The sequence below is a fragment of the Schistocerca cancellata genome, chromosome 5, assembly GCF_023864275.1.
Source record: "Schistocerca cancellata isolate TAMUIC-IGC-003103 chromosome 5, iqSchCanc2.1, whole genome shotgun sequence".
NCBI classification, from domain to species: Eukaryota; Metazoa; Arthropoda; class Insecta; order Orthoptera; family Acrididae; genus Schistocerca; species Schistocerca cancellata.
In genome coordinates, this window is record NC_064630.1 from 83263660 (window position 1) to 83538577 (window position 274918).

At 41.8% G+C, this 274918-nt stretch overlaps 1 protein-coding gene across 2 annotated transcripts; it reads left to right on the forward strand.

Moving 5' to 3' along the window:
• Positions 1-96676: 96676 nt before the first annotated feature.
• LOC126188279 (pinin-like) lies at positions 96677-225204 on the forward strand. Of its 2 annotated transcripts, XM_049929862.1 has the most exons (3): positions 96677-97961; positions 180667-180930; positions 224301-225204. In XM_049929862.1, the coding sequence occupies exons 1-3, from the start codon at positions 97286-97288 to the stop codon at positions 224645-224647; spliced, it is 1287 nt and encodes a 428-aa protein (XP_049785819.1). In that variant the 5' UTR covers positions 96677-97285; the 3' UTR covers positions 224648-225204. The 2 variants fall into 2 exon arrangements, with proteins under 2 accessions (XP_049785819.1, XP_049785820.1); XM_049929863.1 differs by lacking the exon at positions 180667-180930.
• The last annotated feature ends 49714 nt before the right edge of the window (positions 225205-274918 follow it).

The following is a 274918-nucleotide window of genomic DNA, read 5'->3' on the forward strand; positions in this document are numbered from 1 at the left end:
TTCTTGGCGTGCAAAGAGGCCCACGAATATTGCTCCCTACAGCTCTACAGGATGGGATCTGTATCATCTTTTCCAAGGACCGTTACCAGCTCGTTTTTTACTTCTGCTGGATAGACCCTGTAATATCAGTAATTTTCGCCTAACAAACATCAATATACGCTCAAAAGTACACGACTGATGGCCTTAAGTTATCGAACAATTGTAAAGTAAAAGAAATGAACCATCGCATAGCAGCGACAGAATCTATTATTCTTTATCTTTTCCGTTCTTGCCCGGTGCCTGTAAATCTCTATGTACATGTATCGATTAATGATATAAAAAAGCATTCTGTTGTTTCAAGACAAATGAGGCAATTGGCGCCTCACCTTTTACTGTTTGTATTCCATGAAAGGCGGACGCGCACTTGCTGCGTTCCGCAACGGTATTTTATATTTCATGTGAAAATATTGAGTGAATATGCTAATTGTTATTTTTTCCAATCAGAAAACATGTAGTTTCTTGTAACTGATTACGAACAGACAGCATCAAGAGGACATTTTAACTGTTATGTATAAAGTATTTAAGCACAATGGTCATCTATTGTAATTTAATATGAAAAGGTACGTAGCATTAAAAAAAAGTGTGTTAAAGATGCTTATTTTAAAGTCTATAAATCGTCTGGTCCCTTAGTGTTGTTCCGGGTATGACTACATCGCGAATATAAAACTGCACAGAAATGATAATGTTTCTCTTATTCAGATATCATGCTCAAAGTATGTTATTATAATAGTGTAATAAATCCCTGATTCTGTTGACAAGTGGCCCACCAGAATATTCACTTTTTCGATATTTTTCAAAAAAATATAAAATAACAATTCTTTTTCTTTTTGCCCCCCAAGAGCAACGCTACAACCCATGATACAAGCACAGCCCCAGGACGGCTCCACACTAAAGTGGCACTCTCGCACGGCGCGTCTACCTCCCAGATTGAAATCTTCCAAAACTTTTTGTTTCAGAGCCGGATGCTTCGACACACAGCATCATCGATGGAGATCTTCAGGCACCATCGGAGCCAGCGATGCTGCCCCCAGACGCTGAGGAAGCCATCTCTTCCACGACCTACGGACGTCGACAACAGCCCTCTGGTTTTGCCGATTTTTTAGATCGTTGGTGGGGAGACCATCATCTCTTGGGATGACGTGTCACAACCTCTCGCCCTTTCACATAGCAATCAGCGGATGCCCTACATAGCCTGCTCTGCAGACATAAGCTAGAAAGCCTCACACAACTGCCCGGTTGGCAGGCAGCAGAGCAGCAAGAGCACCAAGAGAGGTTGTTCTCGTCGCAGACCTACTTGCCGACCCAAAGTCATGTGGACTAAAGTAGGTGTGGCAGTATCCGATGTCTCCGTGGTATTTAGGCCGGTTACTAATGCCCAGCCAGTACCGTGTTAGGGAGTTCTGTGGGCCAGGCACTGATCACAGTATTGTTTCATCAGAGTCTCGCTTAGAAACTTTCGAGCCTCCAGTTCCTCGACCACATAATGTTTTCAAAGAAGTGTCTAATTGGAACAGTGGAGCGAAAATGCGTTTGTTGATTATTACACTAATGGCCATTAAAATTGCTACACCACGAAGATGACGTGCTACAGACGTGAAATTTAACCGACAGGAAGAAAATGCTGTGATACGCAAATGATTAATTTTTCAGAGCATTCCCACAAGGTTGGCGCCGGTGGCGACACCTACAACGTGCTGACATGAGGAACGTTTCCAACCGATTTCTCATATACAGACAGCAGTTGACCGGCGTTGCGTAATGGAACGTTGTTGTGATGCCTCGTATAAGGAGGAAAAATGCGTACCATTCACGTTTCCGACTTTGATAAAGGTCGGATTGTAGCCCATCGCGATTGTGGTTTATCCTGTCGCGACACTGCTGCACGCGTTGGACGAGATCCAATTACTGTTAGCAGAATTTGGATTTGGTGGGATCGGGAGGGTAATACGGAACGCCGTGCTGGATCCCAACGGACTCGTATCACTAGCAGCCGAGATGACAGGCATCTTATCCGCATGGCTGTAACGGATCGTGCAGCCACGTTTCGATCCCTGAGTCAACAGATGGGGGCGTTTGCAAGACAACAACCATCTGCGCGAACAGTTCGACGACGTTTACAGCATCATGGACTGGCAGCTCGGAGAACATGGCTGTGGTTACCCTTGAAGCTGCATCACAGATAGGAGTGCCTGTGATGGTGTACTCAACGACGAACCTGGGTGCACGAATGGCAAAACGTCATTTTTTTGGATGAATCCAGGTTCTGTTTACAGCATGATGATGGTCGCATCTTTGTTTGGCGACATCGCGGTGAACGCACATAGTAAGTGTGTATTCGTCATCGCCATAATGGCGTATCACACGACGTGATGGTATGGGGTGCCATTTGTTACACGTCTTGGTCACCTCTAGTTCGCATTGACGGAACTTTGAACAGTGGACGTTACATTTCAGATGTGTTACGACCCGTGGCTCTACCCTTCATTCGATCCCTGCAAAACCCTACATTTCAGCAGGATAATGCACGACCGCATGTTGCAAGTCCTGTACGGGCCTTTCTGGATACAGAAAATGTTCGACTGCTGCCCTGGCCAGCACATTATCCAAATCTCTCACCAACTGAAAACGTCTGGTCAATGGTGGCCGAGCAACTGACTCGTCACAGTACGCCAGTCACTGCTCTTGATGAACTGTGGTATCGTGTTGAAGCTGCACGGGCAGCTGTACCTATACACGCCATCCAAGCTCTGTTTGACTCAATGCCCAGGCGTATCAAGGCCGTTATTACGGCCAGAGGTGGTTGTTCTGGGTACTGATTTCTCGGGATCTATGCACCCAAATTGCGTGAAAATGTAATCACATGTCAGTTCTAGTATAATATATTTGTCCAATGAATACCAGTTTATCATCTGCATTTCTTCTTCGTGTAGCAATTTTAATGGCCAGTAGTGTATTTACTGATGTAGGTACATACTATCTCTGAAAAATACAGTTGTGATTGTAATCGGATTAATATTAAGCCTACTAATATTAAGAATACAATGACTGCACGGTATAAATGACAAGGGGCAACTTTAATTCAAAGCAGCAGCCTTCTTTCTAAAACTTTTATCCATTAAGGATGTGAAACACTGCGACTGGGATGAGAGAAGATTTTTTTTTTAGAAATGACTGCGATTAGTCGCCGTTTGTGATGGTAGAATTTTAATTTTTCATTGCCGGTTCTGAGTCACCTTGTGACTTATCGCCAGATGGGACATCGCCAGATGGGCATTATGAGGTTCATTTAGACTTATTGGATTCTGGAGCTCCTTCAGTGCGAGGTCGCAAGTTCAATCTTTCTAAGACTCATTTGAAAGCGCTGTGTTAACAATCATGACAGAAAAGATATTAGCTGCTAATGACTCACCATGTGCATCAGGAGGACGACGGAAAATGAACATCTGGAAGGCGCAGAGATGAACCTTCTGTGGGATGTATGTGTTACACTTTACAAAATCCAGATATCCACTGTTAAGGAATGCATATTGAATCATATTGGTGTGATGGGGTGATAAGAACTGATGGAATGTGATGGCATGCAACCGAATGTGAAACAGTCCGTAGTGGTACTTATCGTGAAAAGGCTGTCTTTTATGATATGGCTGAAAATAGCGCGATAATATGTTTCGTAGGCACGGGAAAATAAAAAATCCAGATGCTGAATGTGTCCACTGGTTCCAGGTTGTGTGAACTGCAATGTCACATAGTTTTCAGGTGGGATAGTTTGCACTAAAGTAGTATGATTTTTATACGCAGACGAGCAAAAGCAGTGCTCATAGTATAGTTGTATTTCTGTTACACCCATTTTGCCACACTTGCTTCCTGTGACGTAAATATTCCGTGTCGTCCTTCCATCACCACCGAACAAGAAAGAATCGTAGGGCGCGGAGCACCTCCAACTTCTCGCAATGGAATAAATAACTTTCTAGCCAGTTTACCATCCAGATTCACAATCGGCAAAATTGTATACGAATACGTTATTACACTAATGTTAGTTGATTTTGATACAAGTCTCATAGTACCTCCAATTTCCAGGGTTCCTTTCATATACATTTCATTTTCAAAATCCGATTGGTCGTGGGTTGAAAACAAAGTTTGTGTATCTCATCTGCAAATTTTATTCCGATTTCGAAATTTTCTGTGCAGCGTCAAGTTGACGCTTTGTTTGAAATTTCGTTATCTTACTTCTTGGTCGTGGGTTGAAAACAAAGTTTGTGTATCTCATCTGCAAATTTTATTCCGATTTCGAAATTTTCTGTGCAGCGTCAAGTTGACGCTTTGTTTGAAATTTCGTTATCTTACTTCTTCCAGTTCTGTAGCACTGTTTGAAGTTATAAAGCTGCGACTTTACCTAACGGTAACTGCTGAGTGTAGTTAGAAACACCCTCGTTTAAATTCCTGTACTGAAGTTTGTGTAATTTTCCGAAGCCGCCAAACTGTTAATTGTTATGATTATATGACCGTGTGCTTAATGGATGAAGGCTATCGGTTTTCCAGCTGTGGTTTTGGGGGTATTTCAACCGAGTGCGGCTGTTTTGCGACTGAATAGTAGAATGATTGAAAGTTTGTCTATTATTAAAGACCACAAAGGTAGCTATGTACAAACTGATATATATTTCCTACTAACACACAAATTCTGAGGCAGTTGCTACCTTCGCCTTACACATCTAATTACAGTTATATCTCTTATTGGTTGCTGATTTTAGGTATTTCGTCACACCCAATGCTGATGGTTAACATCCACAACAATCCTCACTGCAATCCATGGTTGTTGCTGGCCGTCGCGGTTGACGCGAAACACGAAATTCGGCACTTGTCACTTCTGGTGTCATATCACTCGCGAATCAGTATCGATGAGCGTCCACCCCACGACGATTAGGGGGACGCGCTCATCTGTCACACTTCGGTAAATTTACTCGACCACCATTCTTGCCCGTCTCTCCAGCACTACCGCTCACTCGTCACTCTCCCATACTACTCCTCACTCAACACTAGTCTCACTGCCTTCTGCAACGCTCGACAATCGATTCCTGTCTGCTATCGACCTGGGCGTCGGATACTAGCATCTATGTTCGTGGGATCACGGATCCCTTACAAGTTGCTCTTCCAAACTGCAGTCCATACGAGTAAACCAGTTGCGCCTTACCTGCGGTTACTCGCACTTTAGGAAATGGGGCTTTGCACGGCTCTGTTTAAAAAGTATAGCTCGATGTAGTCACAGAGCCGAGCTGCCCACATCTGCTTTCATGCCCCGCAGTTAATTCACTGCAAATAATAACCTGCAGCTGTGATCCTGCAATAAAATATCTATGTATTGACCAGAATTGCGAGTTAACAAAATACGCAGAAATATCAAATAAAAGATAAACGAATGTTTTAATAAAAACGGGGTTCTATTCTAACGTTTGTAATTGATGAAGACGAGAAGAATTATATTGAATAATGGTCTTTCAAGAAAGGATATCTCAAATAAACGGGAAGTGGTCACACGATTCTCAGTTTAAATACAGACAGAAAAGACACCTATCAAATGCAGTAAAGGTACGTCAAGGGTGTTACTAGAATGGTATAAAAATGACCAAATTAAATAGTCATTAAAGATTAGTGAAAACTAAGTACATTTCGTGATCACAATACACGAACGATACTCCAGCTGATATTAGTTCAGAGTTCAACAAGATGATTCACAAATTAACACCCAGAATACGAGAAACAGTAACGGGTACCCTGTCTATTGTCAGTTCCATAAATTAAGCGGCAAAAGTTAGAGTTCTACTATGGAACACGTTCAGGCCTCCCTATTTTGTCCTGGCTGTTTCCCGTCAATCAACACAGTCGACTGAAGCGCACATCTTACTCAGCCTTCTTCCAGAACTCGGCCCCAAAGTAGCCTTCCGCTTTTTACTCGAAAATCCCTAGTTTCCACTTGACTTCTGTAGTGTTCTGTCTGCTTGCCCATTGGCTGAAGGCCATCCCCATCAAAAACACATCGTTTTAGACTTAATTTGACTAAAGCTGACCACTTCCCAGACTAAACTGATATATTACGATGTTACAACAGTCCCCCAGGGGATTCACACCTAGTGAGTACGTGGCTGGCGACCACGGGGTCCCGAGCTGAGTCCTGGCATTGCTTCCACTTTTATCTTTCCTATCTGACCACCCTCGGCCAACTCTTGTTCTTTTCCGATCCTGACGCTATTAGGTTTCGAGGGCTAAGGGTCTTTCATTTTCCAACCTATAGTTCTCTTGCATAGGCGGCGTCTGTACTCCAGAGGAGCCGCCTGCCAAATGCGTCTGTACCCCATGTTAGGGGCGGAGTGGAAAGTTACATCGCCAATCCGTTCTGAAGCAAGCGCGGCGATTATGCTTCTCAAATTTGAGTCATGATGTGTGACAGTAAGGTAAAATGTTTCAGAGTTAAACTAGCCCCATGTTCGGATAACCGGGTGGGAGCTGCTTTAGCTTCACAAAATCCTAAGTCTACAAAACAAGAGATGTAATGCCTTCAAATATGTACGCGCAATTGTCGTACGCTAGTGGGAGATCACAGATAAACAGAAATAGAAGAGGAACTAGAAAAAATCAACTGGGACATCTTTGGCTTAAGTGAAGTGCACCGTAAAGGTGAACACTGCCTTCGCTTGAATTCAGGTAATCTCGCACTTTAGGAAATTGAAACCAAATGGAAAATTAAATGGAGTTGGAGTTTTAGTAAAAAAAAACCATTGTCGACAAGATAACAGTATTAGAAGGAATTTAAAGCAGAATTGCACCCTTGATCCTAAAAATATCAGACATAAGACCAAAATAGTTCAAGCATGTGCACCTACGTTTACTCACTCAGATGAAGAGATCGAAACTTTCTACGAATGTGTGAATGAAACCTATGATTAAGGCAGAAATTATTTTTATAGATTCATAATTGGAGACTTTAATGCCAAAGCTGGAACATACAAAGAAGGTGATTCAGTTGTTGACAAATATGGAATAGATGAAAGAAATGATAGAGGTGAGAGATTGGTACTATTTGCATCATCATCATCATTTAAGACTGATTATGCCTTTCAGCGTTCAGTCTGGAGCATAGCCCCCCTTATACAGTTCCTCCATGATCCCCTATTCAGTGCTAACATTGGTGCCTCTTCTGATGTTAAACCTATTACTTCAAAATCATTCTTAACCGAATCCAGGTACCTTCTCCTCGGTCTGCCCCGACTCCTACCCTCTACTGCTGAATCCATGAGTTTCTTGGGTAACCTTGCTTCTCCCATGTGTGTAACATGACCCCACCATCTAAGCCTGTTCGCCCTGACTGCTACATCTATAGAGTTCATTCCCAGTTTTTCTTTGATTTCCTCATTGTGGACACCCTCCTGCCATTGTTCCCATCTACTAGTACCTGCAATCATCCTAGCTACTTTCATATCCGTAACCTCAACCTTGTTGATAAGGTAGCCTGAATCCACCCAGATTTCGCTCCCATACAACAAAGTTGGTCGAAAGATTGAACGGTGCACAGATAACTTAGTCTTGGTACTGACTTCCTTCTTGCAGAAGAGAGTAGATCGTAGCTGAGCACTCACTGCATTAGCTTTGCTACACCTCGCTTCCAGTTCTTTCACTATGTTGCCATCCTGTGAGAATATGCATCCTAAGTACTTGAAACCGTCCACCTGTTCTAACTTTGTTCCTCCTATTTGGCACTCAATCCGTTTATATTTCTTTCCCGCTGACATTACTTTCGTTTTGGAGATGCTAATCTTCATACCACTGTCCTTACATTTCTGATCTAGCTCTGAAATATTACTTTGCAAACTTTCAATCGAATCTGCCATCACAACTAAGTCATCCGCATATGCAAGACTGCTTATTTTGTGGTCATATATCTTAATCTCACCCAGCCAGTCTATTGTTTTCAACATATGATCCATAAATAATATGAACAACAGTGGAGACAGGTTGCAGCCTTGTCTTACCCCTGAGAGTACTCTGAACCATGAACTCAATTTACCGTCAACTCTAACTGCTGCCTGACTATCCATGTAAAGACCTTTAATTGCTTGCAAAAGTTTGCCTCCTATTCCATAATCTTGTAGAACAGACAATAACTTCCTCCTAGGAACCCGGTCATATGCCCTTTCTAGATCTATAAGGCATAGATACAATTCCCTGTTCCACTCATAACACTTCTCCATTATTTGCCGTAAGCTAAAGATTTGGTCCTGACAACCTCTAAGAGGCCTAAACCCACACTGATTTTCATCCAATTGGTCCTCAACTAATACTCGCACTTTCCTTTCAACAATAGCTGAGAAGATTTTACCCACAACGCTGATTAAAGAGATGCCTCTGTAGTTGTTACAACCTTTTCTGTTTCCATGTTTAAAGATTGGTGTGATTACTGCTTTCGTCCAGTCTGATGGAACCTGTCCCGACTCCCAAGCCATTTCAGTTATCCTGTGTAGCCATTTAAGACCTGACATTCCACTGTATTTGATGAGTTCCGACTTAATTTCATCCACCCCAGCCGCTTAATTGCACTGCAATCGATTGACCATTTTTTCCACTTCCTCAAATGTGATCCTATTTCCATCATCATTCATATCCCATTCTACCTCGAAATCTGAAACATTACTGATCGCATTTTCACCTACATTGAGCAACTCTTCAAAATATTCCCTCCATCTGCCCAAGGCATCCACAGGATTCACCAGCAGTTTTCCTGTTCTGTCCAAAATACTTGTCATTTCCTTCTTACCTCCCTTTCGAAGACTGCTAATTACACTCCAGAATGGTTTTCCAGTAGCTTGACCCATAGTCTCCAACCTGTTTCCAAAGTCTTCCCACGATTTCTTCTTGGATGCTGCAATTATCTGTTTGGCTTTGTTTCTTTCTTCAACATAACTTTCTCTGTCTACCTGGGTTCTGGTATGTAGCCATTTTTGATACGCCTTCTTTTTCCTTTTACAGGCTGCCTTGACTGTATCATTCCACCAAGCTGTTTGCTTCATCCTACTTTTACACACTACTGTTCCAAGACATTCTTTAGCCACTTCTAGTACTGTGTCCCTGTACCTTGTCCATTCCCTTTCCAATGACTGTAATTGACTACATTCAACTAACTGGTACCTTTCTGAGATCGCTGTTATGTACTTGTGCCTGATTTCCTTATCCTGAAGTTTCTCCACTCTTATCCTCCTACATATGGACCTGACCTCCTGCACTTTCGGCCTCACAATCCCAGTTTCACTGCAGATTAAATAATGATCAGTGTCATCAAAGAATCCCCTGAATACACGTGTGTCCCTCACAGCCTTCCTGAATTCCTGATCTGTTATTATATAGTCAATGACAGATCTGGTTCCCCTGCCTTCCCAAGTATACTGGTGAATGTTCTTATGTTTAAAAAAGGAGTTTGTGATTGCTAAGCCCATACTGGCACAGAAATCCAAGAGTTGTTTCCCGTTCCTGTTGGCCTCCATATCCTCTCCAAATTTACCCATAACCTTTTCATACTCTTCTGTTCGATTTCCAATCCTGGCGTTAAAATCACCCATGAGCAGAACACTGTCCTTGTCCTTTACTCTAACAACTACATCACTGAGTGCCTCATAAAAACCATCCATCTTATCTTGATCTGTCCCTTCACAATGCGAATATACTGACACAATCCTAATTTTCTTGCTAGACACTGTCAAATCTATCCACATCAGTCGTTCGTTTACATACCTTATTGCAACTACGCTGGGTTCCATTTCTTTCCTGATGTAAAGCCCTACATCCCATTGTGCTATTCCTGCTTTGACTCCCGACAGGTAGACCTTGTATTCTCCCACTTCCTCTTCTTTCTCACCCCTTACCCGAATGTCACTAACAGCTAAAACGTCCAGCCCCATCTTACTTGCAGCCTCTGCCAGCTCTACCTTCTTCCCAGAGTTGCCCCCATTGATATTAATAGCTCCCCATCTCATTACCATTTGTTTGCCAAGTCGTATCTTAGGAGTCCCTGGTTTGTCAGTTAGAGGTGGGACTCCGTCACCTCCAAAGGTCCGAGGCATTTTGCTCTGATTGTTGCCAGCATCATATTTAAAGTACCAGGGAAGCAGGTTGCTAGCCTTACTTGCCCCGAGTCCCATTGGGTTTTACCCCTAACGGCTGAGGGACTAACCGGTGGATTTGGTAGTCTTTGCCGTATGAGCACAAAGGTGACCACGACTCAGAATATGTCCGAGATGCCCAGCCTTATTTCAAAGTAACTGGTATCCCGACTGTCGGGACCACTTACTTGGCCACTCATACGTTGCTCATGGTTCATGTACTAGGACATGACTACAGGAACCCACACCATGAACCACTATTTGTAGAATGCATGAAAACACCTGTTATGAATACGTTTTTCAAGAAGCACTCAAGTCGCAAAAGGACTTGGAGGAGTACTAACTTTGAAGTGAAAAACGAAATAGACCTCATTCTCACCAATATGGCTTCAAACATTAAAGATGTCACTGTATTAAACAGGTTAAAGACAAGCAGTGAGCGTCGATTAATAAGAGCAAGATTCGAATTTAATACAAAATATGATAGATTAAACCTAATTAAACGAAAAAGTAAAATTTTAAATGTCAAAAATCTTGAAGAACGGAAAGAAGAATTTCAAGAAAAAATTCAGAGAAAATTAAAAGAATGTGTAGCAGAAGAAGTATTGAAGTCATTAATTACGAAATCTGAAGAAGTGGGTGGCTTACGTAAATCTCAAAACCAATCCAAGAAACAGACAAATAAAACAACAGGTTTGATGGACAAGAGAAGAAGAATGAAAGCTGATACAGACAAAGATAAAATAGAATATACAGAGCTATGCAAACTTACATAACATTTACAAAACCTCCACAGACTTTGTGAGCGTTGCCGAAGATACTGATGAATTTCCCATTGAAAAAGGTGTAAAGCAAGGTGATTCTATACCTCCCAAACTATTTTCAGCAGTCTTAGAAAAAGCCATGTCTAAATTTAATTGGGTAGAAAAGGGAATTCAAGTTCTCAGAAAGAGGCTTACCAACTTGAGGTTTGAGGACGATATTGTCCTATTTGCAAATGACATAAAAGAACTTAAAATATTAGTTAACGAACTTGCATTAGTGTGCTCTGAAGATGTACTAAAAATGAATATTGATAAAACCAAGATATGATCAGTCAATGGACACCTGAGCGAAGTATATCAGTTGGAAGTACACAACTCCAAAGAGTCACAGAATATCTCCACCTGGGTCAACTGATAAACATTAAAGGAGATTTAAAACCAGAAATATTACGACGAATTAAATTGGGCTGGCAAGCTTATGAGAGGCACTCTTCAATTTTGAAATCTAAGGTGTCGGTTGAGCTGAAGAAATCTATTTTGGGCCAATGTATATTGCAAATAATCACTTATGACTGTGAAACATGGACATTAAATGAGATTGTTGTTAGAAAGCTCACAGTAGCTCAAAGAGGAATGGAAAGATCGGGTTACACGAAAAAAGACAGGAAGAGCATAGTTTAAATAAGACGAACAACGAAGGTCACCAACATGATGGAAAGAGTGAATACACTGAATTGGCAGTGGGCTGGTCATATAGCTCGAACAAAAGATGGTAGATGGTCTAAACAAGTCCTAGACTGGAGCCCAGTTTACCAAAAAAGTCCTAGAGGAAGACCACCAGACAGATGGGACAGAGGTACAAGGAAGACAGTGGGATTCAATCGGCAACGGGAAATTCAGGATCAGAAGAAATGGAAGATCTTACTGGAATGCATTGTTACACGCCTACTCAATCAGGCCACATCATTGAGTGATAGAACTTGCTGCTGCTGATGATGATGATGATGGTGATGGTTACAACAGTAAATAAAGAAATGTCATAAGAATTCGGTTACAATCAGATAATTAATTTACATTAAACACAAGTAATAGTAAGCAATTTTTGTGAACATTTCTCATAGACAACAGCGATTTGTTTAGCACTTTAAAATGCGCACAAACAGTGTGAAACGTCCCCTTAGAAAAATTATACATGATTGTGCTTAAACTGACACACAATATTTTTAGCGCAACGCAATCTGACTTTCAGTAATCCCTACAAAAGAATGGCCCCGAAAAACAATAACCTATACCTTTCATGAATTCTTACCTCACAAAAATCTTCGTTACTCGAACTACTACAATACAGCGAGCACCAATACTGCCAGCTAAATAAAAGATTCTAACTACTGAAGGCGCTAACTACTGATAGGCATAGTTAGCAAATGAAAGATTTTGATAGAGAACAAACAATGTATTTACCTTAATACTTAATAGTGTTCAAAAGTCATAATATATATCAGTTCATGACATCCAGTCTTACAAATTTGCTGTCTCTGTTCAGATCATCCGCTCTCAAAACTCCGCCATCTCACTCCCCACATCCACCACTGCTGGCGGCTCACCTCCAACTGCGCAACGCTACACGCTGTTAACATCCAGCTGCCCAACACTACAATGGCAGACAACAATGGAAACTAGCCACAGATTGCACACAGCACAGTCAGTGATTTTCATATAGAACGCTACATGTCGTTACCAATATTAAAAACTAAACAGCCTACTTACATAGCCCCCTTGCTCCCCACAAAAAATTTTACAAATTGTTTTGGCCAGTGGCCAATACAGATTTGAAAAAAATTTTCATAATCATAATTACAATAACAAAGAAATCAAATGCACACACTTAGAGATACAATGTTGGTCAAAAGCTAAAATTTTCTCACATTGCATAAAGACAGTCCGATCAGTCATCATAATAGTAATTACAGTCTTTTTCACAAAGTCTCATTTGTAAAAGAAATTGCACACAGAAGTAGTGGATTTTCATGCAGTCTTGAAGAAGTAGTGTTGTCCTTCAAACGGAAAGACAGTGCTGACTCTTGACATGCAGACAGGTAATGGGCCACAACAGAGCAAACCCCCAGCAGAGTCAGTCAAAGTTTTGCAGAATATTGGTAGGTAGGTCATCACAGAGCAGACCCACTGTAGTGCTGGTAGAGATTATGTTATTGGTGGGCCACCAGAGGTGCAGACCCACTGCAGTCCTTGTAAAAATAATGGTATTGGTGAGTCATCAAAGGTGTAGACCCACTTTAGTCCTTGTAGAAATAATGGTATTGGTGGGTCATCAAAGATGCAGACCCACTGTAGTCCTTGTAGAGATGGCCAGCAGCCATCTGTTTGACTGTGCAGGTGCACAGTCACCATCGAGGAGTCTTGCGGAGAATATAACAAGTCCATAAACCACCACTTGTGCACGCACAAAGTTTTTGGAATTGTCCTTAGAAGTCTTGCAGACAATATAGCAAGTCCATAAACCACCACTTGTGCATTCACAGAGTTTTTGGAATTGTCCTTAGAACCAGCATTGCTGTTAACCAGTCCCTTGCTGAATAATTAACACACATGCAAACACTAACAGTCCCTACTTCTGACATATTGTCCATATACTATGACCAACAGAAAAGTGTGCAGTGAAATGTAACTTACAAGTTACCTAATTTGATGAACTGGTGTCAATTACAATTTTGTAACATAAGAATACAATAACAAAGGTATAAAATACATCATTAAAAACATAACAATACAGATAACATTTGTAGTAATGGGGCTTTACAAAAAAATAGAAATAAACATATACATCAGTGTTACAAGAATTATGACATAAGTACATACATAAAGATCAGAATAACTTTTGAAACATCAACTTCACATATGAGCAACAAAACAGAACATCTTTAAAAAGTAAATAACATAGTATTAGAAACATTCTACTACATAACTCTCATCAGCTAAACACATAAGGACAGGAAAAACACAAATAAACAAGGATACACAAACACATAGCAGAATAACACAGGAGGAAAGGACAAGGTTTGTTTTCAGTGCAACATTTGGTACTGCAGTCCAACCCAAAACTTCATTCCATAGATCTGTCGTCTTATTTCAACTTTTGCTTCCACCAAACAAATCCTATCCAAGCATGCTTTCTGTATTTATTTCACATATTTCTTACCTCATTATTTATTTCCAAGAAAATCCTACCTAAACCTGTTGTCTCTAAACCCTACTTTTTTGTTCATATCCTCTTTCAAAATACTTTTTTTTGGCCAAACCATTTTCTTATAGCTTCTCAATGCATTTCTTCCAATTCATCATAGTTTCTTATATAGTCTACCCCCTCTTAAGCTAACTTAAATCTACTGAGCTCAGATATATATACTAAGGGACGAGGCAATGCAGCAGCACAAAGCAAATTAAAACAAACAGCAAGGACAAAAAAATGGAAATTGGCAAAGGAAGCAGCAAATAATATAAATTAGCAGAGCAATTGCAATATTACAACTAATATAAGGCGCTGTGCAGCAAACAAGAAAAATAAATCAGTAGTAAAACTGTCTTAACAGAGTAATACAAAGTGAAATTCAGTAGCACTATGCCTGGTACACAGCAGCAGCAAATGCAATAACTTATACCTAAACATGACAAAGCTCAAGCAGAAAAAATAGTACACTAAAGGCAACAATGCAGATAAGGGAAATGTCTATTCACATCTTAATGTGTATGTAATTAAAGTGGTGCACCACAACTTACTCTACCATAAAAATTACCATTTACTTGAAAAGTAAATTATGTATGCAGTTACTGTTATTAGTCCCTTCTTACTGTTCGTTCCTTTCCAAGTGCTCCTTTTTTTGTTTTTTTGAAGAATGTGGATCATAAAATTATTATCTAACAAATCTGTTGACAGAAAGTGTTCACATTAGCAAATGCATTTAATTTTATTTTATAAAAGCAATGATGCAACACACCTGGAAAACTGATATCAAATAAAATAAGCAACTATGTACAAAGTAAAGCATAAAATAATCATTCAGTAGTCATGAGGCATTTCATAAGTTAGAAGAAATTCTCTCAATTCTCGTAGAAAGACACTTGTCATAATCAGGTGTGCAGATGTACGAACATTTCCCATCAATTCATAAGCATTTCAGTAAGTAGCACAAAGTACGAGTAATCGTATGTTTTCAAGTAATGAGCGTGTCATATTTGCGATGCTTTCTACAAAGGAATGTCAATAGCGAGGTTAATGGTCTCTTTTTCTTTCTCCACCTGTACCTCTGAAAGGTACACACTAATGGCTTTTTCCCAGGTGACTATCGCGCAGCTGGGTGCCCACCACACATTACGTGAAAGTCACTTAACTCTCCTACCGAAATATTTACGACAGCAGTTTGCGCTACAGTGACAGTCTCATATAAAAAATTTCACAGGTCGAGAATTTGCGTTACAAATCCTATAAATACAACTGTGTCCAAAAATTTTTCAGTGGCATTGTGATACATTCACACATTTACACACATTTCATAACTCTTTAAAGTACGATTCTTGGTTTCCATCATCCTTTTTCACAAGTCAGAGTCCCTAACCACTACTCCTTATTCCTTATCTTATTACACATATACATATTCATCAAAACGTCTTCAAAATTTCCTCATAATAAATACAGAGCATAATCAAATTCCTCATATAGCATCTCATTGATCAAAACCATACCTCAACAGCATAATACACATCATCGTCGTAATAATAAATCATAACCGATCAATCACATTTCAAAATCGTCGTAGCTTTCTGGATATTTTAAAAACTAAAAAAAATTCTCTGGTCATTTCAAAAGTGTCATCTACCTCAAACGTACTTTAAAAATCATGATCCCATACCAAATACGACATTCAAAGCTCTCATAGTATCACAATGGTTCCAAAAAAATACGAACAGTACACACAGTATAGACAAAATACAGTTTCATAAGTGTGAAGTTATCCAACTGTGTAATTGTGTAAACATGTGTCACTGATGTAATAAAAAAAGTTTGTCTCTCTCAGTTAAATGATCAGATAGCTGTGTAATTATGTGTTAGAGAAGTATGGTACCGATGTGTAAAGTTGTGTAAGCAAATACCATATTAGCTAGGGCTCCTTGTGTTTGTCAGACACATAGTACACAATGTAGGCATGTACCCACTGAGGATTAATGTAATAATACCCTCAGGTGTTACAGATTACACCAATTGAATGAAATGTATCACGGAAAACCTTTGTATCATTGTACTTCACATATCTTTAAAAATAAATGTTTTAAGTCCAACATTAATCACTCAAATACGTGTACTGTAGCGCTAAACTGTGCGTCTTGTTGTAAGATAATCTCTGTGGAATTGTCGTAGTTATCATCCTCCGAAAGCTAAGTTCTGCAGAAGGCGATGTACTTACCTCATGATAAACAAAAGTGAAATGCTATGCGTATAGATATCTTAGTTATTACGCTTATTGTTGTGATGAAGAAAGTACTGTGCTGTAACGTATTGTTGTGCTACGGAAAAGGCTGTCTCATTGTAGCTATACCACAAAAGTTACTACTAAAACATGTTTTACTTTCCAGATTAATTCAGTAAAACTGTCAGATATAAAACAGAAACACCGCAAAAGCAACATTGTAAATTGTCACTCATTAGTAGCGTCGTGATAAAATCGTGTAGCTGTCACATAAACTAACCACTGTGTCATCTGGTATCTCACAGAAAGTACTTTAAATCCAGAATGTATTTTCAAGTAAACCAAAATGTTGCATTAAAATCTCATTAGCAGTACTGGTAAATGTTCTAAGTATGTGAGTCTTATAGTCATTGCATAATCGTGCAACTGACAAGCAAGAATGTACACACACAATAACACTGTGTCATCTGCTCACTATAACAATGCATTCATAATTACTGTCTAAATATGTTCCCTAGGTTCTAGACTAGATAGTAAACTTTAAAACATAGTTGCATGTTAACAGTTTCTAAGTCTGACGAAGCGTACTAGTAACGTGAAGCGAAAAATTTTATAGCAAACACTAAGTTAAAAAGCAGATTATCTCTCAATAAACGGTTTTACAGGTGAAATGTGGTGCAATCCTTTACCCTTTCTACTGTGCAGAGTTTCAACTTCAAAGCAATTATCATGTTGTATATGTTGGTAAGGAATACTGAAATTTTTTCTCAAGGTTAGCTTATGTTATTTTTCTCAAGCCCAGCTGGCACACGTGGCTGCCTGCAGTGTGGGTCATTGTCTGTCTCTTTGTTGGCGTGCGTCGTTATTGGGATTAGGAGACCTAACTTCTACAAATTCACCTTGCCGAGAGGGCCCAGTCCTGTTTGAATCCCGCCAGTTCTGATGAAATTCAGGTCTGTCGTTATGATTATATCGTCTGTCGTCATGTCGGTAGATTCCATAATTTCTTTCTCATCGGTCACATGGTGGAGAATTTCTCCCTGAATCGTAACTGCACGCTGAACTGTTGCTTTTGATGTTATTCTGTCTCTCTTGATAATAATTGTTTTGGTTCCCATATTGTCTGTTTCTATGATTGTCTCTGTGATAACCATTTGGCTATCTTTCCCTGCAATTATTACTACTCTGCCAACGGTTGTCATACAGGTGGTGTCTGTTTTGGTCACGATTTGCGTTGTAAGAATAGCCTTGTCGTGTTCAGTTATTATTTCTTTAATCGCAGAATTGTGACGGATGTCACCCGTAATTGTTGTGTTCCTGTTTTCGCGTCCCCCGACTGTCAGTGTCAATTTCCAATTCTTGTAACAGTCCCTGAAAAGCTTCAATGTCGTCTTTGCAACGTCCTGCCAAAATAATATGTCGTAAATGTTCAGGTAGTTTGATTAAGCAAATGCGGATGAGTTCTGAGGGGCTGTATGGGTTTGACAGGTACTGATTCTTGTGCAACATGTCTTCAAAATATTTGACAAGACTGGAAAATTCAGATTGTTCGAAATATTTCATCATTATGATGCTATGTTTTACTCGGTCTTGTGTATCTTGAGATCAATATGCTGAGAAGAAGGCATGATAAAATTCTCCTTCACTGTGACAATCGTGAATGACCGATCGCATTCTTTCAGCTGGTTCATTCTCCAAGTAACCACACATAAATTCTAATCTGTGCTCTAATGACCAGTTGGGAGGAAAACAATGAGAGAATTGATGGAGCCACGCTTGTGGATGAATGTCGTTGCCAGAATTCTTAAACGTTTTGAATTTACGTGTAGTAATGAACAGCTTATAGTCAAAATCATCGTGTCGACGAGTAGCATATCGGTCATTGTTACGTCGTGTCGGCGGTTCCATCTCAAAATTCGGTGTACCTTGCCAATTTCTTTCATAATTTACGAAATGCCCTGTGTTATTATTTTATGACTTTTCCGTATTTCTAAGTTCCTCTTCCCGTGTTGGAGCGCGAGTGTCCTCTGAAATATGTAATTTTTGTATTACTTGTGCCAACTGATCTTGTACTTCCCGGATTTCTCTTTTGTGTTGCGTATTAATTTGATTCTGATTTTGTTTGAATTTCTTAATTTGTTCATGCTCTTCTGTGTCAGTGATGGCTACAGGTCTTGTGTCATTCAGATCATCATCCACCTTTGTAGATATGTTAGTGAACTGATCCGAAAGTTCGGCTACTTTCTCCGATAGTGAACTTATTTCCTCAGTGTGTTTTTCTGAACCAAGTTTCAGAGTGTCCATTTGTGTTGAAATCGAATCTACTGTGTCCTTTAAGTTTTCCTGAGTTTTTGCAAGTAGCATAACCGAATCGGTAGATGCAACTCAATCAATTTTAGCCCACAAGGTCTCATGATTTTCATGAACAATGGTTTGCAGTTCTTTTATGGCTGCTTCGTGATTCTGTAATGCATTTTCATGCCGCGAAAAAATAGGTTGAAAATGCCCACAAATTTGTGTTTTTATGTCATTACAGACTTTCTGACATTTCGATTCAATGTTATGTAACTCAGTAGTTAAATCTTCACGTGTTTGTTCAAGTGTGGTGTCTAACTTTTGAAGCTTTTGCTGTGTTTGTCTCTGATTTTGTTCCACTGTGTCTAACTGTTGCTGTGTTTGTCTCTGGTGTTGTTCCATTGTGTCTAACTTTTGAAGATTTTGTTCTATTGTGTCTAACTTTTGAAGCTTTTGTCCCATTTGTTACATTAATTGTAATAACAGTGCACTGCTGTCTGAAACATGTTCCTCAGTGCTATTCGGCAATGCATTTGAACCGGCAATATTCGCATTTTGAAAAGCAGAAAATGTGTCTTGACTTATTTGAGAAAACGGCGAGGACGCAAAACCTGAATCTACAATATTTGCAAGATTGTGTCCTGTCATTTCGGATTCCTGAGGCAAGTTGTTGCCGACCGATCGATCGATAATGCTTCCCTGTTCACTAATTGCTTCACTCTCTACGCCATTATTTGCAGCCCGCTCCATTTACCTATGCACAATTACCAAATTACTGCTTTGAACATTAGTTAATTCATTACACGGTGGCGCAAATACACTGCTTTCGTCTTCACTGTCATTTCTCAGTTTACTTTGGAGCCTAGTATTACGTTTTTCACACGCCATTATTGTCACAATATTTCACACGACAACACAGAAAAGCACAATTTGAAGAGCAAAATAAGAAAACACATTGACATAGCATTGAAAATAATATCTCGTTAATTGCAAACGCAGCTGCGAAATACTTGGTGCAAATCTACATGCATGCCACAACTGTTTTACTGTACAAGAATGAAAACTACAACTACAAAGGAAATTCTCTCTATGATTACGCGCTAGCAGTAAACAATAGCTACACTAATTACACAAACTACAAGAACAAAATCAGAAGATTCCAGTGAGGTATCCTCGGCTAAGGGTCGACATATGAAACGTCCCCTTAGAAAAATTATACATGATTGTGCTTAAACTGACACACAATATTTTTAGCGCAACGCAATCTGACTTTCAGTAATCCCTACAAAAGAATGGCCCTAACAATAACCTATACCTTTCATGAATTCTTACCTCACAAAAATCTTCATTACTCCAACTACTGCAATACAGTGAGCGCCAATACTGCCAGCTAAATAAAAGATTTTAACTACTGAAGACACTAACTACTGATAGGCATGGTTAGCAAATGAAAGATTTTGATACAGAACAAACAATGTATTTACCTTAATAGTGTTCAAAAGTCATAATACACTCCTGGAAATTGAAATAAGAACACCGTGAATTCATTGTCCCAGGAAGGGGAAACTTTATTGACACATTCCTGGGGTCAGATACATCACATGATCACACTGACAGAACCACAGGCACATAGACACAGGCAACAGAGCATGCACAATGTCGGCACTAGTACAGAGTATATTCACCTTTCGCAGCAATGCAGGCTGCTATTCTCCCATGGAGACGGTCGTAGAGATGCTGGATGTAGTCCTGTGGCACGGCTTGCCATGCCATTTCCACCTGGCGCCTCAGTTGGACCAGCGTTCGTGCTGGACGTGCAGACCGCGTGAGACGACGCTTCATCCAGTCCCAAACATGCTCAATGGGGGACAGATCCGGAGATCTTGCTGGCCAGGGTAGTTGACTTACACCTTCTAGAGCACGTTGGGTGGCACGGGATACATGCGGACGTGCATTGTCCTGTTGGAACAGCAAGTTCCCTTGCCGGTCTAGGAATGGTAGAACGATGGGTTCGATGACGGTTTGGATGTACCGTGCACTATTCAGTGTCCCCTCGACGATCACCAGTGGTGTACGGCCAGTGTAGGAGATCGCTCCCCACACCATGATACCGGGTGTTGGCCCTGTGTGCCTCGGTCGTATGCAGTCCTGATTGTGGCGCTCACCTGCACGGCGCCAGACACGCATACGACCATCATTGGCACCAAGGCAGAAGCGACTCTCATCGCTGAAGACGACACGTCTCCATTCGTCCCTCCATTCACGCCTGTCGCGACACCACTGGAGGCGGGCTGCACGATGTTGGGGCGTGAGCGGAAGACGGCCTAACGGTGTGCGGGACCGTAGCCCAGCTTCATGGAGACGGGTGCGAATGGTCCTCGCCGATACCCCAGGAGCAACAGTGTCCCTAATTTGCTGGGAAGTGGCGGTGCGGTCCCCTACGGCACTGCGTAGGGTCCTACGGTCTTGGCGTGCATCCGTGCGTCGCTGCGGTCCGGTCCCAGGTCGACGGGCACGTGCACCTTCCGCCGACCACTGGCGACAACATCGATGTACTGTGGAGACCTCACGCCCCACGTATTGAGCAATTCGGCGGTACGTCCACCCGGCCTCCCGCATGCCCACTATACGCCCTCGCTCAAAGTCCGTCAACTGCACATACGGTTCACGTCCACGCTGTCGCGGCATGCTACCAGTGTTAAAGACTGCGATGGAGCTCCGTATACCACGGCAAACTGGCTGACACTGACGGCGGCGGTGCACAAATGCTGCGCAGCTAGCGCCATTCGACGGCCAACACCGCGGTTCCTGGTGTGTCCGCTGTGCCGTGCGTGTGATCATTGCTTGTACAGCCCTCTCGCAGTGTCCGGAGCAAGTATGGTGGGTCTGACACACCGGTGTCAATGTGTTCTGTTTTCCATTTCCAGGAGTGTATATATCAGTTCATGACATCCAGTCTTACAAATTTGCTGTCTTTGTCCAGATCATCCGCTCTCAAAACTCCGCCATCTCACTCCCCACATCCACCACTGCTGGCGGCTCACCTCCAACTGCGCAACGCTACGCGCTGTTAACATCCAGCTGCCCAACACTGCAATGGCAGACAACAATGGAAACTAGCCACAGATTTCACACAGCACAGTCAGTGATTTTCATATAGAACGCTACATGTCGTTACCAATATTAAAAACTAAACAGCCTACTTACAAGTGTAGAACGCAAGAAAACCTTTACTTTGTGGTAACTAGTTTCGGTCAGTTTCTGACCATTTTCAGACGTCATACTAAGATGCTAGGTGGTGTCAGTGAATGGAGCAGTCGTAACACCCGCTCCGTTCACTGCCACCACCTTCCATAATGATATGAGACCTGAAAATGGTCAAAAACTGACCAAAACCCGTTACCACAAAATAAATGTTTCTTTTTCCATTAATAATGAAACTAAAGTCTATATGGAATATATAGTTTAAATTGTTAAGGGTTTCTTTTAACTGGTACTTGTATTAGTGTCCATGTTTAACACCTCTTGTAGTTGTCTCATCAAGTATTGTTTATATTTTACTTGGTTCAATTATTTAATCCAAACTGTTACACAGCCACAGTTTTGAATATAATGTTAATGTTAAAGTGCAGTACCATTACACTCTCAAAGATTGCATTTACTGTATGTTCCCTGAAACGCCTCCATTTTCCTGCATTTATTTGTTTCTGTTTATCTTATTTATATTGCTTAAGTTCCTTATGTATTATGTAGTTACATTGATAATTCTTTCTTCTTTTAATTGGTTTGTGTATCATCCTCCATGTTTTATACCTCCTGACGTAGCCTTGTCAGGTACTAATTTTATTTTATTTTGTTAGTTTTGTTTATTAATAGAAACTGTTATGTAGACATGCTGTTCCTATTTTGTGTTAAAGTTTTTCCTGTCTGCTCGATTTTTATTTATTTACTGTCCAGTTTTTGCAATCTTCATTGCATTACCACCGCACTGTCAAAGATGTTACTTACTGTATGTTTATGCTTCAGTCTAGACGTGTTACTTCTCTTCCAGTGTTGTTTGCAAACATTGTTACTTCTTTGGTGATAATACTCAGTAAATGTCTGAAGATGGCCTTGTAAGCCGAAAACCGGTTAAAATTGTCGAACAAAAGCAAACTGGTGCTCTTCATTTATTATAATGTTGATCTACGAAGAACCGACGGAAGATTCTGTTAACAAAATAGATAGAGGTAAGTAGCTTTCAGCGATGGTAAACTATAGTGCAATACTGTCATCTGAGATATTGTTTGTTAAAATCCCATGAAGTGATTCTGTCTATATCCGAATCCCGCTCCAGCTACTGCTGGGTCTGGGTGCTGATAAGTCCTCTCCATTTGACTCGGTCCTCCCACCACTTTTCTTCCTCCACTTGCTGCCAGGTCACACCTCTCCTTTCTACAGATGTTCTCACTCCCATTTTCCACCGTGTTCTTGGGCGCCCTCTTGGTCTTTTCCCATCCATCTTTAGTTCTTCCATAATTTTGGGGAGTCTCTGCCCATGCATCGTCTTAACATGCCCATACCATCTTAATCTCTTTCTTTCAGTTTCTTCTCTCATACTTTCTTGTTTGAGGTCATTTCTAATCTCTACGTTCCTTACTCTGTCCATTCTTGTTTTTCCCTTAACTGCTCTGAGAAATTTCATTTCCCCTGCTTGCTGTCTGCTCCAGTCCCTTTCTGTCATTGTCCATGTTTCTCCACCATAGGTGACAATAGGTATGTAATAATTCTTATACATAAGGAGTTTTGCTCTTTCTGAAACTTCATTGTTCCAAATCATGTGTTTTATTGTTTGGTAGAAATTGCCTCCCTTCTGTAACCTCCTATTAATTTCGTTAGTTATTCTTCCATCCCTAGAAATTTCACTCCCTAGATAAGTGAAACTTTCTACCACTTTAAGGGGTTCTCCATTCAAGGTAATATTTCCGTTGATTCCTTTCTCTCTTCCAAATACCATTACTTCACTCTTATCTTTATTTATTTTTAATCCATACCTTTTCATTATTTCCTTCCACGCATCAAGCTGTAACTGTACATCTACCTCTTTATCACTCCATATTACCATATCATCTGCAAAAATCATCTTTTTGTCTTTTTCTTTTACTATATCACAACACTAAAAAGTGCAGGAGATAGAATACTTCCTTGCTTAAGTCCTTGTCTTATTTCGAAGTATTCAGAGTTCCCCAATGGTGTTCTAATTCTACAATTGTGTCCTCTGAACATTGTCTTTATAACATTAATGTATCCATCTTCTATATCTATCTTCTTCATTTCTTCGCAGTCTTTCCCTATCAACTGAGTCACATGCCTTTTCTATGTCTATAAAAACCATTATCACCCTTTTCTTATACTCCCAACTTTTTCCCATCATTTGACGGATAGAAAATATCAGGTCGATCGTGCTTCTTCCTTCCCTAAACCCATGCTGTTCTTCACTCAGCTCCTTTTCTATCTTTTCAGTTATTCGATTTGGTAAAATTCTTGAATTGATTAAGAACGGTTACTTCGGAGGCTCATTGTCTAAACGTTTATTCACTGTGAAATCTTAACTTCTATAGTTTTAAGAATATTGAAATATTGTTGTGTTACTGGATGCACCTCATTTGACTGAGATCGCCGATGTATTCAGATTTGCATTAATATGTAACTGTGATTTATTGTCGAAGTTCCGGGAGCTGTAACTTAGCCATCTTTCTGCGTGTCTCAAAGTCCGACATGTCTTGGAACATTGTCTACTGCACAAAGGCCATACAAGCGACAGCCGTCAAAATTCCTTGTAGTGGAATTTTCCCTATTTCCGGCGGCTCTACTAGTCGTTGCATGTGTACTCCTTAGTACCTGTCACATAGCCGGAAGCTGGAATTGCCGCGGCACGCCCTGAAACCTGAGCCCGCTAGTGTTCAGCTGTACAACAAGTTCATCTCTTAGTAATACTGGGCGGCGGAGTAGCTAGCCTAAATATGCGTAACGCTACACAGCCATCCACTGCTTCCCTTGAAATCACTGTAATTTACACCGAAGCGCGAAACCGGTACAAGCATGCGTATTCAAATACAGAGATATGTAAACAGGCAGAATGAGGGCGCCTGTATAAGACAACAAGAGTCTGGCACAGTTGTTAGAGCGGTTACTGCTGCTACAATGGAACGTTGCCGAGATTTGAGTGAGTTTCAAAGTGGTGTAATAGTCAGCGCACAAGCGATGGGACACAGCATTTTCGAGGCAGCGATGAAGTGGGGATTTTCCCGTGCGACCATTTCACGAGTATACCGTGAACATAAGGAATCCGGTAAAACATCAAATCTCAGACATGGCTGCGGACGGAAAAAGATCTTGCAACAATGGGTTCAAAATGGTTCAAATGGCTCTGAGCACTATGGGACTCAACTGCTGTGGTCATAAGTCCCCTAGAACTTAGAACTACTTAAACCTAACTAACCTAAGGACATCACACACATCCATGCCCGAGGCAGGATTCGAACCTGCGACCGTAGCGGTCGTGCGGTTCCAGACTGTAGCGCCTTTAACCGCTCGGCCATTCCGGCCGGCTTGCAACAATGGAACTGACGACGACTGAAAAGAATCGTTCAACGTGACAGAAGTGCAACCCTTCCACAAAATGCAGCAGATTTCGGGGCTGGGCCATCAGCAAGTCTGTTAGCAAACCATTCAACGAAATATCATCGATATGGGCTTTCGGAGCCGAAGGCCCACTCGTGTATCTTTCATGACTGCACGCACAAAGATTTACGCCTCGTCTGGGTCCCACAACTCCGACATTGGACTTCTGATGACTGGAAACATGTTCCGCTGGCGGACGAGTCGTGTTTCAAATTGTATCGAGCGGATGGACGTGTGTGGGTATGGAGACAATGGACCTTGCATGTCAGCAGGGGACTGTTCTGTGACGGTGTGGGGTGAGTGCAGTTGGAGTGATATGAGATCCCTGATACGTGCAGATACGACTGAGTGACACGTACGCAAGCGTCCAGTCTGATCTCGTGCATTCCGAACGACTTGTGCAATTCCAGCAGGACAATGCAATATCCCACATGTCCTTAATTTTTTACAGAGTGGCTCTAGGAACACATTGCATGGGGGCTTATTTTAAATAACTATTATGCAAATATTTTTTTAGTAGCTGTGTGTCCGATTACGCAAGTCTCGTAAACGGCTGGCCCTGACTAGTTTTAGTACGCAATCTCACTGCTTAGAACAACAACAAAGAATGAAATGAAAATTTTCTGTTAACACAATTAATTAATTAAGTCCCCAGCAACTATAAAACCAACGCCACAACAAGCACAAGAATAACTGTTCTGTGTGTGGAAGTGTGACTCAACGTACACATCTGGCACGGTTCTTCTCCAGTAAGACAAGAATTTTTAAATACCAATTATACTGACGTGATAAAAGAAAATTAGAAATACTATAATTGCGTAAGGAAAGCAGAATTATACTCTAATACAAGAACACAAGCCAGATGCTTTGTTGACTGAACCTGTAATGATGCATTATTTGAGATACAGAAATATTAAAAAGAAAAAACAGGGAATTTATTACCTTCATATATATTGACGAAAAGCACTCAGATCATTACAATATCTCCATTGGAACAACATCTGCTATCTCTCCCATCAAACCACTGCATAAAACATGGAACAACACTCTCCACTATCACATCTCACTCCGACTTCATGACAAGCAGTGTCCCCCACAACTTCTCGGCAAGAACTGCCTGCCGCTACTTCTCAATAATCACTGCCAGTGGAGGCGGCGGAACAATACTCTCTGGCGCGATCTCTGGCGCTGTGGCTCAGTGTAGCCACCTTTCAACATTTATGAGTATAAATGCTTCCACTTCCCATCCAACTCCACTGACATGAACATTATTGAGCATATCTGGGATGCCTTGCAACGTGCTGTTCAGAAGAGATCTCCACCCCCTCGTACTCTTACGGATTTATGGACAGCCCTCCAGGATTTGTGGTGTCAGTTCCCTCCAGAACTACTTCAGAGATTAGTCGAGTGCATGCCACGTCGTGTTACGACACTGCTGCGTGCTCGCGGGGCCCCTACACGATATTAGGCATTGGTACCAGCGTATATCGTGCACAATTTGAGTGCATGAAGTAGTCCGTCGCTGTCGTGCACATCCTGAAAACCGTATCGAGCATTCTTGAAACATGGAAACGCCAGTTTTTATAACAAGTACGCCTTGTCCTCCTTTGAAAATCAGTAGCATTTGTTATACACTACACGATCATGTCGCAGCGGACTTTCTAGCAATCTGTTTACATAGTTTTTTTTTATTATGCTGCAGGTGATCTTCCATGTACCTGCTCCTTGGACATGTCCTTGCTACGTTTGACTGGAGACGGTATTTGTGGCTTCCTGTCCGACGCCGATGATGAACTACGTGACTTGACACTCTTTTCAGTATCACTTTCACCTGTTAACCACATACCGTCATTACAGGGCTATTACAAATGATTGAAGCGATTTCATAAATTCACTGTAGCCGCATTCATTGATATATGGTCACGACACACTACAGATACGTAGAAAAACTCATAAAGTTTTGTTCGGCTGAAGCCGCACTTCAGGTTTCTGCCGTCAGAGCGCTCGAGAGCGCAGTGAGACAAAATGGCGACAGGAACCGAGAAAGCGTATGTCGTGCTTGAAATGCACTCACATCAGTCAGTCATAACAGTGCAACGACACTTCAGGACGAAGTTCAACAAAGATCCACCAACTGCTAACTCCATTCGGCGATGGTATGCGCAGTTTAAAGCTTCTGGATGCCTCTGTAAGGGGAAATCAACGGGTCGGCCTGCAGTGAGCGAAGAAACGGTTGAACGCATGCGGGCAAGTTTCATGCGTAGCCCGCGGAAAATTGGCTAATGCCACAACTGGAGACCGACAGCGCCGACTTCATCTTTCAACAGGATGGTGCTCCACCGCACTTCCATCATGATGTTCGGCATTTCTTAAACCGATGGATCGGTCGTGGTGGAGATCATGATCAGCAATTCATATCATGGTCTCCACGCTCTCCCGACTTAACCCCATGCGATTTCTTTCTGTGGGATTATGTGAAAGATTCAGTGTTTGTGTTCCTCTACCAAGAAACGTGCCAGAACTGCGAGCTAGCATCAACGATGCTTTCGAACTCATTGATGGGGACATGCTGCGCCGAGTGTGGGAGGAACTTGATTATCGGCTTGATGTCTGCCGAATCACTAAAGGTGCACATATCGAACATTTGTGAATCCCTAAAAAAACTTTTTGAGTTTTTGTATGTGTGTGCAAAGCATTTTGAAAATATCTCAAATAATAAAGTTATTGTAGAGCTGTGAAATCGCTTCAATCATTTGTAATAACCCTGTATTGTATTCCTCAAGTACATTGTCCGCACAGTCGAGCATATACGACACCACAAATTCCACTAACCCATCATCCAGAAACGTTAATATTTCTTCTGTCACTTCTCTCGCATCTGTGCGAAGTGTCAACTTCCGCAGCTGTTGTTGCAGCATTAATGCAATGTTTGTTTTGTTTATCGTTGACATTGCTCTGCTTTGTATTAACAGCACTGTCTCTGTAACGCTGTTGTGGGTTACTCGTCGACTGAACAGTTGAGCAAGGCTTCATAGCCTCATACTGTGCTCACTGTAGGATACCTCCAGTCCAGCCCACTGTTGCCATTAGCAGCCAATATTGTCGTTGCGTGTAGACAATGTGTGAGCCGTCGAATGCCGTAAAAACATTAGACTTTTCGAGCTCATACTCAAGGGATTCCTTCTTACCCACACTTAACAACTAAAAAATGCATTAAAGGGTATAAGCAAACCAAAGAGAGACGTCCCTGTCTCACAAGCTAGAGTACGATGCGTTAAGTGGTACGAGCTCTTATGCGGCACGTTTTGATAACCGCGGTTCTCGCAGCATCATGCTACAGATAATTTATTGTGTGAGATAAAGTCACCTGCTCATACACGAGTCAAGGTGGTACCAGGTACATGAGAAACTGCAAGGCCTCCACCGGATCACTCACTGAGCTTCATTTACTCACCTTCACAATTTTCCTCAATTCTTTATTTATGGGTGGTTGGTTGGTTTTGGGGAAGGAGACCAGACAGCGTGGTCATCGGTCTCATCGGATTAGGGAAGGATTGGGAAGGAATTCGGCCGTGCCCTTTCAGAGGAACCATCCCGGCATTTGCCTGGAGTGATTTAGGGAAATCACGGAAAACCTAAATCAGGATGGCCGGACGTGGGATTGAACCGTCGTCCTCCCGAATGCGAGTCCAGTGTCTAACCACTGCGTCACCCCGCTCGGTTTTATTTATGGAATCATTGCCGTATGTCCATTGGCAGCTGGCGGCAACAGGCAACTCGGAAGATTTCCGAGCTTTCGCAAGTCGTTTTTGTCGTCTTGCACCTGTCAGTGACACGCTATAGTCAAGTGCCTTTTTAATTACTCTTCACTGACTATTCTGTAAAGCTCAGTACCTCTAGACTTAAAATTTTCTTTGTATGCAAGAACTTTTAAAGAAAAAAATGGAGAACAGTTATGCAATCTAAAGTAATGCAGAATTCCCGTTTAGTACTGCGCAAGTATATGTTAGGAAATCCACTGTGGTGTTCTTAGAGTTAATAACGGAGAATTAGCTGAAAAATCCGGAGAACTTCATTAATGATGACCCCAGTATGAATCTAATAATTAAATAATATCTCAGTTCGTCATTTTGCAAACGTCTTGCTTTAATCTATTTGCAAAATCATTTTGCAGAAGTAGTGAATAAGTTAGACGCGGCAAGTATAGAACCATTCTTGGAGGCTGCCTTATCTTTGTGAGCTTTCCCAATTCTCGATACAGGAAAGTTGAAAAGGACAAACACATAACTCCACACGCCTCCGAGGCCGATGTGTTCCTTACATGCGGTTTTATGTATCACGTTTTCTAATATTATAGTGATGTTCAATAGAGGGTTGATAAACATGTGATACTCATTTATTACATTGATAAATCTCCAAAGTAAGCTTCTGATCCGTATGTTTCAAGTCTGTCCATGTAGCGGCATTGTGTTATTTACACTACAGTAACATTTCTGCAGGATGAGTTTTGTGAGAAGGATACTGCGTGATTAGTGACTTCGGTACTGGTTCTCAAATATTTTCGGACACTGTGAAACAAATGACATCGGAGATTACTTATACAGTATAATGATGATGATAGAAACGGAGTCAACCAACAAAGGCTAATACAGCAATTTTTTGTGAGAGTTGAGGCTCGTAAACAATAGAAAGCTACAAACAAAAACGAAAGTTTCAAAATTTGCGCCAGTCTCTTCACAGCGCTAAAAATCAAAGTAGAGTCTGTGGGGATGCAGGGTCTGTTTGGCCATTAGTGCAGAGTATCCAGCAGGCGCTGCAGAGCAGTAAGCTGTTTCACTTGAAGTCACTTGTTAAAATACGTATTTTCCGATTGTTGAAATTGCTTTCTATTAGCATCTGTCACTTTGGTTACGGGGTTGTGCTCAGGATGTCAAACATTCCAGGCGCCAGTCTCACGCTCTTGTAGGCAAGAGCTAAAGAATTACTAGCTCTTCATCGAAATTTGATTTTCGTTAAATACTAATCTTCTCCTAGTCCTCCTCCTCCTCCTCCGAAATTTGATTCCAAATGAGATCGGCTCCAGATTAAACTAACGAACACATAATTAGTCATAAGAGACTGTGTAGGCGTTATAGTTGTGGGGTAAGTGTCGTTTTATGATGGAGTACGGTAGTAATTCAGAAGGACTGAAGGATTGACTCAGCATATAGAGAAGTCGAAACAACCATCGCTGAAATTAAAAACAAGGGCGGTAATATTAAATGTGCAATGGGAAGTTCACTATTAAATGCAGAGAAGAGAGCGGAAAGGTGGAATTAGGTATATATCGAAGGCCTCTATGAGGCGGAGGACTTGTCTGATTACGTGATAGAAGAAGAGACAGGAGCCGACAGGGAAGAAATAGGCGATCCATTATTAGAACTTAGAGGAGCTTGGAACGACTTAAGATCAGATAAGGGACAAGGGATAAATAACATTTCATCATAATTTCTAAAATCATGGGGGAAGTGGGAGCAAAACGTCTGCTCAATTTGGTGTGTCGAATGCACACGGCTGGTGGAATAACACCAGACTTTCGGAAAATATCATCCACACAGTTCCTAAGAGTGCAAGAACAGACAAGTGTGAAAATTATTGCACAGTCAGCTTAATAGCTCATTCATTCAAGTTGCTGACAAGAACAATATACAGAAGGATGGAAAAGAAAATTGAGGATCTATTAGATGACGATCAGAGACACAATTATGAAATTGCGGTTGATAGTAAAAGCAAGTCTGAAAACAAATTAGGACACGTTCATAGGACTTGTCGACCTGGAAAAATCGTTCGACAATGTAAATGTCTCAACATGTTAGTAACTCTGAGAAAAGTACGGGTAAAAGCATAGAGACAGACGGGACATGTACAAGATGTACGACAAGCAAAGTAAAACAATGAGACTGGGAGATCAATAACAAAGTATTCGTATTAAAATGGATATGAGAAGGGATGTACTCTTTCGGCGCTATTGTTCAGTCTGTACATCGAAGACGCAATGACGGAAAAAAGAAAGGTTCAAGAGTGGGATTAAAATTCAAGGTGGAAAGGATATCAATGACAAGATTCGCTGATGACATGCTATCATCAATGAAAGTGAAGAAAAACTAGAGGACCTGTTTAATGGAATGAACAGTCTAGCGAGTACGGAAAATGGACTAACATTAAATCGAAGAAAGACGAAAGTAATATGTAGTAACAGAAGTGAAAAGAACGAGAAACTTGACATCAGAATTGGCGACCAAGAAATAGAGAAAGTTAAGGAATTCTGCTACCTAGGCAGCAATATGATCCATGACGGATGGAAGAAGGGGGACATAGAAAGCAGAGTGGCAGTGACAAAGACGTTCCCAGCAAAGATAATTCTACTGGTCTCAAATATAGGCCTTAATCTGAGGAAGAAATTTCTGAGAATGTACATGTGGATCACGGCATTGTATGGTAGTGAAACATGGACTGTTGAAAAACCGGAAAAGAAGAGAATCGAAGCATTCGTGAAATGGTGCTAAGGAAGAATTTTGAAAATTCAGTGGATCGATAAGTTAAGGAATAAGGAGGTTCGAGGAAACGAATATATCAGGAACACTGTAAAAAAGAAGAGATAGGATGATAGGACATCTGTTAAGACATCAGGGATTAATTTCTATGGTACTAGAGGGATCTGTAGAGCGTAAAAAGTGTAGACGAAGACGGAGACTGGAAAATATCCAGCGAATAATTAAGGGAGTAGGCTTCAAGTGTTACTCTGAGATAAAGAAGTTGACACAGGAAAAGAATTCATGGCGGGCCGCACGAAGCCAGGAAACAGATTGGTGGTCGCTGTACGTTATCTAGTAACAGTTTTGACCCAGGTTCAAAATAATTAGTAGTGCAGTACAGAACAGTTCAAACGAGGAATCTGTAACATCTTCTAGGCCCTTCAGAAAGATAGCTCCCAACGTAGGAAATTTTTTAAGGGTCTCATGTAAGTTGTGACGCGACGTCGCATATCGCTTTGCGATTTAGTTTTAATTCTGACACGATTATGCTATAATTAATTCTGTAGGCTTGATACAGTTTTCTGGACGTGGCAACTATTCAATTTCTTGCCTCATGAGAATAGGTCTGAGGGGCTTAACAGTTTCACAAAGCTGACAGAGGAAGGTTTTACACGGTTGTCTCAATAACAGGTAATGGGCGCCTCCTAGGAGGCAGGAATTTTCGCGGAAATGGTCCTGTTTCACTACGTGCGTAATGTGCACAGTTCCTGGAATTTATCCGCTTGCCGCCGACACAGATGGCACCGGTCGCCACAGCTTTACGCTGGGTTGTTTGAGTGTGAAATTTGCCTTCCTTCCCGCACCTCAAAAAGTAGGCACCTACCAGTGCTTCCCTGGTGTGGGAAAGTTCGTTGCTTCCCTCCAAAATTACGGACTGTCCAACCAAAGCATCGCGCCAGTCACCAGAAGCCGCGCGGTCGGTGCTGACCGATGTAGAGATACTATTAGAAACCAGTGGCAACTACATGAATCATAATGAGGCTGCTTGCAAGGTTTGAGTGGGAAGTTTCTGTTGCTTCTCCCCGTTTTTACGAAGAAAAGGAAAAACATTTGTTCGTCAGATTTGCAGCACTGTTCATGTCCCCTCCGAGTGGACCTTGGACATTATGTGGGTTCTGGAGAGAACTTGATTTTTAAGAGATATTCGCTTTCTAGCTTCTGAGCAGCTTTCATTTAACTAATTTGTTTGTGTATCCCGAATGCTCAATTTGTATTACATACTTTTCCCTTTTATCTTGTTTTTGTGAGCTGTTCAGATGTGGAAGTCTTATTCATTTTGCTTCCTGCAATCTTCCGATTAAACGGGAAATCCAAAGAGTTTAAATTATTTCAGTTTGCTACAGTTTTCATTGTAAATTGTTCACTTTATTAGATTAAATGAAAGTTTTGTGTTGTCCATGTCAGATTTTGAGATCCCTTCTGCCTTACAACTGCCCTATGGTTAGGCGACCCTTAAATGCAACCCGCTGCATTGCATGTTTGCTTCATTGTGACGAGTTTCCACTGTGTGCAGTGTCGAAGCATTATTTTTAAAGACATAAGAGATGTAGGTGTGTCAACGAGCGTCAAACTCTCTCATGTTTTCGTAGCAGGAGTAGTTGGTGCACAAGCTACTGAGACTTATTCCGACCTCTTCCATGTCTACTAATTGCATCAGTATTTGTGTTAATCGTGTCGCGCATCGTGTCTAGGAACATTCTGCACCTTTGCATTTAATTTCTACGTGAACTAAATCAGCTGATTACGCGTCTTGTTTGTTTACAAGAAGGCAGCTAATTTAAAATGGCGACATCTATGCAGGATACTTTCACTAGGTTTCCACCATGTCTCGCAGTTTGACCGTTACAGGGAAGCGCATCTTGGAGTGAGGAAGTTGTAGGGTCTCTGTGGTCCTCTTTCTGTTTATGTGCACATTAAGCACAGCTGCAGCTTATGCATTGCTACTATGATGCGTGTGAAGTGTAATATATTTTTGTAATTTTCTGTGCACATATTTTGAGGGAATGATTTCTGCAAGTTGTAGTGCATGTGAAGATTTTTGTGCCATGTGAAGACTGCGTGTGATCGGCGGTTATTTTGTTTTTGACTCTTTTACAGAAGCACCATTTCACAGGATTTAGATTAGGTGTTTTATTTTGTGTTATCGACAGGGTTAGTAGAGTTCGTTCAATGACAGACCGAAAAATCACTTGTCAAGAATATCTTATGGAATCCGATGAAATTGTCCTGGAATATTCCGAGGGGGAGTCATCAACGTCAGTCCCGTTGCCCGACTCTAAGGAAAGCGGACAAGTCACGGAACAACAAGTGAGGCCAGCGCAGCTCATAAGTTGGAATCCCCTGGAAGGGGGTGGGGTGGGGGGGGGGGGGCAAGGTAATTCAAACTCTGGAACCTTGAACGACATTTTATTCTTGGTTAGGCTTATATTAAAAAAAACTCAGGAACGACAAAACAAGCAGCAACAGACAGAAAAACAGCAGAAGCACAGAGAAAGATAGCACAAGCATACAGGAAGATAGCAGAAGCATGTAAATATGTAGCATAGGCAGACGCAAAAAGAGCAGAAGAGTGGGAAAGAAGATGAGGTTAGAAAGAAAGCAGAGTTAGACAGGGAAGAAGCTCGGCTGGCAGAGAAAAATTCAAGGAAGAGTTGGTAGCAACAGCAAAAAAAAATCGATTTCAGTTTAAATTCGACAAACAAAAACTTGGACAAGTTAACTAAGAAACTTGAGGACAACCTGTCCCGGTGGGAGTGGGTGCAATTGAACCCTCGCTAGGGAAGAAAATTGTAGGGAGTAGACCCCTTGCTTTCGCAAAGAGAGCATACTTTTTGGGAGCGGACTCTATCCAAAGTGACTCGTCAGAAGAGGGAGAATTTCTGACACTTTAATAACGCGTGGACAAATTGTAATAGGAGAGTGCTAGACCCCGCATTACGGCGCAAATAGGCTCGAATGTAGAAAGTATTCTGTGGGCTTAACCCGTATAATGGATCTACGAAAAATCGCATCTACAACTACATCTACGTGTTACTCTGCTATTCACAATAAAGTGCCTGGCAGAGGGTTCAATGAACCACCTTCAAGCTGTCTCTGTACCGTTCCACTCTCGAACGGCACGCGGGAAAAACAAACAATTAAATTTTTCTGTGAGAGCCCTGATTTCTCTTATTTTATCGTGATGATCATTTCTCCCTATATAGGGGGGTGGTGACAGAATGTTTTCGCAATCGGAGGAGAAAACTGGTGATTGAAATTTCATGAGAAGACCCCGTCGCAACGAAAAACGCCGTTGTTTTAATGGTTGCCACTCCAATTCACGTATCATGTCTGTGACAATATCTCCCCTATTTCGCGATAATACAAAACGAGCTGTCCTTCTTTGTATTTTTTGGATGTCATCCATCAGTGCCACCTGATGCGGATCCCACACTCCAGAATAGGGCGGACAAGCGCGGTGTAAGCAGTTTCTTTAGTAGACCTGTTGCACCTTCTAAGTGTTCTGCCAATGAATCGCAGTCTTTGGTTTGCTCTACTCACAATATTATCTATGTGATCATTCCAATTTAGGTTATTTGTAATTGTAATCCCTAAGTATTTAGTTTAATTTACAGCCTTCAGATTTGCGTGACTTATCGCGTAATCGAAATTTAGCTGATTTCTTTTAGTACTCATGTGAATAACTTCACACTTTTCCTTATTCAGGGTCAATAGCCACTTTTCGCACCATACACATATCTTATTTAAATCATTTTGCAAGTCGTTTTGATCATCTGATGACTTTACGAAACGGTAAATGACAGCATCATCTGCAAACAATCTAAGACGGCTACTCAGATTGTCTCCTATGTCGTTAATATAGATCGGAAACAATAGAGGGCCTAGTTTCCTCAATTCCTAGCCGGTTCAGCAGCGTTTAGAGTTTATGAGATCCACTACGGAATAGACTCGAGTGTGTATTAACATTACAAAAGCTCTGCCTTTGCCAGCTTTGTGATTCTACGCGTACTTTTATGCTATTCTGAAACGAAATCAACATCGGAAACACCCTATGTAAAACTGGCGAGCTGATACAGCCCATGGAACATATAATATCCCTATTTTCTTTAGGGAATGGTGGCCTGAAAGCTTTCAAATTGATCCTAAGAGATAACGATTATGTACGAGAGGATATAACAGAGACTGTATTACAGACAGACAGCAATATAGCAGTGCACATGAAGATGAGCGTGTGAATGAATATTTTAGGGGGAAGAACAACTGGTCACAGAGTAACAGGTCAGGAAATTCGCACAATCAGCTGTCAGAGGCCAATGGTGGTATATTCCGTCAGCCAAATGCCGGGCAAGGCCAGTCAGGTGAAGACGAGAACGGAACAGTGGAGAATGTATACATTCGAGATCCAGCTCCAAAGCAAAGTCAGTAGATTTTCATTTTTGTTCCCTTCCAGACTAGAAAGTTTAGACGTAAACAATTTCGGTACTGTTTTCCCAATCTGTGAGTAATGATTGGTGTGCTATGTTCAGTATGCTGTGATGGAGAATGCTGTTGGAGATATGTACATAACCCATAGCATCTGTGATGGTTATGAGGCTTACTCTGGTTTCATGTGTACCCTACCATTTTCGGTTAATAGTTCTGTGCACTGATGGTCATGTGGAACAATGCTGAGTTATTGTTAAACACCGCAGCGGTCAGCTTTGAGGTAACGTACTTGTTTTTAGCTTGTAAAGTGTGTCAGAATGAGACAAGCCTAGTAAATTGACAATGAAACTTGAGCGCATGAGCACACATGTTGTAAGTAGGCAATGTAAGTAGGCTGTTTAGGTTCTTATATTGGTAACGCCGCCGCCACGTAGCGCTCTGTATGAAAATCACTGGCTGTGCTGTGTGCAGTCTGTGGCCAGTTTGCATTGTTGTCTGCCATTGTAGTGTTGGGCAGCTGGACGTGAACAGCGCGTAGCGTTGGGCAGTTGGAGGTGAGCCGCCAGCAGTGGTGGATGTGGGAAATGAGATGGCGGATTTTTGAGTACAGAATGGATATTATGAACTGCTATGTATATTATGATTTTTCAACACTATTAAGGTAAATACATTGTTTGTTCTCTATCAAAATCTTTCATTTGCTAACTATGCCTATCAGTAGTTAGTGCCTTCCGTAGTTTGAATCTTTTATTTAGCTGGCAGTAGTGGCGCTCGCTGCATTGCAGTAGTTCGAGTAACCAAGATTTTTGTGAGGTAAGCGATTTGTGAAACGCATAGGTTAATGTTAGTCAGGGCCACTCTTTTGTAGGGATTTTTGAAAGTCAGATTGCGTTGCACTAAAAATATTGTGTGTCAGTTTAAGCTCAGTCGTGTATAAATTTTTCTAAGGGGACGTTTGAACGTAATCTGTTTTTTATTTGCCGTCCACCGCAAACTCATCTTCATGAAGAGAAATGTAACGTCTGTTTTTTCGAATGATTCAAATGAAATAGTGCAGCAACGGGAAGCCAGAGGTGTTGGCGAGAGCAGCCAATATATGCTTATCCCTTTCAGGATGTCGGGATACGACAAAAAAGGGGTACCGTGATGCGACGTATCGTTCATCTCTAAATCTTCTATGGAAGCTATGGTTTGTCATATTGTTTAAAATTGTACAAGCATACCGTGTTTATCGTTTTCTCTTGCGAAGGCCTCAGTTTCTCCTTCTTCCATTGAGTTTTGAAGACTGAGGCTGGATTTAATGATGTGTGAGAGATAACGTGAAAGATTGATGGAATTTGATTTTCTGAGTAGCCAAAGGACACGCTGCAGTCTATATTTAGAGATATATGGCCTATCGCCAGCTGAGAATAAGTGCCCTGAGGTGTTAGGTGGAGACAGTTTTCTCATGTAAGCCACCAGTTTCTGCGAAGAGAGCTCTGAGCGTTCTTGACCTTATAGAGATTGTCTTTCTCTGTGCCATGGCAGCCATGACGGATATAATATGTTGTTTGAAGATAATTTCCACCACCTTCAATGCACTTTATGTGATTAGTGCACTTATTACCAATATTTTTGACTTAGACTACCAAACTGACTGGCACCTTCAAATTTATGTTTAATATTTTGGGGAAACTGTTTTTATTTTATATAGATTTGAAAGAGAGAACTGAAAAGGTATTGCACTTATGTTTATATAGGACTTTGTTTTTGCCGGCCGGAGTGGCCGAGCGGTTCTAGGCGCTACAGTCTGGAACCGCGCGACCGCTACGGTCGCAGGTTCGAATCCTGCCTCGGGCATGGATGTGTGTGATGTCCTTAGGTTAGTTAGGTTTAAGTAGTTCTAAGTTCTAGGGGACTGATGACCTCAGATGTTAAGTCCCATAGTGCTCAGAGCCATTTGAACCATTTGAACTTTGTTTTTGAATTACACTGCCTCTCACTGAAGTAAATTTAAATATGGGATCAAACATTAAAATTTTTTCTTCATTTTACACGGTCACACAGATCAGCATTCTTTTAAAAATCATATATGGTCAAAAATTTTCATGCTAGGATCATAAGATTATAATGTGATGATGTAAAAAATGTATGTTTCTATGAAATTCGCTAGTTAGCGGCCGCTTAGTCAACTCACAGCCCGAGTGGGATGTCTAAGGGTATAGCTGGTACATGGCAGATTTTTATTTCTGTGTTTTCCGCATTGACATAGGCGTTTATCCTCAACAGCTACCAGCAGACCTTGAACGACCGCAGAGCAATGTTAGAGAAGCGTCTTGCGATGCAACTCCGATAAGAGAAAATGCTTGTGCTCAAGATGTCAAAAATTCCGTTGTATTGAGATCGTACTCAGACAAATATCTGTTTTTTTGTTATACTGTACACGCCTGGGGAATTAGTCGTTTTTCTGTGAGTTAGTTTTAAAGTGACCGCAGTACAATGTAGTTTAACGAAGTGTAAATGAATGATTGTTTTGTAAATGAAATATGTAGCAAAAGCCACCATATAAAGGGAACCACTTGTGCTCAAATCTGCTACGCTATTTTTGTAGCAGATAAGCATCATACTTGGAGAAATAAGTTTCGTTTTTCGTCATGTGCAACCACGATAACACGATGTTTCGTTAACTCATTAGCACACTCACTTAATAGACATTTTCTGATGCAGAAACACCTATATTCGCATTATCTTTTGTTAGTTATAGACTCACAGGGATGTAAAGACACTTTTACTGTGACATGACTCCTCTGTTCAAACTATCTGTTGTGCCAGAAATATAATTATGTTTAGATTTTGGTTTTGTTGTCATTATACAAACAAATTTTACTGTAACGTCATAACATCCCAGTAAATGGGGAAAACATTTATGTAGACCATTTTATTATATTTTTTAATTAATTAATTAATTTAATAAATTTGTTTATGAAAATTCTCTGCTTCTTATTTATTTTTGGTATTTCTAGTTATGATTTCCAGTGGTTTTATTCAGGTTTTAGCTTCAGTCTTTGAAAACCTAAAGAATATAAGTCTTTGGTTTTAAATACCACAGGAGAGCTAGATACGCAGCGTCGATCTCGCTGGTGCTCCTCGTCGGAACTGCTCCACCTGAAATCTCTAAAATGTTTATTTCGCTACGAGGATCGTTCAGTACAACAAGGTGCTATGTTGTGTGATGCGTGTGGATGGATGTGTCCAACTTTTTTATCAGCGAGAAGTTTATTGCTTCTGAGATATTCTCTCGAAGAATATTGGCCGTGAAAAGATGCAGGCTCGCACCATCATTCCACACTGCACCTCGGATCGATCTAAGTCTCGTGTGTGTGTGGTTTGAGGTTTTCGGGCGCTAAACACTAAGTCTCGTGATATCTGAAGAATGTTTGTCAATTCTTTATAAATTGATAAATACACACCTTGGCTGCGTATTATTTTTTTGAATTTGTTTATTGTGCCATCGACTAACTAAACATTCACAATGGAGCTTACTGGCGTCTCACAACAGTAGCAAAATCTCTCCAACATAAAACACGTCCGATCTCTGTAATCGCTTCACACCGAGACCTCAAATATACATCTTTGTTTACTTATTCCAGAGAGATGCGTCAGTAGCACGGAACGTCCAGTTTTCGCAGGCAGTTTATACTACTCTCGGTATTAATAATTCGCCGCAGCTGAGAAAACGAAATTCTCCATTTACGATCCATTACATTCTCTAATAAGAAATATCCTAGTTTCAAGTCTGACTTTGCTTTTGCAATTATAAATAATTTTGAACAATGGAAAATTCAGGTTGGACAAAGAACTTAATTGAAATGGTTTAAAACCTTGTAAGGTTCGTTTCAGTATCAGTTTCAGATAGGCGAAATTTTATGTTACTCCTAGATTTTTGTATAATCATTCATATAAGTTTCATAAATTCTAATGTATCTATGACATCAAGCACTGCACTGTCATTTCATAATGGGAAATTAATAAGTCTCAACTTTAGTTCGTATGTGTGCCAGAATTCTACACCAACCTGTATTTGTGTTGTTTACAAGTTTGCCTGAGTACAAAATTTGAGTTGCTGTAAACATCCTCACCATCTTGAAGTTTTTCATTCTTTGTTGTGTAAGTCATGCAGAGAACAAGATGTCTTTCCAGGGTAAATACTTTACTGCAAGACTGCAAAGGCTCCTCATCTTTACTTCTGTTTGGTTATATCGGTCAATTTGTTTCAGGGATTTCTAGAGTGGCAAACGAACCTTGTTGTAGCAGATGGGTATTTTACTCCTTTTTGAGCATAGATGAAGGGGTGACGCGAATTGACTGCCACACATCACATTGTGATTTTGTTTCAGCTCTGTCATGATTATGCGATAGTTAATTTGTGACCTTGGTATGTATTGCTGGGAGTGCCTAGTATTCGATTTCTCGCCAGAAGGTTGTGGGTCTGAAAGGCTCAACAGTCCCTTAGAAAGACGGTAGATAGCTTTTCACAGTGTTTCTATAGCTCTTTCACTGCTATTGAGACACGGTGAAAAGCCCAAACCCACTATCCACGGGAACGGTCCTGTTTCCCAAAATGCTTCTTGGGGAGATTTCCTGGTACTGATCCGTTGCCACAGGCACGTATACCACCGGTTGCCACATCTTTCCCCTGAGGGTGCTTGAGAAGATATTCGAGTTTCTCTCCACACAGCAAATAGGAAGCCATTTTCTGGTGCTTCCCTGCTATAAGAACGTTCGTTTCTTCCGTCCAAAATTGTGGAACGTCCAATCCAAAGTAACCTTAAAGACGGTAGATAGCTTTTCACAGTGTTTCTATAGCTCTTTCACTGCTATTGAGACACGGTGAAAAGCCTAAACCCACTATCCACGGGAACGGTCCTGTTTCCCAAATTGCTTCTTGTGGAGATTTCCTGGTACTGATCCGTTGCCACAGGCACGTATACCACCGGTTGCCACATCTTTCCCCTGAGGGTGCTTGAGAAGAAATTCGAGTTTCTCTCCACACAGCAAATAGGAAGCCATTTTCTGGTGCTTCCCTGCTATAAGAACGTTCGTTTCTTCCGTCCAAAATTGTGGAACGTCCAATCCAAAGTAACCTTAAAGACGGTAGAAGCTTTTCACAGTGTTTCTATAGCTCTTTCACTGCTATTGAGACACGGTGAAAAGCCTAAACCCATTATCCACGGGAACGGTCCTGTTTCCCAAAATGCTTCTTGTGGAGATTTCCTGGTACTGATCCGTTGCCACAGGCACGTATACCACCGGTTGCCACATCTTTCCCCTCAGGGTGCCTGAGAAGATATTCGAGTTTCTCTCCACACAGCAAATAGGACGCCACTTTCTGGTGCTTCCCTGCTATAAGAAAGTTCGTTTCTTCCGTCCAAAACTGTGGAACGTCCAATCCAAAGTAATTTCAACACTTGTGACGCAGTCAGTGTTGCCCTGTCGACAGACGGTTTGAAACCAGTACTAATCTCATGAATCATAATGATGCTTTTTGCACGGTTTGAGCGAGACGTTTCTGTTTTTACCCTGCTTTTACATGAAAGCGGAAAATATTTGTTCGACGGATTGGGAGCAGCATTCAATCTTCCCTCCAGCTGGAACTTGGGAACTGTGGGGGACCTGGGGACCTGGAGCTCCCATCTGGTACTTAGGTGCCGGGAGGGGGGGGGGGGAGGGGGGCTAGCTCTTCGTTGTACCTTAAGAATGTAAGTCGCGCAATCCTCTGAGCAGCTCACATTTAACTCATTTTTCAAGCATCCTGAATACACAGTTAGCTATACAAAATATATATTTGTCTAATTTAACATGCTTTTTTGAGCTGCCAAGATATAAACATTTTATTCATTTTGCTTCCTGCAGTCTTCTGTTAAACAAGAATCCCACAGAGTTTAAAGTAATTTCATTTCAGTTTGCTACAGTTTTCAGAACATTGCTTTTCAAAACATTGCAACTGATAACTTGATTATATTAAATAAAAGTTCTGTATTCTCCATATGACTTTTGAGACCCCTTATGCCCTACAACTACCCTATAGCGGACGACCCTTAAGCAATAAATATAACGAGCTACGTTTCTAGGATGTTTGCTTCGTTGTGACAAGTTTCCACTGTGTGAAGTCTACAAGCATTAATTTTGAAGACATAAGAGATCCAGAGGTGGCAACGAACGTCAAACTCTCATGTGTTCATAGCAGGAGTAGTTGGCGCACAAGCTATTGAACCTTATTTCGACCTCTTCCATGTCTGTGAATCGTGTCTGATTTCGTGTTAATCGTGTTAAGTTCTCCGTGTAGAAACATTCTGCATATTTTACATTTAATTTCACACGCACTAAATCAGCTAATTAGTTTTCTTCTTTACTATGAGATGGCATCTTACATTCAAAGTTATGAAAACAAAAATACCCATGGACAGAGCCTTGTAGATGGGAAGATACGCTTACCACTGAGGGGAATGCAAGTGATCTAACGAAAAATTCAAAGAGTTGGCAGACGTCACGGTTGGGTAGCAAGTAGCGACTGAATGTTTCCTCTCGCAAATTCTTGACCATTATGAGGTCTGAGCTGGCGAAAAACCGACATTCGTTTTGTATATGTTTCACTCCTGTCACACACACGCACACACACACACACACATACACACACACGCCGCACCTTTCACCAAAGTTCATCCTCGTAAGGTTAGGGTGAGGCTTATATCCTCTAAGCCTTCTTTTTATACACCTTTGCTGTAAAAAGATGGTAATCTACAACAATACAACTGGCTTCAGCACCGAGGCTGGCGGCACTGCATTTTATTGCGCAACAATGAAGACTTGTACCTGTATTTCATTTGCGTTAACATTGTATAGATCAACCAATACTTTCTCGTTAATTTATAAACCAGTTTCAGTTGGATACTGGTAACAATGCGTATAACAACGCATAATTTGTGCCGATGTAAACGACCATTTAGAGCGAAAAGTATCGTCGAACCATGGAATTCGACGCAAATACGGCGCAAGCTTCAGATTTAATAGTCGTGCGTTATGCCTAAAACGCACCAACAGAGAGGTCGGAAGAAAGTATGGACTGGACGAATCTACTTGCTTCAGAAGAAAAATAGATCTCCGCTTCAACGAGAAAATCATTCAGGAGGCCGAAATGTGGCAAATATCCCGAACTTGAAGCTAAGGTTCTTTCGTATGCACAGTGTAAAAGAAGAGATGGGATGTCCAACCCAAGAGAAAACATCCAACTGGAGATCTTGGAAATCATAGGAGTCTTAAAAGGGCCACAAGGAGAATTGTGTGCGGGTATGGATAGTGTCGTTTATTTATGCGGAGAAATGCCCTTGCTTTTCAACGACACGCTACACTAGAACAGAGGATGACAGCAGATTTCGAGGAGACACTGGTTAACCTCCAACTGTACGTTACCCAGTTGCGAAAATGTCATTCATCCCCTTTTCATCAAATTGGAAATGCTGAGGAAATGCCAATATTTTTTGACATGCCGAGCAATGCGACGATAGACACGAAGGCGGCTTAACATTCTCCGCTAACAGGAACCGGGAATGAAAAATACGATGGTACCTGTTACGGTGGATCGTAGAATTTTACCCTTTATTTCACTGTGCAGAGAAAAACTATGCCCAAAGAAAGGTCCCAGCGACTCGCTGCAGAGAAAAGGGATCGATCACAACGCATCTGATTGATTGATTAATTAATTGAGAGGGTTTATGGAACCAAACGGCGAGGTCATCAGTCCGGCGATTCCGAAGTGAGTCACAGAATAAATAGGGTCTGCTGAAAGTGGACAGATCCAGTCAGGGGAGTCAAATCATAAAATATTGAACATTAAACACACACAGCAAAGGCATAAGAGGTGAGACCAAATCTAAAAACTGCAAAAAAGGGGGGTGGTCACAGACCGAGAAGACTCTAAAAGAAGTCCCAGCCACAACCACCTGCCCCTGCTCCAAGACTAAAGTAGAACCTTATATCCGGAAATAAAAACCACTTCCACAGAGGAAAATGAGGACCATTTCAACCATCTGCGGATCGTCTGTTAATATTAAATTTAAGGAATCGGGAAGACTATACTTAACACGAAGGGCTAAATGAAGGGATCATTCCACCAATAGGTGAGATATCGTCAGTCTGGCTCCACAACCACAATGTGAGGGTTGGTCGTTACATAGGGGGTTCAAATGGTTCAAATGGCTCTGAGCACTATGGGACTTAACATCCATGGTCATCAGTCCCCTAGAACTTAGAACTACTTAAACCTAACTAACCTAAGGACATCACACACATCCATGCCCGAGGCAGGATTCGAACCTGCGACCGTGGCAGTCGCGCGGTTCCGGACTGAGCGCCTAGAACCGCTAGACCACCGCGGCGTTACTTAGGAGGAAACAATAGGTGAGCCGGCTATGACCAATCAGTAGACGGCATAAAACAGTGGATCCCTTCCGAGAGGAACGGAAGGAAGAGCGCGAAACTGCAGTAGACTCATAGATTGTGTGGAGTTTATTACTGTGAGCAGTAGCGCTCCAGATGACATTCCACTTTTGGAAGAGATAGATTTAACGTAGATCCGCAGCTGGAATCATGAAAGTAAAATGGGGGTAAGTATCTACTTCTCCAGACAAACGGTCAGCCAGTTCATTCCCTGGGATGGCCACATGACTTGGGATCCAGAGAAAGATGACTGAGCAGGCGGCACGCTCAAGGGCATAAAGAGTGTCATGGATGGCAGAGACCGAAGGGTGACGAGAGTAGTAGTATAGGTCGATAGCCTGCAAGATGCTCATGGAAACCGAATAAATTAAAACACTGTGGAGAGAGACCCTGTGAACGGTTAGACGGTCTGCTGTGAACACACTACATGATCCCAGCAACAAATGGTGTTCAAAGCCAGTAGGAGACATGAAAGTGTATCGTATCTTATCGATTATCTTAGAACCATCAGTGTAAAAGATGCAAGGATGGCACATACAGGACGCCAGAAAACGATAGGACCGACAGAGACCTTAGAACCATGGAATAGATCGGTCTAATCCGTGGTTTAGGTACCATCCAACGGCCGGGGGTATGGGAGGAAAGACACGGGCTGCAGTCCAGTGAGTGGAGATGGAGATCCTGACAGAGGGAAGTGAGACTCATGCCAACTGGCAATACCACCCATGTGTGGGTGTTAGGAGGGAGACATCCCTCGTTGGCGAAGAGCACAGGGCACACAGGATGGGCAGGGAACTGGCGAATGGCGATTGTGTAAGAAACAAGGAATTGGCTCCGCCGAATGTGTAGAGAGGGAATCCCCACTTCCGTGGGGAGACTGTCAACAGGACTACTGCGAAAGGCACCAATAGCCACATGCACCCCACAATGATAGACAGATTCAAGGAGTTTCAAAGTGGAAGGAGCTGCTGAGCCTTAAACCTGACTACCGTAATCTAGTCGGGACAAGACCAGGGCACAGTAAAGATGGAGAAGAGTGGAACGGTCTGCACCCCAAGATGTGTGGGCCAGGAGGCAGAGAGCATCAATGTTCCACATATATGTAGTCTTTAGGTGGCGAATGTGGGGCAGCCATGTCAGCTTATCAGAAATTAGGCCCACGAAACGGGACTGTGCTACAACATCGAGGAGCTGGTTGTCTAAATAAAGTTCTGGATCGGGGTGTACTTTGGGTCGACGGCAAAAAATGCATAACACGCGTTTTGGGGGTGGAAAACCATGGGCACAGAGGCCCATCAGATGGTGCCTTGAAGTTGGCACAGATGCTACCGAGTGGGAGCTGCACCAGATGCAAAAATCGTCGATGTACAATGCCACAGGCCCAACAGAGGTCATAAGCCCATTGACGGCAATGAGGAAGTGTGACACTTAGCACAGAACCCTGTGGGCTACCATTCTCCTGAATCTGAGGGGCGATGAGTGAAGTGCCAACTCGAACCCGGAAGAGCCAGTGAGATAAAAACTCGCAGATAAAAATCGGAAGGGGGCCATGGAAGCCCCAGTCATGAAGGTTAACTAAAATGTGGTGGCGCCAAGCCATGTCATTCGCCTTATGTAGGTCAAAGAAAACCGCGACAAGGTGCTGGCGGTGAGTAAAGGCCTGTTAGATGGCTGATTCCAATCGGAGAAAATAGTCAGTTGGAGATTGCCCTGCATGGAAGCCACACTGATACAGGGACAAAAGGCCCCAAGATTCGAGTACCAAACACAATCTGACACTGACCATCCTTTCGAACAATTGACAAAGTACGTTCGTCAGGCTAATTTGGCGGTAACTGTCTAGAGATGTTAGGGTTCTCCCGGGCTTTAGGACGGGAATAATTATGCTGTCTCGCCATTGTGACTGAAAAGCCCCTGTGAGCCAAATGTGGTTGAAGAACTGCCTCTGGATAATGTCCAAGTGTTGGATAATCTGGTTGTGGATGGAATCTGGGTCTGGGGCTGTGTCTCGTGAAGAGCTAAGAGCCTACAGCAATTCCCATTCAGTGAAGGGTGCATTATAGGGCTCAATGTGGTGTGGGATGAAACAGAGGAGAGGGGGTCTGCTCAACTCTACGTTTCTGCTGAAGAAAGATAGTAGGGTAGGAAGAGGACGACGATGCTGTCGCAAAGTGTGTCGCTAGGTGTTCTGCGAGAACCAATGGATCAGTGCACAGAGCACCTTGGAGGTTCAGACCCTGGACAGTTGACTGTCGCTGGCGTCCCAGAAGGCTACAGTACTTTGACCAAACCTGCAATGAAGAGGCATACGTCCCCAGGGAGGAAACAGCGCTCCCAGCATTCCTTTTTACTCCGCTTAATAAGGTAACGAGCCTTAGCATGGAGACGCTTAAAAGTGAGGAGTTTGGTCTGTGAAGGGTGTCGCTTAAATCTCTGCAGCGCCTGTCGGCGTTCCTCGACAGTGACTGCGACATTCTTGGTCCACCATCGTACCGGTCGACGACGAGGGGGACCTGAGGATAGGAGGACAGCTGTTCCAGCAGCATGAAGAATAGTGGCAGAGATGCCTTGCACGACTACATCAATGTAATTCGGGAGGGAGGTGTCGAAGTGCACAGCAGACGTATATAAAGTCCAATTTGCCCTGCAGAATGCCCAACATGAGGGTCTGCCTGCCTGGCGGCAGAAGGGGAACGATAGATACATCGGAAAGCGGTCACTGTCACAAAGATTATCATGGGATGACCGATGTAGCGAAGCCACGAGGGCAGGGGAGGAGACTGTGAGATCGATACCAGAGAAAGTGACATGAACAGCACTTAGGTGGGTAAGGGAACCATCATTGAGGAGACACAAATCAAGGTGCATGATAAGTTGGTCAATTAATATACCCTACCCATTGAAGTGACACTCTCCCACAGTGGATATGGGTATCGAAGTCCCCAAGAAGGAGAACTGGGGTGGGAGTTGTTGGATTAAGGTAGACTGTGCAATGTAAGGAAGTGGCCTACCTGGAGGGAGGTAGACACTGCAAATGGTGATTGCCAGGGTCGTTTCCCATCGAACCACTATCGCTTCCAAGTTGGTATATAGGGGGATCCTGTCACTAATGACATAAGAGCAAACCAAAGTGCAGACCCCACGAGATGGTACCACAGGGTCAGCACGGTTCCGACAGAACGCCTGATAACCACAAAATGTTGGAGAGTGGTCATCATGGAAATGTGTTTCTTGAAGAACAAGACAGAATGCACAATAGGAGGAGACAAGACGTTGCATTTAGGGTGGGTGACGACAGTATCCATTGCAATTCCACTGGATGATCCAAGGTAGACATGAAGAAGCCAAGGAGGAGGCCACGTCACTCTGTCAGTAATAATCACCAACAAGGATGGGGTGAAATCCGTAAATAAGACGTCAGGTTGTGAGGGGGGACACAGCACCTCCAGGGGCACCTTGTTTTGGGATTTATGTTTCTTATTCTTCTCTTTCCAAGGTGGAGGAGGGCAGGGCACAGGGGAGTACAGGCTTCTGCGAGATCTGGAACCGAAAGAGAGCAGGTGACCTTGGGGCACACAGATGGTGCATCTCATGGCCGAATGTTGGTAAGGCCTGAGACACACCAGGGAGAGAGGTCTTGGGAGGGGGCCTGATCACTGGAAGATGCTGGAGAAGAGGGCACTTCTTTGGCCAGGGAGGGAAAGCTGCTCCCTGATGGGACGTCGTGGGAACTGCAGGTGAGAGTGTGGGGAGAGAAGGACGGGGCTATGGTAAGGATGAGGAAAGGGGAAGCAATGAAGTAACAAAGACAAAAGTTGAAGATAGTTAAACTGCATGGAGTTTCTCACACTTTTGGCGAGCCTCAGCATAAAACAGGCGATCCGGGGACTTGTATTCTTAGATCATTTTTTCTCTCTTGTAAGCCGGACAATCCAGCGAACGAGGGGAGTGACGGTCAGCACAATTGATACACGCAGGTGGTGGAACACAGGGACTTCCATCGTGGAGCGGGTGGCAACTGTCACACCGTACAGTGGATATGCCAAAAATGCAAGCACCAAAAGCACTGCATAGGGGGAGGGATGTATGGCTTCACACTACAACTGTAGCAGATAACCTTGACGTTCTCTGGGGGGGGGGGGGGGGTATTCCCCCTCAAAAGCTAGAATGAAGGTGCCAGTATCGGAGCAGTTGTCTTTGTGACCCTTCTACACACGTCAAACAAAATGAACACCATGCCGCTACTGATTAGCCTGGAGTTCCTCATCAATTTGCAAGCTGAGTTCCCTACGAAAAATTACTCCCTGTACCATATTCAGAGATTGGTGAGGAGTGACAGACATCACGACACTGCCAAGACGACCACAGACATGAAGAGCTGCGGATTGGGTGGCAGAAGAAGCTTCGATCAACAGGGAGCCCGACCGCATCTTACTAAGAGACTCCAACTTCGCCAAACTTGTCCTCAATATTTTCATCGAAGAACAATGGTTTTGTGGCGGTGAATGTGTCCCCGTCCGTCCTAGTACAGATGAGGTGACGGGGAAAAGTTTCATCCCAAGATGGCGAGCCTGGCCCTCCTCCCATGGTGTAGCCAGGGAAGGGAAGGTTGCCATGTCATACGAAGCAGCATTCAATGACCCTTCACCTTTCGAAGAGAGAGCTTTTTGAGAATAACCAGATTTTTACAGTTTAATATGCTTCATGCGCCAAGCGTCCTCCCTGATACTAACCGCTCCGACCAGGGGCTCTCCCCATGGGCGCCACCCAGCCACAGCAAGGGCCGCCTGGCTTGGTGGCCATTGCCAGGAGTTCCGAAGAAGATAAGCAACTATTCCTTGGCGTACATGGTGAGGGAGCAGCTCAGGTATCAGTAGTGTGACCCCTGTGTTGTCAGGGGGCTCAGTCATATGGGTACTGTAAATAATTAAATAAAAATATTATATATATATATATATATATATAATTATTTATATTATTTTAATTTTTGTGGAACCGAACTGAGAAAGATAGAAATATTTAAAAAATCTGTGAATAAACCAAATAAAAAATATGTGGCATCGGACATATACTTTGAAAATTTCGTCGCCGTAAGGAGGAGGATCGTGGGCCACGTTATTTCTGAGCTAAAATGAGATAAATACTGAAAATACAGTTGACATATAATGTTGAAATTTTAGGATCATGAATTAAACAAATAATGAAATCACAATTAATCATAAATATAATTACTGAAGTGCACTATGCTACTTACAGTGGGAATACAATATTTATCACTAGTGATATGTTGATTATCCGCACGTCGGTATCTCGTCTGTGCGCAGTGGAAATTTCCTTATATAATTACTAGTATGCGCGAGTATGCGCCCTGCAGTGCGCAGTGACTTTTTACAAAATTAAAGAGTTTAAATTAGAGCGGCCAGTCTAACTGGCGAGGCTCTCCCTCGACTCCATTCCTGAACAGATAACAGAAGAAGTAAGTAATAAAAGACACACATGCGACCGCGCACAAGATAACTTGTATTGGCTTTCATGCTTTATTAAACAGGGTTCTCCGATTTAAAAAATAGATTTACATGCTATGGCTAATAATGTGCCTTTAAACCGCCCCCAAAGTTGCGAGGCAAAAGACCACATCTTTAGACAAGCAACTTTCCCAAGTGGGATGGCAAAAATAAATAATAATAAATAATAAATACTCATACAATTCCTTAAACATAACAACATATACAGATACATTATGATTGAATTTATTTACATTTTTACAAATCGAGTTCTTAGCCGGTCTTTAAGTTGCCGGATTATGTCCCTCTGTTGACCATAGTCTGTTACTGTAGTCCGCACGCATGCGCTTCACTGTAGGTTGCTGCCGCGCCGAGATCGTTGCTAGATACTCCGTCTCGCGTAGTTGCCGGTTTCAGACTCTGTTGTCGCGGGTACATTCTCGGATGTATCTCGTCGTGATAACGTTCATATGACTGCATACCAAAGCTTCTTGCAGGTAAGTACTTCATCACTTTGAAAAGAAAATATTTTCCATTGGTTTTCAATGTTCATTGTACTGGTATACTTTATAATTTATTCATTTCTTGCTTCCGTTAGGTTCTCGTGCCGCCAATTGACGTCAGCGGTCATAGTCCATTTCTCGGTGTTATTGCAGTTGTGATACAGGTTTGTATTGTCCATTAAAGTTCATTACAGTGCACCTTTTCCTCGCTTTTAACGAAGGAAAGGGTTCATTTTTGTCGTTTGATTGACTATTTTGTCGTTGTTCAGGGATCCGGTCGTAAGTAAGAATTTAAGTACGTAACTTCAGGTGTGCCACAAGTGTTTAGTCCCGGAGAAGGCATGGAAATCACTTCCGACGTCACAGTTTACTGATTTGGTTATCCAATGTTCTAAGGTTCGTCATACGTTGAATTATTAGCATTTTGAAGTGTTCCATAAGTTGCTCCTCCGGTCGCTTGCATGGCATTACATAGTTAGTTTCTCATGTTGTTAGTAAGTGCGGGCGCACTCCGACGATAATTGTTCGCGACAGCTTGCGCTCGTTGTCAAACATAATGGGCATAATGTCTATGTTCAGAGTCGTTTGGACTGAAAATTTCACCGTATCACGTCGTTGTCATTGTTCGCATGCACACACAAGACCTAACAACGCACTTGTTCATACACGCGAATAACTTCACACGTAAACACACTGATCACATTGTATTTGACGAAAGTTCCAATTTGTGGACATTTATATATTCTGGTCCTTTTCTACATTCTTGTCCTTATTTACAGGTATAGATCAATACATCGACATGGAAATAAAATTAAGAATACAATTAAAACTATATTTCTCACTCATTGATGTGAGGGTTTCATGTTAGACATGTACAATATTATTCATATTTCTCCTTCTGTTGTGATCTAGTTTTTACAACTAAATAACATAATCAAATAAGTATCCTTTGTCAACAAGGTATGGAAAAAATTGTTTGCAAATCAAAAATTCAAAAAAATATACAAGTTTAAATTCACCTAAAAATAGAGAATATAAGACAAAATACATCATAACTAGAGCACTGGACCATGAGACGCTTAGTAAACACAAATGTTACCACGTAACGGAAAGGAAATTTATTCAGTAAATCATAACCTAAGGTAACCATGCAATTAACTGGCCACTGCGTTCGCGTCACTCAGTGTCGTGTGATTTGTTTCAAATCGCTGTGCTCAAGAATTTCTATTTGTTCCGCAGACGTGCGTGTGAATCGGTGTCACAATCTACACATCGTACTGCAAACTTCTTTAATAGATGTGCCTTGCACAATCACATATATTTAATAACAAATAATATCACTTACCTTCTATCTTAATGACTATAATATTCAGCATCAGCGTTCTGCAGTCATGTCTTCCTTCTTCAGTCAGGTACATAAATATTACTTAATTAATTTTGGTATCCTCTGCCTGTAATTATTCAGCGCATTCCCTTAAAACTATTTACATGTAGTTATTCTGTGTTGTACTTTTTAATGTCTTTATGCGGATATAATCTTGTCATTTCTCCTGTTCTTTAGTAAGTACGCTCCTGGATGCGGTATCCCGTGGATTATGTATAGACTTTCGTAGACAAGTCTCCACTTAGCATTCCTATGCATCAGAGCTGAGGATTTGTGGTGAGGACGCAAAAGTACAAGTTCACCTTGCTTGTAGTTTAGTCTTTTCTTAGTTTGTTTACTGTAGTGTCCTTTTCTTATCTTACTTTCCCTTTCCAATGTAATGTAGACTTCTCTTAGCTTGTTTCTAGTGGGATTTCTTCGTGTTTCAACTTCAGTATTGGATTACTCCATTCATTTCTTTCTGCTATGTTAAACATGATTTCATAGGTGTATAGGTAGTGTCATATATGTTTAGATTATTGTGCACCTCCTCAAATGAGTTCAATAGGCTTACCCATTTGGTTTGCTTATTTTGTATGTAAGTCCTAATAAACCGATTGAGTTCCCTAAATACTCTTTCTGTTGGTTTACCTTGTGGTGCAAATTTACTAATGAATATGGGTTGTATGTTGTTGTCGGATAAAAATGTCCTCCAAGGAAATCCTGTATAGTATATGGCACTGTCTGATAGGACTTTAACAGGTTTTCCTACATGTGGTGTGTAATCGTTCTTAAATCTCTTGATAATGGCATTTGCTGTTACAGATTTCAGTGCAAATAATTTTACATGTTTGCTACAAACATCATAAAATAAAATTATATATTTTTCTCCTCCAGATTGTAGGATGAGGTCCAGATATGTCAGTACTAATTATTTCCAATGGTTTGGTAGGCAGTATTGAATGTAGTTCGCCGGCCGGAGTGGCCGAGCGGTTAAAGGCGCTACAGTCTGGAACCGCACGACCGCTACGGTCGCAGGTTCGAATCCTGCCTCGGGCATGGATGTGTGTGATGTCCTTAGGTTAGTTAGGTTTAAGTAGTTCTAAGTTCTAGGGGACTTATGACCACAGCAGTTGAGTCCCATAGTGCTCAGAGCCATTTGACCATTTTTTGAATGTAGTTCTGTTCTGTGTGACTGGTTACTTGCTTTTGTTTTCTGACATATGGTACAAGTTTTGAGTGTGCTATGTACTTTTCTCCTCATGTTTGTGAAGTAACAGTATGAGTTTAATTTAGAAAAACATGTCTTAGGTCCATAATGACCAAAGAGAAAATGTGTATGCCAAATATGATATCCTTCATATTCCTGGGGAATACAAACGCACCAGTTTTTACTCAAAATATGTCTTCTGGAAAATAATACTCCTCTATCTAGTTTATATCTACTACACAGTGTGTGCTGAGGCTGATCTGTGATAACTTTCCTAATTTTTGACCAGTGAGGGTCTGCCATCTGTAGTGTTTCCATGTTTGTACACAAGTCTTTGTAATACTGAGTATAATTGCTATTCTGCGTTAGCAAAATTCTGTAATCATAGAGGTTCTCTGGTTCTGTTCTATCCTTACTTAATCCTTGTGGAAGTCGTGATAGTATGTCTGCTATGACATTATCTGTACCTTTAATGTGAATTATTTCAAATGAATATCCTTGAAGGGAAATCGCCCACCTGGCTAATCTGGGGTGTAATAATTTACATGACAGAAGAAATGTCAGCGCATGATGATCTGTGTACACCCTTCTGCGCTTGCCAAAAATATAATAGTTAAATTTCTTGAAGCCCCAGACTATGGCTAATGTTTCTAGTTCTGTAGTTGTGTAAGATCGTTCACATTCTGTCAAAGTTCTGCTAGCAAATCCTAAAATTCTAACTTCTTCCTTACCATCTTTATTTACAACTTGGAAAAGACATGCTCCTAAACCATAGTGGAAGCATCACAAGCTAAACAGAATTCTGAGCTAAAATGTGGGTGGCATAATATGTCTGCATTCATTAGTGTGTGTTTAATTTTCTCAAAGCCTACCTGACACTCCTTACTCCAATGCCAAGTCTGGTTTTTCTTAAGTAGTTTGAGTAGATGTTGGTTGTATAGAAGTGGGTGAGGAAAAAAAAATTTTAAAAATGAGAAAAACGCAATTAGTGACCTTAGTTGTTTCTTTGTTCTAGGTGCTGGGAGATTCTTTAGTGCATCCAGATTCATGGGATCTGGCCTTATGCCTTGTGCATTTATTATATGTCCTAGAAATTTTATTTCTTCACAAGCAAACTTAGACTTAGATAGATTCACTGTAACACCACATTCCGTAAATCTGTTTAATAGCTTGTTAAGAATGTGTGAATGTTCTTCCCATGTGTAGGTGGCTATCAAAAGATCATCCACGTAGTGTGTGACAGAATGTCTTCATTCAGTACCGTCTCTAAGGCTGAGGTGAAAACACCAGAGCTGATATTCAAGCCAAAAGGCAGTACACAAAACTGATAACTCTTTCCATTAAACGAAAAAGCTGTGTATTTTCTACATTGAGGTACCAGTCTTGTTTGCCAGAAGGAATTGACCAAATCTAAGGAACTAAAATATCTTTCATCTAGAAATTTCTGCAGTTGCTTTTCAAGATTCTCAAGCTTAGTTCTAACAGGTAGTATAATCTGGTTTATTGCCCTAGCATCTAACACAAGTCTAATGCTACCATTAGCTTTCCTTACAACTAATAGTGGGCTGAAATATGAAGATGTGCTGGGCCCAATAATATCTGTTTTAACTCTTTCCAAACTGCTGCTTTCTGTGAGTGTGGTACATTATATGATTTGTGGTAGAATACTGTATGAGGCTTCACTTCATTGTTATAAGAATATGTGTTAATTACTCCTGGTCTATTTGAGAAAACATTGGCATATCTATGCAATAGTTCTGCTAGTTCATTTCGTTCATCCTCAGATAAGGCCGATGATTGCTGTACCTTACTCTGTATAACTGTATCTGTCCCAAACGTGACTTGCTTAGGTACTGCTGTGCATGTCTCTGTATCATCATGTTCATGTATTATCTGTAAATAGTATCCTGGACAGTGTTTATCATGGGTTACTTCTCTAGTTTCTAAGTGAATGGTGTACTGATTGCCAAAATCCTTAAAACTACATGTTTGTGCAGAAAAGTCAATTATAGCGTCCTTTTCACACAAGAAATCCAGTCCCAGTACAGCATCACATATTAAATTAGGTACAACTAAGAATGCCCAATTGATCGATCAGTTCTCTACTTGAACTGGTATATAAACTTGCTTCTTCATACTAATAGGCTTGTTACCTACAGCAGTCAGTATGTTGCATCCTTTCACTGGAAACACATCCACTTGTCCATGTTCTTGCATTAAATTGTAAACATTCTCAGATAATACGCTTACAGCTGCACCAGTATCTAATGTGAGACTTGTAGTTGTACCTCCTACTTTTGCTTTAGTGGAAGCAAGTACTACTATTTTGTGTGATGAACGGCAAATATTGTCATCATTTTCGGTGAGTTCATCTGATAAATTTTGACCATAATTACAACGTACGAATAACAGGTTTATGTTTGTAAATACTTCTTACTTTTTCTTGTTCAGTACTTACTGTGTCAGTCTTAAATAATTCTTGTAAATCAGGCGCCCCCATAGTATTCCTCAGCCACAACTTGGGGTCTAGTAATGGCTGTCATTAGTTTAAATGTCTGTCTTGTGTTCCGTCAGTCTGTCTTGGCGTAGGTGGGTTATTGTCTACCTCTATTATGTTTACATTCGGGTACTGTCTATTCCAATCACCCGCATTCCTTCCTTGTTGCTGTGTAAAAGTTGCATTAGGTGTCTGTTGCGTTGTGTTCTGTACTGCATTGCTGTAATTCCTTTGCGGCGGTGGCTGTGATTGAGTTTGATGTTGTAATGCACTGTTGTTTACATTCTGAGGCTGCGGATATGCTGGATATTGCATTCCGTAGTTTGGGATATTACTGTACCAAACCTGCCCCTGTTGGTTTTGGTTACCGTTGTAATTAAAATTTTGTCTGTTATTTTGCCAATTTTGGCCACTTTCATAATTGCGGTTTTGTTTATTGTTCCGCCTGCGCTTGTAGCCACTGTCGCTAGGCGAAAATGTGGTGTTAGTGTTCAAGATGGGTGGTTGCATATTAGGTACACTGTTGCCAGCATAATTAGCATTCGCTGCAGGGCCAAATTGCGACGCAACATATCCTACAGTAGGTGGTGTGTATTGATGAGGTTGGCTATACTGCTTGTTTTTGTTGGAATTGCGACTGTCATTTGTTTTTTGTTATGTCGGCTGCTGTGCTGATCTTCAAATAACAGATCAACAGTATCTAGAGCCTGGAGAAAATATTCTATGACGTAATCCAGGATATGTAACAATTTCTCTTTGATATAGAACAGTAAGCGTGCTTTCAACGCACGGAGCAGATCTCTAGACGCGACAGGTTCTGACAAGAAATGCGTCATATTTATATACTTCTCAAAGTAACATCTAAGATTTCCGTACTTTGGATTAAATGGTTCGGGTTCTACGATCTGTCTCCTTATTCTTTCCTGCACGGTATGTGACCAGAATTTTGACAGGAAAGCATTTTCGAATTGCTGAAAAGTTTGACATCTGTCTACCTCATTATAGGCCCAAATAGCTGCGTTTCCTTGTATATAAGATACTGCAAAATCAATTTTCCTCCACTCACTCCACGTGCGAGGAAATGCGTCTTTGAAAGCTTTCATTAAAATTACAGGATGAATGGTTTCCTTGTCTGAAGTAAAAGGTTGAAAGGTTCGGTGTTTTATAAAACTTTCTTGCTGTCTGTCAGATTGATCTATGTTTTCTCGTCCTTCGTCTCTGATACATTTCAGGACAAGAAGACTGTAGGTCACAATCATTTCCGAAATTTCGGTTATGTTCTACTTTTCTGTATTTACATCTGTCTGAGTTGTCTCAATAAGTTTCTCTTAGGTCTGTTACGTCTCGACAGTTTGTCGGTTGTGTGTTTGAATGTAACTATCACTGTGATCTGAATTGTCTATACTGTCAACATCGTGTACACGTTTGTTTACACACATTCTTGTGTGTGCTGCATCAGGTACTTCGCTCGCTTTCGTTACAACACATTCATCTACAGTCTGTTTGATTACTGCCGGTAGGTTTGTCCTAATGCATTCGTCAAGATGTTTGTCTTTTTTGTCGATCCACTCATGAAATTCTTCATTAATTTTAGATAAACGTGTGCCTGTCTCTAATTTGATTGCCTGGTCAATTGTCTTTGTCATGGTTTCTAAATCTGTCTCTACTTGTGTGGCACGCTTCGTGATGTCATCATGAGCAGTAACGTACTTTTCTACTTTCGTCGTCACGGTGTCACACGTGCTACTTAACCGTTTGACACTGATTTCAACAACATTGATTTTGGTCTCATTATGTTTCGCTAAAACTGTTAGTTTTGAAAACTTCGCGTCCATTTCATCGATCCTTTTGTTTAAGTCAGTACCAATTTTGGTTACTTTAGCGTCATTACCGTCAAGTTTTTTGTTTGTTTCCTGAAATTTTTCCGTAAACTGTTTGTCATTGTTCTGTAAACTTGTATTCATCTGCTGAAATTGTTGCATCACTGCATTGATAAATTGTGAGAAATTTACTGTTTGAACATTATCTGCCCCCGGTAAATCGTGAGACTTTACTGCTTGTGATTCAGTTTCCATATCTTGCGACTCTATGTTACTGTCTGTTGCTACGGCTGGATTGTTTAGGTTCTGTATTTCATTTACTGTTTCGCTTGTTTGAGCGTTAGTGTATTGAGTAAGCTTAACTTGATTCTGTGCTTCTTCATTGGATACGGAACTTGCAGTAGGCGAACTGTTTATGTTATCCATTCTATTTGCCATACTACGAGTCGTGACCATATCAATAGCAAAAATGAAATAAAAGTTTTTGAAAATTCAGTAAAGTAAATGAGTGAATTATTTTTAAACTCGTCTCTACAGCAAATTAGTATCTACAATGTTTAGCTTGTATGTAACTGTTATTCAAACGTGATAGAGTTGATTTATTATTGACGATGTATCTACATGCCATGTTGTCTCTACTAAGCTGTGTATCGACCATATTCCAATAATTATTGTCGTGCTTTGAAAATCTGAATAAAATTTTGAAAAAAATCACACTCAGTAGTAAAAATCACTTTTTTTTTTAACTTTTGCAAAACTTCATTATATATCGCGAGTTAATGAAAGATTGCGCAGAGTCAAATGCGATAGATATGATAGGTCTGTCCTACATTCTCTGTTGTGGTGATTGTTGTCACAGTCTGACCAGATTTTCCATTACGATTTCTGAATTTAATATTCTTTCCATTCCTTGTTGGTGATTTCTCAGAGTAATGTTTGCGATGAAACATGAAACAAAAACAAAAAAAAATTATTAGCTCACAAATAACGTTCTTGCCAACGTGTCGCCACTGTAAATAATTAAATAAAAAATTATATATATATATATATATATATATATATATATATATATATATGATTATTTATATTATTTAAATTTTTGTTGAACTGAATTTAGATGGAAATATTTAAAAAATCAGTGAATAAACCATAAGGTGGCATCGGACATATACTTTGAGAATTTCGTCGCCGTAAGGAGGAGGTTCGTGGGCCACGTTATTTCTGAGCTAAAATGAGACAAATACTGAAAATACAGTTGACATATAATGTTGAAATTTTAGGATCATGGATTAAACAAATAATGAAATCACAATTAATCATAAGTATAATTACTAAAGTGCACTATGCTACTTACATTGGGAATACAATATTAATCACTAGTGATATGTTGATTATCCGCACGTCGATATCTCGTCCGTGCGCAGTGGAAATTTCCTTATATAATTACTAGTATGCGTGAGTATGTGCCCTGCAGTACGCAGTGACTTTTTATAAAATTAAAGAGTTTAAATTAGAGCGGCCAGTCTAACTGGCGAGGCTCTCCCTCGACTCCATTCCTGAACAGATAACAGAAGAAGTAAGTAATAAAAGACTAGACATCCTTTCTGTGTCTCCCCAGCGATCACATGCTACCGCGCACAAGATAACTTGCATTGGCTTTCATGCTTTATTAAACAGAGTTTATTTCAAAACTACAGAGCTATATTCGACCGTAAACAATCCGTTCAAGAACAATCTCAGAAAAATGAATTTATATCGCCTCCTGGAAGAAGACCACGCCATTACACCGCCTGGTAAAGTTAAGAAGCCATAAGTCAGCCTTCTGTGAGAGTGGACTCATGGTTCATAGTCCTCCATGTCGTCAGACTCCACCATCAAGGATTTCAAGAAATACAGCCTATCGAATGCGCTGGATGACAGCGAGGATGATGTAATGTGAGAAGATAATGAAGAAAATAAGGTGCGAGGGTGAGACTGAGAGTGATAATGATAGTGATGAAGTGAATACCAGTACTGACAGTGATGAGAGTGATTAAGACAAAATACAGTATAGGTATGTTAGGTGCCAATGTGTTCTGTCATACGTTAGAACAATGTTAACAGCAAGTATCTACATCTTACATGTAATTGTTGTTGTTGTTGTTGTTGTTGCCTTCAGTCCAAAGACTGGTCTGATGCTATCCTATCCTGTGCAAGCCTCTTCGTCTCCGAATAACTACTGCAATTTACATCCTTCTGAATCTGCTTACTGTATTCACCTCTTGGTCTCCCTCTACGATTTTATACCCCCCCCCCCCCCCCGTTCCCTACACCCCACTTCCCACCAGTACTAAAGTGGTGATCCCTCGATGACTCAGAATCTGTCCTATCAATCGATCCCTTCTTGTTGTCAGATTGTGCCACAAACTTCTATGCTACTCAATTCTATTCAGACATTCTCATTAGTTACATGATCCACCCATCTAATCTTCAACATTCTACTGTAACATCACATTTCAAAAGCTTCTAATCTCTTCGAGTCTAAACTGTTTATCGTCCTTGTTTCACTACCATACGTGGCAACACTCCACACAAATACTTTCAGGAAAGACATCCTGACACTTGAATCGATGATCGATGTTAAAAATTTTAGAAACGCTTTTCTTGCCATTGTCAGTATACATTTTATAGCCTCTCTGCTTCGAACATAGTTATTTTACTGCCCAAATAGCAAAACTCTACTACTACCTTCAGTACTTCACTTACTTGTCTAATTCCCTCAGCATCAACTGATTTAATTCCACTACGTTCCATTATCGTCATTTCACTTTTGTTGATGTTCATCTTATATCCTCCTTTCAAGACACTGTCCATTCTGTTCAACTACTCTTCCAAGTCCCTTGCTGTCTCTCACAGAATTACAATGTCATCAGCAAACCTCAAAGTTTTCATTTCTTCTCCCTAGACTTTAAGCGCTATTCCAAATTTTTCTTAATTTCCTTTACTGCTAATTCAATATACAGATCGAATAACATCAGGGATCGGCTACAACCCTCTCCCACTCTCTTCTCAATCACTGCTTCCCTTTCGTGGCCCTTGACTCTAATAACTGACACCTGGTTTCTGAACAAATTGCAAATTGACTTTCTCTCCCTGCATTTTACCTCTGCCACCTTTAGAATTTGAAAGAGAGTATTCCAGTCACACTGTCAAACGTTTTCTGTAAGTATGCAGATCCTATAAACATAGGTTTGTCTTTCCTTAACATATGTTCTAAGAGAAGTCGTAGGATCAGTATTCCCTCGTATGCTCCGGCATTTTTCCGGAATCCAAACTGATTTTCCCCGTGGACGGCTTCTCTCGGGTTTTCCATTATTCTATAACGAACTCGTGTTAGTATTTTGCAGCCGTGATTTATTAAACTGATAGTTCGGTAATTTTCAAACGTCAGCACTTGATTTCTTTGGAATTGGACTTATTAATTCTTCTTTAAGTCTGAGGGTATTTCGCCTGTCTCATACATCTTCCTCACTAGATGGAAGAGTTTTGCTTAGACTGGCTCTCCCAAGGCTATCAGTAGTTCAAGCGGAATGTTGTCTACTCCTGGGGCCTTGTTTCAACTTTGGTCTTTCAGGGCTCTGTCAAATTCTTCACGCAGTGCCGTACCTCCCATTTCATCTTCATCTACGTCCTCTTCCATTTCCATAATATTGCCCTCAATTACATCGCCCTTGCATAAACCCACTATAAGCTCCTTCCACGGTTCTGCTTTACCTTCTTTGCTTAGGAATAGTTTTCCATCTCAGCACTTGATGTTCATATGGGTGGTTCTCTTTTCTCCAAAGGTCTCTTTAATTGTGCTGTATGCAGCATCTACCTTACCCCTAGTGAAGTATGCTTCTGCATCCTTACTTTTCTCCTCTAGCCCTTCTTGCTAAGCCATTTCTTACTTCCAGTCGATCTCATTTTTTAAACGTTTGTATTCCCTTTCACCTATTTCATTCCCTGAATTTTTATATTTTCTCCTTTCATAAACTGAATTCAATATCTCTTGCGTTACCCACAGATTTCGTCTAGCCCTCGTCTTTTTAACTCCTTGATTCTCTATTGCCTTCACTATTTCATCTCTCAAATCTACCCATTCTTCTACTGTATTCCTTTCCCCTGTTCTTACAAGAAAGTACAAGTAAATTTGTGGTAATTTTTCTCCTCTCAACCTGTGTGCAAGCTATTTTCTCGCAATGTATCTTTTTAATACCTTCCTCGAACTTTTGTGTGCCGTTTGTATGCAGTCGCTAGCTGCTATCCAGTTGTGGCGTTTGTCAACTCCTTAAAGTTTTCCAAAGATCATTTGCCTTGAAAGTTTGCTGCCATCTTGTAGTAACGAAGACGTGGAGTTAGCTGATTCAGAACTTGTGAAGTTAAACGTAAAATATACAAAATGTCTCTATGATGTATGTCTGACATGACGAATACTGATACAATTAACAGATCCGGAAGAGGTCGCAATAAAGCGCAATAGCTTGTTCATCAACTACTCCTGGTTACACACACACACACACACACACACACACACACACACACACATATATATATATATATATATATATATATATATATATATATATATATATATATATATGTGTGTGTGTGTGTGTGTGTGTGTGTGTGTGTGTGTGTGTGTGCCTCGGGAGTGATGGTTTAATTTTAATTAGGGTTATATTATACTGCAAAACATCTTTGGCAAATATCTGTCATAAGAGACGTTTTATAAGAGTGTAGGATCATGTACTGTGGTATTTCTGTAATATCTGTTAGAAAAGTTTGACCCTGGTGCTAGCTTTTATAAAGATTTGTTAAAGACCTTTGACAGTGTAATATGGGCACTAAACGTATTTAAGTGTGGCACTCTGAACTTTTTTGTATGGTTACCGTTTGTCGCTATAAAAAACCACGTGGAAGCATAAGCGCATTTTGGACATTTGGGAGTATTCGCGTTTTAGGGTGAGCAAACATTTGATTATCTTTCACTATTTTTAATAATTCAATTAATGAGATGTTAGGATTTGATAGATCTTTATTGGGTTATTCCAAGTAAGACTTGGTAGACATTCTAGAAGAATATTTCGTATCTTTGATAACAAACTGCGTTTCGGATTACAATACTGCGACAGTATCTGCACCTGCATTTGTAGGCGGCGGATAAGAGGTAAATATTTCTACTAAATATACAAAGACGTACACATTTGTATATACTGCAGGTTCAAAGTACTATTTTTTTTTAAAATGACTGTGTTCGCCGTTGATTGTACATTGGTACAAATTTCACCAGTCATATTCAAGTGGATAACTGCTGCAATGAAGCAAATGACCAAAAGTCGAAATTGCAGGAATGGATTGTTTAATAAATGTACTGTCACTATCGAAAATGAATTTCAAAAAGTAAAGACATTCAGTTGCATGGGCAATATGTACACCCTTTTATTTATAATATTTACATGCAAGCAAAACTGGCAAATACACTTAAGTTCCTGTGTTAGACGGCTATTCGCACTGAATACTGTCGTTGGTTCTAAGATGTTGCTTCTAGTAACTTATGCTTGCAGCTTAAGCATTGATGGCAGCTTTTAAGGTGCAGTACGTCTGCTGCATATCTCTACCATGTTTTCTGCACGATCTCTACGTGCGCCGACTTATAAAGACGTGCGGAAGGATACAGTTTGCTCCTCTGAGAGCGTGGCCACTTGCTTGTCACACCTCTATCTTTGAGCTAGCGCCGCTCGTCGGTCTTGTAACGAGTGATGGAAGATCTGGAGCGAGCATGGCGCATTCTGGTGGCCAGCCGAACGTTATCTGCCTTGGTTGGCTTTGGGACTGCCGTGGTTGTAGCGTGTATGGTCGGCGTAAACACTGCCGATTCAGCAATATCCTGTTCAATATATTTAACGACAGTCGTAGATGTTCTCGCTGCGACCATACGGATTGTATGAGAATCCTCGTGTGTTGTGGATGACGAAATAAGATGCAATCTCCCTGATCAACTCGCCGAAAATGAAAACTGTAAACTGTTCACAATTTCTGTATCACCCTGGAGCATGGATTGCATCCGTCCACCATCCTCCACACCTACAAATCCCTCATCTGTCCTATCCTCTGTAATGCCAGCATTGCCTGGATCTCCACACCCACCCGCTTTTACAAGGCCCTCCAAATCCTCGAACGCCATGCGCTCTGCCTTGCCTTCCGTATCCGCCTTCCTTCCCCCACATGGCTCCTGTATGAACTCATCCCCTTCCCCCGCCTCCTCCTGTTCCTCCAACATCTCCGCATTCTTTACACTGTCCGCAGGCTTGATCCGCCCTACCCTCTGGTTTCCTCCTTCCTCTCCACCCCCCACCTGTTGCCGCACCTCTATCGCTGTATCCCTCCCTCTCTCCACCTCCACACTCTCCATCTCCTTCATCAGGGCAATTTGCAGCACCTCCCCCTCCCAGATAATGACATATACCCTTCCTTCCAACTATAATCTGGCCTTGTCCCCCACCCCAGGGCCCCCTTTTTCCTCCCCCCTCCTTCTCCCAGTGCGGATTTTCCTCCTTCCCACCCCTGAGACCCTGCACCCCATTCTTGCCTCTTTCCCTCCCACGTCCCTCCCTCCCTGGCCCTCTTTGTCATGCACCCCACCCATCTCCCCCTTACTCTCCCCCCCCTTCTTCCCTTCTCCTTCATATCCTTGCACCTGGCAGATCCTCCGTTTTGATCATTGTCAGTGTGCCACGTCAGTGTTGTGTTTAGTGCTGTTTCTCCTGTGATTTTAATTGTGTGCTGGCCTTGTACTTAGTGTTACTGCCAGTGTTTGTTATGTGCTATGCTATCTGTCGATACTATTATGCTTCAGTCATACTGCGCCTTGTGTTCTTTTAATTGTCACAGTGTGTGGTTTTTGTGTGCACTACTTTTTTACAGTTTTTATCTCCATTTTACAGTCGTCCCGTTTTTGTCTATTGTCTTCCATGATGTTCCCTCTTTTTTTATATCTATGTTCACCATGTTTTCTCCTTTGTTATTTTTAAATGTCTTCTATTGTTTTCTCTATGTCTTTCAGCTGAAGAGCAGCGCATATGCTGCTGCCATCCCGCCTGATGGGGAATTGAAATACAATAAAGGGGGAAAAAAAAAATCCGGAGCACCCACGTGCTACTGTACGAAAAGAGTAACCCTCACATAGCACACCAGAAATATTCAATGTTGTAGGACTTACAAGTCTGACTACGTTTTTCCTATGGGGTGCCAATATTCGTCGCAGCGAACCCATTGTTCCACACTGTATTTAATATAAATGCAGACATGACTTGCTATGCAGAAATCACGTATGCACTCACGTATTTTTTTAATGTTTGACAAATTCGAGTTACCGGCCGGTGTGGCTGTGCGGTCTAGGCGCTTCAGTCTGGAACCGCGAGACCGCTCCGTTCGCAGGTTCGAATCCTGCCTCGGGCATGGATGTGTGTGATGTCCTTAGGTTAGTTAGGTTTAAGTAGTTCTAAGTCCTAGGGGACTGATGACCACAGATGTTAAGTCCCATAGTGCTTAGAGCCATTTGAACCATTTGAACAAATTCGAGTTAATTTCAAATAAGAACATAGAAAAATAGAAACTCATAACGGCCGGCCGAAGTGGCCGCGCGGTTCTAGGCGCTGCAGTCTGGAACCGCGAGACCGCTACGGTCGCAGGTTCGAATCCTGCCTCGGGCATGGATGTGTGTGGTGTCGTTAGGTTAGTTAGGTTTAACTAGTTCTAAGTTCTAGGGGACTAATGACCTCATAAGTTGAGTCCCATAGTGCTCAGAGCCATTTGAACCATTTGAACCAAACTCATAACGCACAGTAAATTAATTTCAGAGCCTGACAGAATTTCTTAAGATCTTGGAGGTAGTTGAGAAAAACACGATTAATTGCGTGAGTTATCTTTAGAAAATCGTTAATGTTGCACAGTATATCAAACTATAAGTTCCACAATGGCTACACACTGAAACCTTAAAGTGCGGCATCTATCACACACAACCCAAAAAGTAACTAGTTCGTCAGATGCAGAAAAAATATCTATGTCCGAAAGTAGGAACTGAATAATTCACACACACGAACCAGCGGTTATTTCAATGCTCGTCAGATAAAACTTTCTCTTAAAACTGACTAAGACAGTATGACCTCCGCCAACAGCGTCCGAACCCAGACTCCTGTCACAATTGCCGCTCTTCACCCAGGAAACGTCGGTCTAACACGACTGAAGTCAGTTAAAACACTGATTGTGAAAATTGTTGAAATTTTTAATTTTAACCCGTGTGCACATATGACACATCAAATCACACAGAAATTTTCCGAGAAATAATGTGCTGTTATCAATTTTCTATTATCGACCATAGTTTATTTACAACAATAATATATATGGTTTTCCTCCGTTTTCGTATTTATAAGTGTAAACATTAAACAACAATTTAAATTATACATTAAATAATTTGTTATACATCGAACATTTACAGTACTGCCGCTACTTTTAATACACACATCAAAAAAAGTTTTGCATCACCCCGGTTCCCAGAACTCCTGAATATAGACGTTGACTGTGGATATTGTATCACAGACACAGTCCATTTGACTGTTCAGGGATGTCACTAAACCTGCCCAAAGATGTAAACAATTATGCATGAGCAGCGCCTATTAGACGGACGGGGTCCAACAGCCGATCAGTGTAGTCATTCCACCAAGAAGGAGGTACACAGCACGTGTCGTCTGTAGTTCATCCACGACTAGACGGTCAATATCACGGTTCGAGCGCGTACGCATTGTTACTTTGTGCCAGGAAGGGCTGTCAAAAAGGGAAGTGTCCAGACGTCTCGGAGTGAACCAAAGCGATGTTGTTCGGGCATGGAGGAGATACAGAGAGACAGGAACTGTCGATGACATGCCTCATTCATGCCGCCCAAGGGCTACTACTGCAGTGGATGAGCACTACCTACGGATTATGGCTCAGAGGAACTCGGGCAGCAACGCCACCATGTTGAATAATGCTTCTCGTCCAGCCACAGAACGTAGTGTTAGGACTCAAACTGTGCGCAATAGGCTGCATGATGCGCAATTTCACTCCCGACGTCCATAGAAAGGTCCACCTTTTCAACCACAACACCATGCAACGCGGTACAGATGGGCCCAACAACATGCCGAATGGATAGATCAGGATTGGCATCACGTTCTCTTCACCGATGAGTGTCTCATATCCCTTCAATCAGACAATCGTCGGAGACGTGTTTGGAGGCAACCCGGTCAGGCTGAACGCCTTAGACACACTGTCCAGCGAGTGCAGCAAAGTGGAGGTTCCCTGATATTTTGGGGTGGCATTATGTGGTTATGGAAGGCGCCGTAACGGCTGTACGACAAGTGAATGCCATCCTCCGAACGATAGTGCAACCATATTGGCAGCATATTGGCGAGGCATTCGTCCTCATGGACAACAATTCGCGCCCTCGTCGTGCACATCTTGTGAATTACTCCCTTCAGGATAACGATATCGCTCGACTAGAGTGGCCAGAATGTTCTCCAAACATGAACCCTATCGACAATACCTGGGATAGATCGAAAAGGTCTGTGTATGGGTAACGTGACCCACCAACCATTCTGAGGAATCTACGCCGAATCGCTATTGAGAAATCTGGACCAACAGTACCTTGATGAACTTGTGAATAGTATGCCACGACGAATACAGGTATGCATCAATCAAGAGGAGGTGCTACTGGGTGTTAGAGGTACCGTTGTGTACAGCAGGCTGGACCACCACCTCTAAACGTCTCTCTGTATGGTGGTACAACATGCAATGTGTGGTTTTCATGAGCAATAAAAGGGGCGGAAATGATGTTTATGTTGACCTGTATTCAAATTTTGTGTACAGATTCCGGAACTCTCGTAACCGAGGTGATGCAAAACTCTTTTCGATGTATTATCTATTACTAATTGAGTACCTGGCGATGCCTGTGTATGTATTTGTTGCACTCTTATAGTAGTCGATCTCGTCCTTCCTCCTCAGTATGTCCATCTCCTCCTTGCTCTTCACCTTTCCCATGCCTCCCACTCCCTGTCCATCTCCTACTGCTGCTCTTTCTCTCTCCTCCTACAGCTCTCTGTCCATCTCCTCTTCTCGCTCCCCACCTCCATCTCCTCTTCCCCTCTCTCGCTGTCCATCTCTTCCTGCCTGCTCTCTCTGTCGATCTCCTCTTCCTCTTCCATTTCTCTGTGCATTTCCCCTCCCCTCTCTCCATCTCCTCCTCTCCCTACCTGTGTCCATATCCTCCTTCCTTCTCTCTCTCTCTGTCCCTCCTTCCTCTTCTCTCTCCACCCTAACACCCCCACTCCAATAGGAGGCTGGCGGTTCTTACTCGCACAGTATTGCTTTCGAGGTTATAACTAATACTTGTAAGAGTACCTAAGTGGTCTGAAATCGTTCCCGCAGTTTTGGATGATTTTTTTACCCAAGGCTTTGCCCAGTTACCCATACGTCAAATATATTTCAGAAGCATCTGTACACATATTTCACTTGTATCTCTACAGAATTTCGGCCTGCAGTTTCATTATCACGTACCCCAGTGTTAATGATGTCACATCTCCTCAACTATATGTAGTAGGATATAACTTTGCTGGTATATGCACTGGTAATTGTGAACACAGTGTGCAAAATCTGTAGCCAATACAGTTAGCAGTCAAGAAATAATAAACTGAAACGTCGTGTCTGAAATGTAGAAAAGGAAGCGATAAACGTTCTTTCTTTCATTGTTTAGAGGGAGTTGTCTGCAAGAAGAAGTTTCGTAAAAGTTTGAAATTTTGTGTAAAATTTATTGCAAGTGACAAAATGGTCTCATTCTCAAATACTGGATGAATAAATTATGGGTGTACGCAAGTCATGGGCTATACTGCGTTTTCTCCGTCCCCCCCCCCCTCCCCACTGCTTTGATAGGTAGGTAGTTCGTACCCCACAGCGAATTTTTAGGGACAGTAAGCGATTTGTGTCTTAAGTTTGATTGAAATCGGTCTAGTGGCTTATATGTATGTATAAATTTACAGGTTGACAGAGAATTATGACCGTTTACTTTTTCGAAATATCGTCACATTTATTGATTTTTAATTTATTTTGCATTAAAATATGGTTCTTAGTTCTCAGAATTAACATTATGGGTCATAAATCAGTATGTGTAATTGACAAAAGCGTACCTGCTGCCCTTCTGTTGGGAGGCGTAGTTGGTAGATTCTCGCTTCCACTCATTGGACAGCAGACAGTTCCAGTTGCCACCTCCACGCTGCCCAACCATCACGCCATTAGTCGTTTCTACTGTGTGTGTAATGTCTCAACAGCAGGTGTTCGAAGTGATTTCCCTTAGTCTCTACGCAGGCAGAACATCGCAGCACAAAGTTCTGTAATGTCTGTGGTATCAACACTATTGTTGATTGAAAAGTGTCAGGCTGTATGAAGTTTCGCCAGAATACATCCTTCAGTCGTACACAAAACGTATCGCACAAGCACACAAGACGGAACCAAGGGGGACCAGATCAGGTGATCGAGCTGGCTTCATAAAAAGACTGTCTTGCCATCTGCTTCTCATAGAACTTGTGTCGCAAGTGTTCATTCAAGTGAGCTCGGAAGCTATATTTTTGGAATCGAGTGGGATAGCTTCTAGTAACATGGGGAGTATTTCTTTCAGAAACATAGTTTAAACTGATGCAGTTAAGCGGGAAGGACACAAATATGGGTCATTAGTCAGTCGTTAACTATTACTATCTGAAGTCACTGCAAATCCTTATTAGTGGGAATTCTCAGTAGTCCATACATGACTACTGGGTCTACTTTCATGTCGAAGTAAATCTATGGTTGGTCCAAGTTTGGCAAATGTGAGTGTTCAGAATATAGTCAGTAGCAATGGTTATAAATTGAAATACGCTGTTTTGAAGAGTCTGATATCTTTTCAGATAAGTATCTGCTCTCATTGATCACGCTTACGAACCATGCTAAAAGGCTAGAAGTTTCGATACCCACTTGATTGTTGGTTTTGCGTTGTGTGATTGCATATCCCCCCACAGAGTGCATACAATTGATAAACAGTCATAACCGTTGCTGACCGCACTGGTTATGCGCGATAGCCTAGTCAGTCTGTAACCTCCTCCCCATTTATCGCGCTTAATGACAGTGAAAAATTAAACCGCATGTACCTAATGGAAATTTGGGAAAAAGCAATCGTCACCGAAGTTAATCTGTCGGTAAAGAGGGAGGAAAGGGTTACATCTAAATGAAAGGAAAAATGCAAATGAAACTGGTGGAAATTAATTTTGAGAACGGGTAAAGTTAAAAAAAAAAAGTAAATGTGCGGCCGTTACGTTAACAATTAACTAGCGTAATTAGATATTTGAGATTTGGGGGAAATTGCGGTCGCCAGTCCTATGGACAATTACTATAGTAACTGAAGTATTACACATACAATTAGCACTAGAAGCGTGGCAACTGAAGGTTGACACGTGTAGTGTGAAAACTGAAAGATTGTCAGAAGTAATAAATTTCGCTACACTCTGACTTAATTTAGCAAAAGAATTAATAAAACCGGAAAATTGAAAGTTAATTTAGTGACTGAAATTAATAGTGAGCTTTGTTTCTGAAGCACATCGAAATTCAGTAAAATACGGTTAGTCTTCGGCTACCTCAACAATCATTTCAAAAGCTACTTGAATCTACGCAATTTAGAAATAAGAGATTTAACTTTGAACTTGAATTAAATGATTCTGAACAATTAACAATAGTAAAATTTAGTACGTACCAAGCTGACCTGCAGTCACAAGTAAGCTAAAATACGGTAACAAAACTCGCACTCTTAATTTGTGCTTGTGTAATCTAAATATTGTAGCCAGCTATGAATACCTTAACTGAACTTTGAAATTAAAGCATTGAAATCGAATGATATTACTGTAATGCTGGCGTTTGAATTTCAACGACACTCGTGTTCATTCTGGAAAAGGAAGAGACCCTGCATGGTAATGCAATTGGGACCATGAGCAACAAAGGTTCATGCTACGTTGCTGTAATTTAGTGAGAAAAATTTAACAGTTTGAAAAGCCGAGGTCTGCCATACAGCTCTAAACCTTTACGTGCTTCCAGTCTTCCTTGTTGGTTGATTGAAGGTTTGAAGTTGTCGATCGAGGAGGTGGCGACAGTCACTCATTGTCGGCCGTCGCTGTTGCAGAAGCTGGATGTTGGCGCGCCTTCTTCTCGACACTGTCACCAGGCGAACGATCTGGTTGATGGTACTGACAGCGGCATTAGACTGTTTGCCGATGATACTGTAGTCTGCAGGGAAGTAGTATCACACGAAAGTTGTGAACAAATCAGTGAGGATTTTCAGAAAATAAATGCGTGGTGTAATGACTGCCAGTTATCTCTCAATATTAGTAAGCGTAACCCACTGCGTATAACAAAGCGAAAATCCCCATTAATAAACGAGTACAATATAAATGAACAGTCTTTGGAAGCGGTAACGTGTGTCAAGTATCTGGGTGTGACTATTTGAAATGATCTCAAATGGAATGATCAGATTACACAAGTGACGGGTAAGGCGAACACTAGATTGCGGTTTATTGAGAGACTCCTGAAGCGATGCAGTCCTTCAACAAAGGATTTTGTTAACAATACTTCAGTTCGTCCAGTACTAGAGTATTATTCGTCTGTATGGGACCCTTACCAGTTGGGTGTGGTTCAAGAGACTGAGAAGGTCCAAAGAAGAGCGGCAAGATTCGTGACTGGTACATTCAGCCATCGCGAGAGCGTTACAAATCTTATAGAGAGTATGAAGTGGGGCACACTTGCAGATAGACGACGCGCTAAACGGAAGGGGCTGCTCACTAAATCACAAAATCTGATCTTCGCCGAGGATGTACAGCATATATCATTACCACCTACTTTCATATCTCGCAGTGATCATAATTCGAAGATAAGGGAAATAAGAGCTCGTACTGAGGCGTTTAGACAGTTGCTTTTCCCTAGCGCGATCCGCGAGTGGAACACAGGGGTAGGGGGGGGGGGGGGATTATGAGTTGGGCGCTAATAGTGCCCTCCGCCACACACCGCTTGGTGGCTAGCGGAGTATATATGTAGATGTAGATGTAATCCATTGGAGCATCCATTGGAACTGATACAGACTGTCGGAAAAAGTTACTACACCCTTTTAGAGTTTTCGAATTCACTCAAGAGTTATCGTTACAACAGAGAATATGGATTATGAAATGATTACATTTACAGATCAATAGCGCAAGCGGTTCTGAGGTACAAGGTATCGAGCCATGCTGCAACACCCATATCAGAGCGTGGTGTAGCCTCCACGGGTGGCAATACGGCCACTGCCTTGGCATCCAATCGATTGTACAGATGGCGAACACTGTCCTGGGATTTGCCACGTCAGCTCAATCTGTTCACGTACTTCCATAGAAGTTATTGGCTGGCGAGTCGCACAAGTCACTTCTCATCCTATCATATCACCATGGACTTGCTCAACTGGAGGCAAGTCTGCAGATCGTGCTGGTCAAACAAGTTGTACGTCTTGCAGAGCACTTTGAGCTTCACTGGCAGTGTGTGGGAGAACATTATTTCCAGTTGCAAGAATGGCAAAAGAACAGAACAACATTCTGCACTGTGCGTTGATGAGCGTCCTCACCAGTAACACAAAAAATGTATGGGCGTTGTAGCTTACCGCACCCCAGACTATAAGGCCAGAGGTGGTGCTGTAGGGAAGCAGCCTACTCACGCCGTAGTAAATTCATAACAGTCTTCCCATTGTGTGCCAGCCAGTCCGCTGTAACTAGCTCTGACGTCATAAATGTTGCGCAATACTTTAAAAATCAAGTGAATAACCTGAAATGTTTCTAGCATGTCAGGAGTAATACTAAACTAATATGTGTTGAATATCAGTTCGATAACTTTAACCATTTTCGAAATTTGGACGTTTTTCTGTAAAAATAATTGGCGCAACAGAAAAGAGCTAGAGAATTACAAATTTATATTTAGATTCCTTTATCATAAATATTTAATAGAAACAGTCTTCTGGATCTCACAAATTAAGATTTTAGTTGAAATTCATGATTTTCTGGTTTTTGTCTTAAAAATTGAGGAAGCAAAATAGATTAAGTAGGGTAATAAATAAAGCTAGGATGTAATAAAGAGGTGAGAAGCGTCATTTGAATACCTATAAAACTATAGCGATAGCGTATCTCCAAAACGCCAGTTCAGAGCTCGTCTACTGCGTGCAGTGTAATTAAATTAATTCTCTCGCCAAAATATTTAACTTAGCCACGTCAAAATTTTATTATGATTACTTACCTGTGTGATGAATGCACATTTAAATTGAGAGCTTCATTTGCCATCGGCAAAAGAAGCTATGATTTATTCAGTAACTTAATGTGATGCATTACTAGCCCAGCAGCTAGTCGGGAGAGCCGATTTGATCAGGCGTTCCCTTAGCCGTCAGCACCGCGGCTTTATACACTCCTGGAAATGGAAAAAAGAACACATTGACACCGGTGTGTCAGACCCACCATACTTGCTCTGGACACTGCGAGAGGGCTGTACAAGCAATGATCACACGCACGGCACAGCGGACACACCAGGAACCGCGGTGTTGGCCGTCGAATGGCGCTAGCTGCGCAGCATTTGTGCACTGCCGCCGTCAGTGTCAGCTAGTTTGCCGTGACATACGGAGCTCCATCGCAGTCTTTAACACTGGTAGCATGCCGCGACAGCGTGGACGTAAACCGTATGTGCAGTTGACGGACTTTGAGCGAGGGCATATAGTGGGCATGCGGGAGGCCGGGTGGACGTACCGCCGAATTGCTCAACACGTGGGGCGTGAGGTCTCCACAGTACATCGATGTTGTCGCCAGTGGTCGGCGGAAGGTGCACGTGCCCGTCGACCTGGGACCGGACCGCAGCGACGCACGGATGCACGCCAAGACCGTAGGATCCTACGCAGTGCCGTAGGGGACCGCACCGCCACTTCCCAGCAAATTAGGGACACTGTTGCTCCTGGGGTATCGGCGAGGACCATTCGCAACCGTCTCCACGAAGCTGGGCTACGGTCCCGCACACCGTTAGGCCGTCTTCCGCTCACGCCCCAACATCGTGCAGCCCGCCTCCAGTGGTGTCGCGACAGGCGTGAATGGAGGGACGAATGGAGACGTGTCGTCTTCAGCGATGAGAGTCGCTTCTGCCTTGGTGCCAATGATGGTCGTATGCGTGTTTGGCGCCGTGCAGATGAGCGCCACAATCAGGACTGCATACGACCGAGGCACACAGGGCCAACACCCGGCATCATGGTGTGGGGAGCGATCTCCTACACTGGCCGTACACCACTGGTGATCGTCGAGGGGACACTGAATAGTGCACGGTACATCCAAACCGTCATCGAACCCATCGTTCTACCATTCCTAGACCGGCAAGGGAACTTGCTGTTCCAACAGGACAATGCACGTCCGCATGTATCCCGTGCCACCCAACGTGCTCTAGAAGGTGTAAGTCAACTACCCTGGCCAGCAAGATCTCCGGATCTGTCCCCCATTGAGCATGTTTGGGACTGGATGAAGCGTCGTCTCACGCGGTCTGCACGTCCAGCACGAACGCTGGTCCAACTGAGGCGCCAGGTGGAAATGGCATGGCAAGCCGTTCCACAGGACTACATCCAGCATCTCTACGATCGTCTCCATGGGAGAATAGCAGCCTGCATTGCTGCGAAAGGTGGATATACACTTTACTAGTGCCGACATTGTGCATGCTCTGTTGCCTGTGTCTATGTGCCTGTGGTTCTGTCAGTGTGATCATGTGATGTATCTGACCCCAGGAATGTGTCAATAAAGTTTCCCCTTCCTGGGACAATGAATTCACGGTGTTCTTATTTCAATTTACAGGAGTGAATATAAGAACGCTGCGCGAGGAAGCAAGGCCCCAGTTCTCTCCAGACGCTGAATAGCACGCAATCTGTGTCGGGAGTCGCGTCGCGTCGGTATCATTGCTACAAACAGCCTCGGATGTCGTATTAAGTTACTCGGGATACGCGTAACCATGAAATCATTTTCAAGGGAAGTGTTTCAACATTCAAACAATTATATAACAGCAACATATTTTTCTACCTGCCGCCCCACAGTGCCAAAGTGTCTTTGACGAATGCATCCTACGAGACAGCACTCACCAGGTCTTTACTATACGCACAAACGACCGTCACTCGATTGCAGGCAGAATCTGCTTTCATTGCTGAAGACCGTGGTGCTCCATTCCATCTTCCAAGGCATCCTGTTAAGTTGCCAGTCGACCTGTGCACGTCGATGCTGTGGCGTGAGTAGAAGAGGGCTAGAAGTGTGCGTGTTCATAGTTCCATTGCTAATAACCAGCTCGCAACAGTTCGTGTTGACACGTCTGGGCTCAGAAGCCATCTTATCTCTTCTGTGGTAGCTGTACGATCTGCCACTGGTATCCTTACAATATGACGATCCCGGTGGGCGACTGTTCTGCGTGGACGTCCAGTACCTCGTCGACGGGTGTGAGAATGTTCACATGACCACTGATACCAGCATCGTTGCACAAATGCCGCAACAAGTGCAACTCGTAATTCTCCAAAAGGACCATCCCACCACTTGGAAAGCCACAATTTGTCCTCTTTCAAACTCGCTCAGTTGGCCGTAGAAAGCACGAATGCGTCCCGATGGCATGGTTACCTGCTTGCTTCACACGGTTGGATCATACTGAGCCAGCTGCTAAAGAGTAGACACAGGTGGCGCTCTGGTAGCCTTGTTACTATGTTACCAGTTTGCGGAAGACGTTGAAACCATTATTAGTATATCTACTATCCCTCAGGTGGCATATTCAGTTCATTGGATCAAAATCGACGTCGTCTTTCCTCGTGTACTATTTTTTTCTGGCAGTGCATATGGGTTTAGGCTAACTGCCATGTCGCAGTGATAACACCTGTTCCCCGTAGACCACCGAAGATAAGCGCTGTTGCTCTGGTTAGAGATTAGATGGGTCACCATCGGGGTCTGCCGACGACTGTTGGCAAGTGGAGTGCATTCAGCCCTTGTGAAGCCAATTGAGGAGCTACTTCACTGAAAAGTAGCGGCTCCGGTCATGCAAGCTGACAAGAGCTTGGTGAGCGGTGTACTGACCACATGTCCCGCCACATCCGCATCCAGTAAAGCCCATCAGCTAAACATGACAAGGCGGTGGGTCAGTAGCGTTGAGTCTTCAGAGGCCGGTTGGGATGGAAGGAGAGAGAGCGGGAGAGAGCGAGCGAGCGAGAGAGAGAGAGATTTCTCCATTTTTAACACTTTTGTACTATAAATTACAGTATGCCATTTTAAAGCGATGATGCACTGAAGATTTATCACAGACACATCAGTCTTATAGTATGTCAGTTGCAGTCTTATAGTATGTCAGTTAAACACGCATCATCTATACAAGCCACCAAGACGTGCTATGATAATCGATACAAAGACGGAAATCGCATGTATTTGTCGTAGTACAGCGGTTATGAACATGGATTACAGAGTCGAAAGAAGCAGGGCCGCACTGCACTATATGCTTTTTTTTCTTGTTAGCATTTATATTCGAGTGTAGGAAAAGGGAGAGAAGGAAACATAGTAGGTGAATATGGATTGGGGTTAAGAAATGAAAGAGGAAGCCGTCTGTTAGAATTTTGCACAGAGCATAACTTAATCATAGCTAACACTTGGTTCAAGAATCATAAAAGAAGGTTGTATAAATGGAAGAATCCCGGAGATACAAAAAGGTATCAGATAGATTATATAATGGTAATACAGATATTTAGGAACCAGGTTTTAAATTGTAAGACATTGCCGGAGGCAGATGTGGACTCTGACCACAATCTATTGGTTATGAACTGCAGATTAAAACTGAAGAAACTGCAAAAAGGTGGGAATATAAGGAGATGGGACCTGGATAAACTGACTAAACCAGAGGTTGTGCAGAGTTCCAGGGAGAGCATAAGGGAACAATTGACAGCAGTGGGGGAAAGAAGTACAGTAGAAGAAGAATGGGTAGCTCTGAGGGATGAAGTAGTGAAGGCAACAGAGGATCAAGTGGGTAAAAAGATGAGGTCTAGTAGAAATCCTTGGGTAACAGAAGAAATATTGAATTTAATTGATGAAAGGAGGAAACATAAAAACGCAGCAAATGAAGCAAGCAAAAAGGAATACAAACGTCTCAAAAATGAGATCGACAGGAAGTGCAAAATGGCTAAGCAGGGATGGCTAGAGGACAAATGTAAGGATGTAGATGCTTATCTCACTAGGGGTAAGATAGATACTGCCTACAGGAAAATTAAAGAGACCTTTGGAGCAAAGAGAACCACTTGTATGAATATCAAGAGCTCAGATGGAAACCCAGTCCTAACCAAAGAAGGCAAAGCAGAAAGCTGGAAGGAGTATATAGAGGGTCTATACAAGGGCAATGTACTTGAGGACAATATCATAGAAATGGAAGAGAATGTAGATGAACATGAAATGGGAGATACGATACTGCGTAAAGAGTTTGACAGAGCACTGAAAGACCTGAGCCGAAACAATGCCCCGGAAGCAGACAACATTCCATTAGAACTACTGACGGCCTTGGGAGAGCCACTCCTGATAAAAATCTACCATCTGGTCAGCAAGATGTATGAGACAGGCGAAGTACCCTCAGACTTCAAGAAGAATATAATAATTCCAATCCCAAAGAAAGCAGGTGTTGACAGATGTGAAAATTACCGAACTATCAGTTTAATAAGTCACAGCTGCAAAATACTAACGCGAATTATTTACAGACGAATGGAAAAACTGGTAGAAGCCGACCTCTGGGGAGATCAGTTTGGATTCCTTAGAAATATTGGAACAAGTGAGGCAATACTGACCTTAAGACTTATCATAGAAGAAAGATTAAGGAAAGCAAACATACGTTTCTAGCATTAGTAGACTTAGAGAAAGCTTTTGACAATGTTGACTGGAATACTCTCTTTCTAATTCTAAAGGTTGCAGGGGTAAAATACAGGGAGCGAAAGGCTATTTACAATTTGTACAGAAACCAGATGGCAGTCATAAGAGTCGAGGGGCATGAAAGGGAAGCAGTGGTTGGGAAGGGAGTGAGACAGGCTTGTAGCTTTTCCCCAATGTTATTCCATCTGTATACTGAGCAAGCAGTAAAGGAAACAAAAGAAAAGTTCGGAGTAGGTATTAAAATCCATGGAGAAGAAATAAAAACTTTGAGGTTCGCCGATGACATTGTAATTCTGTCAGAGACAGCAAAGGACTTGGAAGAGCAGTTGAACGGAATGGACGGTGTGTTGAAAGGAGGATATAAGATGAACATCAACAAAAGCAAATCGAGGGTAATGGAATGTAGTCGAATTAAGTCGGGTGATGCTGAGGGAATTAGATTAGGAAATGAGACACTTACAATAGTAAAGGAGTTTTGCTATTTGGGGAGCAAAATAACTGATGATGGTCGAAGTCGAGAGGATATAAAATGTAGACTGGCAATGGCAAGGAAAGCGTTTCTGAAGAAGAGAAATTTGTTAACATCGAGTATAGATTTAAGTGTCAGGAAGTCGTTTCTAAAGTATTTGTATGGAGTGTAGCCATGTATGGAAGTGAAACATGTACAATAAATAGTTTTGACAGGAAGAGAATATAAGCTTTTGAAATTTGGTGCTACAGAAGAATTCTGAAGATTAGATGGGTAGATCACATAACTAATGAGGAGGTATTGAATAGAATTGGGGAGAAGAGGAGTTTGTGGCACAACTTGGCGAGAAGAAGGGACCGGTTGGTAGGACATGTTCTGAGGCATTAAGGGATCACAAATTTAGCATTGGAGGGCAGCGTGGAGGGTAAAAATCGTAGAGGGAGACCAAGAGATGAATACACTAAGCAGATTCAGAAGGATGTAGGTTGCAGTAGGTACTGGGAGATGAAGAAACTTGCACAGGATGGGCTGGCATGGAGAGCTACATCAAACCAGTCTCAGGACTGAAGACCACAACAACAACAACAGCATTTATAGCACATTTTAGGACCTTCTTATGAATGCCACGCAAGTTTGTTCTGCTATATTCGATCTTATTTACCTGGTATACAAATACTCGTTCTCTTAAGAATACGTTTCGTCGACCTTGTTACTTCAAGCTGATTAGAAAACGAAGAATAAAATAAATATTTGGTTGTTTATCTCCGAATATGGGGGAGTTTTTAGGCGGGATTGAAATTCATATTCTTCACTGTGAAAAATTTTCGAATATGTGAGGATTTCCAGGCGTATTGTTAAGCTGAAACCTGAGAGGACAGCTTAAATTTCTGCATGTTAAACGAGCTATGCTTACCTTATGTAAAGATCATGAGGAGATAGACATGTCCAAATGTACACTTTCGCGCTGATATCCATTAATAAAATATTCTCAAGTTTCAAACCGTGTCAAGTGATTAATTATCCACGAGCTTTCGGCAGAGACATCCTCTGCCATTGTCAAGTGTTCAACTGTTGTGTGAATGCCGCTGCCTCGCGTACACAGCCACGACGCCGTCACTGAGGTCAGTTGGACTCAGTTCCGCACCATATATGGCAATGTTTTGGTGGCGCGACCGCCGCGCCCACTTCAACTCCACAATCGCAGGATCCCAGGCCGTACTCAGCTGCAATCCGTCATCTTTATTGAGGGTGTTGTCCGATATTTTGACCTCTATTGCTTCGTTTATTACGCTATCCCAGAAGCCGTTGTTCTCTTTCATAATTCAGCTTATTTGTAGTGACAGCGTAGGCGGATACACTTTTCATGTTCTATGTGGCGCTGTTCAATAGTGCAAACCGTCTGAACGACAGAAAACTGCCCACATCCACGAGGTATTCCGTATATTCCATATGTTTTGAGGCCTACATCGTCTTTTACTTGCTTCATTAGTTGCCGGAAGTTTGCTGGGGACCTGAAGAATGCGTTGATTTTATGCTTCTTCAAGAGCCGGTCCCTGTTATCGAGCCACAAAACGGTAAAAACGCAATCTTCTTCTTGTCTTCTTCCGCTTTCGCGGCTTAGATGAAACTGCCTCCGAAATCTATCTGTTGTTGTAACCGTTTTCCGCCGGCCGCAGTGATCGTTCTGTTTTATGCGCTTCAGTCCGGAAGCGCGCGGCTGCTACGGTAGCAGGTTCTAATCCTGCCTCGGGCATGGATGTGTGTGATGTCTTTAGGTTAGTTAGGTTTAAGTAGTTCTAAGTCTAGGGGACTGATGACCTCAGATGTTAAGTCCCATAGTGCTTAGAGCCATTTGAACCATTTAACCGTTTTCCTTGAAAGCTTTATGTAAGTGGCTCAGTTCCTTCGGCAGGTTTTCGGCGTCTGAGACGGTTTCAGCTCGATGTAGCAACAGAACAGTCCTCAGAACAGACCGTTTCTGTGCTGGGTGGTATAACTGGTGGCGTGCAGATGCCGATCCGTGTGGGTGGGCTTTCATTGATCGCTGTTACCGAGACACCCACTGGATTTACGGCGGACAAAGACATCCAGGAGCGGCAAGGAACCGTCCATCTCTACTTCCATCGTGACCATTGATGTTGTTGATGTGTTCCAGGAATTCTTCTGGCTTTCCACGTCCATGACGCCGTATGACGAATGTTTCGTCGACGCAGCGATAATAACAACTAGGCTTTGCACGAGCCGTGACCAAGAATATCGCCGAAATGTTCCATAGAAACGGCACATTATACAACCATCATTTGTCACAAAGCATAATAATTGTGTGCTAAAAGCCGGCCGGTGTAGCCGAGCGGTTCTAGGCGCTTCAGTCTGGAACCGCGCGACCGCTACGGTATACAACTGGAGCTAATGGGCTCCCCACCCATAGCAACGCCGCCCGTGTGGATAAAGTATTTTCCATCATGTAAAAAATGTGATGACGTCAGGGTATGTTTAAATAAATGGCCGCAGGTGTCGCCAAAGAGACGGGACAGCACGTCTGTAGAGTGTGATGAGCACTCACCTGAACAGGGAAACCACATCAGAACTAACCGCAACATCCCCTTCACCAAGGCGTAGACGTTTAATTCGATCGATGAAGTCTGCCGTATTCTTTATGTGGTGTGCACAATGTTCAACGTGCGTCGATAGGAAGCTGGACAAATGCTTTGCAAGTCCTTAGGTGGGCGATCCGATGGTGCTCTCTATAGGCCTTAAACAGACAGATACTTCACTTGCAATTATAGGCGCTTCCGGGTTGCACATTTCTGCCGCTGACGACATGTCGTAATTGATACACACAAAAACTGAACTGTTTCACAGTTTTTCATTTGCAACAGTTCATGTGCGTTATGACAGTAAGGCAAGTTATCAACAAAGTTAAACAGTTTTCTGTATGCGAATATTTTCCACGAGCCTGAGTCGTGGTTGTGTTAAGCATGGTTCAAGTCGAAAAAAATCGATTTTCGGTTTTCATCAAATTTCGATAGATTAAGGTTTTATTTAAGTACTCTGAAACGGATTTTGCTGAAAAATTTTTTTCGAGCATTTAAAGAGCATTTTCCTAACACGTGTGTTTATGTGCCACGTCCACTTTTCTGTCACCCAATTTTCTGCATATATTTTAGAGCTTTATCTCCCCAACATTGCACGTTTGGGATTTTTTTTACTCCCGAGTGTGTTGGCTATCCTTGGAATGCAACAGTCGGTATTATTTTGATTGTGCTGTTTGTAAAGAGCACGCTTTTAAACACACGGTTTGTTTTGTTCAAGTGTGATTGCGAGTAGTTGTTATACTTACGTTTTCGGTGCTTGTTTATGTGTTGTTTGTCGTGTTTATTGAAGATGACGAAACGTAAAGGCATTTTCAAGAAACGACAATTAAGAGGAAACAAGTATAGAAAGCTTAATGTCGCCTGGCAACGCTGTCTCTAATTGTAATTCTTCAACAAGTGAGTCATCAAAGAAGCTCTCACCATTTCAAGAGAGTTACAAAGAATTTACTGTAAGTGATAAGGGGTGCAGTAATTTTATTATAAATTTGAGAATATTATCAGATGTAATTTCTAAACTTGTACAATGAAGACAGTGTGGCGAGTCACAGAGTGTGAAAATTTGTGAGAGTGCCAGTGGGAGAAAAGGCCTAGCAATTGCTTTGGATTTAATTTGCACTAAATGCTCAGCTGTGACTTCATTTATGAGTTCTTCAAAACCAGATGCAAGTGGCTCTTATGATATCAATACTAGATTAGTTTATGCCTTACGAGCCATTGGCAGGGGCATGGCTGCAGGGAAACATTTCGTTCAGTGATGAACTTACATCAACCATCAAATAAATTTCAAAAACTGGCTACAATATTATAGAAAGCTGTATGTAAGGTCAGTGAGGAAAGTATGAAACTTACTGCTAGGGAAGCAGTGGAAGAAAATGATGGATGTTCGTATATTGCAGTTGCACTTGATGGAAGTTGGCAGAAAAAAGAACATACTTCACTGAATGGAGTAGTGACTGCCACGAGTGTAGTCAACGGTAAAGTGTTAGATGTGGAGATAATGTCTAAATATTGCAAATGTTGTAAAGTCAATGAACATAAAGAACACAACTGTGTGGCTAATTTTATAGGAACAAGTGGTGGTATGGAAGTTAATGGAGCACAACAAATATTTCATCACTCCGTAGAAACAATAGACGTACGGTACACGAAATATTTGGGCGATGGTGACAGTAAGGCATACAACAATGTGCTGAACTCTAAGCCATATGGAGATGCCATTATTAGCAAAATAGAATGTGTAGGCCATGTTCAAAAACGTTTTGGAACAAGGCTGAGAAAACTAATTGTTGATATGAGAGGAAAATTGTTGACCGGACAGGGTCGGTTAAATAAAACTGAAACAGAAAACTTGCAGGTATACTATGGGCAGGCAATTAGGAGAATGAAGAGAGATGTTTGGGTCATATTCTTCTAGAAGTCCTCTAATGATAAGCCATGTCATGGATTGTGTCCATCAGGAGAAAATTCGTGGTGCAAATACAATAGGGCTCAGGCAATTGGAGAATCTTATTCTCAGCAGCATTCTCTTCCTGCTGCTGTTATTACAGCAATTAAACCTATTTTCAGAGACTTGCCTCATCCTGACCTTCTAAGGAAATGTCTGCATGGGCAGACACAGAACACAAATGTATCAACAGCGCAATTTGGAAACTCCTTCCTAAAACTGTATTTGTAATCATGCATACAATGAAACTAAGAATTCATGATGCTGTTATTACATTCAGATGTGGTAATATTGGAAAGTGTTGGGTACTGAAAAAGCTGGGAATTAATCCCGGTGAAAGTATGATCACTGGGCTGCAACACTGCGATAAAATGAGGATAGCCGGTGCAGACAGGTCTGCATCTAATATGGCCAAGAAAGCAAGACAAACATCCAGGAAGGCGAAAAAGAAGCTGGAAGATCTGCTAGAGGCCGAAAAGGGCCATCATATGCAGCAGGACAGTTTTAATTAATTGTAACTAACAAATTTCAAAAGTTTTTTCTTTAAAGTCAATTTCTCGCTAACTAAAATTTTCAGTACATATGCCCCATTATATCAGAAACTATCATAGATAAATGAATAACATTTTCAGAGGCTCTGCATAACATAAAAAGCCACTTCTGGTACTACATTCATTAATATTCCCCCAAAAAAATATTTTCTGGAGAAAAAACTTAATATATTTTGTTAATAAATTTAAAAAGTATTTCTTAAAAACCATAAAATGGATAAAGTAGATTTTAGTACAGTTGACTCTATTAGTATCATTGAACTTCTTGCAAGATTTAAAGAATGTGGGAATTTTATTAACTACAAATGCCATTACTGTCACAATGAACGTACCATTTGCACCGTATCTTACAAAATGTGCTGAAACTCATGGACATCAACCTCTATACAAGCATGAAATCGGTGAGCAAGATTCTGACGTACCCTGAAAAACATCCTGGTGTGTTTCGAATCACATCACAGACAGTTACAATTCTGGTAACTAATTCCATCTCCGTATCCACTGGGGTCTCATACACAGTTGACTTTAGATATCCCCCTAGGAAATAATCAAGGGGATCCAGGTCAGCCGGCCGGAGTGGCCGAGCGGTTCTAGGCGCTTCAGTCTGGAACCGCGCGACCGTTACGGTCGCAGGTTCTAATCCTGCCTCGGGCATGGATGTTTGTAATGTCCTTAGGTTAGTTAGGTTTAAGTAGTTCTAAGTTCTAGGGGACTGATGACCTCAGCTGTTAAGTCCTATAGTGCTCAGAGCCATTTGATTCAGGTCAGGTGACCTCTTAGACCATGGAATAGGACCCACCTTCCAGTCCCGCGACCAGGAAATACAGCACCGAGATGGTTGCGGACATCCACACTGATGTCAGTCGGTGCACCATCCTGTAGTATCCACATCCTCTCACGAACAACCAAGGGTACGTTCTCCAATATCTCAGGTAGAACTCTTGGCACGGACCTCAAGTATAGGTGGCCATTCAGACGGCCAGGTAGACTTCCTACCAATCAGGCTCGTCCTCCTTGTTTCCTTGCAGGAAGTAAAGAACGTACATGTGAATAAACGGAACAATACGTGTAAACTTGTACACATGTTAGTTGTAAAGAGGATGGAAAGCAGTAATGTTGGACAAAGCGGAAGACAAATACTTCTATATGCCCTTAAGCTGGCTTCTCCGACCCCAGGTTCCCTACCGTAATTTGTTCAATGCATATTGTATCTCTTAAAAAAATAATGTAACTTTCTATTTATTTAGAGGAAACACTCTCCTAGTAAATTTGTTTGTCCTTTGATCTATCGTGATATGTTACTGATTTTTAGTGAAGTTAGTTTTTACGTTTAGCTTTCAAAAAAAAAAATTACAAAAGAGATATAATAAGCAAAATAATGAATTTCGTAGGTTGCCAATTACGCATTATATCTGGTTTTATCGAGCGCCAGGCTCCATACAAATTACTGTAAATGCAATAGCGTAGTATTACTCAGTTCCAGTTCACTGTCACAGAAAATAGACAAGTTTTAATAAAATTATTTCACAGGATTCCTTCAATTAATTTCACTGAATATTTTTACATAATTTCTCCCGCTCCGGCTATCAGACATTGTGCTGTGAAAAAATATTTTTAAATGTACCGTGTAATGGCGGCTAATTGTTAACAGTCAGAGATCACTGTTACTCGCTCCGCAGCAGCTGGAAACAATCTAAATAATTTTCATTAAATATTCTTTTCATAAGATAAATGTGGCGTAGGTTCTTGAAATAACAAACAGAGATCACTTTATACTAACATATTCTTACTAGGATACAGTTTACACCATTAAATATTTGGAATTACGTTACGACAGAAACAAATGCTAGCGCAGCCCAATATCTTGCGTACCTTATTCCAGCTAACACCAGAACGAACAGAACAAAACAGACTAGACAGAAGACTGAGCATTGCATTGTATTTTATACTCTTACAAAGATAATATTTCTTTTAATTACTTACAAATTATAATCTCACACAATAAAAATAATGTCTTTTCTGCATCTATCGATCTATATTGTATATTTTTACAGTTAGTGTTATTACCTTTCGCAGATAAATCGATGTTTGCAATTCATTTTGAGTCACATACAGTCATTTTTATTTATGTTTCACCTCGATAATGGTGGATATTGCAAAAGGAACACTACATTCAGCATTCTCTATGTCCTGTTATATTTTTGTACGCTCTTACGGAAACACTTCGTATGTAAACTGTGATGGAGTATTTCTTCCAGTGTTGTTCTTATGTGTCAGTTTGATATAAGTCTCTGGTTTTTTAGTTGTCTTTGCTGTCGATACAGAGATAGCACATTTTATTTACAGATACGGATCATCTGTATTAGTTTAAAGTTTGTCTCAGGAGGAATGGTCAATATTCAGGTATCCAACAAAAAGTCTAATAAAAATGGGCTCTAAAATACATAACTTCAGAGCGATTAGCACTTCTTCTATTTAGATAGTGAAACACATCCCTGGTACGGCTTTTTTTTTCCTATATTTTGAAAGATGGTAGTATGGACAAGAGAAAAAGTCCACTAAACGTGGGCTTTAAAGTGCGTACCATGAGCACTTGTTAATCTGCACTACTGTTAAACACATCTCTTCTACTAAACAAGTACTCCTAGCACTTAAGGCAAGCATTTTGGAGCCCATGTGTCTTTTTTATGTCTATGCAACCTTCTCCAAAATATGGAAAGCAAAGAACTTGCACTCCCAGGGGACACCGCCTTATAGTAGGCAACTTCAGTGCCGGGCGGGAGGGTTTGCGTGCTTCGGTGAAGTCGAGAGCTATGCCGGCGGTAGCATAGCTACTGGCAGGGTCTCCAAAGCCGGACTGGTCTCGACAGAGGAGCCAGACAAAGTGTGTCCCACAACATAGGGCAGAGAGGGCTCTAGAGGCGTAGTGAAGCCAGCTTCCCTAGAGGAGTAAACCTCATACAAATCCTGGTCCTCCAGGTTGGGGGTTGGGCATGGGGCTAATAACCCCATACTGTAAAAAAAAGAATATTACGGAAATTCAACAGAAGCCTCCGAAACTGGATGGAAAGCATGTATCACGACCCCGGCAAAGGAAACGGATAAAGGATCTAACAGTAGCATCATGGAATGTAAGGACAATGTTTCAGCCTGGAAAAATGAAAGAAATAGCCAATGAAATTTTAAAATTCAAATATGATATTGTAGGGCTACAGGAAATAAGATGCCAGGAGAATGGGCAAATAGATAAACCTGAGTACTCATTGGTATATAGTGGACCAGAAGAAAGAACAGGCCAACTTGGAACAGGGTTTATAATAACTAGGGAAGTAAGGACAAACCTTCTAGAATTTGAACCCATAAATGAAAGGATGTGCAGACTCAGACTAAAAGGTAAATTTAGGAATATATCAATAGTTAATGCACATGCACCAACAGAGGAAAAAGAGGATATAATTAAAGACCAGTTCTACGAAGACTTGGAAAATGTATACTGTGCAGTACCTAAATATGACCTGATGCTAGTATGGAGTTTCTGGAAAATATTCGCTAGATGAAGAAAACAATGAGAATGGAGACTTACTATGCCAATTCGCAGCAAGGAATAATATGATTGTTAAAAGTACCTGCTTTCCACATAAAAGGATCCATCTGGGTACTTGGAAGTCTGCAGCCAATGGAGTAGTCAATCAGATTGACCATATTTGAGTGATTGCACGCCGCTCCACGTCAGTTACGGATGTACGGAGCTGCAGAGGACCAAACTGTGATTCAGACCACTTTTTGATAAAATCAGTCTTGAGAGAGAAACTGTCACTAACAAATGGCAACAGAATGGGAAAGATGATGAAATGGAATACAGAGACAAACTGAACATCCCTGACGAAGTAAAAAAATACCAAGTGACACTAAGCAGAAAGTTGAGCAATGAAGAGACCACAGTAGGAGTAGATGAAAGGTTGAACAGGTTTGAGAAAGCCATTAAGGATGCTGCAGAGGAAATAATAGGCATAAAAAGAAACAGAAGAACCCAGGAGTGGTTTGATGAAGATTGCAGGTCAGCAATAGAGGAAACGAACAGGGCAAGAACAAAAGTGCTACAGAGAGAAACCAGAAATAATGTGGAACAATATAGAGAATTAAGGAGAAGAGCTAACAGACTGTGCAAGATAAAGAAAAGAGAGTGGAATAAGAAGAAATTTCAAGAACTAGAAGAACTAAAGGAACAGAGTGAAATAAGAAAGTTCTGTCATGCCATAGGCCAAATGAAGAATAGATTCCAACCAAAAACAATGGCCTGTTCCAGTAAAGATGGGAACCTCCCCATCGCAACCCCCTCAGATTTAGTTATAAGTTGGCACAGAGGATAGACCTTGAAAAACTGAACACAGATCAATCGAGAAAACAGGAAGAAGTTGTGTGGAACTATGAAAAAATAAGCAAAATATACAAACTGAATAGTCCATGCGCAACATAGGCAACACAAGGATAAAATGAGCTCCGGAGATCTGTGGTCCCGTGGTTAGCGTGAGCAGCTGCGGCACGAGAGGTCCTTGGTTCAAATCTTCCCTCGTGTGAAAATTTAAATTTTTTATTTCCGGTTTATGTGACAAACTCTTATGTTTTCATCACTTTTTTGGGAGTGATTATCACATCCACAAGAAAACCTAAATCGGGCAGAGTAGAAGAATCTTTCTACCCAATCGCCAAGTGTACAAGTTAGGTGGGTGGACAACATATTCCTGACATGTGACGCACATGCCGTCACCAGTGTCGCATAGAATATATCAGACGTGTTTTCCAGGTGGAGGAAACGGTTGACCTATGACCTTGCGATCAAATGTTTTCGGTTCCCACTGGAGAGGCACGTCCTTTCGTCTACTAATGGCACGGTTTTGCGGTGCGGTCGCAAAACACAGACACTAAACTTATTACAGTGAACAGAGATGTCAATGCACGAACGGACAAATCATAACTTTGCGAAAATAAAGAAAGTAAACTTTTCGCGCCAAGGAGGACTTGAACTAAGGACCCCTCGTTCCGCAGCTGCTCACGCTAACCACGGGACCACGACGCTCCTGAGCCAACATTAGCCTTGGTGTTGCCTATCTGGCGCATGGACTACTCAGTTTGTATATTTTGCTTATTTTTTCATAGTTCCACACAACTTCTTCCTGTTTTCTCGATTGATCTGTGTTCAGTTTTTCAAGGCCTATCCACTGTGCCAACTTATAACTAAATCTGAGGGGGTGGGGGTGCGATGGGGAGGTTGCCTTGTAAGCAGAAGGATGTAGTTTGCAGTAGGTACTGGGAGATGAAGGAGCTTGCACAGAATAGATTAGCATGGAGAGCTGCATCAAACCAGTCTCAGGACTGAAGACAACAACAACAATAACATCATGTCCAAGGCCTATTGGCAGAAAAGCACGCGTATTTGCATATTTTTCGGCGTTAATGCCTGTGTCAGTGTGATATGATACGCATGATATGTGTGTGCCTTCAAACTCCTCAAAACAGTTGATTTCGGTATTCCAGTCTGTCTCTGAATCGCACGACTACTCATTTCGGGATCCAGTTGAACACAGATGAGAACGGTAAGGGTACGAGCGTCATTTTCATTGTATTCGCGATGACGAGGTGACGGTGCACGTATCCACTCCGAGCTCATTGAGCGCAATTTCGGATAATGTTTTCGCCTGGATGTCAGCTGTTTGGGAAACGATGTGCATACCAATGCGTAGCTGCAGCGTAATTGTTATCACATTCACCTAAATTTAACATCATATCAACAATCTCTGTAGGGGGATAGTGAGCCATATTTTGCTAAAGAATAATTTACTTTCGGCAGTTGATGTTTACAGTTCACAATCTGAAAGAGAAGTGACGTCTGATCGCATTGCACCGACCTTTATACTGAGCCACAGTTCGCAGTTTGGCCACGGTAGCACCACAGTTGGGTGAGTAATGCAATTGTGAAGGAGATTTTAATACCATTCCACCTCCCTCCATCAAAACCTGTGGCGTGTAGGATACATTTTGTAAAAAATAGCTTAATTTGGCATAATGAGAGAATTTGTCCACATTTTATATCGTTTTGAAGCGTCCTTCTCGGATCATTCTAAATAAATGGGAGTTCTTCCGCAATTTTAATTTTTCTCAATTTCAGCGCCATACGTCAATGGTTTAAAAAAGTGTTTCAGACAAAACTTGATTACTTTTTTGTGGAAAATCCGAATCTGCAATAAGAATTGGGGATTTCCATTTAAGATTCAAAAGTTTCCCTCCGCCCCGTCCAAGGGGGCAGGGGCTGGGGGTCACGTGTGGTATCATTTGATGTCCCCCGCTGAGATTACGAACTTGTCTTACCCACTATTTGTACCCGATCTATAGTTTTCGACATAATCTCATCCGAAACTTCAGATGGAGTACCCTGTATACAATGTTTCTTGTTGGAGCTGCTATCACTTTTGGTATAATTTTTAGCCATCAGATATCTTGCTAACAGCTTCAGATGACTAATCTTGGGATTTGTGAGGTCCTTGCGGCAAAGCAGGTGTAGCTCAAAATGTTTTTGTCTTAAAAATGTTCTATTCTAGAGGGGACAGTGAGAACTCTGCTGAGATACAGACCAATGTGGTCGCCTTATGGATTATTGAGTGGACGAGTAATTCATTGGATTCAGCTTGATAAATATTTTTCTGTCTAACTTGTATGCATTTTCCTAGTTTAGAAGGAGTTAGTTCATTTTCTAACTATTGCTTGTGTCTTTATCATGTGACTGTAAAATATTTCAAGTGTACTACACAAAAGTTTTGACCTGATCTTCCAGCATACATTCGAAATTTCTGTCCTAGGGGTAAATGAGTTACGTTCACTATGTCGACGCGGCTAATTTACTAATTAAGAATGGAAAAAACTTTTGTGTATTACACTGAAATTATATCACTATCGCATGATATAGACAAAGGCGATGGTTCTAAAATGGACGGATTTGTTCGAAACCTGTCATCATAAGGAATGTGTGTGCAGCTGTTGTAACACTTATGTCAATTAGGAGTAGGCCTATTTCATGTAACTGTGTATCTGCAATTTGTGAAGTGTGCATTCTGTATTGTTTGAACCCCTTGATATATGGCAAGGAAATTAGAGTTTTGTAACCCATATATGAAAAAAAGCAAAAGAATATGTTGAAATTTTAAATTATTATAGTGTGAACATGTTTACGAAAAGAAGTATGTTTGTTAAAAGCTGGTTCATGCTTAGGGCAATTGTGTTTGTAAAATGTAAACGCCGCAGGGAAGTCACTCCGCAACGAAAGTGACATGGCGCGATGTAAAAGGAGGGTTTGGCGGTCGAACTGAGCGGCTCCTTGTGTGAACGGTAGGCAGTGTGCTGCCACCCTTAGCACGGTGCACATTGACGGTGCTAAGAGAGGCAACTGGAAGTTGCATTAGAAGGGATTTACCTCGGATGCGCATCTAGCTATTATTTGGGTTTCACGGAATAATGGAATGGCTCTAATATGTGAAAATCCGACGCCAGAAGAGATTATATAGAGCATTCGCACATCAAGAGCCGTGAGTGCAGTTAGCCGCCATTTCGCCACTGCTTCACAGACTTCATACATTCATTTACATGACCTATAATGGCATGGAGCAGTTCATTTGTGTGTTGTTTCAGTAATAATCACATAAAACGTCAATTCGTGTTCGAAACCATAACTTGAATCCTGATCACGAACCTTGTCTAAACTATTTACTGTCCATGTTTCACTTCCATACATGGCTACACTCCATACAAAAACTTTCAGAAACGACTTCCAGACACATAAATCTATACCCGATGTTAACAAATTTCTCTTCTTCAGAAATGTTTTCCTTACCATTGCCAGTCTACGTTTTATAACCTCTCTACTTCGACCATCATCAGTTATTTTGTTCCTCAAATAGCAAAACTCCTTTACTACTTTATGTGTCTCATTTCCTAATCTAATTCTCTCAGCATCACCCGACTTAATTCGACTACGTTCCATTATCCTCGTTTTGCTTTTGTTGATGTTCATCTCATATCCTCCTTTCAAGACACTGTCCACTCCGTTCAACTGCTCTTCCAAGTCCTTTGCTGTCTTTGACGTTATTACAGTATCATCGGCGAACCTCAAAGTTTTTATTTCTTCTCCAAGGATTTTAATACCCACTCCGAATTTTTCTTTTGTTTCCTTTACTGCTTGCCCAAAATACAGATTGAATAATATCGGGGATAGGCTACAACCCTTTCTCACTTCCTTCCCTTTCATGCCCCTCGACTCTTGTAACTGCCATCTGGTTTCTGTACAAACTGCAAATAGCCTTTCTTTCCTCATATTTTACCCCTGCCGCCTTCAAAATTTGAAAGAGAGTATTCCAGTCAGCATTGTCAAAAGCTTTCTCTAAGTCTACAAATGCTAGAAACATAGGTTTACCTTTCCTTAAACTATCTTCTAAGATAAGTCGTAGGGTCAGTATTGCCTCACGTGTTCCAGTATTTCTACGGAATCCAAATTGATATTCCACGAGGTCTGCTTCTACCAATTTTTCCATTCTCCTGTAAAGAATTCGCGTTAGTATTTTGCGACCGTGACTTATTAACTGATAGTTCGGTAATTGTCACATCTGTCAACACCTGCTTTCTTTGGGATTGGAATTATTATATTCTTCTTGAAGTCTGAGGGTACTTCGACTGTCTCATACATCTTGCTCACCAGATGGTAGAGTTTTATCAGAACTGGCTCTCCCAAGGCCGTCAGTAGTTCTAATGGAATGTTGTCTACTTCCGGGGCCTTGTTTCGGCTCAGGTCTTTCAGTGCTCTGTCAAACTCTTTACGCAGTATCGTATCTCCCATTTCATCTTCATCTACATCCTCTTCCATTTCGATAATATTGTCCTCAAGTACATCGCCCTTGTATAGAACCTCTATATACTCCTTCCACCTTTCTGCTTTCCTTTCTTTGCTTAGAACTGGGTTTCCACCTGAGCTCTTGATATTCATACAAGTGGTTCTCTTTTCTCGAAAGGTATCTTTAATTTTCCTGTAGGCAGTATTTATTCTACCCCTAGTGAGATAAGCCTGTACATCCTTACATTTGTCCTCTAGCCATCCCTGCTTAGCCATTTTGCACTTCCTGTAGATCTCATTTTTTTGGGGTCCACGAAAAATTCGGGCCCCGTAACGAATTCGCGATGTCAAACTAGTCGCTTGGTCGTCATACTTCGTGAACGCTCAGCTCCGTGCAGTGCCCGTGGGAAATCAGTATGTCAATGAAAAGGTACGCGCTAAATGTCTTAGCTGTGTCGTGCGGTATCGAGAGCTTGAATGCTTTTACACTACTGGCCATTAATATTGCTACACCACGAAGATGACGTGCCACAGACGCGAAATTTAGCCGAAAGGAAGAAGATGCTGTGATATGCAAATGATTAGTTTTTCAAGTATTCACACAAGGTTGGCGCCGGTGGAGACACCTACAACATGCTGACATGAGGAAAGTTCCCAACCGATTTCTCATACACAAACAGCAGTTGACAGGCGTTGCCTGGTGAAACGTTGTTGTGATGCCTCGTGTAAGGAGAAGAAATACGTACCATCACGTTTCCGACTTTGATAAAGGTCGGATTGTAGCCTATCGCGATTGCGGTTTATCGTATCGCGACATTGCTGCTCGCTTTGGTCGATATCCAATGACTGTTACCAGGATGTGGAATCGGTGGCTTCAGGAGGGTAATACGGAACGCCGTGCTGGATCCCAACGGCCTCGTATCTCTGGCAGTCGAGATGACAGGCATCTTACCCGCATGACTGTAACGGAATGTGCAGCCACGCCTCGAAACTTGAGTCAACAGATGGGGACGTTTGCAAGACAACAACCATCTGCACGAACAGTATAGACGACGTTTGCAGCAGCATAGACTATCAGCTCGGAGACCAGGGTTGCGATTACCCTTGACGCTGCATCACAGACAGGAGTGCCTGCGATGGTGTACTCAACGACGAACCTGGGTGCACCAATGGCATAACGTCATTTTTTTCAGATGAATCCAGGTTCTGTTTACAGCATCATGATGGTCGCATCCGTGTTTGGTGACATCCCGGTGAACGCAAAGTGGAGGCGTGCATTCGTCATCGCCAACCTGGCGCGTCACCCGGCGTGATGGTATGGGGTGCCATTGGTTACACGTCTCGGTCATCTGTTGTTCGCATTGACGGCACTTTGAACAGTGGACGTTACATTTCAGATGTGTTACGACCCGTGACTCTACCCGTCATTCGATCCCTGCGAAACCCTACACTTCAGCAGGATAATGCACGACCTCAGGTTGCAGGTCCTGTAGGGGCCTTTATGGATACAGAAGATGTTCGACTGCTGCCCTGGCCAGCACATTCTCCAGATCTCTCACCAATCGAAAACGTCTGGTCAATGGCGGCCGAGCAACGGCTTGTCACAATACGCCAGTCACTACTCTTGATGAACTGTGCTATTGTGGTGAAGCTGCATGGGCAGTTGTACCTGTTCACGCCATCCAAGCTCTGTTTGATTCAATGCCCAGGGGTATCAAGGCCGTTATTACGGCGAGAGGTGGTGGTTCTGGGTATTGATTTCTCAGGATCTATGCACCCAAATTGCGTGAAAATGTAATCACATGTCAGTTATAGTATAATACATTTGTCCAATGAATAACCGTTTATCATCTGCATTTCTTCTTGGTGTAGCAATTTTAATGGCCAGTAGTATAAATGCACAGTTAAGAACTATTAAACTCGTCTGAAATAGTTAGTCGCTCCTTGCCGGAGACGACTGCTGGCTCTCGTATGACCTGGAGTGTCACGTGCTGTGACGTACGCGCCGTGCTGCCTTTCTCGTGTGTCTCTTTCAGTTTGGTACTGACACCCCTCTTTCTTTCCGCATACCATCAGTGATTAGAAAGTATAGAGAGCGGGGAAGGGCCGGTAGCGTTGGCACAACGTGGAATGTGCCTGCGGGTGTTTGTCAGGAAGGCAGGAAGGCAGCCTGTTGGCTTCCGGGTGGTCGAAATAAGTACAAGTACGTTAGCTCAGATCTACCCGTTAGGGCTTATTCAACCAAGTCTACAACTAGGGGTACACGTTGAACTGGGGCTGAGCCCCCTGCTCCGAAGTGTAGTCATTCTGACTGAGAATCCCGAATAGGCATAGGAGAGAGGAAAAGGTAGGTGCTAGTTAGTCGGGGGCCCCCAAGCAAGGCAGGGAACCCACCGGCTCTGCTCGCTGGCGCGGCCGGCTGTAAACGGTATCGTCAGCTTCTTAGCCCTCGACAAGTTCTGGGAACCTTTCAAGGAAATAAACTGTTCTCAATAATAATCTTTTAAAAAATAACGCTTTCTACTCCTACAGAGCAAGTAGTCTCTTCTACAGCAGTACTCGCGGTACACCGTATGGTGCTTACAGAATTACAGAAGTAAATAAAAAATATAGAGGTATACACATAAATTGAAAACCTTACGAACTGACCAGATAAAGACTGATGACTCAGTACCATCCACTACGCAACGTAAGGGTAAGGACCAGTTAGTATTGGTTACTCCATCTTAAGCTTACTGGAATTAAAGAGTATTTTTCAACAGAAGCGTTTCGTGTTTATTTGTAGACCATCTTCCGTTGCCATTCAGGAAATATATAGTATCCAGTGCCTAATATGGCTCTACATTTTGATATTTCTAGATTAAAAAGTGTGACGTTGCTACAACTGGCAATTTACTCACGGTGTTCTTGCCTCTTGCTGCACGTTCTGAAGTCCTGTGCGTTTTCCTTCGTTGTTAGCGGTGGTCAAAATCGAAAACACCGCTGTGGCAAATACACTCTTCGTAGTTTTTCGCCTTTTATGAACCCGCTTTTTCTTATCTGCATTTGTGATTTCTCCACTTCATCTCACCTTTTTAAACAAATACTACTGTAGTTTTCATGTGTTCTGCATTCACTACTGTGTTTACGTTTATTAATGTGTTATCTGTGTAGGTACTACCAACTTTTTGAATGCAGCTTTTTCTGTCGTGAGTGTGAGCATAAATTAGTGAAGATATGTCAGATGTTCAGCTGTGACGCGAACAGAGAACAGGGAAATGAACGAACAAGAGTGTCAGGTGTCAGCCAGACCCCTGGGGGGGCGGGTGGCGGCGGGAGGGGGGGGGGGGCAAGGTCGCAGAGTCAGAAGGGAGAGGGAACACTGATTATAGGGAGTGCAAGTGAGTGGTAGGAGATGACAGAACGAAAACATTGCTAACGAAGTCAATACAGGCTTTGTAACATCGACTAAACTGAAAACTACATTAGAGCAACACAACAAAATCATTACAAGCGCAAATTAAGAAACATCACAAAAAACGAAACCACAGAACCAAATTATATTCAACCAAAAGTTCCGGACAAAGCTGAGAAATATTGTGAAACACAATGAACAGACACTACAAGAAAAATCAAAGGAAGGAAACCATTACGAACTAATCACAATGCACGTTTCCTCTGATACAGAAGCAGTGGAAAAATGTCTCTCTCTCTCTATCTCTCTCTCTCTCTCTCTCTCACACACACACACACACACACACACACACATGCATACATTACAGAACTAACTGCATTCACAAAGTTGGCAGTACTCGTAACCCATGCAGAAAACGAATGAACAAAAATAAACATTGTGCTGAGAGCAGAACACGTGTCGACTCCAGTGCTGTATCTCCTGTGATGTTTGTAAAAGTGATGTGAAGTGGAAAAATCACAAATGCTGTATACAGAAAAGCAGGTTAGTAAAAGGCGGAAAAGTGTATGCGCTACCCAGGATTTTTCGAATTCAACCTCTGCGAACATCGAAGGAAAAGACCTTGGGAACATGAAGGAGAGTGAAAAACATCGTAAGAGCGCGCCAGTTTTATAAGGAAATATTGATTTTAATTTATAAATACTAAAATGTAGAAACATCTTACTACCACGTTTTCAGAATGACCACAGTATATGACATAAATAAAAGCGGAACGCTTTTGGCGAAATATACATTCAGACGGTTAAATTGCAGTACGTTTAAGAAGGAAAATCCAAGGCTGATTAATTACAACTCGTGCTTAAGGCTGCCATGAAGACATACTAGTGTGTGTGGGGGGGGGGGGGGTGCCGGACCACGCCTGGGAACCCCCGCAGTCCCTGGATAGAGTCCGCGCCGATTGGTCGGACGTCATCCGATAGGGCGGCGCCACCTGCGGCTACTCACTACCTGCAGTTTTAGAGCGCGGGCAGCGAAACCAGTTACAGCAGTTCGCGAACAGCTTTCGTAGCAAGAGGATCGGTAGTAGCTCTCCTCGTTTCCTACTGTGCATCGCGACAGTTAGTTTCCTAGTCGAGGGGTAATACTAATTCTCCGCCAAGAGGGCGCTTACCTGCCTCCGTAATAGAGCTTTGCCTATGAGATTTATACACGCACAATAACTGCCAGTTATTTTGTTACAAGAGTTACGGTTCTTTCCTCGCAGTGCACGACAGAATACGAAGAGTAAGCATTGCTCGTTCGCTGCTTTGACGGCGTTTCATATCGTTTACCTACGTGCTACAAGTTATAAAAGAGCTGTAATCGTGTAGATTTTGAGACATGTACGTATTGTTCGAAAGTTAGGGAAGTGATTGATTACTTCCTGGCGTTTGCATCGACCGTCTGATACAAACAACCAGCTCTCTTGCGAATACCGATTATTGGCTGCGAGTGTAGTGTTTACTATTGCGTCAAACCATATATAGTTTATGGCAGCTATCGTGACTATGAAATCACAGCGAATCACTCCGGCGGTAGGAAGGGATCTTCTGAATCCAGCTTTGAGAAACTACCCCTTAAAGCAGAATATTTGGCACATCTTGTTGTTTGTCACCCGATTTGTGCAGTAGTGATGGCGGCTAAAAATGCTTTAGACAAAAGACGGTGCAACTCTTCAGAAGATGAAACGCAGTACTCATCTCGGGATTACGGGGACAACAATGAAGGGGATAATACTCTGCTGGACACGCGTTCCGTCTCTTCCTCTTCTTCAGAGGGATATGGTGGCTATGTCAATAGTGGCCTGCAATCGGACGAAGACAGTGAAACTGGGAACATGGACGTCACCCAAATAGTGGAGACAGTTCTGAGACAGCCGGTTTCGCCCTCTCTCCGCATCAGCGAATCTTCCGACGTGCACGTGGGACCCAGTCTTACCTACAATGGACCTGTTACCATCAACGTTACCGTACAGCCGCAGTCGGAACATCAGGCAACACCGCCACAGTCTGACCCTCAGCTAGAGTGTCAACTGGAGCTTCGGAATCAGACCCAACCTCAGCTTCAAACCGAACACCCGCCCGAGCAACAACCGATCTCTCACGCTCAGATCCAGTCTCAAACTCAGATTCAACATCCTCCACAGCAACAACCGGTGTCACAGCTTCAAACTCAGAACGAGATTCGAGAACCTCCTCGGCAACAGCCACTGTCTCAGACGCTGGACGAACCTTCGCCACTTACGCAACAACCCCGTCTGGAACAACCACAGACCATGGTGCAAAGGAGTCTCCAGACGTATAGACAAGGTAATTAGTGGCTGCAAAGGCTGTAATGTTCAATTATTGACTGTTGTTGTGTTGTTCAGTCCAGAGACTGGTTTGATGCAGCTCTCCATTCTACTCTACTCTGTGCAAGCTTCTTCATCTCCGAGTAACTACTGCACCCTATGTATTCATCATGCCTTGGTCTCCCTTCACGATTTTTACCCTCCGCTCTCCCCTCCAGTACCAAACTGATGATCCCTTCATGCCTCAGAACGTGTCTTATCAACCGATCCCCTTCTAGTCAAGTTGTGCAACAAATTCCTCTTCTCCCCCATTCTGTTCAGTACCTCATCATTAGTTACGTGATCTACCCATTTAATCTTCAGCATTCTTCTGCGTCCATGTTTCACTTCCATACATGGCTACACTCTGTACAAATATTTTCATAAAAGACTTCCTGACACAAAAATCTATACTCGATGTTAACAAGTTTCTCTTTTTCAAAAACGCTTTCCTTACCATTGCCGCTCTACATTTTATATGCTCTCTACCTCGACCATCATCAGTTATTTCGCTGACTAAGCTACTTTTATGATCTCGATTCGAATAGAAGGACTGCTCATGTTATTAAGGGACTATTTGTTATGGTGCGTTACTTCGTGACTCTTCCGTGATCTCTAACTATATCCTTACTTTCTGACTCGTTTCATCAAAAAGATCAAAACAACGACAATTAAGGAACGCATTACGAAGCCGGAAAATATATTGCGCAATATCTAACGGAAGTTAGTTTACCTGTCATCTCTATCTGTGAAGAACACGATTGAAGCCTCGTAAGTCCGCATTTGCCACTTCCACGTATCAAAACATTTAATCTGTCGTTTTTAACGAGCCTATAGAAGATATGTATCGGTTTTCCACTTCAGTGGAGCCCAGGAACACACCAACAATAAAGTGCTCTTCGAATTCGATTGTGCTGATCGACTTTCATCACAGAAAGAGGATACACTTCAATTTCGCAAAACATCATAAAGACGACATAAGATACCACAAATATTTTTCCATCCAGATGTAATGTCTATGTGCTTTGTATAAAAATGAATATTGAGGCAGCATTGCAAAGCTTCAGAATAGTGAGATAGTTTCGTCCTGGACCACCATTGGCATCTTCTGCGCGTTATTGTGTTTGTTATCTTTGCCATGTTGATTACAGGCTAATTTGTGCATCGGCGAAAGTAACGGCATGCTTTGCGCATTGGTACGTTGTTATTACTTACTTACCTTACTTTACACGTGGCTAAGGCCTTATCGACCATACACCTGCTCTACGAGCCTCTTCCAATTATTTCTATCTAGGGAAATTGTTGTCCAATCAGAGTTGATGCCCATCCTAGCTGCATCTTCCCGGATATTCTCCATCCACCTAATTCGAGGTCTTCCTCTTCTTCTCTTTCCTTCTAATTTCTTAGTGGATGCTATTTTGGGTAGTCTGTTCTCCGGCATCCTTGCTACATGACCAGCCCAGTTCAGTCTTCTCTTCTTTAACATTTCCACAATGGTACTATGTTTGTACAGCTCCCGTAGTTCTTCATTTTTCCTTATCCTCCACTCCATGACATTTTCATCGAAGATTGATCCAAATATTTTTCTTAGTATTTTTCTTTCAAATATCAACAGTTTTTCTTCATCTTTTTTCCTGAATGTAATAGCTTCACATCCATATAATGCTACTGGTACAATAGTTGACTGATAAAAACGGATTTTGAATTCAGTACTAAGTGATCTCATCCTTAAAATTTTGATACAGCTGTAAAAAGTTCTATTAGCTGCTGCTAGACGGGCGTCTATTTCTATTTCTGCTCTATTGTCTCTGCTAAAAAGACTCCCTAAGTACTTGAAGTGGTCAACTGCCTTGAAAGTGAGACCATTTACGGTCAGTGGTGTATTCTTTTGGAGTTTTTTACTTATGACTAGATATTCTGTCTTTTCTTCATTCACATGAAGTCCAGCTTTCTCAGCTATTTTGTAATAATTTTGCATCATCCTGATTAATTCAGCTTTTGAAGTGCTTATTAAGGCTACATCATCTGCATAAGCAAGTCTAGTAATGTTCTGTCCCTGCAGTTGGATCCCTTGTGGATTAGTTTTGGTGAATTCTCTATCAATCTTCTCTAAGATAATATTAAATAGAATAGGTGAGATGGCATCCCCTTGTCTCAGTCCAGTGTACACCTTAAAATTTTCAGTCTCTCCTGCAGGTGTCTTAACTTTGCATATGGTTTCTTGCTACAATGTTATCACTGTTACGAAATTTCTTTAACATTATTCTGTGTTTTTCATAATGTGGCCCGCATTGTGCCATAACACTACGAAGAGAATTATGTATAAAGTCCACTTAGTAGTTAACAGAAGTTGATGTTATTCCGCACTTCGTTATACACAGTGTTCGGTCGCTATTTCGCATTTCTTTGTACCGTCGTCCTATGATGTTATCGGTGCAAGAAATATTTGTATACAAATCCGCTGACATGTTCTTCACATCACGTTCGAATATTGAGCAATGTACGTGCCTTTTACGGAGTGCAAATGTTTTTTCTATACATTGTTATTGTTTAAATGTATCAAACAGCACGAACAGGTACTATAAGAATAATAGAGGGGTAACTACGCATGTTACTTCGGCATTCCGTATCTCTTGTTTGTTTTTCTTCTGACATGTTCTTTATAGTTTTCTGTGACGACTGATGTCTGCATCACGATGTCTAGTATTAGGAACCTCCACACAAGTATCAGGTATAACGTATCCAATGTAAGTACTGTGCATTTCGACGCTGCTTCTATTTTTTTGTTCTCATCCCTTATGCGTTATCAGTCTTGCTTTGAGAAGGTTCGTGCGACCGAAAGGAGTCTTTCAGTAAACATTCTATTATCTGCTAAGTTATGGCGGTCGAACATGAAACTAACTGAATACAAGCGTTTAAAATTGTGTATTTAGTCGTATGTTGCTATTTGAAGAAGGTCATAGACGGCTGCCTCTCATATATTATTCACTTGAGCTAGTGATCCGTCTGTGAAGATAAATATTACATCTACTAACTTTTCTGGACTCAAGAGGTGTCTTGCAAATGTGTAAGGCGGCTTGTAGATAAACTAAGATACATTTTATATGGTGGATGGAATCCTTAAAGCAACAACGCCAGTTGTTCAGGAATACAACGATTGCAACGAATACCGTATTTTATTCGTCGAGAGTAGTTCTACACCTTGTTTAACCATACTTCACTGCCACTCCTTTCAATGGATTTGACACAATTCTTAATAACAAAGGCAAAAGCATAAAATAAAAATTTAAGAGTTTGTATACTACGTCATAATTATTAGTAAAACCGATTTAATGTTCCAGAGGCAAGTATTCCAATTCTGGAAAACGCATCTACATCGTTTATGTTCAGTTGATGCCATGAGAAACAGAGCGCCGGATCAGTAGCTCCGATGAAACATGGGAGGCAATCGTCCATGACCTTCTTCAAATAGCAGTTCCATAAGTCATCACATATTATTTAGGTAAGCAACGAACAAATCAGGACTGTTTGACGAGATTATGACTAAACTGTTTCAAAGCACCGTCAAACGTGTTCACAGTTGCGACACGTCGAGTGGTTTCCATGTACTATGTAGCTACATAACGAGAGCAAATAATGAAGTACACATTTCCCCCTAAAAAGGCATAAATAGTACGTGCGATATCATGCAGAACGTTAATTTCATAGACTTAATTCTTCAGGCGTATTAAACAACTGATTGACTGATTGATTGACAGGGGTTATGGAACAAAACGGTGCGGTCATCAGTTCCGCACGTATTAAGGGAGATGATATGCGTTTGGTTCTGTGCTTCTGTAAATATCTATTATTAAATGCGTCTTTTTTCGAGTAGTACTCACTCGAAGTGTTATCATTGACTTTAGACCTGGTTTAAAGTGGATAACAGATTATCTTTCTTAACTGAGATGGATAATGCGAGCTAGAATCACGTAAATAACGTTCAGTCTTTGTGGTCATCTTACACATTCCGTGCTAAAATCTATAGATGAAAGGTCAACTAGAATCGCTTTTTCAGGCTAGTACATTCACTTTAGTAGGACACTGCAAATGTCTGGAGATACCCCAGGATGCTGGAACTCGATAAATGAACATGTGTTTTAAATTAGTTCTTCATAACATCCCGTCATCCGTGGCAGAATACTACAGGCTCTTTCCGTGATTATGGTACAAGATTTCGGGAACAACGGATAAAGACAAATGTATCCCTGGACCAAAAATGACTGAGTAGGAAGATACCAACAAAAAAATTAGAGTTTCACTGCTGAGCTGAAAAAGACAACAATCCAAGTAGACACATTTTTTCAAAAATTTTATACAACTACGCAACTTGCCTGAGGTGCAAAAGTCACAAAAGTTATTAAAAGTGCATCTTCTAGCGTTCGTGAATGAATGACATTGTCATACATACTTCTGTAAAAACCGTTCGAACGACCTTGCCATCACTGCAGCTGGACTCAGATCGGAATCGCACTACCCTAAGCTGTACGCTAACCATTGATACAGCCTTAGGGAACTCTTATCTTAGAAAATAGATTAAGGAAAGGCAAACATACGTTTATAGCATTTGTAGACTTAGAGAAAGCTTTCGACAATGTTGACTGGAATACTCTCAAATTCTGAAGGTGGCAGGGGTAAAATACAGGGAGCGAAAGGCTATTTACAATTTGTACAGAAACCAGATGGCAGTTATAAGAGTAGAGGGGCATGAAAGGGAAGCAGCGGTTGGGAAGAGAGTGAGACAGGGTTGTAGCCTATCCCCGATGCTATTCAATCTGTGTATTGAGCAAGCAGTAAAGGAAACAAAAGAAAAATTCGGATTAGGTATTAAAATCCATGGAGAAGAAATAACAACTTTGAGGTTCGCCGATGACATTGTAATTCTGTCAGAGACAGCAGAGGACTTAGAAGAGCAGTTGAACGGAATGGACAGTGTCTTTAAAGGAGGATATAATATGAACATCAACAAAAGCAAAACGAGGATAACGGAATGTAGTCGAATTAAGCCGGGTGAGGCTGAGGAATTAGATTAGGAAATGAGACACTTAAAGTAGTAAAGGAGTTTTGCTATTTGGGGAGCAAAATAACTGATAATGGTCGAAGTAGAGAGGATATAAAATGTAGACTGGCAATGGCAAGGAAAGCGCTTCTGAAGAAGAGAAATTTGTTAACATCGAGTATAGATTTAAGTGTCAGGAAGTCGTTTCTGAAAGTATTTGTATGGAGTGTAGCCATGTATGGAAGTGAAACATGGACGATAAATAGTTTAGACAAGAAGAGAATAGAAGCTTTCGAAATGTGGTGCTACAGAACAATGCTGAAGATTAGATGGGTAGATCACATAACTAATGAGGAGGTATTGAATAGAATTGGGGAGAGGAGGAGTTTGTGGCACAACTTGACAAGGAGAAGGGACCGGTTGGTAGGACATGTTCTGAGGCATCAAGGGATCACAAATTTAGCATTGGAGGGAAGCGTGGAGGGTAAAAATCGTAGAGGGCGACCAAGAGATGAATACACTAAACAAATTCAGAAGGATGTAGGTTGCAGTAAGGACTGGGAGTTGAAGAAGCTTGCACAGGATAGAGTAGCATGGAGAGCTGCATCAAACCAGTCGCAGGACTGAAGACCACAACAACATAGGGAACTCTGTACCTATAAGCATTTAGAGTGGAAAAAGACACTCATCTTACTTATAATGTTGCTGTGGTCTGCAGTCCAGAGACTAGTTTGGTGCAGCTCTTCACGTTACGGTCCTGTGCGAGCCTCTTCATATCCGAAAAACTATTTCAGCCTACATCCCTCTGAATCTGCTAACTGTAATCAACTCTAGGTCTCCCTCTACGATTTTACACCCCCCCCTCCCCCGCCCACACACTTCCCACCAATACTAAATTGGTGATCCCTTGATGTCTCAGAAAGTGTCCTGTCAACCGATCTCTTCTTTTGGTCAAGTTGTGCCATAAATTTCTTGCCTCCACAATTGTATTCAGTCCCTCTCATTAGTTCGGTGGTATACCCATCTGATCTTCAACATGGCTAAATTCCAGACAAATTGAGAAATGGCTTCATAACATTTAAATCTGTATTTGATGTTAACAAATTTATCTCCTTCAAAAATGCTTTTCTTGGCACTGGTCTGCATTTTATGTCCTGCCTACTTCGACCATCATCAGTTATTTTGCTGTCCAAACAGCAAAACTCATCTGCTACTTTAAGTTTCTCAGTTCCTAATGTAATTCCCTCAGCATCACCTGATTTAATTCGATTACATTCCATTATCCTCGTTTTGCTCTTGTTGATGTTCATCTTATATCCTCCTTTCAAGCCATGTCCATTGCTCTTCCAAGTCTTTTGCTATCTCTTATCGAATTACAATGTCATCGGCAAACCTCAAAGTTTTTATTTCTTTTCCCTGAGCTACAATTCCTACTCCAAATTTTTCTTTGATTTCCTTTACTGCTTGTGTAATGTACAGACCGAATAACATCGGGAATAGGCTGCAACCCCGTCTCACTCCCTTCTCAACCACTCCTTCCCTTTCATGCTCCTCGACCCTTATTACTACCGTCTGGTTTCTGTACATGTTCTCAATAGCCTTTCGTTTCCTGTATTTTACCCCTACCACCTTCAGATATTTAAAGAGAGTATGCCAGTCAACACTGTCAAAAGCTTTCTCTAAGTCTACAAATGCTATAAACGTAGGTTTGCCTTTCCTTAACCTATTTTCTAAGACAAGTCGTAGGTTCAGTATTACCTCGCGTATTCCCACATTTCTTTGCAATCCTAACTGATCTTCCCCGAGGTCGGTTTCTATCAGTGTTTCCATTCTTCTATAAGGAATTCGTGTTAGAATTTTGCAACTATGACTTACTAAACTGATAGTAAAATTTTCACACCTGTCAGCAACTGCTTTCCTAGGAAATACAATTATTACATTCTTCTTGAAGTCTGAAGGTATTTCGCCTGTCTCGTACATCTTGCATACCAAACGGAAGGCTATCAGTAGTTCTGAGGAATATCGTATACTCCCGGGCCTTGTTTCGACTTGGAGGCAAATAAATAAATAAATCTTCTCACAGTGTCATATCGCCCATCTCATCTTCATCTACGTCGACTTCCTATTTTATAATACTGTCTTCAAGTTTATCTCCCTTGCATAGACCCTCTATATACTCCTTTCACCTTTCAGCTTTTCCTTCTTTGCTCAAGACTGGTTCCGCGTCTGAGCTCTTGATATTCATACAGCTACTGCTCTTTTCGCCAAAGGCCTCTTTAATTTTCGTGTAGGCAGTATCTACCTTTCTTCTAGTAAAATATGCTTCTAAACCCTTACATTTGTCTTCTAGCCATTCCTGCTTAGCCAATTTGCACTTCCTGTCAACTGCTTACCAGTTTTGCTCTTCCTGTCAATCTCATTTTTTAAACCATTCCATTTCGACTGCTTCATTTGCTGCATTCTTATATTTTCTCTTTTCGTCAGTTAAATTCAATATCTCTTGTGTTATCTACGGATTTTTAGTAGGCCTTGTCTTTTTACCTATTTGTTCCCTTCCTTTCCCCTGTTGTAGTCAACCGTTGCCCAATGTTCCCTCTGAAACTCTCAGTAACCTCTGGTTCTTTCAACTTATTTAGGTCCCATCTCCTTAATTTCCTAATTTTTTTTTAAATTTTTCAGTTACAATCTACAGTTCATGTTGAATAAATTGTGGTCAGAGTAGTCCACATCTGTCCATGGAAATGTTTTAAAATTTAAAATCTGGTTTCTAAATACCTGTTTTACCATTATATAATCAGTCTGAAACCTTCCAATGTCTCCAGATAGATTCCACATATACACCCTTCTTTTGCGATTTTTAAACCAAGTGTTAGCAAAGAGTAAATTGTGCTCTGTGCAGAAATCTACCAGGCGGCTTCCTCTTTCATTCCTCCCCCGTAGTCCATATTTACTTACTGATTTTTTCTTCTCTTCCTTTTCCTACTATCGAATTCCAATCCCCCATCACTACTAAATTTTCATCTTCCTTAACTGTCTGAATAATTTCTTTTACCTCATCATACATTTCTTCAACTCTTCATCATCTGCGAAACTATTTGGCATATAAACTTGTACTACTGTGGTGGGCGTGGGCTTCGTGTCAATCTTGGGTACTATAAGGCGTTTACTATGCTGCTCATAGTAGCTTACCCACGCTCGTATTTTCTTATTCATTATTAAACCTACCGCTGCATTATCCCTATTTGATTTTGTATTTATAGCCCTGTATTCAACTGACCAGAAGTCCTGTTTCTCTTGCTACCGAACTTCAAAAACTCCCACTATATCTAACTTTAATTTATCCATTTCCCTTTCTAAATTTTGTAACCTACATGCCCGATTTAGGGCTCTAACATTCCGCGCCAGTTTTGTTTCTTCTGATATCGACGTCCTACTGAATAGTTCCCACCCGGAGATCCGAAAGTGGGACTATTTTACCTTCGGAATATTTTACGCAAGTAGACGCCATCATCAGTTAACCATATCGTGCAGCTGCATGCTCTCGGGAAAAATTACGGCTGTAATCTCCCCTAGCTTTCAGCCGTTCGCAGTACCGGCACAGCAAGGCAGCTGTAACAACACGATAACAATTATGGTAATATTACCTCAGCACAGGGTACACACATAAAAAGTAATGCCAGAAAAATTATCATGTGAAACGTTTTGCGCAGTTAGTAAAATATTTATTTGAGATATGACCTTTAAACTGAAAACTACACACAGTTGGCAAAACTAACATTCATATCAATTCATTGTAAAACATTCAGTTGTTTTTCTTATATTAGTGACTTATGCAGTGCTAACAACAACATAAGTTTACAAATCTTTAACATTAACCTATTTTGAGAAGCCAGTTTAAGATTTACGAAAGTTACCATCCTATCCGTCCGATCGTTGAAAGTACCAATAGTGCATATCACAAATTAGCCAGGTTCCTACAATTCGGTAGACCTGGCCAACAAACTGAAAACTAGCTTGTTCTGACATCACAAAACTCGTATCATTTGATATTATAAGTTTGTATACTAATGTATCTGTTGAGCAGACGATGGACATTATAGAAACCAATTTGGAATACCATAAAAAATTGTCTGTCCCTTAGGTTGATGAACTAGTGGTTCTGTTACGCACCACCCTCAAATACAATTATTTCTCTTTTAACAATAAATTATATTCGCAACCCTGTGTCTAGCTATGGGCAGCACTTTAGCTGGTATCATGTCAGAGATTTTTATAAACTCAATGGAGCAGATGTTTTTTTGGAATTATCCAGACTTGGCAAATAATGTAATTTTCTATGCGAGATATGTAGATGACTTGCTGTTTGTGGTTGAAGGTTCCCATGAAGACCTAGAACTGTTATTTACCACTTTCTATAACCTCCACGAAAAAATCAGCTTCTCGCAAAAAACTGAGACAGCTGATAGGACCTTAGATTATCTCGATCTGTCTCTGTCCATTATTGGCAACAAAATCGATTCCAACTTTCTTCGAAAAGCAACCTATTCCGACAACATCATCCCAGCTGTTTCCACCCATCCTCAGGCTGATAAAATGGCCTTCTTTCACTCGAGTATCCATCGAGCCCTTTCCATTCCGCTTTCGCCAGTCAATTTCCAGAACGAATTGAAGGTCCTCGAAAACATCGCTCCGAATAATCGATATAATCCCAGTATAGTGAGACAGTTGTTTAACGAAAACGCACGAAAGAAGATTACCACCGTTTCCAGTTCAGGTACTCACAATCAAGACCAGGCAACGAAATACATATTAGTTCACTTTATAGGTAACGTGTCCTATAAGGTAGGTCGTTTATTAAAAAACCTAGGGTGTAAAGCTTCATCCTCTACCACCAGCAACGTTAAAAAGAATTTAGTCCATCATCTCTGTCAGGTGTCTATAAGAACACTTGTGCTGAATGTCCCTGTTATTACAGTGGCCAGACAGGAAGGGCCCCGTCTGTTAGGTTTAAAGAGCATCTTCCGACTAAACGCGGTGATGGAACACGAGGATCTACATTTTCTGAACATCTTGTCCAAATGGCCTCTGCTCCCAAGCCTCTGAAAGATGCAGAACGTTTGCATAATGAAGTCAAACTGAAAATTTTTAAACATCTTATTATTGATAGAGAAAATTTACTTAATGATCAGCTGCAACTAAAAAATAGAAATTATTTCGAAGGATTTCAACCTTTATTCCAGTGGAGTTGATCCACAGTCTGCTTCGAATAGCCGATGCTGTGTCCCTTTACTATAGTTTTTATTTATTTGTATTATACTGGTAATGACACCTAGTTGCTAAGGCGTTTCTTAATTTGCCTGTTTTATGTCCAAGATATTTTATGCTTCGCGCGCTTGTGTGTCCCATACTAATTTATTAGTTACTGTAGTGGGACGTCGTCCTCTTATTATGATATTTCAATGTAGATTTTGTAGGTAGTTGTCAGGTAAATTGTTTAATGTACTGTGCCAGTAAGTAGGTTGTCTATTTGTAGGACTGCTTCCCGTCACAATTTGTTTACAATTTACGTTTGCTCTAAGCAATTTTGAGACAGCTTGTCTCTAGCACTTGCGCATGCGCTTTGGCCGATGGCCGAGCCTCGCAGCGGAACTGCTCTCGGCGCCTGGTTTCCTTGTTGCTTACGTGTGACTCTTATTCCTGGCTGGCGTAGCTCCGTCTATGTTTGTCTTAATGTTTTTAGTTTTCACAGACATAATCTTATGACTGTGCGTCTTTATTCTGTTTTAATTTTATTCTGTGACATGGTCAACGTATGGCCCTCAAAATAATTTAATTTTTGTAAGTACCACAATTTTCTTTATAATCAAATCATTAGATTGATGATGTATTTTAATGTGTAACATATGTCCGTATGGGTGAATGTATAGGTTCTGAAGAAGATACCATTATTGGCATCGAAATCTAGGTAAACTAATAAAATTTTACCTTGCATCTGAAGGCTTATTTTCTTAATTTCTGAAATACATAAGTGCACACATACGTGTGAAAATTTTCCAATTTCAAAGGTCTTCTGATCTGGTTTCATTGGTTTTTCCTCTTTATAATTGAGTGAATGATGACCGAAAAGGCGGATGAACGTTTGAAGAAATTAGAGCTCATTATGTATAACATAGAATCACTCAGAGAAACGGTAGTTTTGGGAACAGACAAGGACATTTGTCTTCTTCCTTTCATTTTTTCAGGCGCTTCGATATGTATAAGAATTGGAAAGAGCGAATATTCCTTCTACCAAGTTGCAAGTATCGTCGGTCAAAGTTAGAGAATTTCTACCACAGTGCTTTTCAGCCCAAACATTCCCCTTCCACTGGGAACGATTTGAAACCAACAGTGATTGGTGCTAGAGGATCACTACTCGTTTTTCTTTACTGCTAGAGCAGTACTGTCAAGTCAACTAAGGAATACGAGTAATATTGGTTTGTGAGCAAGAGAAGATTCCTCAGCTTGCTACAAATGTGCTTTGCGAGATGCATAAAATTAATCATAAGAAAATGACAGTGTAAACAATTAATTTATCCCACAAAATCAAAGCTGTGGGGTTAACAGAAACTGAAATGCCATTTGGAAGAAAAGTTGACAGAAATGGACAGCCTGTATTTCCATAAGAATTTGTTAGCGTTGGAAATATTTCTCACGAATTGGGCGACAAAGCTGAATAACTGAGTTATTTTATAATTGAATTTGAAACACTTTATCTGAAATACAGATCAAATGATTCAAACCAAGCATTTTAACGTTTTTTTATGGAAAAGACGGCAGAACGAAAGTGACTCAGATATTTTGTCGGTAATTAATCGTAAGTAGAATTTACTTTAAGCTAAAAATTCCTTGTATGATACTACCTGAGTATTGAATCCACCTGTCTTTGAACCCCGTTACGGAAGCTGTATAAGGTTTTACTTTTGTTTGTATTGAAATGTTCTTTAACTAGAAGTAAATCTCACAGATGAAGAAGTTTTTATTTTTCCGTCTTGCATCTGTATGTGGTTATATTTGCTTAGAAAAGAAAAAAAGAACAAAGCAAAATGGTAAACCATTTCCACAAGAAAGTACAACAACCTCCCTTTTCAACTTTTTATTTCTATATTGCATTAATAGAAGTCGTACCTCAGAAGAAACACACTACCAGACTTAAACCCTGACCCGTAATTCCACACTGTTGCAGCAGCATTTGGAATCTGGATAAACTCAGTACCCCTGTAGGCGTGCTTTCAATATCCTTGATCGATTCAGAACTGTACATATCACACACATCTGTGATACGTATCTGATACGCTGCTACTTAAGTTCTTCTGAAAACAGGCAGGCATTTCAATCGATTCGGAGAAAAGAAATAATATGTACCATAAAAAAAAAATGCGTCAGCCCCAGGGGAACACGCGAATCTGACCGCCTGTTTTGTCGTCCCCTGCCATTTGGAGGCATTCCATTGCAGTACTGAGGGACACGGGGGTCAGAACATCGCTCACCGTGGCCGTTATCGCCTTTCCCGACCTTGGAGCCGCAACTTCTCACTCAAGTAGCTCTTCAGTTCTACTCAGCAGTCCGCTTACCAAGGTAAACACCCTGGCAGTACTGGGAATTGAACTCGGGTCCTCCACATAGTATCAGATACTCTGACCACTCAGCTACACACGGAGAAACTTTCTACAAGATCCCTCGGAAATTTTGCTGCTTAACAGCTACCATAAATATCAATCCTCATTTTCACGTCATGAAATTTAGCTTACATCCTAGTCGGCGGGAGAGCGGATCATGGTTTTCTGTGTGTACAAACAGGGTTGTGATTACAGTTTGTTCAATAGCACCGCAGTGCCGTATGATTTATCCTTAGCTACGTCAGCTGCAACCGAGTACTTTAGAGGTCTGCATTAATTTCCTCCAACTGACGGACCTTCGCAAGACGTTACTAGTTAGCATCGAAGTCATTTTAATGGAACATTTAGTACTCAAATGCGTACTGGAAAGTCATTGTTAATTTGATAATTATTACTGTCCGTTGCTTTGCAGTATATGTGCATTATTTTCATCTATATGGAAAGGAAAAATCCCAGTACATACTTGAATCGAGAATTTTCTCGATGTGTGTTCGTCTATTTAATTTCCGTTTCTTGCCACAAAATTCCAGTTGACGTACAGCTGGGAACATTTACGTACTCGTCAAATATTTAAAAAGTACTTTGTACACGGTCTAGTCACAATACTGTGAACACGTGTTAAAGCTTGAATAGCCACATTTATAGCGCGGACGTGGAGGAAGAGAGGCCAAAGAGGATATGGAAGGATGTACAGCCATGCCGACGCCTGTACCGTGCACAGCTGCTCTAGGTTTCACGGTTGAGGATCCATGGTGCGAACAGCCCGAACAAGGTTTTCCCACAGATTCTCGATTGGGTTTAAATCTGGGGAGTTTGGTGGCCACTTCACACCCCCCCTTCCCCCCCCCCCCTCCCGGCAAGTTTTATATACCTCCCCTGCTACTCCTTTCACCTGTCACCTGTGAGTGGTTATTACACGTCAATGTGACTGGACCGAGTATATTTTTCTCATTTTTGCGGTGATTATCCCTGATACGGACTATTGTACAAAGGGATGAACTGGTTGATATTTTCCGAGACACAGATGTCAAGTACTGGAGCAATTGCAGCAAGACACGTGTTTTTATTTATTTATTAATTTGGCTTCTAGCGACTTGAATATTAGCACAAGAGGTGCATGTAAACAGCCTCCGGCAAGAATCGGAAAACTTTAACAGCTCAGCAAATGGGTAATACAACATAATTTTTCTTTAGCCTTGAACATCTTTACATCCACTTCTTTCACGAGCAGTTGGGCTAAAGCCCCATACTTTGTAGTATACTCTTTCACCCTGATGAAGGTGATGAGTCGTCTTGTGACTAATTCCAGTAACGTCGAAAGCACTGGGTGCCATCCTGAACAACTCTATAGTGGAATCACAACATACTGAAATTGGTCGGAGGTTGTTCCAAGATGCGCAAATCCCTCACGATGGTGTCCCAAATGTCGTATATGGATTGAAAATTCATAACTTAGGGATGCGAATATGTATCCACATCTCCATAGAGTTTTCCACAGTCAATCGGAGCTATGGCACGCAGAATTTTGTACTAAAAGCATAGGTCGCCTTTCTTTTGTTGTATGTGAATGAAGAGTTGCACCTGATCGGATAGTAGGTTCCTGAATCTTTAGGTGCTGAGAATCGACGGGGTCGTATTTCATACACTGTAATCGATCTGAATGAGCGTAAATCATATGTTATGACAAATTCGTAATGACAACTACTTCCAAAGTTTCAACGAACTCTAACCCTGCCATCCTCCTCTACCGAAGAATGACGCGAATCAGGGATTCACATAACCCTTCTTCTCGTTTCGATTTCAATGGTCGCAGTCCTGCGCACATGTTCCGAGCCATGAGTTAAGGAACATGTATCGCGCATAACGGTATATGTTTCTAGCAGTGGCACGGGTTGTGCATCCACCATCTGATTGCGTTCAGATACGCTGGCATCGTGGACGATTGCCTCGCCGACCGCTGGTTGAAGCTTTGATGGCGTTCTGCTCACTTGCAACTCTGAACAGTTTCCCCTCGCATTGGTGACAGGATGTTGACTTCCATATCAAACAGTAAACGTATGCAGCACTCCATTCTCGCAAGCCATCGTGGCTGCTGGTGAATCTTCCGGATCGTATGGTCGTGGCCAATAAAAATTTTTCATTCCTGTTGTTTCTCTCAGAGCCAGGCTGGATATGAGGTGCTCCTGATACTGTTGAGCCTTACGACGGAATGTTGTGGTGGTGTAATGGAAACACTTTGTAGTAGATTCCTCCTCATTTCTTGTTAGATTTTTCAACGCAGATAGAAAATATTTTCTTATAAATAATGGTAGTCTATTGGAAAAAAAAGTTAATGTTTTGTAAAATCTTACGGTGGAAGCAGTACATGTCGGTTTTAAACGCAAGATAGCTTGTTCGGCCAACTTAATTTCTAAGGCTTTCTTGCTCCGCGAAAACTGAGGCATTCTTTTCATTACGATTAAGTGTCGGCTTTATATAGCATTCAAGTTGTTGATGACTAGGTTACTTATATCTGATCCTAGCACAAAGTACATTGAGCAGTACTGAAGAAACTAATAGTGAACTACCAACAGTATCACATATCCTAGTAATAATTTCGTGTGTCCCAATGGTCAGATGCAAGTCTTACAATAGGATGTGACTAGCGTGTCTGTAATGAACTCTGTTATAAAACGGTGGAGAGGAGACCTACAGTTTAACCTGCAAAACAAACCACGCTTTGTTCCCCGCAACTTTTCCCGTCACGGAGGGTTGACGGCCAGATTAGAGTGAAAATTTCCATGGTCCGACCGGCATTCCACACCATAGCGTCTCGGTTTCCAGACACTCTCTGTACCACTGGACCATCAGATGCTACACATGGTCTCAATACTCGAGACAATGGGGCGAAGTTTGTTTGAATACAAATTACACTAGTGCAAAGTCTAGCGACAAGGTAATTTACCCACCGCCATCTTCCCTTCCGTTTCGGCCATGTCCGAAGGACAAAACTCTTTCTCCAACCGTTTGTGAATCCCTACGGAACTAAAACGCGATAGGGACATTATTTACAGAGTCAGACTGAGTCACGAAGAAAAATAAATCGTAACTACCGAATGTAAAGACAGTTTCTTGCAACTGACACCGTTTTGTTCGCTTTTTGGACACAGTGACCCTTAACAAATCTAACAATTCAGGAAAGACAGAATGAAACTCTTTCTACGGTACTCTTTGTTTCTACTAAAGGCTATTCACTTGACGAGGGACCTCGTACTCCAGCCGAAATATTCGCTTCGTCAGCAACGGTAATTGTGCCGTGGATTGCTAAGCGAAGGACCCGGGTTCGATTCCCAGACAGATCGGGGAATTTCTTCGCTCTGGGACTGTGTGTTATGTTGTCCCTACACTCGTATCGTCAGAATAGACACTGCACTGGTGAGCTGGCTGAAGGGCAAGACCCGTAAGCCAATAAATTGGACAAGAGCAGTGTTCGGGTTCGACACCCGTTTCAGCACCACAGCTTGAACCTGCCGTATGTGATGTTCACAGCTGCGACGCCAACGCTTTACTATTAAGAGGGAACGTGCGAGAAAGTTACCAAACTGTCAAAAACTTTTTATTGCACCTTCATTTACTACATGGTATTGAAATTCCAATTCCTGACTATTACGTTCCAATTCTACTCCAAAATGTGATAGACGTAAGGACTAACAAAAGCTTGAACGGTTCACACACTTTTTTATTCTGTATTTGCTCATATTTTTTATTCCTGCGGCGGGTTCTTGTAGTTTTAAGCAGTCACAATATGGAGAATATTTCGGTGTTTAGCAGATCGAGAACTGCTACAAAAATGTGTGCACGCAAAAATTCAAAATCCTCATGAAAGTTACCATGCCCCAAAACATTTGTGTACACAACTGCTGATAAAGTTGCAGCCTATGATGCTTGTTCAGTTTTTAACTGTGCTAATTTTCGTAAGCTACGGACTCGACAAAGGCTATGGTTTGATCCAGGAGCATCCACGCTGTCGATATTGAAAGCAATCGATTACAGGAGAATTGATGCAGCTGCCATTATTGTTACTGAATTTGAAAATCAGGTTAACATAAGACGACAAGCAAAGGAAAGACTGATTGAGGATGAGGAGGAAAATGCATGTGGATTGCACTAGTTCACCCACATGAGTTAAGGTCTGATACATAACCTGTCAAACCTTCGATTCAGGTTTCGCGTAACTTACATTTTGGCAACTTTGTGTACCTTTTCCTCACAAACCACTGACATTATAGTACTTACATTTGGCATGCAATTAGTCAATAGTGAAACGTTCTGTGGAAGCAGTTTTCATTTACTACAATAGTAAGGCATTTACGTAAGAGAAAAGCTCTAAGAATGGGTATTTTTTACACAGAAATTTGGAGAGGTATAAAAATATAGCAAAAGAAGATATCAATATTCTGTTTCACATATATTTGTAACAATGGTGTATCAGATTCTGTACAAAAATACATTAATTTCGTTCTGACGAACCGGCCGGTGTGTCCGAGCGGTTCTAGGCGCTTCAGTCTGGAACCGCGCGACCGCTACTGTCACAGGTTCGATTCCTGCCTCGGGCATTGATATGTGTGATGTCCTTAGGTTGGTTAGGTTTATGTAGTTCTAACTCTAGGGGACTGATGACCTCAGATGTCAAGTCCCATAGTGCTCAGAGCCATTTTGACCGTTCTGACGAATTTTTCAGAAAAGGATCGTATCTAATAACCTTGTTGAAAAAATTTAAGTTATTTATACGTAAAAACATACAACTTCAATAAGCATGAAGACGTATATGTGTATCCATGCGACATTCCTGAGCACTTTGGCAAATTTAGTTGTAGTATCTTGAAAATTTTGGATTTTATAATTTTTTTTTCAACTGCATACTGCAGATTCGCCTACGTCTCCCGTTAATGCGTTGTACTAATGATATTCACCAATTACATTATCAGCTTTAATGTTTGCCACTCATTATTCCTTAATTATATTTATTCGACGTGAAAGGAAATTATCACTTTGGCTGCTGCATGAAATTTTATGTTAGCATCAATAGTGGTCAACGTCCCAGCTTTGTGATTTTCATAATTTATTTTGTCTCAGAGAAATATCTGTGTACAATGTCCTTCGCGATCATATGTAGCTTGAAGTACCCTTTGAGTTGAGTATGAAACTTCGTTCTTCTGGCATGTCACTGATGTGTCGAGTCTGTGTCGGATATTTTTACAAATACGAAACTTATACGTTTGGGTTATATCGTTTGGTATGTTTCGTTATTCGTTGATAACTACTTTCTGCTAGAGAGGACAATATGATGTTCTTACATTTTTAGGTACCTTCATGGATACATACAAGATAACGGAGGAAGCGGATTATATTCGATAACAAGGGTAATGCTGAACGTCGTATAAAATGGGACGAAGAGATATGAACTCTAGTAAGAAAGTCAAATGGAAGATTTAGATTTGTAGGAAGATGCAGCCGCTCCTTCTCAGGCGTCTTGTCACGATTCGCGCGGCTACCTCCCCCCCCCCCCCCCCCCATACACACACACACTCCCTCGGGCAAGGGTGTGTGTGTTGTCCTTAGCGTAAGTTAGTTTAAGTTCGATTAAGCAGTGTGTAAGCTTAGGGACCGATGACCTCAGCAGTTAGGTCCCATAAGACCTTATCACAAAAAGATGCAGTGCACCTCTAAAGAAAATCTCATGCAATGAATTCTAGAACTGACCGAGCATTTTTAGGTCTTATCATGTCAGCGTTACAGCATACATCGAAAGAATTGAGAGACTTACTCCTGGAATCGCAACGAGAAGGTATGAAAGTGAAGCAGAAATGCTCGAGAAACGTACAGGAGTATCTTCGACAGAATAGTGACATCGTCTGCGCGAAGCGCTTTTGCAGCTGGCTGTCTGCAACTCTGGTACGACCGTAGTGGTCGCGCGGTTCCAGACTGTAACGCCTAGAACCGCTCGGCCACATCGGCCGGCTACGCACTGGAATCCGAGCGCCATAGTATTATAGCACACGACTACAAGAGGCAAAACAAAATTGGGCAGCAAATATCCGTTTTATCAGACATTTGTTGTTGTTGTGGTCTTCAGTCCTGAGACTGGTTTGATTCAACTTTCCATGCTACTCTATCCAGTGCAAGCTTCTTCATCTCCCAGTACCTACTGCAGCCTACATCCTTCTGAATCTGCTTAGTGTATTCATCTCTTGGTCTCCCTCTATGATTCTTACCCTCCACGCTGCCCTCCAATGCTAAATTTGTGATCCATTGATGCCTCAGAACATGTCCTGCCAACCGATCCCTTCTTCTTGTCAAGTTGTGCCACAAACTCCTCTTCTCCCCAATTCTATTCAATACCTCCTCATTAGTTATGTGATCTACCCATCTAATCTTCAGCATTCTTCTGTCGCACCACCTTTAGAAAGCTTCTATTCTTTTCTTGTCCAAACTATTTATTGTCCACGTTTCACTTCCATACATGGCTACACTCCATACAAATACTTTCAGAAACTAGGTCCTGACACTTAAATCTATACTCGACGTTAACAAATTCCTCTTCTTCAGAAACGCTTTCCTTGCCATTGCCAGTCTACATTTTATATCCTCTCTACTTCGACCATCATCAGTTATTTTGATCCCCAAATAGCAAAACTCCTTTACTACTTTAAGTGTCTCATTTCCTAATCTAATTCCCTCAGCATCACCCAACTTAATTCGACTGCATGCCATTATCCTCGTTTTGCTTTTGCTGATGTTCATATTATATCCTCCTTTAAAGACACTGTCCATTCCGTTCAACTGCTCTTCTAAGTCCTCTGCTGTCTCTGACAGAATTACAATGTCATCGGCGAACCTCAAAGTTTTTATTTCTTCTCCATGGATTTTAATACCTACTCCGAACTAATACCTACTACTTCCTTTATTGCTTGCTCAATATACAGATTGAATAACATCGGGGATAGGCTACAACCCTGTCTCACTTCCTTCCCAACCACTGCTTTCCTTTCATATCCCTCGACTTTTATAACTGCCATCTGCTTTCTGTACAAATTGTAAATAGCCTTTCGCTCCCTATATTTTACCCCTGCCACCTTCAGAATTTGAAAGAGAGTATTCCAGTCAACATTGTCAAAAGCTTTCTCTAAGTCTACAAATGCTATAAACGTAGGTTTGCCTTTTCTTAATATTTCTTCTAAGATAAGTCGTAGGGTCAGTATTGCCTCACGTGTTCCAACATTTCTACGGAATCCAAACTGATCTTCCCCGAGGTCGGCTTCTATCAGTTTTTCCATTCGTCTGTAAAGAATTCGCATTAGTATTTTGCAGCTGTGACTTATTAAACTGATACTTCGGTAATTTTCACATCTGTCAACACCTGCTTTCTTTGGGATTGGAATTATTATATTCTTCTTGAAGTCTGAGGGTAGACTTTTGTCAGGACTGGGTCTCCCAAGGCTGTCAATAGTTGTAATGGAATGTTGTCCACTCCGGGGGCCTTGTTTCGACTCAGGTCTTTCAGTGCTCTGTCAAACTCTTCGCGCAGTATCATATCTCCCATTTCATCTTCATCTACATCCTCTTCCATTTCCATAATATTGACCTCAAGTACATCGCCCTTGTATAGACCCTATATATACTCCTTCCACCTTTCTCCTTTCCCTTCTTTGCTTAGAACTGGGTTTCCATCAAATCTCTTGATATTCATGTAAGTGGTTCTCCTTTCTCCAAAGGTGTCTTTAATTTTCCTGTAGGCAGTATCTATCTTTTCCGTAGTGAGATAACCCTCTACATCCTTACATTTGTCCTCTAGCCATTTTGCATCTCCTGTCGATCTCATTTTTGAGACGTGTGTATTCCTTTTAGCCTGCTTCATTTACTGCATTTTTATATTTTCTCCTTTCATCAATTAAATTCAATATTTCTTCTGTTACCCAACGGTTTCTACTAGCCCTCGTCTTTTTACCTATTTGATCCTCTGCTTCCTTCACTATTTCATCCCTCAAAGCTACCCATTTTTCTTCTACTGTATTTCTTTCCCCCATTCCTGTCAGTTGTTCCCTTATGCTCTCCCTGAAATTCTGTACAACCTCTGGTTCTTTCAGTTTATCCAGGTCTTGTTTCCTTAAATTCCCACCTTTTTGCAGTTTCTTCAGTTTTAATCTACAGTTCATAACCAATAGATTGTGGTCAGAGTCCATATCTGCCCCTGGAAATGTCTTACAATTTAAAACTTGGCTCCAAAATCTCTGTCTTACCATTATTTAATCTGTCTGAAACCTGTCAATATCTCCCGGCTTCTTCCATGCATACAACCTTCTTTTATGATTCTTGAACCAAGTGTTAGCTATGATTAGGTTATGCTCTGTGCAAAATTATACCAGACGGCTTCCTCTTTCATTTCTTAGCCCCAATCCATATTCACCTACTACGTTTCCTTCTCTCCCTTTTCCTACTACCGAATTCCAGTCACCCATGACTATTAAATTTTCGTCTCGCTTCACTATCTGAATAATTTCTTTTATTTCGTCATACATTTCTTCAATTTCTTTGTCATCTGTAGAGGTAGTTGGCATATAAACTTGTACTACTGTAGTAGGCGTGGGCTTCGTGTCTATCTTGGCCACAATAATGCGTTCACTATGCTGTTTGTAGTAGCTTACCCGTTCTCCTATTTTTGTGTTCATTATTAAACCTACTCCAGCATTACCCCTATTTGATTTTGTATTTATAACCCTGTATTCACGTGACCAAAAGTCTTGTTCCTCCTGCCACCGAACTTCACTAATTCCCACTATATCTAACTTTAACCTATCCATTTCCCTTTTTAAATTTTCTAACCTACCTGCCCGATTAAGGGATCTGACATTCCATGCTCCGATCTGTAGAACGCCAATTTTCTTTCTCCTGATAAAGACGCCCTCTTGAGTAGTCCCCGCCCGGAGATCCGAATGGGGGACTATTTTATCTCCGGAATATTTTACCCAAGAGGACGCCATCATCATTTAATCATACAGTAAAGCTGCATGCCCTCGGGAAAAATTACGGCTGTAGTTTCCCCTTGCTTTCAGCCGTTCGTAGTACCAGAACAGCAAGGCCCTTTTTGATTAGTGTTACAAGGCCAGATCAGTCAATCATCCAGACTGTTGCCCCTGCAACTACTGAAAAGGCTGCTGTCCCTCTTCAGGAACCACGCGTTTGTCTGGACTCTCAACAGATACCCCTTCGTTATGGTTGCACCTGCGGTACGGCTATCTGTATCGCTGAGGCACGCTAGCCTCCCCACCAACGGCAAAATCCATGGTTCATGGGGGAGGGGGGGTGGGTCAGACATTTACCCATCAACAAACAAAAAGTTATTTGCATTATTTTTTATTGGGGGTGAAAATTAAAACTTTACGAATACCCGTAGTGAAACGACGTCTTTGCAGTTGCTATAACTGGCAGGTATATTATAGGAGATGCCGAAACACGCAACTTCGTTGAACTGTACCATGTTGTTGCGTCCTATCAGTGTCTCTTAAGTATGAAAGACTTTGAAAGACTTCCCCTCCCCCTTCCCCCCTCTCTCTCTCTCTCTCTCTCTCTCTCTCTCTCTCTCACACACACACACACACACACACACACACTCTCTCTCTCTCTCGTCACGATTCCTGTTTCAGCGGGCGAAGAATCCAGTGGAGACGCGCTGACGCAATGAGGTGAAGCCTCTCCGCAGAGTATCGTTGACCTGACTGGAGGCACGGAAACCACAGACGCGGCGCACGGGGCTGACTCATTCCGCGGCACGCAGGAGACTTGATTTTCCTCTCGACCGGCCGACCTTGTAGGTTGCGGTGCCTGGTGGAGACAGGTTTTACTCGATGCAGTCTCTGCACGTTCGAAAGTGTAAGAAAAAAGTCGTCCGGGCAAGGTTCCTCGGACCTTGAGGGATCCCCGCACACCTCCGATGTAAGTAGGGAATTTCCTGGGCCTGTCCTATAGCCGTCAGGGATTGCAAATTTTGCTCTTAGTATTCACCGACGCTTAAAAAAGAACGAAATTACGTAAGGACTTGCTACAGAAACTTTTATCAAGGATCTTTTATTCGCAAATGTGATCCTGTGGCTGAACTTTGAATCTCGTTATCGAAACTTTCAAACAGAACTACATTGATTATAGCAACAGAATTCATCTTTTATTTAAAAGCAGACTTGATCGCAGTCGCTGTTAACTTCTGACCAATTTCGACCCTTTTAAATACGAGCCATCACCAGAGTTTGCACTGTAAAAACAAAAGTAACGGTGCTATATTACATAGGAAGCCAATCTTGTGAAAGTATAGTCTAAAACGGTGTATCGTTACCCATTTGGGTGACGGCGATGGCGCCTTACCCGTTGTGGATGCCTCAGACACTGTAAATGACGCTGATGTCTAAGCAGCCACGAGTTATATAGGATAGAGAGAGGGCGCTCCACAACTTAACGCATCGCCGTCAGTCAATGGGGAACAACGTACACATCATTTGACTCTTCATTCTTAAATACTTATCTTTTAAATTTAACTAATCAAGTAACGAGTTTATATTCATTTGTGAATCATAATCTATGTTACAGCCAGACTCATAAAGTGCTTGACAGATTAGTTTAATTCGTTAACTGAGATCCAGAGTGCCTTCTGAATGAAATAATTAGCACTATAAGATCATTAGTTCTATAGCTACTGCTATTTGCTCGCAATGAAACCAAATGTATGGCGTATTAATATGAATTATGCATATTGACTTATTTCTATTGGTAGACAGTTATTTGAAATCTTCAAAAAAACGCTAGAAAGAACTAAATACATCGTTGTATATGTGTGCCATCTCTTGGTGCCTGCAATAACATATTAGGACGCCGTTTCCACGGAGACATCCAGGTTGATATGTCTGTCAGTTGTCAAAGATGTACTTGATGCTTGTATAACAGTGTGGGTCGATATCTCTCACCAAAGATAAAAGGCTCCTTTACAGTCAGTACCGCTATTGGACTGTTGTTTATTTACAATGTTACATTTACACTTACACAATCGTGATTTCGGCTTTAAAAGTGCCATTATCAAGTGTTTCAAGTGTTATAAATTGCCAAGATGGCATACTGTCGTATTAAAATACACTATTAGATACATTGTCTAAGAGTCGATATTTCTGGCAGAGCCTACTGCTTTGTTTCGTTACTGAGTACACCATCTTGACTGAATGACAGTTGGTGTACCCGTAACAGGTAAACGTGGTGCCAAAACCTACAAAACCTGAACTATGGAGAAATTGAAGAAAGTCATTTAAGGAGACCACACCGTGGTTCAGGTCGAAAAAAATCGATTTTCGGTTTTCATCATATTTCGATAGATTAAGGTTTTATTTAAGTACTCTGAAAACGATTTTTCTGAAAATACATTTTTTTTTCGAGCATTTAAAGAGCATTATCCTACCACGTGTGTTTATGTGCCACGCCCACTTTTCTGTCACTCACTATCAACCCACCCTCTGTTAACTCTAAGCTATATGGAGATGTCACTATTAGCAAAATAGAATTTGTAGGCCATTTTCAAAAACATTTGGGAACAAGGCTCAGAAAACTGTTGATATGAGAGGAAAAAAATTAGAAGATGGAAAATTGTTGACCAACCATGGTCGGTTAACTAAAACTGAAATAGAAAACTTGCAGGTATACTATGGGCAGGCAATTAGCAGAAATATAGAGAGATGTTTGGGACATATTCTTCCATAAGTCCTCTACTGATGATAAGCCATGTCATGGATTGTGTCCTTCAGGAGAAAATTCGTGGTGCAAATACAACAGGGCTCAGGCAACTGGAGATCTTATTCTCACCAGCATTCTCTTCCTGCTGCTGTTATTACACCAATTAAACCTATTTTCAGAGACTTGGCTCATCTTGACCTTCTAAGGAAATGTGTGCAAGGGCAGGCACAGAACCCAAACGAATGTTTCAGCGGCATAATTTGGAACCGCCTTCCTAAAACTGTATTTGTAGGCATGCATACAATGAAACCAGAAGTTCATGATGCTGTTATTACATTCAGTTGCGGTAATATTGGAAAGTGTTGGGTACTGAAAAAGGTGGGAATTAATCCTGGTGAAAATAGGATCACTGGGCTACAACATTGCGATAAGATGAGGCTAGCCGATGCAGACAGGCCTGCATCTAATATGGCCAAGAAAGCAAGACAAACATCTAGGAAGGTGAAAAAGAAGCTGGAAGACCTGCTAGAGGCCAAAGAAGGGCCATCATATGCAACAGGACAATTTTAATTAACTGTAAGTAACAAATTTCAAGTTTTTTCTTTAAAGTCAATTTCCCACGAATTAAAATTTTTAGAACATATGCCCCATTATATCAGAAACTATCATAGATAAATGAATAAAATTTTCAGAGACTCTGCATAACATAAAAAGACACCTCCGGTACCGTTGTTGTTGTTGTTGTTGTTGTTGTTGTTGTTGTTGCTGTTGTCTTCTGTCCTGAGACAGGTTTGATGCAGCTCTCCATGCTACGCTATCCCAGTGCTTACTGCAACCTACATCCATCTGAATCTGCTTAGTGTATTCATCTCTTGGTCTCCCTCTACGATTTTTACCCTCCACGCTGCCCTCCAATGCTAAATTTGTGATCCCTTGATGCCTTAGAACATGTCCTACCAAAACGTCCCTTCTTCTTGTCAAGTTGTGACACAAACTCCTCTTCTCCCCAATTCTACTCAATACCTCCTCATTAGTTATGTGATCTACCCATCTAATATCTCATCTTCAGCATTCTTCTGTAGCACCACATTTCGTAAGCTTCTCTTCTCTTCCTGGCCAAACTATTTGTCGTCCATGTTTCATTTCCATACATGGCTGCACTCCATACAAATACTTTCAGAAACGACTTCCTGACACTTAAATCTATACTCGATATTAACAAACTTCTCTTCTTCAGAAACACTTTCCTTGCCATTGCCAGTCTACATTTTATATCCTCTCTACATCATCAGTTATTTTGATCCCCAAATAGCAAAACTCCTTTACTACTTTAAGTGTCTCATTTCCTAATCTAATTCCCTCAGCATCAGACGACTTAATTCGACTACATTCCTTTATCCTCGTTTTGCTTTTGTTGATGTTCATCTTATACCCTCCTTTCAAGACACCGTCCATTCCGTTCAGCTGCTCTTCCAAGATCTTTGCTGTCTCTGACAAAATTACAATGTTATCGGCGAACCTCAACGTTTTTATTTCTTCTCCATGGACTTTAATACCTACTCCGAATTTTTCTATTGTTTCCTTTACTGCTTGCTCAATATACAGATTGAATAACATCTGGGAGAGGCTACAACCTTGTCTCACTCCCTTCCCAACCGCTGCTTCCCTTTGATGCCCCTCGGCTCTTATAACTGCCATCTGGTTTCTGTACAAATTGTAAATAGCCTTTCGCTCCCTGTATTTTACCCCTGCCACCTTTAGAATTTGGAAGAGAGTATTCCAGTCAACATTGTCAAAAGCTTTCTCTAAGTCCACAAATGCTATAAATGTAGGTTTGCCTTTCCTTAATCTATTTTCTAAGGTAAGTCGTAGGGTCAGTATTGCCTCACGTGTTCCAACATTTCTGCGGAAACCAAACTGATCTTCCCCGAGGTCGGCCTCTACCAGTTTTTCCATTCGTCTGTAAAGAATTCGCGTTAGTATTTTGCAGCTGTGACATATTAAACTGATAGTTGGGTATTCTCACATCTGTCAACACCTGCTTTCTTTGGGATTGGAATTATTATATTCTTCTTGAAGTTTGAGGGTATTTTGCCTGTCTCTTACATTTTTCTCACCAGATGGTAGAGTTTTATCAGGACTGGCCCTCCCAAGGCCGTAAGTAGTTCCAATGGAATGTTGTATACTCCCGGGGCCTTGTTTCGACTCAAGGTCTTTCAGTGCTCTGTCAAACTCCTCACGCAGTATCGCATCTCCAATTTCATCTTCATCTACATCTCAGCAAAGGTCTCTTTAATTTTCCTGTAGGCAGTACCTATCTTACCCCTAGTGAGATAAGCCTCTACATCCTTACATTTGTCCGCTAGCCATCCCTGCTTAGCCATTTTGCACTTCCTGTCGATGTCATTTTTGAGACGTTTATATTCCCTTTTGCCTGCTTCATTTACTGCGTTTTTATATTTTCTCCTTTCATCAATTAAATATAATATTTCTTTTGTTCCCAAGGATTTGTACTAGCCCTCGTCTTTTTACCTACTTGATCTTCTGCTGCCTTCACTACGTCATCCCTCAGAGCTACCCATTCTTCTTCTACTGTATTTCTTTCCCCCATTCCTGTGAATTGTTCCCTTACGCTCCCCCTGAAACTCTGTAGAACCTCTGGTACTACATTCATTAATATTCACTCCCTAGAAAGTTCACAAAGAAACATTTTCGGCTGAAGTAACTTAATATTTTTTGTTAATAAATTTAAAGAAAGTATTCCTTAAAAACTATAAAATGGATAAAGTAGATTTTAGTACAGTTGACTCCATTAGCAGCATGTAACATACAGTAAAAATATTAAGGTCCTGCATCAAATAGTTTTTTCAGAAATTAACATGGGTTAGATAGGCAGAGCGTGGCCCCCTTAATCGGATGAGTATTTGTTATGTTTCCAACTTCTGGAAGAGTCGACGCCCTAAAAGTGAAACATGGTGCAGGTTCGTTGATGATTGGACCAGCTGTATCGAGATGTTCCATGGACACTATGGTTGCTGTGCACGGTCGCAATACTGCCAGGGATTATGTGAGCATTTTGGCCAAGCAGATCCATCCTACGGTACAATGTTCACACAGCTCTCATCATCGAGGATAGTTTTGTAAGCACGAGGATGACCTGTCACATCTCCCCTGCCCACCACAGTCAGTAGATGTCAATATAATTGAGCCTTTATAGTGTACTTTCGAGAGATCGCTGTCTGTCTCCATCGATGTTACCTGAATGAAACAATAATTTGCTGGAAGTATGACATAAGGTTCCCTTGAAAATTATACAGGACTTGTATGCATTCAATCCTAGAGGACTGGAAGGTGATTCTACACCTACATCTACATATATACTCCGATAGCCACCAAGCGGTGTGTGTGCCAAAGTCATATTTTCCCTCTCTCTGTTCCGCTCGCGGATCGCGCGACGGAAAAACGACTGTCTGAACGTCTCATTACGAGCTCTAATTTTCCTTGTCTTTGAATGATGATGGTTCAGATTTGAAGGTTGGTGGTAATAATATAGACTATGCTCTACATCCTCGGCGAAGATCGGATTTCGGAATTTAGTGAGCAGCCCCTTCCGTTACGCGTCGTCTATCTGCAAGTGTGTCCCACTTCAGACTTTCAATGAGATTTGTAACGCTCTCGCGATGGCTAAATGTACTAATCACGAATCTTGCTGTTCTTCTTTGGACCTTCTAAATCTCTTGAATCAGACCCAACTGGTAAGGATCCATACAGACGAACAATACTCTAAGACTGGACGAACTAACGTATTGTAAGATATTTCCTTTGTTGAAGGACTGCATCTCTTCAGGATTCTACCAATAAACCGCAATCTAGAGTTGGCTCTGCCAGTTACTTGTGTAATCTTATCATTCCATTTGAGATCATTTCGAATAGTCACACCCAGATACTTGACGGATGTTACCGCTTCCAAAGACTGGACATTTATTTTGTACTCGTACATCAATGGAGTTTTCGCCTTGTTGTTTGAATGCCAACGGATTTCATACACCGTACTGGACATTTAATGTGTAGTGTTTGTGATCTGTCCGTATTTTTGCTCACCCCTTGTAAATTGCCGGCCGCGGTGGTCTAGCGGTTCTGGCGCTGCAGTCCGGAACCGCGGGACTGCTATGGTCGCAGGTTCGAATCCTGCCTCGGGCATGGGTGTGTGTGATGTCCTTAGGTTAGTTAGGTTTAAGTAGTTCTAAGTTCTAGGGGACTTATGACCTAAGATGTTGAGTCCCATAGTGCTCAGAGCCATTTGAACCCCTTGTAAATTACGCATATCTTTCTGGTTTTAGGATAATGATTTGGTAAGGCTGACCCACAGGCGAATTTAATTAACTATACTGCAAGAAAGGAACATGGTAAATTATCTAAAGTAACTATAATATTACCATTGAAGCTCCTTATACACACATCAAGAAAAGTTTTGCATCTCCCTGGTACCCAGAACTCCTGAAGACATACGTTGACTGTGGATATCGTATTACAGACACAGTTGCTTTGACTGTTCAGAGACGTCCCTAAACACACAGATGTAAACATCCATGCATGAGCAGCGGCTATTAGACGAAGGGGGCCCAGCAAGTGATCAGTTCCAGTCATTCCACCAGGAAGGAGGTACACGGCCCGTGTTGTCTGTAGTTCAACCACGCCTAGTCGGTCAATACCGCGGTTGGATCACGTCCCCATTGTTCCTTTGTGCCAGGAAGGGCTCTGATCAAGGGAAGCGTGCAGGCGTCTCGGAGTGAACCAAAGCGATGTCGTTCGGACATGGAGGTGATACAGAGAGACAGGAACTGTCGATGACATGCCCCACTCAGGCCGCCCAAGGGCTACTACTGCAGTGGATGATCGCTACCTACGGATTATGGCTCGGAGGAACCCTGACAGCAACGCCGCCATGTTGAATAATGCTTTTCGTGCAGCCACAGAACGTCGTTACGACTCAAACTGTGCGCAATAGACTGCATGATGCGCAACTTAACTCCCGACGTCCATGACGACGACCGTCTTTGCCACCACGACACCATGCAGCGCGATACAGATGGGCCCAACAACATGCCGAATGGACTGCTTGGGATTGGCATCACGTTCCCTTCACCGGTGAGTGTTGCATATGCCTTCAACCAGACTATCGTCGGAGACGTGTTTGAAGGCAACCCGGTCAGGCTGAACGCCTCAGACACACTGTCCAGCGAGTGCAGCAAGGTGGAGGTTCCCTGCTGTTTTGGGGTGGCATTAAATGGGGCGGACGTACGCAGCTGGTGGTCATGGAAAGCGCCGTAACGGCTGTACGATACGTGAATGCCATCCTCCGACCGATAGTGCAACCACATTGGCAGCATATTGGCGAGGAATTCGTCTTCATGGACGACAATTCGCGCCCCCATAGTGAAAATCTTGTTAATGACTTCCTTCAGGATAACGACATCGCCCGACTAGAGTGGCCAGCATTTTCTCCAGACATGAACCATTTCGAACATGCCTGGGATAGGTTGAAAGGCGGTGTTAATGGACGACGTGACCCACAAACCACTCTGAGGGATCTACGCCGAATCGCCATTGAGGAGTGGGACAATCTGGACCATCAGTGCCTTCATGAACCTGTGGATAGTATGCCATGACCAATATAGGCATGCATAAATGCAAGAGGAGGTGCTACTGGATATTAGAGATATCGGTGCGTACAGCAGTCTGGATCACCATCTCTGAAGGTGACGCTGTATGGTGGTACAACATGCAATTCATGGTTTTCATTAGCAATAAAAGGGGCGGAAATGATGTTTATGTTGATCTCTATTCCAATTTTCTGTACAGCTTCCGGAACTCTCGGAACCGAGGTGACGCAAAACTTTTTTTGATGTGTGTGGTTTGCGCAACTGTTGCTTAGTGTTGTAATATGTTCCCTTCTTTAAGATGAGGAAGGTTAAAATGAATGCAATTATTATCTGGTAGTGATTCGTCTCCAGCTCACAATATAGTAGAAAATCGTTAATTGTAACCGTCCCTTTCATGATCGGGGTGGCTGGTTCAGTAAAGTGAAGAATGATTTTGTTCAAGAAACATTGTTTCCTTTTAGCTAGTTTACCTCTTAAACCTTGATCTTCTGCATTGGTATCTCCTGAGCAGACGGTATAAATGGACCCCTGCGTGCTCAATATTTATGGCACAATACTGAGCATTGCGTATAATCTTTACCGTCTGAGGTTAGTATTGGCGGTTTGCGCGACATGCTGAAAAAGACTGCAGAGCTTTAAAAAGTATTCACGCCGGTTCAATAAACTGTGCAACAAGTTATTGCACAATATACGTCTGTTCCTGCAAAGACCGAGACGAATTCAATTCGCTCAAAACGAACTTCCACAAAGAGCTCAAAAAAGTAAACGACTAAAGATCAGGACTTTGGATGGAAGATGCATATGAAAGCACCATACGGTAATTTGAGAACTTAAATTCCTGATTGGATCAGGAAACGCAAGATATCTGGTTGTTAATAAAAGTGGATGAAAGTGAAATAATCAAGTCACGGCCGTAAACAGAGATTTTTGTTTGACTAGCAGCGCTTCTCGGAATTGACTTGTATGAGGTCACATCAGATATATTTAGTTTTTATTTATTTATTTATTAATTTGTAATAGTTCCCATTGCACAGACATAAGATCACGAAAGCTTAAAATCAGTAATCAGAAAATGATTGTTTTGCCGGCCGGAGTGGCCGAGCGGTTAAAGGAGCTACAGTCTGGAACCGCACGACCGCTACGGTCGCAGGTTCGAATCCTGCCTCGGGCATGGATGTGTGTGATGTCCTTATGTTAGTTAGGTTTAAGTAGTTGTAAGTTCTAGGGGACTTATGACCACAGCAGTTGAGTCCCATAGTGCTCAGAGCCAAAATGATTGTTTTATTCCGTTTGAAACGCGAACAGTTCTTACAGCAGAGAAATACAGCACACGTACACAATAAATTACGCAATCACTTGTTTAATTTGTAGTTACTTGTTGGTGTGGTTTGTGAATCTGTGCTGCCATGATGGGCCCCTAGTACACAGAAATGTGAACTGAAAGTTTTCCGTAATTTCTGCTACTGTTTCGAAAGGGAAGCAACTCAGTTGCACTATGTACCTTTTCCACATTGTCGAGAGCCGGTATGTTTGCTATGGAAACAGACTTCTAACAGACACATCCCGTTCTCAAACATTGCGCAATATTGTTCTGCCGTTCTTGGTCTCGTACCTCGAAGTGATCAGCTTAGCGCTGCCAGGAGCGTTAATATCCTCTCGATCGATCTTGAAACGCATCTGCGTGACCTTCCCAGGCCATGCGGTTGTCGCGTGGTCAGCGCGCTGGTCAAACAGGTTCCTCAGGTGCCGGAGTTGGCGTATTACTTGAACGACACCGTTTTTCCGCCATTGTAAAAGTCACAGGTATATTCTCGACGCATTGTGTGAACTATACGAGCTTTTCCCTTATACTGTTACGCTAAGATGTTGTGTTTTTTTCGATTTTGCGGGCACCATACTGTTCAATACATCACCAGACAACAATTTATTTTAACGAATCTAAGATATACGAGTACTTATGTAGTTACCAGATTGTCTACATGCAGCACAGCTTCATCACCTACAGGATGTGCCGGAAATGTTGCGACAAACTTCGAGGGGCTGTAGAGGGTATCTTGAAGAACAAATCAGGGGTAGAAATCCGTGTTCGGAATCGTCATCCAACGATGCTACCGAGCGTAGAAACTAAAGCCGGCTGCCACAGACCACTCTTTCAGAAGCAAACGTGAGTTTGCACGACGCGGACCGTAAGCGGAACGTCTCGCAACGTTGTTTGTTATTCAGAGATCGCGACTGATTGCCACGATCGCCAGTGGAGCAGATGCTAAACTAAAGTAAAAGCAGAAAGCACACAGCCATTGACGACATCACAACAGAACCAAACACAATCTCAGTTGCTCAGTATCATAACAAATACACAAAGTCATAAGGAAAATGCAAGAGGAAAGACAAGATGGCACACAATGGCATACAAACACAAACTCAGACATAACATCACCAACATTTTCAACAGAAAAGGAATAAACACAGCATACATAACAGCAATTTTATCCAAAATACGCCCCAAAACTGGCATATAACGGAGATATATACGAGAAAGCAGATATATATTAATTATAGTATAACACTTGTGATAGTAGATACATAGGACAAACTAGCAGAATATTTTATGTCAGATACAAAGAACACTTGGGAACCTAGAAGTATGGGACAAACCACTCCACGTTTGCAGAACAGCTAAAAGAACATAATCACAAACCAACCACTGAAAAAGAAGAAATGAAAGTAGTTGGAGTCCACAATAAAAAAAGGCGTGGTAACCCTGCAAGAAAATTACCACATACAGAAAACCAAAGCAGAAAAGGAAACCATGTTGATTAATCAAGTACATATACCAAAGAACTCATTGTTTGCACTAATAGGTAAAGGAATAGAGCAAAACTACAACAGTATCATAATACTAATAATTCTAATAATAATAACAATAATGCTACACAAACCCCTTTCCATTCACTTTTAACTGAACCTCTCCACAAAAAATTTAAACCAAAACTCAAATCAACTGAAAAAATCCATATATATATATATATATATATATATATATATACTCCTGGAAATGGAAAAAGGAACACATTGACACCGGTGTGTCAGACCCACCATACTTGCTCCGGACACTGCGAGAGGGCTGTACAAGCAATGATCACACGCACGGCACAGCGGACACACCAGGAACCGCGGTGTTGGCCGTCGAATGGCGCTAGCTGCGCAGCATTTGTGCACCGCCGCCGTCAGTGTCAGCCAGTTTGCCGTGGCATACGGAGCTCCATCGCAGTCTTTAACACTGGTAGCATGCCGCGACAGCGTGGACGTGAACCGTATGTGCATTTGACGGACTTTGAGCGAGGGCGTATAGTGGGCATGCGGGAGGCCGGGTGGACGTACCGCCGAATTGCTCAACACGTGGGGCGTGAGGTCTCCACAGTACATCGATGTTGTCGCCAGTGGTCGGCGGAAGGTGCACGTGCCCGTCGACCTGGGACCGGACCGCAGCGACGCACGGATGCACGCCAAGACCGTAGGATCCCACGCAGTGCCGTAGGGGACCGCACCGCCACTTCCCAGCAAATTAGGGACACTGTTGCTCCTGGGGTATCGGCGAGGACCATTCGCAACTGTCTCCATGAAGCTGGGCTACGGTCCCGCACACCGTTAGGCCGTCTTCCGCTCACGTCCCAACATCGTGCAGCCCGCCTCCAGTGGTGTCGCGACAGGCGTGAATGGAGGGACGAATGGAGACGTGTCGTCTTCAGCGATGAGAGTCGCTTCTGCCTTGGTGCCAATGATGGTCGTATGCGTGTTTGGCGCCGTGCAGGTGAGCGCCACAATCAGGACTGCATACGACCGAGGCACACAGGGCCAACACCCGGCATCATGGTGTGGGGAGCGATCTCCTACACTGGCCGTACACCACTGGTGATCGTCGAGGGGACACTGAATAGTGCACGGTACATCCAAACCGTCATCGAACCCATCGTTCTACCATTCCTAGACCGGCAAGCGAACTTGCTGTTCCAACAGGACAATGCACGTCCGCATGTATCCCGTGCCACCCAACGTGCTCTAGAAGGTGTAAGTCAACTACCCTGGCCTGCAAGATCTCCGGATCTGTCCCCCATTGAGCATGTTTGGGACTGGGTGAAGCGTCGTCTCACGCGGTCTGCACGTCCAGCACGAACGCTGGTCCAACTGAGGCGCCAGGTGGAAATGGCATGGCAAGCCGTTCCACAGGACTACATCCAGCATCTCTACGATCGTCTCCATGGGAGAATAGCAGCCTGCATTGCTGCGAAAGGTGGATATACACTGTACTAGTGCCGACATTGTGCATGCTCTGTTGCCTGTGTCTATGTGCCTGTGGTTCTGTCAGTGTGATCATGTGATGTATCTGACCCCAGGAATGTGTCAATAAAGTTTCCCCTTCCTGGGACAATGAATTCACGGTGTTCTTATTTCAATTTCCAGGAGTGTATATATATATATATATATGGTAGAAATTCTAATGCATTTCTTCAGCTTTCATCATTATCGTAGATAAGGGTGAGACTCAAATATCTCAAGGAAAGTTTAACTATGTCAAACCTATAAATCACCTACGCCTGAGGTACAGGCAGGATTTCCCCATTATGTACGATGCTGAGGCACTATTCCAGTACCGGAGAGTCTCGGCAATAGTGACGAACTAAGAAGGAGAAAAAAATAAGCTGAAGATGTGAGTTGAAGTTTGTGTTAGGGACGCCATTGGACTGGGGTAGTTCATGCAGCTGTGTCAGCTATGATGATGGTGTGGTGTAATGGATAGCACTCTTGCATTGTGAGCAAGGAGACCCGTGGTATAAATTTTAATTCATTTCTTCACCTTCCATAACTTCAAGGGTTTGTAGAGGGTGTCTTGAGAAACAATTTCAGGAAATGAACCCCGTCCGGAAATGTCATCCAACGACGTTACAGAGCGCTAGCATTTGCCACTAAGCCGCCTCATAGGTAGAAAACATCTCGCACTGTTTTTTCTCGTTCAGTGGTCGCGATTCATTGCCACGATCGCCAGTGGAGATATTGGAGCTAGCTGCTGCATAGCAAGATCTTGTCTCCTATAAACGCAATACTCTTGTCACCTCAATGTATGACAGTTTCAGACACGGAGTTTCCATCAGCAGCGAATTTTATACTTGTATTCCGAAAAGCGTTGGAGATTTTAGAAGCTTCTGGGAGAAAAATAAACTGCAGATGGAAATACGTGCCCAGAATCGTCATCCACCGAGGCAAGAGAGCATCTCGTGTATAGGAAACAAGAAGTTTGTACGCAGCAGCTCTCCTCTAAAGCCAACCTAAGATCCACAAACAGAATCTTCCTGTGAGACCAGTAGTGGATTTCACAAATTCCCCACTTATATGCCTGCAGGATACACGTTAAATTTACTGGCTGAAAGTTTCAAATTACAAGAAGATGGAATATTAAGAACACTAACAGCTAATAAAACAAATAAAATATATAAAAATCCCAGACACAGCAACACTCCTCTCATTTGATATAGAAAGTATGTATTCCAACATACCAGAACCACAAAGAATAGAAATCATAGATAAAAACCTGAAAACACATAGTCAACTCCATGATGAACGGATTAAGAAATACTCGCATTACTGAAGCTCATAACAGAACAAAAGTACTTCCAATTCAATAATGAATTTTATTTAGAAGAAGCATTATCAATGGGGCCCCCAGTGTCAGGACCCTTAACAGATATTTGTAAAAACCACATTGAACAGATCATTTTCACAAAAATAATAGCAAAAGAATAGAACATACTATGCTGCTTCAGGTATATGGATGGCATCCTCTGCTTAATAGATGAACCGCAAACAAAAACTGAAAAACTACATACTGACATCAACAAGGCATATAAAAATATAAAATTCATACTGGAAAGAGAACAGAATTACCAAATCAAATTTCTGAATATAACAATCAAGAAGCAAAACAATAAGTATATGTTTCTAATTTACCATAAACCCATAGCAGCTGACATTATCGTCCCCCAACCCTCGAACCACCCACACTTCGAAACATGGTCCAGAGACTCAACATAGTCACACTAAACAAGGAAAGGTACCAAAAAGAACTGGACATAAAAATGCAGGAAGCCCAGTAGAATGGGTACAATTGTAACACAGTCACAAAGCTAAACAACAAAATTAAAACTAAAATAAAAAGAGAAACCACAAAGCCATTGACAACATCACAACAAAATGAAACACAATCACAGTCGCTCAGTACCGTAACAAATACACAAAGTATTAAGGAAAATGTAAGAGAAAACATAAACTCACACATAAAATCACCAACATTTTCAACAGAAAGGGAATAAACACAGCATACATAACAACAATTCTATCAAAAAGTAAGCCCCAAAACTGACATATAACGGAGATACATACCAGAAAGCAGATATATATCGATTATAGTATAACTCTTGTGATGGTAGATACATAGGACAAATTGGCAGAATATTTTATGTCAGGTACAAAGAACACATGGGAACCTGGAAGTATGGGACAAACCACTCCACATTTGCAGAACACCTTAAGAGAACATAATCACATACAACCACTGCAGAAGAAGACACGAAAATAATTCCAATCGACAGTAAAAAACGCATGCTAACCCTCCAAGAAAATTACCACATACAGAAAACCAAAGGAGAAAGGGAAACCATGCTGAATAATCAAGTACATATTCCAAACAGCTTATTAATTATACTGATAGATAAAGTAACAGAGTAAAACTACAACAGAGGACTAGTATAATAATAGTAATACCAACCAACTCTCTTCTCCATGAGCCTCTCCACAAAACATCCAAGCCAAACCTCAAATTAACTGAAAAAAAAATCGATCCATTTATACACTCTCTCTCTCTCTCTCTCTCTCTCTCTCACACACACACACACACACACACACACACCACACACATATAAACGTAACAGAAATAAGTAGATGTTAGTTTTCAGCATATACTCCGTTGGGTTGGCAATATGTAAACAAACCAAAGAGAATGAGGCACATAGTGAACTCAAAGTAGTTACGTCTATATTAGTGAAAATACACCACAAGAAAAAGGCCAAACAAAAGGAAACGTGGGAAGAAAAATGTTAGAAACACTGAAATATGCTTATATTTCGTAAATAGAGCGGTAGTACGACCTCCATGTGACCAGATGAGAGAAAACACCCACTCCAACTGGAACTGTAAGTAATCACATAACTGCATAAAAAGCGAGAAGTGCATTGTTTTACAATCTAAGAATAATACATATCAAAACAAAAGTGTGTCATAACTGTATCATTATAGATCAAACTCATGATGCCTTAAAGCTACTAATACTAAATCGAAAAACAGCGAAACGCGTCTGGGAGAATAAAATACAGTGCAGCAATAGAAGGCGTTCTTTATTAACGAAACAAATACTCTGTGCTTGCTGCGGAGGGCTTCCATACAAACAGACTCATTAAAAAAATACGTGTTTTTGAGCTCCTGAGAAATCAACCCCTAATAGGGTGAAATAGCGGACGAAATTTTGAAGAAAATACTTCCTTACATAGCTTAATTTACACAACTGGGCATTAAAATTGCTGCACCAAGAAGAAATGCAGATGATAAACGGGTATTCATTGGACAGATATATCATACTAGAACTGACATGTCATTACATTTTCACGCAATTTGGGTGCATACATCCCGAGAAATCAGTACCCACAACAACCACCTCTGGCCGTAATAATGGCCTTGATACGCGTGGGCATTGAGTCAAACAGAGCTTGGATGGCGTGCACAGGTACAGCTGCCCATGCAGCTTCAACACGATACCACAGTTCATCAAGAGTAGTGACTGGCGGATTGTGACGAGCCAGTTGCTCGGCCACCATTGACCAGACGTTTTTCATTGGTGAGAGATCTGGAGAATGTGCTGGCCAGGGCAGCAGTCGAACATTTTCTGTATCCAGAAAGGCGAGTACGGGACCTGCAACATGTGGTCGTGTATTATACTGCTGACATGTAAGGTTTCGCAGGGATCGAATGAAGGGTAGAGCCACAGGTCGGAACACATCTGAAATGTAACTCCCTTTGTTCAATGTGCCGTCAATGCGAACAAGAGGTGACCGCGACGTGTAACCAATGGCACCCCATACCATCGCGCCGGGTGATACGGCAGTATGGCGATGACGAATATACGCTTCCAATGTGCGTTCACCGCGATGTCGCCAAACACGGATGCGACCATCACGATGCTGTAAACAGAACCTGGATTCATCCGAAAAAATGACGTTATGCCATTCGGGCACCCAGGTTCGTCGTTGAGTACACCATCGTTGGCGCTCCCGTCTGTGATGCAGCGTCAAGGGTAACCGCAGCCATGGTCTCCGAGCTGATAGTCCATGCTGCTGCAAACGTCGTCGAACCGTTCATGCAGATGGTTGTTCTCTTGCAAACGTACCCATCTGTTGACTCAGGGATCGAGACGTGGCTTCACGATCCGTTACAGCCATGCGGATAAGATGCCCGTCATCTCCACCGATAGTGATACGAGGCCTTTGGGATCCAGCACGGCGTTCCGTATTATCCTCCTGAACCCACCGATTCCATATTCTGCTAACAGTCATTGGATCTCGACCAACGCGAGAGCAGCAATGTCTCGATGCGATAAACCGCAATCGCGATAGGCTAAAATCCAACCTTTATCGAAGTCGGAAACGTGATGGTACGCATTTCTCCTCCTTACACGGCACATCACAACAACGTTTCACCAGGCAACGCCGGTCAACTGCTGTTTGTGTATGAGAAATCGATTGGAAACTTTGCTCATGTCAGCACGTTGTAGGTGTCGCCACCGGCGCCAACCTTGTGTGAATGTTCTGAAAAGCTAATCATTTGCAGATCACAGCATCTTCTTCCTCTCGGTTAAATTTCGCGTCTGTAGCACGTCATCTTCGTGGTGTAGCAATTTTAATGGCCAGTAGTGGATGAAAACTAGTATTTCACTTCTTGGATGGAAAAAAAGAAATAAATGTTAGTGGATGGGAGCTTCATGAAAATATCACCACTACTGTTCAAAAGGCAGGATTATAAACACTTGTGACACCAGCTTCCCGAATCGCTTTATGGTGAGATGAACATTCGAAAAGCCACTGCTTCTATGGCCTTAATTAGCGTGAAAATTTCGAAACGTGCTGCAGTTTGAAGACAACGTAAAAATTCGATTAAAGAAAAGCAAAAAAAAAAAATATTTTTGCAGACTACACAGTCCACTCGAGCGAAGCAGTGGGTGTCAAGCTAGTAGCACTGTAGATGTGTGTTGTGTCCGTTCTGTCGGACATGTCCACACATATACAGTATAGTGTATCTTAAGCCTGATTGCTATATCTTCAGCGCGGATGCACAAAATGGTCAGAAGCTCTTACTAGAATGTTATGGACAGTGGGCCTGTTCAGGGGTGTGTGAGAAGTTGAGAACGTGGGTCAGCTCTGAAGGATGCTCATATACCCGAAGCGCCTGAGGCGACCGCTCGCGTAAAGCTCCGGGTTCGAGATCCGGTCCGGCAAAACTTTTCAGCTTTCTGCACTGAATTATTTCAGTGCCCAATTGCGGCTGACGGCTGTACCTCCAACTAAATATTGCTCGATAGCGTTTCACGACAAGAAGGTCTTCATCACTCCGGGGATTGCCATTTGAGTTCACGTAGAATTACCGTAATATTCACATTTCGATCTTACCCAACGGTTACACGTCTAACAGCAGGTCCCCAGTATCTGGCTGGATGTCGGTTCAACATAGGTTCAAACGTCGGACGGAGGCGAGTCATATGCCCTCCAGAAGGACTATTCCCACTGAAGCACTGCGGTGTGCAAGCCAGCCTTTGTGCCGAGGAGAGCTTTACCGTACCTACCTGCTTTATAACTCCAATAGCAACTAGCCAGAGGCATGGTTTACAAAAGTATGTTTCAAACAACCCATTACTGGTTTCGGATTTATTACAAATCGACCTTCAGATTACTTTTACGGTTTATTCTTTTTTCCCTGTTGACGCCTCGTTTTCTGCTCGTTACTTGTCTGTACAGTGATATATACTTATGTGCAGCGAATTCTCCATGTATTTGTGTTATAGATTTTGAAGCTAACACGTTTTTTCACGTTCATTAAGTGAGTGGCGTTAAATTCTCTGTTAACTGCTTTAACACGTAAAATTGTCTACCTTATGGAAGTACACACGCTCAACATTTACCAAACGTGGCCCAGCTTAAGTTGAAACAAGTGCTCTGGAGTAGGCGACATTCTCTCAGAATTATTGTGATACACCGGAGGGCCGTCCATGACAGGACTATTCCGTCTTTTGTACAAGAAATATGAGAGAAGAGAAATAACCCTAGACTTCAAGAAGAATGTAATAATTCCTACTCCAAAGAATGAAGGTGCTAACAGCCGTGAAAGTTATCGAAACATCTGTTTAATAAGTCATGTCTGAAAATATTAAAAAATGGTTCAAATGGCTCTGAGCACTATGGGACTTGACATCTGAGGTCACCAGTCCCCTAGAACTTAGAACTACTTAAACCTAACTAACCTAAGGGCATCACACACATCCATGAACGAGGCAGGATTCGAACCTGCGACCGTAGCGGTCGCGCGGTTCCAGACTGAAGCGCCTAGAACGGCTCGGCCACACCGGCCGGCTGTAAATATTAACACGAATTGTTTACAGAAGAATGAAAAACTGGTAGAAGCCGACCTGGCAGAATACCATTTGTGTTCTGGAGAAATATAGGAACTCGCGAGGCCATACTGTCCCTACGACATATTGTAGAAGATAACAAAAGGAAGCTAAAACTATGTATGTAGCATTTGGAGATTTAGACTAATCTTTTTACAATGTTGACTGGATTATACTCTTTGAAATTGTAGAGATAATAGGGATAAAATACAGGGAGCGGAACGTGGTTTACACCTTGTTCAGAAACCAGATTGCAGTTATAAGAAACAAATAGTAAAAATAGCAGGGATAAAATGCAGGAAGCGGAAGAGTGTTTACGAATTGTACAGAAACCAGATTACAGTTATAAGAGACAAAGGACAGAAAAAGGAAGTAATAGTTCAGGACGTAATAAGGGCTGTATCCTTTCACCGATGTTAGTTGTTCTGTACGATTAGCAGGTAATAATGGAAACCAAAGAGAAATTTTGAATGAGACTTAAGTTGAGGAATGGAGTGCCGACAACTTTTTGATTCTGTCAGAAACGGCAAAGACTTACAAAAGCAGCTGAATGGAATGGACAGCGTCTTTAAACGAGGCTACATGAAGAACGTCAATAAAAAAAGGTAACAAAGCTGATGTAATGCAGTCGAATAAGAACGGGCGGTGGTCAGGGAATTACGGTAGGGAACGTAAAATTGAAAGCAGTAGATCCGTTTTGTTGTTTGGGAAGCAAAAAAGCTGACGATGGACAAAGTAGAGATGATCAAAAATGCGAATTCGCAATTAGAAAGAAAAGCGTTTCTGGAGATCCGAAATGTCTTAGCAAATATTAATCTAGAGTCATGTACAGAAAAAAGAACACCTTGAGCGACTACAGATAGGACATTCATATTCACAGTGCATGTACATTAGTATGTTCTGCACAAATGATTACCATGTCAGTCACCTCTGTTCAGCATGTGTCCGTTGGCTAAAAGGCACAAGGTCCTGATAACTTGTTAATTGCGTGATGGTATCGACTTGTATAAGGTGCGAATGGCGTCCTGTGGTGTAGCCATCCATGATGCATTCACTTGATTCCGAAGTTCATGTGCGGTGGTTGACATCGGGTCCCAGTGCTGCACACTTTGTTTCACCACATCCCACACATTTTCGATTGACGACAAGTCTGTTGATCTGGAGCTGACATCCTGTGACATCTGGTCGTGCATTGTCTTGCTGAAAAATGGTATCTGGGGTGTTGTGCAGGAAAGGTATGGCTAGGAGTAGCAGGATGTCATTTACGTAGGTCAGAATGATCGCAGTACCCTGAACACACACCAGCTGTGATTTATGGTTGTACTAAATAGCACTACACACCGTAAGGTCTCGAGTTGATTCTGTATGCCTTGTGCAAATACAGTCACTTTGGTGCCACTTCCCTTGTCTGCAGCGAACCAAAATGCGGCCATCATTTTCAAACAAACAGAACCTGGATTCGTCCTAAAATATTACTTGATGCCTTTCCCGTCCACAGTGACGTCGTTCTGTACACCATTGCCGTCTAGCCTGGTCCTGCACATTCGTCAAAGGTAGGCAGAGAAGCGGACGACGCGCACATAACCCATGTCGTAATAAATGGCGACAGACTTTCACCCCGATGGAAAACAAAATTGAGAATACGCTAGGTGACAATCAGTTTGGCTTTAGGAAAAGTAAAGGGACGAGAGAGGCAATTCTGACGTTACGGCTAATAATGGAAGCAAGGCTAAAGAAAAATCAAGACACTTTCATAGGATTTGTCGACCTGGAAAAAGCGTTCGACAATATAAAATGGTGCAAGCTGTTCGAGATTCTGAAGAAAGTTGGGGTAAGCTATAGGGAGAGACGGGTCATATACAATATGTACAACAACCAAGAGGGAATAATAAGAGTGGACGATCAAGAACGAAGTGCTCGTATTAAGGGTGTAAGACAAGGCTGTAGCCTTCAATCTGTACATCGAGGAAGCAATGATGGAAATAAAAGAAAGGTTAAGGAGTGCAATTAAAATACAAGGTGAAAGGATATCAATGATACGATTCACTGATGACATTGCTATCCTGAGTGAAAGTGAAGAAGAATTAAATGATCTGCCGAACGGAATGAACAGTCTAATGAGTACACAGTATGGTTTGAGAGTAAATCAGAGAAAGACGAAGGTAATGAGAAGTAGTAGAAATGAGAACAGCGAGAAACTTAACATTAGGATTGATGGTCATGAAGTCAATGAAGTTAAGGAATTCTGCTACCTAGGCAGTGAAATAACCAATGACGGACGGAGCAAGGAGGACATCAAAAGCAGACTCGCTATGGCAAAAAAGGCATTTCTGGCCAAGAGAAGTCTACTAATATCAAATAGCGGCCTTAATTTGAGGAAGAAATTTCTGAGGATGTACGTCTGGAGTACAGCATTGTATGGTAGTGAAACATGGACTGTGGGAAAACCGGAACAGAAGAGAATCGAAGCATTTGAGATGTGGTGCTATAGACGAATGTCCAAAATTGGGTGGACTGATAAGGTAAGGAATGAGGAGGTTCTACGCAGAATCGGAGAGGAAAGGAATATGTGGAAAACTCTGATAAGGAGAAGGGACAGGATGATAGGACATCTGCTAAGGCATGAGGGAATGACTTCCATGGTACTAGAGGGAGCTGTAGAGGGCAAAAACTTTAGAGGAAGACAGAGATTGGAATACGTCAAGCAAATAATTGAGGACGTAGGTTGCAAGTGCTACTCTGAGATGAAGAGGTTAGCACAGGAAAGGAATTCGTGGCGGGCCGCATCAAACCAGTCAGTAGACTGATGACCAAAAAAAAAAAAAAAAAATTGCACGATTGTTCCACTGTTGCATTGGTGCACCAGAGCCGAGGAGGACGCAGACGTGACCTGCAATTCCATTCGAATGAGTTGGCAATCTTCTCCGTGGGTGGTCTGGGTGGTGCGGCCTGACCCACCTCGTCGTGTTCTACGGCCTTCCGTGAACCACTCTGCACACACCCGCTGCTCTGCTGAAAAACTTCGTCGTGCACTAGCAGCAATTTCTCGGACGGATGCATCACATTCTCTCATGCCAATAGTGAGCCATCTTTCAAACCCGCCAATTTGACGGTACAGTTTGCACATATGTCTGCGAGGTTTGCTGAACGTCTACTCAAGTTATACTGCTCCATTACCTTCGGTTTATAGCGACAACGAGAGACGCATGCACATTTTAGAGGTAGGTGGTTTTGAGCCGAGATCAATGTTGACCTTGAACCCGCGGGCCGACGTGTTTCAAATGCTAATCATTTCTGCAGAACATACTAATGTACACGTACTGTGAATATGAACGTCCTATCTCTAGTCGTTCATCGTGGTCTTTTTTTCCGTACGTGACTGCTGTGTCAGGAAGTCTTTTCCAAAGGTATTCTTACGGAGTGTAGCCTTGTAAGGAAGTAAAACGTGGACGGTAAGGAGCTCAGACGATAATTGAAGCTTTTGAAATGTGGTGCTACGGAAGAAAGTTAAAAATTATATGGGGAGGCCGAATAAATTACGAGGAGGTACTAATAGAATTGGGGAAAAAAGAAATTTGTGGCACAACTTGACAAAATAAAGGGATCAGTTGACACGACACGTCCTGATCACCAAGGAATCAACTTGTGGTTCACTAAACGGCGGCTGGCAACTATATCGACTGCCTTCCTAAAGTCAATGAACATGCAAGCAGATTGGTTGCCGTTCTCTATATCTACATCTCGTAGATGAACTGAGAGAACCGAGTTTCGCAAGATCTGTGTTTGCTGAATTCATAATTATTTTTATTGATGAGATTTTAATTCACCGAAAACGTGCTTATGCATCAGTATGAAACATGTTCCATAATTATTGTAGAAGAGATTGACGTCATCTATAGAGATCCATGACTATATGCATCTCTCCGCTGACCCTTTTTGAAGCCTCTCACATTGGCGAAAGGTTCAGGAACCTACTGCTGAATCTTGTACATCCGTTTGTTCGACTTTGTCACCTCGGTAGAAGACACACATCTTCACCAAACCAATGACACAAAATCGATGCAAAAATACATCAAAATGATTTTCAGAAAAACTGCACGGACAAATGGGTTCTGTTGGTCACCTTGCCAATCCTGTCGAACAGGTGTGAGACGTGCCTACCCTGGATCGTCCCCGACCAGTCTCTGTGGGTTATGGGCGGTCGTTGCTTGGTGGCTCCCTAACTCCTTGGCTGTCTCGTTGTGTCCACGGCGATTCGCTGCTCCGTTATGATGTCCTGCTTGCTACTTGGTGGGTGTCTTTAGACGGAATGTTAGCATCCTGTGAACTGCTTAGGCTTTCCCTGAGACCAAATATTTATCAAAATTCTTACGTTTCAACTGTGGTATTTTCTTTGTTATCACAACATATTTTTGTTCACGTGCAAGTTATAGTCCTTGCTTTGTATTTCATCTTTTGCTTTATTATGGTTTATATATCTTCGATAACCTGCTATATTACTAATGCTATCTGCTGTTTTTGGCTTCTATTTTCGCTACATCCGTATTGGCCTTCTTTAGTATATTACTCACATCTACTAATGAAGTATATCCACGCTTTCCCTTTTGCAGTTATCAATGCCCCCTTGACTGAACATTATAAAGAACCACATACTGTATTCATATGCATTTCTGTTTTTTATGCGATCCACAGGCAACCTCCATTTATTAGGTCGTTGCTAAGGTAAATTAGACTTGTTATTGATGTAGTCCGCAGCCACAGTAACTCACATTTTACGTAAATAATTGAAATAGTATGTTTCAAGCCTGGAGCCATCAGTTCAGTAGCCAAATATCAACATCTGCATCACTTTAGTAGCTGGCAGAGTGGTCTTCGAGCAACCTTCGGACTATTTCTCTACCGTACCACACTCTAACAGCACATCGGAAAAACGAACACTTATGTCTTTCCGTGCAGACTCTGATTTCTGTAATTTTAGTACGATGGTCGTTTCTACCCATGTAGGTTGGCAACAGTAAAATATTTTCATATTCTGAGGAGGAAGTTGGTAACATGCTAACCACTAAGCCACACTGGCACGACGAATCTGTGAATGTGATACAAAGTAAGAGTTAAGTTAATTTATATCAACAAATACATACGCACGTATTCTTCAAATACAGCCACTCGCTATCTGGAAAGCCTAATGTTATATGAGTTAAATTTCTCACGTAAAGTGGGTAGTGTAATATATCTATATGCTATTGTATTGCTTTGTAATCCTATCTAGAGAGTACGACTCACAGCAATCTGCAAGCTAATAACTATGCCAGTTACCTTCGCTGCTGCTGGACCCACAGCGTACACACATTTTCAAAAGAGTTTCTTATTACACACAAGCTGCTCTATTTTTATTATTATTATTTGTTCTTAACTGTGATTACACATTCAGTGTTTACATCATTTCAAACACTTTGAGTGTATACCAGGGCAGACTATGCTGGAGCAGTAGGAGGAGCTCAATAACATTTTCAGCTTCAATTCCATCATCACCCGTTTGACATGTGGAGGGATAAAGGCATCTTTCAGGCTTTTACATCTCTGTGAAGAGACCAAGGAAAGACCTCATGGATCTTCAACAGGTAGATACGAAATTAAAAATTGTGTACCATAATTGCACCAAATATACAAACACCAACTGTGTGTAGATAAACATAATAGACAGAACTCATAGATCTGCACCCAGCTTGCTAGAAATAAGAAATGAGGATAATGATTTTTGTGTGCGGTCGTGTATTTTCTGCCTGATATTCAAAACTGATATAAACACACAATTAAGATATCAGCGATTATCAATCCTTCAGATTTTTAGAGGGATGAACATGCTTGTTCATCAGGCATGCTGCTTTCGTAAATACAGCATTAACGTCATTGCCGTCCCAAGACTAAAGACAATTGAAAATAATAACCGCCAGTAGTGTCATTACATTACTTCTCTTCTTATTTAGCTAGCTCAGTCTACATTGCACAGTTAGACAGCACAGATTTTACATTCTAAAATCGACAATATAATTTAAAATCTTCCTCATAAATTTCAGAGAGTTACACAATTTCTGAATATGAAAACCATTAGTCCTACAAAAATATAAGAAGTCTGTGTTGAACAATAGAACCATCTTTTAGGAAATGGTACATAATACTGAGAGGGAGCAAATGGTGTGTTGAGAACATTCACCCCAATCAATTCGTTTCACAGAACTTCAATAAAAAAGAAATTTGAAAAAAAGTCTTATATTGTTTACCATAAACCGCATGTTTTGGATCCTGATGTTGAAAGGCGTCATGCATACGAAATAGTTACCGATAATCGCGGTTTCGAAAACTGTGAGCGATATTAGTTCCTCAAAATTTGGTAGCTGTGTGGTTGACATTACTGGCCAAAAAAAAAGGCATCAACTAAATGTACACACTATCCTGCAAGGCTTTTACAGTGTTTCCGTGATTCATCTAGGAACTTTAAGAACATCCAACCGTATAGTTTGGATTTAGTATTGAGTCATTAACGTCTCTTGTCGAGCTGAAATACCTTCTTAGTGACATTCAACTGCGAACATGGAAGAGTTCGTAACGAACTGGTTCAGCAACTAGTGGCAGATGAGACCATTGAGGTTATACAGGGTTTTCAGTAAGTAACTATGCAGTTCATAACTTGCCATACTAAAGTCATCGAAGTTGTGAGATGCTGTATGTGATCCCCTTGAAGACACAGTTGCACACGTTTCTGCATGTTCTTGAAGACGTTGTGCACAACATTGGGAGTGATGTTCCAAATGTGATGCGTCAGTGCAGCTTGGAGTTCTTGTATGGTGTGCGGATCACCATAGAAAGTAATCCGGTGGATCCTGATCGGGTGAACGCGGAGGCCAGAGTCCTCGAGAGATGATGCGGTCACGGAAGATGTCCTTTAAAAAGTTCATCGCCCTGTGGGTGATATGTGCAGTCGCCCCAACCAGTTGGAACCAGGCATTCTCCATTTTGTTCTCGTTCCGTTCACCTAGGAAGGGCTCCAGAATGCAGGTGCAGTACCGTTCTGCACTTATGGTGTCCTGAGAGAAGATCGCCCAATGACGCGTTTACGAGTCACGGTCCACCAAACACCAAACTTTTGATCATGCAGTGGGGACACCTTAAATTCATACGGATTCTTCGCAGTCCACACACGACTATTCACGTAACCGGCGAGGTGAAACCATGCCTCATCAGCGAAAAACGTTGTGTCAAGAATCCCCTTCCATTGTCCTCCAGGAAGGACAGAAACCAGTTGCAAAAGTTCACACGCGCCGAGCGATCGGTGTCTCTCAGTTCATGCACGACTGACATTTTGTACGGATACATGGACAGTGACATCCGGAGAATCTTGTGAGCGAAACACGCGAACGCGTGGGTCTGCTGAGCTAGTTGGCTAACCGATTACTTTCGACTTTGAAGCATCATGTCTTACACCTCCGCCACCTTCTCTTCGGATGTGGATGTGGATGGTCTACCCGATTTTGAAGCATTGCTAACGCTTCCGGTCTTCCAAAACTTGGTGATGAGATTCCATACAGCATTGCGGTTAAGAATCTTCACTCCTGAGAACATTTCTGGAAATAGAGCTTCTACTGCTGAGGTAAACTTGGCTCCATTGCGGAACTCATACTCCACAAGAAACACTCTTTGTCCAATCATCAGCATGATTAACCGGATCACAATGATGTCACACAAGACGTTGGTCTCCAATCAAACCGGACCTGTGAAAAAATACAAATACCTGGCCGAATATGGTTCCGATGTGTTAAACAATGGAAAATGTTGTATTAATAATTGACAATCATATTAAGCACACCATGACATGGTATGCACAGTTACTTTCTGAACACCCGGTATAAAACATTTTTAAGGATTGTTATTACTGTCTGAATGTGTGTGGTTACTAACCAGTAATTTCAGTTGTCTTGCTAAGTCCGAAATAAAATACACTTGATTCCCCCCCCCCCCCCCACCCAAAGAAAAAAGTGTTACAAGCTATAAGCATCCATCCCACTCCATCATGTTTACTCTCCTTTCATGTATCGACTTCTCGATCTTTTCCTATATCCTGGAACCAATAATGAGATTTTCTTGTTGCTTCTGCCACTCATTCGGCTAATACGCACAGGTTATGAGAACAGCGATCATGTGAAGTCCTATTCGTTCTGTTCGTCCACGAGACCCAGAAGGCAGCAGACATCAGCACCCAGGTTGAGACCGCCTGCCTTGACTTTCAGAAGTCGTTCAATAGACTACCCCTCTGTCGCCTAGTGAACACAACAAGGGCGTACGGAATATCAGACCAGCTGCGTGACTGAACTAAAGAATTTCTGGCAAACAGAGCAAAACAGGTCATTCTCAACAGAGAGAAATCTTAATACGTAAAAGCAACTTCGGATATACTCCAAGGGAGTTCTATAGGACCATTACTTCGCACAATACATATAAATGATCTAGTAGATAATGCTGAGAGTTCCATGAGGCTTTCGGCCATTAAAATTGCTACACCAAGAAGAAATGTAGATGATAAACGGGTTTTTGGACAAATATATTATACTAGAAGTGACATGTGATTACATTTTCAAGCAATTTGGGTGCAAAGAGCCTGAGAAATCAGTACCCAGAACAACCACCTCTGGTTGTAATAACGGCCTTGATACGCCTGGGCATTGAGTCAAACAGAGCTTGGATGGCGTGTACAGGAACAGCTGCCCACGCAGCTTCAACACGATACCACAGTTCATCAAGAGTAGTGACTGGCGTATTGTGATGAGCCAGTTGCTCGGCCACCATTGACCAGACGTTTTCAATTGGTGAGATATCTGGAGAATGTGCTGGCCAGGGCAGCAGTCGAACATTTTCTGTATCCAGAAAAGCCCGTACAGGACCTACAACTTGCGGTCGTGCATTATCCTGCTGAAATGTAGGATTTCGCAGGGATCGAATGAAGGGTAGAGCCACGGGTCGTAACACATCTGAAATGTAACGTCCACTTTTTAAAGTGCCGTCAAGAGGTGACCGAGACGTGTAACCAATGGCACCTTATACCATCACGCCAGGTGATACGCCAGTATGGCGATGACGAATACACGCTTCCAATGTGCGTTCACCGCGATGTCGCCAAACACGGATGCGACCATCATGATGCTGTAAACAGAACCTGTATTCATCTGAAAAAATGACGTTTTGCCATTCGTGCACCCAGGTTCGTCGTTGAGTACGTCATCACAGGCGCTCCTGTCTGTGATGCAGCGTCAGGGATAACGGCAGCCATGGTCTTCGAGCTAATAGGCTATGCTGCTGCAAATGTCGTCGAACTGTTCGTGCAGATGGTTGTTCTCTTGCAAACGTACCCATCTGCTGACTCAGGGATCGAGACGTGGCTGCACAATCCGTTACAGCCATGGGGATAAGATGCCTGTCATCTCGGCTGCTAGTGATACGAGGCCGTTGGGATCCATCACGGCGTTCCGTATTATCCTCCTGAACCCACCGATTCCATATTCTGCTAAAAGTCATTGGATATCAACCAACGCGAGCAGCAATGTCGCGATACGATAAACCGCATTCGCGATAGGCTACAATCCGACCTTTATCGAAGTCGGAAACGTGATGGTACGCATTTTTCCTCTTTATACGAGGCATCACAACAGCGTTTCACCAGGCAACGCCGGAAACTGCTGTTTGTGTATGAGTAATCGGTTGGAAACTTTGCTCATGTTAGCACGTTGTAGGTGTCGCCACCAGCGCCAACCTTGTGTGAATGCTCTGAAAAGGTAATCATTTGCATTTTACAGTATCTTCTTCCTGTCGGTTAAATTTCGCGTCTGTAGCACGTCATCTTCGTCGTGTAGCAATTTTAATGGCCAGTAGTGTATATCCATAAAATACGCAGAAGATTGCGTAAGGAACATTTTAAAGTTGAATGACAACATAAAACTAATCACAGACGAGGCAGATCCATGTGAAGAAGGGAAGCGTAACAAATCCACACATGGTGTAGCTACGAAAACACCAATACTTGAATATTATTCTTCAAATTGGGATCTGTGCTGGAGAGGATTTATAAAGGAAATAGAGAAGATCCAAAGAAGGACAGCGTGTCTCGTTAATGGTCGTTTTGTTTTGGGTCGTCAGTCATCTGACTCGTTCGATGCGATCCTTAATAACTTCCTGTCTTGTGGAAAGGTCTTCATCTTCACTCTACGTCCTAAATTTAATCCAATTGCTGTCTTCTCTTACATCTGTACTGATTCCTCTAACACCACGGAGGTTATTCCTTGACGTCTTAACGTATGTCTTATCATCCTATCCCTTTCCGATTTTTTCACATATTTGTATTCTTGCCAGTTGTATGGAAAATCTCCTCATTTCTTATCAGTCGACGTAATATTCAGCTTTCTTCTGTAGCACCACACCTCAAACTTTTAGATTATCTCATTTTCGGATTTTCCCATAGTTCATGTTTCACTGCCATACAATGTTGCGCTTCATACATACTTTCTCACAAATTTCTTCCTCAAATTAAGCTCGACGTTTGATACTAGTTCTTTTACCCAAGAATGCCACCTTTAACTATTCTAGGCTACTTTTTACGTCCTGCTTGCTTCGTCCGTCATACTTTATTCCGCTGCCAACGTAGGAGAATCCCTTCACTTCATCTACGTTGAGGTCCCAAATTTTGAATGTAAGTTTCTCAATAATATTCTTTCTGCTACTCTTCATTAGTTTAGTCTGTCTTCGGTTTACTCTCAAGTGGTATTCTATGCTCAGCAGGCTGTTAATTCCATTCACAATCTATATGTTCAGCAATTCTTCTTCGCTTTTACTGAGGATAGCAATGTCATCATCGATTCATTATCTTCAATATTTTCTCTCTCTGAATTTTAATCCCATTCCTGAACCTATTCTTCATCATTAGTTCTTCGACTGAAGATTGAACGGAAGTGGTGGATTGCAGCATTCTGTCTTATAGCATCTTTAATCCGGTAATTTCGTTCTATGACTCCCATTCTTATTGTGCCTTCTTAATTCTTATACATATTCTATATTAACGGTCTTTCTCTATAGCTTACACCAATTTTTCTGAGAATTTTGAACTCTTAGTACCATTTTATATTGCTGAACACTTTTTATAGCTCGACTAATCCTACGAACGTGTCTTGATTTTTCTTAAGTATTGCTACCGTTATCAAGCACAACGTCAGGATTGCCTCTCCGGCGCCCTTCCCAAATCTAAACTGATCGTCACCTAAGAGAGCCTCGATATGCTTTTCCATTCTTCTGTATATTACTCTTGTTACCAACTTGGATACGTACTCTGTAGGGCTGATTGTACGATAATTCTCGCACTAACATCTCCTTGCTATCTTCTCTACTGCGTGAACGATATTATTTAGAAAGTATAATGAAATGTTTCCAGTCTCATAGATTCTAAATGCCAACGTAAATAGTTGTATAGTTGTTAGTTCTCCAACCACTTTACTAATCAGAAGGAATGTTACCTGTGTATCCTACCTTATCGGATCGCAAATCTTCCAGAGCTCTGACAAACTGACTATAATATAGGATCCCCAATGTCTTCCATGTCGAATTTAATTTCTTCTTCTGTCACGTCAGCAGACAGCTCCTACCAATCATAGAGGCCTTCACCTTATCCTTTCCGCCTATCCACTATCTCAACGTTCAATTTCAGAATTTCTGCTAGACTCTTAATATTGACATCCTTGCGTTTAATTTCACTAAAGGTTGTTCTGTTTTTCTGTATGCTGAATATGTCCTCTCAACGACCGTATCTTTTTCGAATTCCTCATATTTTCGCTACAGCCGTTTCGCCTTAGATTTACTGATCTTCCTATTTATTTCACTCCTAAATGAGTTATTCTGCTGTAATCTTTGTCTCTCCAGCTTCTGTGCTTGCCCTCTTTAGAAATTTCCATTCCTCTTCAGCTGAACTGCCTAGTGTGGTATTTACTAACCCAGTATCTACGGCTCAGAGAACTTCAAACGCACGTCGTTATTCCTCAGTACTTCTGTATCCTACTGCTCTCCATGCTAATGCTTCCTGACGATTCTCTTACACTTCAGCCTTCTCTTTTTTTTTCTTTCTTTTGATAAAGCCTCGATCTCGCATTGTGCACAGGGTCGGCAGGGTTAAGTACGGATTTGGCATGGTTAATTTTAAGGTGTGGCCCGATTCCCTTCTTGCCGCCACCCCATACCCCCTGGGACGAAAGTAGTGTACCCCAGCTGTCTGAGTCTAGTGTAAATCGTGAAATAGTGTGAATGTGTTACAAATGTCTACGAGTCGTGTAACTGAGATGGGATGTGGCGACCAGCCCGGTATTCACATAGTAGGATGTGGAAAACCGCCTAAAAACCACATCCAGGCTAGCCGGCACTTCGGCTGTCGTTAATCCGCCGGGCGGATTCGATCCGGGGCCGGCGCGCCTACCAGAGTCCAGGAAGCAGAGCGTTAGCGCTCTCAGATATCCTGGCGGGTCACTTCAGCCTTCTCTTCATCATTACTAAATTATAGCTGGACTCTATATGTGCTCATTGGTACGACTTCCAGTCCAATATCTCATTTAGCAACACCTGTGTCGTCATGATGTAATCCAGATGGTACCTTCTAGATGTAATCCAGATGGTGTCTCCAGGTTCATTTTGTAAGTGAAAAAGCGTCACGAAGATGTCCATGCAACTGCAGTGACTGGCACTGTAAGAGAGTCGTTCTACATCAATGGGTGGTTTACTCTAAAAGATTCAGAGAGCCTATGATCCTAAAAGAGTGAACCAGTTCTTTGTGTCCTCCTCTATGAGTCTCGACAGTAGACCACGAACGTAAAATCTAAGAGATTCGGAGTAAATGGATATTTACTAACAACAGTTCTTTAACCGTATTGTTTCCAACTGCAACAGGAAATGGGGAAGTGAAAGTGGTACACTAAGTATCCTGTGATAGTAGTGGAGTATAGATCTAGCTTTAAATCTAAAAATAAATGCCCTATCTTCCTGTAGTTCTTATCATTACAATGGTAATACATACTCTACATTAACCTTGTTGGAATTGTAATTAATGTTTTACTTCTATCTCCCGGTAATTTCTACATTCATGTCACTCAGCAAACGTAAGTTTTTAATGGTTTTCGTAGTAACTGTCAGTGTCACATAAACATAATCCACAACAAGGAATTATAGGGGTCCAGTCCAAGACCCCTAAGGTTGTCGGGATATGCCAAGGAGAGTGCAGTGAGGAGCATCTTCTCACGCTTGAGAACGTCAAGAAAACATTATTGGCAACGAAACATTTATCAGTCAGAAATACAGGATTGTCCTCCCCAGGCACTGGTAACGTAATTGGTCCAATAGTGCCCGGACCCAGTCAGCAGTGGCAAGCACGCACCGCCCGGCAGTTCTGATGCCTCGAGGAAGGCTCGTGTGGCAGCCGTTACGTCATTTATGGTCGATGGCACGTTGGCGTCGCATCTGGCGTGGTCCTCGGTAAACTGCCGGGACAACAGCCTCTGCGAGCGATCTCCGAAGGACGTGCGCAAAGGAGACTCGACATCAATCCCAGCCTGTAGTATTCGTTGCTGTGTGGAGTTCGACCCGCGGTCTCCATTTAGGAGACAGAGTGTAACGCCGGATATGCATATCCTCCTATTTCCATCTATTGTACTATTTTTTTCCTTGCTTTGTTACCTCAAGATATGACATTTCTGTCTCTTTGTATATTGTAATTGTTTTACTATTTGTATATTTATGCATTTATGTCGATGTATAATTGGTTTGTTTCGTAAATATTATTTGTATTTTTACGCTGGGTCTTGCCTAGGGAAAACTGCTATCGAACGATTACGTCGATAGGTCGTGTGAAGAATCAAAGTGTGTAGGATCTTTGGTAGTGTTAACTCTGCCGCGTGGAGCGCGGGCTGAGAGACAGAGTGTGGCGGGAGTAGCGAGTGGAGCAGCTGTGTTGTGTGACGCTCCCGCGAGTTGCCGCGCTTTCGGGGTTTGGCAGCATGTAATTGCGCTCGACTTGCGATGATAGTTTCCGACATGGTGTCGCGGACGGGAAACATTAACTAGTGCACATCAAGAGCCCGTTTCGTCTGGTGACCGTGTCGAGAAGAAGGCGCGCCAACATCCAGCTTCTGCAACAGCGACGGCCGACAATGAGTGACTGTCGCCACCTCCTCGATCGACAGCTTCAAACCTTCAATCCACCAACAAGGAAGACTGGAAGCAAGTAAAGTTTTAGAACTGTATGGCAGAGCTCAGCTTTTAATCTTGTTCCATTTTCGTCACTATAATTACAGCAACTTAGCATGAACGTTTGTTGCTCATTGTCCCAATTGCATTACCAAGCAGAGTCCCTTCCTTTTCCGTAATGAACCCGAGTGTCGTTGAAATTTAAACGCCAGCACTAAAGTAATATAGCTAATTCTATTTCACTGCTTTAATTTCAAAGTTCAGTTAGCTGGCTACAATATTCAGATTACACAAGCACAAATTAAGAGTGCGAGTTTTGTTACCGTATTTTAGCTTACCTGTGACTGCAGCTCAGCTTGGTACGTACTAAATTTTACTATTGTTAATTGTTCAGAATCATTTAATTCAAGTTCAAAGTTAAATCTCTTATTTATAAATTGCGTAGATTCAAGTAGCTTTTGAAATGATTGTTGAGGTAGTCCAAGACTAACCGTATTTTACTGAATTTCGATGTGCTTCAGAAAGAAAGCTCACTATTAACTTCAGTCACTAAATTAACTTTCGATTTTCCGGTTTTATTAATTCTTTTGCTAAATTAAGTCAGGGTGTAGCGAAATTTATTACTTCTGACAAACTTTCAGTTTTCACACTACGCGTGTCAACCTTCAGTTGCCACGCTTCTAGTGCTAATTATATGTGTAATAACCTTTCTTTTTCAGTTACTATAGTAATTGTCCTTAGGACTGGCGACCGTGATTTCCCCCAAATCTCAAATACCTAATTACCGCTAGTTAATTGTTAACGTAACGGCTGCACATTTACTTTCTTTATTAACTTTACCCCTTTTCAAAATTAATTTCCACCAGTTTCATTAGCACATTTCCTTTCATTTAGATGTAACCCTTTCCTGCCTCTTTACCGACAGGTTAACTTCGGTGACGATTGCTTTTCCAAAACTCCCATTAGGTACACGCGGTTTCATTTTTCACTGTCATTAAGGTCGGTAAGTGAGGGGGAGGTTACAAGAGGCCGACAGCATCGGCGTCGGCTGCAAGAATGTGGCGAGCAGCCACAATGCTTTCCCCTCAGGAAGGAGAATGGCGTACAACTTCTTGGCCCTGCTGGTCGAGTCCTCATTAGGCCAGCAGAATGAGAGCAGTCTCTGCACTCCATCAGTGATAACTCGGAAGTCGGTGCTGCAGCTTATTGCGCCACAGTCTCTCAGGCGTGAACTCTGACTCCACAGATGATTGTATACGGACATGGCAAAAGCGTTCGACAATGTAAAATGGTGCAAGATATTCGAAATCCCAAGAAATTTAGGGGTAAGCTATAGGGAGAGACGGGTAATTTACAATATGTGTAAAAACCAAGAGGGAATAATAAGAGTGGATGACCAGGAAAGAAGTGCTGGTATTAAAAAGGGTGTAAGACAAGGATGTAGTCTTTAGTCTCTACTGTTCAATCTGTACGTCGAAGAAGGAATGATGGAAATAAAAGAAAGGTTCGGGTTTGCAATTAAAATTCAAGGTGAAAGGTATCAATGATACGATTCGCTGATGACATTGCTATCCTGAGTGAAAGTGAAGAAGCATTACAGGATCTGCTGAATGGAATGGGCAGTCTGATGAGTACAGAATATGGATTGAGAGTAAATAGGAGAAAGACTACAGTAACGAGAAGTAGCAGAAATGAGAACAGCGAGAAACTTGACATCTGAATTGATGATCGTGAAGCAGGCGAAGTTAAGGAAATCTCCTACCTAGGCAGCAAAATAACCAAGGAGGTCAAAAGTAGTCTAGCACTGGCAAAAAGGGGATACCCGTCCAGGAGAAGTGTACTAGAATCAAACATAGGCCTTAATTTGAGGAAGTAATTTCTGAGGATGTACGTCTAGAGCGCAGCATTCTATGGCAGTGAAACATAAACTGTGGGAAAACCGGAACAGAAGAGAATCGAAGAATTTGAGATATGGTGCTACAGACGAATGTTGAAAATTAGGAAGGACTGATAAGGAATGAGGAGGTTTTTCGCAGAATCAGAGAGGAAAGGAATATGTGGAAAACACTGACAACGAGAAGGGACAGGATGACAGGACATCTGTTAAGACATCAGGGAATGACTTCCATGGTAGAAACTGTGGAGGAAGACAGAGATTGGTATACCTCCAGCAAATAATTGAGGACGTAGGTTGCAAGTGCTACTCTGAGGTGAAGATGTTGGCACAGGATAGGAATTCGTGGCGGTCCGCATCAAACCAGTCACTAGAATGATGACTTAAAAAACAGTGCTCAAAGGGTCAACTGGCATAGCCTTCCCTGAATCACCGGACAGTTGCAGCTGATAGTGAGATTAAGAAAAGCGTGGTATTTCTGGTGGTGCTTTCTGTGCAAGGGGGGGGGGGGGGGGGGTAGCAGTGACATCATGTGTAGTAGTTTTGTCCTGTGTCAGTTCTTCTAGTGGCTTCAGACTTTTGTAACTACGTCTTTGAGTCGCAATTTTCTGCTGCCTCAGTGGCTGAATAGATAATGTTGCTTCTTAACTGGGCTTTCTTGTGACACGCTCCTCTGTCACTGTGATGTTGATAATGTCTGTTGCCATGACGTCATTCTGCTTCACTTAGAGAGTGGGGCGCTCAGTCGGTCCCGTTCGTCCCAATTGCTTTCGTGTTCACCCTGGCCTGCTCAGAATTTCAACCTGGCAGGCAGTTTGCCGGTCATTGACTCAGGCGGCCTACTTCTTGTGTCGTCATTGAACAACAAATTTTTGGTATCAGCCTGCAGTACTATACCTACTGCAACATAACATATATTGACTGTAAACCTCCTAATTCAGACATTTCATAGCTTGGTTCTGGGAACGCTTTTCAGTCGAAATAGTTCACGGGTGAACTGCCGGATGTCAGTGTCCAACGCCGGGAGAAGCTGAAGAATTACAGCTCTTTTCAGTTCGCTATGGACACGTCTCGCAATTTTTGCTAATATGTTGATATATTTTATTCTACATAATATAGCTGTCACCATCTGACGTATATACTTAAGCCCATTGCCTGGTTCTAAGATTCCTAACTTGCAACATTTTCCTTGTAATGTGCAGCTCACACACTGTGTTTGTCTTTTTATAATTGCTTTTCAGATGTACGTTGAATGTTGCACTAGTTTGTATCTCTAGGTGTACCCCATATGTAAATACCACTAAGTTAGCAACAGGCCAAACGTTATGCGAGTATGTGCCATTAACACGTATTCATTTTTTATTTCTGCAATCTGGGTATCAGAGCACTTCCTCTAATATTAATGGATGGATAAAATCAGCTATCTTTCCTTCTCAATGGTAATAAATCGTTATTACTTCTGTTGCTAACTTAGAAGCAAATCGCATTGCTTAAATTATTTTCATATCCAAATCTGACTTCCAATTGTGATTAAAAGGCCATCGAATATGCAGAGTACCATGACGACCATCATACAGTGCGAAACCATCGACTGCAGCGCTCCTTTGGTACATACACATGCCGCCTGAAGGAAGTAACAATCAGACTTTACCCAGCGTTGACTGGCAGACAAGTCTACCTGGTAAGGGCTACGGTAACATACGATACGTGCTTACTTTACAGGCATGTATGTTGTTCTTTAAAAGACTCTGACAGAAAAATGAGGAACTAGTTGCCTCAATCCTCATTCCGCTTTCTTCACCAAAAATTTTGGCATGCGAACATATGCGTGCTCTATAAACACAGAACATCCTAAATCCTTTGTAGTTAAGCCTTCGTACTCAGTGTCTTCCTCTGACTGCCTTTGTGTGTATATGTCACTTTCCCAATGCCTCACATTGATTTACAGTATATCCCATTGCCACTGTCTCCTCACTCACTCACACTGTCTCCTTTTGTCTTTCTTCCCCACTACTACTGTCTACACCAAACTTTGACAGCTCGAACGTCGTGGGTGTCTAACTTAATTTTTACTCTGTACTCAAGTGTTTACAATTTTAATATCCACCCTCCGCTATACCTACGTATTAAAACTCGCCGGTCTGGTGAGGCCAATATATGCTCTCCACCCACCTGTATTTTTCATTTCCACTGTCTCCTCTCTCGTTTGCTCAGACTGCTTCTGTTTTGTTTAAATTCACCTCTCTTCCTCTTCTTCTGCCACTGTCTCTCACCAATCGTCACGTCTTTGGCTCCCACTGCTAACGCCTTCACCCCCTCTGACTGCCACTTTCTCTCTCCCACCATCGTTCTCCCCTCTCTCTTTCTGCCACTGTCTCCTCTCCTCTTTCTTCCATCGTCACTGTTTCCCTGCTACTCTCTTACATGCCACAGTTTTGGTGAGGAAAGCAGAAAGAAGATCAGGTTGCTGTTTCTCTATTTTTCTGGCAAAGTCTTTTAAACAGGGAGATATCGACCTTTTCCTGTTCTGACAGAATCCTTTTTTCGCTGTTTCCCTTCTTTCCTCTGCCTCAGCAGGATTTTCTACTCACATAAAACGTATTCTATAGATGAGCAAAGTTTTGACAGTTTATTTATGTACTTCGACATATTTACTTACTTTAACAAGCATAAACAAGTAGATGCCCATTAAATAGAGTCATAAAGTTGGAAAAAACGTGCCGACTGAAAACAGAGTTTGGTGATCTCAGAACTCTTGGGATGACACTAGAACCCTTGTCATATGTCCACTATGTCAGTTAAATCTACATTAAGTCTCAGACTGGACATTACACGCATATTTTACATACACAAGTACAGTAACTTTGAACCTCTGGATCTCAGTAACGAATAATGATACCGAAAAAAATTTCAAGATTCTCCGAGAACATCATCTTAAGAACATATAGTAAAAATTGCGACGATTTTCTGTGAATATAAATTATAGAAGTGGCCATCAACACAACTGGCACCTTTGGTACCAATGAATCACAATTTTTCGGAGTTTTCTCAGGATGCCCAAGAACAAACTATGCTTTTATTAACCACCCAAGGTCCACTGAAGACTACACATAACACAAAAGAACCAACCTATTTGCTCTATCTGCCTGGGCTGAAAGAAATGTGTAATATTTAAATTTGTCCCTGTATTTTAGGACTGCTACAACTTATCAGTGATTTCGATAGGTATACAAATGATCGCTAAGCCAACTGCTATCCAAAACAATATCCAATCAATAGAACCCGAGATATGACCCCCTGAAAAACAACATTTTCATGCGCTGCTTTTTGGAACATTTTGGTGCTACTGACTTGTGGCCAAGACAGCTTTCCTTTGTAGTGAAGTATGTACAGTAGTAAGAGACGCAAACACTTTCAAAATTTCAAGAAATGTATTGACTCATTCAAGAACTGCACCACATATCTCCAAAATTACCGGCGATGATTTAGGAGTCTGCAGCCGGATATTCCATCCAATATCTGCCAGCACAGCCGTTGTTGCGTATCTTCCGACCGATTTTTAGATTCCAAAACCGCTTTCAATCTCAACAGAGTTATTGATAGTGTAAATATTATTGTTTGTGTTGTTTCTTACAATATTATGCATTGAGAATAAGGTTCTGAATTTGGATAGCGCATTTGGCCAATGTCCCAAAAATGGGATGGTCTGTGGTTTTGTTCTAATAAACTGAAAATTTTCAAAACAACTTTTTATTCAATTAATCACCGAATGTAACGTATTTATGTACAAAAGTTTGCAAAAAATGATCCGATAGAGTTTTGGCCAATAATGGGTTAAACATGAATTATATACAGCTCAATGTAAGAAAATTATTTTAAGTTCTGATGATCATAAACATGTATTAGAAAATGGAATTAATACATTACCATATGATCAATATAAATTAAATGGAATTAAATGGTGATAAAAATGATTTCTTACAAGAATTAAACAGTTACTCAGAAGATAAAAAATATTAATTAGTTTTTAATATTCATTCAACTTTTTGATAATAACAGCATTTTTCATCTTTTTAATATTTCAAAGGTAGTATCTCATATTTTGAATGATCACAGTTATGAATATATCTAGAAGAATTTTTAATTTTCTCTCAACATTTTCACAAATAAATAAATTTATATGCCACTTATTAAGAAGTTCTCTCTTTTTGTTTCTTTTCCAATATTTACAACCTAATTTTGATGGAAAATTATGACTTGTTATTTTAATTTCTTTATGAATATCTTTTTCTTGATTGCAAACTGGACAAATTATTTTATTTTTGCTTTCCATTTATAAGGAATAAGATTTATTGAAATTACAAAATAAAAGATATATTTAATTTTTTTATGTATAAATGAACTCGATTGTGGACCTACAAAATAATGAACTTATATTTCACAACAAACAAGTTTTAGTAATCACTGACAAAACAAATAATCTTTGGTTTTATGCAAATCAAGTTGCTGTTATTTTAGGATTTGAACATCCAAGAAATGTATTTAAAAACATGTTAAACCAATATATTGTAAAACATATGACAATTTCAATAGCATTGACATCATACTATTAAAAATATTCAGCCACATACAAAATTTAATAAAGAACTTACTTTATATTTTTTACTTATGAAATCTAAAAAGCCTTTTGCAGAAGTTTTATCAGCAATTTTCAAACATGGTGAATATAAGATTAGGAAAGAAACAGTTGGTTCCTATAAAAATCGAATAAATTGTCTACAAGAAATAAGTAATTTAAATGAGAAACAAATAGAAAATTTGAAAGAAATAGTTAAAAATTGCTTAAGAATTTATAAACAAAGGGAATGAAAAAATAACATTATTACCACTTGTTTTCCCTCAATTAAGTGACAAAAATTTAAGACCAACTTTTTAAGGTTATACGATTTGAATTATGTATATTATGTTATTTGAACTCCTTCAAAAATGTGAAAAAGCAAATAGATATTATCAGGAATAAACAAGAAAATTGTGAAGAGTTTTTATGAATCAATTATGTACCAAATTCAGTAAATTTACACCAATGAATGAAAGAAAATTTAAGAATTGTTTGCTACAAAAATAATTTCAATGCTTTGGTTGTGTAGTCACCAGAGCTATTGTGTTAAGATACAAGTAAACCAACAAATGTTTTGTAGAATAAAAAACTAAATTTCCAGGTATTTAAAACTTTTCAGGAAGGTAATCATCCACAAAAATCCTTTTCGATAGTTCTTGTTCATAAAAGTTTCCTTCTATTTGTTAGCTGTTTCATTCTTTCAGTTTATATGGGATTGGATTAGAGTGAATACCATCTTCAGATTCAAACATTTCTGATGACCAATTTGCTTTATATCCTTTTCCAAAACTTTCTTTTAATTTATTTATTCTTAATTTATTGTCAATTTTGTATTTAGGTTCAGTATGTAACAAATTTGTTATCTTAATAGTTATGGATACAAATTATTCAGTTCACTTATTTACAAATTTCGGTGCCATTTTTATTGCTGAATGTTTTGTGTTATTATATTCATCAATTTTTTCATTAATTATTGAAATTATTTATTATACAATTCTTTATTATTATCTGTTAGCAAATTTTATGGATTTCTGGCGATAAATGCTTTTACAAAACATCAGCTATGTTCTCACCTCTTTTATCTTAAACTGGAATTGTCCGAGGAAACTTTGAAAAAACATCAGTTACAGTTAATAAAACTTTATATCCTTTATTTATTTTTGAAATTCCATCCAGATTACCAGTAACCATTGCAACTAAATCACCTTTCCAGAAATCATCAATTCCAATAGAAATTACATTTTTGCTTTTAAAAGTATTTCTAATTGGTTCATATAATTTATTAATAGTTTGTTCACTAATATTTAGACCGAATTTTTTAATGAATTGACTTTTTTAGTTTTACAAATCCAACAAAGACTCTCAATTCTTTGTTTCCCATTTTTAGTTGTTAATCTGTGAGGATGAAGTGTTTCAGTAAACCTTCTGCACTTCAAACAGTAAATGTGGTTATCAGTCGTCATTTATATACAATAAAAATAATTAAATTACTTTTAATTGCTTGATTCCAAAGACTTCAGTACTTCTACATATTTACCAACTATCTTGTCTAAATTATTAATTTTCGATCCTAATAACTTAAGTTTACTGTCTAATGAAACTTTTTTGTCTAATGTATCACTGATACTTGTTTTCATGTTATTTATTTCTTTATTATGCTGTCCTATAATACCATCATAAATACCATTTCTTTGCCTTAAATCTGTGAGCATTTTGCTGTATTCAGGTTTTGTAACATGATTCGATAGAACTTTCTCAGTATCTTTCTTGAAATAATGATTTTGAAATACAGTTAACACATTTACATCTACATCTACAATATATACTCCTCTAGCTACCAAACGGTGTGTGCCGGAGGGCACTATTCGCGCCAAAGTCATATTCCCCCCTCCCTCATCTGTCCCACTCGCGGATCTCGGAAGGGAAAAACAGCTGTCTGAATGCCTCAGTAAGAGCTCGATTTTCCCTTATCTTTGAATGGTAATCATTGTGCGATGTGAAACTTGGTGGTAGTAATATATGCTCTACACACTCAGCGAAGATCGGATTTTGGACTTTTATGCGCGATATGAAAGTTGGTGGTAATAATATATGCTCTACATCCTCAGCGAAGATCGGATTTTGGAATTTAGTTAGCAGCCCTTTCCATTTAGCTCATCGTCTTTCTGCAAGTGTGTCCCACTTCAAACTTTCTATGAGATTTGTAACGCTCTCGTGAAGTCTAAATGTACCAGTTCGAATCTTGCCGCTCTTCTTTGGACCTTCTCAATTTCTCAATCTGTTGAATCCGACCCAAGTGGTAAGGGTCCCATACACATGAACAGTACTCTAAGACTCGATGAACTAAAGTATTGTAAGCAATTTCCTTTGTTGAAAGACTGCATCACTTCAGGATTCTACAAATAAACTGCAGTCTAGAGTTCGCCTTACCCGTTACTTGTGTAATCTGATCGTTACATTTGAGATCATTTCGAACAGTCACACCCAGATACTTGACAGATGTTACTGCTTGCAAAGATTGGGCATTTATTTCGTACTCTCACATAAATGGGGATTTTCGCTTTGTTATACGCAGTAGGCTACACTTAATAATATTGAGAGATAAGTGCCAGTCATTACACCACACATTTATTTTCTGCAAATCCTCATTGATTTGTTCACAACTTTCGAGTAATGCTACTGTCCTGTAGACTACAGCATCATCAAGCAGTCTAATCCCACTGTCAATACTAGCAACCAGATCGTTTATGTAAATCGTAAAAAGCAGTGGACCTATTACACTGCCCTGAGGAACACATGTTACGCTTATTTCTGTTGAAGTCTCCCAATTCAGGACGACATACTGCTCTCTGTCTGTTAGAAAACGTTCTATCGAAACGCATATGTCATTGGATAGACCGTAAGCACACACTTTTTGGAGCAAGTGACAGCGCGGAACTGAGTCGAACGCCTTTCGAAAGTTGAGGAATATGGCATCAACCTGGGAGCTGGCATCTAGAGCACAAAGACAGCAAGCTGTGTCTCTCATGACCGCTGTTTCCTAAAACCATGCTGGTTTCTGCAGATGAGCTTCTCAGAGTTTAGAGAGTCATAATGTCTGAACACAAAATATGTTCCATTATTCTACAACAAATGGATGTCAGTGAAATTGGCCAGTAATTATATGCATCCAATTTTCTACCCTTTTTATAGATTGCTAAGACCTGGGCCTTCTTCCAGTCCTGTGGAACTTTCTGCTGTTCCAATGATCTCTGATTGATGATGGATAAGAATGGTGCTAAATTTGAAGTATAGTCAACATAAAATCTTACAGGGATATCGTCTGGGCAAGATGCCTACTTAGCGTCTAAGGATCTTACCTGTTTTACTATCCCAGATACACTAAACACTATGTCACCCATCCTTGCGTTTGTTCCGTAATTGAGAGTGGGGAATGGTGCTGCAGCCCACGACTGTAAACTAGTTTTTGAAAGCTCGGTTTAGAATTTCGGCCTACTGTTTATGATCATCTGTTACATTACCTGTAGTGTCAGCAAGAGAAAGTATTGAATTATTTGTAGCGTCCATAGATTTTACATACGACCAAAATTTTTTGGGGTTATTTCTTAGAATCTGCAGATAAAATATTGCTTTCAAATTAATTAAAAGAATCTTTCATTGATCTTTTGACAGTTGCTTTCATTTCGCATAATTTCTGTTTGTCAGCGGGGCAGTGACTACGCTTAAAACGACTGTGCAAAATTCTCTGCTATCTCAGAAACTTCCTAATATGTTTGTTGAACCAAGGTGGAACCTTTCCCTCCCCTATATTTTTGCTAGGCACATATTTCTCTAGCACATGGTGAACAATACCTTTAAATTCCGACCAAAGGCGCTCAATATCTTTGAGTCCCGCAGTGAATACTTGGAGCTTACTATGAAGACATTCATTAATGACATTTTTACTTGCTTTCCGAAACAATAAAACTCTACCCCTTTTTTTTGTAACTTCCATTGACATAGAAGCCACAGTGTCATTATGGTCGCAAATGCCTTCTTCTAGATCAACCTCCACAAAAAGATCAGGTCTGTCTGTCGAGTTTGTTTTCTAATCACTTGCTCAATGTTGCATGTTGAGAGTGCTCCTAGAATAACTTCACACGAGTCTTCGCTTCTGCCCCCTGTGATAAACGTGTAATTTTCCAAGTCAATGGACGCCATATTGAAGTCCCCACCTATAACTAATGGGTAATTGGGATATTTATTTCCAATGTACTCAAGACTTCCCTGAAACGTTCTGTGACGTTTGTTGTGGATGCTGGTGGTCTATAAAACATCCTAATACAATGGTCACTCCTTGTCTGATTGACAGCTTTATCCAGACTATTTCACAGTCTGACCCAGTATCGATCTCAACAGTGTTTAAACGGCTTTTAACTGCAATGAACACACCACCTCCCATAGCATCAGTTCTATCCTTCCTAAACGTTGTCCAATGAGAGTTCGAAATTTCACTCCAGCTTATGTCTGGTTTCAACCAGCTTTCGGTACCTAATACAATATTGGCATTACTGCTGTTTATTTCGGAGAGTAACTCGGGGCCGGCCGTGGTGGCCAAGCGGTTAAAGGCGCTACAGTCTGGAACCGCGCGACCGCTACGGTCGCAGGTTCGAATCCTACCTCGGGCATGGATGTGTGTGATGTCCTTAGGTTAGTTAGGTTTAATTAGTTCTAAGTTCTAGGCGACTCATGACCTTAGAAGTTAAGTCGCATAGTGCTCAGAGCCATTTGAACCATTTGAAGTAACTCGGGGATCTTCCTACAGCCACTTCGACAATTTACTGACATGAGATTTAGCGTATTTAAATCCTTTGGAATAACCTGTTTATGCGAACTAAATATTTTTACTGTTGGCACACCCACATCAGTGCCATGAACTGGTAATTTTTTAGGCCAGTGGTTTGTTTCCCGTGGGAAGGAAACTAATCTAAAAAAACCTCTATGTGCGCACCACAAGTACTGTGCTACCCATGTAGCTGCTTCCTGTGTGTTGTGCACCCCTGATCTACCGTGGAGCGTCCTACAACCTTCCAACCCATAGCGTAGGTCGAGGAATTTACAACCATTTTCGTCACTGAGTCGACGTAGCCTCTGGTTTAGATTCTCCACTCGACTCCAAACCAAAGGACCCCAGTCCACCCTGGGTACAATGCTGCAAATCGTCAAGTTGGCTTCCACTCCTGGAGAGATCGAGGCTGCCTTCGCCAATTTAGCCAGCCGTCGAAAGTACCCAAGGATTTCCTCGTAACCCCGACGACTGGCATCGTTGGTGCCAACATGTGCAACATTCTGCAGCTGGCTGCACCCTGCACGCTCGACATCCGCCAGAAAAGCCTCTTCCACATCGTGCACAAGGCCCCCCATCCAGTACACCGAGTGAGCGTTGGGCTCCTTCCCCTCCCTAGCCACTATGTTCCTGAGGGGCTCCATGACCTGCCTAACATTGGAGCTCCCAATAACTAACAAACTCCTATCCCCACGTGCCTGTCCAGACCTTGCTGAAGGAGTGGCCACTATCCTGCCAGAGGGTGCATTCTAATCGGGCTCAGCCTTCCCCCCAGCATCAGATAGCACACTGAATATATTAGCAAAGTGCATGGGATTATGCAGGACCCTGCATCCCCCATGCAGCCTTCGCCTTGAGACCTCGACACAGACCGCCACCCACACTGAGGTGAGAGAGGGCCTGCTGGCTCAGTCACATCTGAGGTTGGCTCAGTGACAGAGGGCTGTTACATCCCCTCCTGCATATCTAGTACAGCAGAGGCTGCCCCAGGTACTCCATCCACACTGCACATCAATATGGCACTCTGGAGCCTGTTGACTGTGGCCAACAAAGCTTCCAGCTGCGTTTGGACTGTGACCATCTCCTCCCACATCCGCATACAACAGACACAGCCGCTATCCATCTATCTAATATGTGATTTACTATAAGAAACTTAAGGAAACCTACTGCCACACAAGGTTAACAGCTACACTCTAGTTGGCAGAAAGGACACTAAACAATGAAAACAGTAAAAATATATGGTAGAAGCTAGATCTGGTGCTTTTTTTCCTGCTATGGGCTATCTAGTGAATACTAAAGAAAAATAAACATTGACCTACAGTAAACTGCTAGGAGCTATGTAGTGAATATTATTAAAGAGTTAAGTAGTAACCTGCAGTATGCTACACCTACTGATTATCCCTCGAATTTACAATTAAACAAACGTTTATTTACATGCGAAAATGACCTCATAAAACTATAAAAACTGCTACCTTGAATGTATCTAGTGTATATGACACTAATAAACGTAAGTACTGAGTATGGTACACTGACAGATGCTGGTACAAAACAAAACCTTTAGCAAGCAATTAGAGTTCAGAATGTAAAGTACAAATATGAACTGTGCTTTATAGGAACCGATGGGCTTACAGTACACCATCACTAAAGCCCACAAACTAAGGAATTTAAGGAGATGGCGAGGTGAATTTTAGCTTTCTGCTAACTAAACTGTATGTAAGAAGGGCTCAGAAGTTGTATTGTAACATTGATTTACTCAGATGTTGAAGTGTAACACTAATTTACCATATAGTATTTTACATTTACTCGACGGTTAATGCATGTATGTTGCACTAGTCAGATGTATACAAGTGAGGTTCTAATTCACTGTCAGTATCACTTTTCCTAATAAAATGTGTAAAAACTGCTACCTTCAATGCATCGAGTCTAAATGATACTAAAAAACGTAAATATTGAGTATTGCACAGTATTGAGTATTGTTGTTTAGGTTCTTAAAGCCTTGTTTCCACATATCTTTTGCTAAATGCATCCAACTTATCAATTGGACCGTTAATATTAACTATTCTTTAACTTTTAAAATCAATATAATATTTAGCTACTTTAAAAATGGTACTTAATTCTTTCTGAAATCGTTTAATTATATTAACTGATGATTGGTTGCTCTTTGCAGATTGAGTCTGGAGTTTGACCCGATGACCATGTCGTCCACATAAATGTAAATTTTGACGTCCTCCATTTTGTCTTATCATCTGTACAACATTGTATGTCGCAAAAAAGTAAAGGGTTTAGTGGTTCCCCCTGCAATACGACGTTGGTTTGTGTTTTCGTTTTCGACGTGCTTATGTCGTCTTCCATCTGAATGAAGTTGGCTATCAGCATGTTATGGATCAACGTTGTAAGTTTATCTTTCCCTGTTATTGAGTCTACGAGGGTGGTTTGAGAAGTCCTCGGAATGGAATAGAAAATAAGAACTAACATCACTGAAGCGTTTTTTTATTTTTCAATGTAATCTTCTGTAGATTAATGCAATTGGTCCAACGATGTTCCAGTGCCTTGATCCCCTCTCGAAAATGGGTTTCCTCCAGACCTGCAAAATAGTTGTCCACTCCAGCTATCAATTCTTTGTTTGAAGTGAATCTTCGTCCACCAAGAAAAATTTTCAGTTTTGGAAGAGATGGAAGTCTGACGAGGCATATCAGGTGAATAAGGCGGCTGTAGCAACAATTCATACCTTAGTTCGTATAATTTTGCCATGAAAACGGCACATGTGTGCGGGCACGCATTGTCTTGATGAAAGATAGCTTTCTTCTTTGCTAAACCTGGCCTTTTTCGCGTATCTTTTGTTGCAATTTGTCCAGGAGGTTAGCACAGTATTCTCGAGTAATTGTTTGCTCAGTGGGGACATAATCTACAAACAGAATCCCCTTCGCATCCCAGAACACTGATGCCATGACCTTTTCCGCCGAAGGAATTTTCTTTGCTTTCTTTGGTGACGGAGAATCAGTATGTTTAAACTGCTTTGACGGTTTTCTTGTCTCTGCGGTATAGTAGTGCACCCGTGTCATCTGTGTACATAAATGGGCCCAAAAAATCCTGTTGATTTCTTCTAAAATGGGCCAAACATTGTTTCGATATGTCCATTATCATGCACTTGCGATCCAACGTCAAGAGTCGCGGCACCGATCTAGCAGATCATTTCCAACTATTCAGTCAAAATTTGATATATCCTTTCAGATGCCATGTGGCAAGCGTGAGCAATTTCACGCATTTTCAATCGGCGATTCTCCATGACCATTTTGTGCCCTTTTGCAATGATTTCTGGAGTAGTGACACATCTTGGCCGACCACTGCAGGGATCATCATCTAACCTCTCCCGATCAAATTTAAATTCATTTCTCCACTTGGCTACAGTTGAATATGAAGGAGCAGATTCCCCCAGTGTAGTACGGAAATCGGCATAAATGTCCTTTGCTTTCAGATCTTTCTTTACGGAGTACTTAATCACTGCTCGAATCTCGATTTTTTCCATCTTCGCTAATCACTATGTAGGAACAACAACAGAGCCACGTCACCGCCACAGCTCTCTTGCAAAAGCACTGACGTGGCATGTGTTTACAGGGAACAGTCCAATGAATATCACATGAACAACGCGTTGTGCTAGCGCTGACCTCTAGTTGTGATTCCGAGAACTATTCAAACCGTTCACGCAGTTTTCAGATTAGCATGCGCCTGTTTAGTTTGTCGAAGGTCTTAGTATAATCTATGAAGACTGCGTGTAATTTCGTTGTGGATGTCTTAATGCATCCTCTATGTCATCTCTTAGGTTGCTAACGGTGTGTAGTGTCCCCTGCCTTTCCGGAATCTGAATTTTTCTTGCAGAATCTTCTGGTCTCCTTCTTCATAAATTCGTGTTGTGATAACGTTTGTTAGTATCTTCAGTGTGCATTTTTCCAGAGAAATTCCCTTGTAGGTGTTCGGATCAATTTTGTTGTCTTTCCCCTTAAAAATAATTGTCGACGTCCCCCATATCTCTGGTATATTGCCCTCTAGTAAACATAAGTTTAATATATCTATTATTGGTTGGAGAAGTAGGCTAGTCGGACCTTTGATATGTTCATTATATTTTCTGTTGGGGCGTGGAGCCTTATTGTGTTTTAGAGATGATATTATCCCATGTACCTTTTCCATCATGCGACCCAAGACTGAATCCTGTGGGACACCATTTGTGATACCTCCCCAGTCAGTGGGCTGTACTAATTTTTGCAGACTATCAATACTATTAATTACAAGCTTCTGCATACTTACAGTTAATTATACATTAAACGATTTGTGCACTGTCCCACTCATACCACAACACTTAAACTTAGCTAGAAGAACTTCACAAGTCACAAAGTCAAAAACCTTTGAGAGATCACAAAATAACCCAATGGATGATGTTAGGTTATTGAAAGCATTTAATATTTGATCAGTATGAATGTATATATATTGCATTTTCTGTTGAAAAGCCTTTCTGAAAACCAAACACATTTTGTTGACACTAAATTTTCACTGCATATATTAATTGCATGTAATAATTTTTCAAGGATTTTGGATAAAGCCCTCAGAAGTGAGATTGGACAGTACTTATTAGCATCAGATCCATCCCCTTTTTATGCAATGGTTTAACAATAGCATATTTCAGTCTGTCTTGACAAATCCCCTGTTTGAGTGAGCTACTACATATGTGATTGAACATCCTATTTGTCTGTTGGGAACAGGCTTTTAGTACTCAGTTGGGAATGCCATGTGAGCTTTTACTTTTGTCTGAATTTATTATTTTCCTAATTTCAGTAGAAACAACGTCGTTGCCACGATGGTAACACCAGTTCCTGTCAGATTACCGAAGTTAAGGGCTGTCGAGCTGGGCTATCATTTGCATGGATGATCCAATCTGCCAAGTGCTGTTGGCAAGTTGGGGCACTCAGCCCATATGAGGTAACTTGAGGAGCTACTTGATTGAGACGTAGTAGCTCCAGCGTAAACTGATGGAACGGCTGGGAGAGCGATGTGCTGACCACATGTTCCACCATATCTGCATCTGATGTACCAGTGGTATGAGGATGACATGGCGGCCGGTCGATGCCGTGGGACCTTCATGGCCTGTTGGGGCTGAGTTTAGTTTTAGTTTCAATAGGAGAGATGGATTGAATGTCAATTTCATCAAATTGCATAGGTATTGCCTCTTCCAAATACTGCATGCATTTTCTAATGAATAGCTGGATTCTATTTTCTCCACAACACTTCAAAAATGGTTATTTATAATGTCTTCTGCTTCTGACTTTCCATTGCGTTTGGTAGAAATAAAGTCTTCCTGTCCTCTCAGTTGTACTGTTTCCCTTTTAACAATTTTCCAGATTGTTTTAATTTTATTACCAGATGTGCTAATCTCAGACATAATGCACATACTTCTGGATTTTCAATAACTTTTCTTAATACATGCAGTAGTTTTTATAAAGTTTCACTGTTTCTCGATCATTACTGCTTCTAGCTATAACATACATTTTCCTTTTCTGTTTACAAGTTATTTTTATCGCTTTAGTAAGTCATTACTTTTTAGATGGTTTCTCACAATTATATGTCACTGTTTTCTTAGGGACACTGTTTTCAAATATACTCACAAAGGTATTACGAAATCGATTAAATTTTAAATTAACATCAGTTTCCCTGTACACCTTATCTCATTATAGCTATAGCAAGCTGCCCGAAAATTTTTAATTGTTAAATCGTCAATTGAATACACTATTTTGGAGGACTGTTTTGTACTAATGTATAGAGCTATGTCATTTACTGTAACTAATTGTGTATCATCATCAGACAAATCATTCTTAACAGGAAAAGTTTTTATTTGGTTAAATTTATCTTGGGCTTAAAAACATTATCTATCAGCATGCTGCTTTCCTGTACTACCCAAGAAGGAATATCAATAACTGACACCAAATTGAAAGAACCAAGTAATACTTCAAGGTCAAGCTTCCTGTCAGACTCCTTCAGAAAATCTGCACTGAAATCCCCACAAACAATAATTTTCTTCCCACTGTCTGACAGACAGCACAACAGAGAATCCAAGGTTCCAAGTTTTTCAAAAATAGCTGAAAATTTCTCAGTGGGAACCTATACATGGCTACAATTATAAAAGTACACATGTTTCTGTATGTCGCTCTACACTAAATTTTTTTGTTTCTAAATTTTTCACACTGTGACAGATTTCAACATACGAGAACTCCTCCTCTCTCCACAGTGTCTCTATTTACATGTGCTGAAAGCTTATATCCAACTACATTTACCTTTTCCATATCTGTCACTGTATGATGTTCAGACAGCCATAGTACATCTACTCCACCCTCAGTCTCTAAATCTTCTAAACAAACAAGTACCTCATCTACTTCGTTTTTCAATCATCTGATATTCTCATTCAATATACTAACATTATTTTTCACTGTGCTTTTATGAAAAAGTTGTGACACACTAACATTATTTTTCACTGTACTTTTATGAGTGTCTTGTGATATTTTAACGTCTCTAATACATACCTATCTGAACTTCTCATTAAGCTTAATTTCATTCAATATTGAATCATTGGACACTGATCTTAGCCTAAGAAAGATTTACCCCCGTGAGTTTCAGCGCCCTTCCTTTTCTTATTGAGATGCAGGCCATGTCTTGTGAAGTCCCACCTACCAATACCATCAACAAGAACCAAACCTATGCCTGACAAAGTAGCTGCCTGAAGCAGCTGATCAAGCTCCAAATTGACCTTCCTGACAGAACTGTTCAGTTGGGGCTGATCATACCACATGAAAGCCAGGAACAAGCCAACACTTGTCTGGTTCGTTGCAGATACTATTTTTACTAGGTCACGCTGAATATTGTAACCCTGATCCCTATAAATACTGTTTCTCGCTCCTCCCACTACCACAACATGATCATGCTTTGTAAAACCCTTTCACAATGTTCCTACATCATCTATCACTTGGCTAAGACATGCACTAGGCTTGAAGAAACTTGTGACCTGACAGCTGTCACCTATTTTTTTCTGCAAAATGTAGCCGACACCTCTTCCATGGCTACTACCTAACAACAGAACTTCCCTCCTACTGTCTTCTTTTTTTGAAACAGTTGGTTTCCTGGTGAAAGTCCGTTGAGCGCTGACTACAGTTGCATCTACTTAAGCAGTTAACTGAACTAACACGGCAAATCGGTTGTTTGTGCCAATGATGAAACTCTCAGATACTCTTCTATTTCTGTGGCCCCACTTCCTATCTGTCTTCAACATTTCCCCCTTTAAACTCATCAGTTCGTCCCTACTACTATCCACGTCAGCCTTCAGGGCTCCAATCATCCCTTACTGTTCAGTTAGTTTCCTATCCCTTGAACATACTCTGCAATACCATGGAAGAGACCCATTTACTACCCCAATTCCCATGCCACTACATTCCTCCCAACAGCTGCATAGAACCCCAGAACTAACTCCCCTGCAGCAGCTCGAACAATTCTCTCTCATGTTTGTTTACAATATTTTTACAAAATTTATCTACACAATAACATAAGCATTCTATTAACTGCAGATTGCAAGAGTCGCTGAAGTTACATGGAACACTAATATAAGTGTATATTATTAACATAGTAACGTTGAAACTCGAAACTTGTATACCCGAAAAATTAGGCCTAAGATCGCGTATGCGCGGCATGGACTTTACAAGTTTTGAAAGGAAGTAAAAGATAGAACTTAAAATCCTTAATTCCGCTAGTAGATACGTCATTACTAAATATATGTGTAGTAAAAACAACGTAAATTCTTCTCTTAATACTTACGCAAACGTCTTACATTTGTAAGTAAACCTACTTCAAAAGTACGCGGAAATCGGCCGTTAGGTTATGTTTCTTTGTTCGAAAAAAATATAGCAGATTCCCCCTAATCCGAACCCTGCTAATCCAAACGTTCGGTTAATCTGAACATGAGAATCGTTAATCTAAGTATGGAAAACTGTGCGGTAAACTGCTGTACATACACACTATTTCAATTCACACAGTACAGTAAACATGTATTAGAAAAATTGGCAAGAAAACATTAGGTAAAACAATGCATAACAATGAAAGAAAAGCTGTCAAACTTAATACAGAAGACTTTCATCCCTACATTTTAGATGATAAAAACTCAGTCATTGTTTTTTTGGCGTAATGAAGACAGTCTGTGTGGTGTCACCGCCAGACACCACACTTGCTAGGTGGTAGCTTTAAATCGGCCGCGGTCCATTAGTATACGTCGGACCCGCGTGTCGCCACTGTCAGTAACTGCGGACCGAGCGCCACCACACGGCAGGTCTAGAGAGACGTACTAGCACTCGCCCCAGTTGTACGACGACTTTGCTAGCGACTACACTGACGAAGCCTTTCTCTCATTTGCCGAGAGACAGTTAGAATAGCCTTCAGCTAAGTCCATGACTACGACCTAGCAAGGCGCCATTAACCAAATCTGGAGAGAGTCTCACTTGTATTAACAATAGCGATGTACCACAAGGATGAATTAAAGTTAAGTATTAACGCAGCTACGTACTTTTCTTTATAGCATTCATCACGTATCCTGTTTCAGACCTCACGCCAGCCGGCGTGTGTGTACGCGTGCATTTCGGTTACCCGTCACTGTGGCCTGGCTGCCTTGTCAGTCCACAACAGTCTGTTATACACTCCTGGAAATTGAAATAAGAACACCGTGAATTCATTGTCCCAGGAAGGGGAAACTTTATTGACACATTCCTGGGGTCAGGTACATCACATGATCACACTGACAGAACCACAGGCACATAGACACAGGCAACAGAGCATGCACAATGTCGGCACTAGTACAGTGTATATCCACCTTTCGCAGCAATGCTGGCTGCTATTCTCCCATGGAGACGATCGTAGAGATACTGGATGTAGTCCTGTGGAACGGCTTGCCATGCCATTTCCACCTGGCGCCTCAGTTGGACCAGCGTTTGTGCTGGACGTGCAGACCGCGTGAGACGACGCTTCATCCAGTCCCAAACATGCTCAATGGGGGACAGATCCGGAGATCTTGCTGGCCAGGGTAGTTGACTTACACCTTCTAGAGCACGTTGGGTGTCACGGGATACATGCGGACGTGCATTGTCCTGTTGGAACAGCAAGTTCCCTTGCCGGTCTAGGAATGGTAGAACGATGGGTTCGATGACGGTTTGGATGTACCGTGCACTATTCAGTGTCCCCTCGACGATCACCAGTGGTGTACGGCCAGTGTAGGAGATCGCTCCCCACACCATGATGCCGGGTGTTGGCCCTGTGTGCCTCGGTCGTATGCAGTCCTGATTGTGGCGCTCACCTGCACGGCGCCAAACACGCATACGACCATCATTGGCACCAAGGCAGAAGCGACTCTCATCGCTGAAGACGACACGTCTCCATTCGTCCCTCCATTCACGCCTGTCGCGACACCACTGGAGGCGGGCTGCACGATGTTGGGGCGTGAGCGGAAGACGGCCTAACGGTGTGCGGGACCGTAGCCCAGCTTCATGGAGACGGTTGCGAATGGTCCTCGCCGATACCCCAGGAGCAACAGTGTCCCTAATTTGCTGGGAAGTGGCGGTGCGGTCCCCTACGGCACTGCGTAGGATCCTACGGTCTTGGCGTGCATCCGTGCGTCGCTGCGGTCCGGTCCCAGGTCGACGGGCACGTGCACCTTCCGCCGACCACTGGCGACAACATCGATGTACTGTGGAGACCTCAAGCCCCACGTGTTGAGCAATTCGGCGGTACGTCCACCCGGCCTCCCGCATGCCCACTATACGCCCTCGCTCAAAGTCCGTCAACTGCACATTCGGTTCACGTCTACGCTGTCGCGGCATGCTACCAGTGTTAAAGACTGCGATGGAGCTCCGTATGCCACGGCAAACTGGCTGACACTGACGGCGGCGGTGCACAAATGCTGCGCAGCTAGCGCCATTCGACGGCCAACACCGCGGTTCCTGGTGTGTCCGCTGTGCCGTGCGTGTGATCATTGCTTGTACAGCCCTCTCGCAGTGTCCGGAGCAAGTATGGTGGGTCTGACACACCGGTGTCAATGTGTTCTTTTTTCCATTTCCAGGAGTGTATGACGCATAGTTGCGCCATCGTCTCATAAACATCAAATCAGCAGGTGTAGCAGTGGGCTGTTGCTCCACACAACGCAGCGCGAGATCAAGGCCTTCTGCTGCGTCACTGTGTGGCACCAGCTCTCCTTTGCCGCTTTCAGGCTCATTGTCACTTCCGTCACAGCAGTCCACTTCTTCCTGGTCTTGAGTCACAGCAGCAGCAAAATCAGTGTCAGTAAGGACCTCAACACAAGCCCCTTCCGCTGCCCTCCACTCACCTACGTCTCCTTTACGAGCTTCTTGTCCTTCCCCCCCCCCCCCCCCCCCCCCCCCCCGTAGCTGAGTGGTCAGTCCGACAGAATGTCAATCCTAAAGACCCGGGTTCGATTCCCCACTAGGTTGGAGATTTTCTCTGCTCAGGGACTGGGTGTTGTGTTGTCCTAATCATCATCGTTTCATCCCCATCGACGCGCAAGTCGCCAAAGTGGCGTCAAATCGAAAGGCCTGCACCCGGCGAACGGTCTATCCGACGGGGGGGCCCTAAACACACATTTACATTTTTACTAGTTTTTTCACATCTGTATCACTTTTAGTAGGTTTTCTTCATTTTCAACTAGGTTGTCCTGAAATTCAGGAGATATCCACAGTTTCCTCCAGGATCTTCTCAGAGTATATTCTGAAATATTCTGCCATGCCTCAGCGGCCCGATAAACAACGTTCTTAACACTGGTCTTTTTTATTTCGTCCACTAAAGGAATACTATCATCTTGGATAAGCATTCGTAAAAATTGTTTTCTGTAAATCAGTTTTAATGTTTGCAGTACGCCCTGGTACATCGGCTGAAGAAGTGATGTAACATTCGTCGGCAAAAACTTAGTCACAATTTCTCCATCACATAATTCCTGAGTGCTGGGGTGAGATGACGCGTTATCAATCAAAATATTGCACGGGGAGACAAATGATTTTCCTTAGAAAACCGTCGAGCAGAGGGAACAGACAGGCCGTGAAACCATTCTTTGAACAGCTTACCATCCATCCATGCTTTTTTCTGGTTGCGATAATATAAGGGAAGGGACTCTATGTTGCACTTTTAAAGCTCTGGGACCAGCATTAAAGGCAGCTTGTGATTACCAGCAGCGTTGCTGCACGCTAATAAAGTCACGCGACCTTTGCACATTTTAAAACCAGGAGCTGCTTTTGATACCAGGCATTTTGCTGGCAATGCCCTAAAATTAAGACCAGTCTCGGCAGCGTTATAAATTTATTGGGGAGAATACTTTCCCTCTCTTATAATGTTTTCAAACTCATCCAAGTATCCCTTCGCTGCATCACGGCCAGAAGAAAGCTTCTCTCCAGTAATTGCTAGCTGACGGATTCCATGACGTTTTTTGAATCTGTCCAACCAACCCGTACTCGTACTAGAAGACTCATCACCATTCATTAACTTGTCCAGGTAAGCAGCCTTCTCCTGAACCAGTGCTCCACTCAAAGGAGTTCCCCTTTCTCTTTCCTGCGTAAACCAAAGGAAAAGAGTTTCATCCGCTTTATCGTACTGGGACTGTTTCAAAGCCTGCCGAATTTCGAATGTTTTTCCCGAAGACGTTACACAGGACTGTTCAAGCTTCACTCGGTTCTTCTTCCAATCACAAATGGTTGCTTTACAAACACCCAGTTCCGTTGACAGTTTAGATACATTCTCACAAATGTCTATCCGCTTCAAAGCATTCAGCTTTTCTTTGAGAGTTAATGTTGTATGTTTCCGTTTACTCATGACGAAAATACACTACGCCTGAACGAATACAGTACAACTGTTACGCGTACCTGCGATCGATAACTAATATAAGCAAGCGCTTGGCGAGCCAACTGGCGGTGCGCTGACCTCAGACACAACAAAGGTCTCAACAATGCACAACAACCAGGGCAGGGAGTGAGAGTGAGCCATTGTTCCCACACTTGTTCCCATTTGTTACCATGGTGTACCTACTTATCTCCTTAGTATACTTCATTCATATTTGGGACCTGACCTTGTTCGGGTTACCGATTTGTACGGATTAGCCAGAATTGCGGTGACGAGTTGCTAGAATGAAACTAGGCACACAGCAGGCAGGCAGAGACTTGTCTGATCTCCAGTGCTATCATAAACTCCAGTGACAATTTCGACAGCAAACTAATCAGAAACTTTCAACCAATAATAGAGGGTGGTTTATAGCGTCTATGTTCTTTCTGCTATATTGGTTTAATAGAAGGTGGGATATTTTTGAGAATTCAAAACTTAATGAGCTGTGTTCATTCAGTGTTTAAAGCCAGTCTGTCAGTGCAAAAATGCAGTAAGTAACTTTCAGAAAACATCATTCGCTACTTTCTCTATTGGTGCGCCTCTGCTCAGCTTCACAATAAAGCTCCTATCATCTACAAACGGAATTAATTCTGCCTTCTGTAGTTCCCATATATTACTCATCGATTCTGTGGAGAACCTCAAGTCTTACCAGTCAACTTTAATGTTCACTACCCTTCTCTAACATCACATCTCATATGGTTCGATTTTGTGCTGTTCCAGTTTTCCCGTAGTACATTATTCATACCCAGACAATGCTCTCCATCAAATGAACAATGTCAGAAATTTCTGCCCCAAATTAGAGACAGCGTTCCACTTTCTTTTTATCCAAATTTTTTCACCTGAGTGTAGCATTTGCATCTCTGTCTTCCTCTACAATTTTTACTCCCTACAGCTCCCTCCAGTACCACTGAATTTATTCCGTGGAGTGTTGACTGATGTCCTATCATTCTGTCCCATCTTCTTATCATTGTTTTCATTATATTCTTTTCTTCGCTGATTCTCCAGAGAACCTCCACATTCCTTACCTAATCAATCCACCTAATTTTCAACATTCTTCTATAGCACAACATCTCAAATATTTCGATTCTTTTCCGTTCAGGCTTACCCACAGTCCATGTCTCAGTACTATACAATGCTGCGCCCAAAACGTACATTCTGAGAAATTTCTTCCTCAAATTAAGGCCTCTTTTTGATACTAGTAGACTTCTCTCGGCTAGGAAAGCCCTTTTTGCCAATGCTTTTCTGCTCCGCCAGTCGTAGGTTACTTTGCTGCCTAGATAGCAGAGTTTCTTAACTTCAACTACTTCATGACACCCAATTTGACGATAAGTTCCTCGGTATTCTCATTTCTGCTACTTCTCATTACTATAGTCTTTCTTCGATTCACTCTCGGTCCATATTCATTAGACTGTTCATTCCATTCAACTTATCCTGCAATTCTTTTTCACTTTCACTGAGGATAGCAATGTCCTTAGAGAATCTTATCATTGATATCCTGTCAACTTGAATTTTAATTCTCCTTTTGAACGTTTGATTTCTGTCATTGCTTCTTCGATGTATAGGTTAATCAGTAGGAGCGAAATACTACAACCCTAATAGACTACTTTTTTTGGTCAGGAATGCCTTCTTTGCCTGTGCTAGTCTACCTTTCAGTCTTCCTTGTTTCGTCTGTCAAGTGTAATTGTGCTGCCAAGGTAGCATAATTTCATCACTTTGCGTACTTTGTGATCGGGGAATCTTTATGCTAGCTTTTATCGCTGATTTATTTCTGTTGTTTTGATTAGTTTCTTCTTCCTTTGGTTTGCCAAGTGTGCTGCCAAGGTAGCATAATTTCATCACTTTGCGTACTTTGTGATCGGGGAATCTTTATGCTAGCTTTTATCGATAATTTATTTCTGTTGTTTTGATTAGTTTCTTCTTCCTTTGGTTTGCCAAGTGTGCTGCCAAGGTAGCATAATTTCATCACTTTGCGTACTTTGTGATCGGGGAATCTTTATGCTAGCTTTTATCGCTGATTTATTTCTGTTGTTTTGATTAGTTTCTTCTTCCTTTGGTTTGCCAAGTGTGCTGCCAAGGTAGCATAATTTCATCACTTTGCGTACTTTGTGATCGGGGAATCTTTATGCTAGCTTTTATCGATAATTTATTTCTGTTGTTTTGATTAGTTTCTTCTTCCTTTGGTTTGCCAAGTGTGCTGCCAAGGTAGCATAATTTCATCACTTTGCGTACTTTGTGATCGGGAAATCTTTATGCTAGCTTTTATCGCTAATTTATTTCTGTTGTTTTGATTAGTTTCTTCTTCCTTTGGTTTACTCTCAATTCTTATTTTGTGCTCATTACGCAGCAGTCCTCTCTCCTGGTCGCGTCTACTGAAAAAGATCAACGTAGGGGATGTTCCTGCTATGATACATTACCTCATTAAGTATGCTAGCACCTTAAGCTCTCCATTACCTGAATTTGAAGAGTTGGATAAATTGCAATAATATATCCTATCAGTCTGCAATCGGTATTTCGCGGATTGTTTCAGAAGAGATCCATTTACGTCATATCTTCGAAAGCTGTGTCATTACCCCATTGGAACCCTTTCATTTACACTAATGATGTCATCAGCAAGCCTCGTCATTGATATCCTTTCATCTTCAATTTTAATCCGACATTTGTTATCATTCCTTTATTGCTACCATTGTTTTCTCGAAGTACAGACAGAGCATTAATGGAAAAAGACAATAACCCGGTCTTACACCTGTTTTAATCTGGGGATTTCGTACTTTGTGTACTATTCTAAATCACGGCTTCTAACATTCCTATGTTGCTGTTTAGATGCTACTTCTGTCACTACAATAATGATCCAAGTCTTTACTTTAAGAAAATGGGATGCTGTCTAAGCTAAAGAAGAAAATACATCTGTAAGTAAAACAATCATACGTGCGTCAGAGCCAGCCGACATTCACAAATCAATGAACCTGCGGTCTGAGCATATTATATCTAGCATCACAAATGTTGATCATCTCTTCACTGTCTTCATGTCCGGGTCACTTAACATTAATTTAATCTTTCCTGAGGCAAGATTGTTATTTGTATCACTTTCATTTACATCAAAATAACTAATCATGTCGTAATTAATCGTAACTAATCGTAACATAACTAACACACATTCTTGTCGTGGAGGCTGCCTGGTGATTGATTTACGTGTTCACATCACAATGGCTGATTGAAGACAGATCACCGAGAAAGACTGTTTTCTACCTACCTGGGCAAGGCGCACTTTCGTGATAGCTCGGCCAGCTCCAACGATGTTTATTGATAGTAACCTAATTTGTGGGCTAATTTTTAATAAATGATACTGCAGTTATAAAGTGATAACATGAGAAAGATTTCATCATTGATAGAGTGTTTTTTAATAAGTCAAACATTAGACATTATTACTGGATTTTATACTCCATAGCACATATTTTGATGAAGGCCTGCCGTCGTTGAATAACAAAGTATTCTACAGACAGATCTTCCCCACCCTCCGCTTCCATGTGTCACGACCGTCTGTCACGTGTAAGTTCTGTTTCTGCTCGCGCAGCTACAGCAGAGAATATAATTCTATCCCTTCAAGAAATAATGGCACACATTGTAGCAAAAACGCCGCAGTTATAATTTTTATAATTTTCATTCCATTCTACAGTTTGGGTTTTCTTCGTTTCACCGAGAACAGCGATGTCATCAGATTATCCTGTCGCTGATATCCTTTGACCTGAATTTTTAATTCTATACCTGTCACCATTCTTTTATTGCCACCATTGTTTTCTCGAAGTACAGACTGAAGACAACTGGAGGAAGCTGCATCCTAGTCTTGGAGTTCTTTTTGTGTTTTTTTTTGTAAAAATGAGCATTTCGTATATTGTCTTCCATTCTTATTGTTCTCTCTTCGTTCTTGTACAAAAAATTATTAATCGACCATTAGTGGTCCTGTTATATTTCCTCGAGAACCAGATACAACTTTCGTTTACATAATATTTTCTCGTTGAGTATAACGTACTAAGTTCTATTAGTCAGATAATCATCGAGCCCATCACTTATCTGCGAAGATATTCCTTACAGTCACAACACGGTTAGTTGTCGGTGACTTTGTGTAGTGTTGAGCGTTTATCAGAAACAGGAGAGATGGAATCTACGTGTTGTCCTGCATCTGTTGTTCGCTAGATGTTGTATATGAACAAAGCCAATTGTGTTGCACGCGAGCGGCAGTCAGTGGATCAGACACCAGAAATCTTCAGTTTCCAGGTCAGTGAAGCCGGCCGGATGTCAGCTGATAGCGGAGGAGCTCACACGGAAGGATCAGTGCATTGAGCTGGAGGCCGGTGACGTCGGCGCTGACGTAGTGGACACGTGCTGCGAGCAAAACGTGTCTTTTGTTGCGCTGCTTATCATCATGGTCATGGTCTTCGCGATCGGCTTGACCTTGGTGATTGGGTACAGGCACAATGCACAAAATGCGACACCAAGCCCTGATGTCAGGGTAACCCAATCGATGGCAAAAGGTGAGCTCAAGTACTGTATCGAATCAAGTGTAAAAATAAAATCTTAACGAATGAAACAACAAATTTACTGTCACTCTGGTTTGATTCACGATAGTTGGCGGTCGAGATTAGCCTTGTTCTGCGCATCTACGTCATGCATGCTCCGACAGACAATGAGCGTTAAGTAGTGTTCTGAGCGCTCTGCTCTGAATGCCGTAGCTAATGAGAGCATTAAACGTGATCGCAGCGAATTGTTGAGTGAATTTTTATTCCGTTTGTTGCGAGTTGTTATTGCTGATGGTGGTGTTAAGTGATACATTCCGCATAAGCAAGGGAGAGACATAATTTGCAGGACATACCCTTTCCTGAAGCTAAACGCACGTGCGTGCGCTTACGGCAGCTGTCGCTTGGAATCATCAACAACCCAAGCTCCGCTCGTGCCTCGACATGCACGAACTGGCATCGTTCGTGGATGGGACAGTAGTCACTATTATTTATATCCATAACGCGTTCATAAGGTTTAAACCTCCATTACCAAATGGATTTACGTGTATTAATACGACATGTGTATGTGTGTGTATGTGTGTGTGTGTGTGTGTGTGTGTGTGTGTGTTACGATTTCAGGGTAACGTGTGGCACTGTGTAGCGGAGAAACAAAAACAATATTTCAGAACTTAGTTATGGGGAGATTTTTGACTAGAAACTAAACTTGTGTCTAAGTGTGAAATTAAAGAAACTAAAATAGAATACCTCCAGTGGTCACAGGCTCTTTTCTCCGTCGTATTTCATCACATGTGAACTGTCATACTTCGTAAACAAAGATGGTGTTTGGAAAGTACTAGGTGTAAAGAACATATAGCAAAACAGAAACATTATCTCGAAGTACAAAGAATGTATAGCAAAACAGCATTATCGCTTCAGAAAAAGTTTGGATTGTGGAGATCTTTGTTTGAGCTGATTAATACATGCGGTAGAATAAGTATCTCAAGTGGTATACAAATCATTTTTTATCAAATTTATATAGCTTGAATTTTATACTCATTTATATAATAAGATGACATATTACAGGGCGTAAGTACAACAGTTGCGTTGCCAACAGGAGTAAAATTATACATAAATAACAATCTTGGCTGGGTTCCAGAGGTACAGTGTGAAAGGATTACAAGAAAGAAACATAGGTTCCGGATATAATGACCGGTTGCAGTGTCAATCCTAGCCCACAGGCGTCACTGGTTGCGGATACGAAGGGCATTTGGTCAGCACACCACTCTCCCTGCTATATGTGATTTTACAACATTATACCCAATGTCAGCTAGATATCACATATATCTGCTTACGTTATTAAGAGTGTATCTATCTGCATATCTAAGCAATCCTCGTCGTTGTGTTACTTCAGCTTTTACCTACTTATAACATGTAACAGATTTAAATTTAAGAAACTCACAGCTCCATGAAATCCAAAACTTAGCTCTTCTTCTCTAAATCCTTTCGTCCTCTGTCTCTGGATCTGAGCCAAAATAGTTATTTATTTATAATTTTTTGAACCTATCATGCAATAACTGACAATTTCTCAAAAAGTTCAAGGTCTTGTGGTAGGTATGCACTATGATTTTGTGCTCCCATAAGAAATCTTTAAATTTTTAAATCCCCATACTATAGCTACAGCTTCTTTTTCCGAGACTTTGTTAATTATCTGGCATTTGGCAAGTGTTCCACTAGCAAAAGCAATGGACCAACACTATTTGTTTTCCCCTTGTTCTATTTCTTGAAATATGTACACCGCAATACCATAACCGCATGAGTCGGTTCCTATGTGAAATAGATAGTACTGTCAAATCTGGGTGATGTAATACTACGTGTTTTATAAATTCACCCTTTAATTTATCGAACACTATTTGACATTTCTCTGTCCAAATAACACACTGTTTTTCTTTAACAAATCACACAAATCTGGCTCATTAAAAACTCGCCCTTCTGTATATTTACGACAAAAATTACAAAGACCAAGGAAATACTATAATTATTTTTGGTTCTTGGCGGTGAACAGTTTCTTATCGCCTCTTAGTTTAGTGGGGCTTCAGCTATTCCTGAAGTTGTTATGATATGGCCTAGCGCTCAGATGAATATTGGCACTGACGTGTTCAATCTGAAAGGGATAACTTTATACTGATAGCACTTCCCAGCAAACAAGAATGCTGTAAGGTAACACAATATTTCTTCGAGGGCTATCCGCCAATAACCAGTGGTCAGATCGAGGCTTGTCATATATCGCATGTTGTGAAACTTTTGCTATATCTCGTCTAAACACTCAGGACGATCAGTCTCACGCCTCACAACCTTGTTAAGATTGTGGTTATCTATGATGATCTTAACACTGTTATCTTTCTTATTCACCAAAACAAGCTGGTTATTATATTGACTTTTCGAAGGTTCTACGATATCGCACTCCTCCATGCAGTTGATTTCTGTTTGTACCGTTTCTCTCCTAGCTGTTGGTACTTGAGAAAGTCGTCCAAAAATGGTTCATGGGTATCGTGTCAATTTTTTACTCAAAACCACCTTGACGACCAGGCTTATCTGAAAATACGTCCCTGTTATTAATAAAAAAAATCATACAGCTCCTCCTTTCGGTCAGAAGTTATGTCCAACACATTATCCACTGTTGTTGCAAACTCATCATTCAAAAAAATGGTTCAAATGGCTCTGAGCACTATGGGACTTAACATCTGTGGTCACCAGTCCCCTAGAACTTAGAACTACTTAAATCTAACTAACCTAAGGACATCACACACATCCATGCCCGAGGCAGGATTCGAACCTGCGACCGGAGCGGTCACGCGGTTCCAGACTGAAGCGCCTAGACCCCACGGCCACACCGGCCGGCAAAACTCATCATTGGAAGGTGGTATATTTACGTTCCTAACATGGTAACACTCAGACCCTTCACTCAACCCGTCGTTCCTAGGCAATGTAATTATATTCTGTCTGGTATTGTGATCACTGACTCTCTGATCGACGTCATCAAAACCCATCTCGAATTTGTTTTCTCCTACAGCATATACCATCATTCTTCTGTCACAATCACTGATTACTTTATTCTTTATCATCCAATCCGTGCCCATAATTATTTCTGTACTCAACTGGGACACCACTAGAAAATCACGTTCAAATGCAATATTCCTAATATAAAACTGCATCAAAATTTGATTATTAATTGGTTTACTACAGGCACCAGTAGCACCTACTACTTTCTTCCTGTAACAGGCATTTCGACTATATCTGTTACAGTTTTAATTCGCACCTAAAATGACTGTGGCACAACACTAATCTGACTTCCATTATCAGTTAACACCTGAGTTCCTTCTGACACAAAACATACTTAATTCATCCTTACCCAACTGATCGGCAGGCCCACCTCCATCGTTATCATTGCTTTTGCGAATCACAACGTCTTTGACTTCTGCATAACCATCTGTCTCGCTGGTTAATTTCATTCGGCTGCCTTAAGTTTCATAATCAGCCTACACACCACAATATCCAGTTGCTCGATGAAATACGGCAAGTTCTTCTGAATGGGGAAGGGCATCTACCAAACATCTACTCATCTGCACCTCATGTGCCCCCTCATCTCCACTATGTTCATTAATCTCATCAACATTACTCATTATATTCTTATTAACTTCATTTGCTTCGCATAGCGTCTCCCTCAGATCGCTCGCTCCCACGGTTACACACAATTCATAATTCTTATTGTCCTCCACACTCTGACTCCTTTTCCCACCAAAACTTACTTTCCTATTTCTTTTCCACTCTTCTATCCCATCATACATTTCCCGTAGATGCCTCAGCCATTTCCTATCATCGCCTACAGTACCAACAGCATTAACTACAATAACACATGCCTCCAAAACTGGACACTGCTCTTTTATCGGCACCGCTGTAAAAGATACCCGCTGTAGCTTCGAGATCCCAAACAATTTCATTTGCTACCGCTTTGTCCTGCACACGACGTTCATTGCCCTTGCATTGTTTTCTAACCATTGACATCTTATGTGAACCCGTTCGTGTTTACTTGTTTTGTTGCCACCACCGCTGTTAAATTGTTTCCTTTGATGGGGCTGCGTACCTCCATCCGCATCAGTTTGTTCCTTTACTGTTGTGGACTCGCGTTTTATGATCAGTAATTTTAGCAGACTCGGCCTTGAAGACTACTTCTTCTGCGACCGCCACCTCTTCTCCTACCTTTATCTACGTCAGCGCATTTAAGTCTTAATCAATGTGACTGCTATTTTTGTGGCTGTTTTATTGAAAATGTTTCTGTTCTGGTTGTTATTGTTTCCGCCATGGTACCGTTTGTTACTGTCGCAGTACCAGGCGCCAATGGCACCTACTTCATTCGGATTAGATGTTTTATCGTTTTCGCCCATAAGATAGCCTCGGAGACTCTACAGTAATTTTCCGCGAAATACCATTAACATACTCTTTTCTAATTCTGACCCTTGACATATTCCACTTTTAAATAGCTCCTCGCAATACAATTTCATATTTCTCTCTTTAGCCAGTCGGTATGGGGAAGCTTGCATGCATTCCTGCAAAACCTCGTCCTGTTTATCAACAGACCAGTATTTTTCTTCAACTTTGCTCAAAGATTCCTCCAAAGCTTCTCAGTCGTCAGTGACACGCGCTACTCAGCTACTTGTGTCCCCTACTAACTTCGTCGTCCCTATTCTGATTCCTTCTCTTCAGGCTCTGTGGAAGGGATTATCTTTCTGCATGCGTCCATGAAAATGATTGGTTGGATCCCTCCCTTTGGATCGAGCTTTTCAATTTCGAACCCAGCTTGACTGTGATATGTCCATAGTCAGATTCCTTACACTTATTAGATTTTTTACCTGCTCTTTGATTTTATTAGTTTCGGGTCTCAAACCTTCTACTTTATTGTCTTTGAACTCGCAAGTTTGTGATTTATGTTAGCTTCTAACGAATAAGTTTTGTCCTGCACATTAGAAGTAATCGCCTCTACTGTCTCTATTAATTTCTTTTTTGATTCGCTTTGAACCTTCCCGATCTGTCCGTTCAAAGGATTTACAGATCGATGGAGTTCACTACAGATTTTCGTCTGTTCATCACACACTGTTTTAATTTCCTGGTTTGCTTTAGTCAGTAAATACCTACAGATCTACATCTACATCCATACTCCGCAAGCCACCTGATGGTGTGTATCGGAGGGTACTTTGAGTACCTCTATCGGTTCTCCCTTCTATTCGAGTCTCGTATTGTTCGTGGAAAGAAAGATTGTCGGTATGCCTCTGTGTGGACTCTAATCTCTCTGATTTTATCCTCATGGTCCTCATCCAATCGACATCTTCAGTTAATTTGCTAATCACTGCATCATACAAATCCTCTTTTTGCTTTTTTATTTCACTGCTTACAGATTTCATTAAAACCCCAATTTTATCATAAAGCTTGTAATCAAACTCATATACTTTCTCTATTGTTTCATCGCCAAAATCTTTGTGTACTGAAAAAGATATTTCATCTTTTCACAAATGCATATCAGTTCTTAATCCACTCTCCATCGAACTCATCCTGTCGTTCATAAAACCCATATCAGTTTTAACTCAGTCTTCATCGAACTCATCCTGTCGTTCATTGAGCCTGTATCAGTTTTCATCGAACCCATCACTTGAAATAACTCACTCAAATTGTCCTAATTCAAACCACACGCCTGATTTAGTACTGGTTCCACTTTTGTTTCTGTCTCAGTCTCCTGCACATAATTTTCAGCCACCGTGAACATTTCTCCCGAAATCTCCTAATATGAATCATCAACCTCTTGCCTTATAGCCATACTGTTTATGTCTTCCCTATTTATTGAGATGCCCAACTCACTGTCGTTGCTCAGCTCTCCGTTCAACAATTCCGAGCTCGGCCCACGCCTTTGCGTCTGCCGTACCGCCTGCATTGTCGAGTTCAACATTTCTGCTTTTACATTGCTTGACCAAAAATTCCACTAACCAATGTTAATTTTAAAATCAAATTTGCAAAGACCGGGGCACTGGACACTCACAAGATTGAAATTGTCCTGTCAGGCTGCACCAAGTATAACACTCCCCTTCCTCTTCGAGTGGTAGACTAATTAAAGAATTACCGTGTTGCTAATGATTTGACTCTGAAATTAAATCACGTTACTACTGTAGCATGTTGGCAGGCGTTGACAGTTGCAAAGGCCCTGAATCGCGCTCATTAATGTTCAAATGTGTGTGTGTGTGTGTGTGTGTGTGTGTGTGTGTGTGTGAGTTCCTAAGGGACCAAACTGCTGAGATCATCAGTTCCTAGACTTACAGACTACTTAAACTAACTGATCTTCCCCGAAGTCGGCTTCCACCAGTTTTTCCACTCCTCCGTAAAGAATTCGTGTTAGTATTTTGTAGTCATGACTTATTAAAAGTGATAATTCGACAATTTTTAACCGTGCCAGTAATTGGAATTACTACATTCTTCCTGAAGTCTGGGGATATTTCGTCTGTCTCATTCATCTTGCACACCAGATGGAAGAGTTTTATCTTGGCAAGCCCAATCAAGGCTATCAGCAGTTCTGACGGAGTATCGTCCACCCACAGGGTCTTGTTTCGACTTAGCTCTTTCAAAGCTCTTTCAAATTCTTCTCGTAGTATCATGTCTCCTATCTCCTCGTCATCTACGTCCACTTCCCTTTCAAAAGCATTGCCTTTATGGCCGTCCCCCTCTATATACCTCTTCCACCTTCCATCCTTCCTTTCTTTGCTTAGGAATGGTTTTCCATCTGAGCCACTGACGTTCACACAGCTGCTTCTCCTTTCCCAAAGGCGTCTTTAATTTTCCTGGATTCAGTATTTGTATTTACGCTATTGAAATATGCTTCTAAATCGTTACATTTGTTCTCTAGCCATTTCTGCTTAGCCATTTTGCACTTCTCGTCAATCTCACGTTTTAAATGTTTGTGTTCCCTTTCACCTGCTTCATTTGCAGCATTTTTGAATTTTCTCCTTTCATCAGTTAAATTCAGTATCACTTGTGATATTCAAGAACTTTTACTAGGCCTTGTCTTTTGATCGATTCTCTGCTGCCTTAAACTCGTAAAGCTACTCATTCGTCTTCTACTGTATTCCTTTATCCTGTTCTAGTCAGCTGTTGCCTAATGCTCCTTCTGAAACTCTCAACAGCCTCTGGTTTTTCCAACTTACCCAGGTCCCATTTTCTTAATATCCTACCTCTTCCCAATTTCTTGAGTTTTAATCTACGGCTCATACTCAATAAATTGGGTCACCGTCCAGATATGCCCCTGGAAATATCTTACAATTTAAAATCTAGTTCCTAAATCTCTGTCCTACTATGATACAATCAATCTGAAACGTTCCAATGTCTCCAGGTCTGCTCTATATATGCGACCATCTTTCATGATTCTTAAACCAAGTGTTAGCGATGATTTAATTATGCTCTGTGCAAAATTCTACCAGGCGGTTTCTCTTTCATTCCTTTCCCCCAATCCATATTCTTTTCTTCCCTTCCTTTTCATATATACAGGGTGGTCCATTGATCGTGACAGGGCCAAATATCTCACGAAATAAGCGTCAAACGAAAAAACTTCAAATAACGAAACTTGTCTAGTCCTGAAGGGGGAAACCAGATACCGTTATGTTGGCCCGCTAGATGGCGCTGCCATAAGTCAAACGGATATCAATTGCGTTTTTTAAAATAGGAACCCCCATTTTTTATTACATATTTGTGTAGTACGTAAAGAAATATAATTGTTATAGTTGGACCACTTTTTCCGCTTTGTGATAGATGGCGCTGTAATAGTCACAAACATATGGCTCACAATTTTAGACGAACAGTTGGTAACAGGTAGGTTTTTTAAATTAAAATACAGAACGTAGTACGTTTCAACATTTTATTTCGGTTGTTCCAATGTGATACATGTACCTTTGTGTACTTATCATTTCTGAGAACGCATGCTGTTACAGTGTGATTACCTGTAAATACCACATTAATGCAATAAATGCTCAAAATGATGTCCGTCAACCTCAGTGCATTTGACAATACGTGTAATGAAAATCCTCTCAACCGAGAGTAGTTCGCCTTCGGTAATGTTCGCACATGCATTGACAATGCGCTGACGCATGTTGTCAGGCATTGTCGGTGGATCACGATAGTAAATGTCCGTCAACTTTCCCCACGGAAAGAAATCCGGGGACGTCAGATCCGGTGAACGTGCTGGCCATGGTATCGTGCTTCGACGACCAATCCACCTGTCAAGAAATATGCTATTCAATACCGCTTCAACCGCACGCCAGCTATGTGCCGGACATCCATCACGTTGGAAGTACATCGCCATTCTGCCATGCAGTTAAAGATTACGTAGGAAATCAGCATACATTGCACCATTTAGATTGCCATCGATAAAATGGGGGCCAGTTATCCTTCTTCCCATAATGCCGCACCATACATTAACCCGCCAAGGTCGCTGATGTTCCACTTGTCGCAGCCATCGTGGATTTTCCGTTGCCCAATAGTGCATATTATGCCGGTTTACGTTGCCGCTGTTGATGAATGACGCTTCGTCGCTAAATACAACGCTTACAATACATCTGTCATCGTCTAGTAATTTCTCTTGTGCCCAGTGGCAGAACTGTACACGACGTTCAAAGTCGTGGCCATGAAATTCCTGGTGCATAGAATTATGGTACGGGTGCAATCGATGTTGATGTAGCATTCTCACCACCGACGTTTTTGAGATTCCCGATTTTCGCGCATTTGTCTGCTGCTGATGTGCCGATTAGCCGCGACAGCAGCTAAAACACATACTTGGGCATCGTTATTTGTTGCAGGTCGTGGTTGACGTTTCACATGTGGCTGAACACTTCCTGTTTCCTTAAATAACGTAACTATCCGTCGAACGATCCGGACACTTGGATGATGTCGTCCAGGATACCGAGCAGCATACATAGCACATGCCCGTTGGGCATTTTGATCACAGTAGCCATACATCAACACGATATCGACCTTTTCCGCAATTGGTAAACGGTCCATTTTAACACGAGTAATGTATCACAAAGCAAATACCGACCGCACTGGCAGAATGTTACGTGATACCACGTACTTATACGTTTGTGACTATTACAGCGCCATCTATCACAAAGCGAAAAAAGTGGTTTAACTAAAACATTCATATTTCTTTACGTACTACACGAATATGTAATAAAATGGGGGTTCCTATTTGAAAAAAAAAAACGCTGTTTATATTCGTTCGACCTATGGCAGCGCCATCTAGCGAGCCAACCATAGCGCCATCTGGTTTTCCCCTTCAAGCTAGACGAGTTTCGTCTTTTGTAGTTTTTTCGTTTGATGCTTATTTCTTGAGATATTTGGCCCGGTCACTATCAATGGACCACCCTGTATATACACAGGGTCTTTCGGGAGGAGAGGTACATGCTTTGAGGGGTGATAGTATTAGTGATTCGGAACAAAAAACTTCTTAAGGAATGCCCAGAGGTTGAGGCAGCATATTCAGGTAGCAAATTGAGATGAACAGGTTGATACGGGACGCTTGTAGTCATGAAGGCCGAAAACTACCTTAAATTGTCCTACAAAAACTACGTAAGGTACAGAGCGCGTCGAGCGAGTTTTTCAAAATCCTCACACTCTCTTCGCACACACCATTAGTTCTAGAGAAAAAAATGAGTAGGACCTTTTTTGTAGGAAATCTAATATAGTTTAATTTTGTACTGTGACACGTTTTCGCTGAAGGGTGCGGTTTTCGAGCTATTAAAGAAAAACGTACAAAACTGATATTAAATGTGTTCTATCTCAGAAATCATTCGGAATAGGGTCTATTGCAGTAGATACAGAAGTTCAACATATTAACATATGGCAAAATACCAGAATCTCATCTCGACATCTCAGACCATTTACGAGACGTGGAAGATGTTACAAATGTCACATTCTGGCCTTATTGTTTATGTATGCAAGGAAAAATGCCTGCAATACCTACACTCCAATTTTTTGGGACGGATACAGCTCTCTTGCCAAGCTTAAGGAATGATTCAAGCACCAAGCAAAAGTTCATAGCGATCATCATTATTCTTTGGAAACTGTTCGAATCTCTTGCAGTAGGTTACTTCATTTCAAAGTCTCACTATAACTATAACCAATAACAAAATGATAGGTATTTCACCATGAAGCTGATGAGTGATGCTAAGAGAAGAGATAGATACATTTTTTTTTTTACAAATAGATCCTTCAGTGTCGTTTTAAAAATATCTCAGAGCAGCCTGCTTATGCGTGCTGCTGTTCATGAAGCCTAGTGAGCTTGCCACCGTCCACGCTGAATACGACACCATGTGAGACTTTTAGCACGTGAGCCAGCCGCCTCCACTCCCTGCTAGACAACAATCGAATACGCCGCCTAGCGAGCGTTTCGCGAAGCTTACTCGGTGAGAGATTGGCTTCTCTGATAGCCCACACTGCGTGCAGCACAAATCGTGGAAAAATTGTCATACCCAAGTAATAACTTTTGAACGAAATAAACCTTAATTTCTGTCATCAATGTGACAGTTGGATTGTTTTTTCGTGCTATGGAATAAGAAATGCCTATGCTGAACTACTTAGATGTTTTCACATTCGACATTGCAGTTAATGAAGACCCGAACTAAAAATCATTCGCATCCTAATTGCATTTTGCTGACAATGTGAGCAGCTTATCCCCAACGTCAGACGGAGTAAGCTGTTTATTTGTAAGCTAAACGAAATGGAACTACATGCGACTTTTCAAATACACACATCAAAAAAGTTTTGCATCACCCGGTTCCCAGAACTCCTGAAGATAGACGTTGACTGTGGATATTGTATCACAGACACAGTCCCTTTGACTGTTCAAAGATGTCACTAAACCCGCCTGAAGATATAAACAACCATTAGACGGAGGGAGTCCGACAGCCGGTCAGTTCCAGTCATTCCTCCAGAAACGAGGTACACAGCTCGTGTTGTCTGTAGTTCAACCATGCATAGACGGTCAATACCGCGGTTCAATCGCGTCCGAATTCTTACTTTGCGCCAGGAAGGGCTCTCGACAAGGAGTGAACCAAAGCGATGTTGTTCAGACAGGGAGGAGATACAGAGAGACATGAAGTGTCGATGACAGGACTCGCTCAGGCCGCACAAGGGCTGCTACTACAGTGGATAACCGCTTCCTATGGATTATGGCTCGGAGGAACCCTGACAGCAACGCCACCATGTTAACTAATGCTTTTCGTGCAACCACAGGACGTCGTGTTCTGACTCAAACTGTGCGCAATAGGCTGCATGATGCGCAACTTCACTCCCGACGTCCATGGCGAGGTCCGTCTTTGCAACCACGACACCATGCAGCGCGGTACAGATGGGTCCAACAACATGCCGAATGTACCGCTCAGAATTGGGATCTGGTTCTCTTCACCGATGAGTGTCGCATATGCCTTCAACCAGACAATCGACGGAGACGTGTTTGGAGGCAAGCCGGTCAGGCAGAACGCCTTAGACACACTGTCCAGGGAGTGCAGCAAGGTGAAGGTTTCCCGCTGTTTTGGGGTGGCATTATGTGTGGCCAAAGTACGCTGATGGTGGTCATGGAAGGCGCCTTAACGGCTGTACGATACGTGAATGCCATTCTCCGACCAATAGCACAACCATAACGGCAGAATATTGGCGAGGCATTCGTCTTCATGGACGACAATTCGTGTCCCTGTCGTGCACATCTTGTGAATGACTTCCTTCAGGTTCAAATGGCTCTGAGCACAATGCGACTTAACTTCTGAGGTCATCAGTCACCTAGAACTTAGAACTAATTAAATCTAACTAGCCTAAGGACATCACACACATCCATGCCCGAGGCAGGATTCGAACCTGCGACCGGAGCGGTCGCTCGGCTCCAGACTGTAGCGCCTAGAACCGCACGGCCACCCCGGCCGGCTTTCCTTCAGGATAACGATATCGCCCCCCCCCCCCCCATGAACCATGGACCTTGCCGTTGGTGGGGAGGCTTGCGTGCCTCAGCGATACAGATAGCCGTACCGTAGGTACAACCATAACGGAGGGGTATCTGTTGAGAGGCCAGACAAACGTGTGGTTCCTGAAGAGGGGCAGCAGCCTTTTCAGTAGTTGCAAGGGCAACAGTCTGGATGATTGACTGATCTGGCCTTGTAATAATAACCAAAACGGCCTTGCTGTGCTGGTACTGCGAACGGCTGAAAGCAAGGGGAAACTACGGCCGTAATTTTTCCCGAGGGCATGCAGCTTTACTGTATGATTAATTGATGATGGCGTCCTCTTGGGTAAAATATTCCGGAGGTAAAATACTCCCCCATTCGGATCTCCGGGCGGGGACTACTCAAGAGGATGTCGTTATCAGGAGAAAGAAAACTGGCGTACTACGGATCGGAGCGTGGAATGTCAGATCCCTTAATCGGGCAGGTAGGTTAGAAAATTTAAAAAGGGAAATGGATAGGTTAAAGTTAGATATAGTGGGAGTTAGTGAAGTTCGGTGGCAGGAGGAACAAGACTTCTGGTCAGGTGACTACAGGGTTATAAACACAAAGTCAAATAGGGGTAATGCAGGAGTAGGTTTAATAATGAATAGAAAAATAGGAATGCGGGTCAGCTACTACAAACAGCATAGTGAACGCATTATTGTGGGCAAGATAGATACGAAGCCCACACCTACTACAGTAGTACAAGTTTATATGCCAACTAGCTCTGCAGATGACGAAGAAATTGAAGAAATGTATGATGAGATAAAAGAAATTATTCAGATAGTGAAGGGAGACGAAAATTTAATAGTCATGGGTGACTGGAATTCGAGTGTAGGAAAAGGGAGAGAAGGAAACGTAGTAGGTGAATATGGATTGGGACTAAGGAATGAAAGAGGAAGCCGCCTGGTAGAATTTTGCACAGAGCACAACTTAATCATAGCTAACACTTGGTTTAAGAATCATGATAGAAGGTTGTATACACGGAAGAACCCTGGAGATACTAAAGGGTATCAGATAGATTATATAATGGTAAGACAGAGATTTAGGAACCAGGTTTTGAATTGTAAGACATTTCCAGGGGAGGATGTGGACTCTGACGACAATCTATTGGTTATGACCTGTAGATTAAAACTGAAGAAACTGCAAAAAGATGGGAATTTAAGGAGATGGGACCTGGATAAACTGAAAGAACCAGAAGTTGTACAGAGTTTCGGGGAGAGCATAAGGGAACACTTGACAGGAATGGGGGAAAGAAATACAGTAGAAGAAGAATGGGTAGGTCTGAGGGATGAAGTAGTGAAGGCAGCAGAGAATCAAGTAGGTAAAAAGACGAGGGCTAGTAGAAATCCTTGGATAACAGAAGAAATATTGAATTTAATTGATGAAAGGAGAAAATATAAAAATGCAGTAAATGAAGCAGGCAAAAAGGAATACAAACGTCTCAAAAATGAGATCGACAGGAAGTGCAAAATGGCTAAGCAGGGATGGCTAGAGGACAAATGTAAGGATGTAGAGGCTTATCTCACTAGGGGTAAGATAGATACTGCCTACAGGAAAATTAAAGAGACCTTTGGAGATAAGAGAACCACTTGTATGAACATCAAGAGCTCAGATGGAAACCCAGTTCTAAGCAAAGAAGGGAAAGCAGAAAGGTGGAAGGAGTATATAGAGGGTCTATACAAGGGCGATGTACTTGAGGACAATATTATGGAAATGGAAGAGGATGTAGATGAAGATGAAATGGGAGATACGATACTGCGTGAAGAGTTTGACAGAGCACTGAAAGAACTGAGTCGAAACAAGGCCCCCGGAGTAGACAACATTCCATTAGAACTACTGACGGCCTTGGGAGAGCCAGTCCTGACAAAACTCTATCATCTGGTGAGCAAGATGTATGAGACAGGCGAAATACCCTCAGACTTCAAGAAGAATATAATAATTCCAATACCGAAGAAAGCAGGTGTTGACAGATGTGAAAATTACCGAACTATCAGTTTAATAAGCCACAGCTGCAAAATACTAACACGAATTCTTTATAGACGAATGGAAAAACTAGTGGAAGCCGACCTCGGGGAAGATCATTTTGGATTCCTTAGAAATACTGGAACACGTGAGGCAATATTGACCTTACGACTTATCTTAGAAGAAAGATTAAGGAAAGGCAAACCTACGTTTCTAGCATTTGTAGACTCAGAGAAAGCTTCTGACAATGTTGACTGGAATACTCTCTTTCAAATTCTAAAGGTGGCAGGGGTAAAATACAGGGAGCGAAAGGCTATTTACAATTTGTACAGAAACCAGATGGCAGTTATAAGAGTCGAGGGACATGAAAGGGAAGCAGTGGTTGAGAAGGGAGTAAGACAGGGTTGTAGCCTCTCCCCGATGTTATTCAATCTGTATATTGAGCAAGCAGTAAAGGAAACAAAAGAAAAATTCGGAGTAGGTATTAAAATCCATGGAGAAGAAATAAAAACTTTGAGGTTCGCCGATGACGTTGTAATTCTGTCAGAGACAGCAAAGGACTTGGAAGAGCAGTTGAACGGAATGGATGGTCTCTTGAAGGGAGGATATAAGATGAACATCAACAAAAGGAAAACTAGGTTAATGGAATGTAGTCGAATTAAGTCGGGTGATGTTGAGGGTAATAGATTAGGAAATGAGACACTTAAAGTAGTAAAGGAGTTTTGCTATTTGGGGAGCAAAATAACTGATGATGGTCGAAGTAGAGAGGATATAAAATGTAGACTGGCAATGGCAAGGAAAGCATTTCTGAAGAAGAGAAATTTGTTAACATCGAGTATAGATTTAAGTGTCAGGTAGTCATTTCTGAAAGTATTTGTATGGAGTGTAGCCATGTATGGAAGTGAAACATGGACGATAAATAGTTTGGACAAGAAGAGAATAGAAGCTTTCGAAATGTGGTGCTACAGAAGAATGTTGAAGATTAGATGGGTAGATCACATAACTAATGAGGAAGTATTGAATAGGATTGGGGAGAAGAGAAGTTTCTGGCACAAGTTGACCACAAGAAGGGATCGGTTGGTAGGACATGTTCTGAGGCATCAAGGGATCACCAATTTAGTATTGGAGGGCAGCGTGGAAGGTAAAAATCGTAGTGGGAGACCAAGAGATTAATACAGTAAGCAGATTCAGAAGGATGTAGGTTGCAAAAGTTACTGGGAGATGAAGAAGCTTGCACAGGATAGAGTAGCATGGAGAGCTGCATCAAACCAGTCTTAGGACTGAAGACCACAACAACAACAACGATATCGCTCGACGAGAATAGCCAGCATGCTCTCCAGATATGAACCCTATCGAACACGCCTGGGACGGAATGAAAAGGACTGTTTATGGACGATGTGACCCTCCAACCACTCTGAGGGATCTACGCCGAATCGCCGTTGAGGAATGGGACAATCTGGACCAACAGTGCCTTGATGAACTTGTGGAAAGTATGCCACGACGAATATAGGCATGCATCAATGCAAGAGGACGTGCTACTGGATGCGTGTACAGCAATGTGGACAACCAACTCTGTAGGTCTCGCTGTATTTTGGTACAACATGCAATGTCTTGTTTTCATGAGCAATAACAAGGGTGGAAATGATGTTTATGTTGTTCTCTATTTCAATTTTCTGTACAGGTTCCGGAACTCTCGGAATCGAGGTGATGCAAAAGTTTTTTTTATTTGTGTATTAATGCCATGGAATAGCTGTTTGGAGTAAAGTCATTTTGTTAATTCACATTTAAATACACACCAGTGTTGTTAAACGGTATGTTCTTATGCTTTCGCTCTCAGGTCAGTTGCTAGAAAATTTTTATGCATCGTAGACTGTTTCATGTTATAAAATGATGAACCAACATTAGGGCCAATGTTGAAAATGGCGTTCATGTCGATAAGTTATATTATCCTGAAGGAGAAGGCTTATACTTGTAGCTAATCTTCGGTACATCATGACTTGGTCTACAACCATGAAGATTTTTGCAGAAGAACTACGCGATTTAACAGACTTCAATCCAAATACTTACCTTATAAGCAGAGCTGCACTCTAGTCTATCCTACAAAATAACTTCATTCATTTCATCGTAGATCTATGTGAGCCTATGCTTTTTTTAGTCACATTGTGTCAGAAATATATTTTCTCCCGATTTGATTCAGTACTTCATTATTAGATCAATCCACCCAGTCAATCTTTAGCATTCTTCTGTAGCAGTGAAACACAAGACTCATATTAGAGAGCAGGGAATAAAGTTGTTTATGCTTTCTAGAAACCAGTGTCGGCGAATCACGAGTCTTTAAACAGGCTATGATCGCTTGCTCCTCCCGATGTTGTTACTGGGTGCGATCGACAGATACAAGGTCCAGGGATGAAGTGAGATGATCCAGACATTAAGTGAACGGGTCGTAATTGGAAGTTCAAATTGACATCGGATCAAAGTTATCTGAGTTTTCTGTGTTTCCCCTAAATCGCTAAGATTAACACTGGGACGATCCTTAGGTAGAAGACGCAGACGATCCCTTCCACACCCACGTTCTTTCCAAGGCCATGCATCATTTCTATTAACGTAGAAATCGATAAGACTTCAGGAAATTGAAGCAAAACAGATATACTAGTAGAAGAACCTGGAATGGGGGAAAGGAGTGAAAAGGGAAGAAGCGTGGTTGGGCTTTTGATCATAGCACAGTTTAATCGTAGCTAACACAGTGATGAAACGCAGCTATGTAAACGCAAGAGATTTGAGATATCGGGGTTTGAAAACGATCATACACTCAGGTTTATATATAAAAAAAAACAGAACACCTAGAAGGACTAGAGATAGGACGTTCAAATTCACAGGACATGTACATTAGTGTGTTCTGCAGAAACGATTAGTTACTGAACCATGTCGGCATGCGGGTTCAGGGTCAACATCGATATCGCGGCGCAATACCACCTTCCAGTGAAACGTACCTGCGGCTCCCGTTGTTGCTATAAACCGAATATAATGGAGCAGTGAGACGTGAGCAGACGTGAAGGATGCCCTGCAGACGTGTGCGCGAACCTTTCTGTCAAATCTGTGAGTATGAGAGAGGACGCATAATTGGCATAAGAGAATCCATCCATCCCATCCATCTGGGAAATTGCTGTTCGTGTGGGACGAAGTGTTTCGGCATAGGAACGTAGTGTGGAGAATGGTTCACGGATGACCGTAGAACACCACGAGATGGGTCAGGTCGTACCACCCAGACCAGCCCCCCGAGAAGGTGGCATTGCAGGACAGGTCTGCGTCCTCCTCTGCTCTGACGCGGCAGTGGAACAATGTAAGACATCGTACACTATGAGGGGTGACAGTTCGTCGTCGTTTATTACAGGATAGCTTACGTACGTGTCGTCCTCCTCTTTTCCGCCTTCTCTTGACGAATATGCAGAAGCTTGCTAGACGGCAATGGTGTACGGAATGACGTCTCTGGGGCAGGAATGCCATCAGATAATGTTTTCGGAGGAATCCAGGTCCTGTTTGTTTGAAAATGATGGCCGCATTTTGGTTCGCCGCAGACAGGGGGACCGGTATCACCGTGACTGCATCCGCAGAAGACGTGTAGCGCCAACTCGAGGCCTTGTGGCATATGGTGCTATTGGGTACAGCCACAAATGACATTTGATGAGTGTCCAGGACACTTTGACCGTTGTGACGTACGTGAATGACTTTCCTGCAACCCATAGCCATACCCTTTCTGCAGACAGCATGTTTCAACAAGACAATGCACGAACACATGTTGCTGCTCGAACACGTGTCTTCTTGGTGTCAGAGAATGTCAGCCTTTTGCCCTAGCCCGCCATATCAGCAGACTTGTCGCCAGTCGAAAATGAGTTGGATGTGGTGAAAGGAAGGGTGCAGCGCTGTGACCCAATGCCAACCACCACAGATGCAGCATAGACGCCCATATCGCGAACGCCATTTACGCCTTACACACAAAGATGCTATCACGCATGGAACAAGTTATCAGTTTATGGAGGATCCTGTGCCTACTAGGCAATAGGACACATGCTGATCCGAGGAGACTGAAATGCTATTCTGCAAAACATACTGATTTACATGTCCTGCTAACATGAACATCCTATTTCTAGTCGTTCAAGGTGATCTGTTTACTGAACATGAGCGTACAAGGGGCAATCTAATGAAAGCAGGAAACGTGGAAAAGAAGCAAATAAACTGCTCATTATTCGAAAAGTAATCGCCTTAACTGTTAATGCAGTTATCCGACTGTGAGGCAATGCGGTCTATTGAAAGGTGGCTACGCTGAGTGACAGCGCCAGAGATTGCGCCAAAGAGTATTATTCAGCCGCCTCCAGTGGGCAGTAGGAGTTCTGATGTAGCCGTGACTAGTTGTGAGCATGTTGTATGCAGTTGTTCTGATGGGTTAGACAGCCGATGCTGTTCGATTGCGGATGTTGTAATGATCAGAGTGTATGTTTCGTCAATATATATGAAGGTAAAGAAAATTTTTTTATTTCAAATGTCCTAACAATGTCTCTTGGTCACCGGTTCAGTCAACAAAACATCTGGCTTGTGTTCATGTATTAGAGTGTAATTCTGGTTTTTATGTGCAATTATAGTATTTTTTTTAATTACTTGATTGTAGATGGCGTTTAAAGCATCTTGTCGTATTGAGGAAGAACCGTGCCAGATGTGTACGTTGAATCACACTTCCACACACAGAACAATTACATTTGTGCTTTGTTGTTTCGTAGCTTGTATAGTTGCTGGGGACTTAATTAATTAATTGTGTTAACGGAAGTTTTCCTACATTCTTTGTTGTTATTCTATACAGTCAGATTGCGTACTAATACCAGTCAGGGCCAACCGGTTACGAGACTGCGTAATCGGACAGACAGCGACTAAAAATTAAAAATATTTGCATATTTATTTAATTAAGCCCCCATGCACTATGCCTTAACAGAAAAATGTTTGCTGTTAGCTGCGGAACCATAATTGTACACAAGCGTACACATCTTCGTCAGGTGTAAATCGGTGGCCCCTATTGTCTTACTTCACGGCTACAAAAATATGGAAGTCGCACAGGGAGAGATCGTAACTTTATGGAGGACGTTAAGGGCCTCCCAGCGAACCTTCTAGAACCTTCTGCAGCGTAGACGAAATAATCTTGCCAACAGGGTGGGGCGGCCATTATCCTGCAATAGAATGATGCCGTCCGCCAACATTCCTGGGCGTTTAGACTTAACAGCGCTTCAATTTTTGCAATTACAGCAATGTGTACTGTGGACAGTAGAAGAGCATTTCGAAGATGATGAGTGTATAGGCATGAAAATGCACCGTGAGATCAAGCAGCGTTTATGAGGCAATGGTGTGCGGGCAGTAATAAACCGGAAGTAGACGCACCAGCCCGGAGTTCCAACTTGAATAAAAGTGAACACCTTTGAGGTGTGTTAGAACGTTGACTTCTTCTAAGACTCCTGCATCCAACATCACTGCCTTCCATCGTTACAGTTCTTCAGGAAGCTTCACAGACGTACAAACGCATCACTGAAAGTTTTCCCAGCAGGGTTCAAGCAGTCTTGAGGGCAAAGGGCGAATACACTGCATGTATAACGCCGCGGAAACATGCATTCGTATATTGTATATCTGTATGTGGAGGAAACATAGCGCAGTATTAAACGCCTTTTGAAGCTGCGCCTTAAGATGGATAATTTATAAAGCTCTTACGTTTTCCTATAACGCTGCCGTGAAGAGAATACGATCCTGTGTTTCGCCGTAGTGAGCCACCGTAGCGTTGCTGCTGCGGCCAGCGGAATACTTCGTCGTACCAGCACTGCCCTGCAACAGAGAGATACATTACACTAGAAAGCAGTTGGATAGAAACGACCGTGAACTTCTTACCGTCCATCTGAAGCTGGCGAAGTCACTTACAACTTTGGATTGTGACTGGATGACGCAGCCACAGTAGCACAAGAGATACCACAGAGATAAACCAGGGAGAGACAGAAATGGAAATTCAGCCAGCTTTCGCAAAAGTAGCACTGGACAGAATGTAGAACAACAGAATACCCTGTACTTAGCACTGTGACAAAATACATCGGACAGGGATGCCATCTAGGAACTTAAGAAGGGACTTCTGTACTATCGCCGTGGTTTATGCCTATCATTAACATAATAATAAGTGGTGTGAAACAAGCAGTTCGCAAGATTCACTGTGAAACTGCTAGTAGAGATTCGTCAAGAAACGAGCCGTATTATTGCAAGATCCAAGCCTTTAGTACGGAACATGACTTCAGGTGTGTATAGTGGAATTTGCGAGCTCCATAACGATCCTCTCATCACAGTCCTTCCAGCTGACAATGCCAAAGCAGCTGTCATAATGAAACAATCCGACTATGACGTGAAGATCCGTTCGATGGTGAAGTGGAAGAAGTACCAAATACGGTCACAGGACCCAAAATCTAGAATAGTGAGAAAGATGTCGGAACTTTTCACACGATCTTCACTGCGAGAGTGTCGTTAAAAATCTCATCCTTCGGGCGCATCGACCACTTACATTTTATGGCGTTCCAAATGAACATAAGAACACCTCCGTGCGGCCAGTCGTTAGCACCGCTGACTTAGAAACTCGAAGAACATCTGGACAGTCACCTCACTCTGCACGTCGCTACAGCGCGCGCCGTATCGAGAACAGAGCTGACTCCATCAGCTAATTAAATGCCTCTATGAAACTTCCTGGCAGATTAAAACTGTGTGCCGGACCGAGACTCGAACTCGGGGCCTTTGCCTTTCGCGGGCAAGTGCTCTACCGACTTGTAACGCCGCAAATGCATATCCTCCTATTTCCATCTACTGCACTGCAAATTTTTTTCCTTATTTTGTTACCTGAAGATATAACATTTCTGTGTCTTTGTATATTTTAATTGTTTTACTATTTGTATATATATGCCTTTATGTCGATGTACAATTGGTTTGTTTAGTGAATATTATTTGTATTTATACGCTGGGTCTGGCCTAGGGAAAACTATGCTATCGAACGAATACATCGATAGGTCGTGTGGAGAACCAAAGTGTTTAGGATCTTTGGGAGTGTTAACTCTGCCGCATGGCTGGGGTGGTGCAGTGGAGCAGGTGTGTTGTGTGACGCTCCCGCGAGTTGCCGCGCTTTCGGTGTTGGGCAGCATGTAATTGCGCTCGACTTGCTATGATAGTTTCTGACATGGTGTCGCGGATGGGAAGCATTAGCTGGCGCACACCAAGAGCCCGTTTCGTCTGGTCACCGTGACGAGGAGAAGGCGCGCCAACATCCAGCTTCTGCAACAGCGACGGCCGACAATGAATGACCGTTGCCACCTCCTCGATCGACGGCTTCAAACCTTCAATCAACCAACAAGGAAGACTGGAAGCACGTAAAGTTTTAGAACTGTATGGCAGACCTCAGCTTTTCAAACTGTACCATTTTCATAACTAATTTACAGCAACGTTGCATGAACCTCTGTTGCTCATTGTTCCAATTGCATTACCAAGCAGGGTCCCTTCCTTTTCCGGAATGAACCCGAGTGTCGTTGAAATTCAAACGCCAGCATCATTCGATTTCACTGCTTTAATTTCAAAGTTCAGTTAAGGTATTCATAGCTGGCGACAATATTTAGATTACACAATCACAAATTAAAAGTGCGAGTTTTGTTACCGTATTTTAGCTTACCTGTGACTACAGCTCAGCTTGGTGCGTACTAAATTTTACTTTTGTTAATTGTTCAGAATCATTTTATTCCAGTGTAAAGTTAAATCTCTTATTTCTAAATTGCGTAGATTCAAGTAGCTTTTGAAATGATTGTTGAGACAGTCCAAGACTAACCGTATTTTACTGAATTTCGATGTGCTTCAGAAACAAAGCTCACTATTAATTTCAGTCACTAAATTAACTTTCAATTTACCGGTTTTATTAATTCTTTTGCTAAATTAAGTCAGAGTGTAACGAAATTTATTACTTCTGACAAACTTTCAGTCTTCACGCTACATGTGTCAACCTTCAGTTGCCACGCTTCTAGTGCTAACTGTATGTGTAATAACCTTTTTTTTCAGTTACTATAGTAATTGTCGTTAGGACTGGCGACCGTAATTTCCCCCAAATCTCAAATATCTAATTACCGCTAGATAATAGTTAACGTAACGGCCGCACATTTACTTTCTTTATTAACTTTACCCCTTTTCAAAATTAATTTCCACCATTTTCATTTGCATTTTTCCTTTCATTTAGATGTAACCCTTTCCTCCATTTTTACCGACAGATTAACTTCGGTGACGATTGCTTTTCCCAAATTTCCATTAGGTACACGCGATTTAATTTTTCACTGTCATTAAGGTCGATAAGTGAGGGGGAGGTTACACGTGGTGACCTGTTGACAGGACAATCTTGGAATTTGAGGGTGTTCTGGACACGAATTTTGCATTGTGCAAATCTCGTAACAAAGTACTGGTTATGAAATGGTCGATACGTCAGCGAGAATATTAGTGTGAGGAATCCTAATTAGATTTGAGATTTGGCATTTATATTGAAAATTATTAAAATGAGTGAAGGCAACAATTACCAAAATTTGGTGGACTTGGATACGGAACAATCGGTCGAACAGTGGGAAACCCGCACCGCGGTACCCATTGTTCTGTGGCAGGCGGCTAGCATGAAAGACGCGACCGCCGAAACGCAACAAGGAGCAGAAATGGAATTCCAAGCTTTAGAAAATGTTTCGGAATCGGAAGTGAAAATCAAATCTGAATCCCTTGATGACGAATACAGGGGGGACAATTAAAGAGGAAGCCGCTACAGAAGTAAAACCGGTGGTTTCCGGGAATTTAACTGATTTATTGAATGTTTTGATTAATGAAATCAAGAGTCAATCGGCAGAAATTAAAGCTCTGTCTGCCAAGCAAGAAGCTCAGGCTGCCAAGCAAGAAGCTCAGTCTGCCAAGCAAGAAGCTCAGTCTGAAAAAATTAAACGGAAGCTAGACAATCAGAACAAAGCTATTAATGTTGTTAACAACAATTTTGGAGATGTTAACACAAAAGTTGATAAAATCAAAGAAGATATTGTTGTAATTAATACCGAAATCGGTAATCTTAAACAGGAAATGATAGGCGTTCAGGCGGAAATTGCGAGCATAATTACTCGTTTTGATTCCGAAATTAGCAGAATCGAGAAAAGTGTAGGAGAAGCAGTTGCTCTGATCATCGACAATAAGGTGACGGAACAAATACAATTAGTGAAAAAAGAGGATCAACAGAAGGTGGAATCTTTAAAGGCTTTAGTGTCTGAAGTAGATACTAAAGTGAGGGAGCAGGCTAATACCTGCGAAGAGAAAAAGAGGGAAGTGGAAACGCTTGCGACAACCACTTGCCAAGTAATTACGAGAGTGTCGGAATTAGAAAAGAAACTTGACGAAAAACAGAGCTATGTGCCAATCTGTGCACATAGTTCGGAATTGTTGACGAAAGAGGAGCGGTTCGAGCCCTTGAAAAAAGGCGGTATACACCCGACGGATTTCATTAAAAATTGTGAAAGAGTTTTACCCAGATCATGGACTAATGAGAGAAAAATTAATGCAGTTATTGATGTGTTGGCTGGTGATGCCAAGCGTTGGGGCTTATACCTCAACATTACCAAGCTGACTTTTGACGAGTTTAAAAATTTGTTTCTGGCTGAATACTGGTCAGAGCAAAAACAGCAAAGTGTCTGGCGCGAATTTGTCGTATCGAGGCCTTTCGATGCGAATTCGCGCGGCTCGATGAAGGAGTTTTGTGAGGGATGGATCCGCAAGTTGGAATATTTGCGTGATCGCCGCACGGAATCCGAAATAGTCTGGGAACTCTACAAGAAGCTTCCAGATGATACAAAACGCTACATAGCAAGCAATTACAGGACAATCAATGATTTCCTGGAAAGAGCTGAGGACGAGGACAATTGGCGCAATAATCGCGATAGTGGTAGAGGCCGTGGTAACAACAACGGGTACCACAGCAACCACAACAATGATAAGTATGGGAATAATGCATTCCGCAATCTTGGCAGCAATAACAATAGTGGTTCGAGCCGTAATGACAATCGGTACAATGCAAATAATAACAGGAAACGGAAACCAGTATCATACTAGCATGATCCAGGCTTCACAGAATAGTAAACGCCAGAGGGTGTGATCAGCCGCCTCAGTAACATCCGGGAAGCGTATCTGCTGGGACGAGACAGGGAAACCAGTAGCCGCGCTGGTGAGGGGCCGACCGGGCGTGGAGAAATTTTGCAAGCCCAATAACAAGAGAAAACCCAGGTGTCGTCATTATGAAAATTCCGTATGGAATAATCAACGGTGGGAGAGTGTGCCAGTGTTAGGAGAAAGGAGTGCGCCCACGAGTCGTAGATCAGCTGTAGACACAGCAGTAGAAAATACATTCACTGTCAGTGAGAACAATTTAAGTAGTGTTCCGGAAATTGATTATAAAATGGCAGCTGTAACACCCACAGCGGAACTGGATATTGAGTTTAAGAGTGATTCGCAAGTGTTGACAGGAGATCAGATGTCAGATAAAACGTCCGTCATCGAGCGAGGGGATGCAGAGAGGGATGAGGTCTGGTTAAGGCAGTTCGGTCGCTTATTCGACGAACTAAGAGATTATAGGGGCCTGTATGAGAGAAGTGTTTATGGGGAGCGCGTGCAGGATTTTCCGCGTCTCGTCCCGCAGAAAGATAGTGTTTGTGAAATGATAGAAAGTTCTGGCCCTAACCGACAGACTTTACTAGAAATAGTTGATGTTAATGGGGAGCACGAGCAAGATTCGTCGTGTTTCGTCCCGCAGGAGTTGGATGTTGAAGTAGTAACGGAAAGTTCTGTCCCTAACCGGCAGACTTTACCGAAAGTTATAGTGGTAGAAGTAGCCGACCCATCCGACGCCAACCTCCAGTTTAAACATTGCGAGAGTATTAAGGAGAAAGATTACGAAAATTTTAGTGATGGCCGGACACGATTGGTAGAAAAGCGCATAGATTACAGCGTGTATGAGGTTAGAGCTGACATTATACGGTCAGACGATAGCAGTGTGGGTTGCGCAGATCTAGAGGAAGTAATTGCAGATACTACTGGGTACATTTCTCCAGGTAGATTGGCAGATGAGATCAATCTGACCAAAGAGGAATCAACGGAGGTGACAATTAATGAATTGATAGCAAAGCAACACTCACTAGTTGCCGAGTTACAGGAAAAGGTTTCGGTATTGGAGGCGAAGCTACAGACTACGCCTCAGGACAAACGTGTTGAAATTAAAACGGTATGTGAACAGAGGCTGAAAAGGCCGCCAGATAAGCCGGCTTTAGGATCAAAGCCGGATGGTTTTTTCTGGAATGACCTGGATATAGACGAGGATTTACTGTGGGAAAATAAAGAAACAGTCGAGGACAAGTGTAGACAGATAGTAGTGTCTGTTAATATGCACGACCTACAACTAAACGTGTTGATTGACACCGGTGCAGAATTGAGTGCTGTATCTGGGAAAATATTTGAGTTACTGAAAGACAGACCTGGCATCGTAGTTATGCCAGTAACAGGAGTGAAAATTATCGGTGCTACTGGGAAGGCCAGTAAACCGGTCACAAAACAGATTTTTGTCAACTTCGAGATATGTGGGACACGATTTGAACAAGAGTTTGTCATCGTGGCAGCCTTGACTACGGAAGTAATTATCGGGTTGGATTGGCTATTAAAGTACCGTGCAGTGATTAATTGCGAAAGCAAAACTTTGACATGTACGTCACAAGATAAAACAATAGTAGTTAGTTTTGACGAGGCAGGAGACGGTGTGCATAGGCAATACCAGCCTATACACATTGTTAACTGGCCGGATGCTATTGACGTAGGTATGAATTTGAACTACTGTAACATGAGGAATCTCGGCATTGCCAAAAGTGTAGAAAGTGAATTGGAAGAGATAAACAAATGCCCTCCACGGATTGACATTAGTATTGGTGTGAAAAAAGATCGTTTGCGAGAAGTAATGAAGCTAAAAGCCGATGCTCGCATACGTCATCATGACGCTAAAGAGCGTTTTGCTAAGTTTGCGATCGGAGACTTAGTACTTGTAAAAGCTCATGAGAAATCGAGCGAGATAGACAATGAAATCTCTAAATTTAAGTTTGTTTATAATGGACCATATAAAGTCATTGGTATACCTCACACAAATGCTTATTGCTTAGAGTATCCAAGCTCTGGAAAACGATTAGGTATACGGAATATTGTAGACTTGAAATTGTACCAACCTAAAATCGATTAATACCACACAATGGGTAATTTATACAGTATGTAAATATAGAGTGTAAGATTTAAGGATGTGCCATGTTGCGATGCTTTTGCCTGACCTAGAGGTCATTAAAGAAGTTGTAATTAGTAAGTAATTAATGTTGATTAAATGATATAAGAGTTACTGAATATTAATCAATTTAAAAATCCAAGCTGCTAGTTTAAGTTTTCAGCTGAGTCACAGTAGATTAAGGAATGTAAATATGATTTTGTAAATAGCTGTAAGATTCCATAAATATGTGATTTACTAGTCATTGCCGATGTACTTAGACGCTGTTTTAAGTTTCAGTCTAGTACATGCGTGTGATGATGGACAGTGTTGAGTTATCCACTGTGATAGTGTTTATGGACTCCTTGAGATTACTCGGGAGTGAGTTTTTCCGAAAGAATTCAGTGAAACGGACGTTCTGGAAATGCCGTTAAAAGGGCGAGTGAGATCAAGCGTGCCGCACAGGCGGGCGCAGCAATACTGGCAAGGCGAAGCCGCTGTCGGCTCTTGTGCCACTGTCAGCATTCTTTGTACTTGCGAGTACCGAAGGTGGAGTTATTTTTCTTCCCAGACAGCTGATGTGAAAGAATTCTGCTGTCAATATTTATGGGTTTTATCGATCTGCTGAATATTATTTTCTTGTTTAGCTCTTGTGGACTTTCATGGCGAGAGTATTAATTATGAAAAGGTTATATAAAATGTGTATTCTATGTAACTAATAATTAATTTGCGTATTTTGATATACCTGTTTTCTATGACCATGTAATCTGATTAATTTTGTAAATAGTATTCCATTTCTTGATAGTGTTACGGATTTTGACGATTTTGGAATAGCTAAACCATTTTCTATGTTTTCTATGAATTTTAATATGTTGTCAACCTGTTTTATTTTGATCAAGATGACAGAGTGGAATAAGATTAGGAGTGTCTCCACTCAATTATTATCGTCTAAAAATTGGTTTATGGTTAATTAGGCGAATGCTAAATTTTGTTGATGTTTTGGGCATATGCATTTCCGCTGTTTCTTTTTTAGGACATTTTCTGAGTCTGCTTAGGTTACAAGAACATCCTCAGACAATGTGGGGCACGTGTAACGCCGGAAATGCATATCCTCCTATTTCCATCTATTGTACTATAAATTTGTTTTCCTTATTTTGTTACCTGAATATATAACATTTCTGTGTCTTCGTATATTGTAATTGTTTTACTATTTGTATATATATATATATATATATATATATATATATATATATATATATATATATTTATGCATTTATGTCGATTTATAATTGGTTTGTTTCGTAAATATTATTTGTATTTTTACGCTGGGTCTTGCCTAGGGAAAACTGCTATCGAACGATTACATCGATAGGTCGTGTGAAGAACGAAAGTGTTTCGGATCTTTGGTAGTGTTAACTCTGCCGCGTGGAGCGCGGGCTGGGCAGAGAGAGTCTGGCTGGAGTAGCGAGTGGAGCAGGTGTGTTGTGTGAAGCTCCCGCGAGTTGCCGCGCTTTCGGGGTTTGGCAGCGTGTAATTGCGCTCGACTTGCGATGATAGTTTCTGACGGTGTCGCGGACGGGAAGCATTAGCTAGCGCACATCAAGAGCCCGTTTCGTCTGGTGACCGTGTCGAGAAGAAGGCGCGCCAACATCCAGCTTCTGCAACAGCGACGGCCGACAATGAGTGACTGTCGCAACCTCCTCGATCGACGGCTTCAAACCTTCTACATCTACATCTACATCTATACTCCGCGAGCCACCTTACGGTGTGTGGCGGAGGGTACTTATTGTACCACTATCTGATCCCCCCTTCCCTGTTCCATTCACGAATTGTGCGTGGGAAGAACGACTGCTTGTAAGTCTCCGTATTTGCTCTAATTTCTCGGATCTTATCGTTGTGATCATTACGTGAGATATATGTGGGCGGTAGTAATATGTTGCCCATCTCTTCCCGGAATGTGCTCTCTCGTAATTTCGATAATAAACCTCTCCGTATTGCGTAACGCCTTTCTTGAAGTGTCCGCCACTGGAGCTTGTTCAGCATCTCCGTAACGCTCTCGCGCTGACTAAATGTCCCCATGACGAATCGCGCTGCTTTTCGCTGGATCATGTCTATCTCTTCTATTAATCCAACCTGGTAAGGGTCCCATACTGATGAGCAATACTCAAGAATCGGACGAACAAGCGTTTTGTAAGCTACTTCTTTCGTCGATGAGTCACATTTTCTTAGAATTCTTCCTATGAATCTCAACCTGGCGCCTGCTTTTCCCACTATTTGTTTTATGTGATCATTCCACTTCAGATCGCTCCGGATAGTAACTCCTAAGTATTTTACGGTCGTTACCGCTTCCAATGATTTACCACCTATGGCATAATCGTACTGGAATGGATTTCTGCCCCTATGTATGCGCATTATATTACATTTATCTACGTTTAGGGAAAGCTGCCAGCTGTCGCACCATGCATTAATCCTCTGCAGGTCTTCCTGGAGAACGTACGAGTCTTCTGATGTTGCTACTTTCTTGTAGACAACCGTGTCATCTGCAAATAGCCTCACGGAGCTACAGATGTTGTCAACTAAGTCATTTATGTATATTGTAAACAATAAAGGTCCTATCACGCTTCCTTGCGGTGCTCCCGAAATTACCTCTACATCTGCAGATTTTGAACCGTTAAGAATGACATGTTGTGTTCTTTCTTCTAGGAAATCCTGAATCCAATCACAAACCTGGTCCGATATTCCGTAAGCTCGTATTTTTTTCACTAAACGTAAGTGCGGAACCGTATCAAATGCCTTCCTGAAGTCCAGGAATACGGCATCAATCTGCTCGCCAGTGTCTACGGCACTGTGAATTTCTTGGGCAAATAGGGCGAGCTGAGTTTCACATGATCTCTGTTTGCGGAATCCATGTTGGTTATGATGAAGGAGATTTGTATTATCTAAGAACGTCATAATACGAGAACACAAAACATGTTCCATTATTCTACAACAGATTGACGTAAGCGAAATAGGCCTATAATTATTCGCATCTGATTTATGACCCTTCTTGAAAATGGGAACGACCTGCGCTTTCTTCCAGTCGCTAGGTACTTTACGTTCTTCCAGCGATCTACGATAAATTGCTGATAGAAAGGGGGCAAGTTCTTTAGCATAATCACTGTAGAATCTTAAGGGTATCTCGTCTGGTCCGGATGCTTTTCCGCTACTAAGTGATAGCAGTTGTTTTTCAATTCCGATATCGTTTATTTCAATATTTTCCATTTTGGCGTCCGTGCGACGGCTGAAGTCAGGGACCGTGTTACGATTTTCCGCAGTGAAACAGTTTCGGAACACTGAATTCAGTATTTCTGCCTTTCTTCGGTCGTCCTCTGTTTCGGTGCCATCGTGGTCAACGAGTGACTGAATAGGGGATTTAGATCCGCTTACCGATTTTACATATGACCAAAACTTTTTAGGGTTCTTGTTTAGATTGTTTGCCAATGTTTTATGTTCGAATTCGTTGAATGCTTCTCTCATTGCTCTCTTTACGCTCTTTTTCGCTTCGTTCAGCTTTTCCTTATCAGCTATGATTCGACTACTCTTAAACCTATGATGAAGCTTTCTTTGTTTCCGTAGTACCTTTCGTACATGATTGTTATACCACGGTGGATCTTTCCCCTCGCTTTGGACCTTAGTCGGTACGAACTTATCTAAGGCGTACTGGACGATGTTTCTGAATTTTTTCCATTTTTGTTCCACATCCTCTTCCTCAGAAATGAACGTTTGATGGTGGTCACTCAGATATTCTGCGATCTTCAATCAACCAACAAGGAAGATTGGACGCACGTAAAGTTTTAGAACTGTATGGCAGACCTCAGCTTTTAAAACTGTTCAAATCACAAAATTACAGCAACGTAGCATGAGCCTTTGTTGCTCATTGTCCCAGTTGCATTACCAAGCAGGGTCCCTTCCTTTTCCGGAATGAACCCGAGTGTCGTTGAAATTCAAACGCCAGCATTAAAGTAATATAGCTAATTCTATTTCACTGCTTTAATTTCAAAGTTCAGTTAAGGTATTCATAGCTGGCTACAATATTCAGATATATAAGCATAAATTAAGAGTGCGAGTTTTGTTACCGTATTTTAGCTTACCTGTGACTGCAGCTCAGCTTGGTACGTACTGAATTTTACTATTGTTAATTGTTCAGAATCATTTAATTCAACATCAAGGTTAAATCTCTTATTTCTAAATTGCGTAGATTCAAGTACCTTTTGAAATGATTGTTGAGGTAGCCCAAGACTAACCGTATTTTACTGAATTTCGATGTGCTTCAGAAACAAAGCTCACTATTAATTTCAGTCACTAAATTAACTTTCAGTTTTCCGGTTTTATTAATTCTTTTGCTAAATTAAGTCAGAGTGTAACGAAATTTATTACTTTTGACAAACTTTCAGTTTTCACACTTCATGTGTCAACCTTCAGTTGCCATGCTTCTAGTGCTAATTGTATGTGTAGTAACCTTTCTTTTTCAGTTACTATAGTAATTGTCCATAGGACTGGCGATCGTAATTTCCCCCAAATCTCAAATATCTAATTACCGCTAGATAATTGTTAACGTAACTGCCGCACATTTACTTTCTTTATTAACTTTACCCCTTTTCAAAATTAATTTCCACCAGTTTCATTTGCATTTTTCCTTTCATTTAGATGTAACTCTTTCCTCCCTCTTTACCGACAGATTAACTTCGGTGACGATTGCTTTTCCCAAATTTCCATTAGGTACACGCGATTTAATTTTTCACTGTCATTAAGGTCGATAAGCGAGACTGAGCTACCCAGACACGACTAACGCCCCGTCCTCACAGCTTTAATTCCGCCAGTACCTCGTCTCCTACCTTCCAAACTTTAAAGAAACTCTCCTTCTCTCCTGGTTCGCAGGAGAGCTTCTGTAAAGTTTGGAAGGTAGGAGACGAGGTACTGGCGGAATTAAAGCTGTGAGGACGGGGCGTGAGTCGTGCCTGGGTAGCTCAGTCGGTAGAGCACTTGCCTGCGAAAGGCAAAGGTCCCGAGTTCGAGTCTCGGTCCGGCACACAGTTTTAATCTGCCAGGAAGTTTCATATCAGCGCACACTCCGCTGTAGAGTGAAAATTTCATTCTGGAAATGTCTCTATGTTTGCAAATGAGATATGATGATCCTCTTTGATTTGGTCTCATTAGTGAGGCTCTGAGCACTATGGGACTTACCTTCTGAGGTCATCAGTCCCCTAGAACTTAGAACTACTTATACCTAACTAACCTAAGGACATCACACACATCCATGCCCGCGGCAGGATTTGAACCTGCGACCGTAGCGGTCGCGCAGTTACAGACTGTAGCGCCTAGAACCGCTAGGCCAACCCGGCCGGCTTAGTGACGTGCATTACCGCCAAAGTCTCTATAAATCTGTTCTCCCAGTTATTAGACAGCACTGTTGTGGATTCATTTCACCACACTGTTACATCATCGTATTTTTTGTACTGTAGAGAATATCTGAATCAAATGGAAGCCATTGTGATGGGTAGCCCGTCGGCATCAGTTATATCCAACCTTTCTATGGAGTGCTTTGAGGACACAGCCCGCGACATGGCTGCTGGAAATTCTACTTGCTTTTATCATTACATCTATAACACATTCACTGTCTGAGTACATGGACGTGAAAACCTGGAAGAGTTCTAGGACAATGTCAACAGTATCTGTTACAACAATAGGTTCACTGTGGAGGTTGTGTATGTCCTGGTATGTGCTTTTGCCTTGGTATAAATTTATTATCCAAACCAATTACGATTTTCAAGTGTAAATGATACAATTTACACACATTTAGTTGGGCAAATGTACCTCTCTGCTTGGAATGTTAGCTCGATATTGTTTCTGGGTAGAGCTGTGCATCGTCTGGTTTTATGATCAGCAGCTAAACCAGCTGAAAAATTGTTTTAAATTGTAGTCCATACATTTATAATTACTGCAGGTCACTTAATCTCGACGAATTAGACAATGACAGAAGATTAGACGCAATATGGATATCAAATAAAATTAGGCGTGAGTACCAAGGTACTATTCCAGTTTATAACACTAGTCTGCATGGTATCAGATGACTAGAGAGTAATATGTGATATTATCTCTACGTTTTACTCTGATTCCAAATCTGTTTTCAGTTTTTTGCTATCACCTACAGTTTTGCCACAATTTGACTTCAAAGATGTATTGCTGTGCCAGTCTTAAGCGTATCTTTGGATGGAAATTTGTGAATACGACCCTTGTTGATGCTAGTTGTTATTGTGCGCTTGACTCACAGGCTTGGATTACTAGTGTTATATTGTGATTACTCAGTATATTTAAGACAGTATTAATAAAACACTTCGCTACTGTTGATAGTTACTACAGTGTCTACACGCAAGTCTGTGTGGAACCTAAATATTTTATGTTACATTTTTGGGAATTATACAGCGGCTAAGCAGACTTTGTGTAAAACGCTTACTATCCTTATTTTAAACTGAAACTCTGTGACAAGGATGAGAGATTGGGACCAGAGACAGTTTGCCGCTATCGTGTGGAGAGGTTAAGACTGCGGACAAAAGGAAAGAAAACATACATGATATTCATGATTACAGTGGTGTGGAGGAAGCCTAAAAGTCACCTTAATGACTGTTACTTCTGCTTAGCTCAAGGCTGCAGTTCGAAAAATAAGAGGCAAATTGTGCATCCAAGCATTGATTCAGCCGTTAGGCCAGTTTTCACATGGAGAAGATCTGACTCGTCCTCTTCCTCCAGCTATTGTACAGAACGTGGCAGAAGGTGATGAAGAAAATGAAGTTGATGCAATTACCGAAGACGATACTGATGTCCACCAGCCTGAATGCGACTTTACTCCATAATTGCTCTCTCAGAGTGAACGTAATGCTCTCGTACGAGATTTGAAGTTGCCTAAGGAATCTGCGGAACTACTTGGCTCCCGGTTAAAAAGTAAGAATCTTCTGTAACTAGGAACGCATTACTCATGGTACAGACACAAAGAATTAATTCATTTATTCTCACAGAACGAGTTATTGGTTTACCGCACTAATATAAATGAGTTAATGCTCTTCTGTAACATTGAACATGATCCCAAACAGTGGAGACGTTTAGACTCGTCAATGAGGAGCCTGAAAGTTGTGTTACTGCATAATGGAAACATGTATGCGTCCAGTCTTGTGGCCCATTCAGTTCAAATGAAAGCAACGTATGAGAATATGAAGATATTCTTAACAAGTATCCAGTATGAGGATCACACTTGGCTTATCTGCGGTGACTTCAGAGCTATCAGAACACTATTAGGACAACAAGCTGCGTTCACAGAAGTGTTTTGCTTTCTATGCGATAAGGACAGTCGGGTAAGGCAATGACATTGGAGTGTGAGAGTCTGGTCAGAGCGGAGAAATTTTGTGCCCGTAATTAAAAATATTCTGCATTATCCGCTTGTAGAAGAGAAAAAAGTCTTGCTTCCACCTCTACAAATAAAACTGGGCTTGATGAAGCAATTTGTAAAGGCTCTACCACAGGATGTGCCCTGCACCAAGTACCTTTTCGAGAAATTTCCATTCAACACACGAGACAAATTCAAAGCTGGAATTTTTTCTTAATCCGTACGTGGTACGGAAATTACGCTGAAATGTTGTCGCCGACTTCGATTCTTCAAACCAAAACACAGCTAACATGCTCGAGTCCAGCAAAGGCTGTCATCTCTAACGCAACTGCCACCAGTACTACTTACGGTGCTATTCGGCACTAGCGAATTACGCGATACAAAACTTGATGTATTTCCCTACATACTGACACTACAATCACCTCTGTAGGCACTATGAATTATTTATATGAATTATCAAAGTTTTAAAGTCGTTTTTGAAACACCCCGTATTTATTAAATGGCAAAGAAGGTTGTAATCTTTCGAATAATTCATTTTAGACAACAGAAAAGTATTTATACTGACCGAAGTAATTATTTATTCAGTCAGTAAACAATACGTACACTACTGAAGTGATAGTCGCACAAATGTGTGTAGAACAATTGAATATGATAACGACAATAATATTCTGCAATAAAGTTTGGGTGCTTGAGTTTTTAAGTGGTAGCAGATTCCCCAAGTGCTAACCATGATAAAAATACTAACTGGACATCAATGAAGTCCCGTGAAGTATCAAGTCCCATTTGCCAACCATACACAAAATAATTGCAACTTAGAAATAAATGAAGTTCAGTATAGGGATTAACAGATCCAAAGACGCATGATAAGTAAGAGTCCAGTAGGGTAGCCAGTAATAATTCAAAAATTCAACCGAAATAATTCAGAACTCAGAGTTGCCCATCGCCTAATACTTGCGAAATGTGAATAGGCACAAGTTGCCTCTGATTCCAAGTCCTTTTCAGCCCAGAATTTCGCTAGCCATGAACAAAAGTTAAGATATTTGCACAACTACTTGCCCTGCGAAACTTATCTTCCAAGACATAAAATAACCTCTGTAAGCTCTAAAATAACCTCTGCAAGATTTCTCGAACACCTGAAGAGAATAACTTCTCGAAAGGCCAGGAGCGGCCGTTCACACACACTTCAAAGAAGCCCACCAAATTTTACGACCACAAAAATACATAAAATGGTTCACTATCCAAAATATGTGCAATTTGCAAACGTATTGCATTTGTTAAGAGTTATGTATTTTTCTAATGGTCCCCCTTAGAACATACACAATGTGTTATGTCTATCCACAATTAATCAAAACACGAAATTTGAGCACACATGCTCAATATAAAAGACAAAGGAAATGTTAAAGCTTGATAAATAGTAAAGATGACCTCCTCAATAGATGCTATTCTTGGCAGTCTATTAAACGGCGATTGACGGTTATATATATGTGTGTGTGTGTCTTCATTTTAAGCAAAATCAATATATAATTAATTAAATAAGAAATCATACATACGATACTTGATTATGTAGGGAAAGGTACAATGTATGTCATGCTGCGATCACCTTTTTGTGTAAGTGTAGAGAATACAATGTTCTGATATATTTTCGTATTTAAAAAGACGTAAAACATGGAATAATTCAATAAATAACATAGATACAAATCTGTGCGTTTCAGTGATGACCTCAGCTGTTATCCAACATTTTGATCGTAATGATCACATAAAGAACTGGAGAGCTACTAATTTATATTGGTTAGTGTAATGTTCCTCATTTACAGTGTCACTGTGGCGTCTGTAGTTTTTATGGGACATTTGATATTAAAGTCTCAATACACATACCACAGTGCCGTAATTATGATGATGTGATGCGATGAATCTGTGAATTACCACATCATTTCAAAGTATTTCTCAGTATCCATTGTCTGCGACAAAGCATTCTCCATCTATACATGTTGACTCTCAAGTGAAACGACTTCGCCATCCATTCAGGCACCAGGAAAACGGGATTTCGGCTCCGCTGCTCGCTCGCCGGCGGCCGCTTGAAATTGGGTTGTTGCCAGCAACGCTCGGCCTTTCTCCAACCGAGCCAAAGTTCATGATTTCAGTACGCTTACACAGTTGATAACTTGCCAGCGTCCGTGTTAATGTCACAAGGTAGATGCCTTGTATCCGTCGTTCGCCTGAAGAGATCGGCAACCCCTTAGACACTGTGAAGCATCACAGGTTTGCATATGTACAAGGCGTTGCCTCACTGCACTGCATCGATCACAACAAGCACGACAGACGGCAGGACAAGCGCCTCCAGAGATCCTCCGTGCTAGGGACATATTTCCTCCGCCGTGTCACGTGCGTGGGACTGGATCGACACGAATTCCTTCGCGACCAGACTATATAGGGCTGCGCAAACCAACACATGAGCAGTTCGCTACACCAGGCTCTGGGACACTTCATGCTCTGGATCTTACAAGGGAACCTCCCCATCGCACCCCCCTCAGATTTAATTATAAGTTGGCACAGTAGATAGGCCTTGAAAAACTGAACACAGATCGATCGAGAAAACAGGAAGAAGTTGCATGGAACTATGAAAAAAATAAGCAAAATATACAAACTGAGTGGTCCATGCGCAAGATATGCAACATCAAGGACAATATGAACCCAGGAGCGTCGTGGTCCCGTGGTTAGCGTGAGGAGCTGCTTAGCGAGAGGTCCTTGGTTCAAATTTCCCTTCTAGTAAAAAGTTTAATTTTTTTTTATTTTCAGACAATTATTATCTGTCCGTCCGATGCGAGGTAACTGCGCCGTAGTATGGGGACGTTGTGCCGGCCGGAGTGGCCGAGCGGTTCTAGGCGCAACAGTCTGGAACCGCGCGGCCGCTACGGTCGCAGGTTCGAATCCTGCCTCGGACATGGATGTGTGTGGTGTCCTTAGGTTAGTTAGGTTTAAGTAGTTCTAAGTTCTGGGGGACTGATGACCACAGCAGTTAAGTCCCATAGTGCTCAGAGCCATTTGAACCATGGGGACGTTGTATGAAAACGTTAAAAACGTAAGTTGTGACACAGGGAAAACTGTGCGACTGTGAAACTGTTGCATTCATTTGTTGCAGTTTATGTGAGAAACTCTTATGACTTCATCACTTTTTTGGGAGTGATTATCACATCCACAAGAAAACCTAAATCGGGCAAGGTAGAAGAATTTTTTTACCCATTCGCCAAGTGTACAAGTTAGGTGGGTCGACAACATATTCCTGTCATGTGACGCACATGCCATCATCAGTGTCGTATAGAATATATCAGACGTGTTTCCCTGTGGAGGACTCGGTTGACCTATGACCTTGCGATCAAATGTTTTCGGTTCCCATTGGAGAGGCACTTCCTTTCGTCTACTAATCGCACGGTTTTGCGGTGCGGTCGCAAAACACAGACACTAAACTTATTACAGTGAACAGAGACGTCAATGACCGAACGGACAGATCATAAATTTGCGAAAATAAAGAAAGTAAATTTTTCACTCCATGGAAGACTTGAACTAAGGACCTCTCGTTCCGGAGCTCCTCACGTTAACCACGGGACCACGGCGCTCCCGACCTCACGTTGTCCTTGATGTTGCATATCTTGCGCATGAACTGCTCAGTTTGTACATGTTGCTTATTTTTTTCATAGTTCCACACAACTTCTTCCTGTTTTCTTAATTGACCTGTGTTCAGTTTTTTAAGGCCTATCCACTGGGCCAACTTATAACTAAATCTGAGGGGGGTGCGATGGGGAGGTTCCCTTGTTAGCAGCCCGTCAGTCAGAGCGCGGTCGGACGCCACCACAGCGAAATCTATGACACTCCAGTCACATCCCAAGACATACCTGTAGGCCAACTACCCCGAACGCTCAACCTTCGTCGTTAAGGATTATCAGTGCCGTAGTCTTCAAGTCCCACTATGTTTATTCACTGAATGTTCCAGGTGTATTCTTGTTAGCGTCTGAGAAGTTTGTGTTAATTTTTGTTGAGGCGCTTTGACATGTACGTACATTGCATTCTGGTTTTTCTTATACCGATTCAGCTTAAACCTAAACATTAATCACTATTTACTCAACTGGTAACTAGTGTACAGCGACCTCAGGTGGGTGGCTGGTTTTCCGCCTCACTTAAATGTAACCTGCACAGAGTCAAGACCACGAGAGTACCAAAACTGAAACACTCATTACCACGTGTTAAGCGTTGTTGACCATTACGAAATTGCTGCACATATATGTAATTATGCAGGCTTTCGTGGCCGTTGGCACAGAAGTTAAAATCTTCTGGGTTATTAGGCCGCGTAATATTTCTACTAAAATGATCGACGTTTCGACCCCTCTGCTGGGATTTCCTCAGGATCTTATGGTGTCCACTACTGCTAGAACACTGTCACAGACGATTGTCGCGTTCTCTTATAAACGGGAGTTTCCTCGCGTTAGTGCTGGAAAGGTGATAGTATTGGTTAAAATTCATATGGATACCATTGGTGGGCCATAGTCACAGGCTAATTTTCCCGCTCTGATGCAGAAGAAGGGGTATTGTTGGCTATTCTCCTGTGTATATCATTAGCGGTCCATCGTCACTGGATAGAAAACCACTATTCCACACCTACACTGGAAAAGGGGGGTATTGGTTGAAATTCCTGCTACTGCTATTGGTTAGTCGTCATCATTGGCCAGATTCGAAACGGATAGAGAAAGAGAGGGGGAATGTTTACCCAAAATATTATTGTCCGCCGAGGTGACTTGCAGTGCGTTGTTTATGTCGCTCGCACACCACGGCCGCGTATTCACTTCCTTCATGGTTGGGAGCGAAGATGGCGGAAGCCTATAGTCGTCCTCTCTATTGAAATTGCAAGCATTCTTCGAAATTTCAACGGCTTCCGGGACTGTCCTTCCATAAATGTTTGTTTCCTTAGCCAGTACACCTACGTTATTAAAATCGATGTCAGAGCTACAGTTCTCATGATGTTCCGCTATTGCCGATTTTGCGTTTTGTTTTAGACGCGTGTGCCGTTCGTGTTTCTTAATGCGTTCCTTAACAGTTCTTCCCGTTTCGTCTATATACACTTTGCCGCAGCCACATGTCACTTGATAGACGCCTGATTGTGGAGGAAATCAGTTGCATCCGTTTTCCGTCGGAAAAAATAATTTATTTTGTTTTGACTAAAGACAGATGTCTGAATACCATTTTCATTTAGAATTCTGCTTATGCGGTCAGTGACCCAGAAAAGAACGGTAACCTAACGGAGTGAGAAGGCGGTTCCTCGTCCTTTTTATTAGCGTTATAAATATTTCGCCTAAAAGCCCTGTCGATTGAATAACTACCATACCCATTTGCCTTCAATGTCCTCCTTAAAAAGTTCAACTCCGATTCCAAGTTGTCATCATCGCTTATACGGAAGGCACGTGAAGACAGAGTGTTGAGTACTGCTTGATTCTGGGCTAGGTGGTGGTGCGAAGTGGCAAATAAATATCTGTTTGTGTTATTCAGCTTTCTGTACACTCTGTGACCTAGAGTGTTATCAGACATTCTGTGTGCCAAAACATTTAGGTGCGGGAGACCGACCTCACCCTCAACCTCCAAGGTAAATTTGGTTTTAGGATGAATTCCATTTAAGAAATTGTGGAACGCATGAAGATTTTCTTCTCTGTGTGGCCATATAACAAATGTATCGTCAACATAGCGGAGCCAGCAAGAAGACTTCAAAGGAGCACTACTTAACGCCTGATCCAACTGGCGAAATGGGTGAACCCATAGCAAGGGCGTCAGGCTGTTCATAGAATTCACCATCGTATTTAAAATAGGTCGAATGAAGATTTAATTCAATTAAGTCGCAAACATCTGGAGCAACATTCTCCTTTATGATCTCCACTGTATCTGATAATGGGACATTAGTAAATAACGATGTCATATCGAAGCTAACAAGAAGGTCACCTGCAGATATCTTCGGTGTGCGTATAATTCCTAAAAAAAATTTCGAATCTTTTATAAAAGTATTTGTTTTACCAACTACATGTCTCACTTTGTCAGATAAATGACGTGCTAGAAAATAAGTCAGCGAGTTAATCCCACTGACGATAGGCCTCAAAGGAACCGATTCATTATGTATTTTGGGTAGTCCACACATTCTGAGTGAGATAGGTATTCGTCGTGTTATATTCTTTGTAATAGTGCTGTCCAGTCTGGAGTCTGATATTAAGTTTTTCACTTTCCGAACGATGCTGTTCGTCGGATCGCTTTTTAACTTGCGATACACAGGATCAGCTAGTAGTTTTTCCATCTTCCTGTGATAATCCACAGCGTCCAAAACAACAGTAGCATTCCCCTTATCCGATTTTGTCACAACTATGCTTTCGTTTCTCATGAGATCAATAAGAGAGTTTCTTTCCTGCGCTGATATGTTGCTTTCGGAGGTTTCGATTTCCGTAGAAGTCTTACTTCTTCGGCCTGCACCTTCGGAAGACGAAACAAGGATGCTTCGACGGCACTTAAGATTTCTTCAACAGGTATTCTCTTCGCTGTAGTTGCGAAATTCAGACCAGAACTAAAACAGCTGCTTCGTCGAGTACTCCTGACGAGAGATTCACCACTACTCGTTTCGGATCCACAGCAGCGTCTTCCTTCTGAATTTTAGCCGCTAGTTTCTCGAACTTCTCCCCCCAGGACGGGGATAAAGTGGACAGAATAACGTTTGATCATTCAACAATGTTTTCGAATGTTGGTGAATCTCTCGTCAGAAGTACTCGACAAGGCAGCTGTTTCAGTTCTGGGCGCGCTCTTTTAACACAGATCATTGTAAGTCCTTGTCCCTATCTCCCTTTGAAGTAAAGCCTTCGCATTCATCATCTTTCTGACACTGCAATCTCCCTCTCACTGCCAGTGGCTATTTATGTTTCTCTCCCACTATCTCAGACTGATTTACAGTATGTCCCACTGCCATCGTTTCCTCCCTTACGTACACTGTCTCCTTTTGTCTTTCTTTCCCGCTGTTACTTTCTCCACAATGCATCAGCTGTTCAAAAGACGTGGAGAGTCCGACTTATTTTTTCCATTATATCCACGTGTTTAAAAATTCGGTCCAAACTGCGTCCTCCGATGTACCTACATGTTAAGGTTTGCCGGTCTGAGAGGGTCCATATCCTTCAAGCCTATGCATACTCTCCACTCATCTGTACTATCATTTCAACTGTCTCTTCTCTCTTTTGCTCCCACTAATTCTACCTCCATCTGCCTCTCTTTCTCTGTCTCTCACTGACCGTCAGCATCTCCTTTTTTTTTTTAGGCTGTCACTGCTATTGTCTTCATCCATCTCTCCTTCAGCGTTACTTTCTTTTCCCCACCATCGCTGTGTTTTCTCTCTTTCTGTACCGTTGGCAATGTCTCCTCTCTCTCTTCCACTGTCACTGTCGCTCCGCTATGAGTACAGTAAATTTGTATCTACGGATCTCAATAACGGATAATTAAATCGAAAAAATTTTCAATATTCCCGAGAATATTATCTTAAGAACATTCAGTACAAAATTTCGACGATGCCGCTATGGATGTGGTCATCCCCACAATATGTACTTTTGGTGCAAAAATTATGTTTTTTTTCGGTGTATCTTTATAATGCATACAGATTTTCGAAACGCGGAAATGGCATTTCTAGACGAATGACTACAAAATCGCCAGTCAACCACGGTGAAAAAATGATAAAAAGCAGTTTTTGCACTTTCCTGCATAAATACGGTAACTTTGAACCTATGGATCTCAGTAACGAATAACGATGTCAAAACATTTTTGAAGTTCCCCAGGAAAATAATCTTAAGACATGTGATAAAAATTTCGACTGTCTGCCGTGAACAGAAATTTTGGAAGTGACCATCCCCACAATTAGTTCTTTTTGTACCCAAAAATCATGGTGTTCTGGCGTTTCCTCTTGAGTGCCCATGAAAAAATGATTCTTTTGTAAGCCTCATAAGGTCCACCCTAGACTACACCTAATTCGAAAGAACCATTCAATTTGTCTGGGCTGCATATTCATAAAATAGAGAACAAAACAGAACGATGAATTTGATTCGAAGTGAAATCAACACAGTTCAGAAAAACAAGAAAGCATTGAGTCCTCATAATGGTAAAAGACATTTTCGAAAAGAAATAGAGTCATTACCATATGGATACTATGCAGTCTGAGACTGCATAAGCACTCATTTTTCACATTGTAAAAAAATAGAATACAAATTTGTGTATATTAATTTAAACACTTCTGAAAAAGCTCAACAACATTAGCAGTACTGACATATTTAAAAAGATTGATGAGTTAGAAGTAAATGCTTTATGTAATATTACTGGTTATGAATAATTACCTACCATACATAGAGAAAAATATGTTTGGAACTTGATAATGAATTTAAAATTAGTTTATTTCATAAACAATTAAAAATAATTAGTAACAGGATCTTCAATTTTTTGAAGGAGATAATATTAAAATGAGGTATAAGGAAATGAGGAAACTTAAAAATAATGATAAAGAATTCATCATTTGGAACTTACTCATGAAATTTTTTAAAAATTTTAATACTTCCTATTAAATTTTATAAAAAATAAATGGACAGCACAAAGGAGTTAATCATTAAATGGACAACACTAAGGTGTGTAGTCACCATATGGATAAAATATATTGAAGAACAATATAGGTATCAGACAGATGGTTACCATAATCTAAAGAATGTGATAAATACCAAAACATAAAAGTTGAATCTGAATATAATAGAAATGTAAACAAGCCTTGCGCAAAAATCATTTACAAACAACTGTTCATAAAAATCTTCTGGCTGCTCAAGAAGAAATAATTAAATTTTAGGTAACTAATTCTTTCCCTTATTTCTTTAAATTTCACTTTTATTTCCTTACATTCACCTTTTTTAAAAAGATTATTATAAATGAGCATAATAAAAATATTCATTCATCTTATTTATATGTATTTTATAATAAAATATACGTTTCTTAATGAAAGGATTTGAGTTAGACCTCAAATTTAGACGATAGTAGAGGAAATAGCAGGTTCTGGATGAAAATTTTTTAGAAGAAAGTGAGTGAGTGTGTCATTCGCTCACTTTTTTGTATTAAGAAATTGAGCTAGGACCTGCTTGTTTCTTCTACTAGAGTCTCAAAACTATGAAGTATGTCGGAATTCCTAGTGATCTGGAATACGTGGGCATACATTTTAATACTTCTACTAGCGACACTGACAGGAAAAATAACTAATAAGATCTATGGAACTGTGTTAGGTGGTCGACTTTGATCTGTATTGCCATTCTGGATGGTAAGGTTCTAAGTGAACAGAAATATCTATATTTATTTGACAGCATTTATGACGAAAAAGCACATCATTTCTCGTCTCGAATATTTTTGGATAACATTCTTGGACAAAACTGAGACTTTGTGTTCATGATTTTGCAGGTATGTTTGAGGCTGTATCTCATGTCAATATGTGCTCCACACCCCTTTAGGTGAAAATTTACATTAGTTTGTGTAATGTCTCTTCATGATAGTCAAGATAAACGTGACTGTCATGTTTTATTTATTATTTCAGGTGTATCACTGAACTTGAAGGAAAATACAGAAAACGAACATGACATCAAGCCTGGTAGGTCCCAAGAGCCTGGACAAAAAGTGAAAAACAAGAAGGAGAAGCGCTGTGAGGATACAAAGGATTGCAGCAGTTTGCCCTCGAAAAACGACGAACTGCCTAAGAGTCCATACAAACCTCAAAATTCCTCTGAGGAGCAAATTTCAGGACCCTGTCAACATACTCTAGGCACAAGCACTGACTCACTTCCTAGTCGTGCAAGTTTTGGGCACACCAAAAGAACATCTATCGCTACAACAACTGCATGCAGTTGTATCCAGCCACGAAATAAACGCTCTTCTGGAACATGATCTTTCAGAAGTTGCTGAATGAGATCATACCGAAAATCTTCTAGTGTGAAGAAAAACTAAATCTATGATGAAATACATCATGACTTATTCTTTCACTTTTTTCTGGGTGAGTTGGGTGAACCTTACTAAATAATTAGCTTGTATTTTTTAAATTATTAATGATATTTATTCGTTTTTATTTAATAAGTAAATGAAGGAAATAGTTATCAGTAATAACATTTTGGTATTTAATGACTCACAGAAACATTATATGTAAATGTAAAAGCTTATGTGAGCGAAATCATGCATGTAGTAACCAAATGAAATTTATGTTATCACCTGCACCCTTCCAATATCTACTAGAATCAATCATCTGATCTGTTGATTTTTCAAAAGTAATTTTAATAACAGTTTGCCTTCGTTTACAATGTATATAATACAAAACAATGTTCCTACATTACTATTTATATTTGATTAAAAATGGGCCGGGTGTTTATTGAAAATACTACATATAAAAATGTTTAACATGCAAATATTATGTGCTCAAATATTATACCACATATTATCTGTCTGAATAATACTGCATCTTCTGTAAAAGTAATGTTCGTGTAATCTACATTATTTCTTTAAATTAAATGAATGTTGTACAATTTTTTTACCAGTTTAATCTTATTTCTGTTATTCTGTTACCACAGGATCAATTTAGGTTTTCAGCTACAATAATGCAAGTTTTTCGTATAATTATGCAGTAAATAATATGATAGTTTGTGTTCCAGTTTTTAAGCTGAGATGCGACGACTGGTAATGTTACTAAGACAGCCTAGAGCTGAATACAAGAGAAATGGGCACAATGATTCGGACGTAGGTTGAAAGTAGCAAAGAACAAGCAAAGCGCATGTAATAACTGCCTCCAAATTTCGACACATTGTCGTTCTCTTAAACTCAGATTTTTTTCACTATTATGAAAGACATACATGTGAACTACGCAAATATATTTACTGTGCCCAAGTCTTCCACTGTAAATTCCAGTCGGGATTTCTGCTGAGGGTGACATGTAAGTTCACAGTGAGAGGACCAACAGCTGCAACTACATTTCCATCTGTACACCCTGAAAATGGTTGGTACATAGCGTATCAATATCAGGATCATTCTTCTCTGTAACCCATCCACCCCCCCCCCCCATTCACCTATTCCCTCCCCCCTTCTCGACCACTATTCTTCCTTCTGAATGATGAGCGAGATTGAAGATAGCATCTTCCAGTCTCTAAACGTCAGTATTTCCTCTTTGTGGCGATCCCAGAAATGTAAATGGGTGGAAATAGTATAACATGTTTCTTGACTCTTGTGTGCAGCATACGAGCTAAATACAAATATCTGATATTACGCTTAAAGTCGTAGATACATAAATATGTTCATATAAACCGTTCGATTTGGGCATCTCTTTTTATGTATTTCAAGTTAACACGCCTGTCTTCAGAGTGTGTGTTCATTTTACTCAAAATTAGAGTTATTTTTAAAGTAAATGTTTGTACTTGTTATTACTATTCTTACAGAACTAATAAATTTGTATCATCCATACTGTGCTCTTAGAATCCAATGTTTTCACTCGGTCTGCGTGCCATTTATTACGGTAATTGGATTGTAAGTGGTGGCCTTTACGAAACTGAGAGGGAGCTTCTAATTACAAGGACGTGTAAAAAGTGATGTTCCGAATTTTTTATCCTCTTCTCAATATCGACTGAGATATTAGCCTTCATTTCATGCATGTTACTCGGTCGACTTTCCCGCGTCGAGGACGCCAACTGCAACCCTTCGCCGCTGGAAGATTCTGAATTGTAGCGTGTAACAAGGCGGTGTGAAACGTAACTATGTCGGTACGTGAAATACAGCATGTTGTAATAGAGTTGCTGTCCGCCCTGGTAGATGAGTGATCAGCGTGATGGATTGCCGTCCTTCGGGCCCGGGCTCGATTTCCGGCTGGGTCGAGGATTATCTCCGCTCAGGGAATGGGCGTTGTGCTGTCTTCAACATCATTTCATCCCCATCTGTCGCGCAGGTCGCCCAATGTGGCGCCGAACGTAATAAGACCTGCACCAAGGCGGCCGGACCTGCCCCGCAAGAGGCCTCCCGACCAGTGACGCGAAACGCTCACTTCCATTCCCAATAGAGTTGTTGACTGCAGAAAGCTTCGTCCCGACTAGGAGCACCCTCTACTTCAGCATGATAATGCCAGACCGCACAGGAGCGCTGCAACATCTGCAACAATTCGATGCCTTCGGTTCACCTCATCAATCATACTCCATCGTCCCCCACTTACCCCCATAGGATTTTCATTTTTTCCAAATTTTACAGAAAACCTTCAAGGACTTCACGTTAATAGTGCCGAAGAAGAGTTAGCAGAAGTGAGATGTGGCTCCGTCAACAAAGTCATTCTACGGCGATGGTATCAAGAACCTGGTTGGGAGAAATGTGTTCGTCACCAGGGCGACTACGTTGAGAAATAAATATATAGACGTGAAGAACTAGGATGTAGAATAAAAAGTTTGTTTTATGTAAGAGGTATTAAGGGTTTTCACGTGAAGAATTCGGAGGCGTTTGATTTCAGTACTCCCCGTTGGCCGAGCGGTTCTAGGCGCTTCAGTCCGGAACCGCGCTGCTGCTATGGTCCCAGGTTCGAATCCTGCCTCGGCCATGGATGAGTGTGATGTCAGGTTAGTTAGGCTTAAGTAGCTCTACGTCTAGCGGACTGATGACCTCAGACGTTAAGTCCCATAGTGCTTAGAGCCATTTGAACAACTTTTTTATTTATTTATTTACTTTTTTTTGCACCACAGTACTTCTTAGTGATGCTAGGTCAGAACCCAATGACAACCAAATGGAACAGTTGGTGATATGTATAGGCTGATAATGGATCGCATCATTGGAAACAAATATTCTTGAGCTAATCACCAAACCGATCTCCAGACGGCATGCTGAGTTGCAATGAGTTGCTGTCTCGACGAAAAGTATTGTGAATATCTGAAAGACAGGATTACTGGTGAATGCTCGGAAAAACTAGGGGATACCTTCATCCAACGGAGTGCGTCTAGTAGCAAATGGTTAAAATGGCTCTGAGCACTATGGGACTTAAAATCTGAGGTCATCAGTCCCCTAGAACATAGAACAACTGAAACCTAACTACCCTAAGGACATCACACACATCCATGCCCGAGGCAGGATTCGAACCTGCGACCGTAGTGGTCGCGCGGTTCCAGACTGCAGCGCCTAGAAGCGCTTGGCCACACCGGCCGGCGTCTAGTAGCAGATGATGGTCCCAGTTATGATGTGCAAGGACTATATTGAAACGTTGCCACCTTCTGTTGGCGCCTCTGACAGTGACTAACCGAGCTGTTATATGAACATCGCTGTTCAGTGGGGACTACAAACTTCAGAAAATGTCTTCTATTGCGGAACCAAGAGGGAAGGCGAAAAGTGGCTGTTAGTTCAGCAGACTTTCATCGAATCAGAGGGACAACATGAAAGCTTATATATGGTCCCTCTACAAGGACCATGTCGAAGTTAACTGTGAAGGCTGTTTGAATACTGTCCCAAAGAGAAACACATGGAGCTTGGATCCCTCAAAAGCTTGACAAATGTATGGCGCGCTGCTACGACCTCACCTGTGTTATGCTGGAATACGGTACGGTACAGCCTCTAGAAGCCTGCTGCAGAAAATCGACAGGTATTAATATAAAGCTCTGATATCACATGCAGGTGCTCTAGCATCCACTCTGACGAACGTACTGTTAGTCGAAACAACTAAAAGAATTTTATCAGTACGTAGAAAGTACCTCAGCAACACTTTTTTGATGAGCTTACAAATAAGATGTGCGACCTGACCGTCAGATTTTAAATACACAGGTAATGGACACATAAATCAACACCAGTAATTGTGCGAGTATTTTCAAGGCTAAGAAAATACCACAATCTCTTTCAAAAACCCAACTACTGATCCATTTTAAGCAAGAATACGGACATGTCGACCGGGAACTGGACGTAAGTATTAATGTGGACTATTCTAAGAACCGAGGAATTAGCAACAGTAATATGGAAGGCGTCTTTAATAATGACAAAGTGGTGCATGTGCGTATACCGGCGGGTCCCAGTGCAATGACTTAGTCGAATGTGCCTGTGTAGGTATTGAAAATCAAGAAGCTATTTCGCCTACAGAAAGAGGTGTCAGTTGACACGACTGAACACGCAACCATTGAAAGGGCACAAACCATGTCCATCAAAGTTCACCATATCGTGATAATCACGGACTCGTTCTATGCGGTGCAAACATTGACGTCCGTTGGTAAAGGTATAGGGAGTCGTTATCTATAGGGTGACAATTATTGAACTGTATGAAAGAAAACGTAAATTAGTTATAGACTAAGGAAGCTTCACTAGAGATACTCGGATTTAGGTTATGACACGTTCGATATGCGTGCCATCATTGGCGATGATATGGCGCAGACGAATAGCGAAATTCTGCGTGACCCGCTGAAGTGTCGGAACATCGATGCTGTCGATGACCTCAAAATGGTTCAAATGGCACTAAGCACTATGGGACTTTACATCTGAGGTTATCAGTCCCCTAGACTTAGAACTACTTAAACCTAACTAACCTAAGGACATCACACACATCCATGCCCGAGGCAAGCTTCGAACCTGCGACGGTAGCAGCTGCGCAGTTCCGAACTGAAGCGCCTAGAACCGCTCGGCCACAGCGGCCGGTGATCACCTACTGAATGGCTGCTTTCAGTTCAACAATGGTTTTGGGGTTATTGCTATACACCTTGTCTTTAATACAGGCCCACAAAAAGGGGTGGCATGTGTTCAGATCCGGGGAATATGGTGACCAATCGAGGCCCATGTCAGTGGCCTCTGGGAACCCCAGAGCCAAAACGAGGTCCCCAAAGTGATCATCCAGGACATGAAGCACTCTCCTGTTTCGATGGAATCGAGTTCCGGCTTGAATGAACCACATCTTGTCGAAATCAGGGTCACTTCAGATGATGGGATGAAATCATCTTCCAGAACCTTCACGTACCGTTCGGTAGTCACTGTGCCATCAAGGAATATCGCACCGATTATTCCGTGACTGGACATTGTATACAGCCACATGTTGAAGGTGAAGAGACTTCTCGATCGCGAAATGAGTATTCTCAGCCCCCAAATGCGCCAATTTTGCTTCCTGACGTGACCAAATGAAAATGGGCCGAACCAAGCCATACTCACATCAAAGACCTGTTCGTCAATTCTATGGACAATAATGTTGGCGAAACACTATGGCTGATGGGTTTGAATTTTGTATCGGAAGATATGCAGGTCTTCAGGAACAATTTGTTGCAGTGTCTCCCAGTTGATTCCCACCTGTTGTGCAGCTCGTCTGATCGATTTACTGGGGCTGGTTTGAAAAACAGCGCGTGTCTTCTCGATGTTTTCAGGCGTTTTCAACTTTTTCGGACGACCGACATCGCCAAAAATGTCATCAGGAACACTACCTGTTCTCTCAAACCTGCGAATGAAATTCATAACTGTTTGTGCACTTGGACCGCTTGTCTTCAGTCTTCAGCTAAAAATCGGTCACAAACCTCCAATGAGCTGCAGCTGGGTTGTTATAGATCGCATAGTAGGCCTTCACAATCTCAGGCACACTCCACCGTGACATTTTCACGTGCAACTGGCCGACAACAACAAGGTGCACACGCATGCGCATACTACACTACTGGCCATTAAAACTGCTACACCACGAAGATGACATGCTACAGACGCGAAATATAACCGACGGGAAGAAGATGCCCAGATATGCAAATCATTAGCTTTTCAGAGCATTCACCCAAGGTTGGTGCCGGTGGCAACACCTACAACGTGCTGACATGAGGAAAGTTTCCAACCGATTTCTCATACACAAACAGGAGTTGACCGGTGTTGCCTGGTGAAACGTTGTTGTAATGCCTCGTGTAACGAGGAGAAATGCGTACCATCACGTTTCCGACTTTGATAAGGGTCGGACTGTAGCCTGTCGCGGTTGCGGTTTATCGTATCGCGACACTGCTGCTCGCGTTGGTCGAGATCCAGTGACTGTTGGCCTGAATATGGAATCTGTGGGTTCAGGAGGGTAATGCGGAACACCGTGCTGGATCCCAACGGCCTCGTATCACTAGCAGTCGAGATGACAGGCATTTTATCCGCATGGCTGTAATGGATCGTGCAGCCACGTCTCGATCCCTGAGTCAACAGATGGGGACGTTTGCAAGACAACAACCATCTGCACGAACACTTCGGCGACGTTTGCAGCAGCATGGACTATCAGCTCGGAGCCCATGGCTGCGGTTACCCTTGACGCTGCATCACAGACAGGAGCGCCTGCGATGGTGTACTCAACGACGAACCTGGGTGCACGAATGGCGAAACGTCATTTTTTCGGATGAATCCAGGTACTCTTTACAGCATCATGATTGTCGCTCCATGTTTTGCGACATCGCGGTGAATGCACATTGGAAGCGTGTATTTGTCATCGCCATACTGGCGTATCACCCGGCGTATGGAGTGCAGTTGGTTACGCGTCTCGGTCACCTCTTGTTTCTACTCACGGCACTTTGAACAGTGGACGTTACATTTCAGATGTGTTACGACCCGTGGCTCTACCCTTCATTCGATCCTTGCGAAACCCTACATTTCAGCAGGGTAATGCACGACCGCATGTTGCAGGTCCTGTACGGGCCTTTATGGATACAGAAAATGTTCGACTGCTGCCCTGGCCTGCACATTCTCCAGATCTCTCACCAATTGAAAACGTCTGGTCAATGGTGGCCGAGCAACTGGCTCGTCACAATACGCCAGTCACTACTCCACTACACTTGATGAACTGTGGTACCGTGTTGAAGTTGCATGGGCAGCTGTACCTGTACACGCCACCCAAACTCTGTTTGACTCAGTTCCCAGGTGTATCAAGGCCGTTATTACGGCCAGATGTGGTTATTCTGGGTGCTGATTTCTCAGGATCTATAAATGATAATAACAGAGTAAATTAGAAACACAAGCCAGCGAAAAATGAGCAAACAGTTATAAAATAAGTAAGCTCTATACTTCTGAAGTTGAAAGGAAAAACAGAAGACTGCCGTAACTCAAAAACCAAAAAGTATTACATGTATCTCTTATATACTGCTGGTATCTGTCGTATGACATCTGCATTTTAAATTTCGGTCTCAAAGGAATTAATGTTTACCCAAGTGTAGAAGTAAGGTGCACATATGCACTAGAACCAAACTCTACTCTTAATATAAATAAAAATGTATGTATTCCAAGGAAACATCTCGTTGCCCCTTCGAAGGTATGACCATATTCTACAAAGCGAATATACTTCAACGCTTCGGTCATACATAGCTAAAATTCTGTTAGAAGTCCATTACGACGTTATTTTTTTTATGATCGTGGCTCTACCACCAACATTGAGAATCACGCTGGAGGTTTACTTTTTTGAGGATGCACAAGAAATTGTTGCCAAAAAGTAAATTATGTTCTGTAAGATGTTACGCAGGTAAGTTAAGTTTCGTATCACATAATTACTACCGAGCGAGGTGGCGCAGTGGTTAGACACTGGACTCGCATTCGGGAGGACGACGGTTCAATCCCGCGTCCGGCCATCCTGATTTAGGTTTTCCGTGATTTCCCTAAATCACTCCAGGCAAATGCCGGGATGGTTCCTCTGAAAGGGCACGGCCGACTTCCTTCCCCATCCTTCCGTAATCCGATGAGACCGATGACCACGCTGTCTGGTCTCCTTCCCCAAACAACCAACCAACCAACCATAATTACTCTGACTTTCAAGTGCTTGAAGAAATTCCAGTTAGCTCATGTGTAACAAATAGTGATGCTCCTACAAGTTAGGCTAGTGGATCCCTTTTTTACAAACGATTTTCCAAGGCACTATGACAGTTATTAGTGATTTGATTTTAAATTCAAATCGATTGATTATGACTGGTGCAATTTGTTATCAATGGCACAAATTGATTTTGCGATGTCAGTTTTCAAGAGAGTTTTTTATTTTATTTTACTTTATTTTTATTTTTATATATTTTATTTATTTTTTTATCGTGAGGTAGATATAAGTTCTTCCTGTAGTTGATTACGTGTAGATTAAAATTTTTTAACAGACACGATACTTTGTATACTCGATGTCTTCGTGTTGTGGATGATGTGAATGAATTGCAAAATTTTCACTCTATACATTATATTGAGTCAGTGTCTTCGCGACATGGGTGCTGGTGGATGGAATGTAAAATTTTGACTCGATACAATGTTACGTAGACTCAGTGTCCACATGGTGTGCGTGATCGGAGTGGGGAGGGTGTTCGCTGAGCCCCCCCCCCCTCCCTCTCCACAACCAAGAGTAGCTGACCTTAGCCAAGCTCCACAAGGAGGCCAGTCTAGTTGCAGCAAGCGGCGTAAACGGATGGGAGTGGCATGGGTTCCTGGCCTGAGCTGCGATAGTGTGTCCAACACTATCCATCAGCAAGTGACAGCTATCATGGTACAGGTGAGAAGGCAGCGACAGTGTTACATATGGGCTCGAGACACGCGAAGCTGACCATGACATGAGCCCTGAATAAATTGCCTATCTTGTCGACACGATTTTCGCTTAACTAACGCAGAGATGATCAGTAACCGTAGGGACTTAGTGGTACTTGTGTATTCGCTGGCTTCACAAACTACTGGTACTTAACAATAAGCAGATTAGTGTCACTCCCAGCGGAGTTTACGCCTCATGTGTCCTTTATTTGTATTAATAACTTCGCCAGACGCACTATAAGAAAGTCTATTCAAGCACCGTATTTGGTTATATCCCATGTGAAGCAAGAAATCTTTGAATTTAGTAGGCACACAGCTCTAGGCGTTCACAACTAGGTTCATGTCATGGCCTAGTATTGACGGCTGCCATATAGACTAGGAATTCTTCACGGCATCCGCTACACAGTTCATTCCCGTGTGTGCTTTTAAAAGTGCTGTTCACTTCGTGCAGATTCACAGGATACTTAGTGTTCGTCGGATCTGTTATACGTCTACACCTGATTTGCAGCTGAACAGAGGTGAGTACATTGCTGCTGTGTGCACCCGTCCGTTTCACTCACATTTTGTTTGACTGTGGGGAGATAGCTTCCTTTCATACGCGATGCGACTAGTTTGTCCCTTTTATTCGCCAATAGCGTAGCGCTGAAATACACCGCTTGTATGTACATTCACATGACATTCTCCTTACAGGAATGATCATACAAGATTGAAATTTTCACTCTCCAGTGGAGTGTGCGCTGATTTGAAACTTCCTGGCAGATTAAAACTGTGTGCTGGCCCAAGAATCGAACTCGGCACCTACGCCTTTCGCGGGTAAGTGCTCTACCAACTGAGCTACCCAAACACGACTCAGGACCCCTCCTCACAATTTTACTTTCACCAGTACCTCGTCTTCTACCTTCCAAACTTCAGAGAAGTTCTTCTGCGAAGTTTGGAAGGTGGGAGATGAGGTACTGGCGGAAGTAAAATTGTGAGGAGGGGTCGTTGGTACAGTACTTGCCCGCGAAAAGCAAAGGTGCCGAGTTCGAGTCTCGGTCCGGAACCCCAGGAAGTGACAGTTATTTTTACAAGGTTTTGCGCATTATCCGTGCTTTCTTTTCAGAGTATTTTGAATAACTTAAATACAAGTTTCCTTCCTCAGTAATGTTACTTAGCGGCAGACACCTATACTCTGGCCCACTGGTTCAAACAATAGAAATATGAATACAGAAAAGTTAGAATATCGTGTTTCCTTGATACGTACATAGCGAGATCTGGGTGCCTAAACGTGTCGAATGTGATAGAGAAAGTAAGTAAACGCTCATATGTGGGCCATGCATGGTTTAAAGCGCAAGAGAAAACATCCTGATCTATAACGTTTTCAAACACTTACCAAACAACTCATAGCTCACTTTGCCTTTTTGTACCATGATATGACACATACAGATATTAATGATTTAATTAGAAATACATCTAAGAAAAATACACTTAAATATAACTGGGGATCAGCAAGGTCATAACAGAGTTATCTAATAACTAACAGTCCATTCTCTTGGAGTGAAACGTAAACTGAGGTACTACACTGAGCGCACTTTATACACCTTGGCTTATACAGGGTGAGTCAGGAGGAAAGGTACATGCTTTGAGGGGTGATATTATTAGTGATTCTGAACAAAAAACTTCATATGAACGTATGCCCTATTCCGAATGGTCCGCGATGGAACATATTTAATATCACTTTTGTCCCCTTTTTTTTTAATAACTCCAAACCCCACTCTTCAGCGAAAACTTATAGCAATACAAAATTAAACTATATTAAATTTCCTACAAAAAAGATCCTATTCATTTTTTTGTCTAGAACTAATGGTTTGTACGAAGAAAGCACGAGAATAGTGAAGAACTCTCTCGACGTGCATGCGATACATGCGATATAGCTTACGTAATTTTTGTAGGCCAATTTGAGGTACCTTCCTGACTTGATAGACCACGAGTGTCCGGTATCCAACTGTTCGTCTCAACTTGCTACCTCAATGTGCTACCTCAAATTGGTCTACAAAAACCACATAAGATACTGTGCATGCACGTAGAGAGAGTTCTTCGATATTCCCGCACTCTCTTCGCACAAACAATCAGTTCTAGAGAAAAAAAACGAATAGAACCATTTTTGTAGGAAATTTAATATGGTTTAATTTTGTACAGCGACACGTTTCCGCTGGTGGGTGCGATTTTCGACTTATTCAAGAAAAACGTACAAAAGTGATATAAAATGTGTTCTATCTCAGAAACCATTCGAAATAGGGTATACGTCCAAATGGAGTTTTCTGTCCCGAATCACAAATACTATCGCACCTCAAAGCATGTACGTTTCCTCCTGATTCACCCTCTATATATATATATATATATATATATATATATATATATATATATATATATATATATATATATATATATATATATATATAGGGTATATATATATATTATATATATATAGTAGGAAAAGGAAGAGGAGGAAAGATAGAAAGATAGCAGGTATATGGACTGGGGGAAAGGAGTGAAAGAGAAACCGCCTGGCAGAATTTTTCACAGAGCATAATTAAATCATCACTAACTCTTGGTTTAAGAATTTAAGAATCATGAAATAAGGTCGTATATGTGGAGCAGACCAGGGGACTCTGGAACATTTCAGATTGATTATATAGTAGCAGGACAGAGATTTAAGAACCAGATTTTAAATTGTAAGACATTTCCAGGGGCATATGTGGACTGTGACCACAATTTATTGAGTATGTGCCGCAGATTAAAACTGGAAAGAGGTAGGAAATTAAGAAAATGAGATCTGACTGAGTTGGAAGAACCACAGGTTTTTGAGTGTTTCAGAAGGAGCATTAGGCAACAGCTGACTGGAACAGGATAAAGGCATACAGTACAAGACGAATGTGTAACTTTACGAGCTCTAAGGTAGCAAAGGATCAATCAAGAGACAAGGCCTAGTAGAAATGGTGTGATAACACAAGAGATATTGAATTTAACTGATGTTCTGTCTCGGAAACCATTCGGAAGAGGGCATACGTCCATATGAAGTTTTTTGTTCAGAATTACTAATAGTATCACCCCTCAAAGGATGTACCTTTCCTCCTGACTCACCCTGTATATACAAGGAAATCTGCTTCTTATAGAATGATTTTAGTTCTTTATGAGTTTTTAATAATGCTTAGCCTAAGTCCTTGTGTGGCATGAAAATCACAATGCATGGCACAAATGGCTTCTAGTCTTTACACATAGGCAGTCCCTTCCTGAACATGCAATTTATTGCATAAAGATAAGGCACATCAGTTTCATAATGAGTTCGGCAATTGTTTCATCTCCCGAGAGGATCGAGGTTCTTTGTTAGTAAATTCAATACAGATATTTACAACAAGTAAAATTTACAAAAGATATTATCTTGTCTATCTACTGAATGTGTTTTTTGTTGTTTAACAAAGGTCCCATCCCAACGTGGAACCCATTTACATATTGATTATCCGCTCCTTAGGAATAATCATCAAATAATCATAGTCACATATGTAAAGACACAATATAAATAACGTAAGTTCTTTGTTCTTTAGACAGTCACCTTTGGTGACAAGTTTGTTCACACTTTTATTGTGTGGAATGATTTTACTTGTTCACTCATGAAATAACATGTTCATTAAACCAATATATATATATATATATATATATATATATATATATATATATATATATATATATATATATATGTACTGCCACAAGGTGTGTACCACCTCCTCTAGCTTGTGGTAACGGGCCAGCGGTGTTAGCGGATGCTATTCAGTCGTGAAGGCTGGATCCAAAGATATTTTACTAGATAGGTTTATACACTCCTGGAAATTGAAATAAGAACACCGTGAATTAATTGTCCCAGGAAGGGGAAACTTTATTGACACATTCCTGGGGTCAGATACATCACATGATCACACTGACAGAACCACAGGCACATAGACACAGGCAACAGAGCATGCACAATGTCGGCACTAGTACAGTGTATATCCACCTTTCGCAGCAATGCAGGCTGCTATTCTCCCGTGGAGACGATCGTAGAGATGCTGGATGTAGTCCTGTGGAACGGCTTGCCATGCCATTTCCACCTGGCGCCTCAGTTGGACCAGCGTTCGTGCTGGACGTGCAGACCGCGTGAGACGACGCTTCATCCAGTCCCAAACATGCTCAATGGGGGACAGATCCGGAGATCTTGCTGGTCAGGGAAGTTGACTTACACCTTCTAGAGCACGTTGGGTGGCACGGGATACATGCGGACGTGCATTGTCCTGTTGGAACAGCAAGTTCCCTTGCCGGTCTAGGAATGGTAGAACGATGGGTTCGATGACGGTTTGGATGTACCGTGCACTATTCAGTGTCCCTTCGACGATCACCAGTGGTGTACGGCCAGTGTAGGAGATCGCTCCCCACACCATGATGCCGGGTGTTGCCCCTGTGTGCCTCGGTCGTATGCAGTCCTGATTGTGGCGCTCACCTGCACGGCGCCAAACACGCATACGACCATCATTGGCACCAAGGCAGAAGCGACTCCCATCGCTGAAGACGACACGTCTCCATTCGTCCCTCCATTCACGCCTGTCGCGACACCACTGGAGGCGGGCTGCACGATGTTGGGGCGTGAGCGGAAGACGGCCTAACGGTGTGCGGGACCGTAGCCCAGCTTCATGGAGACGGTTGCGAATGGTCCTCGCCGATACCCCAGGAGCAACAGTGTCCCTAATTTGCTGGGAAGTGGCGGTGCGGTCCTCTATGGCACTGCGTAGGATCCTACGATCTTGGCGTGCATCCGTGCGTCGCTGCGGTCCGGTCCCAGGTCGACGGGCACGTGCACCTTCCGCCGACCACTGGCGACAACATCGATGTACTGTGGAGACCTCACGCCCCACGTGTTGAGCAATTCGGCGGTACGTCCACCCGGCCTCCCGCATGCCCACTATACGCCCTCGCTCAAAGTCCGTCAACTGCACGTACGGTTCACGTCCACGCTGTCGCGGCATGCTACCAGTGTTAAAGACTGCGATGGAGCTCCGTATTCCACGGCAAACTGGCTGACACTGACGGCAGCGGTGCACAAATGCTGCGCAGCTAGCGCCATTCGACGGCCAACACCGCGGTTCCTGGTGTGTCCGCTGTGCCGTGCGTGTGATCATTGCTTGTACAGCCCTCTCGCAGTGTCCGGAGCAAGTATGGTGGGTCTGACACACCGGTGTCAATGTGTTCTTTTTTCCATTTCCAGGAGTGTATGTTTCACTTTCTGGCAGAGGAAGCAAGCCAGTAATAAATGATGTGTGCATCTGTGAAGGTTAGGGATATTGCAGTAAAACACCATCTTCCGGTTGCACTTCTCCTGCTCTAAATGCCCCACACCATGTGTATTTACCAGATCAGGTGGTCTTGGTAAGCATTTGGTGTGTATGAACGCCAGTGTTCAGATTTGAGTTTATTCTGATGGAATGATACATTATTGAGCAACTAATAAAATTTGGCTAATCTGTGAGATTGTATTTGTGTCAAGATCTGCTTCACCTTTCCGACTTAGTATGTGCAATGTCTACATATTTCTGCACATCTCAAGCTGATAACGACGATGTACAGGGTCCTTCATCAACAATACAGCCACCTGCTCAACAAGACCAGTGCACTCATGTAACCCTTCGAGCATCCTGGAAAGTTGATGGAGTAATTTGCAAGTTACGAGAAAATTTAGCACTTTGTGGGCACGGGAAACACAGACATATCGACCATGAATGTAGAAATTAAATTTCTTGAACGACCAGACTACAGCGACAGCTTCTACCTCTGTCACTGAGTGCGGTCGCTTCATACTCAGACAGAACTCTGCTGGTAAAATTTTTAGTATGGACTTCGGTCTTGCCATCCTTCCGTATTGTTTGAAATAGCAGGCGTCAAACGCAGAGCAGGATGCATTTAATGCGATACAAAAATCTTTCTCGGTGTCTCGGTGGCCTAATATATCTGAACACACTAAGGCTTGTTTATGTTTATTGATCGCTTCCTGGCACTGAACTTTCCAAACCTGGGAAGGGTTTTTCCTTAACAAATTCAATAACTCTTGACTATTCAGTAGCTGATTTGGAACGAATTTCCTAAACTATGAGGCTAGCCCCAGAAACGCTTTTAACTGCTTTCTGGTTGTCGGATGATGGAATTTTTTATGGCTTTTGTCTTGTCTGGGTCAGGGACCACCCTTGTCAGAGATATGAGACGACTCAGGACTTTTATTTCGCCTTTAGCAAATTTCGACTTATCGAAGTTGGTTGTAACTCCAAATCTAAAAATTTCCGTAATTCTCTCTCCAGTATCCGAACACGCTCCGGCTAGGGACAGTAATAAACACACTTGGTGTGACGTTTAGCCCCAACAGCAATACCTTAAATTGGTACGACTGTACTGAAAAAATAAATACAGTGTTCTTTCGGGAATTTGTTGAAAAAACCACTTTCCATAGTATCGATTGGAGATCGATTGATGTTACAAATTTTGCTCCATGTGAGTTTTGAAGTTGCCCTTTGAGCTCTTCTGGCTTAATGCTAATTACGTACAGTCATACTCATAACAGAACGAATGTGCAAAACCATAGACACACCCGTTCTTCCTTTTGAAACAGCTAACAGCTGGCTGCTATATGGTGATAATTAGTTTTCTTTTATGTTGCAAGGCAGCATTTTGAGGAACTCGTGTTTCACAGACCACGGGATGGAAGGTATTGTGGCGAATCACATTCATGTGATACTCGTATCCTGTAATCACTCTGAGCTTAGAGGAGAATATTTAAACATATAACGATAACAGGTTCTCCAGATCAGCTTTCTGATCTTCGTTAAGGCACTCAGATCCACGAAGCCTAGTGTGGGTTTTGCTAGAATCAGGTAATTCGTTATTTATATTCATTGACACAGGCGCTTTATCGTGATCCACAAGATAACTGTCTGCCCGCAGTACCTCCCTACCCATTATCTTCAATTAAAGATTCTGGCAGATTCTGCGATTACGTCCCTTAGTACAGATAAATCTAAAAACATTGCTTTCCTTCTATGTCTAAGTAACGTCTTCCACTTTTGGAGGTCGACCTTCACATTCCCCCTTTGCAGGAAATCTGTGCCTAACTATCACGGCACAAATAATCCCTTCCCTACGAGAAATATGCATTCTATTACTCCATTTTCGAATTCTGTCACCACCTGTGCTTGCTTCTCTATCCCTGTGTATGAGCGCCAGCAGCTCTCGGCACTTCGCAGTTATGTACTGGCAACGTCAGAATTCCAAACTTTTCACCAATCCATTTTAAGAAATAGTTAGCTAAGCACTCATGTTATCCCCTCTGTCGGTCGGGATTCCTCCGACAGTTCCATGGACTGTAGCCTGAACACATAGCTCTTTGCACGATATACAAGTTCTTCTTGTGTATCTATTTCGTCGTTCTAATGTAGCATGTTCGTTTGTACGTAATAACAAGCACTCCCATCTCATCCCGTGGTCAGTATCAGGGAAGGCGATAAGACTGCCTTTAGTTTCTCTGCTCATCGGTTGTTCACATGGAACAGCAGCTAGTCGTAAACTTATCAAGGAAGATCTCCAAACACCATACGTATTTGAGAAGTTATTTTATTCTATTTTGATTATCAGTTTCGGCATTTCAGTACACCATCTTCTTGCCCCATCGGCAATTCATGTACACATTCAAATGTATCAGTACTGGCATACTGGAGCCATCACTCTAGGGATACCGCGCATCCGTTATTCGAGTGCTTCCTTCGAAGAGTTGACAACAACAGAACAACGAATTCACGATATCCAGACACTGATGGCTCCAGTATACCAATATCGATACATCTGAATGTATACATGAAGTGCATGTGGGATCAGAAGGCGACATACTGAAATTTCGAAACTGGTAATCGAAATAAAATAAAACAACTTCTCAAATACGTACGGCTGTTTGGCGATCTTCCATTATAAAATGCCTTTTGAAACCTGGTAGTCAAGGGAAGGCATAGTTCGGTTACGATTGTGGACGGGGCCGTAATCAGTTATTATTGGTTGGCTTTTGCAGTTACAAACAATTTATTTTAAACCAGTAATTCCAGAATCAACAATAAATAAAACTACCACACGTTATTAATGTAGGAATAAACAACTTGTAAATAATATTATTTTCAGTGAGTTACAATTTAGCAAATCACCCTTAAATACAGATACAGCAGATAATGTTTTAAAAGCAAGCCACTGTGATCTGGGCAGAAGGCCTTACACGCCAGGAATGGCAATAAATTAAGAACTGTTTAAGAACTCGCTGCAATTTACAACTTACACGTACTGAAAACTCAAAGGTAAGTCGCCACAAACACAGCAGAAGGCATCAGACTTCAGGAATGACAGTAAAAAAGGTTTTAAGGCTTACTGCTAAAATACAAATACCAAATTAGAATTTTAAGGCAAATAACTACAATCACGGCTGAAGGCCGTACACTCCAGGAATGGCAATAATACACTCCTGGAAATGGAAAAAAGAACACATTGACACCGGTGTGTCAGACCCACCATACTTGCTCCGGACACTGCGAGAGGGCTGTACAAGCAATGATCACACGCACGGCACAGCGGACACACCAGGAACCGCGGTGTTGGCCGTCGAATGGCGCTAGCTGCGCAGCATTTGTGCACCGCCGCCGTCAGTGTCAGCCAGTTTGCCGTGGCATACGGAGCTCCATCGCAGTCTTTAACACTGGTAGCATGCCGCGACAGCGTGGACGTGAACCGTATGTGCAGTTGACGGACTTTGAGCGAGGGCGTATAGTGGGCATGCGGGAGGCCGGGTGGACGAACCGCTGAATTGCTCAACACGTGGGGCATGAGGTCTCCACAGTACATCGATGTTGTCGCCAGTGGTCGGCGGAAGGTGCACGTGCCCGTCGACCTGGGACCGGACCGCAGCGACGCACGGATGCACGCCAAGACCGTAGGATCCTACGCAGTGCCGTAGGGGACCGCACCGCCACTTCCCAGCAAATTAGGGACACTGTTGCTCCTGGGGTATCGGCGAGGACCATTCGCAACCGTCTCCATGAAGCTGGGCTACGGTCCCGCACACCGTTAAGCCGTCTTCCGCTCACGCCCCAACATCGTGCAGCCCGCCTCCAATGGTGTCGCGACAGGCGTGAATGGAGGGACGAATGGAGACGTGTCGTCTTCAGCGATGAGAGTCGCTTCTGCCTTGGTGCCAATGATGGTCGTATGTGTGTTTGGCGCCGTGCAGGTGAGCGCCACAATCAGGACTGCATACGACCGAGGCACACAGGGCCAACACCCGGCATCATGGTGTGGGGAGCGATCTCCTACACTGGCCGTACACCACTGGTGATCGTCGAGGGGACACTGAATAGTGCACGGTACATCCAAACCGTCATCGAACCCATCGTTCTACCACTCCTAGACCGGCAAGGGAACTTGCTGTTCCAACAGGACAATGCACGTCCGCATGTATCCCGTGCCACCCAACGTGCTCTAGAAGGTGTAAGTCAACTACCCTGGCCAGCAAGATCTCCGGATCTGTCCCCCATTGAGCATGTTTGGGACTGGATGAAGCGTCGTCTCACGCGGTCTGCACGTCCAGCACGAACGCTGGTCCAACTGAGGCGCCAGGTGGAAATGGCATGGCAAGCCGTTCCACAGGACTACATCCAGCATCTCTACGATCGTCTCCATGGGAGAATAGCAGCCTGCATTGCTGCGAAAGGTGGATATATACTGTACTAGTGCCGACATTGTGCATGCTCTGTTGCCTGTGTCTATGTGCCTGTGGTTCTGTCAGTGTGATCATGTGATGTATCTGACCCCAGGAATGTGTCAATAAAGTTTCCCCTTCCTGGGACAATGAATTCACGGTGTTCTTATTTCAATTTCCAGGAGTGTATATATATTCCAATGAAATAGCTGAAATGTGAGTAAGAAGTAATCAAGAGTGTAGAAGAGAAGAGGAGGGAAAAACCTCTAGATAAACAATGAAATATAAGAATGGGATAGGCTTCTTAGTAAGACCTGGCTACTGAAAAAGTTTTGTCATGGGAGAGTGAGGAGAATAGACAAGAAGACGCAAGAACCGAAACACGTAATTCCAATAGAAATTTACAATCATCATTTGTATGTTTTACGTGAGTAACCTTTCTATGTAGTGACATTTTCATCTTTGTTAATGTTTCTGTCAGACTTATTTTTCTATTTATTATTTTTTGGGGTTGTTAAAATTTCATTCTGATGAAGACAACCTTGCATGTCTCAAAACCTAGGTCAGTGATTTAAAAAATTATTTGTAAGCGGTATTTCTCTATTGAGATTTTTATGTTCTGTTAGGTGAAGGGCATTAGACCAGTGCCAATTCCAGTACTTTGCTTGAAATGATGAAAGAGCAATGATGTGTGGAACACATGCCTGGGCAAGGAGTAAATGTTGAAGGACTCACCGATTAAGTATCAAATATTCACTTGTTTCAAACCAAATGCAATTCCTAACAAACACATCTTACTTCCACATAACTTGAGTACGGAAATAATTCTGGGCATTGACTGGCTAATTAAACAGTGAGTTTTAATTGTTTGTGAACAGCAAAGGACTATCTATCAGGCAGAAGGAAAACCACTCTGAATTCCTTTCGAAGCAGCAAATACATTAGAAGAATGTCACTTAGCTCAACTGCACCCGCCTGGTTAACCGAGCGGTCTAACACACGGTTTTCTGGAGTGGGAATGAGTGCTTGGTCCCTGGCATGAATACGCCCGGCGTACTTCTGTCGAGGTCCGGTGAGCCGGCCAGTCTATGGATGGTTTTTAGGCGGTTTTCCGTCTGCCTTGGCGAATGCGGGCTGGTTCCCTTATTACGCCTCAGCTACACTATGTCGGTGATTGGTGCACAAACAAGTTGTCCACGTATGTGTACACCACCATTACTCCACCACGAAAACATGGGGATTACACTCGTACGGTGTGAGACGTTCCCTGTGGGAGGTGGGGGGGGGGGCTCCAGTGGGGGCCAAACCACACAGTAACCCTGGGTTCCGTGTGGCGCGGCGGAGGGGTGAAGTGGACTGTGGCAATCGTCGTGGGGTTGTGGACCACTGGGGTTGATGCGGGGATGGAGCCTCTCCATCGTTTCTAGGTCCCCAGTTAACGTACAACATACAACATAGCTCAACTGCAAGTAAATCACTTAAGCGTGAATCGTGGACTTAGAGATAATGTTGAAAATTATCATGTATGAACCATGATCGAGAATAACAATAAAGAACAGGATTTTAGGAGGATATTAGAAATAACTGATTTAATATCAGAAGAACAAGAAGAGGAGTTTTTCAAGCTGATAATGGAGAAGGAAATGTATTTTCCAACATATTAGGAAGGTTAATACGTTACAAACAGCATTTTTATGTCATAGAACACGAACCATTTTTCAGATCACCATGTACCAATCCAGTATCCAAGAAAGTTGAAGTTCAAAAGGAAACAGATAGCATGATCGAATGTGGGTTATTGAATGTAGGAATAGTCAGTGGTATAGCCTGTCAGTGCTTTTAAGTAAACGAGATGGAAGCGTGTGGATAGTTATTGATACTAGAACACTAAATCTAGTGAAACGAGGAGAGATTGCCTTGAAAATCTTGAAGAGTTACTCCAAAAAGTTCGTGATATACAATATATGCCCAGTCTATACTTGACTGCTGGCTACTGGTAGGTAGCCCTACATACAAATCATAGAAGTATATTGCATTTTTGAACACTTCCATTTCAGTGTTTATTAGAGCATTAGATCAAATACCGGGTAATGTATTAAATACGCAGGTATCAATTTATGCTGACGATCTAATGACTGACACAGAAAAACCTGGCAGTAACTTTTAATACTACTGGATAAGGTGTTCAAATCTTTGATAAAAGGAGAAATCACCTTGAAATTGAAGAAATGTGAGTTTTTGAAGAGAAGAATAAGATTCCTGGGGCACATTATTATAGTAAAGGGTACTAAAGGAGATCAGGAGAAGATGAATACCATCCTTGTACTAGACCAAAGTGAAGAAAGCAATTAAACACATAGGTCCATTCCACTGCAAACATGTAAACGGCAAAACAAACCACTTAAAGATAATAGTGCATTCATTTCAACAGGAATGTGAGACAGCCTTCAGTAATATAAAAGAGAGTTTGGATAGGGAAATATAGTTATGTTACCCAAATTTACATGAAACATTCACATGGCAACAGATAGTTTGGATTATGGGTTGGGAGAATCATTCTTTCAAAAGCAAGAAATAGTTAACAAATTAGTACAAAACCAGTTACTTTTGCCATCCAGACCCTGAGTAAGTTTGACAAAAATTACAAGTGTCTGAGAAGAAGACATTAGCCATTGCCTAGGGGCTCCCAAAGTTCAAGAATTACTTTTCTGGAACTAAAACCGCGATACACACAAACCACTGGACACTGACTTTTCTAAAATATTACTGCTCATGAGATGGGCACTGTTCCTTCAAAAGTGCAACATAGATATTAGATATATTAAAGGTTCCCTACATATTATTGAGGTCACCCAAAAATGCTGAATCCCAAACAGAACTCAGGAAAATTTTGATACACTTAGCTTTAGTTATTTTAAAGCAGTAGAAGGAAAAGATGTAATAAAACATTTTTGCTAGAATATTAGATATATTATAATGTGTACAACGATCTAAACTCGATTAAGGTCAGATTTGATTATGCTGATGTTGTCAATATTAGAGCTTCCCACAAAATATACAAAATATTGTTGCATTTACAGAAAGAAGCTAACCCAACAGTAATAATGGTATGGTGGCCACAAAATTCATAAATGAAGTGACAGATTATTTTCATTTGGAATATGGCCTTTGTGGAGTCAAAACGTGTGCAGATAAATTGTTAGAGTATATCACCTTTAATAATTTAATAAGGAAGGCAGTACAGAGAATTTAATCCTGTGATACCTGCCAAAAGGCTGAATTGATGAATACCGCAAATATATGTACTATGTAGGCTACGAATTCGATGACATATTGGACATAGTTGCCTTAGACGGTTTTGGAGCAGCAAAAAAATCTCAGGTAACTTGATGTATATTTTAGTAGTTGTTGAGCTTTCCTCAAAATCCAGAGCTATTCGAAATCCATAGCTTTTCCTGTTGAGGAAAGGCACTGCCAGAGCAGTATGTAATAAAATGGCCCTCGACTATTTTGAAAACACAGGTAAATGAAAAAGATGTTAGCTCATAGTGGTCCTTAAATCTGCTCAAAGTTATGGGAAGAGAAAACAAACAAGTACAGGTTGTGCATATATCAGCCTACCATCCATCACGCAAACTAGCAGAGACATGTATGTCAGGCATGCTACCATGCAGACCACAGATCTTGGGGCAAGTATGTGACAAAATTTTAGATTTGAGAAAAGACGAACTGAGAGTTCCAAGTAACGAGAAACAGACGCAAAATATAATCTGAAATAAATGTTTATGTAATATGTGCAAAACAAAAGTAATCTGATTAATTAGTGTTTCTTGGAAGTAGTAATTTTGTATCTAGATATTAACGATAAAGCACAATATCTAAATACAGTTTTCCAAGTTTGAGAGAAAACTAATTTCATAGATGGCAGCCGCAGGAAGGCTAGCCAAATGAGCATACTTAGTTATGTCATGTCCAGGGGTGTTAACCCTTTCCCTGCTACCGACATGCTCTCTGCATTAATTAAAAAAAAGTGCGATCTACATACGAACTTCATAGACAAAATTTCATAAATATGGGCATCTACTTCGTATCGTATTTGTGAAGCATGTAGTATACATGTCAGCTAAAGATTATTGCAGATACTCATTGAAAATCGTTTCAATAAAGACATGCTGCTGCTCAATAATACATCGCCTGACGTGACAGTCTTCGCCATTCCACTTTCGCAAACACTTCGTTAGAAAGAAGTCTGCTGCCACATCTTTGCACTGGCGTTTGTCCTCACCATGGCAACCACTAGTTCGCCTATCGACTTTACAACGACTTCAGTGGAAAGAAGCCTGCTGCCTCATCTTTGGAACGGCGTCAAACTTCACCATGGCAACCAGTGGTTCCAAATGGTTCACTAACAGGCCTTGAGAGGGCAACCGATGAACTGCCAAACCGAAGTTCATTTATCCTATATATTTAAATATTTTTAACGCTTCTTAATTGACAATAGCTGTTTAATAAGCTAAGTTTAGTGTGTATTTATTTTTATTTCATGGCAATGTTCTTTTAACTAAGAAATTTTACATTGTCATTCGACTTATAACTCATTGGTTAGTAATGACATCATGCCGTCAGAAGTGGGCGGAGCCTCCATTATATATAGTAAGGCGTGCACTGGTTTCTCCAGTAGTGATTCTCCAGCAGAAAGAGGTTCCTACTCAATGGTAATTCATCGTTTTATAGCTTTATAACTGTATGTATTTTCTTTAATGTATGTAGCCCTCTAATTAAAGCTTTGTATACTTGTAGGTCTGAAGATGACCACAGTAGTGGTCGAAACAGGTCACCTAAAATAAATAAATCGTGATCAAGACTGTTTGAATAGCAAATATTTGTAACTCATTGATCACAGCTACTCCCATAATGCATTCAAAAGTAATTGATGCTCTTCAAATGCTGGTACCTGTACTGAGAGATGGCGTTCCAGTCGAGATGAAATACTTATCATCTGATTTTCCGAAAACTGTCAAGTGGAAAAAATATTTGCACATATTACATGCTGTCTTCACGGAATAAAGAACTGAATTTATCGGTCATACTTACCATTCTGCATCAAATGAAGTAAAACATTGCTCGAAATTGTAAAGAGTTCACAGAGGTAAAACTGCACTCCGTAATCTTTGTGTACAGTTAATTTTAGCTCTTACAATGCATGAAAGATACGGTATCGAAATTTCATTTTAAACTGACAGCAGAACACTACTTTATTTCGTTCTCGAGTTGTTGGTTTTTATACATACATGATGATACGATGAACGGTCCCTCGCTATGCAACCAGTTCTGTCCATGCGGACTTGCAGGCCGGTATGAAAAACCTATCATTTGATTTTTAAAAAAATATTAGGTGGAAAAACTTTTTTCTTTTTCTTTTATTTTTTTCTTTTTTTTTTAGCGTATCTAACATTCTGATATCTTTGCTCGATACAGGATTGACTTTCTTGACATAGTAATTACGGTGCATGAAATTAATTAAACATTGCCTGAAATTTTAAATATTTTTAGAGGTAAAAACGCATTGCATAAGCTTTGCTTATGGTTGACTTAAGTTCATACACTGCACTGAATAAAATGTAGATAAGATATCTAAATTTTATCTAAATTTGGGAGCAGAGCGACATCTCATACTTTTCTTGATTTGTTGGTTTTATATCCGAAGAATTGTAGCACATGATGTGCTCATTCACATGCTTGTGGACTGCGAATCATTTGTTCATAACGATCGCCATATCTCATAACGACTGAAGATGTTGAAACAAGGTTTCTTGCAAATAATAGCACGCAATGATGCAATTGTTTCGCATGATAAATAGACAAAACATTTTATTCACCGAGATATGGAGGGAATTCGTCCACAGCAGTGAGAGGTCAGCAGCTCAGGAGGCTTACTGAAGGAAAACCAGTGTGATGTGCTTATACACGTCCACGGTCCCTGAGGAACGGCGTAATAGGACATGTATATAGAAGCCCTCAGCTATGAAAAAGTGAGTATATTTTTAGTGCTAAGAGTCTGTATAATTGAGTGAAAGTTGGTGTGGAAGCTACATTTGTGTCGTAAAGCCGTCCCCAAAAACTGAGACTTCTGGAAGGCAAGATTATCCACCACAAATCTATTATGGAATTTGGAGCCAACGCAACATCAAGAACAATGGCTACGACAAGTAGCATGGTACTAATAAATTTATTTCATCTTACTGGAGACGTGAATCTAGAACTAGAGCACTAGAAACTTCTATGATAAGCAAGGCAAAACATTTTACTAAGTCTAAGTGAACGTAAGTACAGTGAATAGTACAGTCACAAAGTTCATATACATCTATCGAAGAGTTACAGTTCTTAGAAGTATATGCTAAATTCGTTACTCTAAAGTCACAAACTGAGTCGAATTTCCTTGTCACTGTGTTTAAATAATTTTGTGTAAACAGATTTATCATAGTTGTATGAATGTAATAATGACTGGTCATATTCTTATTTCAATTAATGCTTCGGATTTTGAGATTAGTGTCAAATGTTCACTTCTTTAATTTTCGTAAACATATAACTGTGCAATTTAGACCTAGTAGCCACTGATTTATGTAGGAATCTCACAGTATGCATCCATCTTCATTTCAAGTAACTACAATGTATCATAATATAAACGCTGTAAGCAGAAAATTCACAGTTCTTTTCGAAATAATACAGGTTTCTGTAACAGAAATAAAGGGGGTGTGGCGGCATACATGATGTAACTTTAAAATTTGGTATGTATAGGTCTTTTTCATTTGAAACCCTATAATGTATACAGGGTGAGTCACCTAACGTTACCGCTGGATGTATTTCGTAAACCACATCAAATACTGACGAATCGATTCCACAGACCGAACTTGAGGAGAGGGGCTAGTGTAACTGGTTAATACAAACCATAAAAAAATGCACGGAAGTATGTTTTTAACACAAACCTACGTTTTTTTAAATGGAACCCCGTTAGTTTTGTTAGCACATCTGAACATATAAACAAAAAAGTAGTCAGTGCCGTTTGTTGCATTCTAAAATGTTAATTACATCCGGAGATATTGTAACCTAAAGTTGACGCTTGAGTCCCACTCCTCCGCTGTTCGATCGTGTGTATCGGAGAGCACCGAATTCCGTAGGGATCCAAAGGGAACGGTGATGGACCTTAGGTACAGAAGAGACTGGAACAGCACATTACGTCCACAGGCTAACACCTTTTTATTGGTCTTTTTCACTGACGCATATGTACGTTACCATAAGGGGTGAGGTACACGTACACACGTGGTTTCCGTTTTCAATTACGGAGTGGAATAGAGTGTGTCCCGACATGTCAGGCCAATAGATGTTCAATGTGGTGGCCATCATTTGCTGCACACAATTGCAATCTCTGGCGTAATGAATGTCGTACACGCCGCAGTACATCTGGTGTAATGTCGCCGCAGGCTGCCACAATACGTTGTTTCATATCCTCTGGGGTTGTAGGCACATCACGGTACACATTCTCCTATAACGTATCCCACAGAAAGAAGTCCAGAGGTGTAAGATTAGAAGAACGGGCTGGCCAATTTATGCGTCCTCCACGTCCTATGAAACGCCCGTCGAACATCCTGTCAAGGGTCAGCCTAGTGTTAACTGCGGAATCTGCACGTGCACCATCATGCTGATACCACATACGTCGACGCGTTTCCAGTGGGACACACTCTATTCCACTTCGTAATTGAAAACGGAAACCACGTGTGTACGTTTACTCACCCCTCATGGTAATGTACATGTGCGTCAGTGAAAAAGACCAATAAAAAGGTGTTAGCATGTGGACGTAATGTGCTGTTCCAGTCTCTTCTGCACCTAAGGTCCATCACCCGTTGCCTTTGGATCCCTACGGAATTCGGTGCTCTCCGATACACACGATCGAACAGCGGAGGAGTGGTACTCAAGCGTCAACTTTAGGTTACAACATCTCCGGATGTAATTAACATTTTACAATGCAACAAACGGCACTGATTACTTTTTTGTTTATATGTTCAGATGTGCTAACAAAACTAACGGGGTTCCATTAAAAAAAACGTAGATTTGTGTTAAAAACATACTTCCGTGCATTTTTTATGGTTTGTATTAACCAGTTACACTAGCCCCTCTCCTCACGTTCGGTCTGTGGAATCGATTCGTCAGTATTTGATGTGGTTTACGAAATACATCCAGCGGTAACGTTAGGTGACTCACTCTGTATGCATTATAGGGTTTCAAATGAAAAAGACCTATACATACCAAATTTTAAAGTTACATCATGTATGCCGCCACACCCCCTTTATTTCTGTTACAGAAACCTGTATTATTTCGAAAAGAACTGTGAATTTTCTGCTTACAGCGTTTATATTATGATACATTGTATATGTTGGTAACAGTGCCGGTTTCTAGTGTCTGTAAATGATTATTTTTGCAAGTATTTACTTTTGTTTCGCTGAAGCACTTTGTTCACGTGTTACTGAATGTTTGTTGCCAAAGTGCTACATATATTTGTGGAAGTACATATCTTTTAGTGTGCAATAAATACGAACTATGCCACGCATCAAGAAATTCAATAACATGAAATTTCGTGGTAACCAGTTCACAAACAAAGCAAGCCACACTGTTGAAAGTAATCTATGTATCAGTTCTTCAGGGAAGAAACTCCCACATGGCACGCCTCCTGGTGATTCAAATTTTTGTGTTAACAATGACGCTGTTTGTAGTGGATTTGTTGTTGTTGATGTGGGCATCTTATCTTCTTTGATAAAGGAAGTGGCGAAATATACACAGTGTGCTGGTGTAGGCTGTCTGGAAATAACTGAAGAACAACGTAGCAGGTGTGGTTTAGTATCAAAATCAATTGTTCTTTGTAGATCCTGCAATAAATCTACCTCTAGAATGACTTCGAACATTGTGCATAATTCATATGATGTAAATTTGAAGTTAGTGGATGCAGTGCGTGCAATAGGAAAAAAGCTGCTCAAACGTTTTGTGGTTTGATGGACCTTCCTCCTCCTCCCAGTAGGTTCAGCAAGTACATAAAAATACTTTTAGGTGCCTTGACGGTTGTGTGTAAAGCATATATGAAACGTGCAGTAGAAGAAACTGTAAACATTAGTGGGACCAGGGACACTGCTGTTGCACTTGATGGGACTTGGCAACGACGGTGCCCGTTTATAACGTTAGATATACGAAGTACCGAGGCAATAGGAACTGTAAAACTTTCAATAAAATTAATGCGTTCAATGTTATTGTGATACCTTGGTAACAAAATTGCAGTGTTGTGGACATGTGCAAAAGAGGATGGGTGTCAGATTGAGGAAGCTGCGAAGAGAAATGAAAGGAAAGTTGATATCTGATGGAAAATCTCTGTCTGGCCGAGGCAGATTGACAGAAACTGAAATAGATCTTCTTCATAGTTATTATGGACTGGCCATTAGACGAAGTGCACCTCTGAATGATGTCACAACAATGAGAAAAGCTGTATGGGCCACCTACTTTCATAAGTTGTCAACAGATGACCACCCTGTTCATGGACTTTGCCCTAAAGGAGCAGATTCTTGGCATAGTTACCAAAAAGAAAAAGAAAGTCGTCAAATATACCATCATAATTATTCCCTTCCTGAGCCTCTTATGAATGAAATAAGACCAATTTTTAGAGACCTGAATGACCCTGTTTTGCTTAGTAAATGTCTTCATGGGGGTAGTCAGAATACAAATGAAAGTTTCAGCCATTCCATTTGGGAAAGATTCCCTGATAATGTTTTTGTAGGACTAAATACATTAAAAGTTGGCGTACTAGATGCAGTGATATGTTTCAATGATGGAGTGATAGAGAGGTTGGAAGTCTTGAGAAATTTAGGCATAAAATGTACCTCTAACATGGAAGATGAATTGCTTGCATGTGATAGACAACGGGTGAAGTGCTAAAAGTAATACCAAGAGGAAGCTTGAAGATGAAGAAATGCTGCAGGATGAAGACTATGCTTCAGGAATGTTCTGAGGCACAGTTTAATTGGACTCATATCTTCATTCACAATTTCCCACGAGTTGTATTTTACAGAATTCAGGTACAAATATTTCCTAAAGTTTATAAAGCATTGCTCTAATTTTTTCTGTAACTTGGAATAGTCCCTACTTATGTAGTAGACCTAAGATTTACTGCAGAATCAACTAAATTATAGAAAAATGACATTTTTACTAGGAAAAAATATAAATATTAAAATTTAAGATGTGTTATTTTTTCCTTTGTAATATACATAATAGGTGGAATGAAATAGGTCTAGTATCTCAGCCATCATGTCATGCATATCTGGTAAAAATTTGGTACCCTTCAAATGTATAATATTGGTTTAAATGGTACCTAAATTTGAGGAAGCATTTTGGGAACCAAAATTGCATCTATTTCTTTGCAATTTTTTAATAACCCTAAGCAGGTTCAAAAATATTCAAAATACTTCTAATTTGTTTAGAAAGTGTGCTGCATTACCTGATGTCAACAAAGAATCTGTAAAACGTATATATTATAAACACTGCCTGTAAGAAATAGGTGTTGATTTTTACGTAATATTGAGCCGGAAAAGTAGCATCCTTAAAGGAACTAGCAAAATCTGAGTATGACGCCAGTAATCTGAGGAGAGGAGAGAGCTCTACCGCTATCCACAAGTTCATTATCATAGCACTACAACTAGGATATGGCTGCATTCACCTGGTGGATGACAGAGTTGTGGAGGTTCTAACATTCTGCGTGATGTCTGTTTGTTCTAAGTCGTGTCTCCCTACCACTTTCGCGCAACGAAGCTCTGAGCGTGTTTTTTTAGGGAATTGACTAGTTTGAACCTGGGACCTGTTGCTGGTAAGGAGACGCCAGACCACACATGACATGTAGAGTTCAGAAGAGTTCAGTGGACTAGCGATGACATAACCAAATCCTTAATGATTTCAGCGTCAGCTCCACTGCACTCCCTGTAAAAGAATCTTAATACTAACTAAATTTAGTGGAAAGGGTTCAAGGCTTTCCTATTTTTAGTTAGCTGGTAAAATAACGCCGAAAAAGCAGTTAAGTTTACCATTGGAAATTTTATTCTACTCACAAAACATTGTTTATAAATTGCGCTATTGATAAAAGGAAATATTTTAATACAGGATGATAAAAACCAACTGCGTTCAACAAAAATGTGAACGAATATTCCCTGAGTGTGTTTCCAAGTTCTACAATGGATCGAAGGATGACCTATCCCATATCACATCTATAATCTAGGTTTAAATTAAGTTTCACAAAAGAGAAAACTATCAAAATGATCTACAGTGACCCTCAATTATGTTTAATTACTTATCTAACTTGTCGTAAATTACAGTGGCTGATGTGGCTTCTCAATAATTATATAACAGAAAAATCATTGCGTTTCATTTTACTTCAAGTAGCAAATGTGAACACCATGAGATTTAATTGACGATCGACACTAGTATTACGTAAAAAGGGCGTGTAACAGATGAGATTTCTGCAGTTCTGAGTGAAGCCTTATGCGCTCAAAAATGCAGCATCGCGTGCATTCATTACCTTGTCGGTGTTCGTCAGGGGGCGGCGGACAGCACAGCTCCACGCACCTCGCCGTCTCGGAAGCAACTCTTTCCTAACTTCTCCTTACTACAATTTACGGAAGTTGGTTTAAAAAAACTATCTGGCTGTGTTTTCATCTGACCAGTCAGGGTCGCAATGTTAACCTTAAGCTCTGCCTACAAAAATTCTGTCTATCCAATGAGAAACGTTATACTTTTTGTGGTGGGACAAAGTAACGCAACAGAGACGCGAAAAAGTCTCACGCTAAAACTTGCAGTTGGCGTGGCCCTTTTAGTGTTCTCGTAAGATCTATACTGTTCTTCTGGAGGGCTCTATCTTTTAACATGGGCTGGGGGGTGGTCCTGGTGGTTGGCTGGCTACGTGAGTGTCCGTCCCTTACCGTATGGCCTTCTAGCTTAACACAGTTCTGCTCTCGGATTCTGTTCTCGTTTCTTCCCTCGGAACTACGTCTGTTTCAAGGTGGGAAGGTATGACATGCAGTTAGGCATTCTTGTGTTAGTCTGTGGTATTCCATTTGCTCACTCGTTAATCGTATTACTTTGGTTAATTTAATGTCACGATTTATTCGGAGCTATGTGACATACTGCTGGATTTGCTTATCATGTCAGGGTTTTCATGGAACGTGTTGGATTTGCCTGACACCTTACAAGGTGGCACTATCTGGGGAGAGGGGTATGCGCCGAGGTACTCATGCCATTCGCTGCCAGCAAGGTCAAGAGTAGGAACTGGAGTAGGAGGAGGTGGCGGTGGTGAGCTCCTGTGGGAGGATCCACGCTGTAGAGAGGGCGCTCGTCGATGTTGCTGCATGCTGTAGCTTTCACCAACTCCAGCCTGGCTGGGGACGAGGGGGGAGGGAAATAGTTGCTCTGGCTGAACTACCCAAGGACGCCAGAGGGTATGTGATGGTGTGGGGGGCAGCATTGCAGCGGCTTCAGGTGCTTCCACTGCCTTTCCCGCGGCCATGATCGGTGCTTTGCATGGCAGTGCATGGCGCTTGGATGTGTGTTTGATGCCTTCCCCCACAATCACCACTGTAGGAACCAATGCCACAACAAGCTGTTGTGGTGTTGGTGGGGCTTGTGCAACATACAAATAATGGAGAAAAATTAAGTACTACATTAAAGACTTTTTTAAATGTATGCTGTAACCAAATAACAACAGTTAAGTACATCAGCATTCCAGAACAATAATTATATGCTGTAACGACAGTTTCGCTATAATCACCTTCTACACTCTGGATCCCAGGATTGAACAGTTCAGTCGGTCATTCTGCTAGTTCTAGCACCCTGTCACGTATTTCCACCTCCTCATCCAAAAGGGTTCGATGGCACTGCCTTTCAGCAATTGCCATCTCATGCACCCGCTCGAGTGTTTCACCCTCGCCAGAATTGTTCTGTGTTGTCACTGACCCATCTCACACAAGTCGTCAATAACAAGGTACTGATTATGAGAAACAACAACAACAACAACAAAACTGGTACTGAATTTGCCTACAGCGAGATACTGATTGTACATAACTTAAAAAAAATAATAAAAAGTTCGTACTCATCCACAGAAATGCATACACAAACATAAACGCACAAACTTCATATCAACAAAAAAGAGAACTTCTTATAAACAAGGCTGACTGGTAAAAACTAAGGGATGTGGCTGAAGAATTTTCCCCTCCGTACAGTCAATGGGAGCATAGACTATGAAGCTCACATTCTGACGGACCTGTCTCAAAAATAACAATTAGCTATCTGAAAGACCGACTTTGTACCGAAAGAGAAACTCCCCTGCTCCACTGAATTAACAAACTGAGGAAAGACGTTAAAGACAAAAGGAAACCGATGGAAGTGATGACTCCCGGTCGTCATTCTCGACGAATACGGCTGTTAGATTCTCATCATCCTCTTGCTCCATAGCAACACCTACAACAATGAAGAATGTATGCCTCACACGACTGTATATGACGAAAAAAAGTCTAACAGCAAAATATCACAAATGTACTTACGTTCTTGCTGCATTTCGGCGTCCAGCAGCTGCTCAATGCCGCTCAGCTGCCGCTCTAATGCTGCAACAGCGAGATCAAAAACTTTTGAATACTTCAAGAGATGTTTTCTGAACATGTAAATTATGACACAGAATTTGGAGATGTACTTGCATGATGCTAGTGTAAACTCTTCAGCTTACTGCTGCTGGTGACTTTGAGCTTCCAGCTGATGCTCTAATTCAGCCAGCATTTCGGGAATGAATGACGCAATAGCAGGAAAAAAGAACTTTTATATCTTTTACAAAATATATATCACGCTTTCGAAAAATTTGAATACTTTATCACGAAATTTTATAACTGGCAAAATTTGAGCTCATAATTTTTTTTACAAACACTTACACGGAAATTGCCAGAAGTTTGGCTGTTTCCCATCACCACTGCCGCTGGTATCACTGCTGGCTGGCCGTTTCATATTGCGAGAATCCCATGCTCACAACTAGGCACTGTTGAAAACTGGTGGTGGTTGTGGGGGAGGGGGGGGGGCTTGGGCTTCAGATTCACTCTCTATTTTGCAGAGGACCAATACGGAGTCAGAATGCCATAGCGGAAAGTTGCCCTATTTTATTTTCAAGCAGACCGAAGCGGGTTTGGTGCAGGTGGCTGAGAAACAGAACGCTGCTGTGAGGGAGGAAGGAAAGATCGCCCGCATCTCGTGGTCGTGCGGTAGCGTTCTCGCTTCCCACGCCCGGGTTCCCGGGTTCGATTCCCGGCGGGGTCAGGGATTTTCACTGCCTCGTGATAGCTGGGTGTTGTGTGCTGTCCTTAGGTTAGTTAGGTTTAAGTAGTTCTAAGTTCTAGGGGACTGATGACCATAGATGTAAAGTCCCATAGTGCTCAGAGCCATTTGAACCATTTTTGAAGAAAAGATCAGGGACAAAGAGATAGAGGGAACTTTCGAAAACATCATTTGTTTGCTGGCAAGTGACTGCATGTGGCTGGACAACTGGACACAGCTGCTATCTTTAGAAAAACACGCCTTGTTCATTCTGGGACAAACAAAAGCCTGCCACTTCCGATATCAACTGCATCCCTCGAAATACATGTTGTTGCTTGTTAGGGCACAGCTGTGGGTGAAAGACACAAACCTTCGATAACAAATCTATTGTCCATGGTAACCGGCCACTGCTACGCGCCTCGGGAACGGCGGCTCACATTACAGTCATCTGACGATTCTCTTTGACCGCTGGTCGAACGCTGCACATCTGCAGGATCCCCCCATGCACCGCCCACTAACCTTCAGAAACAAATCTATTGCTCATGGTAGACACCCACCGCAGCGTGCCTCTGGAATGGCGGCTCAGATTACAATACTCAGTCAACTTTCTTTGACTGCTGACCGGCCGCTACACATCTGCAGGTCCCTCGTGGCGCTGAGCGGTAGCGGCCTGCACGGTGGCTGCCTAGTGTGGGTGGGCTTGTGGCGCTGTGTGGAAGCGGAGGGCGCGCCCAGTTTGTGTGGTCTGGTAACATAGCGTAAGATGACCTGGCCTTAGGGTGGGTCCCATGGTTCCATTGCGGGCCGCCACATACCGCGCCAAGCAGCGCATGGCGTGGCGTGCGTGACTGCTCATTTAACAACAGACCACCGCGTGAGCAAGACCCGCGTGAGCAAGACCCCTTGCCAGACAGTCACGATCGCGCGGCACTCAGCGTGTATTACCCGGTGGAGTGACTGCAGTATACGTTGGGCTCGGAAGCTAAATACGACTATCACTGTACTATGAAATGCAAATTACGTCCTCTGCAGTGTATAATTCCCCAATTTCCCATCCTCTTAATTCTTTTCGATTTCTAGCACCTTTCACCGTTTTATAAACATTTCCCCCAACCTTTTCCGTTAATATTCCATCCCCTGAGTTGACAATTGAATTTTACAGCAAAAATTACATTTTTCGCGAAAATTCAGAATTCTCGCCGATAGTGTATGGGGGAATGGGCAGGGACCCACATCCCAGCTGGGAAAAACACATGACGTCATTTGGGGTGGTGGTGGAGGTTGGTCATCAATTTAATTAATTTGCATTTCAATTTGATATCAAAAGTGCACCCATGCTGCATCATCCCACTACTATCACATTCATGTATGCACAGTGTTCATATGACATACAGCCTTTTGCTGACCAAATACGAGATAAATCACAATTTTCTAGAGACTAAAGATTGCTCATACTTAGTGACATCAATACACGCTCGACGATATGGTATGGAGACAGAACAGACAACAGGGAACAAATCGTAGTTGACGCAATAATTGAATGCAGCCCCTTTGTTCTAAACAAAGTAGGACAAACATCTACATATTGCAACAATGCAAGAGGATCCAGTTATACTGACATCTCACTAGCAAATGCAAAGTCCATAATGTTGTTGTTGTTGTGGTCTTCAGTCCTGAGACTGGTTTGATGCAGCTCTCCATGCTACTCTATCCTGTGCAAGCTTCTTCATCTCCCAGTACCTACTGCAACCTACATCCTTCTCAATCTGCTTAGTGTATTCATCTCTTGGTCTCCCCCTACGATTTTTACCCTCCACGCTGCCCTCCAATATTAAATTGGTGATCCCTTGATGCCTCAGAACATGTCCTACCAACCGATCTCTTCTTCTGGTCAAGTTGTGCCACAAACTCCTCTTCTCCCCAATCCTATTCAATACTTCCTCATTAGTTATGTGATCTACCCATCTAATCTTCAGCATTCTTCTGTAGCACCACATTTCGAAAGCTTCTATTCTCTTCTTGTCCAAACTATTTACCGTCCATGTTTCACTTCCATACATGGCTGCACTCCATACAAATACTTTCAGAAATGACTTCCTGACACTTAAATCTATACTCGATGTTAACAAATTTCTCTTCTTCAGAAACGCTTTCCTTGCCATTGCCAGTCTACATTTTATATCCTCTCTACTTCGACCATCGTCAGTTATTTTGCTCCCCAAATAGCAAAACTCCTTTACTACTTTAAGTGTCTCATTTCCTAATCTAATTCCCTCAGCATCACCCGACTTAATTCGACTACATTCCATTATCCTCGTTTTGCTTTTGTTGATGTTCATCTTATATCCTCCTTTCAAGACTCTGTCCATTCCGTTCAACTGCTCTTCCAGGTCCTTTGCTGTCTCTGACAGAATTACAATGTCATCGGCAAACCTCAAGGTTTTTATTTCTTCTCCATGGATTTTAATACCTACTCCGAATTTTTCTTTTGTTTCCTTTACTGCTTGCTCAATATACAGATTGAATAACATCGGGGAGAGGCTACAATCCTGTCTCACTCTCTTCCCAACCACTGCTTCCCTTTCATGTCCCTCGACTCTTATAACTGCCATCTGGTTTCTGTACAAATTGTAAATAGCCTTTCGCTCCCTGTATTTTACCCCTGCCACCTTTAGAATTTGAAAGAGAGTATTCCAGTCAACATTGTCAAAAGCTTTCTCTAAGTCTACAAATGCTAGAAACGTAGGTTTGCCTTTCCTTAATCTTTCTTCTAAGAGAAGTCGTAAGGTCAGTATTGCCTCACGTGTTCCAATGTTTCTACGGAATCCAAACTGATCTTCCCCGAGGTCGGCTTCTACTAGTTTTTCCATTCGTCTGTAAAGAATTCGTGTTAGTATTTGCAGCTGTGGCTTATTAAACTGATTGTTCGGTAATTTTCACATCTGTCAACACCTGCTTTCTTTGGGATTGGAATTATTATATTCTTCTTGAAGTCTGAGGGTATTTCGCCTGTTTCATACATCTTGCTCACCAGATGGTAGAGTTTTGTCAGGTCTGGCTCTCCCAAGGCCGTCAGTAGTTCCAATGGAATGTTGTCTACTCCGGGGGCCTTGTTTCGACTCAGGTCTTTCAGTGCTCTGTCAAACTCTTCACGCAGTATCGTATCTCCCATTTCATCTTCATCTACATCCTCTTCCATTTCCATAATATTGTCCTCAAGTACATCGCCCTTGTATAGACCCTCTATATACTCCTTCCACCTTTCTGCTTTCCCTTCTTTGCTTAGAACTGGATTTCCATCTGAGCTCTTGATGTTCATACAAGTGGTTCTCTTATCTCCAAAGGTCTCTTTAATTTTCCTGTAGGCAGTATCTGTCTTACCCCTAGTGAGATAAGCCTCTACGTCCTTACATTTGTCCTCTAGCCATCCCTGCTTAGCCATTTTGCACTTCCTGTCGATCTCATTTTTGAGTCGTTTGTATTCCTTTTTGCCTGCTTCATTAACTGCATTTTTATATTTTCTCCTTTCATCAATTAAATTCAATATTTCTTCTGTTACCCAAATATTTCTAAGAGCCTTGGTCTTTTTACCTACTTGATCCTCTGCTGCCTACACTACTTCATCCCTCAAAGCTACCCATTCTTCTTCGACTGAATTTCTTTTCCCCATTCCTGTCAATTGTTCCCTTATGCTCTCCCTAAAACTCTGTACAACCTCTGGTTCTTTCAGTTTATCCAGGTCCCATCTCCTTAAATTCCCACCTTTTTGCAGTTTCTTCAGTTTTAATCTACAGGTCATAACCAATAGATTGTGGTCAGAGTCCACATCCGCCCCTGGAAATGTCTTACAATTTAAAACCTGGTTCCTAAATCTCTGTCTTACCATTATATAATCTATCTGATACCTTTTAGTATCTCCAGGGTTCTTCCATGTATACAACCTTCTATCATGATTCTTAAACCAAGTGTTAGCTATAATTAAGTTGTGCTCTGTGCAAAATTCTACCAGGCGGCTTCCTCTTTCATTTCTTAGCCCCAATCCATATTCACCTACTACGTTTCCTTCTCTCCCTTTTCCTACACTCGAATTCCAGTCACCCATGACTATTAAATTTTCGTCTCCCTTCACTATCTGAATAATTTCTTTTATATCATCATACATTTCTTCAATTTCTTCGTCATCTGCAGAGCTAGTTGGCATATAAACTTGTACTACTGTAGTAGGCGTGGGCTTCGTGTCTATCTTGGCCACAATAATGCGTTCACTATGCTGTTTGTAGTAGCTTACCAGCATTCCTATTTTCCTATTCATTAATTAATTATTCATTAATTAATTATAAAAGTCCATAATAGACGACGACAAATGATAAGTACTAGGAAATTCCACACGCAGTGACCACGCCATACTCATCCACACAAATGCATACACAAACATAAACACACAAACTTCATATCAACAAAAACGAGAACTTATTAACAAGGGTTGTAAGTAGGCTGTTTATGTTTTCTTTATGTAAGTTTGCTGTTTATGTTTTTTATTGGCAACGTTACATAGCACTCTATATGAAAATCACTGGCTGTGCTGTGTGCAGTATGTGGCTAGTTTGCATTGTTGCCTGCCATTGTTGTCATGAACTGCTATAGCTGGATGTGAAAAGCAGATAGCGTTGGGCAGTTGGAGGTGAGCCACCAGCAGTGGTGGATGTGGGGAGAGAGATGGCGTTTAATATTTTTTTTTTTTTAAAAAAAAAAAATTAAACGCCATCTCTCTCCCCACATCCACCACTGCTGGCGGCTCACCTCCAACTGCCCAACGCTATCTGCTGTTCACATCCAGCTATAGCAGTTCATGACAACAATGGCAGGCAACAATGCAAACTAGCCACATACTGCACACAGCACAGCCAGTGATTTTCATATAGAGTGCTATGTAACGTTGCCAATAAAAAACATAAACAGCAAACTTACATAAAGAAAACATAAACAGCCTACTTACATAGCCCCCATGCTCCCCACAAAAAATTTTTACAAATGGTGTTGGGCACTGGCCAATAACATTTTGTAAAATTTTTTGTGGGGAGCATGGGGGCTATAAAAAAAAAAAAATTTAAACGCCATCTCTCTCCCCACATCCACCACTGCTGGCGGCTCACCTCCAACTGCCCAACGCTATCTGCTGTTCACATCCAGCTATAGCAGTTCATGACAACAATGGCAGGCAACAATGCAAACTAGCCACATACTGCACACAGCACAGCCAGTGATTTTCATATAGAGTGCTATGTAACGTTGCCAATAAAAAACATAAACAGCAAACTTACATAAAGAAAACATAAACAGCCTACTTACAGGGTGACTGGCAAAGATTAAGGGATGTGGCTGAAGAATTTTCCCCTCCGTACAGTCAATGATAGCATAGACTATAAAGCTCACATTCTGACGGACCTGCCTCAAAAATAACAACAATTAGCTATCTGAAACACCGACTGTGCACCGAAACAGAAACTCCCTGCTCCACTGAGATAACAAACTGAGGAAAGAAACTGGTGACAAAAGGAAACATTACCAAAAAACAAAAACAGCACAGTAGATAGACGTAAGATTGGAATTATACCGTGATTTAAAGCTAAAATATAAAAACAAATTTTACAAGACCAAACAGGATCACTGGAACAATTTTGTCAAAATCCAGCTACAAAACAATACATTAAACTACTCAAAAATATGGTAAAGACGCCGACAGTACTGTCAAATTTTTGGCGCACAGGCAGCACTACCAGATGGGGCTGGAGATCTTCAGCAGAGTACCTGCTGAACATGCTTGTCCCTGGCGATGAATGACCAGCAACATCACACAGACTTACGAAGTCAAATTGACCCCTCCACAAATGGCCCCGATACTGACCACTTGGTCAAGAAGAGGTAGCATTAGCAATAAAACAATTACAGAATAAGAACATTCCCGGCCCAGATGGCATACCCTCAGAAACACTAAAAGCTACTGTTGCACACGTCACCCCTTTCTAACAGAGTTACTGAATGAAGCGCTGTTGCAAGGTAGGGACCCTGTCATGTGGAGAACAGTGAACACAGTAATCATAAAAAATTAGAGGATTGGGAGTCAACAGACCCAAAGGCTTACCCACTACGTTTACATGCGACACATCTTCCAATAGACGAAAACCGAATTTCGAAAACCGGTTTTCGCTGTCGTGTTTACATGTTACGTTCTGAAGCGGATTTGCTAGCCCATTTAAATATGGAGCCTGGAAAACAGCTGTTACAGTTCCTGATTTAGTAGGCACAGTCACTATTTATCTTCATTTAGGTCAGACATAAATAGCTTGAATCTAATATTTCTACTTCTCCTTCACTGTACAAGAAGCCACTCCGTCCATATTAGCAGAAAATTTTTGAAAACAAGACGAGATCTGTCAGCCCAAGCACGTTTCAAAACCGGCTGCGTTTACGTGGTAGCGAAAACGATTGCGGAATTACAAATCCGGCAACTAGAAGCGGATTTCCAGAAGCGGTATTGGGAAATCGGTTTCCGAAACCCGGTTTTGGGAGCCTAATGTAAAAGGGGGGACAGGCCTATCTGCCTCTTGAATGCTAAGGCACAGGAGAGGCTCCCGTAAAACCGACTGCAGTCACACAAGACGCTCTTCGAACTTGGTCCACATCAGAGCGGTTCTACCAAAAAGCTCAATAGACGATGTAGTTAAAAGCGCGCTATAAATAATACAGGACACACAAGGAAAATACGCAGTAGCTATAGAAATAGATATAGCAGGCGCCTTTGTCAATCTCTGGTGGCCTGCCATGCTCGCAAGACTACGAGAGATGCAGGCACCAATAGTCTTATACGATAGTTTATTCGACTACTACAAAGACAGGGCGGTGCAATGGCAATCACGAACACAAAAGTTTATCAAGAAAAAACAAAAGGATGTTCAATTCGTGGGTCAATTTCCTGGAATATTGCCACAGAACCGCTCAAAAATGTTCAAATGTGTGTGAAATCTTATGGGACTTACCTTCTAAGGTCATTGGTCCCTAAGCTTAAACAGAACTTAGCCCAAATTATCCTAAGGACAAACACACACACCTATGCCCGAGGGAGGACTGGAACCTCCGCCGGGACCAGCCGCACAGTCTATGACTGCAGCGCCTGAGACAGCTCGGCTAATCCCGCGTGGCAGAACCGCTCCTATAGAATCTGGACGAAGATGTTAGGTGAAGGGTATGGTAGAGTATGCTGACAACTTGCTGGTAGTAACAACTGCAAACTCGAGAATACAACTCGAAAGCAAGGCTACACAACTGCATATAGATAAAAATGACTGGTGCACCCACAACAAGCTCAAAACTGCCGAAAACAAAACAGTATATTTATTGATCAAAGGGGCCTTACTGAGAAATCTCAACATTAGGCTGAAGAACAGAAGCATACAGAGGAAAATAACAACAAGATGCCTAGGGATACACCTCGACGAGCCACTGACATTCAAGGAGCACATAAGACTTACAACTGGAGAAGCGAGAAGACTAATGCACAAACTAGCCACGGGATTAGCATTGCAGACACTGCGAATGTATCATACAGTGTTTGGCAGCAAGTGCCTGGGCACATCGACTATCACCCACGACCCAAAAACCATTGTAAGGTGTGAACAGAAAGGTGCGTTGCTCAGAATGTCAGCATTTGGCACCACTTCCATGGAAGCCCTAAGCATTGTACTTGCGACATACCCTATTGACATAATCATTAGACACAGAGCAGCAGCATACTGGCTCAAAAGAGGAAGACCGAATAATGTGTATGAGATAACAGGCGACCATATTACACAAAACCCACAATTAAATCTTTGGAAGGTTGAGACATGGCAAAAAGAATGGGAAACATCTGACTAGGGCCGCCTGATTTTCTCCTTCTTCCCTAACATCCGGGAACGGTTGAGTCTCAGACACGTTGACCCAAGTCGCGGTATGGTACACTTTCTGACGGGCCATGGCCCCTACCCTACACACCTGAGCAGCTTTGACCTTAGCCAAAGTATTATGTGTGAATGTGGGCAACGTGGGCCCCCCAAACACATAACACTAATATGTGCCACACACACACACACACACACGCACACACACGTAGGGCTGATGTCAGAAATCGAAGACGTAGGGCAATCTTTAAGAGAACTAGATGAGTGGAACATACTTAACCACATCACTGATGAAGTATTAAGAACTCCACACGACACTTATAAGGAGCAACGACGGTATACAAGATCACGACCCGAAACACACCCTAAACACTGATATGGAAACAGATGAACGTATAGACACAGATGATGACATGAACACTCCAATATCACCAATATAGTAGCAGATCACATGACTACAACAATAGTACAAGTAATACATACATGGAATTTAGAAAAAGGTAGTAATAGAAATAAAACAACGAATTTTCCTGTTTTTACAAGTAAAACAAGTAATAATTTAGTTCTTTGGATCATTATTTTCAGACATGTAAATGTGTAATTTGTGAAACGTATTACATGCAAACTGTAAAACATACGAACTTTATAAAATTGTGCAGAAAGGCACATGTGCATTATAGTAAGACGTAAATATACAAACGCAAGCGCACAACGTAGATAAGAAGCGCCCTTCGGAAGAAGAGGCTCGAGGTCACCTACCGAGGTTTATCTGCCACTCACAGTGCCCTTAAGTGGAGGAAGCAATTGTAGTAACAAATTGTACTGTCATACCTTATACACAAATCACGTAGAGTTAATATCACAACATACATATAGTGGTAGCTATAGTAGAAAATTTAATATGTTAATTCAGGAGAGACAAGTTTGAGGTGTTTACCGAACCCCTCCCACTTGAAATAGCCAGGTAAAGGGCTCGCTTTTGCTATCGTAATTTTCCTTTAGTGTATTATTTTCTTCTTAAGAATATAGTAAAATTTGTTTGTTTTTCCAGTTGTATTTTATGTATCTTGTCTTTTTTGTTCTTCTAATCACACAGAGAAACAAATCATGCACGATTTGATCATTAGTATCAATGACTAATTTTTCTCTCTTTCGTATCATCGAATACAACGTATTTCGCCGTCTCCAGAATGTTTTTAGCCTCTCATCACTGTTCATTCTCAAACGATTCCTCCCTTCACACTGACTCTCCTGCACAGGAAATGAACCTACTACTGGTTCTATACCACCTCCCCAACTAAGTAAACTCGTTTGCAGTTGTAACTGAATACTATTCTCTTGCAGTTTTTCCACACACGGTTTTAAGCTGGAATCCGTATTAGACTTATGTAAATGCATTCTATAGACTAGATGATACACTTTTGCCTGAATTCGAAAAACTTTAGTGTAGGTGGGAACGCTATCTTGCAATAATTCCACATTCGCAAGCGCACCAGAGAGCAAGCAAAGCAACCGCCACGTACCCAGAAAACAGTGGCTGCCGTTGTCTTCGAGAGTCGCCTCAGCGCGTTGTGCAACCTTTGGCCCAGTTCGGCCACGCTTCCTTCTGTAAGCATGCTTCTAATTGCCAGTTCTTACTGCAGCTGCGACTTATTTAAATAAGAAATCCCCAACACTCGCCTCTGACCCATTGCCGCCTCCATTTACAACCTGATAAATTACAACAGAACACTTTTCCCTTCTTAAGTACAAATTAGTAGCTCACCACACTCACACTCGAAACTAAGCCGGGTGTTAACACTTTAGCCAGGAGCTAGGTGGTCGAGAGGTTGGGGGCTAGATTACCTGATAAAACACATACTACTTTAAAATACGTTTATTGTAGATAAAATTTCCCAGAGTATAAACAGCAGCTTAATTACAAGTTTAATTCACCGGTTCCATAATGGACTTAAACAAACAAGCATTACAGAAGACAGCTCAATCGCAACTTCTCATTTAAGCTGGAAACGCTCAATTCACTTTGAAATGCAGATAATTACTGCGGCTACAAGTCAGAGAGTTGTTACAGTCACAAAATCTACTAGTGACCAAAGTAAAATTGCAACTCACTAACAAAGTTAAAAACCACTTAAATAATTACACACTTTCCATTAAACGGACTGCTTTCTGAGCCTCTTAAACAATTAAATTTCACACATCAGTATGGCTGCACTTTGTCACAAGAATTACAATAATAACAGACTCAGGCATCACGCCCAGAACCATCGTGGGTAGTTACTGACATCAGGAGGCGGTGGGATAACTACATGTAGCGGTAAAAAAGGGACAACTAGTCCACGAATTACGTAACGCTTGTCAGCCATCAGTATATGCTCTAGGATTTACAAGCACTAGGCGCTCAGTCCGGAGCCTCGCGACTACTACGGTCGCAGGTTCGAATCCTGCCTCGGGCATGGATGTGTGTGATGTCCTTAGGTTAGTTAGGTTTAAGTAGTTCTAAGTTCTATGGGACTGATGACCACAGACGTTAAGTCCCATAGTGCTCAGAGCCATTTGAACCATTTACAAGCACAGTTATTAAGCTACCTGGAACACATGAAAGAAATATAAGCACAAACTCAGAACGAATGAACACAAGCAGTGTAAACGGAATCCGTTCGATTTCCACAAATGAACAAAATTGAACTACTTGGACTTCAGCTGGTTAACGACCGACTCAAAATAACCATTGGGATGTATCAACGGCTCAGACCAGAGTGTTACACAATTAGGTGATTCTAGAATGAAATTTTCACTCTACAGCGGAGTGTGCGCTGATATGAAACTTCCTGGCAGATTAAAACTGTGTGCGGGACCTTTGCCTTTCGCGGGCAAGTGCTCTAAAGCTGTGAGGACGGGGCGTGAGTCGTGCTTGGGTAGCTCAGTTGGTGCGAGATGTATACCAACTCTTACTGCGCCGGTGCCCCAGGAATACCCTGGAAAAGAAGTACCCAGACAAGAACTGGCGACAGATATGGCGCGTTATACGGAACGTTTACCTTCCAACGTCCGTATGCTCAACATGGTATGTGGTAGTAAATAGGAAGTTCGCAACGAATCAACGGCGGCACGTGATTCATTTCGCAGACACTCCACTATGTTTAGGCTGCACAACAGTGGAAACTGATGAACATCGTTTAGCATTTTGTAGGACGGCTACGGTGTGGCACTTGGCACGATAGATATTGGCGTTCCTGTTAATTTCATCAGACACACTTTTTTCCCCCCAAGAATCTTATTTTCCGGCCCAAAAAACCAATGCAGTGACATGTGTACGGGGAATGGTTGTGGGCTACGTCTATAACGAATCGGAAAAGGACAAAATGGATTTTTGGCATTTTCTGCAACAGCATAAGAAATATAGGCAAGACTTCGCTAATTACCTGCGACTTACATTTATCGACCCGCCGGCCAGATGGGGTGTGAAGGGTGAGAGATAGACGAAGAAGCCGAGATAGAGACATCGATCACACTCAGGGACCCTTAGTTAATTTCGAGAAGACAACCCAGACTTACACCAACGTCTGGAGAACGGGTCGATAGATGGCTCTATTGCTCTATCGAACGTCGGGTCGTCAGCAGGTGTCGCCCTCGACACGAATTTCATTTCATTGCTAGAGGAGCATGTTTCTTTTCTATTTGTACTATCCGCGATGTCTTCATGTCCTTTTCATTTGGAAATTTTCAGTTTTATTCATTTCCTTAATTAACTCTCTAATTAGCCACTATTTGTCAACATTTGGACGTTGTAGAAACTATTTATGCGGTAGTATAACAAAATGTATGTTCAGCAAAGGTTGTAAGTCTGACGTTCAAAAATGGCTCTGAGCACTATGGGACTTAACATATATGGTCATCAGTCCCCTAGAACTTAGAACTACTTAAACCTAACTAACCTAAGGACAGCACACAACACCCAGCCATCACGAGGCAGAGAAAATCCCTGACCCCGCATGGAATCGAACCCGGGAACCCGGACGTGGGAAGCGAGAATGCTACCGCACGACCACGAGATGCGGGCAAGTCTGACGTTTGAGGAAAAAAAAAGTTGGCAGAGCACTTGCCCGCGAAGGGCAAAGGTCCTGAGTTCGTGTCTCGGTCCGGCACACAGTTTTAATCTGCCAGGAAGTTTCAGTTACGTGATTATTTAACCACTGTGACAATCTAAATCATCAAACTCTTCAACACACTTTAATTACTTCAGAAATATCGGGACAAATTTTACCACCGCCCGGATAACTACCACACAGTTCTTTCCCGGACTCTCGTTAATTTACTTTTTTTTAAGAATCTCGCAGTGGCAGACAAATCTTGTTGGTTTGCCCATAGAATAACAATTTCGCTGGGCTCTCTGGGAAATTTATCAGAGCTCATCATTAGACAAAGCAAGCAACAAGCGGACAAATCAAGCCTGATCCACAGGATGTTCACGATCCAGGCGTGCAGCCACAATCGCACTGCCGTACCACAACAGCCAAGTCGCGCAGCAGAAGTTTTCCTCCGCAGAGGTGTACAAAATCCGTTACTAACCGTCCCGTGCTTGCCTGTTAGCCAGACAGCCAAGCTGGCGCACGTTGTCAGCAGAGGGCGCAGGCTGCTCTGCTCCCATCCAAGCATAGCTCCGCCCAACCCAAGCAGGCTACAGGAATCTTGCTTGCCTGCCTGCCTGCCCGTCTTTCCGCTGTGATATACTACGTAGCAGTTCATTCTGTACGCTGTCACTGTAGCGATACGTGTAGGGTTCGGATGTTGACGAAAATCTAACACTATCACAAGACGAGGCTCAATCAAACATAGATTCATTCTGGGTTATTGTAGGTCGTCAAATAGTGGATTTTACTCTCCTTTTTTTCCTTGTCGGCTTATTTCGCACTTATTTATGTCGGAAGGAATAGTTTTGTCCGCAACTTCAGCCTCTTTCGATGAGTACCGCGTATTCTCATATCGAATCATCATCATGTCGCTTCTAATACAGCCGCGCGGGATTAGCCGAACGGTCTGGGCGCTGCAACCATGGACTGTGCGGCTGGTACCGGCGGAGGTTCGACTCCTCCCTCGGGCATGTGTGTGTGTGTTTGTCCTTAGGATAATTTAGGTTAAGTAATGTGTAAGCTTAGGGACTGATGACCTTAGCAGTTAAGTCCCATAAGATCACATTTGCACATTTGCTTCTAATACATGTTTTCTGTAGCAATGAGAACCATTTCCGAAATCGAGATCCTTTGCATCTGAGAACCTGAAGATATAGATTGTACTTCAACGCCAACTAAAGTAAGATTTTGGAAGTCTAGTTTCTGTAACCTTAGGATGTTTCAGCCAAATAGGACCCTAATTATACCAATTTTAATTACATTTCCAGGAGGTCTACTGCGGGTCCTCTGAATTCATTCTAAGTGTCCAAAGCAAATACTTCGTATTTCACTTTACGTTAATCTAAAAAGTACATATCTGAAAGAAGACGTTTTCCTTTATATGAAGCTTTCTTAGTATTACGTTGCATGACGCCAGAATGTGGCTTTTTTCCGATTTCAATCAATGTTTTCCCTAAAAGCCTGGCCGGCCGGAGTGGCCGAGCGGTTCTAGGCGCTGCAGTATGGCACCGCGCGACCGTTGCGGTCGCGTGTTCGAATCCTGCCTCGGGCATGGATGTGTGTGATGTCCTTAGGTTAGTTAGGTTTAGGTAGTTCTAAGTTCTAGGGGACTGATGACCTCAGATGTTAAGTCCCATAGTGCTCAGAGCCATTTGAACCTAAAAGGCTGAAGTCCTTAGCACACATTTCCACAATCTTGTTACCCTATAAAGATTTGTCCTCTAAAAAAAAATTGTAGAGTGAGAAAACTGCTGATCAAATTTACAGACATGTCGCAACATACTCGAGGTTCCCGTGTGAGAGTTTATTAACTCTTTACACAATTTGCATTGTGAGACACATACCGATTTATTTGAATCTGCCTCATAAACACACGACAACTTGCCCCCTGTTTCGTGACCGTTGTATACTCCTAAATTCTTAATTTTTCCTCAATCTCCATTAATTTTGGTTTGTTGATTTTTCTGCTCCCACTGTTACGATAAATGAGCTGCAGTAAACGTACCTACGCAGACATGCACCTAGATATTCTGTAGTCACAGTGGACTGACAGCGCACCCTGTTGCCAGTTGCAGCAGCCTGAACGGCTCACATGGGGCTTGCCCGGCTTCCAAGAACCTAAGCTGGCCTGCCTTCACCACTGCACCTGTGTATTCTTGTGCCTCGGTTGCGGAAGGTTGAGCTGCTGTAACGGTTGCGGCGGAGGCAGGGGCAGACAGGCCCGTGGACTGACTTGCACACCTCCGTCCGTCCGCTAGGCCCCACGTCAGCAAACCCTCTCACCGCGATGTGCTTCAAAACACCGCGGCGATACAGGCGTGCTGCATCCGTTCGCCGCTCAGATCCACAACTACCAGCAGGAGTGCACCAGAGCTCACGTCGTCTCACCGAATACCATCCAACAATTTCTTTCTCAGTAGCCAGTCGCGCTCCAAGCGAGAACTTCTGAGAATCCGTTCCCTCTCAACTACCAACCTATCGATACACGACGCAAAGAGGGTATTTGCGCACAGGTAAATGCAACTCTCAGCTCAAAAATCTATCAATAACTCCATAAGCCAGTATTAGACACAACGGAAGCACATTACCAAATATTTACAAACATGATGCAATGTCACTTAGTGCACAAGGGCACAATTAGCAGGTGTCGCAGTTAACTTTTCTCAAGGCAAACGTCTTGCGGTTAGTAAACATGAGTACTAACTAAAAGCAACAGCTGTTCGGTGCACCGATAAGAAAAGCTACACAGTTGAATTTGCAGGCTGCAATTCCTTGGCTTTTTTAAAAGTAAAACATGATCATCAGTTTAAAACAAGTGCCCAAGTTGTAGCCTCCGCACTATACTTGTACCTATATAATATTGAGCCCAATAAAATTCTACGTATTACGAAAACTATGTACACACAAACAGGATGACACGTGTAAAGCTGAAATACTAACACCTTTTTCCAAAGCTGTTTCACAGAGGAAGACCGCACTGCAGTTCCTTCTTTAATCTGTTGAGTGGTACTTAAGTAAATAAATTAGTGAAATCAAAGTGAAGTAGAAATTAGAATATAAATGAAAAACTTGGTTTAGTTTAGAGAGTTACATACTGGCATTCAGCGGGCAGAACAGCAGAACAGAAGAGACAATGACCGTGAAGTCAGCAAGTTCCACATAAGTGGGCACTGTCGATTCAGCCGTCAATGCCATCGCCCGACCGGCTCACGTGTTTCTCAGTCGTCACGTGTGATCAAAGGCCCTCGCCTACATTCCAAGAGCCAATGACCGACGTTAAGAAGATTCTTCGAGAAGCTTTTCAACGTGGCAGAAGAGGCAATGACCGTGAAGTCGTTCACCTCCAGCAAACTGAAGTGAATAAATACGCGAGACGCAGTGGCCCCGACAGACGGAGACGAGAGACGGAGACGAGAGACGAGAGACGGAGACGAGAGACGAAGAAGACGAAGAAGTGAAGAAGCGTAGCAGTTGTTTTCAGTCAGTTTCGGTCCTGAAGACCGTCATGCAAGAATAGACTGCATCATGCACAGACGCACCAAGTCCGCCGCTGTAATGGAATAGCAAGCAGCAGCCCCGGCGCCAGAAGACAGAAGTTAAAAGGTATTTGAAGTCAGATTTTTACGTACCCGGGTGACTCGTGAGGACGGGAAGGAGACGGCCTCACATCAGCAGTCACCTGTGAGCTGGGATGAAGACCTGACAGCCGAACACTGGCAAGCGGGAGTCCGTTGTTCGAGTCCGGGACACTGGTCTTCCCCCGCCGCGCCGCTCCGCTGGCCGACGCACAACACACGCGGCCGCTTAGAGAAGAGAAACACTGGGACGCCACATCCAAGGTGTCACCATCCGATGCACGACTTCGCTCGCAATAATTAAACGGGCCACCTCGCGCTGCGCGTCTCCAGTCAGCTGGGCGAGACGGCGACACGAGATACACACCGCTACGCGTAATCAGACGCCGCCGCCGCCGCTGCCGCAGCAGAAGGCTACGCAAACGACACAGCTGCCGCTCTCCGAACCAGAACATTCAGTAAGATACAGTTGTACGAAACTTCAATAAAAGTCATCTTATGTGAAAATGCTGTTTCATTCTACCACATACCCGAGCCAAGGAAGAACCCACCCTGCCCACATGTTGTTAAGAGAGAAAAGTTGATTTATTTAATATTTTCACCCTGACAGAATGCTTTAGAATGCTCATCCTGTCAATTGACAGCATCAAAAGAGAAAACCCAGTTACATTTAGTGACAGAAGTGTTACATTTAGTATTACAACTGTTACATTTGAGAAGTGGGATCAAATGTAACAGTTGTAATACTAAATGTAACACTTCTGTCACTAAATGTAACTGGGTTTTCTCTTTTGATGCTGTCAATTTACAGGATGAGCATTCTAAAACATTCTGTCAGGGTGAAAATATTAAATAAATCAACTTTTCTCTCTTAACAACATGTGGGCAGGGTGGGTTCTTCCTTGGCTCGGGTATGTGGTAGAATGAAACAGCATTTTCACATAAGATGACTTTTATTGAAGTTTCGTACAACTGTATCTTACTGAATGTTCTGGTTCGGAGAGCGGCAGCTGTGTCGTTTGCGTAGCCTTCTGCTGCGGCAGCGGCGGCGGTGGCGTCTGATTACGCGTAGCGGTTTTTTTTTTTATGTGGTGGTGCTGAAGTCTAATCACCTTCGTTGATTTTTACTTCTGTAGAGAATGGAAGGGATAAAAATTTTCTCTTTATTTATTTATTCTTCTTTCAGCATTAGTTTGGGCACACAGGAGGGTCCTTTAACTCGCTACTTTTGGTGTGTATTTGAAAACATGTGTGGAGAAGGGCTAAAGGACGATATGTCCTTAAATTATGGAGAAGTACGTAGGGATATCATTTACGGAGGCTCAAATACTATCGCCTTCGGTACTTTATATTTGTGGTTGCGTAAGGGTTCTACCGTACCTACTGTGGTGAGTTGTAGTGTACTGTCACGTATCATGTCCAACTTCCGAAATAAGGTTCGTGCCTTCTCCTTGACCTTGTCTGAGAGGTAAGATTCGCTTAAGGCTCGATGAATGTCATGATTTCGGATCCACCATTGGGCTCCTGTGATCCATCGTAGGCATCTGCTTTGTACAACCTGTAACTTCTTGTAGTTAGTGGCACACGTAGTACCCCAAGAGGTCGATCCATACAAAATAGATGGTTCGACTGTGGCATGGTACAACTGGAGTTTCGTGCGTTGGCTGAGGTATGAGCTCTTCAGAAATGGGAGGAGAGCTCCCAGCAGTTTGAGGCCAGACGTCTTCTTCTCCATAATGTGATGACTATACAACAGTTTGGCGTCCAGATGCACTCCCAGGTATTTTACAGTTGTTGCCCAGGGGAGTGGCTGGTCTGATATCCGTAGGCGTTCATTGACGATGGGTCTCCGACGTGTGAAGACAATAACTTTGGTTTTCTCTGCGTTGACC

What these genes read in the sequence shown, in the direction of transcription:
- LOC126188279 (XM_049929862.1), top strand. Translation starts at nt 97,286, where the DNA reads ATGGCGGCTAAAAATGCTTTAGACAAAAGACGGTGCAACTCTTCAGAA. An exon ending in TCTCCAGACGTATAGACAAG is followed by an intron (nt 97,962 to 180,666) that starts GTAATTAGTGGC and finishes AGAAATCTTCAG; the next exon opens with TTTCCAGGTCAGTGAAGCCG. An exon ending in AACCCAATCGATGGCAAAAG is followed by an intron (nt 180,931 to 224,300) that starts GTGAGCTCAAGT and finishes TTATTATTTCAG; the next exon opens with GTGTATCACTGAACTTGAAG.